Source organism: Megalobrama amblycephala, linkage group LG7 (genome assembly GCF_018812025.1).
Source record: "Megalobrama amblycephala isolate DHTTF-2021 linkage group LG7, ASM1881202v1, whole genome shotgun sequence".
Lineage (NCBI taxonomy): Eukaryota > Metazoa > Chordata > Actinopteri > Cypriniformes > Xenocyprididae > Megalobrama > Megalobrama amblycephala.
In genome coordinates, this window is record NC_063050.1 from 40,918,058 (window position 1) to 41,206,415 (window position 288,358).

Here is a 288,358-nt window from a genome sequence, read left to right on the forward strand (position 1 = left end):
TCATGATATTTTAAGAAAACAAGGTCATTTTCATTTATTTTGATATTATGCAGTAAGCATAAGGAAAAAAATAGGTTTGGAGAACTTTCCACTATATGGTTTTTAAGGATTGGTACCAGTAATTGTTACATTAAAGAGCTATTTGATCTTACCCTTAAATTTAGTTATGTTGGTGCAACCTAATAGATTTAGGTTGATTCAGTAATGTTAAATAACATTTCTTATTTTAATAAAATCATATAATTTAGATGCACTTTTTATGTTACCTTTATCAGTGTAGAATAGGAAGAAGATTTTATAATGAAAATTTAATAAATAAATGGCTACAATAACATAGGTCAAATATTTAGTCAATATTTAGTATTCTAAAAAAAAAAAAATCAACTAAGTACAATGGCTAACTGGACATTATTTGCATAGACATTAAAACAATGTTGAGTATGTCTAATGTAATTAAATATCTTTCAAAAAGCATTAAAAATAGATTTGTATATCATGAAAAAATAAATATAACCTTTATAATATTTATTCTCTCATTATTCAAATTTTTAAAATAGTTTAATGCACAAAAATATTGCAATCAAATCAAAGAGCTACTTCTGAATTCTTAACTTCAGCTGGGACATGAACACATACTTATGAAGACACCGTGGCTAAATTTGTCTTTCTAACTAGACTGTATTGTCTCTAGACTCTAGTGTCTCTAAGATTAACACTTAGCGTAATGGTCTGCTGGTCTGAGACCCCTTGATTGACAATAAGCCTCTCTTTAAGGGAATCCATTTGGACACAAATCCACCCCAAAACCCCCCCATCCTATCCCAGTGTCTCTTCCACCTATATTTAAATAGGATGCAAATCAAATCAAACAAATCAAACTGGTAAATACTAAGTATTGAGGGAGTCTGATGGATGTAAGATCTTTTAACACAGAGGCAATGTTCATAGGCTACAGTCGCAGCAACTCTTTGCTTACTCATAAAATGTGGTCTAATCTTAATTTACGTCACTATAACCTTATAGTGGATTCATGAACACCCGGGTCTTTAGCTATGCTTTCCAAGACTTTCCCAGCTATGTGCATCTCTGTAATGCTTTCTTATGGTCCTGTGAAAGCTTTTGGGACCAAGGCATGGTTCACACTAACCAAACTTTCTTGAGGAGACCAATTTGTCAATAACAGGCTTTGTATGCCTTTATTTAAAAGCAGGGCACCGGTGTGACCCACACGTTCAATCTCATCTCCTTAATTGACTCCAATTAGCTTTTGGCAAAGTCATAAGACTCGTAACACTCTTACTTTCTCCATCCAGCACTGTGAATGACTCAATGACTTTTTGAAAAGTACAAATGTGTGTGTGTTATTGGTTAAGACAGCTTGCGTTTCTCTATAATTGTGAGTTAGATGAAGGTCAGACCACATTTTATGAGTAAGAAATGCATAAATCCAGAAGCGCTGACAAACTTATTATTGTGATGTCAACTTCTCCCTCTTTATCTTTCTCTTGCAAACACAATCAACTTCTCACTTTTTCCCCACAAAAACAAATCTCTAGGTAATGCTCAGAAAATAGTGCAGTTTGTGTATTGTGTGCCCCCATGATTCATTATTGATACAAATAACATGTTATTAAACATAGTAACATTATTCAAGAGCTTTAACTCTGTTTCAGCATTTTGCACAAACCTATTCATTACATATCACCTTAATGGGTTATGTAGACTACCCATTTATTTGACAAAAAATACAGTAATATTGTGAAATATTTGTACAGTTTGAAATAACTTTCTATTTTAACATATTTTAAAATGTAATTTCTGATGGTGAAGCTGAATTTTCAGCAGCAACATGATCTTTCAAAAATAATTCTAAAATGCTGATTTAGTGAAACATGTTTATTATTAACAAATGTTCAAAAAACGTACACTGTAAAAAAATGAATGTGATTTTAACAGTAAAATACTGTAAAAACGCTATGGAAAAAAATAGTTAACAGTAAGTTCCCGTATTATATACAGCGGAAAACTGTAAAAGCTCTTACCAGACATTTTATGTAATTTTCACTGTAAAATGCTGTAAATTTTTAGAAGTAAAAAAGACAAAATCAATGTATAATTTACAGTCAAAAATTGTAAACTGATATTCCCACAATTCCCTGTGTGACACTCCACATTTGAAAGTATTTTGTTTAAATAATCATGTTTCTTAATAGTTTTTGTTATCAGTTATGCACATTAGGGTTTTATGTTACATCTTCTGTTGTTTAATGAATGTTTATTTCATTATGTAAGTGTTGTGGGTTACCATGATGGTGTTTTGCATTTGCGTGAATGACTCTGTGCACTTTCTTTATATTATTTATATTATTCAGCTCGTGGAAAAGCTATTTGTGATAAACTCTGATTCTTCATGTGGCTTTCCCTTTTACCACCTGCATTATTATGGTGGTTGTCAGTATATGTTAAGGTAAGGTACAAAACAGATTTTAGTAGTAGTGTGCATTGTTGAATTAATTGGTTTACATTCAAATTTTCTTGTTTGTAAATTACAGTTTTATACTGTAAAATGTACAGTTTGTTCTGTAAATGTGTTTACAGTTTTTCTGTATTTTTTACAAAACTATTCTGGCAACCACAGCTGCCAAAATTACAAACCCGATTCCAAAAAAGTTGGGACACTGTACAAATTGTGAATAAAAAAGGAATGCAATAATTTACAAATCTCATAAACCTATATTTTATTCACAATAGAATGTAGATAACATATCAAATGCATTTTGAAAATGTCATGCCAAATATTGGCTCATTTTGGATTTCATGAGAGCTACACTGTAAAAAAAATCCCAGTAAAATTTACGGTAAAAAACCGGCAGCTGTGGTTGCCAGAACTTTACCGTAAAAAATACAGTAGCAACGTAAAAAAAAAATCAGTTAAATTTACGGTAAAATAACGTATTTCATTAACTGATATAATGTTAATTTACCGACCTAATGAAGTACTAATATCTGTTTTGTACCTTAATAAAACACTGACAGTCACCAAACACAGTGGTGATAAGATTCAAATAATGAATCAAAGCTCATCACAAGCAGCTTTTCCACAAGCTGAGGAGGACAATACTAATATATAGAAGGTGCACACAGTGTCATTCACACACACACTAAACATCCATCATGGTAACATGCATGAAATTTTAAAAATGCAATAAACATTAATTTGACAACATTAGATGTAACATAAAACCCTAATGTACATAACTGATTAGAAAAAAAATGAGAAAAACTAAGAAGAAACAGCGTTATTTCAATGAAAATATATCAAATGTGAAGTGTCACGCAGGGCATTGTGGGAATGTCAATTTACGGTTTTTCACTGTAAATTTTACAATGAATTGTTATTTTTCACTTCCAAAAACTGTGAATTTAACGGTATTTTACAGTAAAATTACATTAAATGTAACGTTAGATCTATTACAGTTATTCACCGTATATAGTACGGAAACTTTCTGTAAACCAATTGACAGTTTTTCACCGTAGCATTTTTACAGTCTTTTACTGTTAAAATCACGGTCATTTTTTACAGTGTACACATTCCAAAAAAGTTGGAACAGGTAGCAATAAGAGGCCGGAAAAGTTAAATGTACATATAAGGAACAGCTGGAGGACCAATTTGCAACTTATTAGGTCAATTGGCAACATGATTGGGTATAAAAAGAGCCTCTCAGAGTGGCAGTGTCTCTCAGAAGTCAAGATGGGCAGAGGATCACCAATTCCCCCAATGCTGCGGCGAAAAATAGTGCAGCAATATCAGAAAGGAGTTTCTCAGAGAAAAATTGCAAAGAGTTTGAAGTTATCATCATCTACAGTGCATAATATCATTCAAAGATTCAGAGAATCTGGAACAATCTCTGTGTGTAAGGGTCAAGGCCGGAAAACCATACTGGATGCCCGTGATCTTTGGGCCCTTAGATGGCACTGCATCACATACAGGAATGCTACTGTAATGGAAATCACAACATGGGCTCAGGAATACTTCCAGAAAACATTGTCGGTGAACACAATCAACCGTGCCATTCGTTGCCGGCTAAAACTCTATAGGTCAAAAAAGAAGCCATATCTAAACATGATCCAGAAGCGCAGGCGTTTTCTCTGGACCAAGGCTCATTTAAAATGGACTGTGGCAAAGTGGAAAACTGTTCTGTGGTCAGACGACTCAAAATTTGAAGTTCTTTTTGGAAAACTGGGACGCCATGTCATCCGGACTAAAGAGAACAAGGACAACCCAAGTTGTTATCAGCGCTCAGTTCAGAAGCCTGCATCTGATGGTATGGGGTTGCATGAGTGCATGTGGCATGGGCAGCTTACACATCTGGAAAGGCACCATCAATGCTGAAAGGTATATCCAAGTTCTAGAACAACATATGCTCCCATCCAGACGTCGTCTCTTTCAGGGAAGACCTTGCATTTTCCAACATGACAATGCCAGACCACATACTGCATCAATTACAACATCATGGCTGCGTAGAAGAAGGATCCGGGTACTGAAATGGCCAGCCTGCAGTCCAGATCTTTCACCCATAGAAAACATTTGGCGCATCATAAAGAGGAAGATGCGACAAAGAGGACCTAAGACAGTTGAGCAACTAGAAGCCTGTATTGGACAAGAATGGGACAACATTCCTATTCCTAAACTTGAGCAACTTGTCTCCTCAGTCCCCAGATGTTTCCAGACTGTTATAAAAAGAGGAGGGGATGCCACACAGTGGTAAACATGGCCTTGTCCCAACTTTTTTGAGATGTGTTGATGCCATGAAATTTAAAATCAACTCATTTTTCCCTTAAAATGATAAATTTTCTCAGTTTAAACTTTTGATATGTCATCTATGTTGTATTCTGAATAAAATATTGAAATTTGAAAACTTCCACATCATTGCATTCTGTTTTTATTCACAATTTGTACAGTGTCCCAACTTTTTTTGAATCGGATTTGTATTTTGTAAAAACTACAGATTTTTTTTTCTTTTTGTAGAAAGTTCAAAAGAACATTTATTTGAAATATAAATCTTTTGTAACATTATAAATGTGTCTTTTGGTCAATTTAATGCTTCATTGCTGAATAAAAGTATGAATTTCTTCAAAGAAAACAAACAAACATTTGAATGGTATAGTGCATGTAGTGTTTTTCTAAAATCCTTTCTGCATTTTTGAGACTCGACAGATATTTGTCCCTGCATGTTCACTTTTTTTCTGACATCATATTTAAGGGAATGACATAATTTTTTTCACTTATTTTAGCCTCTTCTACCTCTGCTGCGGGAAAAGATCATAGTGAAGCATTGTGAATGCACAAGAATATTGACTGTAAATAACGCAGTGGGGAGCAGCTATATGTGCTAAGGCCGTATTATGCAGTGCTGTTATATATGTGATATGTGAATCAGTACCGGACAATATGTGTCATTTCCATACTTGACTTAAGCAAATCAGACAGACAGTTTTTCACTGTGGTCAGGATTAGCTTAGGGTAGAGATGGCCACCATGGTGGAAAATAAAAGAACTCTACCCTCATTGCATATAATTTTACCAGGTTCCAGTCAACCATGACGATGATTGTTTCTGAGATGTTGGCACTTGTGTCCCTCCCTCTTTAACTGTAGAGGGTTTACTCTCTTTGGCCTCTACAATGGCATAGAATAAGTTAACCACACCCATCTCCACCCCCGCCTCATATGCTTTTGACACCCCAAATACTACCAGAAACCAATATCACTCAGATATCCTCAATAGGGATACCTAAAGGGACATACTGTCCTAGAGAATCATGATGGGTACAAGACAGGTGTGATTTTCTCCAGATAAGTGACTTAAGCCTGTAACCCCTCCTTCTTATATCCTGAATTCATCCCATCACATTTAAGTCCTTCTTTAAGTAAGTTGTATGGCACCAGCTTCCAAGAAAGCACCAAGGAAAGAGAAAGGAAGAGAGAGGGAGAGGGATTCTGGAGAAGGCGGGAGAGGTTGTGGTACTTTGGCGGGGGTTGCTCCATTGTGATGGGGCTGAAAGGAAGACAATCTTGGGTTCCTTGGGCTTCATCCTTGAGTGGACCTGAAGAAAAATAATCAGCCCCATGAAATCAAAGCTCCTAAACAGAGAGCCAGAATTCAGGCATGAGACTGGGATGCAGGACACAACCACAGACTCAAATACATAATCATCATTACTTCAGTCTTCAGAGTCACATGATCCTTTAGAAATCATTAGAATATGCTGATTTAATGCTCAAGAAACATTTTTTTATATTATCAATGATGATACAGTTGTGCTGCTTAATATTTTGTGGAAACTGTGCATTTTTATAGTAATATTTGAAGTGCAAATGAACATTTATTTGAAATAAACATTTAAATGGTTGAATAGGTATATTACAAAGGGATCATGGATGCATCAGAACTCACCAATACTCCTGATATCTAAAGTGAAAACTAAGCTCTGTCTTTGTGTATTTACAATACAAACACCTACATTAGCACTTTTGGGGAGAAAAGCGCAGTTGTCTGTCATACAAATGTCAGGTCGAGTAATTGATGGATGAACAGACAGAGAGATGGATGGATGAACGGATGATTGGATGAATAACACAAAGCTGTTTGCCAAACGGTGTTCAAAACGTTGGTGCGGAAAAGAGGAGAGAAGAGGGAGAGAAGACAAAGAAGGCATGCAGATGGGAAAAACGATAATGCCATGAAAGACGAAAGCGATGAAAGAGCACTGAGTGACCAACAAGCCAATATTGGTTTAAATCCGCAGAAGGAACACTGTGTTAAGCGGAGGGAGAAAAGCTGGTAAAATTAGAGTCCTTTAGCTTCATCACAGAGTATGAATCAAAACAAATGAAGCAGAGCTAAAATGGCTCAGGGTTTTATTCTATTGTCATGTAAAATATCTTAAAATGCCAACGAAAGCAGCCAAGAAATCTAAAGTTTTATTTAAACACAAGCAAATTTGTTAAGAAAACTATGGGTCTTGTCTAAACTAAACATCTGACGCTGCAGGGTAGCACATGAAACAAATCTTGTTGGTGTGGTGTTTCATATTCCTATATTTACTCAGTATGATTGGAACTTTCATCAATTATATAGTGGAGGACATCAGCCTGAAGGCCAACTCAGACCTATAGCAGTCATAATTTGACAGAAAACATGCTTGACAAGATTTTAAAATGAAACTATCCATCTCAAACGATCTCCCTTTAGCAATCTGAAATATTGTACTGTTGTGAGCTATCACTGTTTATTCAGAAATAAAGCCATTTTTAATGTTCATAGACAGGAAATACTTGCTTTCATTCATGTAAAAAAAAAAAAAAAAAAAAAAATTAAGAGAATAACAACCTGGGGTTCGGAGGCCTGAGGTGATGCTAGGGGATCAATGCATGAGGGTGGAGCTGGAGACTTGGAAGACCAAGGCAGATCCAAATATCTGGGTGAAGCCACTGGAGGAGCTGAGGGGATGAAGGGAGCCAGCGGAGACAGGGCCAAGGAACTGGAAGAGGGAGAGGGAGGCTGGGCGGGAACATCTGTGACAAAGGAGACTTGGAGATGATGATGGAGGCGATGAAGGAGATTTGGAGCTGGGTGGAACCAGTGGCGACGAAGACGACTTTGGGCTGGATGTGACCAGTGGTGGAGACAGGGCTTGAAAGTGGGTGGGGATAAGAGAGTCCAGGAGTTAAATGGTTAGTTCATCTAAAAATGAAATTCTGTCATTAATTACTCATTGTCATGTTGTTCCAAAGTTGTAAGACTTTTGTTCATCTTCAGAACACAAATGAAAATCTTTTTGATGAAATCTGAGAGTTTTCTGTCCCTCCATAGACTGCCTTTGCAACTGAAACTTTGACGCTTCAAAAAGTGAATAAAGAGATTGAATTGAGTGGTTTAGTCCAAAATTTCTGAAGATACACAATCGCTTTATATAACGAACAGATTGAATTTAGGCTTTTATTCACATATAAACATTTATCAATTCACACATCAGTTGTGGTAAACAGAAGCTCAAGCATGTTTGCTGACGTGCGAGAACCAATGAGGTTCATTCTCGTGTGTTACGCAGCATGTTTGAGCTTCCATAAGAGGTTTGTTCTCGCACATCAAGCAGTTTAGGTTGAACTTCCGTTTATGTTCACTGATCAATGTTTAAACGTGAATAAAAGCCTTAATCAAATCTGTTCATCATATAAAGCGATCAAGTCTCTTCAGAAAATTTGGACTAAACCACTCAATTCATAGTTTTACAATCTCTTTATGAACTTTTTGAAGAGTCAAAGTTTCAGTTGCGAAGGCAGTCCATGGAGGTACAGAAAGCTCTGAGATTTCATCAAAAAGATCTTCATTTGTGTTCTGAAGATGAACGAAAGTCTTATGGGTTTTGGAACAACATGAGGGCGAGTAATTAATGACAGAATTTTAATTTTTGGGTGAACTGACCCTTTAACACGGGGACAAATATATTTCAGGGCTAGTGGAATGGATCGAACTCTGCTCCACAATGTCCACATCCACCAACATTCCCTCAGGGATGAATGTCAATACCGGCTCACACCCCTGGTCAGACTCGGCAGGCTCGGGCTCCAGGTCTGCGGTGGGCTCTTGTTTGTTGTCCATACACATAGAGTGTGCAGGTTCTGGCTCCTGGACGGGCATTGGCTCAGGCTCAAGCTCCTGGCCGGCTCACACACCTGATCAGGCTCTGGGTCTACTGTGGGGTCTGGTTTTGGGTCTTTAGCAGGCTTAGGTACTGGCTCTAGGTTCGTGGTGGGCATGTGGAGATGTTGGCTGGGTTCTAGTTCTGGGTCAGCGGGGTTCATAGGCGAGGACATCGACAATGGGTAGACATATTCCGGGGAACAGAGAATCCGTGGTTTGGTGTTTTGTCACGAGATGCTGTGTATTGGTATCAAAGATCCAAAAAATGATGCATGACAGAATGAATGATATAAAGAGACTTTAATAAACATGGAGAATATTCACAATACACATGAAACAATCACGTTAATGACACCGAACCATGAACTGAGAACTAAGGGCTTAAATATACACAGAACAAGCCACAGGTGCAAAACTCTATCACAAACTATATGGTAATAAACAAAGAACGAGAACTAAGGGTGCGTTCACACTTGTAGTTCGGTTCGTTTGGTTCATTTGGTCCGGAACAAAGAAGAAAAAAAAAACATTTAGTCCTGGTCCGATTAGCGTTCAGATTGGCAATTTTATCACCGAACCAAAAGATACCGAACCTTAAGGCATAGGGATACATTCACAACGTGATTGGTCTGAATTTATGACGTATTGCCTATTTTGAGACGGAACTTACCGAACATCCAAAACAATGCTGTGTGCTGAGATAAATGCGCTCGTTGTGTGTGTGTAGCGGTGCGTAGCCTGCATGTGATGGTATTTTGGCCAGCTGGAAACTCGTGAAGAGCTTATAAAATGTGCAAAGTAGTCAAAACAGCGGCGGGAATCCATCTGTCATACACACAAATGATCTGCTGCGTGGAGACGCGCGTCTGATGCCTGTCATGGGCATTTTCGCATCTATGATGAGAAAAACTGACATGCGTGAGGATTCTGTCTGTTTTAGGGTCTCGTCTTCCTGTTTTTGGTTCGGTTACATGTCTTTGGTCCGTGTTGCGTTCATATATCATTCGAACTGCACCAGAGTTCGTTTGGAAGTGGACAGAGACCCATCTTTTCAGCGGTCTCGGTCCGCTTGTTTGGTGCGCACCAGGGTTCGGATGGCAGCGTTCACATATGTTCAAATGAACCGCACTAACCGAGCAATCGCACCAGGGTTCGTTTTAATTGAACCAAACATGACAAGTGTGAACGCACCCTTAGGCAAACAGAAACAAGGAAAATGAAACTAACTGTGACCGTGTCATTTTCCTTTTAGTTTTTCCTTATTTTTAAATCACCTTTTTGGATTTAGTAGTTCATTTTAAACAGCCTTACACTACTGTTTGAAAGTTTGGGGACGTTTTTTTTTTTCTTGAAACAAGTCTCTTATGCTCACCAAGGCTGCAATTATTTAATCAAAAATACAGTAAAAACAGAAATATTGTGAAATATTATTACAATTTAAAATTCCTCCTGTTTTCTATTTTAATATATTTTAAAATGTAACTTATTCATGTGACGACAAAGCTGAATTTTCAGCATCATTACTCCAGTCTTCAATGTCACATGATCCTTCAGAAATCATTATAATATGCTGATTTGCTGCTCAAGAAATGTTTTTTATTACAGTGTTGAAAACAGTGCTGTTTTTTCAAGATTCTTTATTTGAAATAAAAATCTTTTATAACATTATAATTATAATAATGTCTTTACAGTCACTTTTAATGCTAATTTAATGCTTCCTAGCTGAATAAAATTATTTCTTAAAAAAAAAAACTTTCGAATAGTAGTGTAAACTGTGACAAATTAATTTGTATAGTACAAATAATATGAAAAAACAATCCTAAAAAATAGCAAAATGATGTTTAAAATAAGTTTTAGATAGAGTATAGCATGTCACAATGGAGAAATGCAATAGTATGTCAACTTAAAAGCATTTAAAATATAAGAATGAATGCAAATTCAGTTTAGAGTTATTACAATGTAATAACTCAATTCAATTTGAGTTAATCAATTTACATTAAAATCAGATGACTATACTTTGAAATACAATTCATGCAATCTAACTAAATCTAATATAAAGAAAAACAATAATGTTTGCATCATGATTGTATCTTCGATTGTGCCCAACTGCATGTAGCCAATAGGGTTAAATATAATTAGTTATAAACATTAACTTGCATCTCTCTATTTGAAGAAGTGATGACAGCTCCAACTTACAAATTTACTAAGCCAATGTAGCCATCATTTGTTTTAAACCTCTGACCTATTGACTCCTTTGGCTGAGCTGGTGTTTGATTTGCTGGTTGTGACTGGATGTCCTGTGTTTGTCCATTAGGAGTGGGCGGTAATCCAGGCGACCAGAGGAGTGGGTGTGAAGAGTAGAGAACACACTTTTCAGCTCTTCCTGGCTCTGACACACTCCACACAGCTGTAACACTGCGCCCAGCTCAGCTGCAGACAGAAGCCCAGTGCTGGAGCCATCCAGCCGGGCACAGGCCTTTTTAAGAGCCCTGGCCTTACGTTGGAGCTGCAACACCAAAACATGAGGAAATCTGAATATTCATATATGCATTCACACATTATCGCCTATAACAAAATGCATCACCTTTTTCCTGATCCTGCGACTTAATGTTTCCGGAGTAGCAGTTTCTTTAGTTTCTCTGGGAGTCTGCAGAGCAGCTGCCATATGGGACCCATGCTTCCTTATTTGAACCTGGGATAGAAAGGGCCTAAGGAATTCTGTGTAGGATACACTGACAGAAAAAGAAAACAAATTTGTGACAAATTCATGAGGACATGAATGCTCAGTTATCTATCATCTTATAGGATGAATGTCAATTCTCTAAATGCATTCTACATGTTTAGGTTTGATAGGCTTGATTCAAATTTGGAAAAAGTCATCCATCACAAAGACATGATACTTGTGTTTCCAGTCATACATAGCTATGATTTATTATTACCAATACAAGTATGAGGGGTGGTATTATGTCACATCATCAATAACTTAAAAACAAAAAAAACACTTCATATTCATTTTCTTTCACAATTGTTTATGCCAGTTTTCTTGCAATTGATAAAACGTTGGTCACATGGCATTATCTGCCATTTTATACACATTGTATGAGTAAAATAAGGTCTGTGGTAATCATAACTTGATACTTGAACGTTTTGTTCTACAATGTAAATTACACACTGCCATATTGAAAGTGCAAATTCTGAAGTTGTTTTTTTAACCTATGTCTCTACTAAGTAACTAGATAAGGTAGTTTAGGGTGTGAGTGTGTGCACCTTATTATGTACATATATACAATATATGAAGGTGCAAAAAGGGCTTGAACCCCTGTTTATTAAGCATCAAACAAACAAACAAACAAACAAACAAATTTTTTTTTCAAATAAAAAAATCAAATTTCCAAAACCGTTTAGATTTCTTATGTTGTATAATTATTTGTATTTATTTCTTTGTTTACATTTTTATTTATCATCTCTATTACTTTATTTGGTAATTCTTTACTTGAAGACTTTTATGTATAATTCAGTATATAGATATTCTGTACATTGCAATTATTTTCATAAATAATTGTAACTAAAGTTAAAATGCATTATAACATTTGAAGATTCCTTGTTACATCTGAAATTGGTTGTTTGTCATGTATTTTAATGTTTTCTAATGGTGTAACAATGAATAGATAAGTATTATAATGTATTATAAATACTTTAATAATGCATTATATGTAAATGCTTCAAGTAAAGTGTTACCGTTTAAGTAATCACATAACATTTATGAATGTCTTGATTTATTTATCTATTTATTGCAAGGTTGAGCCTCCATAATGTTTGTTTGTGTGCAAGTGTATCTACCTGCCATCATTGTTGATGTCAAACTTCCTGGCCAGTAAATCACACTCATACTGGCTGAGATGAACACAGAGATTCATAAGAATCTCTTTAAATTCATCACTGCTAACAAAACCTGTTCCAGAAAAATCCATTTCGGAGAACTCAGTCCAGAGCTCAGAAACAGACAACTCCACCTGTTGAGAGCGATAGAGAAAAATGTTCAAAAAGTGTCTAAATAATATAATCATATATCTCAGTTCTATTCAGGCAATGAGTTCTACACCAGAGTTTTTTTTGACAGCACGCCCCCACCTTGGCCCGTAAGGCATCCACTAGTATATCTGAGACGCAGTTGAGTCTGTTAGAGAGGCGCATGAAGTCATTGTCTCCACGTTTGGGGGGATTGTGCTTGGCATTGGGGTAACAGCAGGATTTGGGCGATGGGCCAAAATGCCGTATAAACTGTTGAAAGTCCACGGTTCCATCCTGCTGGGTGAGCAAAGAGGACCACAACCTCCGGACTTCTCCACGAGTTACCTCAGGATGGAACGCTAACCTGAGCAGGGTGAGAGGAAGAATAGCAAACAAGGAGAGAGGAATAAATGATGGGAAGAGAGAAAGGGAGAGATGAGTAGGTTTTATGAATACTCTGAATGTAAAGAATACACCTCAGTTTCTCAGAAGAATACAAACAAACACTGTACCCTTTAAACCCCCCACACCCTAAAGACCCCCTCACCCCCTTTATTTGAACTGCATTTAAGCTAAAACTTGGCAACCAACAGCACAGAAGCAACAGTTTCTCTCACACAGATAAACAAACACAGCGTCACGCCTAAAGAAAGGACAGTACTGTGAGAAGACACACTATGAGGGGATCTGACAGCAAACAAACACGTCTGTATCATACAACCCTGATTTTGCTCTGTTGTGTTAAACATGGATATTTAAAGAAAAAAGGGTTTTTTAGGTACATAATTTGTATTTACAATAAATCAAATTATGCATTATGTTAAATAGTGCGTCTTCAAAGGTTATATATTTATTTACCTATATACAAAGTTTATTCCTGTGATGGTAAAGCTGAATTTTCAGCATCATTCCTCAAGTCTTCAGTGTCACATGATCCTTCAGAAATCATTATAATATGCTGATTTGGTGCTCATAGTCTAATATGCTCATTTGGTTTAAATAGCATTTCTTTAATACTATAACTATTTGATAAAAATAAGTATTCTCTAAAGTGTGTTATCTCGTTTGTCTGATGTCATTATTAAAGCATGCCTTTCACAATCTGATGTGTCTATAGTTTTTAAGGATATTTTACGTGATAACTTATTGATAACTTATATAATATATATACTTAATATAAAGCTTTTTCATTCACTGACATATACTGAAAAAACATATACAGTTACAATTATATTGTGTTATGAAATTTGTTTGAATTATCAAAGTTGTAGGCTAAACATTTTCAGAGTAAAGGCTTTTTTTTTTCAGAAATTCATTTCAATCTAGGGGATCAGAAATTGTGTGCTAGGGCAAAAGATTTGCCATTGTAGATTTTGCAACTGGTTCAAGCATGTCACATGAATTTGCAGGCACTGAACAACTGAAAGTTGTTTGGTTTGAAAATGACTTCTGTGTGAGCTGTGCTTCACTATTGGACACTATTGACAATGGAACTTTTTTTTTTAGAAATTTAGAAACGTCTCTATTGTGACCACACCTTAAATGAGCAAAACCCAAAAAAGCTGCATTATTGCATTATTGAAGTCTGACTTAAAGGTGGTAGAACTTTGGTGGATATTCTAAAAGCACTTTGACATTTGAAAAATAAACAAAATAATTCTTAAGTTATTGTTTCATATACTTTGAATCTAGAGGATACATTTTTTTCTGGTGCTTCATGGTTTCTTCAGTTCAGTTTGGGCCTTGTTGAATTGAGTATGTGTGCATACAGTTCATGCGAACATACACATATGCGTTTGTCTCTGCCTCGTAGGAATCAATCAAAGAAGCAACAGTTTCTCACCAGACACACACGCACACATAACACAGTGTTCACTGTGGGAGCCAGAGAAGTTGGCACTGATATGTCAGCCAAACCCTCTGTGAACTCGGCTGCTGTAAAGCCTGTTAGTGTCACTAATCTCTGAGCTGGCGAGGAGAGTTCAGTTCACCTTGGACTGGTTGGCACCGTCTCTCTCTGTGTCTGTGCACCAGTGCCACGCCACAGATTATGCAAATCCACTCGCGATGCCCCCCATTCAGACCACGACTCCTTTTAGGCCTGCCGCCATATTCCAGCCAAAAAATGAATAGAGAGATAAAAGAGGGTGATGTAGAAAAAGAATGAAAAAAGGGTGGGAGAGAAATCACAAAGGGGTCAAAGGAAGAGCTGGAAAAACAGCACAGGGAGGGGAGGGAGGAGAGTAAATAAACAGATAAATAATTTATAGAAATGGAGGAGGTTCTCACATGGGGTGAACAGTTCAGAAAAGTTCAGGACACTTAACAACAACGCATTTAGTTCACAGACTGAAAGAAAAAAAGAGAAATATCTAAAAGAGGCAAAAGGATGGAAACGACAAATTGTTAAAGGAAAGAGACAAGGGTTACTTGTCTTGATAACTTGACAGTTCATGGTTAAAACATTTATGATATTGGGGAAAAACTCTTGGTAATACTTTATTTTGATTGTCCCCAAACAGACATCCTACTGACTATAAGTAACTTTGCAAGTACATGTCAACTTACAGTCTAATACTCTAATGAGAGTTAGTTGACAGATGCAAATTAACAGAGTTAGTTGACATCTAGTTGCAAAGTCACTTGAAGTTAATAGAAGAATATCTAAAGTGGACTAAATATCTAAATAAAGTGTAAGCAAGCTTTTAACCTTTGCTGTTAGCATATTGATAAGATGTTCTGGGTGGTTGCAAAGTTGTTGTTGGGGTGTTACTTACTGGAGAAAGAGTCTATGAAATCTAAAAAGCCATACTGCTATGATATTTTGATCTCTAGATATGACTGAGTCCCTTTTCCAATACAAGTATGGGTTTTGTTGGTTTTATTGACCACCAAAAATTGTATCATTCATGCAGCAAAAATTGTGCAGGACAAGTTACAAGTTTAATACGTAGACCTAGTCCTAGTCCTAGACCAAAACAAAACAAAACAAAACAAAACAAAACAAAACAAAACAAAACAAAAAAACACAAAAAACACAAAAAACACAAAAAACACAAAAAACACAAAAAAGCAATAATAGAGTGGTGCAGGGATAACGTAAAAACCCGAAGACTAGTTCGCCAGCGGTTGCTTCAAAATTTTTCGATGGGGTTTTTCAATTTATGAGTAAAATACAGCCTGTGGTAAACACAACTTGACGATACTTGAAAGTTTACAGCGTAAACTGCACACACTCACACCCTAAACTACCTTATCTAGTTACTTAGTAGAGACATAGGTTAAAAAAACAACTTCAGAATTTGCACTTTCAATATGGCTGTGTGTAATTTACATTGTAGAACAAAACGTTCAAGTATCATCAAGTTATGATTACCACAGACCTTATTTTACTCATAAATTAAAAATCCCCATTATAAAACCCCACAGCAAAATCTCAAGGGATTCAGTGGGGAATTAGTCTTCTGGGTGTTGACGTAATCCATGCACTACTCTAGAACAGTGATGGTTGCGAGCACCACTAATTAGAGGAACAACAGAGATGCAAAGTATAGCAACGTAGCTGAAAGTGAAGCAGGCATGGGAACAGCTAAACAAGCGTGCAGAAGGCCATAGAAAAACCAACAGCCTCAGATCTTCACAGTGCCAACAGCTCTCTCAGGCTCCGTACACCAAATACATTGTTATTCATGGGAAAAAAAGAGCAGGTTGTTAACTTGCACAATTAAGGCATCATTTGCCAAGAGAAAAGGCCCGCTTTCTGTTGGCATTGTCTTAGAAGACAAAAGAGTGCAAGAGCTCTGTAAGAACCAGAGCTGGGAGACTCGGGTGGACTGCATAGGTCTTGTGAGACACACAAGGGATGCTTGTGTCACGACCGCTGACTCTGGGAGAAACCCAGGACTGAACACCGTAGAGAAAGACTCAGTGATTCTGCATGGTGCTAAAGACAATGAGGAGGAATGCATTCCACATTCCAGCATATACTTCAATAGTCTGTGTGTGTGTGTGTGTGTGTGTGTGGAGACAATATAAATGTCCCCCCAGATAATCTTCTGACTATCAAAATGAGATGCTAATAAAGACATTATGTCTGAAAACAGATCAATTATTCATTTGATATTCATGCATTCATTCGCTCTTACTTATATGAGCTGTTGCTATTAAACTATTATACTCAAGTGTTAAATACTGACAAGTTTTTAGTGTAACCAGTCACATTACAATAAATCTTTGGAATATGAAAGAAAACAAATGTAAGGGAATAAATTTTCTTTTGTATGGTATGTCACCTTTTAAGTAACTGGTACATGTCCTCCTGAGTGAGACGTTTGGTGTTTTTCTCATCCAGCTCTTCAAACTCTCGCAGAACATCCCTGTAACGATTTGCCACCACACTCTTCACCAGACTAAACAGCTGAAACACAATACATGTTCATTAATATTACTGAGCGGGAAGAGTTTTTTTTATTTTCTTGAGAACTCTCATTTTGTAGTAGAGCAAAAAGCCATTCAAGTCTATACGTGTTGCAATAAGAAGTAAATAGTCACTGAATTTAAAAATAAAAACAATAATTTTAATACTTATACAGTAATAATTACATTAAGGATTACAATGAGTTTTAAGGTTTAATATGATTTTTTTTTACTATGTTTACAGACATAAGACTGGACAGAATTATGCTTCACAGTTGTTTTTACCGGTATTATAAAGATCTGAGTGATATTTCAGATATTTTCTAATATTTCTGATATTTCTATTTATTTCTAGGAGAATCTACACTACTATTTAAAAGTTGAAAAAAGGGTAACACTTTAGTTTATTAACTAGTTTCTTATTAGCATGCATATTACCAAGATATTGACTGTTTATTAGTACTTATATATGCCTTATTCTGTATGAACTTATTCTAAATTCCTAACCAATACCTAAACTTAACAACTATCTTACTAACTATTAATAAGCAGTAATTAAGAGTTTATTGAGGCAAAAGTTGTAATTAATAGTTAGTTAATAGTGAGAACTGGACCCTAATCTAAAGATGAATAAATTACTAATTTTATTCAGAAAAAAAAAATCTATTTCAAATAAATGCTGTTCTTTTGAACTTTCTATTTCATCAAAGAATCTGAATAGAATGTATCACAGTTTTAAAATATTAAGCAGCACATCTGTTTTCATCATTGAAAATAATACGAAATGTTTCTTGGGCATTGAATCAGCATATTAGATTGATTGACACTGAAGATTGGAGTAATGATGCTTTGCTTCAGCTTAAATTCGGCTTTCCCATAAATTACATTGTAAAATGGATTAAAATAGAAAACAGTTATTTTACAGTGCAATAATACCTCAGAATATTACTTTTTTTTGTATAAATGCAGCCTTAGGGGCCGTTCACACAGAACGCGTTTTTCTATTCCAATGCGCTACTTTTCCATTGTTTTTCTATGTAAATACGCGCTTGACGGACGTGCATGACCGTTACGCTCGCGTCTTTTGCAGCGCCTCTCACATGAGCGCCGTGTTTTTAAGATGCCGTGTCAAGTTAAAAGAATTTCAACTTTTACATGCAGCGCCGCTTATCAATGTCAGTTCCAAAACAGTCGACCAATCAGAAGAACTTGGAGGCGGGGCAAGCGTTGCGAGTTGGCATGACAACTGTTTTATATAATGGCAACATGGCGGAGGAGGCGCTCATTATTATCTTATTTTCTTTTTTTCCATGTCAAAACTTGTATCTGTAAGTTTGCCTATTTCTATTATTTCCGCTATTGTCGATATTGCATCACGTCTGAAAGGCGCGTCTCGAGACTCTCGTGTTCTATGCTGTGCTTTTTTTAAAACCACTCCTGAGCGTTTTTAGACGCAAAGACGCGTTCTGTGTGAACGGCCCCTTAGTGTGCATAAGGAACCTCTCTCAAAAACATTAATAAATCTTATCGAATGCAAAAATTTGAAGTAGTAGTGGTTGTGTTGTAGTAGGTAGTGTACGTTGAAAAGCAGCATTGTACGTCTTGGAATTTACAGTTGATATGTTATGAAGTCACATGAGGTCATACCTCAAGGTCACTCCGATCCTCTTCTGAACACTTCTCCTCGCCTGAATCATGGTTTAAGGCAGGCTGGGCGTCTGCCTGGAAGAGGCTAGGAACTCCTTTCCTGAGGGAGCAAGAAAAAGGGTAAGTCTTTGAGGCCATGGCTTTGGTTTTTAGATTATTTGTGATTACCTCATACTATGAGAAACCCTGAGAAACCCTGAGAAACCCTTAGAATGAGCGATCCGCTTTGTGCCATTCTCGCTTCAGTGGCAAACAGGGAGAGCTACAAAACCTGACACTGAAATGGCCTTGCTGCGCTGACCGCTTTGAAAGCAACTGGAGTGGTCAAACCATGCAGACACCTGACAGTCTTGAAGTGTTAGCTAAACTATGAAGAAGCACATGAGAAAAGTCGGACGTACAAAGCCCAGCCTAAGCTAATGTGTTCCCTGTGCGCTTGGATGAGTTCATGGGGGCCGGGCTCGGCTGAACGGATAGCCGTGGCTCTTTTGTTCTCCAGAGAGGACAACCACTCCCCATGCTTTAGGGCAGCGGTCTGGGCCATCTTAGGGCCACAGTCCGAACGAGGTGGGCGGACTGCTGGCTTGAGAGGTCACGAGCTAGAGCAGAGTTAGAAGCACTATGTAAAGGAAGAAATAGAAAGGAGGGACAGAGAGAGATGGTGAGATTTAAAAGACAGAGGTGCTTCAAATAATGTTGATAGCAGTTCAAAGAGGCAAACGGCAGTGACACTGACTACAAGAGGCATTATGTTTGTGTTTGTGCATTGTGTCGATGACAACGTGAGCATGCCTTCAGGATTTTCTCAAGACAAGCTGCTCTTTTCAACAGTTAAGCTGACCTGAATGAGCCAGGAATAGCAATAAGTCATGACTGTATGGTAAAATAAGTGTTTACTAAAAGCTCTGTGAGAAAAAGTTCCTGAAAATGCTACTAAACAAAGGGTGAGTCTCAATTTGCCAAACTGCTTGTCACACAGCAGAACAAATATAGAACTAAATATTAGTGGAACTGTTGGATGCTGAGGGAAGAGACCTTGTGACCCAGTCACGGACATCTCAGCAGGACTCCCATGTCCAACAGCCCTGCCACAAAACCAACACAGTAGGACGTGACATCTGTGTTAAATCAAATAAACGCACCTTAGCTTATCAAAAACAGACACTCAAACTAAAACTGCAATAAGTCAAATATCCACTGAGTCGGGTCACAAGGTTTGCAAAACAATTTAAGCCTTTCAAGGTAATTAACTTGTGTGTCTCTTTTATGCCCATAAGGGGGCACATGACTCTTAAGTTGACTTGCTAGGAAAGCTGAAAAAAGAAATTCAAAAACTTTTAGTGAATTGACATCTTTTCTGATTGATTGATTTAAGAACTTATTTCTTTTCTTTTCTGATTTATTTATTATTAAGGAATTAGGCTTAAGTTATTTATTTAAGAATTGGTTTATTTTAGAAAAATATTAAAGGGTTAGTTCACCCAAAAATTATAATTATTATTATGTCATTAATTATTCACCCTCAAGTCATTCCAAACCTGTAAGATTTTCGTTCATCTTTGGAACACAAATGAAGATCTTTTTGATATAATCTGAGAGTTTTCTGTCCCTCCATAGACTGCCTTCGCAACTGAAACTTTGACACTTCAAAAAGTTTATAAAGAGATCGTAAAACTAATCCATATGAATTGAGTGGTTTAGTCCAGTTTTTTTGAAGAGACACAACCACTTTATATGATGAACAGATTTAATTTAGGCTTTTATTCACATATAAACATTCATCAACTCAAGCATGTTGAGAACCAATGAGGTTCATTCTCATGTATTACACAGCACGTTTGAGCTTTCGCAAGAGTTTGGTTTGTTTTTGCGTGTCCATCAGTTTCGGTTGAGCTTCTGTTTATGTTCGCTGATCAATGTATATATGTGTATATCATATAAAGTGATTGTGTCTCTTCGGAAAATTTAGACAAAACTGCTCAATTCATATGAATTAGTTTCACAATCTCTTTATGAACTTTTTGAAGCTTCAAAGTTATAATGCGTCAAAATGTGATCAAATATTAACATTTTTAAAAGTCAGTTTCTATATAAATTAGGAGTAGTAATGGACTGAAAAAATGGCTAAATTGTCATGGCTAATGTTTTAGAATATGATTATTAAATTGTATGATTGTTAAAAGCAGTGTCAGGATTGCATAACCTGATATTCCTGAGTTCAACATGTTCCTGGGTCAACATTTTTGTTGATCCTGGAACAACATTCAAATCAACCAATCAGATTTGAGGGTTTACAGAAAGATAAAGAAACATAAAGTTTACAGATTATGTCAAGTTTAGGCTTAAAATCATGAATTGGTGCTTCCACATCAGTGTTATTCATCTATCATTTCCCTCAGATTTTTGGGATAACTTATGGGTAGGGTTAGTTTTAGGGGTAGGAATAGGGTTAAGACTAAATTTTCAGACTAGAATGTTGTTCTAGGATCAACAAAATATGTTGACCCAGGAACACATCTAACTCAGCAATATCGGGACGTGAGTCACGATTCCCCTGTTTAGTGTTCTAGGACTTTTTGATATTCTTTTGTCTTGATGTGTTTGGATCTCATTTCCTGTGGTTTAGTTCCTGCAAAGCCCAATAATAGAGGGTATGCACGTGATATCACCATCGACCGTACCGACTGCGGTCACGCCCGCTAAGTGGCAAAAGACTGAGCGGCAGCATTGGTTTTGAGCGTGAATGCCATGAAAAACACACAAAACACATCCAAAACGGGAAAGAGCTTTTTGATTGACTGTACAAATGGCTTTGACACAAAACTTGAGGTATATATTTAAAGACTGCTGAAAGCTACAGAAAAGAGAAGCAAATGGAACACTGCAATTCACAGAAACAGCTGGACTCCAGCAGAGAAACATGGATTTTCAGTTATCATTTTGTGTCAGATTGTTGGATTTTGAGGTAAAATCATACTGTATATATTGTATTGTTATATATTATGTTGACAAATCATCAATTAAATATTTTCCATCTAATATATTCTGCATAATTGTGTGTTTTTAAATAAACACTGACAAAAACTATACTATAAAACTAAATGTTTTAGGGATGGACAATACGACGATATATATATAACATTGATATAAGTGATTACGCGCATTTAAACCTACCTATATTGTAGTTATATAAAATATTCACAGGCAGATTTGCTTTATGTTTTTCCCCGGCGTCGAAATCAGGCACATATAAATGTCAGGAAACACGACTCCTGGCTGCATGTCAATATCCATAGATTAAGTTTATTTGACAAGTTGTAAGAAACACTTTTGAGTCCAACCTTTAGTGTAATCGTTTGATTTAGCCTTTGTTTCCATAGCTGCAGTATATGTTTCCATGACAACTCATTACCTACACCTGTTCCTTGTTAGCCTCTTGTTTGCATGTATATATACCCCTGTGTTTCAGTCCTTGTTTCTCGGTTGTTTCATTTGCACACCTATGTAAAGCTGTTGCGTTTCTTGTTCTGCCGTTGGAGTATGATCTTTGTCTTCCTGTTTGGATTTATGTTTCTTATGTTGGATTATCTTGATTTGAATGCTTGTGGAATAAATACTGCTTGCAAATAGATCCTTGCCTCTCCTCTTCCCTGCTAACCATGACATAACGACGACCAGAAAAAAATATAGATCTAGCAGCAGTAAACCTCCTTCTCTGCACTCAGGATGGTCGTTCCCTCTAGGACCATACCAGTGAGTTTTTGGTCCTTGCTTATCAGACCCACTACCCTGACAGTGCTTTGATTTCCTTTTATTATGCTTGACTCAATGAACAGTTAAAAAACAAGATTCCTTTTTATGGTCCTTGAAGGAGTTTTGTGGATCCTGTTGGGCTCGTGCTTTCGAAGAGTGGTTCCAGTTTAATGAAAAGTTTTCAGGTAGAATTAGTGTATTCTACCAATAAATAAATAAATAAATAAACACACACACACACACACACACACACACACACACACACACACACACACACACACACACACACACACACACACACACAAACACACACACACACACAGGTGCTGGTCATATAATTAGAATATCATCAAAAAGTTGATTTATTTCACTAATTCCATTCAAAAAGTGAAACTTGTATATTATATTCATTCATTACACACAGACTGATATATTTCAAATGTTTATTTCTTTTAATTTTGATGATTATAACTGACAACTAAGGAAAATCCCAAATTCAGTATCTCAGAAAATTAGAATATTACTTAAGACCAATACAAAGAAAGGATTTTTAGAAATCTTGGCCAACTGAAAAGTATGAACATGAAAAGTATGAGCATGTACAGCACTCAATACTTAGTTGGGGCTCCTTTTGCCTGAATTACTGCAGCAATGCGGCGTGGCATGGAGTCGATCAGTCTGTGGCACTGCTCAGGTGTTATGAGAGCCCAGGTTGCTCTGATAGTGGCCTTCATCTCTTCTGCATTGTTGGGTCTGGCATATCGCATCTTCCTCTTCACAATACCCCATAGATTTTCTATGGGGTTAAGGTCAGGCGAGTTTGCTGGCCAATTAAGAACAGGGATACCATTGTCCTTAAACCAGGTACTGGTAGCTTTGGCACTGTGTGCAGGTGCCAAGTCCTGTTGGAAAATGAAATCTGCATCTCCATAAAGTTGGTCAGCAGCAGGAAGCATGAAGTGCTCTAAAACTTCCTGGTATATGGCTGTGTTGACCTTGGACCTCAGAAAACACAGTGGACCAACACCAGCAGATGACATGGCACCCCAAACGATCACTGACTGTGGAAACTTTACACTTGGCCTCAAGCAACGCGGATTGTGTGCCTCTCCTCTCTTCCTCCAGACTCTGGGACCCTGATTTTCAAAGGAAATGCAAAATTTACTTTCATCAGAGAACTAAATTTTGTACCACTCAGCAGCAGTCCAGTCCTTTTTGTCTTTAGACGCTTCTGACGCTGTCTGTTGTTCAAGAGTGGCTTGACACAAGGAATGCGACAGCTGAAACCCATGTCTTGCATACGTCTGTGTGTAGTGGTTCTTGAAGCACTTGACTCCAGCTGCAGTCCAGTCTTTGTGAATCTCCTCCACATTTTTGAATGGGTTTTGTTTCACAATCCTCTCCAGGGTGTGGTTATCCCTATTGCTTGTACACTTTTTTCTACCACATCTTTTCCTTCCCTTCGCCTCTCTATTAATGTGCTTGGACACAGAGCTCTGTGAACAACCAGCCTCTTTTGCAATGACCTTTTGTGTCTTGCCCTCCTTGTGCAAGGTGTCAATGGTCGTCTTTTGGACAACTGTCAAGTCAGCAGTCTTCCCCATGATTGTGTAGCCTACAGAACTAGACTGAGAGACCATTTAAATGCCTTTGCAGGTGTTTTGAGTTAATTAGCTGATTAGAGGGTGGCACCATGTGTCTACAATATTGAACCTTTTCACAATATTCTAATTTTCTGAGATACTGAATTTGGGATTTTCCTTAGTTGTCAGTTATAATCATCAAAATTAAAAGGAATAAACATTTGAAATATATCAGTCTGTGTGTAATGAATGAATATAATATAAAGTTTCACTTTTTGAATGGAATTAGTGAAATAAATCAACTTTTTGATGATATTCTAATTATATGACCGACACCTGTATGTATGTATGTGTGTATATGTATATATATATATACAGTACAGTCCAAAAGTTTGGAACCACTAAGATTTTTAATGTTTTTAAAAGAAGTTTCGTCTGCTCACCAAGGCTACATTTATTGAATTAAAAATACAGTAAAAACAGTAATATTGTGAAATATTATTACAATTTAAAATAACTGTTTTCTATTTGAATATATTTCACAAAGTAATTTATTCCTGTGATGGCAAAGCTGAATTTTCAGCATCATTACTCCAGTCTTCAGTGTCACATGATCCTTCAGAAATCATTCTAATATGCTGATTTGCTGCTCAATAAACATTTATGATTATTTTCAATGTTGAAAACAGTTGTGTACTTTTTTTTTCAGGATTCCTTGATGAATAGAAAGTTCAAAAGAACAGCATTTATCTGAAATACAAAGCTTCTGTAGCATTATACACTACCGTTCAAAAGTTTGGGGTCAGTAAGAATTTTTATTTGTATTTTTTTTAAAAGAAATTAAAGAAATGAATACTTTTATTCAGCAAGGATGCATTAAATCAATCAAAAGTGGCAGTAAAGACATTTATAATGTTACAAAAGATTAGATTTCAGATAAACACTGTTCTTTTGAACTTTCTATTCATCAAATAATCCTGAAAAAAAATATTGTACACAAATATTTTGTACAATTGTACACATTAAATGTTTCTTGAGCAGCAGATCAGCATATTAGAATGATTTCTGAAGGATCATGTGACACTGAAGACTGGAGTAACGATGCTGAAAATTCAGCTTTGCCATCACAGGAATAAATTACTTTGTGAAATATATTCAAATAGAAAACAGTTATTTTAAATTGTAATAATATTTCACAATATTACTGTTTTTACTGTATTTTTAATTCAATAAATGTAGCCTTGGTGATCAGACGAAACTTCTTTTAAAAACATTAAAAATCTTAGTGGTTCCAAACTTTTGGACTGTACTGTATATATATATATATATATATATATATATATATATATATATATATATATATATATATATATATACACACCGATCAGGTGATCATTATGACCACCTACCTAATATTGTGTTGGTCCCCCTTTTGCTGCCAAAACAGCCCTGACCCATCAAGGCATGGACTCCAATAGACCCCTGAAGGTGTGCTGTAGTATTTGGCACCAAGACGTTAGCAGCAGATCGTTTTAGTCCTGTAAGTTGCGAGGTGGGGCCTCCATGGATCAGACTTGTTTGTTCAGCACATTTCACAGATGCTCAATTGGATTGAGATCTGGGGAATTTGGAGGCCAAGTTAACACCTCAAACTCCTCAAACCATTTCTGAACCATTTTTGCTTTGAGGCCAGGCTCATTATCCTGCTGAAAGAGACTACAGCCACCAGGAAATACCTTTTCCATAAAAGGATGTACATGGTCTGAAACAATGCTTAGATAGGTGGTATGTGTCAAAGTAACATTCACACGGTTTGCCAGCAGAACATTTCACAAAGCATCACACTGCCTCCACCGGCTTGCCTTCTTCCTATAGTGCATCCAGGTGCACTGTGTTCCCCAGGTAAGCAAAGCACACACACCCGGCCATCCACGTGATGTAAAAGAAAACGTGATTCATCAGACCAGGCCACCTTCTTCCATTGCTCTGTGCTCCGTGGTTCTGATGCTCACGTGCCCACTGTTGGCACTTTCAGAGGTGTACAGGGCTCAGCATGGGCATCCTGACTGGTCTGCAGCTACGCAGCCCCATACGCAACAAACTCCAATGCACTGTGTATTCTGACACCTTTCTATCTGAACCAGCATTTACTTCTTGAGCAATTTGAGCTACATTAGCTCATCTGTTGGATCGGACTCCACGGGCCAGCCTTCCCTCCCCACGTGCATCAATGAACCTTGGCCGCCCATGACCCTGTCGCCGGTTCACCACTGTTCCTTCCTTGGACCACTTTTGATAGATACTGACCACTACAGACCGGGAACACCCCACAAGAGCCGCAGTTTTGGAGATGCTCTGACCCAGTCGTCTATCACATGCGTCAGTGTGATAGGGTGTGTTAAGTATATTCTGTGAGATATTTCTGAGTTTTGGTTATTAAAGATCCTGTTTCCTGTTCATCCTCATCCTCATAATGAGCTTCATCCAGCATGTTACATGACAGAATACGGGCCCTCCAAGTGAGTAACAACGATGGAAATTGCAGCCATCAGTGTGGTAGCACAAAGCTACATGTGTGGAGTTATTTTCATTTTTCAGAAGGGACGTAGTTTGGAGGAATTTTTCAAGGAGTTTTTGGAAGCCAACCAGCAAGCAAGCTCTTTGTGATGACTTCACCCTTATGGAGGGCTTTTGGTATGGGCTGGACGATGAGACCCAACTGCGGACGCCAAGAGGGGACTCCTACTGGACCTTAGCTCAGTATGTTAACATTGCTCTGTGGTTGGATGGGTCCTCATTCACCACGGGAGAAGCAGAAGAGGATGCCATTCCCATCGTCCAGCCTTCCCTCCCAAGCCTGAAAAGAGGACAAATGGATACATCGCCTAGGCGCCAGAGCCCCGTGAAGTGTCTGACCAGGTGTGTGAGCCGTTAGTAGACTTTTTTGGAGAGGTTATGCCCCTTGTTTCTCCTGTGTTCCCTGATTCTCCTGAGCGCTCTGTATCTCCAGCGACTACTGATTCACCACCACCCCGTTTCTCCAGTGTCCCCTGATTCTCCTGAACACTCTGTATCTCCAGCGACTACTGATTCTCCAGCACCCCCTGTTTCTCCAGTGTCCCCCGATTCTCCTGTGCGCTCTGTATCTCCTGTGTCCCCTGAATTCCCTGAATGCCTGCCCAGCCTCCCGCCTCCTCATTCATCCAGTTCCTCAGCCCCACCATTGCTGCTGACCTTCAGCCACTCTGCATCTCCCACATGCCATTTGGATATGCAGAGTGTCTTCAGGCCACCAGATCTGTCTCGCAGAGAGTATCCCCTGTGTCCGCCTCCAGCCTCTGTGCCCCCTGCTCCACCTCAGCCTGTCGACATTTCGGCTCCACCGGAATCTGGACTGGCCTGCCACGATTGAGCATCCCAAGCCTGAAAAGAGGACAAATTGATACATCGCCTGGGAGCCAGAGCCCCGTGAAGTGTCTGACCAGGTGAGTGAGCCGACAACATTGTGTGTCACTGAGGGAGTGCTTGTGGAGCTCGAGGGCTGGAAGGAAAGCCCAGCCCACAACACCACCGCTGTGGTTGAGATGACTGTAGTCCCTGGCAGTTATACTGAGGACCTGAAAAATATTTTTGAGGATTTAGTAGACTTTTTTGGAGAGGTTATGCCCCTTGTTTCTCCTGTGTTCCCTGATTCTTCTGAGCGCTCTGTACCTCCAGCGACTACTTATTCTCCACCACCCCCTGTTTCTCCAATGTCCCCTGATTCTCCTGAACACTCTGTATCTCCAGTGACTACTGATTCTCCAGCACCCCCTGTTTCTCCAGTGTCCCCCGATTCTCCTGTGCGCTCTGTATCTCCTGTGTCCCCTGAATTCCCTGAATGCCTGCCCAGCCTCCCACCACCTCATTCATCCAGTTCCTCAGCCCCACCATTGCTGCTGACCGTCAGCCACTCTGCATCTCCCACATGCCATTTGGATATGCAGAGTGTATTCAGGCCACCAGATCCGTCTCGCAGAGAGTATCCCCTGTCTCCGCCTCCAGCCTCTGTGCCCCCTGCTCCACCTCGGCCTGTCGACACTTCAGCTCCACCCTGGCTCCTCCCTCCCTCGGCTCCACCGGTATCACCAGCCATATGGCTTCTCCGGGCTCCCTCGTCTCCTTCCAGCTCCACCTTGGTCAGCCATCGACCTGCCTACACCTACGGCTCCGCCTCCATCCACTGTCCCACCAGCTCAGCCTCTGCCCTCAGGACTTCCGACTCCAGCTTGGATGCTCTTCGCCATGGCTCCACCTCGGTCTCCAGTGCCATCGGTCACGCTTGGGCTCATCAGCTTATCATCTCCAACAGTGTCTTCCTCTTCGACAGCTGAATATCCATCAGTCATCCTCAGTGTACCTCCCATCAAGTCGGCACCATGGCTTATCCCACATTCGACTCCGCCTTGGGGCCTCATCCGGGCCTTCTCCTGCTCCTGGCTCCTTCCACCATTCACTCCCCCTTGGACTGTTTTTGTTTTTGCCCTGGACTCTTTGTTTTTCCTTTGTTTTACAGCCGCCTCCAGAGCCATCGCCCCTCCGCAGTTGGAATATTTACGGCGCGAGGACGCTCCTTGGTGGGAGGGGGCAAACTGTTACATGTATGGTCTGTCTCCTATGTTTCATTGTGTTTTTGGTTCAGTCCTGTGACCTAGTTTTTCCTGAGTTGTCAAAATTAGTAATTTCATTCACCTGTTGTTCTTTAATTATCTCATTAGCTCCTTTTGTTTGATGTGACTATTTAAGTTCTGAATTTTCTGTCATTTGTTGTCTGTTTTCGTCAATGTGATAGTGTGTGTTAAGTATATTCTGTGAGATATTTCTGAGTTTCGGTTATTAAAGAGCCTGTTTCCTGTTCATCCTAATCTTCATGGTCTTCATTCAGCATGTTACGTGACATATATGATATATAATATTAATATTATATTTGATTTTAATTAATTATTTTTTAATTAATAATTATTTTTTGTCTTTTTGACATGTTAAATATTATTTAGATTAATATACACGTAATTTAGATTGCCACCCAAGTTCAGATCTGATTCAGAGTCATTGGCAGACCCCCTCTCTGCCTAAGATGACTGATCTTCAGAAAGGATAGACAGCATGTTGTTTTAACAGACGAGGGGTCGGTTGAACTCCTTGTGGACCCACTGTTCTCCACAAGCGTAGATAGAGGGATTTGAAATTAAAAGAAGAGGGAACTTGAAGGAGGAAGGAGTCCCATCACTCGCAGAGACGAGACGCCCACAGAGATAACTGGTGAATGAATGGGCTGCTTATTTCGCTTTCATTTCATCTCGTCTGAGGATGGATGGACTGAGTGAGAGAGTGAAAGAGAGGAATAAGTAGATGCACATTTATCCCGTTTGGACTGTATTGTTCTGTTTAATCTGGGCCACCATCTGAGAGCAGGAGACGTGTGTGTGGAGAGAGGAATGTGTGAAAGAGACTACATGAGCCACATGAATGAGCTGCAGGGGACTGAAAATGTGTGTGTGTTTGCACAATTATTGTTATAAAGATTGTTATAAAGATTGTTATGAGATTTTTTTTTTTTTATGTTTTTGAAAGAAGTCTCTTATGCTCACAGACGCTGCATTTATTTAAATAAGAATGGTAAAAAGGGAATAATGTAAAATATAATTACAATTGGTTTCTATTTTAATATATTTTAAAATGCAATTTATTTCTGTGATGGCAAAGTTTACATTTAAGCAGCCATTGCTCCAGTGTCATATGATCCTTCAGAAATCATTGTGATTTGGTGCTCAAGAAACATTTTGTCTTATTAACAATGTTGAAAACAGTTAGTTGGAATATAAATCTTTAGTAACATTTCAAATGTCTTTTTAACTGTCACCTTTCTGTCACGACGGGTGGATGGATGGATGTGCTTTTTAGGTTGGTTTGCGGATGATGGTCAGTTTATCTGTCTGTCGATATCGACTTCTATAAATTTATATGTATGTTTTTAACATATGTATGTATTTTTTGCCTTTGTGTATAGCCACAATATGTGTGTGTGTGTGTATGTGTGTTTGTGTCCAGTTTCCCCTACAGCTGCAGCTTCAGCGGATTACCCATCATCCACACGGCAACATTACACAAGTCGTTCTTTGAACAAAAGTCATGGCTGCTATTAATGAGATGGTAATCCCGGGCACCGCTACCTCCCAGATCTGCTTCCACTGACAGGGGAAGAATGTCCAAACGGTCTGCTCACAACACCCAGCACAACACTGAGGCCATTGTCACCAGCGCTGGTCTGAGCCCTGGACCCAGCTCAAGGAGTTATCCCCTTCCATCCCAATCCTGTCCCCACACCCCCGTCTCAACCCCTTCACACCCCATGAATAAAAATTAAAGCCCTAAATGGGTGGAGGAAGGAAAGGAAAGAGAGAGAGGGACCGAAGAGAGAGAAAGAGGAAAAACAAAATGTTTTGCTGGAGATTAGTGTGGGATATCTGGGATTTTGACGTCTGTGGTTCCCACACGAAGATCTGACATCTACACATCCTATGACTCCTTGGTTTCGTGGTCTCACCATAGGGACCACACAAACTGTGAGGGGCCCAACAACCCTTAGGCCACTTTAAAACCATAGAGAGAGGCAGACAAATCAAACTAAATCGAAGCTGATGAAACTATCTTAACGCTACAACTATTACCAGATGTTTACAGTAAAAAACTAAAAAACAAAAACACCAACTAATATACATTAATTTTTCATTCTGGAGCCATCAGAAAGTAAATAACTTATGATAGATCAGATCTTCATACTTTTTGAGAAGTATAAATTATATTATTATATAATAATACTAAAGCACAGCCTTTAAATGTACACAGGGAATAGAGTAACGTGAAATTCATCTTCATGGATATGACTATACCTATATTATATTATATTATGTTATGTTATACATTTTTTAAAGAAATCTTTTATGCTAACCAAGGCTATTTACTTGATGAAAAATACAGTAAAACAGTAATATTTATTAGCAATTATTGCAATTTAAAAACATATTTTTCTATTTTAATATTTTTCTATTATAATAAAATATAATTTAATCCTGTGATGGCAAAGCTGAATTTTTAGCTGTCATTACTCCAGTCTTCAGTGTCACATGATCCATTAGAAAACATTCTAATATGCTGATTTGATGCTCAAGAAACATTTCTAATTATGTTCATATTATTAAAAGCCTCTTTTCCACCATTGGGCCAAACAGTTCTTATATGCTAAGGAAAGGTTCCAGTCATGTCTTTCCACACCCGTAAGACCCACGTTTCCTTTTCAGAACACAAATTAAGATATTTTTGATGAAATCCGAGAGGTATCTGACTCGTTCAGCGCTTCCAGGTTCTACGTCAGAACACAGACTCATTATTGGCTGACTTCATATAATAAAGTTGTTATTTTTGTTTTGTTTTTGCGCACAAAAAGTATTCTCGTCGCTTCATAACATTAAGGTTGAACCACTGCAGTCACGTCGACTGTTTTTAACAATGTCTTTAGTACCTTTCTGGACCTTAAATGTGGTGGTTAAATTGCTGTCTATGGACGAGTCAGATACCTCTCGGATTTCATCAAAAATATCTTAATTTGTGTTCCAAAGATGAAAGAAGGTCTTACGGGTGTGGAACGACATGACGGTGAGTAATTAATGACATCATTTTCATTTTTGGGTGAACTAACCCTTTAAGAGTGTATTTCCATTTCTTTTGTTATAGCAACATTAATGAATTTGTTTCTGATCCAAGCTTTAGCAAAGACGCAACTAAAAATATTCTTTAAATTCTGCTCATTTTAAACATCGCTTCATCACTTAGCCTCTGCTCTTCCCAACATCTGATAGAAGCTTTAACTTGAGCTGTCTGACTTTGTGTAGCAAAATCTGATAGTAACAAATAAACTGGTACATTTATTTTGTATTGTTGCTATTAAATGTCCAATATAAGGTTCAATAATGTGATTAAACTCAGAAGAAAGCTAGAGCGGGATGTGAGCGATGTTAATCTGCTGAGGTCTGAATGTTGACAGCTAAAGCTCTGTTTGACTAACATGTCAAAGTTTCACCCAAACAGAGGAAATGCCACACAGGAACTACTGACACTGGGATCAGGCCGCTTTAGCATGAATGATTTAGCATTTCTCATGGGACAGAGGCAGAGCGAAAAGGAAAGAGCGAGAGTTTGTAGCTGTCATTGGCGAGGCATGGTCGGCCTTTCTCACTGTTCTCTGCGAGTATAGAAGTTCTAAAGTTTTCTTTCTCTCTATTCAGGAGGTCCCTTGGTGCATGGGCTTTTTCCCCACTGTTAGTATTACAAAATCCCCATTCAGTATAACCCTTGTCACCTGTCAACTAAGCCAGGCTGGTTTTCTAGGTCTTTATCCCCTACACACACTGAGAGAGAAAATAAAATGAGCAGCTAAGCTTATACCCTGCCCCCATTTAATGCGTGCACACACCCTAGACCCACACACACACACACACACACACACACACACACACACACTAAAACCACATGTCTCAGAGCTGCTACTCTAGCAGATTAAAATTCATTACCCTTTTCTATTTAAGAAACGTTTACATTGCGTTGGTTATTGTTGGTCATTCATTAGGTGGTTAGGGGAGTTCACATGGGTCCCCCAGGGTGGTCAAAACCTAATGCTCATAACCAACCATTTTAAAGCATCTTCACACAAACACAAAATGTGAGGGCTCATTGCAAGAAATCTCCGACAATGCATGTGTTGCATTTATTTCATCATTGGTTTACTACTGTATTTTCAGCAGCATAAAAGTTTGGGTAACACTTCATTATGATAGTCCACCCTAGACATTCTACTAAACTTTGCAACTACAATACATGTCAACTACCAGTCATTAGAGTATTGGTTGACTGTCTGCTTAATATCTGCTAGCACTTTTTTTTAATGGTCTCCCAATAGATATCCTGTATTGTCTATAAGTAAATTTGTAAGTACACGTCAACTTATTCTACTAACCTTAAAATAACAATCTAATACTCTAGTGAGAGTTAGTTGACATGTAGTTGCAAATTTACTTAGTTAGTTAGTGGAATGTCTAATGTAGACTATCAACATAGAGTATAACCAATATTTGAGTTCAAAGTATTTTGAGTTTGAATCAAAGTTTAGATCTTTGTTTGGTATGATAACATACAAAATACTTTATGCCATGACAACTTTCAAGCATATAAGTTAAAATTAAAATGAACTGCATATCTAACTGACTTCTAAATTTGCTAAATTCTAGGATGATTGTAATTGCAAATTAGCTTCAATCATATCAGAGCCATTGTTATGCATACACTTGCACATTATATGAAGTTGTTTTATAGAACTGAACATTATATATTTTTAGGCTAACGTAGGCTATTTCTTTCTGGCATCCAACTGGTCAAGCACAATGACAAAAATACAAAAGCAAAGGAAAGAGCCACCCTGAAGCATGATGTCACAAGAGACCTAATCTCTTCCCTCTTTCTGAATACAAATCATGCAAACTGTTGTAGCCATAAACACACACACACACACACACACACACACACACACACACACACACACACACACACACACACACACACACACACACACACACACACATAACTATTACACATACAATATCAAATGCTTTTTATTTAAATGATGGCTTCTATTGTCTTTTGATCAGATTTTTAAATATTCTAATTTTTAAACTTAGGAAAGGTTGTTACTTGTTGCTGAGATTGAAGCCAACAATAGGCTTGCGGCATGACATGTAATTTCACTGTAATCAAAGAATATCATCATATTTTTTTCTTAGATTTTCAGCATTTACTACAATCAATTAAAATAATAGTTTTTACCTATTTAAAATTAAATGTAGAAATTTATGAGAACAATTAGAACCTTCTAGTTGGAGACTGTTTTCACAAATGGTCATACATTTAAATATTATAAACAAACAAACATCAATTTTCTATGCAACTGAAAAATCCATATTTTGTCACCATTTTTTGGGCCCTATAATACACCCGGCGCAATGCGACGCAAGGCGCAGCGCAAGTGTGTTTGCTAGTTTGCGTCCGGCGCCGTTCGCGTTTTCCCGTTCAGCGCCACGTCCTTAAATTAGTAAATGCATTTGCGCCAGTTAGTGCGCCCATGGGCGTGCTGGTCTAAAAAAGAGGTGTGTTCAGGCGCATTGCCGGCGCATTGCTATTTTAAGGAGCTGAAAATAGACTGCGCCATAGACCAACTCAAACCTGGTCTAAAGTCTAAAGTCAATGGTGCAATATTTTTTTGTTAGAGCGCGTTGGTAGAAACTGCGCCTCTGGGCGCGTCCACAGTGCGCGTTGACTTTGCTTATTACACACAGGGATGCGCATCACACAAACATGCCAAATATTAAAAACCAAAGGATTACAGTGTAAAAGAATATTATTGTGTAGGCTACATAAATATAAAAATGTAATGATGAATAGTCATTGCGTGTATTAGAATTAGACTACCTATTTTCAATTCAGCCTATTACTACTTATAATGATGAACGAAATTGGCTAATTAATTGAACAATCGTGCCAATACACACACATATATATTAACTGACTCATCGTGTGTACGCCATGTAAATAGCAATACGCCATGGCGCGAGCGCATCTTTCTCTTAAAGGGAATGGGAGATGACACTCTGATTGGTTTATTGAATGTTACGCCCATTACTCATTAAGAGAATAGGGACAACCCATTTTAAAAATGCGCCCCCGCGCACGGACCGTTTTTCCGTCGTTAAAATAGCAAAAGTGGATTTGGACACGCCCTGAGTGCACCTGCGCCGTGCGCTTTACACTTTGCGTTTAGATCGTTAAAATAGGGCCCTTTAAGTTAATTACTTTTTACTTTCTTTGGGCTCTGTGGAATGAAATCTTAAAGATCCTTGAAACTACAGGCCTGTTCACACCAAGACTCATAACTATAATGATAAAGATATAGTTCTAAAAATCATTCCAAATATAAAATAATAGAGTCCATGCCACAACCATAACCAAAACAGCACAGAGGAACGATATAGTTGCAATCTCTTTCAGAGCGATTTTTTTTCCAGCTGATGAACGATAAAAACAATGACAGCCAATCACAATCAAGCCTTTAAAGTGGCAGACGACAAAACTGCAGCGCGCTTGTAATAAACAGAATGATATCTTCCGCTGGTGCGGTTGCTAATATTGTTAACGTTATAGTTATCTTTATAGTTATCGTTCTTGGTGTGAACAGGCCTTAATGCTAATCGAGATCCCAAAGCGATATAGACATCTTTTTAAGCTTGAAAGCTTACTAATTCCCTCTTATTACATTTGTAAGACTTATGCAGAACTACCTCTGTGTTCTTTTATTCAGTCCTGCAATATGATGCCAACATTAATTACAAAATAAAACAAATCCAAAACTAGTGTGCCGTTAACATTGATATAGCAAATGTTAAGATGACTGGTCAAAAGGCTCTGTACCTGGTGTCAAAGGCTGCCATGAAGATTGGGTACTGCACATTTCCGTGGTGGTCAAGAGGGAGCCTGTCCAACAGCTGCTCAAACTGAGGGTCGGAAATCTCCAGGCCAAACCTGTGGAGAAGGTCAGGGGAAGGTCAGCACGAGATCACTGATGTCACCACAGGCAGAGAGTCCACTCATGTGGGCCGGCCAGTCCAGCAGGCCTTAAGCATACGCCACTCATTGACCTTCTCGCACACTGCAGAGTCAAGAGGTCGTAAGGTCAACTGCCCTCTTCACCCGGGCATCGCACAGAGCTGGACACACACTGGCCAGTCAATCAAAGGATTAGACTTTACATACACGTATGCACACCCTCAAATATTCACTCACACAAACTACAACCTTCACTCGCTCCAGAAAACACAGATAAAGACAAATGAACTTATCAAAGATTATGAATAAAAATGTGAGATTGTCCTTCAGATCTGACAGACATGGTCCACACCAACTACAATACTACATACTCGAATAAAGAGGATTATGGTGAGGTAAATGTGTTTTAAGGGACAGAGAGAAAAGACAGAGGAGTTTCAAACTTCAGTAATGTGAGTAAATTAGGTTCTCACTCAGTTTAGACTCTAATAAGGCAGGGGCTTTTTTGAGAGGCACCAGTCTAGGTAATGGCTTACTTAGTCCCGTGGCAAGATTAACATATGATCGAAAAAATACTTTCTAACACATGTCAGTCAAGTACAGTGGTTTTCAACTAGGGGGTCTCAGCAAACTTCCAGGGGCCACAAGATGGCTTAAAATAAAGACAAACTTTAAAAATTGTAAGCTGACACTGTATTTCTTATTTTAATTTAACTGTCATTTTTATTTTTGGACAAGTTAAACCATGTTATATGATAGAACTTTAATGTAATTTCTAGGATGAAAAGTCATGAAAATTCAAATAAAAAAATTTAGGATGAGTACACATTTTTACATTTTTCTATTTATGTCATACTCTAAAATATTTTACTGGGTAGACATTGCTGAGAAATTGCAATTTGTAAGTACAAAAAAAAAAAAAATAATAAAATATAAAGATTATAATAAATAATAAAATGCTAAAGAACATTGTTACTGAAACTTATGGAATTATGGAATTTATTTTTTTAATTTAAAATTATTTCATTTAATTATTTTTATATATTGTCAGACCTATTTTCTGTCAATAAAAAAGTTCAAAAATTAGCAGCTTTGTCATTACAACAGAAGTACCAGAAATATATCGGGAGGCCTTGGAGTCAAAAATAGTAGAAAACCACTGGTCTAGTGGTATAGTTTTTACCAAGCAAGGGGACCTGAGTTCCAATCCTATGATAAATGCCCTTTGTGCCATTTTGATGTGTTTTCTGTCACCAAATGAGAGGGCTGATGATAACAACAGGAGTTTTAAAGCAAATATGCTGAAAGTGACACTCGATCAGACCATGTGAATGTGTGATTTCAAACATTTTCTGCCTACAATAATCATGCAGCTTAATTATCAGTTAGTTTTGTTTTGGAAGCTGCATTCAAACTCCACAAATCTAAGGTGTTCCATGACAGACATTAAAGAGAAAATGATTTTATGAAAGATATGAAAGATAAAGCACTTACCTGCTCTCAATAGCAGCTCTAAACTCTTCTTTACTAACAATCCCTCTGTTAAGCTTGTCAATATTCCTATACAAATACATACACAAAGAGAAAGACACACATATATTTGTAAATTAAATTGCATTCTCTTCTCAATAAGTATAATGGAGCATTTGCTAAGGCATAAGCTGTAGGTAAGTAAGAGAAAGGGCTTTTCAAACTCAAGAGAGATGCTTCAAGTTAGAGGATTTGGAGTTCATTTGAGCAGAAGGGTTTCTGTGATGAGGTTCTTAGTAACAACGCAATGGTATAATTAAAGAGACCAAAAAAAACCTGCCAACCTTTGACCCAAAAGGTAGTAAAACATCTTCCGTGTTAAAAGAGAGAGAGAAAAGATACCTGTTCTCAATTTAGATGGTGTTAATGGGGTCTTGTTCACAAGGAGAAAAGAGGAGAAAGAGTAGAAGGAAGAAAGAGAGAGGAATGGGATTGTACTCACTGAAAGGTCTGGAGGAGGGAGAGGTATTCTGACTGAAACAGGCGAGTTAATTTGGCCTCTATGGCACTTAAAGTGGAAGCACAACTGAGGTTCTCATCAGAATGAAACCTACATAAATAAGAAAAAAAGAAAAAGGTTCAAACATCCACTATAACCCTGGAAGCATTTGATTAAAATAATAATAATAATAATAATAAAAAATATATAAGTTAGTTCAGAGAAAATGTATATCATCTTTTGTTTACAGACTGCATTAAATCTAATATTTTGTTATCTATAGCAATGAAATTCATTGATTGCAAAATGTGGCTTAAGTGTCTAAATGCTTTTTGGGGCCACTGTATATTGTCACCATGGTGAAAGGTTTTATACATTGTAACTGTTTGCCTGGCCTATTTTATTCATCTGCCAATCCTTTAAGCTGTGGACCACCCTAATCAAACCAAACACAGCCAGTCTAGGCCTAGGCCTGTTCAGCTGCTGTTTACTCATCCCTGTGTGCTGGGTGACCCAGGGCAGGGAAGAACTATGGGCCGTAAGCTTGTTAGAAATGGAAAGAGTTTGACTACAAGGCTTAAAGATCACTTTCTCTGGATGCTTCTGTGTAATTTGAGCTCTGTGTAAGCAGAGAAAAGAGTTTCTGTTTCCACACTGCTCTGTTACTGATGACAGAATTATCTACACTTATCAGAATCAATATTGTATGTTGTTATATTCCCACCATATACACCACCATTCAAAAGTCTCAGTAAGATTTTAAATTCTATTAAAGTTATTTGATCAAAAAATATAGTAAAAACAGTAATATTGTAAAATACTGGTACAATTTGTTTTTAATCCATTTTAATATATTAGAAAATGTAATTTGTTCATGACTCCAAAGAGGAGTTTTCAGCATCATTACTCCAGTCTTCAGTGTCACATGATCCTTTAGAAATCATTGTAATGTGCTGATTTGGTGCTCAAGTAACATTTATTATTATTATTATTATTATCATCAATGTTGAAAACAGTTGAGCTGCTTAAAGTGTTAGTTCACCCAAAAATGAAAATTCTGTCATTTATTACTTACCCTCATGCCGTTCCACACCCATAAGACCTTCGTTAATCTTCAGAACAAAAATTAAGATATTTTAGTTGAAATCCGATAGCTCCGTGAGGCCTCCATAGGGAGCAATGGACACTTACTCTCTCAAGATCCATAAAGGTACTAAAAACATATTTAAATCGGTTCATGTGAGTACAGTGGTTCAATATTAATATTATAAAGCGATGAGAATATTTTTGGAGCTCCAAAAAAACAAAATAACGACTTATTTAGTGATGGCCGATTTCAAAACACTGCTTCAGGAAGATTCGGAGCACAATGAATCAGTGTGTTGAATCATGATTCAGATCGCGTGTCAAACTGCCAACAGCTGAAATCACGTGACTCTGGCGCTCCGAACAGCAGATTTGATACACTGATTCATTATGCTCCGATGCTTCCTGAAGCAGTGTTTTGAAATCGTCCATCACTAAATAAGTCGTTTTTTGTTTTTTTTTGGCGCTCCAAAAATATTCTCATCGCTTTATAATATTAATATTGAACCACTGTACTCACATGAACCGATTTAAATATGTTTTTAGTACAGTAATGGATCTTGAGAGAGGAAGTGTCCATTCCTCCCTATGGAGGCCTCACGGAGCCATCGGATCTCAACTAAAATATCTTAATTTTTGTTCTGAAGATTAACGAAGGTCTTACGGGTGTGGAACGGCATGAGGGTAAGTAAAAAATGACAGAATTTTCATTTTTGGGTGAACTAACCCTTTAATATTTATCTGCGTAATATTTATGCGGTAACCGTGATACATTTTTTTTCAGAATTCTTTGATAAATATAAAGTTCAAAAGAACTGCATTTATTTGAAATAGAAATATTTTTAACACTGTAAAATATAAATTTGATTAATTTAATGCATCCTTCTTAAATAAAAAATATTAATTACTTTAAAATAATAATAATAATAATAATAATCTTACTGACCCCAAACTTTTGAATGGTAGTGTACAAAGATTTTGTGACTTTGTTTACACACAAAATTCTAATAAGTATTCGGATATTAGATGGATTTAAACAGATTTTGGTTAATATTCAGTTGCATGTGTCATGTAGTGAAGTGATTGTCATATAGAGTATGATGGTCACAGACAGTTGGAGGATATCAAACATGATTGATATTTTAAGCTGATTTTAGAACACATATTGTTTTCATTTGTCACACGTCTCCTAGCAACAAGGCATGTGTTTCTGTATGAGTTTGTTCTGTTCGTCTTAAGCCGTGCACACACTTAACGATTGTAAGGCCGATTATGAATGTAAATTGATACTTATGACTGATCGCGTCCGGTCAGAGCCAGTTGCGTTCAGTCTGCGATTACAGTCGGTGTTCAAATTCCATGTGTAAGTATTTAAATCTCCTTCAGTCACAGGAAACAATCGCTGTATGTTGAGCTCAGTCTTAGAATGTTTTAGCTGGTCGTTAAATGTGTACCCGGCTTTAATGACTGTGAAAGTCTTGTAGTGAAAGTCTGGTAGTGTATGATCCTCAGTCGTTTATTGTATGATGCCCTGTTTTTCTTCTGTAACTATTTACAAAGTCAGCAAGTGTATGATGCAAACTAAGCCAGGATTAGGTCTTAGTTCGGTTAGGGCATTTAAGTAGCTTTTATAAATGTGCCCTTGAAAAAAAAAAACGTTACTGGTGTGGATCTTGACACAAAAAAATTGCACTGGTAAAACAGCTTAAATACTGTGAAACTGGGGGTTAGTGTTTTAAAATCTGTTGAGATTCTAAAAGTCGTGTAGTATATTCCAACTTTAAGGTAACTGGCATACAGTATTAATCCACTTGAATATGGAATATTTATTTATATCTATGCATCTATGTGATTTAATCACTGTGTGAATGCAGCTTAAAGCCGGGGACACACTTAACGATTGTAAGGCTGATTATGACATGCCGAGTCAGAGACAGTTGCATTCAGTCGGTGTTTAAATTCTGTGTGTAAGTATTTAAATTGGCTTCAGTCGAAGGAAACAGTCTTTGTGTGCCGAGCTCAGTCTTAGAATGTTTTAGCTAGTCGTTAAATGTGTCCCTGGCTTAAGACATGCACATAAATGCTTGAAAATATTGGAGATGGAGGGTAACTCAATATACCCTAAACATTAAAAAATAATAATTCTCATTCGTGTACTTAAAGGTGCCCTCGAATGAAAAATTGAATTTATCTTGGCATTGTTAAATAACAAGAGTTCAGTACATGGAAATGACATACAGTGAGTCTCAAACTCCATTGTTTCCTCCTTTTTATATAAATCTCATTTGTTTATTAAAAGACCTCTGAAGAACAGGCGAATCTCAACATAACACCGACTGTTACGTAACAGTCGGGGTGTACGCCCCCAATATTTGCATATGCCAGCCCACGTTTCCAACATTATAAAAGGCATTAGACAAGGGCAGCCAGTATTAACGTCTGGATGTGCACAACTAGATCATCAGACTAGGTAAGCAAGCAAGAACAATAGCGAAAAATGGCAGATGGAGCGATAATAACTGACATGATCCATGATAACATGATATTTTTAGTGATATTTGTAAATTGTCTTTCTAAATGTTTCGTTAGCATGTTGCTAATGTACTGTTAAATGTGGTTAAAGTTACCATCGGTTATTACTGTATTCACGGAGACAAGAGAGCCGTCGCTATTTTCATTTTTAAACACTTGCAGTCTGTATAATGCATAAACACAACTTTATTCTTTATAAATCTCTCCAACAGTGTAGCATTACCCATTAGCCACGGAGCACTATCAAACTCATTCAAAATCAGAAGTAAACAATATAACAGTATACAATACTCACATAATCCGACGCATGCATGCCGCATGCATGACGAACACTTTGTAAAGATCCATTTTGAGGGTTATATTAGCTGTGTAAACTTTGTTAAGGCACTGTTCAAGGCAAGCGCAAGCTCTGTGGGCGTGGACCACGGGATTTAAAGGGGCCGCAGCAACTTCACATACACATTCAGGGGACACCTTAGACTTATATTACATCTTTTAAAAACATAATCTAGGGCACCTTTAAGAATAAAACTCAAGGGTGTTGTAATTGAACCTGGAGAGATCAAAGCTCCATATGAATAAATATTAATCTGTTATGACAACTCTTGCAGTGTTTGGCATGGTAATGGGTATGACAATGTTGATATCTTTGGTCTTGGTGGAATAGATCTGCTACGCTGCTGAAGGTTATTGCTGCTGCTTCTGAGCAAGTACGGGACTTGCTACTGCCAATACTTACACGACACTGCTGTGAGCAAGTAAGACATGCTGCTGCTGTACAATAAAGTGTAAATTAATTACCCATAGCAGATCTATACAGGTGGAGCTGGGGAAGGTGGAGGGTTTCTGAAAGCACACTGCACTGCTAAGGCAAATGCTGCTCATGTATTTCTAGATTGAGCGCGCAAGCTCATTGCCTACTGATACAGCAGGAACCAATCAGCTGTGTCCTATAGATAATGATGTGATTACGAGCAGGTTGAGTTAAAGGACCTATTACCCTGCGCCATCTAGAGTTTCATGTCAGAACTTTGTATTTAGGATGTTGCTATGTTGTAAATCTGACCGGTGTTTTGGGTTGGAGATGATCTTGTGAGTTATGCCATCTGAACTTCTGTCCTGAAAGGTGCGCAGGAAGTTCAAGTACTGCACGCAGCCCTTTTTAAGCTTCAGACCACACCGAGATAGAAACAGACCCAGGTGCTCTCTCTTCAGATGCAGGCCGAACTTCCCTAACACCTGCAGAAAGTCTGCACCCCTCACCTGCAAACAATAAATCAAAGTGTGATATCAATATGGTAAACATATTGGTACCATCCTGTTTTTGAAGTCCAGTGCTGTTTATTACCTTCCCGAAGCTCTCGGGATCAAGTTGATCAAACTCTGTTTTCATCTTCTGAACTCCTTCCCTGAATCTATCCTTCAGCCATGTTTCTATGGCGATAGATGTGTGACGCTCCTCTTCTGCCTTAGAGAGTGTCCTAGCAGGAGCTGCAGTGAAGAGGGAGGCATGACAGAAAATTATGTATTAGATGAACATGAACACTGTTTGATGACGGGTCAGGATTAATTTACTAATCTTCTGATTAGTTCAAATTAGACCAAGCAAAGTCTAAATCATTTTTAGTACCATAAAGAAACAGGACCACAGCACCCTCTATAGGTTGACTGTTACTCAAATGCACATCAATATAAAGCAAAATGAAACTGCTATAATTTTTTCCAAAGTCTGTCCTTCTGCTTCTGCAGACAGCCAATACTATTGATCTATAACAATTTCAATGAACAACTTTAGTATAATAATAATTCAACTTCTGTTTACTTTCACTATTGACTGTGATTGGACTACTCTTTCGATAAATTTGATTAATGATCATTTTGTAACTGACAGATGAGAATACTTTATAAAGCAGAAAAAATTAGCTCATAAAACAAATTCTATATTATTAGCTAACAGGTAACTTTACCTTTTGTCTCCTCAGCTTTAGCATTAATGGAAGGCTGATAGTTTTTCTCATTGTTTGGTTCAATCCTTCTGCTCAATCCCAATTTCTTCAGAAAAACAGTCCGTTTAACTGCTCCAAGTCCATCCACATCTAGCCTGTTTAAAAAAAAAACATTATTTATTGAATTTTTTAATAGAAAATTCTATTCTAAAAAAAAAATCTCTGCATGTGATTTGATGGTATGTTTCATATATAATGCATGCACAAGATAATAAATTCAAACCTTTTCCATAATTTTTCAAAATCAGGATCTTTCAAGTGAAGTTTGAGCTTATTGAGAATATTTCTGAACTCTGGGGCAGAAATCCAGCTTTCAGTAAAATTGTCTGACTTGCACAAAACCTCTACACAATCCAGAAACCTGCAGTGGAGAAATGGGTTCACAATCAGGGCAAACAGCAACTCGGAAGCTTATGTTTTCATGTGTATGCACTATTGTTTGAAAGTTTTGGGATCAGTAAGATTTATTAATGTTTTTGAAGGAAAACTTTTATGCTCACCATGTCTGCATTTATTTGACCAAAATACAGTAAAATCAGTAATACTGTTATTATATTACCATATATTAATATTGTGAAATATTTTGATATATTTTTAGAAGTAATTTATTTCTGTGCAAAGCTACATTTTCAGAAATCATTATAATATGATAAAAAATATATAATATATATAAAAAAGACCTAAATTTTTTTTAATGGTATATGCTGTGACAGCATTATCTTTAAATGTTCAAAATATTGACATACTGAAAATCATTTATTTATTTATTTACTTATTTATTTTTTCACTATATTGAAGACATTAAACATTTAAATAGACAAGCAACTAAAATAAAATAAAAAAATAAATTTCACAAGTTAAAAGCATAGTTTTGATAGTAGTAGCACATAGTTTATTATACTTTTTCCCCCTAAAACAATTTTGTAAGTTACCAAAATAAATAGTTATAGATCATAAACATGCTTAACATGCTTAACAATTTTTATTTGAGTGTGAGTGTGAGTGTGTGTGTGTGTGTGTGTGTGTGTGTGTGTGTGTGTGTGTGTGTGTGTGTGTGTGTGTGCACTGTCAATCATACATGTGAGGAGGAAGAAAGCAAGAGCTTAAATGCTTCTCTATTACGTCCCTTCATCTCTTTTACTTATCTTTTCTTTCTATTTTCAACCTTTTTGGACCCATAAATCTGCCTTTTGCGCATTTTTTATCTGTGCCACATTTCTCTTCTTTTCCTGTTGCTCTTTCATCTTTATCCCTCTCTTGCTGTCTTTTTATTCAGTCTTTTTTCTTTCCCTCATCCTATCTTTACCATCTCTCACTTGGACACTCATAATCAATGTGTCTGTAAGAAAGAGAGGGAAAATGTATGAGATTAGTCACAGAGATTTCTTTTTTTTTTTTTTTTTGCTCACGGCTGGAGTGTGTCTTGGTCTGACCAGCAATCAGTACGACACACACACACACACCAACCAAACTTTCGCACTCTTGCACACTCCCTCTACAACCTCATTGTACTTCCATTGCTGCTTTAAACAGTTAGATACAATAGTAGCAGTAGTACAGACAGGGAGAAACAGAGGGGGTGGCAGAGCAGTAAGCTGCTTTCCTGATCATCCTTTTGCTTTCTGTTCACCCTGAGCACAAGACGTGCTCTGAGCTGCTCTCTCACTCCCTGCTGGTGAACTTTTGAGCGTGAGCAATTCACATTATCTGTTTCTGAATCATCATGTCTTTCTAAAGTATGTTTGTGTGATGACTTCTGTTTTGTTTTGTTTACAGTTTAGATTCAATAATCATCATACAGTGACCCCAAAATGTATTTGTAGACTTACGCTTAGACTTTAGCTACACTTAAAATATCTGAATGTCTGAATGATACAAAATATTGAACCAAATGGCATCTATGAATGATGCTAGATCAATGGTTCTCAACCAGGGGGCCAGGAATGACTACTCAGTTAACAGGGAACATTCTCAGAACGTTTGGATAACATTCTGTCAAAGTTCTCTTAAAGTTATGAACAAACATTCTTCCAGTAACGTTAATAGAATGTTCATATAAAATGATCTGGTCTTTAATAATGTTCTCAAAATTTTATCACAAAAAACATTATACATCATTGCGAAATGATAAAATGTAAGAAAACCTCCAGAGGGGGACCCAAGTCTTAAAACTATTTAAAGCTAGTCATATTAATATAATCTTAATTAAAATGCTACAAAACAGACATTTCTAAGAATAATATACTTCTTTTGAGCCACAGGTGGCCTAGCAGAGTAACCACATGTAGTTCATAACTGGGCGTGTTTGACAACAATAAAGTAGCCTTTATATATAATGCAATATTGCATTCTTGCTGTTGTTCTGAATACCAGCAGAAGTAATCACAGCACACAAAGCATCTGGACCAACAGCACAAATCAAACAAGAAAGTGTATGCTTCTATACAACCGTTCAATAAACATGAAGTTAACTTACACTTTAGACACAATATTTTAAACGCATTCTTGCGTTTTTCTCCACCAACGAAAATAGTTCCAATCAAAGCAAAACTAGAATTGTGTGTCAAGCAACTGCTAGTAGTCTAAGCAGTATGTTTTTTTTCCTGAATGTATCTCTTAAACGAATCAGTTGAGTGAATGATTCAAAGGGCCTATTTTAATGATCTAAAGTGCATGGTCTGAAGCGCATGGCGCAAGTGCACTTAAGGCATTTCCGAATCTACTTTTGAAAGTTTAACTACGAGAAAAATGGTTGGCGCGCCCGGCGCATGGTCTAAAAGGGTTGTCCTTATTCTCTTAATGAGTAATAAGTGTGTTTTGGCCGTAACATTCAATCAACCAATCAGAGTCTCATCTCTCATTCCCTTTAAAAGCCAGTTGTGCTTGCGCCATGGCGAATTCGCTATTTACATGGCGGAATTTGCAAGCGGAAAAACGAAAAACTGAATGCTTCTCTAGTGGGGAAATGGATCTGCTCACGAGGTTGCGCACGAGCAGACCATCTACGGGAAAAGCTGAATTCCACCAAAGCATTTTTATCTTTATGCACACAATAATAATCTTTTACATAGTAATCCTATTATTTTTAATATTTGCCATGTTTGTGTGCTGCTGCGTGTCCCTGTGTGTGTAATAAGCAGAGTGTAAGCACATTGTGCACCCGCCTATAGGCACACATTACTTTAAATAACAAAAAAAAATATCGACCAGGTTTCATTTGGTCAATGGCACAGTCTATTTCAGTTACCTCAAAATTGCAATGTCCCAAGCCGCCAAGAATGCACATGAACCCACCTCGTTTTCAGACCAGCATGCCCATGGACACACAAATGGGCTAAAATGCATTTGCTATTTAAACAAAGTGGCGCAACTGCTTTGATAACTGCTTCGGGCTGACACTAGCAAAAAACACTTTGTATCTGGCGCTGCATTGCTGCCACTCACTTGCTGCCACATACTGGCGTAACAATATAACCTGCAGAAAGAGCCATTGGAAAGCACTGACAAGTGGAGTGAAACAAACAGAGTTAAATCAACTCTGCTCAGAGTACATATGGTCCCTCTCTAAATAAAAGTAACACTGAAGCAGAGTTAAAGTTAATGAGATAATTAAGCGATTAATTAAGTGATGATTGAGCGTTAGTGATGAACACCTGCTGTTAACAAGCAGAATCAATGAAGAAAAGAGAAACATAAGAACTACAACTGACTTTAGCCACAGTTGTAGTCACATTAACTTTAACTCTGCTTCAGCATTGCCTTAACATTATTTAGAGATGGACCATATGTACTCCGAGCAGAGCTGATTTAACTCTGGTGATTTTGCTGTGCAGCCCTCTAGGAGCGCCGCTTAGCAAATCAAACATAAGGATGAAAACCTTTTTTTAAAACATTAGCCCATAGCCTATATAGCCTATATATATAAAAAATTTTTTTTTTTTTTGCTTGAAACGTTTTCTTTAATTATTAATTTCTGTTTATTGATGTTGATTTTTATTTTGATATAGAATTTTGATATTTTAATTTCCACTTTCGACGAGATAACAACAAAGAATACATTCAATATGACATTCTACTCAAGTTAACGACCAAAAATACTTTAGAGTGTCAGGACTGCAGAGATCTCACCTGTTGCGTGCAGGTCCTCTCAGCAAGGCGAGTGTCTGAGGAATTGTAAGAGGACCTGCAGGGTTACTTTTATTGGTGCTTGGGTCTTTCAGGGCACCGTAAAACTCCTCAAAACTGATAAGCACTTGGTCAGAGAGGTGCAGACTACACAGAAAAAGCAAGGCAGGATTTTTTTTTTTTTCAATATATGTATCTCGAAACACTACTAATTAGACAATGAACAACATAACTTTTATTTTGAGAGTTGTTAGAGCATTGTCATTACTTACCGGAATAGAAGGTCTTTCAGCTGTTTAGCTGTGACAGGCTGCCTCAGGAACTTTGTGAGGATTTCAAGTAAAACAGATCTTGGAAAAGAACAAACCATAAGAAAATGGAAACGTTTTCTATACTGTACATCTGTGTGTGTCTGTGTTTTCACCTGTTGACCAGAGGTTTGCCATCAGGGTGGTTGTTCTTGAACATGATTTTGAGTGTCAGAGCTCCAGTAGTTTGAATACGCTCTTTTAGCTTATCTTCCAGCTTTAAAAGAAAGAAATTCGGTATATTAATTACACTGATGCAAAAACCAAAATAAACACATTTTTGATGCAAGATGTTATTTTCATATGTTTAAAGCAAAATTCACAAAGAAAAAAAAAATGTGTGTGTTTTACTTACTCTTTGCTGCTAATATGTTGCAGCTTGATTTTTACTTTTCTTTTCTGGACATTATTATACACACATTAAATGACACAAATAAAAGAAATGCATTCAAACAAATGATTTCTTTGTGAACTGTTTTTTTTTTTTTTTTTTTTTTTAGTGAATCAAAAACAAAGCACAACCAGGGTTGACAGATTTCCAAACAAATGATTCTTATGAGAATCAAAAACACATAGTGTGACCAATATAGTCAGATTCCTGAATAAAATACTCATATGAGTCAATCAATTCCTGAACAAATATTTCATTTGTAGGCTGTGTAGATAATCCAATGAAGGTGTGTGACTAGAATGAAAGATAATAATAGACATTTTAATCAACACAAGGAGTGATAGTATAACACAAGCCAAACATAATGTTAACACAAGATGAAGAACAGAGGAGAACTGAAGGCTTAAATACACAGAGGAAGGTAATTAACGTAACAGGAAACAGGTGACACTAATTAGCGACTATGGCAACTAATGAATGACTAGAACTACAACAAAACAATGACATTGAAAACTCAGGGTATGTTTATACAACAATGATGTACTAAAAACGGAAAGTTATAGGTCTATATTTATTTATTTTATTTTTTTTATAAATAATTTGACAAATCATGAATTGAAAAACACTGGTCTGTTTGTTTTTTTATTCACTACAAAGAACCAGCTTGTTAGAATAATTCTGTCATGATCATGTTCTGTTTTGTCTTGTCTAGCAATGTTGCCAAGTATGCAGTTTTCCCACAGAATTGAGCTACTTTAACAACACGTTGCCGCGGGTTGTTTTTCATGTCTGCAGGTTGAAGCAACCCCAAATAACATGATATTTAGCCCCTGGGATGCACTGAAACATGTATCCCAGCTACTCTGCAGCGTTTTCAAAAGTCTCCATTATCTATGGTTGAAAATGCCGGAGTAGTGTAAACGACAGACGTAACCATAGCAAAAGTTATGCACTTTAAAATGAAAATGCACTAGTGGAAACGGGATCTTAGGGGCTGTTTACATGACACTGCATTTTGGCTGTTAATTTACATGACAACGGCGTTTTGGGGGCCTGAAAATCACAGTGAATGTTTTTGAAAACAAAACCATTATCTTCTCTGTGTAAACTACAAAAATGTGAATTTGTGAAAACTGTGACATCATGCGAACGTGTATTATTAAGTGTACATTCAATAGGTGCGTAGTGTTTCTTTACCAAGTGACATCGCCAACTACTGGTCTGGCATGCATAATACAGCATTTTTAGTCACTTTCGCAGATCTGTGTGAACTGGGATCGTTTTGATAATGTTGTCATCTGTACGCGAAAAACGTAAAGGTGAAACACTTTAGTACTCTTTTCTGCAGTATATATGTTGCAGATATGTTGATTTTTTTTTTTATTTCCTCCCTGGGGATTACTCATATTTCTGCAAAAACATAGACTGATCATTCTAGACTCTGTGTAATATCTGAGATATCATATTTCCATGTAATATTAATGTAGGCCTACATGTAGGATATCACGCAGATTCATTTGAAAACTGCACTAACTGAAAGATTTTAAAGTACGCCTTCTGAATGTATTAAATATGATGAGTGACAGCATTTCAAGCTTCTTTTGTGAGCGGGATGGGATGGAGGGGTTGAGTGTTCATCCATACACCCACTCTGACTCTTGTGACGGGTGTGTGTGTGTGTGTACCCCCACTGTGTGACTAAGGCAGCTCTCGTGACCAGGCGGAGTATAGGGGGCCTGTGTGCTGGGTTCAGTCGGTCAGACAGACAGGACCCCAGGGATAAGACTGGCAGGGTTAATCACACACAACACCCCCTCCAGAAGACAGACACCTGCAGATTTGCAGGACTTTCTCTCTCACATGCCCATTTGCACATATACCCCCCGCCTTCTCCTCTTTATCACTCTTTGCTAATGTCTCTCCTGGGTAAACTCGGTTATACTTTGGTGTTAACCACTGAGCTGCAGCTGAGATTTTATCAGTTCTTGTGTTTTATTCTACATGAGCAGTAGCTTTCTTTCTCAATGGGATAATGTCAGGCTTTGATGTCAAAAGGAGGAACACAGGCCAGCAACACTCTCATTGAGAGGAAAGCACATGGGGATACTTGAGAATATGCCTGTATTAATGCATATTAAACTCTGTAGAATCACATTGTGCATGGAGACCTATGCAAACTTGTGCACAGTGGCTCCAAACCATATGTTAATTAAAATGCTTTTTTTTTAATTGCATTAAATAAAATATTAAACCAGGCTGCAACTCCAACCATTTTTTCTCAGCTCTAACTTCACTTGTCTTAGCCTTTTTTTTTGGCCATCATTTTTTACAAACTGGTCCACAGATGGAGTGGATGTATGAAGTCAGATGAACCTAAGTTCACACAGGTGTCCTAATATAGTAAGCACAGGTGGACTACATCACATTAATTATATATATTTTCAAAACTTTGGAATGATTTATATTTTGTATGTTTTTGTCCTCACCAATTATTTGATCAAACATACAGTAAAAACAATAATATTGCTAAATATACAGTTTAGAAGAACTGTTTTAATATATTTTAATTTACTCCTGTGATAGCAAAGCTGTATTTTCAGCAGTCATTACTCCAGTCTTTAGTATCACATCATACATTTTAATATACTGATTTGGTGTTAAATTATTATCAATTATTAGTGCTTAAAAATTAATAATGGCCCTTATTATCATCATCATCATCAATGAAAACAGTTTTTGCTGCTTAATATTTTTTTGTGGAAAAAGTGATACATTTTTTCAGCATTCTTTGATGAATAGACAAATTACTTCAAATTAATAATATTTCACAATATTACAGCTTGGTGAGCATAAGATACTTTAAAAAACATTTTAAAAAATCTTAAGTACTCCAAACTTTTGACCTTTAGTGTTTGTCTTTATTTACAGTAAACAGTATTAATAAGTATTAATAATATTTTATAATATAAAAGCTAACCATTTATTTAAATTAAATTATAGGCTACTTTGATATTTTATTATCAAACCTAATGATATTCATGTATTAAGTGTTCAAATACTGGTTCATAAATACTACTTTTGGGGCTACTGTATAAGACGCTGCATCTTTTAATCCAATAATCATAAACATATGATTACACAGTATGTCCCACTTTATATCCGATGTCTTTAACTACTATGTACTTACATTTAAATGAATCATTTGATACAATGCACTTATTGTGTACATGTTTTTACATTTACAATTCCTTCATATAATTACATATGTAAATAATTTCTGTAATTACATCTATAATTACACGTTTGACCTTCCCCTTACACCTGCACCCTTAAACCAGCCCATATCACAAAACCTGTCTTAACCTTACCTGTATACTACCTATAGCAGCAAAAGTGTTTTGCAATACAACATGAATACAATACATTGTACTTATTTTTTGATGCAAGTACATAGTAGTAGACACCTATATATATATTACACCTAATATAAATTGTGAAAAATAAGAAAATGTGTGTAATACCTGATCTGTCATCCATGGACCAGTGCTGGAGAATGTCAAATGAGAAACCCTACTAATGGATCGATTCTCTGATGCCTCCCTGTGACCTATACCAAACACACAAACCAGACAAGCATGCATACAAATTACTGTTTAATACATCCATTAGGCTCTTTACTTGAATGGGGGACCAAGGTAAATATCAAAAACTTTCCAAACTTTTTTGTCATGAAAATATCACAACAGAATTGTGTAAATTAAAAATATTTTTATATAAAATACATTTAAAAAAATATTTTATAGACCAGTACATGTTCCTGCGGGATACTGTTGCTCTAAATGCTGAAGTCTTTGAAACTAAACAAGGAGATACTCAAGTTCCACTGACCACTAGACAATTCATTCCTCTGATGAGACAGCGCCCTCCTGTGGTTGAAAACGTGACAGACTGAATATTTATGAAATTTACGAATTATGGTGGTTAAGCAGCAAGAACTGGTTTGCCTTTATTAATATATATATATGTATTATATATATATATATATATATATATATATATATCTGATCTTGGTATATATATATATTATATATACCAAGATCAGATTTTAATAACTGAAAGTTCAGTTAAATGTTTCTCGAAATGTTTTATTTGGTTGTATAGGCACTGTTGTGTTGAAAGATATATAGATGTTTTACAGTCAGCAATTTATTTGTCCTCTAATGCTGTTTCAGGAGCTGAAATGTTGATTTATCAAACAGCAGACAGACCTCCATAAATTCACACATTACCATTCCATTATCAGCAGCTGTAGGTGGTACAGCCCCTTTATACTAACAAACTGGAAAAATGTCAGACTAGTGACTCACGGAAGGCAAGTAGTTTGGCTTTATCCTGGTTGTGGATGACCTCGTCTCCCTCGGGGATTTGTTCTGGAATGTCTAATCCTCCCCTTTTTCCTTTCTCCATCAGAGAACTTCTATCACTTCTGCTGCTCTCACTGCGAAAAGCAGAATCCAGGCTCTCCGTCCCTGGAGACTGAGGTCTGGTTCCTCTTTGAGGCATCCAGCATCTCTGTTCTCTGCCGCAGTCTGTGGAAAAACCCCGGAGAGAGATGAGATCTGGATCTCCAAGTCTTGATGAAGGGTGTTGAATGGCCGGGAGCCGCACAGAAGCCACCGTGGACATCCTGACTGAAATGTTTAAGTCAACTCTCCTGGGAAGCCCTCTTCCAAAGTGCGTTACGCACTAAGAAAAGAGATTAAATTCGATCAATTACTCATCGAACTCAGCTCTAAAATAGCTTGAATGTCTAAAGTTCCGTGTAGTACAATGTTGAAAAACTTTTATGAGAGGAGATACTGTCTGCGTACTGTTTTATTACAGAAGAGAAGCCAAGTTGCTCTTAGCAACAGAAAGCGCTCGCGCCTAGGGTTGCAGGTTACAAGAACAAATCTTAAATGCGCGTGATGTTCATACAGGAGATCAGGAGAAATGCATTTAAATAAAGACATACTATCTTTCTTTCTTTCTTTCTTTCTTACTTAATGTAAATGTAATGAATCCTAACCCAATCCGTAAAAGAAAACGTTTAGCATTTTTAATTAAAGAATGGATTTATGTTTTCAAGTAAACCCACCACATACTTAGTAGTAATTTAACAAAATAAATAACAGAAACAAACACTTGGCGATCTCTGTTTGGCATGTTTATTAATTCTGGGCTTAATATTGCAGTTTCAAAGGAGAGAGAGTGAATAAAAATAAAAGAAAGTGAATAAAATAATTTTGTTCCTGTGACTGAGGACATTTGAGCTGATGTGTCATTAATTACAGTTCTGGCAACCAATCAAATTCTCATTGTGTTGCAAAGAAGAGTCTCCCACATTGTTTAAGTAACATTCAAAACCATTCAAGAAGAATACGGCTGTAGGCCAGGCAACAGACCTAACTAACAGACTGAGGGAGAGAAAAAAAAAATGGGGTAGTGGTTTCAAATATCTAAAACTGCAATCAGAAAGAATGCGCTGTAACCACACAGAGCCTACCATCCAAACTTTGAAGTTGTAGCCTATATTTGTTGGTTATAGGCAGCAATTTTATATTTCAGCATTGTTCCTAAACGACAAGTATAATAATAATAATAATGAAAAAACTAAGCTTATTTTTCACTATGCAATAAATCAGTTTAGCATTAAACAGCTGCAGAAAACGTCCTATGCATTTTGGGACAGTCTGTCACGTGACACAGATGCGAGTGCAGGTCACTGGGAACTTCAAAGTGAAACTTATCGTAGACTATGTATAGGGTGAGATCAGCTAAATAAGATATAGCTAGTTCTTCAAGTAGCCTTGTTTCTTGATAAATTTTTAGGAGGCAAAAAATGCAACATTCCCTAATTGTTGCCAGTAAATTTGAGTGAAATGCAATGCCTAACGTTGTTCAGAAGCCTAAGATTATCATATTGAAATGAATTAGCATTTACAACGGTTGTGGCATCACACTCTTTGGGGGGAGTTTAAGCTTGTATTTGTGTTCCATCACAAATCTACCAAGAACTGTAATTTTGCAGTTTTCACCTTAATGTTACAGTGTATCTTGCATTTTAGGGCTACTGAAAATGCAAGGAAAAAAAAAAATGCTGCCTTAAATTCCTAAATAATCAGCTTGGATGTTTAAGTTAGTTCAACTCAAATTACATTAAACTGACTTAAAAAATGAGTTGAATCTTGTATAACTTATAAAAAAATGTTGAAAATTGCTTAACTTATTTTAATGAGTTCAAGCAATTTTAAAATCATGTCATAATTTATTGATCATATAATTTTTTACTGTGTAGAAACAATCCAGAGAATTAATTAAAAATTAATTAAAATATCACAATGAAAATTCAAATGATACCTTTAACACCAAACTTAAAGTAAACATTAATATAGACAACATTAACTGAATACATGGAACAAAATACATTAAAATATTGCAGATGTTGACTGGATTTACATTGACCTATGACATTTACAAATATTGATCAACTTTATCCTGGAAGTATAAATTGAATTTAGAATAGGCCTACATAATTTAGTAAACAAAATAGCTTTTACGATTTACTTTAATTTATTTCATATGCAGTAATATTCTTGTAAAACAATGCAAGGTTGTCAAAGTTCATGTGGTAAAATGGTTTCTCAATAATATATTATAAATTATAGAAAACCCTTTTTCAGCGGTAAAAAGAAAATATAAATCCGACAGTTATTTTGGTAATAGATGGTCTATGTAGGCTATGTGAGAACTTAAATCTGTCCTTTAAACGTCCCCAATTCCATGACCCAGGACATTAATGAACTTGCGCAAGACTCATGGCCTCTGACCCGGGATATTTATTCAGCTCTGAGTTTCTGTTTGGTCCCTCGTGGATCCATCATCTGCTCCTCTCGCGATAATGAGTCTGGATATATTGAGAGCAAACACGAGCACTCGTCCATTTGAAGGGGCGTCGCAGGGGTTCTTATAGGGTCCTTTGGTGGTGAGATTGTCTTCCAGGAGATAGGACATCATGTCTGACGCAGTAGTTAGCTTCTTGAAGGATTTCTTGGCCGGTGGTGTGGCCGCTGCCATCTCCAAGACAGCTGTGGCCCCCATTGAAAGAGTCAAACTGTTACTACAGGTACGTCTTAAAATCAGAATAAATAATCTCCGGATTTTAGCGAATATCCTCGTAAATAGCTTGAAAAAAGTTGCATGCAAGTCACAACTGCATACATTTAAATGAGGGTGCACTGAACTTGCATGGAAAGTTAGTTTAGCTCAAAAATGTTTAGGTAAAATTTGAATCAATTAATTAAACATAATAGACTAAACAGGAGAGTTTTGCGGATAATACAAAGGCCTATACAAATGATGGCGCTGTCCATGGTGCTGCTTTATAAAGCGTTACTGAGAACTGACAAAAAAAAAGTGTAATTTCAGCAAAGAGTAAGTTTAATTAATGTTTAATGTTGTTTGCTCATTTAAGTAGTGCTTTTCTCAAAAAAACAAAACAAAAAAAAAGTTAAAAAATAATAATAAATACATTTAAATATTTGACCTTGAAGACTTCCGTCACTCTTTCCGTCAGTGTTCATAAAGGCCAATCATGTGTGTTAAGATCGTGTCTACGAAGAGCAGCGATATTTGGTGTAAGTTTAAAGTTAAAAATAGTCTGGAAGCTGCAACCCAATACTTAAACCCCGCGCGCAAGTGGGGTGTGTGACGCCAAGTGCGGCTCGTGCACGTGTACAGACTGAACCCTAAGTGTAAAAATCACACTGTGAAGTTTTGTGGCTCACTTACACAGGATGATCATGCAACACTAACACGGAAATAAATTAAATCACAGCTCAAAAATCTATATCCCATAATTCACATGTGACCACAGTGATATCAAGTGTGCCTTCTTCCACTTACCAACTGAAACTGTGCTGCTTCACAGGTCCAGCATGCCAGCAAACAGATCACAGTCGAGACACAGTACAAAGGCATTGTCGACTGTGTAGTGAGAATTCCCAAAGAGCAGGGATTCCTGTCCTTCTGGAGAGGCAATCTCGCCAACGTCATCAGATACTTCCCCACACAAGCCCTCAACTTTGCCTTTAAGGACAAGTACAAGAAGATCTTCCTTGGAGGAGTGGACCAGAAGACCCAGTTCTGGCGTTGGTTCGCTGGTAATCTGGCCTCTGGCGGTGCCGCCGGTGCCACCTCTTTGTGCTTTGTCTACCCTCTTGATTTCGCCAGAACAAGGCTTGCTGCTGATATCGGCAAAGGCACAGCAGAGAGAGAGTTCACTGGTCTTGGGAACTGCATTGCCAAGATCTTCAAGTCTGATGGTTTAAAGGGTCTCTATCTTGGCTTCAATGTGTCTGTCCAGGGCATTATTATCTACAGAGCTGCTTACTTCGGTGTCTATGATACAGCTAAAGGTAAGCGACTATTGGGGAACATCTGACATGGATAAAATAAATCGCTTGTTAAATACAACTCCGTGACATTGCCGAACTCTATCACTTAGGTATGCTGCCAGACCCCAAGAACACGCACATTGTCATCAGCTGGATGATTGCCCAGACTGTCACAGCTGCCGCAGGTATCATTTCATATCCCTTCGACACCGTCAGACGTCGTATGATGATGCAGTCAGGACGCAAAGGAGGTAAGCCAAAGGATCGTGCAATTCTGGCACAAACTAATGTTTTATGTTCGATTCTAAAAACAGCTCGATGATCACTCTAACGCATATTTTTCTTTCTAAAAGCTGACATTATGTACAAGGGCACAATCGACTGTTGGAAAAAGATCACTAAGGATGAGGGTCCCAGAGCTTTCTTCAAGGGTGCCTGGTCCAATGTGCTCAGAGGCATGGGCGGCGCATTTGTGCTGGTTCTGTATGACGAGATCAAGAAGTACACATAAACATTCTCCATCCATCATGTCGATTCCATCAAAGGAACCCCTGAGCACTGTGTATGTCTTAATTGTGTAGAGTGTTAACAACCAGGGCGAAGTAGGGGAAGTGTACTTAGTCAAGCTGGCCCAGGGGTGGATTGTGATCATGTGATCGTAGGTGGCCACTGCACCCTCCACTCCTACACTTGTAAATATATTTAACTCTGCCTACTGCCCCTCAGTTTTAGATGACTTTCAGTCTGAGCAGATTTAAAGTTTTTTTTTTTTTTTTCTCATTTATTTATTTGAATCAATCCGTCATAACTCAGAGTCTACTTGTTCTACAGTGGCTCTTCTCTTCTGTAGCTAGCTGAACACTCCCAGACTGAAGCAAGTGGCTGTACACTGGAAAGCTGACTGTTCTTGTGGTTTATTACCACCTTATGTGTTCTTTTAATAAGAATAAAGCTGAAAATACTTGTTTGTTTCTGTTCTGGTTTCTTTCTTTGATATTATAACATTTCTCCCTGACAGATTTGATCACAATTTAAAAAAAAAAAAAAAAAAAAAAGTTGAAAGTTTTGTTACAGCTCAGTAATGGTAATGGACTCATATTGGCGTCATAGTTCAAATGCTTTCACAAACATTTAAATGAACAGAATTAATGAAGAAATCTGTTGAAATTTCATTATTCTCATATTATATCAAATACAGAATATATAGTGTTTGGGGTCAGTAAGACGTTTTTAAGACTTTTTTTTTTTTTTTTTTTTTTAATAAATCAGTTCTTTTATTCAGCAAGGATGCATTAAATTGGTCAAAAGTGACAGTAAATACATTTAAAATGTTACAAGATTGCATTCTATTTATGAAAGAATCCTGAAAAAAATTGTATCAGTTTCCACAAGCAGCAATGTTTCTTGAGGACCAAATCAGCATATTAAAATGATTTCTGAAGGATCATGTGACACTGAAGACTGCTGAAAATGTAGCTTTGCTATCACAGAAATAATTTACATTTTAAAATATATTAAAACAGAAAATATAAGCAGCCTTGGTGAGCATAAAAGACTTCTTTCAAAAACATTTTAAAAATCTGACCAACCCAAAACCTTTCTTTTCAACAGCATATATAAATATACAATTTCATAATATAATATTATAATACAAACAACTATAAAATTATATTACATATTATAAGGATAATATAAGATTATCACCTTAGAAAGTAAATAAAAGCATTACTTGATGTTGAATGCACATTAACTAACAATCTGTAAAGAAATATATAATGTAATATTTGTTTTATAATGCTAGTCTAATAGTAATAGCCCAGTAAAGGCTAGTAACAGTAACTAGTTACAGTAATGCGAGTCAAACGACATAAGTGTCTTCTGCAACAATGACTACTTTGCCAGTCTCTGTGATTGCATAATAGCCTTGTTAGTCAGCTATGTGTCAACAAGTGTCAGTCAGCCTTTTCAAAAACAATTTAAGAGTGACAGGTGAATAACTGGCATTGTTACACTGATTGTAACTGATGGAACACTGTCTGAGCATGTGTGGCACCTCATATCAACATGCCAGGTATTTAAGTGTCATACAGCCGGGTCAATAAACAAACCACTTTTGCTTTCCAAATAATGTAACAACACTGGATATCACCATAACTGATAAAGCATTTATTTCACATAAAATTTAGTTTCCAACAAACCTGTCATGTAATTAATTATTCTGATCACAGAAACAGTGACTTTAAAATTATACAAAGCTTAAACATATATAAGTTCTTTTTGTTGTATGTCAAATATAGGCACTGGTTTACTTTTGAATGTCTCAGAAAATGGAATGTCACACTTTATGGTCCCCAAACAGTTTTGATTGAATTTATTTAGTCTACAACAATATCTAAAATGTATATAAGCCACACATTTTCAAGTAATTAACGTCAAACATTTAGCTGTGTAGATTATCTGACAAATTTCATTTTTATATCATTCCATATCTAGACAAATTAATGTGAGCTCAAGCAGTTTGTCCAGAAAGTTTCACATTGTGACCTGAAGTCATATTTTGTACTTACATTCAGAGCAGAATATATAAGTGAAAGGGTCGGGAGCAGAGAAAGAGAAGGAAAATTTTGGGGATCAGGACCATGCAGGCCGCGGTTTTACTCTGCTGAGTTTAGCAGTTTCCGGTCTAGCTTTGTGAGGACTACTGCCAGATCTAGAAGTCCTCCCTGTGTTCATGGAAAGACAGGAGTTGCATTATTGGTAGGTTCATTTGACATTAACAATATTCAATATTTTTAACAGCATTAAATGTATGCATGCAGTAAATGCATTTAGCTAATCAACATTACAACAGTTGTCTGTGTTCAAATTCAGTGGCTAAACTCTTGTTTATTAGTACAGTGCTCAGTGTAAATGAGTACACCCCCATTGAAAAGTAACATTTTAAACAATATCTCAATGAACAAAAACAATTTCCAAAATGTTGACAAGACTTTAGTTTAATATAACTTCTAATAACTTATAAGTTTAATATAACTTCTGTTTAACTTATAACATGAAAGTAAGGTTAATAATATAACTTGGATTACACATTTTTCAGTTTTACTCAAATTAGGGTGATGCAAAAATGAGTACACCCCACAACAAAAACTACTACATCTAGTACTTTGTATGGCCTCCATGATTTTTAATGACAGCACCAAGTCTTCTAGGCATGGAATGAACAAGTTGGCGCCATTTTGCAACATCTATCTTTTTCCATTCTTCAAGAATGACCTCTTTTAGAGACTGGATGCTGGATGGAGAGTGATGCTCAACTTGTCTCTTCAGAATTCCCCATAGGTGTTCGATTGGGTTCAGATCAGGAAACAATGAATCACTTTCACCCTGTTCTTCTTGAGAAATCCAAGTGGCCTTAGATGTGTTTTTAGGATCATTGTCATGTTGGAAAAGTGCATGTGATGGTGGAGTGATGGTAGCATCTTCTCTAGAGCAGTGCATCTGTGAATTCATGATGCCATCAATGAAATGCAGCTCCCCGACACCAGCAGCACTCATCCAGTCCCACATAAGGACACTGCCACCACCATGTTTCACTTTAGGCACCATGCATTTGTCTTTGTATTCCTCACCTTTGCAACATAACACAGTTTTGAAGCCATCAGTTCCAAAAACTTTTATCTTGGTCTCATCACTCCAGAGTATAGAGTCCCAGTAGTCTTCATCTTTGTCAGCATGGGCCCTGCCAAACTCATGGCGGGCTTTTTTGTGCCTTTGCTTTAGGAAAGACTTCTTTTGTGGACGGCACCCATGCATGCCATTCCTCTGCAGTGTACACCATATTGTGTCACGGGAAATAGTCACCCCAGTTTGGCTTTCTACTTCTTTAGATAACTGCAGTGAACGTGCATGCCGATTTTCTTCAACCCTTCTCATCAGAAGACGCTCCTGTCGAGGTGTTAACTTCCGTGGACGACCTGCACGTCTCTGTGAGATGGTTGCAGTTCCATCTTCTTTTTTAAATTTTTGTACCACTTTTGCTACAGTATTCTGACTGATAAGTAAAGCTTTGCTGATCTTCTTGTAGCCTTCACCTTTCTGGAGTAAAGAAATTATTTTCTTTCTCAGGTCTTGTGACATTTCTCTTCCATGTGGTGCCATTGGTGACAGCATGAAATAGGAAGGGGTTTTAACACCCTGTTATAGTCAACTGTCTGCTGGACACCTGTGTAATGAATAATTAGACTCACCTGTGGTTGAATTCTTGTTAAATTAGACATTTGTAGTTTAAAATTTAGCTTCACTTCAGAGACTTTCATTGGGGTGTATTTATTTTTGCATCACCCTAATTTGAGTAAAACTGAAAATTTAGTTCTCCAAGTTATATTATTAACCTTACTTTCATGTTATAAGCTAAATAGATGTTATATAAAACTTAGTCTTGTCAACATTTTGGAAATTGTTTTTGTGTTCATTGAGATATTGTTTAAAACGTTACTTTTCAAAGGGGGTGTACTCATTTACACTGAGCACTGTAAATAATGGAGAAAGACCTACCTAACATTTAAAGGTAGGGTAGGGAATTTTTTTTTCATAATCACTTTTCATAATCACATCCTGATAGCAATCAATAATAGAAGTCTAAATATTAAAAATGTGCATATATCTTTTGTGGAAAATGTTAGTCCAATCACTGCATTCGGCCCCCTGCTCGCACAGACATCACATGTCATCAGCACATTCCATAAGTCTATGCAGAGTTGTAGAGACAGTCACTGAGCTCCACAAACAAACAACAGCCACCTTCCACCTTCCATGTGTTTTGAAGGAGGCGTGGCATTGGAGACATTCTGAAGGGAGGGTGGGATCTAATGCTTTCAAAGCTAGCTTGCTATTGCTAGCCTCTCTGAAATTGCCTACCCTACTTTTAATTAAAAAAAAAAAAATCAGATGGAACTTCAATTAAAAGTAGTCATTTGAAATGGCAGATTTTAATTATCACTGAAATAAACAAGTACAAAACATCTCATACAAGGGAACCACTTTAAAACAATTTTAAAAACAATTAAAAATGTTTTTTTTTCTTCAGAGGAGTTGGATGCTAACCGAATGCATAATTTTTTTTTTTTTTTTTTTTTAAAAGAACTATATATTATATAATCTATAGCCCAACTCATTAGTTTATTATTTCTGGAATCTGCAACACACAGCTAAATATGGGCTGATGTAATAGTGATGACATGCAGACAACTGAACAGGTCTTCATTCAAAGTGCCTCATGCAAACTATGGCTTAAATTTGTGTGGTGTGTGTGCATGTACCAGATGTCTTGTTGGATTTGAGTTTGACTGGCGGAAGAGCTGTAACGCGTGTTCCCAGGTATCGGCTCTGGCGCTGATAATCAGCTAGCTGCTCATCTCGGGTCATGCCAGGAGTGGGCTTCACAGATTCTAGACGCTTCAGAAATGCCTGAAAGCACAAATATTTACAAATACAATAAATTATCATCAGTCCAAAAGAATCACCCCTCCGCAATAGTAAATATTTTGCAGGCAACAAATTAGTTGTTTTATTCAAATTATTTGTGACTGAACTGGTTAAAAATACCTTCTATTAAACCCTGTGTTATGCAGTCTTCACAGCCAGGTCAAAAATGTATGAGATAAATATCATTACTAATGAATACTGCCATACCGTAAAAAGGTTTATAATTTAGTAATATATACATACATATTATATATTTATATTCATTACAGTAATTAAAGTTTGGGAGGAAAAATGTGCTTGATTGTCACTAAAATACCACAATAGTCCTTTAAAAAAGACTTTATTTTAGCAAAACATTTTTTTTTTCTTTGTATTTAGGAAAAAAAAAATGACACGTGACAGATTTTGTGATTCACCATAAAGCTAAAAGCTTTCAGACATCTATGAACTCACATTAACTGGCCTCAAACAAGATGAACAAGAGAGTAGACTACAACTATGAACTCTGAAAAGCCACAGTGAACCATTGAGAATAAAAATAACCTGTGCACGAGGATCAGAATGTCACAGGCTGTCATGCCTCCGTATGTCGGTACAAACACCCCTTTGGAAACCACTCAGTAAGCAAAACCCATGAAAAGAGCAGGGACTGGAAATAGAGTAAAGGTGAAGATAGAGGACAGCTCGCTCAGTGCTCTTAAAGAAAGAGAGTGACTGTCTTGTACTCTTGTAATTGTGTTCCAGCATTAGTTGCTAGGCAGTAAAACGCTAACAAGACCTGGAGGAACATGCAGTCTGAGACACAGCTCATAGTCCCTGCTTCCACTGATTAAGGAGAATTTTATTTTCAGTTTCCTTCAATAAAAACTGACAGGAGAGAAAAACCAAAAGAGAGAGAGACTATGCATGTATAACAGAAAACAAGCAAGGTTAAGAGAGTACCAAACACAAACATTATTTCGCTTCCAAAAGCACAGAGTCAGACAGATCCTCATCATTGACTCGCTCTCAAACGAATGAAATTTGTGAGCTACAGCGGATGGAAAGATTATCAGTAAACAATACAAAGCTAAAAAACAATATCTGAAGAAAATCATATAGGTTTTGAAAAGTAGGTAAATGGCGGCAAAAATGTTATTTTCGGGTGAATTGCAGTATCCCTTTAAATTATATTTTATTCCAATGAAAAAAAGGTGTTGCATAATACTCTCTCTCTCTCTCTCTCTCTCTCTCTCTCTCTCACTCACTGAAGCTTAGATGAGGAAAGTACGGGGGTGAATTCAGTATAATGTCAAGACCAGCATGTGCACAAAACTGCTTCCACCTGTCTCTTCTCGTCTGAGTCAGGTGGTAACTGTCTCTCTGCTTTCACTGGCTGTGGCTGACAGCGCCCCCCACCCCCACGCACACCTCACAGAATACTAAAATAAACACTCTCACAGAACATCATTACATTAATTAATAAAATCTCCAAAAGAACATTTGGTGATACATACTGAGGCGTCTGAGTAGAAGAGCACTGTAAATGACAGAATAGAAAAATACATTGTTCAGAAAGCCTGGGGTTAGTAAGATTTCTTATGTTTTTGAAAGAAGTCTCTTATGCTCGCCAAGGATGCTTTCATTTGATCAAAAGTACAGCAAAAAGAGTAATATTGTGAAATATTATTACAATTCCAAATAACTATTTTATATTTTAAAATTTAATTTATTCCTGTGATGGCAAAGCTGAATTTTCAGCATTATTACTCAAATCTTGAGTGTCACATAATCCCTAAGAAATCATTCTAATATACTGATTTTGAGCTCAAGAAACATTAATTATTATCATCAATGTTGAAAACTGTTGTGCTTATTTATGTTTTTGTGGAAACTATGATATAGCATTCGTTGATGAATACAAAGTTCAAAAGAACAGCATTTATTTGAAATAGACTTTATTGTAAAATGCAATCTTTACTGTCACTTCTGATCAATTAAATGCATCCTTGCTGAATAAAAAAATGTTTTCTTTAAAAAAAAAAAAAAAAAAAAAAAAAAAACTTACTGACCCTAAACTATTCAACGGTAGTGTACATCATGAGTACACTTAAACACACAATCTCTACCTTGACTGAGGCCAACAAATAATTAAAGCTTCTCTCTAATAAAAGGAGCTGCTCTCAGTGTGATTAAAATTCAAATCTAATCTAATGTTGAAGGGGAGTTCCCTGCATATAACTAAAAAGATAGGGAATAACTCCCTCTAGTGGAGGGAGAGATAAGATTTTCTAGTTAAAGGGTTAGTTCACCCAAAAATGAAAATTCTGTCATTAATTACTCACCCTCATGTCGCTCCACACCTGTAAGACCTTCGTTCAACTTCAGAACAAAAATAAAGATATTTTTGATGACTCCTCATATGCAGTGTTCTGACGTAGAACCGTGAAGAACTGAATTTAAAATGTTATTTTTGTTTTGTTTTTGCGCATAAAAAGTATTCTCGTCACTTCATAACATTAAGGTTGAACCACTGCAGTCACGTTGACTATTTTAACAATGTCTTTAGTACATTTCTGGATCTTGAAAGTGTTGATTATATTGCTGTCTATGGACATATGGTCATATACCACTCAGATTTTATCAAAAATATCTTAATTTGTGTTCCGAAGATGAACGAAGTTCTTACGGGTGTAGGGTGAATAATTAATGACAGAATTTTCATTTTTGGGTGAACTAACCCTTTAAGAATCTGAACTGACCAGGTTTTCCTTCTGGATTCGCTCTTGCTCTCGTTGTCTGTTGAGGGCGCTGTGATAAAGGCGTATAGTTGGTGTACTGCTCCTGCGACTGCTGGTTTTGGAGCAGGCGGAGCTGCCGGTATGCGAACGTGCCGTGGAATGGGATAGTTGACGTAGTAGCCGCTGATTCTCCAGGTCGATCTCCCGTACCTCTTCATTTGAGAAGGAATAGTTCTTACGGCTGCTGCCAACACTGCCAGGGCTGGAGACCACAAGTACTCTGTCTAACTGCTTCTCTACTTTTAAAAACACTGCAAGGGAGAGAGACAGAGATTCTTAAGAAACAGCCACAACAATAACAACAACAATAAACCATCTCAATTAATTGCACAAACCTGATCCATTCTCTCCTTCAGAACTTATACTGCTCTGACCGTCCGAAACATCATTCACAACCGTCTCATCCGCAACACTGGGCTGTTGCTGTTGAACATCTGCTGCCAAGGGTTCAGAGGGCAGAACCACATCAATGGACTGGTAAGGACTAACATTTGGTGTCGAGAGAGGTGTAACATCAGTGACTGTGTCTTCAGATTCTGCCACTTCTTTTTGTCGCTCTTTCTGGTTAGCCGAACCTACCCGCTGATGTTTCTGCGAGCGAATTGAGCCTTTCTCTTCACTACTGTTGGAGGACTCGGGATCAAATGATGACGAGCGGCTGCGGCTCAGCTTGTGGAATTTACCAGCAGATTTTTTTGGTGTTCCATGGGACAATCTCTTATGTTTTGTTGATCTCACATCGTCCTCACTTTCATCGTTACTACGATGGTATCCATCATCATCACTGTTAACATTACCATTGGTTTTCCTGGGTTTAAAAGCAGCATGCTTCTCATCCAGCTCTCTTTCCTCATCAGATGAGTACGAATGCACACTAGATCCTTCATCTGATTGGCTGTTGCTCATAGTCTCTGAGCTTGTGGCACTTGGGAGTGTTGAGGAGCCTTTGAAAAGTACATCACTACTTTGTCGCTCTCTTTCATTTTCTGTCTCTTCACTCCGTCCATGTCTGCCCTGCTGGTTTGAACCATCCTCCAGTCTGGCTTTAACTCTAGTGTTCCTCCCACATTGAACTTCACTCCCTATCTGATCCATTGAAACATGTGTCTCTTTTCCTGTTCTCTCATCATGTCGTTCTGAGGCCTTCTGTTTATTGAGCCGCCCATCCTCAGAACCATCAAGTCTATTAGCTTCACTGTCACTGTCAAAGAACGAGTGGTCAACTTCTCCCTCTAGCTCTTTGGGGCTGTACATGTTTGTATTGTGTCTTCCAAATGTGCCCTCATTCAATGGAACCTGAAAGAAAAAGGAAAAAGAAGCTGTGGTTCAAAAACTTTTACTATGAGCAACTGTTATAAGACTCAACATGTGGAAAAATGAATTGTCTGAACTATTTCGATTGAGCAGTGGTTCTCAAACCAGGGGGACAGGGCCCACTACGGGGCCTGAGCAAACTAACAAGAGGGCCATAAGGTAACTTAAAATTATTTAAAATAAGAAAGAACAATCATTAATCATTCCAGTTTTTCTTATTTTAATGCACCCCTCAACAGCTACGGTTGCAGAAAGGTAGAAGGCCTTCTACTTCGTAGAAAAAATTTATATAAATTCGATAGAATTATTTCATACATTTTTCTAGTTATAAAAATATAGTTACAAGATTGTAAAACATTTTATTGGGTAGAAATTTAGTAAAAATAATAATAATAATAATAAACCTTACCCTTAATCCTTGTCGAAGAAATCATGAACAACAGGAAAAGTCACAGGGCCTTCAAATAGTGGACAATTTGGAGTCAAAAATGTGGAGAACCACTGTTCACCGTTTATTTTTTTAATGACAGCTAAAATATTGATTAATGCAAAACCGACTGTTTTTAGCTATTGTTTTGTGTCGGTTTGTTGAAATATTTGTTGCTGTCTAATGATTTAAGTAAATCCTTAAACAACAATTAACACAATCATTTTAAATGCTTACACTAACATTGTTAGTTTCATTCAAACCATCCTTGTTCACATTACTTAGTTCATGTAACTACATGAACTTAATTTAACTAAGTTCTATCTACACTCAAAAGAGTAAATTGTTGGATTTAAAAACACAGTGTCAAGTGGGTTTCACGCAACTACATTGAGTAATTTGTACAAATAACAATGTAGTTGTATGAATTCAGTAAACTGAAAATGAGTATTGTCAGCTTTACTTGAATTTATTTTGTTCATACAACTAAACTGTTATTTGTACAAATTATTCAACATAGTTGCGTGGAACTCACTTGACACTGCTTTTTTAAGTAAATCTTTTGAGTGTATATAAAAATAATAATAAAAAAGGACAAATTCAATGATTAGAAAAGTGAAATGTTTCCGAAAAGAATTATGGAAAGATTTTAGCATTTCTCAGTACACTCATTACACCAATATTGATGGGACTAATAACCGAGTAGACATGTGTCAATATAAAATCGATCATCGGTGTATCTCTAGTGTTTTCTGGCATTAAAAACACGAATACGCTTGAGACCCTGCTAAGCCGTTCAGGTATCAGGAAAAAGCTCAATTAACACTCTTAAAGCAGAGGTGCTCATAATTCACACACAAGGGACATGTTTCTATGACAAGAGCTTTAACGATGCTTTAGCAACAATGGCTTAGCAATGCTGCCACAGAAAATGACGTTCAGCAGACTGGCGTACTCTACGTTTAATGTGCATATTTTATTTTATTTTATTAGAAACAAGACAAAACTTGTGTACATATGCATGATTCGAGCACGCCAACGCAAACTCATACAGCTAATGCAGCTAGCAGTGCCTACCTTTTGACATTCACACCAAAAACATGCGGGACCGCGACACTGTCAGGCAAAGTCTCCAAAACACAGAGCTGACGCACTTCATTTTGTTTCGCTTTAAATCTCCAAATGTTGTTCATAAAGATAAACGTTGAAGATAAGAGTTAAAAGAGACACTTTCTGCTGTTCAGCTTGCTGCACAGAAGAGTGTGTGGGCTCGATAGTTACAGTAACTAAGTGACGTCATTTCCTCAAATAGTTTAGCGCCTCGTCAGAAGAGAGAGGGCGAGCGATGCTGTCTGCTTTATGTATTTTAGCTTTAGTTCTTTTTGGGTCCTTCTCTATCCAACACTTGCTGATATATTGCAATGCAAGCAATTCATTTAATGTGTTTTTAACGTCTTCCCGTTTTTGCACTGCTGTTTTGTTATAATTATCAGAGAAAATTAAAGCTGCAGTCTGTAAGTTTTGCCTCTTTGTCGCCATCTCTGTTCGAAACCTGCAATTGCAGTTATTTGCGCAATTATTATCTTGACGTGGGTTGTGCATCGGCACGGCTCCTCAGCGCGGATGAATCTATTGGTTTGAGGAGAATGTGTGGCTGTCAGTCACCGCACCGGTGGATACTGTACAGGTGCTTCAGAATCACAGATTGTAGTCTTGGAAGTATGACCAAAATAAGAATTTTCACCAGAAAAAGTCATCTGAACAAGTAAGTAACAAATTTGCTTCTTTTCTTCTTGACCAACTGAGAAAAAAAGCATTACAATAAATCGAGCTAGTAATGGTGGTTAAATCTAACGATCTCTTAGCTCATATCACATTAAACCGTGGTGCAAATGATTATGTTTGTTATACTTTGTTCTCAAATTGTTAATGTTAACAACATCAGCATTGCGTGTATTAGCGTTACCTGTAGATTTCAATCTAATCTCTAATTGTCCATTTGTCACACCATAGAATCCGCCATCAAAATGATAAGTTTAATTATTTCAGCTGCTGTTAGAAAAGGCTATGATCCGCCACCTGCAGCATCCTCGCCTGCCATATAGCCTACTAGCTGGGCATCATTCTTTATGTAAACAGACGTGACGTGACGTGATGCAAAGACGAACGGCGGCATGCTCAAATTTCCCGCAGAAACCTACCAGTACCACAAATTAGCTTTAACAAATGAACAAAACATTATTACAAGCTTACCGTTGTGAATCGGACTAATGCCTGGCTCACACTACAGGAGTTTTAAAATCCTATCCGATTGTAAAATCTGGTTGCAGCACACACTTCAGGAGAATCTTTGCAGATTTTCTTCCCTCAAATCTTAAACATGCTCACACTACAAGATTTGAAATTCGCGGAGCATCACACACTACAAAATGTTATTAAGATTATCTGCCAGAGGAAGTGCGTCACGTGATCTACGCAGCAGATTGAAAGCGGATGTAAACAAAATGGATACTGAAACTGTATTATTGCTGTAGCAATAATAATCGTTTGTTGTGAGAAAACACAAAAGCGGAAGAATAAACGAGTGTGGATGAAAAAATGGTTGAGGAGACGGGCTCAACGTGGATTGTCAGTTCTTCAGCGAGAAATGGAGGTAAAATTGACCTTTTATTAAGACTGCAGCTTTAGGGGCCGTTCACATATTGCGTCTTTTGCGCGCTCAAATTCGTTATTTCAAATGTAGCCACGCTAATAATGGAAGCGACACAGTCACGACACGCATGCTAATGCAGCTAGCATGTTTTCCAGGCGCATCGAGATGAAAAATTCTCAACTTTTCAGAATGCCGCAAGCGCACCACAGGTCATGTGACAAGAACCAACCGATCAGCTCATCTCCATAAATATATCTAGTAGTAAAAGCTAATGTAAGGGCTAGAAATCAATTAATCCTTTGCTGAAACTTACTCATCCTCGTGGAGAGCACACTTCATGGTTGCAATGACAAACGCCACAGGAGCGCAAGCGCTTTGGAAAGAAGGAGAAAGCGGCACGGCCGCACTTTCCACGAGTTTTGAGACGCAATATGTGAACGGCCCCTTAAACTGTGATACTGTACAAATATATGGCTCAGTTGCCATGAGTGATGCGTTTTTAATCTTTCATATACCACATAGTTTTTTTTTAAAGACCCAGTTTTTATGTGAAAAAATAATATTTTAAATATTATAATAATAAATTAATAAATAAATTATTTTTCCACTCATAGATTTGTTTTGCTATAGTCTATTTATTATTAAATCTATTTATTAATTAAAATACATTTACTTAAAACTTATTTAAAATATTTTTTTCTTCACTGTTTTTCCTCTACATTTTTCCACAGACACCTTAGCACTCACTTGTGGCCCCCTGGCCCCCCAGTTTGAAAACCCTGCTCCTGAACAATAAATGAATGAATGAACAACATTAAAAAATTAAACACAGAAAAGAAAATTAAGGGCAACAATTAAATGCAAGTCAAATTATGTACTTTCATTAAAGTCATTAACTCATTTTCACTGTCTAATATTGTTTTGGACTAGCTAAATATTGTTTTGGGCTAAATCCTAAATCTGCATGCATTCATTTATTTGGTGAGGTCAGTGACAAATCAACCACATTAACCATCAAAGCTGCATTACCTGTTTCATAATATTAATTAAGCTGTTAAACAAGCATTGCCTTTGTCTGTGATATTATAGTACGTGACCACTGTGCATGTTTAATGATGCTGTTGCCAGCACAGTCTTAAAGTAGGGCATTCTGCTAAATTGTGGGTGTGTAGCACATAACATTGCCTCAAAGCCCCTTTCATGTTTGCTTGGCACAAGTGGCATGACAGATGATCCATCATCCTCACACTATGCAAGGCCAGACTGCAAGTCCGCAATCCCTAGATGCCACCCTTTGCCATTACAATAAATGTTGTGAAATATTTACACGTGTACATGACCAAGTGAAGGACAATACCGAACAGTGCCACATCGCAGCAGCAGTTTACAGGCTGCAAGGGTTTACATGTTCAGTTTTGTTCAGCCTCATTTGTGATGTAGGCATGTATTGTATTTCTGCAGCAAAGAAAAGACTGTTTATATAAATTGGGAAAGCAGTAGATGCCAAATAACAATTAACTCGAAAGCATGAACAAGAAGAAAAAACATAATTTCTGAGAACATCCTAACAAAATCATTTGTGTAATTTTGTCTCTTGACCAAATCCCACTTCAACTTAGTTTTATTATTATTTTTTTTTCTTAAATAAGACAAATACATTTCCAGAACAACATAATGTAAACAGAGGCATTATTAAATCTACTTGTTAAAGCAGAGTGTCTCCGAGTATGTGTGAACTGATGAACAAAGTGCCTACGTGTGGAACTGCACACAGCTTGTTCGCGAGCTGTAGGCGGATTGATGCATAGTCACGTGCCATTGACTACCCATTCTTGATTCTGATTGGTCAGCATCAAAGAACCATGTGGTCTAAATAGCGTTTATACTTCTGCTTTTTACTGTATATGCATGTGTGCTTGTTTGATTGCGGAACACTGATAACCAGCAGCGGAATAGCTGTGTTACGCCCAGAGAAACTTTTAGACGGCATTATTCTTTGTTGAATTATCCCCACATCAGCTATGTTTTTGCTTGAGACAGAGTCGGTAAGTCAATTTAATTCAAATACTATTATGAGTATAAAAAGAAAGCGCTATGTTTAACCAAGTCGCTAAAAACTGCTGTTTTAGAGATGTAAGAGATCATAACGAAAGTTGTTCTATATGTCAGAAAACATTAAATAAGGCGCTTTAAAACTCCTAGAAAATAATAGTCCAATTGGTTCAAATGTGGTTTCTGTTCCATTGAATATCCATTCAGCTGGACTGCACGAGTAATCTTTTTGAAAGCGGATATGCTGTGAATGGAGAGTTGAGTGGTCCCGGACACGGACAGTCTCCTGCGCATCTTGCGGCATGCGGAGGTCAGGCTTTCTGCTTGCTTTGGCTGCTGCAAACAGGTGCTGATGCAAACCAGCAGGTAGGCTACGCTGTTTCTAAAACTTCAATAAATAAAAAAACATTAAAAATCTAGCGGGTGTTGCTTGGGTTTCTGTTTTAAATAATACCATTGTCTGTGTTTTTTAAGGACGCAAGTGGAGAGACGCCTATTCATAAAGCAGCCAGAGCGGGCAGTTTGGAGTGCATCAGTGTGCTGATGGCAAGTTATGCACATTTCGAGTAAGTGTGTGTGCATGGGAGGTTGAATATTTCCTCCTTCCTGCGTTTGTTTGACAGAGAGAAACTTCTATATCCACAGTATTTGCATATTTACAAATTAATATTATAGTGCGGTTATGCGATACAATAATGTCCCTATGTTGGTTGGAAATCAGAATATCATGATTAGCATTGGTTACATGAACTTCAGATAATTTAATCTTTTGTTTTCTTTTTTTGAGAGAATGTTGTAATTGTTTACGGTCTTATTCATTCTGTGACGTTTTATGGTTTGTCTCACTTTTAAATAGATTAAATATTAGATAAAATGGCAGAACACAGAGCATTTTAAAACTGTAAAATACATCAAAATTTACAAAAACATTGCAATTAAGAGACATTGATGTTGTGGCCTATTTAGAAAATATTTCTTTCATATAGCCTGCAATACCATTCTTAAGTTTGGGTCCTTAAGATTTTTTTAATGATTCTGAAAGTCTTTTAATCTTACCAAGCATTTTATTTTATTTAAAAAATTCGTAATATTGTGAAATATTACAATTTAAAAGTTTTATGTTAATATATTTTAAAATTTCTATGATGGCAAAGCTGAATTAGCTACTCTAGGAGTCTATCAGTGTTCAAAACAGTTTTTGTGTAAACATTTAGATATTTTCAGATTCTTTGATGAATAGAAAGTTCAAAAGGACAGCATTTGAAATAGATTTTTTTAAATGGTGTAAAAGTCTTTACTCTCACTTTTGATTAATTCAATGCATCCTTGCTGAATAAAAATACTAATTTAAAAAAAAAAAAAAAAAAATCTTGTAGACTTATAAGCTAACTCTCAATCCCTTACTGAAAAATTACTAACTTTTTTTTGTTTCTTCTTGTTACCATTGTTTAAAAAAAATCAACCCACATGCCCAGTTAAAGGGATAGTTGACCCAAAAATGAAAATTGTCACCCTCATGTTGCTCCAACCCTGTATGAGTTTCTTTCTTCTGTAGAACTAAAAAGATTTGAATGTTGGTAACCAGACAGTTGATGTAGCCATTGACTTCCTTAAAAGGAAAAAAAAAAGTACTACGGAAGTCACTTGATACCGTCAACTGTGTGGTTATCAGCATTCTTCAATGTATCTTCTTTTGTGTTCAGCAAAAGAAAGAAACTCATACATGTTTGTAACAACATAAGGGTGAGTAAATGATGACAGAATTTTCATTTCTGAGTGAACTTTCCCTTTAATAGAGTTTATGTGCTTGAGATTGTCCTAGTGCATATCTGAAAGTCTGGTACACCATATAATACAGGCATATTGATTTTAAAAAATTTCAAAAGAGCTCAAGCATTATTTACCTGTAATTATAAATATTAATACGTCTTCAATTATTTTTTCCCTTCCGCTCAGCATTTGCAACAATGCTGGACAGACAGCTGAAGATATTGCATGGTCTTGTGGGTTTGAGGAATGTGGGAGGTTTTTAAACATGCATCGGAGAACACGGGACTTAAAGAACGCTTCATCATCCCCTCTCGCTGAGCGGCATGTGCAGAGCAGCACTCTCGCAGGACAGAAGAGAGGCCGCGCAACCTCCAGTGCTCAAGACGGGAAGAAAGCACGGGACTGGTGATCAATGCTCTCATAAAGAGAGAGAATTTCAAGTAACATATAGGCTGTTTAACCAGTGAAGTGAATGGTAAACAGTTAATGCTTCAGTATGAGTCTGAATTACCTGTGGACATTTGGTATTGAGCCTACTGTAGCCTCAACAGTGAAGAGAAATTGACCCTGTTCTGGGATCAGTGATTTGGGGTCTTGAGTTGAAGTGGAATCACTGACACTGTAAATCTGCTGAGTGGAGTGTGCTTCACACACATATACCTGCCAACACAGAGCAGATGGCAATCAAGGCAAAAGCAGAGAATTTCCTGGTGGAGGTGGAGATCGCAACTTCTGGGTTTCTCACTGGAAAACGTGCAACACTTAACTTTGATCACATACGTCTTCGTTGAATCAATTAATGCTCGATTCAAAGCGTTGAATCAATTAATGCTCTCAGGACTTTATGACAGTCAGTTGGGGACCATGGAAATGAGTGGATATAAATTAGCAAAACAGAAGACAGCTGACTTGCTGCCAAGCTTGGCTAATCAAGACATTCTTTATAAGGCTAGATTAGTCATTTTTGGTTTACATAAACAACTAAGGTAAAACATGACTTAAATGCTGTGGCAAATATTAAGAGAATACAGTATGTGACATGTTTTGACAAAAGCATTTTTTTTTTTAGCTGTTTTAGGAATGATCTTAAAGAGATTTTAGCTGCTGTTCCTTTTATTGAATTGCAGGAAGCCTTATCTTGTGAAGATGGTTCAAAGATATCTTGTGAATTTGATGTATGATGAACTCGTAAACTTGGGTAGTCTCAAGGATATTATGTCATTTCATGTTTTTTGTTGTTGTTTTTTTACAGTCGCTAGGACATTTCTCAACTCTTCACACAGTGAGCACAACAGCAGTCTATGTGGGCTAAACTGGATCATTTTCTTTTGCTTCGGCACACAAAAAAACTCTATACCTAGAGGACAATTTGCACGTTTAAATACTTTTTTCAGATCTTATAATCAAAACATAATGCTAAACTGTATAAAACATCAATTTGCTAAATTTTTCTACAGTAATACCATATTGAAATACATTGAATATTGAATTACAAGTGCAAAAAAAGAGAAACATTACAAAACAATTAGATGTAGCTGAAAATCTACAGAGGTGTTAGTCTGTACACTGCAGTGAATTCTAAACAGTAGAGAGATGCAATTCTTGTTCTGTAAAGAAATGTTATAAAAGAAAACCATAATGCTATATAGTGTACTTTTAAACCATAATGTTTTATGAGTGACAAAGTGTGTTTGTTGGGTGACAACCTTTGCTATTGCTGATTTGAGACATATATGAAGTGTTTTGGTAGTTTTAGTGTGTTTTTTTTATATGTGAAATTAACTGCTGTGCCAAACTGGAAGTTGGTTAAGAGAACTGTGTTAAGAGTTTTGAAAAAGAGACCTACTGTAAGTACTGAGAAATGTAACCTAGTGGTTGTAAAAAAAATAAAATAACTAAAAATACTGTAATATCATCCATTTACAGCTTGACTGAAAATCCAAGACATCATGCCGAAATCATTGTAACCTTTAGCGTGACTGAAAACGGATGTTTAAAACAGTTGTCAGGAGGACAATGGGTAATAAATGATAAATCACTTTTTTTTCCTTTTTTTTTTTTACTGTGGAATATAGTTTTGTACTCATTAAAAAGTGAAACAATGAGACTTCCTGTGATTTCATGGACTCGCAGGAGTAGTACGAGTGAATAAGTGTCTTGCATGTGACTCAGATGGCCTTGGGTCTCTGGGGAAGGCAGAGGTTGTAATATGCATTTTGATCCCAGAACTCTGGTCCCTTCCATCCACACCAGCCCTGAAGAAAACACACACATTAACAAATGACCTAAAAAAACAACAACACTGAGCTATCGATTCACAAATGATAACTCATAATACACTAACTAATATAAATAGGATATTAGGGAAGCTCTAGGTGCAGCAAAATCTGTCAGTTCATATTTGATATACATTACTTGACCTTCAGACAACATTTTAACAGTTGCTAATACCTGAACAAGTAAGTGATGTTTTACACCATGTTACATTTTTAAACCCATGCGTGTCTGGGTATAATGGAGGAACGACTCATAAAAGGTGATTATTATTATTGTTTTTACAGAAGTTTGTTATCATTAAGATAGAATATAAAGTTTAACTTTGTATTATTAAAATAAAAAGTAGTAGTGATGGTGTCAAATGTACCTTGTCAGTGATGGTTTGCAGGTCCTCTCCACCAGTATAGTGAGGGTCCAGGATAAGAAAGCGTATTTGTCCAGTGTTCTCGCTCCACGCTACACCTAGAATAGTGTGTGCAAGTACTCCCCCACCTGGTGAGAAAGAATTACCAAGCCTTTACTTCTAAAAATAGCAAAACAACAAATTACATTAAATTTTTTTTTTTTTTTTTTTTCTGATTTTTGAAAGAAGTATCTCTAGCTTAAAAATACAGTAAAAACAGTATTTTTGTTTTTACAATTGAAAATAACTTTTCTATTTTAATATATTTTAAAATGCAATTTATTCCTGTGATAGAAAAGCTGAATTTTTAGCATCATTACTTTTATACATCTTTAGTGTCACGTGATCTTTCAGAAATCATTCTAATATGCAGTTTTGGTGCTCAAGAAAGAGTTCTTATTATTATCAATGTTAACAACACATGCTATATCAGAAGTTGATTATGATATATTGTTATTATTATATACATTATATATTATCATAATCAATGATAATGAATGCTCCCATTCAATCCCAAGTTGAAGGAAGGCGCTAAAGATAAATGTTAACGCACCAATCATGATAGGAGTTCCTTCAGTCTGGAAGTGGTTGGCCAGCTCTCTGCCCTTGGTTGCCAGCTCAGATCCCTGACTTTAACAGAAAGGCAAACATTTTTACAATTCAATCCATTCAGAAACTTTTATTGTCAATCTATTTCAGCATAATCTAGCATCTGCTTTAGTTAGGTTTAAGGCTGGAATACACCACAAAACTTTTGCCTAGATATTTGCCCTGATTTACAGTCTAGAGAAGTTGACGCTAGTTATCGGACATCAGAGCCAGACTTTGGCCAGTCGGAGTTAGGGTTTTCACAGAAAATCGCATAGTATACAATGGTCGCCGACTCCAATTTTTTAACATCATACTATGATTCCATCCAGTTGGAGGATATCTAATGTGTTTAATATTATCAACTGATTTTAGAACTCACATTGTTGTCTTTTTCATGCATCTCCTAACATGTTTCTGCGAGTTTGTCGTGTTTGAAAATGCCTTGAAAAATCTTGTAGCATGTGATCCTCAGCAGTTCAGTTTATGATACCCAGTTTTTGTCTATTACCATTTTCTAAGACTAATATATTTAGTGTTTTAAAATTTGATCAGATTTTAAAAGTTGTGTAAAGTATTCCAGCTTTTAACCAAAATGCATAGCTCAATTGTGTGAGGTGGTATACAGGAGAAAAATGTAATCTAGTTTTTCAGTCTTGCCATTAAAAAGAAAAAAGAAAAAGCATAATCACCCTAAATAATAAACATACAAAACCTCAGTCTACCTGACAAACAAGATCTTTGAGGTGACCCCCAGCAGCTGGTTAAGGACAGCCTGAACTTCAATGGAGCCGATCCACTGACGTGAACCAACAAAACGTGGCTCTTTATCCCCAACATCCACAAGAGCCTGACAAACCAACAAATGTATAGATTATAAGAAGGGCTGTACCTCTTAAATCCATATAACAAGACAGCATAACTTTAACTCCATCCCATACAGCAAGGGTTCTCAACTCTGGCCCTTGATGTTCCCTTTCCTGCAGAGTTTTGCTCCAACCCAAATCAAACACACCTGAATAAGTTAATCAAGGTCTTCAGGATTACTAGAAAGTTATAGGCATGTGAGTTTTTTTTAATCGAGGTTGGAGCTAAACTGCAGGAAATTGGATCTTGAGGGCCAGAGATGAGAACCACTGCCATACAGTGACAGTTGTGCTTACCTGCTGGATCTGCGTGTGTGTGGGAACAGCTGTCTCCACATATCCTTGCTGCTGGAACCAGGAGCAGATAGTCTGAAGAGAACGATATGCACATCCCCAGCCATCATCATCCACACGATCCTGCATGTAGTGATGATAACTGTACACACCCTGCACCAGATACAGCTAGAGAGATAGACAAGAGAAAGTTAATGGATAAACGTTCTACTATTGGTATCAAGAGATTTGGCACTTTAAAATATTAATGGGGTTAATGGGGTAGTTCACCCACAAATTAAAATATTCCAATTATTTACTCACCCCCAAGTCACTACTTACAAGAGTAGTACGTCCAAATTCAAAGTACTCATGAAAGACTAGGCAAAAAGTACCCGGATGACCTACTAATTCCGGCAAGATTTTGAAGTGCGCATACACTGGACACTTTACTATCCCATGAGGCCATGGGAGAGGATTTGTGAATGTCAGTGAAGTAACACAACTGACACTGGTAGGTCAAGTGACTGACAACATGGTGAGCAAAGTACATCCGGAGTATATTCATACTACACACATTCATTTTACATAGAACATACTTTTTTTTAGTGGTCGCAAAGCAATTACTTATTCAAAATAAGTACCAACTTATAAGCGATTTCAGATGCAGCCATTTTCTTTGGTGTTTATCAAATCACATCAATCTGACATGTCTAAAGTTACCATTTTATAAGCTAACAAATCAAAAGTGCCTTTTTAAAATAAGTGCAGAAGGAAGAATCAGTGACGCTCACACAAAACTCTCATATGACTTCAGAAGGTTTGGAATAAAAAGTTTATTTTTTTAATGCATGATGCATACTGGTGTATTTTTGTCATATTTTGAGCTTGAACTGACTCTGTATGGAAAAGAGCAGCATGAAAGTCTTCAAATTATCATTTTGTGTTTCACAGGCAAAAAAAAAAAAAAAAAAAGACAACAGAATGACATGAGGTAAGAAAATTGGGTGAACTATTCCTTTAAAGCACAGTCTCACCTTAGCATCCTCAATGTTGGGTGGGTTCAGGTGTACGTGGGGATTGCGGAGGTAACCGTCTTTATAGGCTGCATCGGGGAAATGAAAGGCATTGGCGCGTCTCAGGTATGGCCTGTCACTTGGCAACTCAAACTTCCTATGCAGATCCTACATACAAAGGAAACTGACATGATTTAGAAAATACCCATGTGCATCACTAATAAATAGTAATGCACAGGATTGACATAGACATTCAGTCTTCAGTGTCACATGATCCTTCAGAAATCATTCTAATATTTTGATTTGGTGCTCAAGAAACATTTCTTATTATCATCAATGATGAAAAGGAGTTGTGTAGCTTTTTTATTTTTGTGGAAACTGTGATACAAGTTTTACAGGATTCTTTGCTGAATAGAAAGTTCAAAAGAACAGAATTTATCTGCAATAGAAATCTTTTGTAACAATATAAAAGTCTTTATTATCATCTATTTTGATCAATTTAAAGGATTAGTTCACTTTTAAATAAAATTTTCCTGATAATTTACTCACCCCCATGTCATCCAAGATGTTCATGTCTTTCTTTCGTCAGTCGAAAAGAAATTAAGGTTTTTGATGAAAACATTCCAGGATTATTCTCCTTATAGTGGACTTCAATGGCCTCCAGATGGATGAAGGTCAAGTTTCAGTGCAGCTTCAAAGGGCTTTAAACGATACCAGACGAGGAATAAGGGTCTTATCTAGTGAAACAATCGGTCATTTTCTACAAAAATACAACTGTTTATGCTTTATAAACATAAAATATCGCCTTTGCACGTACTTTCGCTTTCGTCTGGTATCGTTTAAAGCCCTTTGAAGCTGCACTGAAACTGTAATTTTGACCTTCAACCATCTGGAGGCCATTGAAGTCCACTATAAGGAGAATAATCCTGAAATGTTTTCATCAAAAACCTTAATTTCTTTTCGACTGACGAAAGAAAGACATGAACTTCTTGGATAACATGGGGGTGAATAAATTATCAGGAAAAGTTTATTTAAAAGTGGACTAATCCTTTAATGCATCCTTGCTGAATAATGTATTAATTTAGTAGTGAATCTGTGCATGTCTTGCCTCTCTGATAGCCTGTAACTGGCTGTCTGGCACTCCTGCTGGGTAGATCACAGTGGTGAGTCCAGCTGGTTCAGGCAGTCGAAAGTGAAATGGCTGTGGCACAAGAAAAGAGGAGCCCTTCCTGTACCGCAGCACCACCTCTTCCATGTCTGCTAACTGCTTCCTTAAGGTCTCCACCAGCTCTGTACAAACACTGAACAATTGCACACACAAACAATCGTTCTGCTGCATTTCACATCCAGATATTAGCATTAAAATCATTGTAATTAACAACAAAAACAAACAAAAAAAAAGCACTCACGATGTCAGGCTCTCGTCAGTGGTCACAGACACAACACAGTCTAAATGCAATGGCATCTTCACAAAGTGCTGTTGTGTGCTCATTTGGATAAGACTCGGAGCTTCATTCCCAGCAGGGTCTGTGACCTCAAACAACAGCTTCATATTCACTACAGTCTAGAAAAAAGAGAATTTCTGTTAAAATTACCACCCTTCAAATAGTGTAGGAAAAAGAGCACAATGTAAATATGCAAATAAACTAAGAAAACCAAATCATTATGTTATATATATATATATATATATATATATATATATATATACACACACACACACACACACACACACACATTTATTTATTTGTTTGTTTGTTTTTTAGTTAAGAAATGGGTTCCTCATAAAGGGAACATCATATTTAGGGATCCATGGCATCAAAAAGTTTGAAAACCCCTGATCTAGAGAAATTCTCTCACAGGTCCAGATCTTTTCTTATCTTTCTTTTTTATGCTCTTCTTGCTCCCACCATCATCTGATCTGTGAAAAGCAACAAGAAAGTATCTTAGTTTGAGAAAAACAAGTAAGTGTGTGCAGTTACCAATATAGATCACTTACTCTATATACTGCAGAATGTCTCCACATACTGATGCTTCTGTCAAGCTTTCCATGCTTGACCGGAAACCAGTGTTGGGCCATATTAATATTGGACTGTTACAGACAGTGAAAACAATACTTTTGGATGAAACCTTGGATCGAAGACCCTGAAAACTTTTTGATATGATGCTTTGACTTTGTGAACCTGAAAAACATAGACGTTTTTTTCATATCCAGCATATTTTTTTTTAGATGTAATTCATGAAGGCATCTAAAGTTGAAAGTTTTATCCAATACAAATCCAGCACATTCTTTTATAATTTGAGACTTACCATTTGGATTGTCAAGCTGGCATGAAAACTCCAAGATTCCCTTCACTCGAAAAATAATGGCGCACTCCTCTGAATAAACCTGACGAAATCAAAATACACACCATTAACTACTAAATATAGAAATAACTGAGTTCATAGGTCTTGCTGTTCATTACAGTATGCACTTCTCTGAGAAGCATATGTTGACAAAAGGCTAGTTCATATTACATTAACATAGTGTGCAAATAACGTTTCACGGAATACTTTTCAACTACAGTTTGTTTTTGTTTTTTAAAAAAAGAAGCTTATTACCATTTTAATTCCCTCGATCAAGGATCAAATTCAGCTGCTGTCACCAGGAGGCTGACATGTTTGATGACGTATCATAACATGTCCACATCTTCCTCGTATACTTGATGTCGTATCACAGGGAAAAAAAAGTCTCTTACTGCCCCCTGCTGACCCGAAACTGACTACTCAATGTGTAAACAATATTACTTTGCCGTTTTAGAAGTGCTTGTAATTGTGAATAGCAAGTAAAGATGTGTATGGAGTCAAATTAATGCCCTAAAGTTTTGCACAAAAATAAAGTTTTGCAAAACAAAAAAAAGAATTGAGCAATAAAAAAATGTTTTGCAAACAAAAATAAAGAATTGCAAAGGAAAAATAAAGTATTGAGCAGAAAAAAATAAGTTTTGCAAGCAAAAATAATAAATTGCAAAATAAAATAACGTAGTGCAAAAATAAAAATATAATCAATTACAAAAATCAATGACAGCTGTAATCCTATTTTATCTTTGCCACATATTTTTCATGCTCAAACCTACTAAATCATTTGCAACGCTCATTTTATTCTGCGTTTCAGTCAAGCGTGCGCTCACGATACCGGCTTTCGTTTGCGCTGCACTGTTCTGTGCGGTTCTCTTTATGGCACTGGTTTGACGTGGGGGTGGAGTCAAGAAACGGGGGCACGCCCCCGCGAAACACGTCATCGGCAGGAGACGCAGATCGCAACAGAACAGATCAAGCATAGAGACAGAGCGCATTTATTATAATCTGAAAACCATGCCCACCGGGGGAAAAACAATCCAACCGTCTCCATTGACTTTGTATTGCATGAGGCTGCCTCCTTGTCTTTTCTGACTCATTACAAAAAAACAGAACAATGCCTAAAAGCTGCTGTGTGACAAGGTGTACAGCTAACAAGCTAAAAAACCCAGAAATAAGTTTTTATAAGCTGTCGACCCCAAAAAACGAATGTTTAAGGACACAAAAGTGGATACAGGCAGTGAGACAGAGCACAACAGGTCATATTACTATAAGAAATGCATTGGAGGGGGTCGTAATTGGCGACAACATATGCTAAACAAACCAACAAAAACAAACCATTCATTATTTTTAACCATGTCAAAGAATTATTTCACCTGTCGCTGATTACGTTCCCCTCCAATGCATTTCGCGGGGGCGTGCCCCCCGTTTCTTGACTCCACCCCCACGTCAAACCAGTGCCATAAAGAGAACCGCACAGAACAGTGCAGCGCAAAAGAAAACCGGTATCGTGAGCGCACGCTTGACTGAAACGCAGAATAAAATGAGCGTTGCAAATGATTTAGTAGGTTTGAGCATGAAAAATATGTGGCAAAGATAAAATAGGATTACAGCTGTCATTGATTTTTGTAATTGATTACATTTTTATTTTTGCACTACTTTATTTTATTTTGCAATTTATTATTTTTGTTTGCAAAACTTATTTTTTTCTGCTCAATACTTTTATTTTTCCTTTGCAATTCTTTATTTTTGTTTGCAAAACATTTTTTTATTGCTCAATTCTTTTTTGTGTTTTGCAAAACTTTATTTTTGTGCAAAACTTTAAGGCATTAATTTGACTCCATAGATGTGTTCTTTCTAGACTTCCAGAACAAGTAATATTGCTTGAGATTTTATTTTATTTATTTTTAGCCTGTAACAGTAACAGTAAAGACAGACAGAATTTGTGGGGGAGAGGGAGGGAAAATGGCAAAACATAAACAAACAGCATATTGACAGAATATTGTTAATTAACTTTTTACCAGTAGAGATTCATTTTAGAATGAATAATAATAATAATAATACAATTTAAAATAAGAATGTAATACAATTTTAAATATCAAAAAATATGGAAATATAACTATAAACACTTGTATTTCCTCATTCTCCTTGGTTCTGTCTTCAAAATGCACCTTTATCTGTCATATTGTGTCTCCTCCTATCAGTAAGAAAACAGTAAAAAATAATCTTAACTTGTAAATAATGATCATCATGAAAAATGTAAATGATGTTACAGTTTTTATTGTCTTTTTTTAACTAGTCTTACTTACAGGATCCTAAACTGGTATGGTGGACTGTAAAGCATTGCTCTCATGGGGTTTCCCTGAAAACCCTGTGAGACCGGCAGCTTTGTTGTTTCCTTTCAGCTGCAGTGAGATGCTGTTAGTAAGACTGATATATTCCTTATGGAGCCTCTTTACTTCCTGTCGCAGTAGATTTCTCTCAGTCTGTACAGTGAGCAGACAACACTCGAGCTCATCCAGCTCCTGCTGAACTCTCTCGGCTCTACTTTCAGTATCTTTTATGACCTGACAGTTGTGGTCCAGTCTCTCTCTTAGAGTTTGGTTTTCCTGTTGTAGCCGAGTTACAATCTTCCTCTCTTTGATACTTTCTGAATCCTCTTTCAATCTTTGAGATTCGACTGGTTCTGTTAAGTTCTCTAGCCCCTCTTTGAGCACAACAACTGTTTCTCTTAGTTGCTGCTTCTCCTGACAGTGGTGTTCACAGCATTTGGGGACTCTCAGATCTGTGGACTGAGGTCTGTTCTGCTTTAAGACCTCTGTAATTCTTTGCCTCATTTGCTGGTTTTTAATGAGAAGGTGTTTGTTCTTCGAGTCCAGGTCTTTGTTTATGTTTTTAAACTCTTTAAACCTCTTCACAAATCTCTGCAGCTCTGTTGTGCATTCCTTGGAATACGTCTCCGTCTTTTTAAGCTTCTTCTTAACCTCTAGGTTTTCCTTCTCTAATTGCGTGCACTTTTGTAAATAAATCTCAAAAGGACATTGACGAGTTGGCTTAGCTGTAAGACTGTAGTCATGGCAGCTTGCTTCGTGTTTCCTGGCTTTATTTTCTTTCTTGTTCAGTATTAAGTTGTCCTCCTCATGAGGCACCATTGTATTGCTCAGTTTCCGCAGAGTGTCTTTAAGATCAGTGGTTGCTTTAGACCTGCTGTCCATAACATTGGAATGGTCTCTTCCTCCACCTTCATTTGCTTGCATGTCAGGGTCAGAATTTAACCCACATGGTAAACTACCATCTGAAAATCTGCACTTCTCCATGATGTCCGTCACACTAAGAGTTCTGCTGTGTCTCCTTTATCTGGTCTACGTAAAGCTTTTCACTTTCTCCTTCAACCTGTTCACTGATGTCACTTATGCAACATTAAGCGACTTCTTTTCTTTTGTGTGATTCCTGAAAAGGATAATCTAATTATCTCAAATGAAGGCTATTTATAGTAGGCTACCAACCTAGTTTAGTGGCATCAACACAACACAACAAAGCTGTTGAACTCTAAAGAATGGCACCCCACAAGTGCACAGTAACGTTAAATACACTTTCATGCTAATTTCAAAAGAAGCAAATATGGTTCTTTTTAGCTTCATTAAAACGAGTTCAAATGTAATATATTTTAATTATAATAGGCATATTACATTTAAATATCCTAATATAATTTTGAATTTACTTTAAAATTAACAAAGCAAGATAATGATTTATTTATAACAGGCCGTATTTTGTAGCCTATCATTTAGCATATACATTATAGCCAACCGTTACCATTACCATTTTAGGACATTCTCTAGGCCTAAGTCTGTTTGTATTTGAAAAACTAGGCTACATACCGCGAAGGGGAGGAGACTTACTGATAATTTGATTATAGCCTACTTCTCCTTGCTTCGACTCACATTTACAGTAGCTACTAGTTTGATGAATGTTTCTGGTAACCAAGGCGATGCTTGTCTCGTGCTGTTCACGTCTCTACAATACGTCGCCTCGTGAGCTACGATAACATAACCGCGTCATTGATAACTATATAAGGGTAATATTATTGACGACGATCGATCGGAACATTTAAATGTAAATTGTAACATGGATGGACAAACCTATCTATCTGACAAAATAACAGTTATAAGCAACTTTAATGTTCCAATTTTTTCTTCATTAAAACAAATTTTTATGTTTAAATGTCAGTTTTGTAAAGGTTTTAAAATTACATTTATTTTTGCTACTTTTAAAATTACTTTTATGTAGCCTATAGATTTTGTCTACCTTGTGCCAGACTCAGACTTTGAGTAACTGATTTCTATCAGTTATTTTATTTCCAGCAAACTGAACAATTTTGTCACTAATAAAGGTGAATCAAAAGTCCCCAGCAGTGTCAGTGAGAGCATGCTTGAGATGAAGAGAGATTAAAGATGCAGTAGCTATGTCAGAATTTTGTCCGCTAGAGGTCGCTAGAAGCCTATTCAAAACAAAGGCGTAGCTTGAAGACGCCAAGTTTGAGAGGGAATCTTGGGACATGTGGTCTCCACCTCAACGGATGGTGCAAAAGAATAGGGATAGGACTCGGGAAGAAATCATGTTCATGGATGTGATTTTTAACGGTATTGTAGTATGAATCAGAGGAGGACCGAGTGTTGTGGAAGCTGAACGAGGCCACTGGAGCGATTGCGCAACACACGCCTCACGAGCAGCGGAATTTTGTATTATGCCACAGTCGCCGATGCCGCTTCTGCTTTTCCGGTCTGAGGTAACGCAGCTCTATTTATCATATTAGATACTTTTGAGAGTGTTGAAAATGATGTTATAACGTTACTCTGTGCGTTCGCTCGGCGGCTGCTGTGAGACACTTGTTTGAGACACACGTGCAGTAAACTAGATTGATTTTACAATATCATCCTAAATGTTGGATGGCTTGTGTTGATAAATGGCATGCAATTAATTTTAAAACATATTGTATGATGGAGAAAATTCTGAATTACTGTTACTAAAAATAAAGCTGCATCTGATTATGCTGTTAGCTACCTGACAAAATAGTGTTTTTCTCTGAGGCATGGCAAAGCATGGTACTCGAAAAAAATCAAGAAATTAAGACTAAACGTGTTGAGCTATATAACAATTAAATTTCTGTCTATAAATATATCAAAACAGATGTTCCCTTAAAACATGTAATATATTAAAGCGTCTTTGATGTTTCCATGGTTTTTACAAAATAAAACCGGAAACCGAGGGTAACGCGGGTATGACGCAATTGACATGCGACTCCTCACACGTCCCGTATCCTTGGTTAAAATCGCAATTTTCTCATGATTTACAAATAGTTGGAAACATTTGGGATATTGTAAGTACTGAAGTTAACAAAATATATAACACTGGCCTAGTGGTTTTTGGATATTTTACTGCAAAAATCTTATATATTGCACATTTAAATGTGACGCATGCAGAAAACACAACAATAAGGTAAATTTCATTTGTTCCTCCAGGTTACAGTAAGAATGACATTAGAACAAAAGGATTCAGAATCGAAATTAAGAAATGCTTTCTTGTAACTCTACATTTTGAAATTCTTCCTGTGACCTGCAAGCAAATTAAACATGATGGCAATGATGTAGACATGAAACCACTTGAGTCTTGCTGGACATTATGTTTCATGTGCTAGGAAAGCTCTCCCCTGTCCTGTTTAAACACAGATAAGAGAATTATGATTCTCAAAAAAACAAAACCTTTATTTATACAAACGGCAGGCAATGGCAACACACCTGTTTCTATAAAGTAAGTGCAAAATACTGCATCCCAGCACACATGACACGACAATGTACTATCCATAAACCTGTATCCTTTGGAATCTGGTTGACATAATTGTGCATAATTTGTGGCAAAACTTTTGTGTCTGTAGTTAAAACACGATGTTCATGCACTGAGTAGTTGACTTGTAGGTAGTGCCCTCATGTAATCAGAGGTCTGGACTCTCAGGAGGTTTGGCCCGGGCATGAGCATGGGTTTCACAGTACAGCTCATCATCTATGAAGTAGTATCCTTTCTGCTTTAGGTTTTCCTCACATTCTGTGCACACAAAACAGTCAGGGTGACGAAACTTATCCTGAACCTTCACAACCGTCCCACTGAGAAAACCAATCAGAGAGAGAGAGAGAGAGATACAAAAGGAGACAAGGATGTTAATCTGGATTCATGAAAAAAAAAAAAAGTATTTTATAAGTGTGCCTGACCATTCAAGTGTGGGATCGGTAAGATGTTTTCATTTGCGAAAGAAGTCTGATCAAAAATACAGTAAAAACTGTAATACTGTGAAATATTATTACAATTTAAAATATCTGGTTTCTATTTTAATATACATTAGACTGAAAATAATTAATAAATAATTATACTTTATTCCTGTGATATGTATATTTTTAATATGTATTTCATTCATTTAGGTGTGCAGCCTTGGAAAGTGGAAATAATTATGGATACAGGTACCATCACAGTTATTGGGCCAATATTAGAGATTTTTGATTGGAGATCATTATTGGATATTTATAAATTATTAAGCAAATCTCAAAATTAAAATCCATTTTCATTCTGTGCATTATAATGTTGTGATGCTTCACTTGTAGCCTAACATTTTTTTATTTTTTTATTCAGCCAATCAGTGTAGAATTTTAATAATGTCTCAATTATCATTATCAGCACAGCATGAATTTCTAAGAAACACATGTGGCTCGTATTATCAAGAATGTTGCTCAGTGTAAATAAATGTTTTGACAATGCAATGGCTCAGTGACCTGACTTACACTATGCCGTTACCACACTTATCACACATTGGTAACTTGTGCAAGTTCCCCGCAGGAGATGGCTTGGTCATGGGGGCACGAACTTTCCTTGTCACTAATGGACGTGTACCTGTCAAAGATCAAAAAGATCTCAATCCCAGTACCATGTTTGCTGAATAAATCCAATCCGACTGCAGATTTTGACAGTATTGTTTATATGTACCCTAAACGTTGCAATCGGATACTATTCATTTACATGTGTATTACATCTATTCAGAAGAACATGTAACTAAACACAAACGTAACTGGCATATTTGCATTCAAGATCTAAAATATGTCAGAAATCTTTTTTAGCAAGGTTTACATGGCTAATATTGTTATATTAAAAGAATATATTAACTTTTTCTTTTGTGTGTCTTTAAACATTACTGTTGATACTGTATATTTCTGAGGTTTTGTGTGTGCTCATGTGTGTCATACCCTCACTGTTGATAAAGCTTTGTAAGGCTTTAAAGGATCCAGACTGTCGTGGTTCGTGGGGTTCGTCCTCATCTTGATTTCTCTGCAGCATCCGATAGACATCTGAATCCTCTATATTGCTAAGCTTCCTGGGACTACAAAACACATTTCACTGTACTCCCCTCCATAAAATCAAACTACCCAGCTAACAAAAATATATTCTAAAAACATTTTGCTGACGTTCCCATTATGTTATGAAAATGTTATTTCTGAATGTTCCCTGAACATTCAAATGGCCAGTTTTTTTTTTTTTTTTTTTTTTTTTTTTTTTGTTAAGGGAACATTCCATTTTATAATTTTGCTAACATTATACAAATGTTACTTTTGAATGTTATCTGAACATTGTAAAACAATTAGTAACATTTAAAAAATGTTAGGACATCCATTTGTTCAGTTCTGAGAACGTTCCCTGTCAGCTGGGTGGATGTTATATTTCAAATAATGATAGGAACCTTAACAATGTTTCCTGGTGAGCTCAGCTCTACTAACATTCTTACAAAAATACCCATGTTCTGATCATAGGGCTGCCCCCTAATAGTCGACAAACCGTTAGACGAGTAGACGAGAAGAGGCTTAGTCGATCAAAACTGTATTAGTCGCAGGGGAAAAAATCCACAGGAAGTGGCAAAGTCACGCAGTCTGTGACGGACAAATTATCAACAGCTGGCCTATGTGGTAATTACAGTACATCGGGCAGGACATCCAAACACTCGCCTATCATTCATCAACCTCAAATATGGCTTATCATCTGAAACATGTAAGTAGCAGCAACTTTACATGGCCGCTCGCCTTATCATTTAATGTACTAGAAGGATTTAGATTAAAGGATTAGTCCACTTTCAAATAAAATTTTCCTGATAATTTACTCACCCCCATGTCATCCAAGATGTTCATGTCTTTCTTTCTTTGGTCGAAAAGAAATGAAGGTTTTTGATGAAAACATTCCAGGATTATTCTCCTTATAGTGGACTTCAATCGTCTCCAAACTGTCAAAATTACCGTTTCAGTGCAGCTTCAAAGGGCTTTAAACAATACCAGACGAGGAATAAGGGTCTTATCTAGAGAAACAATCGGTCATTTTCTACAAAAATACAAATGTGCTTTATAAACACAAATGATTGACTTGCACGTGCTTCCACTTTCCGTATTCTTAAAAAAGTTTACGCTATATGTCCTACCCTTCCCTATTCTGCTTACGGAAAAAACTGAACTGGCGCTGCGTTCGTTCTGTAAGTAGAATAGGGAAGGAGTAGAACATACAGCATAAGCTTTTTGAAGAATACGGAAAACGGAAGTACATGCAAGGCAATCATTTGTGTATATAAAGCATATACAGTTATATTTTTGTAGAAAATGACTGATCGTTTCGCTAGATAAGACCCTTATTTCTCGTCTGGTATCGTTTAAAGCCCTTTGAAGCTGCCCTGAAACTGTAATTTTGACCTTCAACCGTTTGGAGGCCATTGAAGTCCACTATAAGGGGAATAATCCTGGAATGTTTTCATCAAAAACCTTCATTTCTTTTTGACTGAAGAAAGAAAGACATGAACATCTTGGATGACATGGGGGTGAGTAAATTATCAGGACAATTTTATTTGAAAGTGGACTAATCCTTTAAGTAGTTTAGGTTCAGGTATGAAGGACTGTAGCATTCACCTTTCTGGTTTGTTATGGATGAGTCCCTTGAGTTGTCCTTGCAAGGCATCCTGGATATTGCCTGAAGAGTAAAGGCCAATAGGGGAGTTGTAGGTTGGACTCACCACCTGACGCGTTTCATCGATGTTGGCTGCAGCCACAAAGGGTGAAGCCCTTCGATTATGGCCTGTTCCTATTGGTCTGTACTCCTGTCAGCCAAAATTATAAGCATCAAAGAGAGACAGTATCAAAGTATAATACAATGGTGCAGTTAGACATCACATGTTAAAGGGATAGTTCACCCAAAAATGAAAATTTGATGTTTATCTGCTTACCCCCAGCGCATCCAAGATGTAGGTGACTTTGTTTCTTCAGTAGAACACATGATTTTTAACTGCAGTGATGTCTCGCACTCATTGAAGTATAAGCTGCTGTTGTCAGACCTCACTAAGCGAGTGCTGAATGCAGTTGGACATAATGGTGTATTAGTGGTAAAAAATGATATAAATACTGTTCTGTTTATCGCACAAACCGATCGTTTCATGTCTTAGGACATCAATGTGTCGTCACAAGCTGCAGGGTTTAATTTGGATTTGTCTATGCAAGTTTTTTTTACTCTTAATGATAGAGTTCCCATTCACTCCCATAATTTGACTGACAGACGGCAACGGTTGCAGTTAAAAATCATCATTTGTGTTCTACTGAAGAAACAAAGTCACCTACATCTTTGATGCGCTGGGGGTAAGCAGATAAACATCAAATTTTCATTTTTGGGTGAACTATCCCTTTAACTATGAAGACACATACTTGTCTCTCTGCCTCTAGGTTCATTTTAAATGGATTGGTTATGTTGTCTTCAGTGATATTTGGTGACCACAGCTTAGTCTCTGGTCTGCAAAACAATAATGTGATAACATTTTTAATTATTTCTAGTTTTTCTTTTTTGCTCTGAATACATTTTAATCATGATATTAATATGTGGGTGCAATGTGCAGCAGTTGGTTAAGTTGTACTCAGGCACATTCATATGGACCTATGGGTGACCTCTGACCTCTCAACAGTAAGTGTGAGCTGAAAGGTGGCATCCTTGATTAGATTCTGAGCATCAGAGTGCATCATGTTTAATGCAGAAACTCCATCTATCGCTAAGATGATGTCTCCAGGAGAGAGGTTGACTCTGGAAGCTTTACTTCCTGGTGATATCTGAAAACACAGAAAAAAATGTCCACCTTGAGGTTGTAGTAGTACTTATTTGTATAAAGTAAACAAGAATAACTTTTATATTTGTTAGTAATATTTCAGTATGAACACTTAATGGACCGAAGCCACTTAAAGGTGCCCTCGAATGAAAAATTGAATTTATCTTGGCATTGTTAAATAACAAGAGTTCAGTACATGGAAATGACATACAGTGAGTCTCAAACTCGATTGTTTCCTCCTTTTTATATAAATCTAATTTGTTTAAAAGACCTCTGAAGAACAGGCGAATCTCAACATAACACCGACTGTTACGTAACAGTCGGGGTGTACGCCCCCAATATTTGCATATGCCAGCCCACGTTTCCAACATTATAAAAGGCATTAGACAAGGGAAGCCAGTATTAACGTCTGAATGTGCACAACCAAATCATCAGACTAGGTAAGCAAGCAAGAACAATAGCGAAAAATGGCAGATGGAGCAATAATAACTGACATGATCCATGATAACATGATATTTTTAGTGATATTTGTGAACTGTCTTTCTAAATGTTTCGTTAGCATGTTGCTAATGTACTGTTAAATGTGATTAAAGTTACCATCGGTTATTACTGTATTCACGGAGACAAGAGAGCCGTCGCTATTTTCATTATTAAACACTTGCAGTCTGTATAATGCATAAACACAACTTCATTCTTTATAAATCTCTCCAACAGAGTAGCATTAGCTGTTAGCCACGGAGCACTATCAAACTCATTCAAAATCAGAAGTAAACAATATAACAGTATACAATACTCACATAATCCGACGCATGCATGCCGCATGCATGACGAACACTTTGTAAAGATCCATTTGAGGGTTATATTAGCTGTGTAAACTTTGTTAAGGCACTGTTCAAGGCAAGCGCGAGCTCTGTGGGCGTGGACCACGGGATTTAAAGGGGCCGCAGCATAAAATCGGCGCGTTTATAATGATGCCCTAAAATAGGCAGTTAAAAAAATTAATAAAAAAAAATCTATGGGGTATTTTGATCTGAAACTTCACAGACACATTCAGGGGACACCTTAGACTTATATTACATCTTTTAAAAACATAATCTAGGGCACCTTTAAGTTGACTTGATCATCCATAATAATATTTTTAATAATCATTTTAAAATATGATAAATCAGACTTTTAAATCAGGTTTATAAAACATTTATATTCTTTAAATCTTCATTGTATTGTATTGCATTCCATATTTTGCCCCACAATAAAAAACTACAGAGGTTTGATAATAAAACTAAGCATTTAAATATAATCTTACTAAGACATATAGTTGATTTGCATATTTTGTTTTTTACCTTCTTGAGTATGAGCATCATATTTTCTTATATCATACTATATGAGCCATAAAAGCCTGATTTATCAAATGATACTCAACAAAAAAATACATACAGAATGTATAAAATATTTTGTCAATTGTTCAGTAAACTTTTTCTGACTTTATTTCATATATTAGGCTTTACAGTGTTAATATTTGGGAACCATTATTTTAATATTCAGGCTATAAAATCTAATGTGATGTGACTCGCCCAAAAAGTAATATGAATTAATAATCCATGATATTAAAAAAATACCTTACATTTTTAAGGCTTTATATTAATAATTTCAAATATAATACAAAATCTGTTTTGATTTTTTAAAAAGATTTTTCCTTTTCTTTATCATGAAAATTCTTATTTGTCATTGGCCCTCATACAGAGTTGGAACAACATAAAGGTGATTAAATGATGACATTTTTGGTTGAACTATCCATTTACTATCTCAAGATTGTGTGTGTAAGTGTGTATGTGTGTATTTAGGTCCTTGTCATCATTGGTATGTTCACCCGTGTAAACTACTCTACAGTAAACATGCTGGAGGACATAACTGTCTCCAGAGCAGTTCTGCAGTCCTGCTGAAGCTCTAGAGATGAATTATATGAAACTACACATGCATTGCATTATTTGACTTGCATTACATGAACAGAATGGCATGTATAATGGTATAAGAACCAAATGTAAAGGTGCATCCATCATATCAGTCATACATTTTCAGTGGAACTGCACTGGTTTGGCTTTGGATCAGGTCCTGACTGCTAAATGAGCTCTTTATCAGCACGCAGAAAGAAGGATCAAGAACTCAGTGTGTTTCTTATAGTCTCTTATCCATTCATCCCAGGTGTACTTTCAATAATGCAGACCAGCTATCCTAAAAAAAAAAAAGCAGTCTTCCGCCAGACCGCCTTCCGTATCCAAATTGCGGAAAAAATGGAAATGGCGTCGTGTCAGTTACGTTTTTTCCATAAGTTGAATAGGGAAGGTGTAGGACGTAGCGTAAGCTTTTTGAACTGCTAGAGTTTTACACTTTCTTCGTAAGTACAATACGGAAGACGTTCTGGTGGAAACTAGATATTTTACTTCATAGCTTGTTAAATATGGATATTTTTTTCCACAAACACATTGCTTTGCTTCAGAAGGCCTTTATTAACCCCCTGGAGCCATGTGGAGTATGTTTATGATGGATTGATGTGGATGGAGACACTTTCTTCAGCTCATACTCGTTGATCCAACTCACTGCCATTATAAAACTCGGATGTGTCAGGATATTTATTAATATTTCTCAGATTGTGTTCATCAGAAAGAACGTCAAATACACCCAGGATGGCTTGAGGGTGAGTAAAGCTTGGGGTAATTTTCATTTGAAAGTGAACTAATCAATTGTACTTTTGGTATACTAAACTCTGCTAAATTGGAACAACTAATTTTGTACTAAATGCACTTTAATTATGCGGAAGTAGTGCTGAGGTCCAACTAAAGATATACTTAAGTATATTTGATTGTGTACAGGGAACTATTGCAAGTGTACTTTAGGTACACTTTAAAATATCTTGCATTTAACGACTGATATTATTCAAAGTTCATTCAATCCTTATCAATATTGACATTAAAACACATTTTAGGCTTAATATTTAGAAATGGCATTGTGCACAAGTAGTACTATTTTTTTTATATTAGTAAGTCTCAAGTGATATGTCAGTAAATATGTTAATATTTTTTAACTATACTTCGTATGAAATAAATGTATTTTAAATATATATTACTTTTTTACTAGGGATCCCTCTCGTGCCTCAGGTCCACACAGTCTGAAAGCCAACAAATCCCACTCTTACTTTCTGAGCACAGTCCAACAACCTGCTGCTGGTAAAACAGGCCTGGTTTCCAAACATACTTAATAAAGTCCAGGTTACAATCCTAGCTGTAAGTAAAAAACAATTCCCAAAGCCTAGAGACAGAGGACAGGAGGGCGTTTGACCAAAAATGGCTGCGCGATGTTAAGATTAGGTAACGGTGTCATGCTGAACCCACAGAGTGAGCAGAGAATGTTCCAAGTGTGAAATCTCATTAAAGCAAAGTAGAAATCCAAAACTAGATCTGCACAGGGAACAAAAGCATAAAACCTCTGTGCAAACAGATCAGCACAATAACTTCATTGTGTATTTCAATACTGGATCTTTGATCATGTAATAGGTCGTAACCTTTTAAACACAGCAAAAGTTATTGAAACAATTAATTTTTTTGAAACAATACCTCAGGATGAAGAATAAGTTGATCATTGTGTGAAGATTCAGTTTGTATCGCTTCATGTGAATTTTAAGCAGCTGTTTTGAAAGACTTGAGTTCACCCAAATATGAATCTTGTAATTAATATCACTCAAGCTGTTCCAAACCTGTTTGAATTTCTTTCTTCGATGGAATACAAAAACTCCAGTCCCATTTGCATAAGAGCAGCCATGATATTCCTCAAAAAGTCACCTTTTGGGTTTCAGAGAATACTTAATTTTTGGGCGAACTATCTCTTTAAAGGGAAGTTTTGTCATCACTTACTCACCCTCAGGTTGTTCCAAACCTGTTTGAGTTTCTTTGTTCAGTTGAACACACACAAAAAATATATATTTTAAAGAATATTGGTAACCAGACAGTTGATGGTAGCCATTGACTTCCATAGTAGGGGTGAAAAAATACTATGGAAGTCAATTGCTACCGTCAACTGTGTGTTTTTTTTTTTTTTTTTTTTTTTTTTTTTCAAAGTATCTTCTTTTGTGTTAAACAGACGAAATAAACTCACACAGGTTTGGAACAATATGAGGGTGAGTAAATGATGACAAAATGTTCATCTTTGGTTGAACTATCCCTTTAAGGGCTGAAAAGACTGTTTGAATAAAAATGTTCTCCTATCTCTCTTTCTTTTTCTTTTGGGCCCTCTCTGACATTTGTTTAGATGTAGAATACACAAATCCACTGCCACAACAGGTGTGAGGATTCAAATGTTAGTTCCAGCATGAATGATTCATCAACAATTTTAGCTACACACAACATAAATAGAGCATGAGGACAGCCATTGTTCTTCCCCATAAAATATTCTCTTTATAAGGCATCTTATACTACAATCCTCAAGTCATGCCAGATTTTGTTTTATACAACATTGGTATCAAATTCTCATATGTCTTCTCTTTTACGCACACTTTTTGTGTTATTCTACTATTCCTTCACTATTCCCCATTCTTCATTGCCATGCATTTTGAAGGGTCCTTTTCTAATTGAGCTATATTAGAAAAAATATATATTTTAGACATTTTCTAATTTTATATAGAGCATATGAACACATACTTCCTAAAACAGATCAGTGATTCAGCAGTCAAGTCTGTCATCTGATTAAGTGTATTTCTTATGTCTATATGGGTGATGTAAGATGCTATTTCTATAAATGAGACAGCTGCACTTTTGAACTTGTGAAAGTTCTTTACAACACACAATGCACTTTTGTTTTTCACTGAATTACAACTGAATTAAATCCTAAACAGATAACACACACACTCACTTTGGCGACGGTGAGGGGTTGGCTGAAGTCCCGTCCTCCAATAAGTCGAAAGCCCCACGGTGCGGGTCCATCCAGCACAACAGTGAACGCCATATCCACAGCAGGTGTGTGTGTGTGTGTCTCGCGTCTGATGGTGTGTTCAGCTCTAAATCCTTTTGAGAAGAGGGAAGACCACTCCTCCAGAGTGAGTGCTATCTCTCTCTCTTTCTATCTTTCTCTCTCATTTTCTTTTTTCTTTTTAATAATGCTCTTCGCTCTCTATCTGTCTATTCATCACTGTTTCCATCTTATCTCCCTCTGCTCCCTTCCACTAAGTTCTCTTTTTACTCACTACATTTCTGTGCCACTATCTCTAAATTCATTTACATCAAATCGGCCTTATCACAGCTAATCTTGACCACTTCAATTCTATATCAGAAGGTAGGCCAAGCCATGTTTACACATTCATTTTCAGAACTAAGATATTTTTTCCCAGTGGGATAGTTCACCCAATTTTTTTTTTTTTTTTTTTTTAAATCATCATTTACATGCCTTCAAGTTGTTCCAAACCTGAATGAACTGCTGAACACAAAAGAAGATATTTTGAAGAATAGGGGAGACTATGGAATTCAATGGAGTCCCATCAACTGTTTGGTTACCAACATTCTTCAAAATAGCTTCTTTTGTGTTCAGCAGAAGAAAGAAATTCATATGCATTTGGAACAACTTGAGGGTTGGTAAATAAAGAACTATCTCTTTAAGGAAAGAGTGTGCATTGATTTTTAGATTTCAGGCCTTCCATAGCCTGGATACATGTTATATAATTCATTTATATTGTAAGAAAGAAAATTATATATATTTTAGACAACATGAGATTCGAACATTCTTCAAAGATCTTTTGTTGATTTCATACAAATGGTTTCCTCAATCTAAGTGACTTGGTATCTTTTTTTAGATATGCAATCTAAATGGTCATAAAGTGGTAATAATAAAAAAAAAAGGATCGCCAAGTGTTCTGGGATCAATATCTTTTGTTGATCCTTAAAGGTGCTAAAGAGGATGTTTTGTTTTATACATTTTTGCAATATTACTTGAAACTGTCTTTACTAACTGATAAAAGACTATTTATTAGGTGCACTGAAAGGAATAATATTAATATACATCATCTGTGCACGAGGTAGGGCCTTAAAAACATCAGCCAATCGTTTACGCGATCATTGCGTAAACGATTGGCCCTCTGGCTTGTCAATCACTGCCGTGACGTTCCTTGTGAGAGACGTGCGCGGCTGCGCGCTCCAGTAACTTTCCACACTCCACAGGCGCCGCATGCAATGTTTTTGTCAGGAGACAGGAGTAACAACTGCAGATTATGAGTTACCTGCGATGAGTCCGACATAATGAATCCACTAACACGACACAGTGAATGCCGGTGGTAAACACTCGTATTCCAATACTCGTGCACGAGTTTTGGGAGGCGTTCCCTTGAAATGAACTGTGAAGGAGGGGGGTTGTTCTTACGCATGCGCTCATTTCAAAAACTCAGTAACAGTCTTTGGTTTTTCAGTCGATGAAAAGATCCTCTTTAGCACCTTTAAAGGGTTAGTTCACCCCAAAATGAAAATTCTGTCATTAATTACTCATGTCGTTCCACACCCGTAAGACCTTCGTTAATCTTTGGAATACAAATTAAGATATTTTTGATCAAATCTGTTGGCTCACTGAGGGCATTTCATTCATTGCCAGCAAGATAATTAACACTTTCAGATGCCCAGAAAGCTACTAAAAACATATTTAAAACAGTTCATGTGACTACAGTGGTTCAACCTTAATGTTATGAAGCGACGAGAATACTTTTTATGCGCCAAAAACCAAAATAACGACTTTATTCAACAATATCTAGTGATGGGTGATTTCAAAACACTGCTTCATGAAGCTTCGAAGCTTTACAAATCTTTTGTTTCGAAACAGTGGTTCAGAGCATGTATCAAACTGCCAAAGTCACGCCCCCCAGTGGTGAACCATTGAAATTTCGAAACACTTATGATGTAACGAAGCCTCATTTACTAAAATCATGTAACTTTGACAGTTTGGAGACTGTCAACCACCTTTTTACGACCAATATTTACGTTTTTCTATATTTACGTTTTAATGTCATGCGCCCTCTAGCTGGCGTAAAAATAATGACAGTGTCGTGTTACGTCGGTCATCATGAAATGACGTATGACTGTCGTTACCAATCAAAATGCGTGTTCATTTAAATGCAATGTGTGGACTTTTTACACCATTTGTCCTATTTCCATTTAGCAAAACTCATTTTTTTTTATTAACAACTACACCCACCCCACCCATAAACCTAACCTTAGTGATTTATAGTGCATATGCACTTTATGAGCACATGTGTTCCCTGGGATTGAACCCACGATCGCATGATCACATGTAATATATTGCAATGCTCTGCCAACTGAGCTACACGAAACCGAAACATGAGGCAGATAAAAGGGAACAATGCATTAAAATTAAAGTGTCCTGTTGTCGATGGGGGCGCAACTTTAGTAAAAGCTCCTATGGGTCGTATTTCAGGGAAGTGACAAACGACCTATATAGGAGCATTGGTTGGAGAACATGTTATTTGAACATGTTCTATACTTGATGAAATCAAGTACACCCATAAAAAAGTCATACCTTGGTCATTTAAGATTAAAAAATGACCGCAAACAGCCAAGGTGTGACCATTTTTGTCCTGCCTAGGAGGGTTAAGCATTAGTTCAAGGTTCACTTTTCTGATAATATAAGAATCTTCTTCCATATTTCTGGTAAGGGAGACTGATCTTAGATTAGAGTTACATCCACCAGAGATAGAGGAGGACTCTCTGGTCCTCATGGCTGGCCGGGTGCTTGTATATGGGCCTAGAGACAGGGCTCACTGCTTCTGCCCTTATTTGGTGAGTGAACGGAGTGGAGGCTTGTGAAGTCTCACAGGCACATTCTTTTATTACCAATCTGGATTTCACTGTATCTCACATTTAGTTAAGAAGAGCCCTGTTCAGTTTGTCTCATTTTTACATCTTCTCCTCTCATGTGGCCTAATTTTATACTTCGACTTTGTTGATATAGCAATAATAAACTCAAGGCAGTGGACATGGATCCAAATGTAAACTCTTCTCTGTTTCTTTCCATTGCTTTTTTTCCCTGACACAAACAGTTGGGCTTCCTCCCTCTCTCGTCTTATCTGACTGATTCATTCCTCCATCTTTTGGTTCAGTCAACATTAAATATATAAAAATAAATGACAGAACTCTGTTATATTACAAGTTTATACCTCTGTTACAACAGAGTAACAATATAACCCCAAAGACATTGCCAGAAATTAGACTTCAACAGGCCTGATTAATTTATTCTATAAAAGGTTTTTGGGGATATGGCCAAACAAAATAAAAGTCAATGAAAATAAATCAGATGTTCAAATCTCTCTGGCTATAACTACACTAAAGCCTTGGCTTGTGTGTTCACAGTTGTTAGTGTATTTAGGGGGAATTCTTTAATACTATAACAAAAAAGTGCCTTGGTAATATGTATATATATATATTTTTTGGACACAATATTATGGTAATTAATTTTTTTGGAAATTCACCATAGTACCACAGGCTTTGTACTGTGGTTTATAGTATTCTTGAAGTACCAGGTAAATTATACATTATACATCAGGCAAAGTTATTTGGACACTTACAAATGTATTAAAGGGTTAGTTCACCCAAAAATGAAAATTCTGTAATTAATTACTCACCCTCATGCAAGACCCATAAGACTTTGGTTTATCTTCGGAACACAACTGAACCTGATTGATGCACAAGAACAAACTTTGTGGAAGCAAACACATGAGAATGAGCCTCATTGGTTCTCACACAATGTAAACCAAACATGCTTGAGCTTCTGTTTACCACAACTGATGTGTGGGTTGATGAAAGTTTATATGTAAATAAAAACCTAAATTCAACCTGTTCATCATATAAAGTGATCATGTCTCTTCAGAAAATTTGGAATAAACTGCTCAATACATATGGATTAGTTTTACGATTTCTTTATGAACTTTTTGAAGCGTCAAATTTCGTAACAGTCTATGGAGGGACAGAAAGCTCTGAGATTTCATCAAAAAGATCTTCATTTGTGTTCCGAAAATGAACGGAAGTCTTACGGGTTTGGAATGACTTGAGAGTGAGTAATTAATGACAGAATTTAATGATAATTAACTCTTTAATGTCATTACATTAGAAATATACACAACTATTCAAATGTTTGGCCTTTTATTATTCAGCAAGTATGCTTTAAATTGACCAAAAGGGACAGTAAAGACATTTATAATGTTACAACCAATTTATATTTCATATAAATGCTATTCTTTTAAACTTTCGATTCAATAAAGAACCTTGAAAAAATGCATCACAAACAACAGTAAGCCGCACAACTGTTTTTAACATTAAAAAGAAATGTTACTTGAGCACCAAATCAGTATTAGAATGATTTCTGAAGGATCATGTGACACTAAAGACTGGAGCAATGAAGCTAAAAATACGGCATTTTAAAATATATTAAAATAGAAAAACATTATTTTGTAATAGTTGACAATATTGATGTTTTTACTGTATTCTGATCAAATAAATGAAACTTTGGTGAGAAGGGACTTCTTTAAAAAAAATATCTTACCGTACCCAAACTTTTGAATGTACACACATAAACGTAAATAAACAAAACATAAATATTGTTTTATAATATATCATCATATATAAGCTTCTATTAGTGAAATGCTTTTCTTGACAAGTTTGCCTGTGTTGACTTTACAATAAATAACAATTGCTTTATTTCATTATCGTTTTTGCACTTTTTAGTTGTGCAAAGAAAAACCTAAAAAGGTTGCAAAATACTTGAAATGAATATAAAAATCACAATCCCAGTGTTCAAATATCAGAACTGGAGGCAATGGATAAACATAGAAGCTCAAATAACTGAGCAGAAATTTATTGGATACAGAACAAAAAAAGCAGAGACAGAGGAGAGAGATAGAGAAAGAAAGAAAGAAAGAAAGAAAGAAAGGGAGAGAGAAAGCTTTATTTGAATGTGAGCAGGTTAAAGATCCCCTCGAGCTCACCAGTTCATCAAGCACACACACATCAAATAACACTATATGTTATATAGTGTTAACACTAACACTATATGCCTATAAAGAAAAAGGCAAAAAATATCCTCCAAAAAATCCACTGACTTTAGTAGAGGAGAGTAGTTTGTGGCTGTAGCAAAGGCAAACAGTGACTGCAGTTTGACTACAGTGTGCATCAGTATCCATCCTGTGCTGAAGAAAGTCCTTTATTAGTCCCAAAAATGTTCTTTGCTTATTTCTTTTTTGCATACATTTTCTTTATTTTTATTTTTTTGCACCAAAGAAGTTGGGTGTGTAGAATAAATTTGGCACATGGGATGAAGTAAAAAGGACTAAAAAACAGATGAAAGAAACCAAAAGTGAGAAAGGAAGGGCTTTATAATGGAAGTGAAACTCATGTACAGTACAATACAAAATGACATATAAAGTATCAGCAAACACAGCTGTGAGGCTGGAAAATGCAAACAGTGTGATTAAAATATAGTTAAAGCTAAAGTGTGTAATTTCTGCACCAACAAGTGTAATTGCAAATGTTTTCAAACAGGTTTCCAAAACCCTTTCCATCTGCCACTGGACAGCCAAACAGAAAACCCCACCCCAAACTCAAACTATTGGTTGTGCTCAAATCAACAAAGAGCCACAGTGTTCACACTTTCCTTATAGTAGTCCCAGCATATTACGTTATGCGAGGAAACAATACTTCATTATTAACATTCTTACACACTTCAACTTCAAAGAAAACAAAAATAATTGAACTAATAAATGTTTAAGGTGCTTTAAGATTGCTCTGCTGTCTGTGAAATTCATAGACACACTTTTCCATATACTGAATATACGTACTTGTAAAAGCCGATGCAACACAAGCTATGTTTTCAGATGAGAACTCAAGTGATACACTTAGTGCAGAAAATACTGATATACAAATCCTTCAAAACTGAAACGTGAACTTTTAAACGTCAGACAAGCATACAAACTACAACATTCATCAAAGACCAACAACTCTCTCTATTGCATTATTTGATGCAGTCTCTATATGAGTGAATCTCATGAGAAATGTGGCAGATAAATTACATTACTGAAGTTTTATACTAGAGATCAAACTTTCAAAAAAGTAAAAATTGGAAAATTGAGAAATTACCTTTTAGATAAATTAGTTAATTTAGGTTAACAAATAAAAAAAAAATTAAACATTATAACAGGCTCACACTGTTATTGTAAAATTGTTGCCATTCATTACTAAAACGAGCAATGATTTAACCTTGATTTACATGTTTTTTTTTTGTTTTTACTGTATCAAAGTCAAGTGGTTCACTGACACCTGGTTTACAATTCTAAAACTCAGTCCATTCATAAAATTCTCAAGTAAACATTAGAAAACAAGTTCATTAATCAAATATTTGTTACCAAATTCCATAAAAGCATCTTTCCTTTCCAGAATGTCAATGCGCTTTCTTTTTAAAGACAATTTATACAAATACCCACAATGCACTGATAATTATACAAACATTATCCTATATGAATGATTGCCACTTATACAATAGCAAAATTGCTCCATGACAGTTATTTTGTAATTTTGTATGGCAAAAAGTATTGTTACCTATACAATTAATGGTTAAAACACATCTGTTTCTATCACTTCATTATTTTGGCCACACAAGGGGAATGAGCAATTTCATAATTGTCCATGATACCACATGTACTGTAGCTCCTTTTAATGAAACTATACATCCTCATCTATAACCAGTGGTCTCTATATTGCTATTAACCGTGCACTGTTTATTACACTACACACAGACATACACACGCACTCAGTTCAACACTGATGCCTGAGGTTTTTCCTCAGTACCGTTTATACTGTTCTACTGACCTCACTTATTACCTTGCTACCTGAATCCTCACCGTACTAACTCTGAGCTACCGCATCCTGGAAAATAACAAAATGTCAAAATAACAGGAAAAACATGTGCATGAATGTGCTGTTGTCAGAATAGCAGATGAAGGTACAGTGAGGAGACTGTGTGATGGCACAAAAAAGTGCTCAAAGTGAAATTAACTTCAGTGGTTTGTCTGTGCAGAAATGGCAGAGCTAAAAATGTTGTGTTTGTGAACACACTCACACATAAAGACACGCACACTTTCTCAAAGGTGAGGTGCCTCATTGGCCCTACACAGTAGGCACTGGAGTGGCCGTATTTGTGCCATTGTTTCCTCTTTGTTAAAGCGGTTTAACATAGTTTCCTGGGAACGTTCCAAATAACCTGGTTCTACGAGACGTACCTGAAAACAAAGACACAAACAGATTATCAGCAATACAATACAATAACTTTCATGAACAGTTTTAACCAACATGATTACACTGTGCATCTTTTATAGTACTATGCATAATATAGTCAAAAAATGTCATTAAACATATGTTTTCAACCATATTTTATGTTTTCATATACGGCAACACTTTAGTTTATTGTACAATTCTCACTATTAACTAGTTGCTTATTAGCATTTCTTCTACAGGGCTGTTGAATGCTCAAATCTGATTGGTTGACGAACGTTCTAAGGTGTGCAATTATTTTCAGGGAAACGCACAGTAGTAAAGTAGTTCTAGGCGGGTCTCGACCGCATTGCAGTTCCATTTCACTTCGCCAAATGTTTTCAGTTATTTCAATAGGTCCTACAGCCTACAACCGCAAAAGAAACAAAACCAACAACGACACCGACCAAGCAAATAAATATATAGTAAACAACAGGATGAAAACGACAAATTATTGTCATGGTTTTTGCCACAAAATATTTTTTAATGTGTCCTGAAAGCGCACTCTCTCCCGCTCTCTTTCTCTTTCACACATGTCACGTACTGTATAGTACGGACACACACTTGCACTGAAACATTTTGTCAGCGCTGCTCTGAAGAATTAATCAGTAAGCTAGTTTAGCAACTTATAAGATATATGGCATATTTTACCAGCGAGGTAATAACTCTGCAGTTTTTGAGCAAGACAAAATCATAGTTTTGCTATTAGTAGAGACACTGCTGCTGTGAGAGACGCACAGACTCAGGTAGGCTAATTCATAATTCTCTCTCTCTCTCTCTCTCTCTCTCTCTCTCTCAACTGTGTTAATAACAGTATCAACTGTATTAGTCTGCTATCAAGGCTCTAGCCTCCGTTACTAGTTCCGAAATGACGTTTTGGAATTGGCAACGGAAGCTTGGGATGAGATGCATAAGAAATAAGTCCCACACACAACAGTGTTTTAAAGGTGCCGTAGAACATCTTTTTAAAAGATGTAATATAAGTCTAAGGTGTCCCCTGAATGTGTCTGTGAAGTTTCAGCTCAAAATACCCCATAGATTTTTATTCATTTTTTTAACTGCCTATTTTGGGGCATCATTAACTATGTGCCGATTCATGCTGCTGCCCCTTTAATTCCTCACGCTCCCCTCCCCCGGAGCTCGCGCTTGCCTTAAACAGCATAAACACAGTTCACACAGCTAATATAACCCTCAAAATGGATCTTTACAAAGTGTTCATTTATTTGGATGTTTACATTTTAATTCTGAATGAGTTTGAGGCTATGCTCTGTGGCTAACGGCTAATGCTACACTGTTGGAGAGATTTATAAAGAATGAAGTTGTGTTTATGAATTATACAGACTGCAAGTGTTTAAAAAAATGAAAATAACGACAGTCTTAATAACGACAGACCGTGAATACAGTAAGAAACGATGGTAACTTTAACCACATTTAACAGTACATTAGCAACATGCTAACGAAACATTTAGAAAGACAATTTACAAATATCACTAAAAATATCATGTTATCATGGATCATATCAGTTATTATTGCTCCATCTGCCATTTTTCGCTATTGTCCTTGCTTGCTTACCTAGTCTGATGATTCAGCTGTGCTGCTCCAGATGTTAATACTGGCTTGAATGCCTTGAACAGAAGCTGGTATATATTGGTGGCGTGCATATTAATGATCCCGACTGTTACGTAACAGTCGGTGTTATGTTGATATTCGCCTGTTCTTCGGAGGTCTTTTAAACAAATGAGATTTATATAAGAAGGAGGAAACAACAGTGTTTGAGACTCACTGTATGTCATTTCCATGTACTGAACTCTTGTTATTCAACTATGCCAAGATAAATTCAATTTTTGATTCTAGGGCACCTTTAAGGACAATAACCTGACAAATGTCTTGAAATACACCATCTGAACAGTGTCTTGAGGTGTGGTAATTGTAGTTTAAGCAGAATAATTGACTCCGGGCCGTTGAATTCTTAGTAAATAATGCACACCTGAGGTGTAACATGACCATATTCGACATGCCTTAATCCTACCTAATACCCAAACTTAAAAACTACCTTACTAACTATTAATAAGCAGTAATTAGGAGTTTATTGAGGCAAAAGTGGTAGTTAATAGTTAATAGTGAGAATTGGACCTTAATCTAAAGTGTGACCGTATATACTGTATATATATATATATTATAATAATTTACTCTGGAATTCTTGATTCTGATCCGTCAATCACATTATTTGGTCAAATATTTTTGTATAATGATGGCTAGACTGTATAAATCACTACTGGCCAAAGTAACTGATTTCATACATACCTAGCGGTGTAGTAAATATAAAGTAACTTCAACTCAAATCATTCATTCATTCATCTAACAGTAGATCTGAAATAAGTGGGATAATGTACTTCCAGCCACTCATTAGCACATAAAACCCTTTAGTATATAAACTACTGATCAAAAGTTTGGGGTCAATAAGACGTATATGTGCAAGGTTGTATTTAATTGATCAAAAATACAGTAAAAACAGTAATATTGTGAAATATTATTACAATTTAAAATAACTCTATTTAAAATGTATTTATTCCTGTGGTGTAAAATCTGAAAACAGTTGTGTTGCTTAATATTTTTGTAAAAACCATGATACATTTTTTTCTGGATTCTTTTATTAATAGAAATAGAAAGTTAAAAAGAGCAGTATTCAATCAAGTGGTGTTAATGAAAATGATATACCATTTGCAGAGGTTCTGTAGTAGCTTTATAAAAGACATACCCACAAACCAGCCATCGTCACATTTCTCTATGACATCAACAACGTCCCCCTCCTTAAGCTCCAGCTCATCCTCATTACGAGGCACATAGTTGTAGACAGCTTGGAAGCTTGAGCAACATTAAAATAATGTTTTTAAAATGTGCTGTTTATGGTTGGACAGTGAATAGACAAAATAACACAGATAGTGTCAAAAACTGTAAAATGTACTTACGGGTCACCACCTGCATGCTGGGAATCCTGCATCATTTTCTGAGAGACAGAGAAAGAGAGTGGAAAGTGTCACTATAGTGTACATGTAACACTTTAACGCGTCAGAATATCATGCCAAATCCAGGCACATGGTGTCATTCTATGAGTCTTCATCGTCATCACAGAGCTTAGAGAAAACCTGTTGTTACAATGCACACATAGAGGAAATCCACCCATGATGACTATAAAAGAGATTAGAAAGGACTTCATTTCCCAGTCTGCACTGCTGCTAGTGTCACAGCACACTCCATCCTACCCTTCGTGCTTTACTGGGTGATAAACAGGGAGATAAACAGCGCCGCCTGGTGGAAATGGGGCTACGTGGTGGCTTGCCCTCAACCACCACTTCCTGCCTATAAACTGTCTGCAAGAATCAAATGCAAGGCAACCAATCAGAGATCAGCATTCTCATACAAAATCCATTGCTGGTATTGCGATTAAGACCATGAATGAGGTTATAACTAATGCTGTGTTAATTCCATTTCAGTTTTAGTAGTAATTCCAAAGTCTTGAATTATTAGGTATTCGAGTACAGTCCAACTTTGGGCAAGTAAGAAACACAAACATACATGCAAAAACACAACTGTCTCACTTGCACTACTGACCTTAGACACAGTATTTAAAATAACGGAATGAGGAATAGTTTCATTTAGTTTGTCGATCATTCAACCAACAAAATTATTGAAAACAAATTTCCAGTCAACAAAAAACAGAGAAAGCATGTGTTGAAGGGATAAAAAAAAAAAAAAGATATCATTATCTACAGCCCCTCATGTCAATACAAATCCATATGTTATTTTCTGATGTACAACATTTTATTCTAATTTTTCAAGACGTTTTATGCAGAATGCAGAAATTACAGTAAAAACAGTAACCACTGGCTGTTAAGCCAAAAATAAGGATAAGGAATGCATGTGATATGCATGTGATATCACATGCATTCCTTATCCTTATTTTTGGCTTAACAGCGGAAAGTATTCAGACCCCCTTAAATTTTTCACTCTTTGTTATATTGCAGCCATTTGCTAAAATCATTTAAGTTCATTTTTTTCCCTCAATGTACACACAGCACCCCATATTGACAGAAAAACACACAATTGTTGACATTTTTGCAGATTTATTAAAAGAGAAAAACTGAAATATCACATGGTCCTAAGTATTCAGACCCTTTGCTGTGACACTCATATATTTAACTCAGGTGCTGTCCATTTCTTCTGATCATCCTTGAGATGGTTCTACACCTTAATTTGATTCCAGCTGTGTTTGATTATACTGATTGGACTTGATTAGGAAAGCCACACACCTGTCTATATAAGACCTTACAGCTCACAGTGCATGTCAGAGCAAATGAGAATCATGAGGTCAAAGGAACTGCCTGAAGAGCTCAGAGACAGAATTGTGTTTTTTGTGGTTACAAAAAAAACATTCTGCTGCACTTAAGGTTCCTAAGAGCACAGTGGCCTCCATAATCCTTAAATGGAAGACATTTGGGACGACCAGAACCCTTCCTAGAGCTGAGCTATCGGGGGAGAAGAGCCTTGGTGAGAGAGGTAAAGAAGAACCCAAAGATAACTGTGGCTGAGCTCCAGAGATGCAGTCGGGAGATGGGAGAAAGTTGTAGAAAGTCAACCATCACTGCAGCCCTCCACCAGTCGGGGTTTTATGGCAGAGTGGCCCGAGGGAAGCCTCTCAGTGCAAGACACATGAAAGCCTGCATGGAGTTTGCTAAAAAACACCTGAAGGACTCCAAGATGGTGAGAAATAAGATTCTCTGGTCTGATGAGACCAAGATAGAACTTTTTGGCCTTAATTCTAAGTGGTATGTGTGGAGAAAACCAGGCACTGCTCATCACCTGTCCAATACAGTCCCAACAGTGAAGCATGGTGGTGGCAGCATCATGCTGTGGGGGTGTTTTTCAGCTGCAGGGACAGGACGACTGGTTGCAATTGAGGGAAAGATGAATGCGGCCAAGTACAGGGATATCCTGGACGAAAACCTTCTCCAGAGTGCTCAGGGCCTCAGACTGGGCCGAAGGTTTACCTTCCAACAAGACAATGACCCTAAGCACACAGCTAAAATAACGAAGGAGTGGCTTCACAACAACTCCGTGACTGTTCTTGAATGGCCCAGCCAGAGCCCTGACTTAAACCCAATTGAGCATCTCTGGAGAGACCTAAAAATGGCTGTCCACCAACGTTTACCATCCAACCTGACAGAACTGGAGAGGATCTGCAAGGAGGAATGGCAGAGGATCCCCAAATTCAGGTGTGAAAAACTCATGGCTGTATTAGATCAAAAGGGTGCTTCTACTAAATACTGAGCAAAGGGTCTGAATACTTAGGACCATGTGATATTTCAGTTTTTCTTTTTTAATAACTCTGCACAAATGTCAACAATTTGTGTATATATATATATTGCATACCTACAGAAAACACCATAAAGGCACAAAAGTAGTCCGTATGTTTTTGCTTGGTCTTGGTAACAATTAACTGTGTGGCAAGAGCAGCTTGTGATATTTTTTTCACAGGTTTGGTACAATATGAGAGTGTATATATAATGACAAAATTTGAACTAGTCCTCCTTTAAGACTTTACTTCTAACCCTTAAAGTACTCTGTAATCAAAAATGACAATTCATTCTTATTTTTTTATATGGAATATTGCTGTATTTACTATAAAAGACATATCAGTGCAGTGCACATCTATATTTATTTATTTGTTGATTTATTTTAATTCCTGTGCCCTCGTAATCTTTAATCAAAATAACTTCCCATCCCTCTCACAACAACATCTTTTAATGTTTGCTTAATGTCAAAAAATTCTACGTCGCACATCAATACACACGTGCATGCACCACACGTCACCCCTGAAGCCATTGTTTTGAACATTCTTTTTACCTTAATCTTAGGAGACCGAGGCTGTGAACGTGGGGAGAGAGGAGAAATAGAGGTAGAGGATGGGGGGATGGATGGTGAGGGCTGAGTGGAGACTGCAGGTACAGAGGAGGGAGGAGGAGAGGAAAGGAGTGTAGGAGATCTGGGAGGAGAAGGTGGAATTTCAGAAGATGGGATGCGGTCTGAAGAAGATGGAGGAGGAGAGGGAGAGGAGGGTGGGGAGGCTGGAATAGTTGGCAGAAGAGGCTGGCAGGAAGAATAAAGAGGCGGATGGAAAGAAGGAATAGGAGACGAAGGAGGAGATGGCGGGATTGGTGAGATATGAGGAGAGGATGGAGGAGAAGGAGAGTGGGAGGAGGGGATATTTGAGATAACAGGAGTGGAAGTAGGAGAAGATAGCTGAGGAACAACAGAAGAAAGAAGGGGTTGTGGAAATGAGGCAGGAGGAGAAGGAGATGAAATGTATTGATAATTAGAAGGCAAAGAAGAGGCGGAAGAAGGAGAAATATTGAGAGTCGATGAAGGAGGAGGAGGAAGAGGGATTGGGGAGTTTGGAGGAGACAGAGGAGGTGAAGGAGTGGAGAGAGATAATGGAGGGAGAGGAGAGTCTGAAGGGGAAGAAACAACTGAGGTTTGGGGGATAGAGGAGGAATAGGGCACCAAAGGAAGAGGTGAAGCAAGAGAACATGGAGAAGGTTTGGAAGAAGACGGCATAGAACAGTGAACAGCAGAGGCAGATGATTCAGTGTGTGGAGGAGAAAAGCTAGTGGAAGACAGAGTAAGGGAGGAATCAGGGGTGAGTGAGGAGGAGAAGGGGAGAGATGGATTGATGGAGGAGGAGTCAGCCTGGCAAAGAGAAGGACAAAGGTGAAACTGTGTTCTACTACTGAGGTGAACTACTTTTTACAACTTTGAGCCTGACTGTCAAAATTTCACACACAACTAGTGTGACAAAGACGATTTAAAGGGGCCATATCATGGTAAAAATGACTTTCCTTGATCTTTTGAAATAGAACTGATGTAGACTATATATATTTCTGGTCAGAACCATATAACTATCAATGTTTACATATCTACACATATTCAGTATCCATCTGGCTAGTATGCTTCCCATAATTTCTACGCATTAGGACAGTATGCGGAGAATATGTGGTCTTTTGTGGCTGTTCGAACACATTCAACCACATGAGCGTTTCCACTGCGAAAGCAATCCGGTCGAATGTGTTTTTCGACTACCTCTGGAAGTGGTTAAAAGTGGACAAGCTCAAAATGGTTTACACCCCGTTTACACCTGTATTTAGCTTTGTCCACTTGTGATCTGATCGACCAAATGCATCTTAATGCCAGGTGGAAACAGGGCCAATAACTATAATCGTTCTAATGGAGAATAGGGAAGTCCATGCCACAACTGTAACGATAATGGCACAGAGGAATGATAACATTGGAATCACTTTCAGAATGTCTTTTTTTCAACTGATAAACAATAAAAATATTGACATCCAAACAGAATCCACTTCACTTTAAAGTGCTTGAGCGACAGACAACAATAACTACAGCTTACGCTTATAATATAACAGAATGTTATCATCAGCTGGTGTGTGGATGCTGCTATTGTTAAATTTATAGTTATCTTTATAGTTATGGTTGTTGGTGTGAACAGTAGCAAAACCAGTCTGTTTAAGAAACACTGAAAAACACTATACTGTACATTTGTGGATTTCAGAGGGAAAAAAAATGCATTTTAAAAAAATGTTGGATATGGCCCCTTTAATTTAGTCAAAGAGCATGCAAATAATATGGTTTTTTTTTTCAGAAAAGAAAAAAAAAAATGCTTTAAACTTAAGGGTTAAGAGTTTTTTACTCTCTGCACACCAGACTATCATGCTTCTCTCACACTGCATGTTGCACCTCTTTTCTTGAAACAGCCTCCAAGGCTGATCTGTTGATCACTTCATCATCCTCTTCCTTTATGTACAACTCCGGAAGCTCCTCCCATTTTATTGTAGATACTGGACTGTAAAGCTCTGTTTTCTCATTCAAAATGACTGACAGCAGCTCCTCAGCCTTTTTCTCGTAGATATCATGATGCTTATCCAGTTTATTTTCTGATTTGTGGCATGAACTGATGGACAGTGACCTATCAGGTAATACATCTTGAATAGCTATGTTTTTTGATCGACTGGCCAGTCTGCATTCAAGTTCATTTTGGAGTTGTTTTTTCAGAAACATCGACATAAGCTCACCATATGGATCAGGTTCACTTATTATCCTAGATGGGTTATAGTTTTGTTTCAAGCTTTGCTGCTTTACATACATATCTACTAAGAGCTTTTTACCATCATGCTCCTTTTGTTTCATACTTAATAGCTGTTGATTTTGGTCTGTGATCCATTTCATGGGTAAAGATTCTTTTAAATCTATTTCTGTCAGTTTATCTCTGTAGAGAAGTTCATGGGAAACATTTGAGGACACTGAAGTGACTGGTCCATGGCTGAAAAAAGGGGAGGAAAGGTTTTGTGGTGGGGTAACCCTTTGCACAAGTGGAGCAGGGGATTGGATGTCTATGTAGTGTAGGTTTCTGGGTAAGGGAGGAGGGGTGGGTGGCACTGGACTGCCACAGAAAGATGGGTAAGTGGTGGACACACCCAATGTGAGGGACAGCCATTCGCTAGTGACCGTTTGAAGGTGTGTCCTAGTGGCAGAATCAAGCCATTGGAAATGGGAGTCTGAATCGTGCTTGAGCAAGGAAGAAAAAAAGCAGAAAGAACTTATTGGCTTAAATAAGGTCTGTAGGACAGACTTTGTGGGTGTGATGGTCCAAAACTGGTCCAAGACTTACCTTCTGTGCCCTATATGTGTGCGTGTCTCCTTGGTGACTGGGGCTCTTGGAAGGAGAGCCTTTGATCACATCGACATAGGACACAGGGAAAATGCCCTGCTTGTTTGAGCCAGGAATCTTTCCTTCATACCAATTCTGATCCACCTTCCTTAGGAGGATCACTCGCTCCCCCTACAACAGCAAAAACAATGCACTGTAAACCCTAACGCTCAAAATACTTCATTGGTTTTAGTGGGACAAACTTAAATTGAACAATTAATTCGGTTAAATTAACTGTTATGAGTATTTAGAACTTTCTTTTTCTTTCAAGTTCACAACACTGACATATTTAAACTGAACTGTTTCATTGTTTTGAGTTGTATGAACTCATTTCTTTTAATTTAGACTAACTTAAAGGCCCGCTGAAGTGTCTTGGAATGTGCAGCATTATTCAATATGTTGACGTCATTTCAACTGAAACAGGAAAACAGCGCGATATATCGAACAGCCCCACCCCTTTTTTAAAATAGCCAATAAAATACACTATTTAGGCTAGGGTCAGTTAGTAAGTACATGTTTTAGACTAGAGTTTGAGAGATGGTAGGGTGTGTTATAGGTGTTTACACTTGCCTTTCTAAGAGAAAGCTCTACGTTAGTGTCCGCATTGAAGTTGTATCGTGCTATGGCCTCTCCCATCTCTCGAACCTGAGCTGGAGGAGGAGGCCTGACAGGCTGTCTCCGCTCCGGAGATGCCACCTTCTGAATGGGAGAATAAAAGATAGAAAGCAAGAGAGAATATGATTACGTGTGTGTCAGGGTTTAGTTTAACTCAATAGGTTACACAGACACTGACCTCAACGTAAGAGATGGGGAAAATCCCAATCCGTCCTCTATGTTCCCCCTCATACCAGTTACTGTCTATCTGTCTGATGATGTTGATTGGATCACCTTTCTTAAAGGAAAGTTCCCTGTAAATGCACACACATGTGCAGGCAAAACATGCATTACGTACACAGTAAAGGGAATATACTTATACCTATTTATTTATACATAGGTATAATATTCAAAAATATTTAATTAATTGTAATGATCCATGATATAATAACACACACACACACACACACACATATACATATATATATATATATATATATATATATATATATATATATATAAACATATAAACTGTGTTATTTGCAAGCTGTGTTGTACTTTTTTTTTTTGTTACACAATGAATTTTGGTGATATGCTAATTTTCAGGCTGAAATTCATGGGAAATTCTCTAATGGTTTTATTAGCATGGATTTTCATGCAAGCTGACACTTTCGTGCAATGACTGACAGCTCAGAGCTCAATTGCGATGCAGAGACCAATTTGACATTAGCAAGTTAGTATGCAGAAGCCAAAGAGCAAAAATACAACATAACAAAATGCAAAACAAAAGAAAGAAAACGTTTTGGGTGGCAGGACAAGAATAAAATTAAATGCACTTTGAAAAACAAAAAGCTGCCACAGCCCATGTTGCAGATTCGAATTCAGAGAGATGCTGTGATGTTATTATCATGCGCCAGGCGGAGTCTCTCAGAGTTTTACATATATACTCACTTGGCAGACTGAGCTTTAAAATCATAAATAGCCCTGGCAGACTGTTTCTGATGGAGGAGAGAAGACAATATAAGATAGGTCATCTGCTTAGAGGAGACCTATGAGGCAAGCAAAAAGACCATCAACCAACATATGCACGTCTAAGCCATATGTTTTGAGACAACCAAAATAAAGGTTACAAGATCATGGGATTTATTGCATAGTACAATACGGATTCAGGATTTAAAATACTATTCCTATCACTATATATGTACTCTTTAATAATTGATGTTTTCCCTGCAGGTTTCAAATCATGGTTCTATGAAATGAAAACTTGTTCATGTAAAAATAGATACGAGGGATATCAGCATTTCTACCTCTCTTTCTGGAGTAGGTCTTCTGCTTTGTGGTGTGAGACGTCCTGTATCAGAGCCCTGATCTGTGGAAACACAGAGAAAATGTCAACAGAAAGAAAACACACTTGTGTAGAGTCCATGGTGGCACCACATGCAATCTATTGGTGTCAAAAGGAAAATGAGACTATTTAAAAATGTATAAATATTTATTTCACATTTGGGGACAAACAAAAAGTAAGGAATGACCTGGAACAGCACAATATGATTTAAAATGGCATGCGCTTGACATAAAAAGGACCTAAATATCATCACAGCTTTGTATTTAACCAAAACCTAACATAGAAAACGTATAAAAAAAGGAAACAAATAAGTGATTTAACAACAGTATTTCATACATCAGCAAATGAAAAAACAAAACAATGACAGGAAAGGGCACAAAACCAAAACATAAAATTAAGCTCAGTAAACACATCATGCATTTAGCTTACTAGACAGGCATTAATTGCAACATGAACTGCTAACACTTTTTTCCCACTTACCCATGTATTCATAATTTGAGTTTTTGTGTTAGCATTAAAGCTAACTATTAGCAAATGTACTCTAAAAAGTACAAAATATTGAAAACAGATTTTGTCTAATCAAATATGTTTTAAAATGAGAATGTCCCTTCTCCTAAAACCACTGACAACCGGTTTACCTAATGCATTCAAGTTGGACGGCGCAATGCTAAAGAAGCATACTAATTATGTAGAAAAGAAGTGAAAGCGTTTGCATGTTTTTGAGTTGGTAATATCTAAGGTAAAGACATGAGGATTCTGCAATAATGATACGGAAGGATAAAAACAACTTTAGAGAACTAGCTGCACCTGAGTAGCAGTGCACATTAGCATTAACATTATGCTGGTTGTTGTTGGAGGCGTCTGCATGGTGTTGCTGCTGGTAGGAGGCACATTGGTGGGCTCCATGGTAAGGCTGGTGGACGTGCGGCAAGGAGGGGGAGCCGGACCCTCTTTGAGCCCGCAAGGAGGAGCTACGCTTGGGCACGTCTGGTAGCAACTCCTCCAATAACCGCCGTAATATGCTATCATCTGGCATCCTTGCTGGTCCTTGCCCCTTTTCCGCCCTTATGTGGTCATAAATGTCCTGCAAAGCAGCATCTAAAGCCTCATAAATTGCGGTTTTGGATTTCGGCCGTCCACTTCTGCAATGTCGTCGTTGGGTCGGCGGGGAGCCTCGTTTCCGGCGGAAAGGCACAGGGCTGACCAGGAAGGCCAGTTTGGAAAGGCCTGACTCACTTGGTGACTGTTGGGCTAGTGGAGATGTAACAGCAGGGTGGGATTCCTGCCGAGCCCTTTCCTGTTGTCGTTCGTGTTTTAGCATGGTGGTGAAACGTGTATAGGACGCCGGACAGCGGCCCTTACAGGAGCTGATGAGGTGGCGGTGTTGGTAACCTTGACTCTGACCCACACTCTGGTGCAGGTGATGGTGGCGGTGGTGATGGTGTCCATGGTGATGGTGTCCATGATGGTGATGTTGCCCAGAACCGTAGAAGCTCTCCGATGAGGTGAGCGAGCAATGATCCAGGTCGCTCTCGCTACACAATGAAGACCCTTCTATGTGGATGTCGCTCAATTCTGAGGCACAGGCGTCCTGTTCACTGTCCGAGTAGTCTTGATGCTGCCTCTGGTTCTTCGCATGAATTGGCACCAGACTATTGCTGTCTGGTCCCGGTCTTGGCTGTCCCTCAGGGGGACTTCGAGCCCTTTCTGGAGGATCTTCCTCCTCCAAAAGTGATTCAACAGAAAAGCGTCGTTTGGGACAGCTGCTGGCCCTTGAGGACCCTGGTGTGGTGGTGCCCGAAGGGGCATTTTCGTCACCAAGGTCTGGCATGGACTTTGATTTCTGGATGAGCTGTTCATATTCCGATATACGGTTTGGGACCATGTGTTGTGGCACCTCATGACCGAAAGGTGCCCAACCGTGGAGGTTGTGCCTCTGTTGTTGCTGTAGCCGTTCCAACTCGAGGATTCGTGCACGTACAGAACGAATCACCTCTGAGGGCAACAGTTGCTCACGGTCTATGTGGTGCATCTTCTTGTAGAGCTGAAGGAAACCTGGAGCATCATGTGCCATCTTACGCCGGTGATGTCGGCGCCCCCTGGGAGATGAGGTAAGACTTTTTACTTGAGGCTTCTGTGGAGCGTCTTCATCGAGCAATGAACCTGCACTTTCAGAGCGAGTGGTAGTCACAGAAGTGGATGCTCTCCCGTCATTACTAGCAGCATGTCCATCCGACAACAAGTCATCACAGCTGCGTGATTTGAGCCGTGGTGATGAAGGGGTCAAGGCCGATTCATCGTCAACGCTACTCCAAGTCTCTGTAGTTTCATGTCGGCCTGTCTGCCAACCATTCTTGAAGCAGATGGAGCGCTTGGAGCCACGCCAGGTTGGCGTGGAGATAGTGAGGGAGTCTGAGGAGAGATGAGAGGAAGGACGCTCCATACCTGGAGAGCTCATACAGGAAGAGAGTGACTCACTAGCGTCTCCAGCTGTGAATTAAAATAACATCCAATGCAGCATGACAAAGAGGAGACAGGAAAGATGGTTAGTGAGCTCAGCAGACAGAGAATGACAAAGCGAGAGAAAACGGGTATCAGTGAGAAAGTGTCAGTATAGTTAAATGAGAAAGAGGACAATGTGCAATCTCACAGAATTATGATCTACAAAAATTCAAACATTTCACAGACTAGGTCTAACCACAAATGTGACCATGATTGAACAAGAGAAATGAGTATTTTCAGTTTCTGACATGAATCAAACAAAACATATAAATAGGAATTTGTTTATAAATTATTTAACCAGGAAATTGTAATAGAACAAATCCATCAAATTTGATCAGTCTAACACCTTCTGTTCGCATGTGTAGTTGTCTGAGTGTTGTCTGAAATTACCTTTGGCTCTGGATGGTGAGGAGGGGGAGGAACGTATGGTGGGTTTCTTCAATGTCTGTGCTTTCTGGGAATCCAGAGGTCGGGAAGATACTTGACTGGCATTCTGGTCACTTTCTGTGTTGGCTTGAGTGACAGATGGTTCTGACTTTCGCCTTTTCCTATAGTCACTTGCAGAACTAAAATTCCCAGATCAAAAAACATTATTATTGACTATTGACTATATTATTGATTTTATAACACTAAACTTGTTACATATTATATATGTACATAAGATAACAGAGAAATCATTTATTCTTATGCCTAAAAATTCATAATTAAAGGGATAGTTCACCCAAAAATGAAAATAAACCCATGATTTACTCACCCTCAAGCCATCCTAGGTGTATATGACTATCTTCTTTCAGACGAACACAATCCGAGATATATTTAAAAATATCCTTAGTCCTCCAAGGTTTATAATGGTTGTGAATGGTAGGCCAAATTCTGAAGACAGAAAAGGCATCCATCCATAAAAAAAAGAATCCATATGACTCCCGAGGGTTAATAAAGGCCTTTTTTTAAAAACATTATAAATTCAAATAACGAGCTTCCGACGGACGACCATACACATACTGCGCATGTCAATTTGGGCGGAAGAGCAGGCTTTGACCTGACGCGATGACGCGATGACGCAATGACGCACGCGGAGGTGCAGAGGAGAGAGCAAAACAAAACACTGGTCACGAGTTTCAAGTTTCAAATGAGAAATTTTAAAGAGAAATGTTGGAGGTTTTCGATATAAGAGTAGAGGAGCTTGAGTTTGTTGCCCAGCCGTATTTGTTTGAACCGTAAGAGATGTCTAAGCTTATGATATTCCTACATACTGCGTCATACATTGCGTCAGAGGATTATTCATTTGGCGCAAGTCGACTTGCGCATTCTGCGTGCGGTATTTTGCCGGAAGCTTGTTATTCGAATTTATAAAGCTTTAATATATGGATATTTGTCTTACAAAAACACATCCCTTCACTTCAAAAGGCCTTTATTAACCCTCGGGAGTCATATGGATTCTTTTTTTTTTTTTTTTTTTATGGATGGATGCATTTTTTCTGTCTTCAGAATTTGGCCTACCATTCACAACCATTATAATCCTTGGAGGACTAAGGATATTTTTAAATATATCTCGAATTGTGTTCGTCTGAAAGAAGATAGTAATTTTGGCTTGAGGGTGAGTAAATCATGGAATAATTTTCATTTTTGGGTGAACTATGTTATCCCTTTAAAGGAATAGCTGTGTAACTAGCTGTGTAACTATTTTAACGATTCTGTAAAAACAGTGCATAGACCAAATAAAAAAAACTGTTTATAAGTTTATGCTATTTTGAAAAATGGAAACATCACCCAGAATTGGTCAGCAAGTGGACAACATACTCTAGTGCATATATTGACAATGACACTGATTACAGGGTCTACCCATTAAACAGTTCTAAATAACAGTTCTCATATCATGTACTCTATAGATGCCATATGTACAACAGCATGTCACTGAGCTAGATATGATCTGAGAGCAGTAGGAGGTATGAAAAACCCTTAATATTCAAATACACACACCAGTATGGAATGTAAAATTCATCTGTACACACTAAGTGACTCAAATAAAGAGTGACAGAGCTTTTAAAACATAAACAAATTAAATTACACAGAGGATGCTCAGTTTCTGTGCTCCAAAGGATATCCAATAAGCATCTCTCTCCAAAATGAAAGAACCTGAGTGAGAAAATAAGATATAAGAATGAAAGGGGAGCTTACCTTGAAGGCCCATCAGGCCGTTCAGAAGGCGAGAGATAGAGGGATGACTGAAAGAGAGCAGACAATAAAAGGGAAGAGTGAGATCCATGGGAACAAAGAAGTGTAACGCACCCGTCCTGTGCCTCGCTCACAACCTTCCCCCCGCATGCGCAAAGAATGCGATGACTGACAAGGGTTCCACATCTCTCTATCCCACCTTGAAGAACTGTGAAAATGAACTGTGACCTCCTGTAAGAATAAAAAAGGGGCTAGGGCCCCACAGTAACCAGAGCCCAACAAAAGCCAGCAAACAAAACAGTACAGATCCAGAGAGGCTGCACGTGGCACCAGGTCACAAGAAGCCCGGTCTATTATGTTGTCCAAGATTGCCACGCCTCCTTTCCTTTGACACAGCCTGGGGTGAATTACAACAAATCTGAGTACAATACAGCAGTCTCTGGTGTTCACTCTGGCTTATCCATGCGACTTGGTTCAGAGAAAAGAAAGGAAAGCAATTAACAACACAGCGTTTTTAACACACCAATGAGATGATCCAGATAGGAAAATAAATAAAAGCCAGATAGGAAAATAAATAAAAAGTCAAACCACAGGCACAGGAAATGTGCATTTCAATATTACTTGTGAGCATGTGACTCTTTTCAAAACAACATATTTACAAAAGAAAAAAGAAAAAAAATTACAACAAAAATTATCTCATGCATATGAACACATTCATTCATCAGAGGAAATCTTAAGAAAATCCCCCAAAATTCCAAAGAAATTATGGGGATAGTCCACCCAAAAATGAAAATTCTGTCATCATTTACTTACCCTCATGTTGGTCCAAACCTGTATGATTTACTTTCTTCTGTGGAAAATAAATTAAGATACTTTGAGAAATGGTTTTGTTCATACAATGGCAGTCAATTGTCACCAAAAACTGTTTGGTTACCAACATTTTTCTAAATATCTTCTTTTGTTTTCTGCAGAAGATAGCAAGTCCTACATTTTTGAAACGGCATGAGTGCGAGTAAATGATGACAGAAACTTTGGGTGAACTATCCCTTTAAGACTAAAAACTTAAAACTGGGGAGTGAGGAAGTAAACTTGACAGCAAGTAAATAAATAATACAAAAGGACATTCTAATAAAAAAAGATATGAAAAAGCATTTTAAATCACAAAATGCATATGTGAGATTTTTTCATACTTTTCAGTAGTGTTTTCATCTGATACTCCAGGAAATCCTCGATTAAAGTGACCTTTATTACATGAACATTTTATTTGATATTTGTTTTATTTGAATAGTTTACTTAAGAATTTACATATGTGGGTCAAATTGATTTTCATTTGCCATCTGGAAAATAAATGATGGGGTAGGAGCAAAAGTGAAAGAAAAAGAGAAAAATAAAGATATAGATAATAGATGACAAAGTGAAAAGCAGACCAGCAAATTGTAGGATGAGCAAAGAAACAGCAAAGGAAGGATGGATGGATGGATGGATGGACAGGAAGGTAGATTTACCTGTGCCACAGCATGTGTGGAGTAGTCAGGATTATAATCCAACCTCTTTTTAGGAGGCTGGATGCCCCGCCACCCGAACGAACGAACAGCACAGAGGTGAAGAAGTGAAGAGGTGAAGATGAGGTGGAGAAGCAGGTGCATCATGGGAAAAAGACACATGTGGAGAGAGTGACAACGTTAGGACATGGAGAAACAGAGATCACACAAAACACACAGTGTACAAACAAACAAAGGGTGAATACTAGTGAACCTTAGTATGTCGAAAGTACTCGACTACAGTGCCCACGCATGCTTCACCTACCTTACACACACTGACGATTGTGTGTACATATAATACACGCAACGATGAAACTGCAAAAGGCTTCACGCATTTTTTGCTTGTTTACACATGGTGGCAGCAAACTCAACCAGTAAACAAGTCAGGAAGTGTGTTCTAGAAGCTGGAGGAACTGTGCATAAAATCTCATTTATGTACATAGAGTAGCCTCCAAATTATATGGCCACACATTAAAAATGTTTATGAATTTCATTGCATTCAATACATTAGATAAAATAAAATAATGATAATTTCTAATGACATTATTTTTGTAATGGCATTTGCAACTATTGGATGTACACTACCATTATACTTTAAAAAAATTAACTCTTTTTGTTCAGCAAATATGCATTAAATTGATCAAAATTGACAGTAAAGATGTTCATACTATTACAAAATATCTACATTTCTATTTCAAATAAATGCAGTTTTTTATCTTTCTATTAATTGAAAAAATGCATACTGTTTTCCACAAAAAAAAATTAAGCAGCAGCTGTTTTCAACTGCAATAATAAGAACAAATGTTACTTGAGAACCAAATCAGCATATTAGAATGATTTCTGAAGGATCATGTGACACTGCAGACTGGAGTAATGGATACTGAAAACTGAGCTTTGCCATCACAAGAATAAATTACATTTTTACATAAATTAAAATAGAAAAGAGTTATTTTAAACAGTAATAATATTTCACAAAATTACTATTTTTACTGTATTTGTCAGATTAGTGTTCATTAATTTGTGTGACATTTTCAATTAACTATTCTTTAACATTTGGTCACCTATAATTGTGAATATTTAGTAACATCTTAGTTGCATAATTCATGCTCAAGTAAATTTGAAAACAGCAGGTTTTGAGTGTCTGAATTCTTTTTTATAATTATGTACAGTTTTATAATTGTTTTAGCATTTAGAACTTCTTGATGTGATATTGTTCAAATCCCTTTCAGGACCACTGTATTATCCAACATCTGTTCATCTTTCTTATTAAAAGAGTTAGACATGTCAGAGTGTTTTCTGCACAGGTTCTGCAGCTATAAGAGCTGTAAGCTGTACTGTATAAGAGCAGGTGTGTGAAAAAGCAAACAGAGCCAAAGCAAAACACAGTGTTTCACACTAAAAGTTAAAAGTGATTAAAAACTAATAAAAACACTGTACCCCATAAATATAGCACAAGTACAGACAATGTTGCTCTTTCGGTGAGTGTTTTGAGAACAGAGCGTGATTATTTACTTGTCTTGGGATATTAGCCTTGTGGTTTAACATCAGACATGTGTCTGATGTCTGACCTGCTGTCTCTAGCATTGTTATTGTGCTAATTGTTATCGTGGTGATGTTAAATGACATTTTACTGTTTTCAGTGTGCAAACACAGATTCCTTTGTCAAATAAGAGTTTTTAAAGCCAATGTGCAAAAGTCAGAACTTGAACTACAACACACACACACACAGACGCTTGTCATTACACAACAGCATTTGTGCCGGACAAGGAGATTATAGCCTACAGCATGCCAACCTGCCGCACCCTCATTTAACTTACCGGCCGTCCAAACTCCAACTCGGAAAAGAATTTAAACCAAGGCTCGTTCTCTAAATCTATGTCATCTGGGTTTAAATCAAACGTCTGGAGCAAGAAGCAACATAGAATAGAGGTAAACAGAGAGGAAAAACAATGAGAGGAAAAGAGAGAAGCAGTCAGGGTTAGGACCAAAATATGCTGCAAGGCATGATGGGTAAAGAACCCAAGAGGATGATGTTGTGGGTCATCACATTTTCTCTCACACACACAAAATATGTAACTTCAAATCATAACGTTAATTAGGACTTGTATAGTCCACCCAAAAAAGAAAATTTTGTCTACATTTACTCTCTCATATCGTTCCAAACCTGCATGAATTTATTTCTTCTGTGCAACTCAAAAGAAGATAACCAAACAGTTTTGGTTCCCATTGACTTCCATTGTACAGACAAAGATATAATGGAAGTTACTGGGAACTGAAACAGTTTCGTTGTCAACATTCCAGAAAAGAAAGTCAGTCATTTGGAGCTACATGACATGAGGATGAGTAAATGATTTCATTTTTTTTTTTTTGGGTGGACTATCCCTTTAATAGGAGTTGTGCCTCTCAGTACAGTCCAGAAGGGGGAGACATCATGCTTCTTCCTCTCTTCTTTCTCTCTAAAGTCTCTTTCTCTCATCCTAGAGCTATGACTGCACATGCTGAGAAATCTGCCCACTCATTTTGCCACCTGGGACATCTCCCACTGCCACATCCACTGCATTTGTGCTGAGGGCAGTGCTGTGATTCAGTCTCCTGACATTTCTGACCCATTGTTCCCTGTGAAACGAGCTGCTGGCTATAACTGCGTCGCTTTGTCTGACACCCTTCCAGCTTTTTACATCTGCATTGCAAAACAAAAGTTCAGCTGCTCTCAAAGGAGAAATAAAACACGGAGGAAAATCCTCAACTGAGCCGTTTTGTTTGTGCCACTTTTTTAGACAAATACAGTAGAATGTGACATTATTAGGGGGAGAATGGGATTAGGACATACTGTATTGCTGGAAAAATGCAAACCTACATCGTTCGCATGAATACCATGAGTTTATGTTTCAGGTTAACCACAACACTATAGCTCCGATTGATTGCTTTTAGTGCAAACCTTTACCAATATTTTACCTACCACATGAACTAATACACAAAGAACACACACAAAAAAGCTTGCTATAGCACTGCATTGCTCATGATAAGCAAACTCATGGCTGATGGTCCATTATTTGGTCAAATGATCCATGAAACTGAGGAGAAAACCCAGCCTTAACACATGTCCAATCAGCAGGCTGGAAAACTGCAGTTTGACATTGTACTGAACAGTTAGGCCTGTGAGTGACACCTTTATAAAGGTAAATTCAAACACAAACAATGAAACAAACAACAAAATTGAATATGTTTTCATAAATTCAGGGTTAGTAAGAGTTTTTCTATGTCTTTGAAAGAAGTCTCTTATGATCATCAAGGCTGCATTTATTTGATCAAAAATATAGTATATTACAATTTAAAATAACTGCTATTTATTTTAATATAAAATGGAATTTTAATAGGAATAGGAGATTCAATTTGTACGGAAGAGGATTAGGGCCAAGCAATAATAAAAAAATAAAACCATCTCGAGATTAAAGTTGGTAAATTTCGAGAAAAAACGTGTTAAATTTCGAGAAAAAAGTCAAAATAAAATGTTGAGAATAAACTCATTAAATTACGAGAAAAAACTTGTTAAATTTCAAGAAAAAAGTCGAGATAAAATGTTGAGAATAAACTCATTAAATTACGAGAAAAAAACGTGTTAAATTTCGAGAAAAAAGTCGAGATAAAATGTTGAGAATAAAGTCATTAAATTACGAGAACAAATTCGTTAAATTATGAGAAAAATGTCGTTAAATTTCGAGAAAAAAGTCGAGATAAAATGTTGAGAATAAACTCATTAAATTATGACTTTATTCTCAACATTTTATCTCGACTTTTTTCTCGAAATTTAACGAGTTTTTTCTCATAATTTAATGAATTTGTTCTCATAATCTAACGACTTTTTTCTCGTAATTGAATGACTTTATTCTCAACATTTTATCTTGACTTTTTTCTCGAAATTTAATGAGTTTTTTTCTCGTAATTTAACGCGTTTATTCTCAACATTTTATCTCGACTTTTTTCTCGAAATTTAATACGTTTTTTTTCTCGTAATTTAACAAATTTATTCTCAACATTTTATCTCGACTTTTTTCTCGAAATTTAACAACTTTAATCTTGAGATTTAATTTTTTATTATTGCTTGGCCCTAATCCTAAAAAAAAAATGTTTTAAATTAAAAAATGATCTTTAGTAGAATTATAAATGTCTTTACTGCCACTTTTGATCAGTTTAATGCATCCTTGCTGAAGTACTGATTTCTTGAAAAAAAAAAAAAAAAAAATTATTGACCCCAAACTTTTGAAAGGTAGTATACATATGAGTGACAGAAAGGGAGAGAGGTGCACCAAAAATATACAGAAAAATATACAGAAATTAAAAGAACAGTTTAAATGAAAACTTTAAATTGTCACATATGATCAGTTCACTCACTTATGCTTCAATCTAAATATTTCTTTCATACATAAAACATGTTGTAGAAAAATGTTTAGGATGTTCTTTTCCATAAAATGAAAGTGAATCATTGTACACACTTGACAATAAAAAGCACCACAAAAGTTTCATTAAAGTTGTGATACGTGTTGCACTATATAAGATTAATGATGTCTGCACTATATTTCAGTTTGTCTGAGGTCATGACAACTTTGATTGAGGAACAGACTAAAATTTGTGACAAATATGAGAACTTGTGACATCTACATAGAACCTGGTGGAAAGCATCTTTAAAGGTGCTAAAGAGGATCTTTTTGTCGACTGAGAAACCAAAGACTGTTAGTGAGTTTTTGAAATGAGCGCATGCGTAAGAACAACCCCCCTCCTTCACAGCTCATTTCGAGGGAATGCCTCCCAAAACTCGTGCACGAGTATTGGAACACGAGTGTTTACCACCGGCATTCGCTGTGTCGTGTTAGTGGATTCATTATATCGGACTCACCGCAGGTAACTCGTAATCTGCAGTTGTTACTCCTGTCTCCTGACAAAAGCATTGCATGCGGCACCTGTGGAGTGTGGAAAGTTACTGGAGCGCGCAGCCGCACTCGTCTCTCACAAGGAACGTCATGGCAGTGATTGACAAGCCAGAGGGCTGATTGGCTGATGTTTTTAAGGCCCTACCTCTGCACAGATGATGTATATTAATATTATTCCTTTCAATGCACCTAATAAATAGTCTTTTATCAGTTAGTAAAGACTGTTTCAAGTAATATTGCAAAAATGTATAAACAAAACATCCTCTTTAGCACCTTTAAATGTCATTTGAATGTGTGTGTTTCTGTTCCACAGAAAAAATAAAGCCAGATCTGGAACGACGTGAGAGTGAGTACAGTAAATAACGACAGAATCTTCATTTTTTTGTGTGGACTACTTCTTTAAAACGTACTACAGTTTCTGGGACACAAATTTGGCTTTACGCAGAGCTAAAAAAGATTTTCAAAAGGCAAGTCTCTGCTGACAGAGCAATTTAATCCAGGACAAGGCCTAATCCATGTAGGAGACTGACCCTGTATATTTGATTTTGTGATTAAATAGATTGGAACAGCAATGAATTATTCTAAAATGAAGGAGAACGCAAGAACAGAATTTCCTTTAGACCTTAGCAACTTGGAGTTCATGTTATGTGAGGATTTTTATGCCAGTTTAAATTAAATTAATGAACAACAATCACTTAATACAATGATTTAATTAAATATGATTACTCACAGGTCTTTCTTGCTCGAGGATGGAGGATTTTCCAGGCTCATACTCAAAGATGCTCCGTGGTTCTGCCCGGTATTTACGTGTGTCCACTTTACGATCTGGAGGACCCCACTCATTTCTGCAGATAAGAATGAGAATAAGAACCAATCAGAGTTGTCGGCCGCCTTTGAAATGGAGCCCATAGCATGAGGTTAGGTGTCTTACGGGTCGTGTGAGAACTCTTTCTCTCTGTCCATGTCCCGTGAGCGGAGCTGAAGGAGAGACGGCATTGGAGGGGGTGGCGGGGGCACAGGTGACTGTGAGAGTTCCCGATGGGCGGCACCGTCTGGCGAGTCTGAGGTATTTCTAGAGAGAGGCCGGTACGTGTGTGTTCGAGGGGGTGGATGGGCATGGACAGGAGGGTAGTTGTCTAAGAAAGAGGCACGAATATCACAGTAATATGACAGATCAAAACATATGTAGAGTGGCTACATTACAGGAAAACATAAAATATATTAATATACAGTACTATTCAAAAGTTTGGAGGCAGATGTTTTAATGTTTTTAAAATAAGTCTCTTATGCTTACCCAAGCTACATGATCAAAATATAGTAATAAAACAGTACAATGCTGGGTTAAAAGTTGTGTTGAAAATGGACAAACCCAGCAGTTGGGTTAAATGTTTGCCCAACCTGCTGGGTAGTTTTATTTAACACAACTATTGTTTAATGACTGTATTGCTTGCTTAAAATGAACCCAAAGTTTGTTGGAAATGAACATTTATTAATATGTTTAATAAATGAACATTTATTAATACGTTAAATGAATAATATTTAAACAATAATCATTTATTAAATTGCTTATTAATAAATGTTCACCTTTTGATTATTATTGTTGCCTCTAGTAATTATGTGTCTGATTTGTAATTTTCAACCTATTTTGGTTTCATTTTAAGCCAGCCATATAATAATTTTTAAACAATAGTTGGGTTAAATAAAACTGCCCAGCACGTTGGGCAAACATTTAACCCAACCGCTGGGTTAAAAGAACCCAGTTGTTGAGTTTGTCCATTTTTACCCCAACTTGGTTTGTTTTTAACCCAGCATTTTTTTATGTATGAATACAATATGAATACAATTCAAATGACCTGTTTTCTATTTGAATATATTTTAAAATATAATTTATTCTTGTCATGTAAAGCTGAATTTTCAGCAGCCATTACTCCAGTCTTTAGTGTCACATGATCCATCAGAAATCATTTTAATATTATAATTTGGTGCTCAAGAAACATTACTTATTATCAATGTTGAAAAAAGTTGTGCCACTTAATATTTTGTGGAAATTGCAATAATTTTTTTCAGGATTCTTTGATGAAGTTCAGTTCAAAAGAACTGCATTTATTTAAAAAATAAATATTTTGTGACATTAAATGTTTTTACTGACAATTTTGATCAATTTAATGCATTATTGGCTGAATAAAAGTAATAATTTCTTTCAAAAAAGGGATTTATTTTAAAGAACTATCAGCAAATATCACAAAATAACATTTTAATTTATATATATATATATATATATATATATATATATATATATATATATATATATATATATAAAAAAAAAACATGATTGTAACTCCATTTTTTAATGTGGTATGTAGATATGTAGAAATGTATATGCATATAGAAATATTATAGCATCTAAATAGTTATATTGTACAATTTAACGCCAAAAAACCCTAAAAACTAAAAAACACTTCTTATACACAACGCAGAAACACAGACAGATGATTAAAAGATGACTTTTATAACACCGTTACACAGTGTTAGATTTTAAGCAAGCAGATGGAAGATGGAAGTTTACATCAGCTCTTCAGATTTCACAAAACTTACCGTTGTTTATAACAGCATATGTTGCATTATATGTGTCTGCATAGTCATCATCTGTTAAAAACGGCATTAAACAGAAATAAAATCAAAAAAGTCTAAAAATGTGTTTGTCAATTTAAATGAATACTTCAGGATATGTTCTGTTATCCTCCCACTCACTCCATCATACACACCTGCTTTATGAACCATGTGGATCTGTTTGAACATGGTCTTGTACCAGTCCTTGGGTCTGTCCACAGTCTAAACAGAAGCACAAACACACACACACACACACACACACACACACACACACACACACACACACACACACACACACACACAGAAACAAGCAGCCTTGTCAGTTTGTTGGTTAGACGGACAAAAGCTAACAGCATTTGTCATTACCTGACAACCAACAAAATCACCAGAGCACAGAGAGAGAAACAGACAGGGAGTATCATAGTAACCTGCCAGCAAAGAGCCAGGAATGTTCTCTTCTGCTCACAAACACTCACATTCACAGACAGTCTAAACTGCTGAGAGCTCAAAAGCATTCCTCTAACCACAATAAGAGGATCAAATGTCAAAACAACTCAAACACAAATCAAGAAAAATGCCCTCAAAACAGATCATTAACAGCTAATCTGTTGTTTTAAAATGATCAGTGACAATCAACAGATGTCATACTGTTTAAAGTCACCATTAAAACAAAATGGACAATTCTTATTTTTTTTAATGGAATATTGCAGTATTTATTATAAATGAATTATCCATGCATTTCTTTTGAATTTTATCTTTTATCAAAATAACCTCTCTCTTGCAGCAACATGTCTTCTCTGATGATGTGCCTACTGGCATGGTGGGGACAACCTGTCACTCATATAAGATTGTAGGAACAGCAAACTACAATGATCCAATGATCCAATCAATTCCTGATGGACAAAATCAGGTCCCACCCAACATTTTTCAGTCGGATATAGTATGTCACAATAGGGAAGAAAAGACTATCGCAAATTCCGTTTCATTCAACTTTCAAAAAGAGGATGAGTGTTTGGATTTGTTCCATTACACCGGATCCTAACCAGATGAGGCATGATACAGTCAGGTTACAAAAAGGAGAGTTGAGGCAGAATCTACTTGCAGCAGTCGTGTTTATTAACAATATTATCAAAACAAAAAAGACGCAGGAGCGCAAGCGAAACAGGAGAACAGCAACCAACATAACATAAACAAGAACGGACAATTTATACAAAAATTTATAAGCTATGTTTAAGCTATTTATACTACTAAGGCTATGTTCACACTGTCAGTTCAAATCTGATTATTTGTGTATCTAATTGGAATCAGATCTTAACTACTGACTGTCCACACTATGTATCGCAACTGTTCAGATCTGATTTGTGTGTCCCATGGCGCTGTTTCTTTTTCCAAAATATCTGCATTGGTTTCTATGGCAATGACAATGCGTTTGCAATGTGGAGGGTTTTGCAATACAGATGTTGTCTTATACACAGCATGATAATGTGTAGCCGCCGCACTAGACTACTGCGTCTTCTGGGGCAGCGGCAGAAATGTAGGAGGCTGGTTAATGTGTGGCTTTATTCCGTGCTGTCATCTCCGCCAGTCTAAAAACATGTCTCCATTGTATTGCAATTTTCTACTTGACCGGCTCAACAACACAACCTTGTTTGTGTAGTGACTTTCAGCATGTTTCCTATAACAACATCTGACATGTTTACATTTTAAGTGGCTGTTGAAAAAAACAGCATATGCTGATTAGGTATGTTTTGAAGCATGGCAGCTGGTTTGAGCTGGTTTATGCTGGTCCTTAGTTGGTCATAAACTGGTTTAAGCTGGTCGTTAGTTGGTCCTTAGCTGGTCATGAGCTGGTTTAAGCTGGTCAAGTGCTGGTCCTAAGCTGGTCCTAAGCAACTAGCTCCAGCTCAGGACCACTGCAGAAACAGAAAGTGTTGCAGAAAATGAGATTATAACGGAGACATATTTTGAAACCGCCCACATGGAAAGAACCTATATGTGGATATATGCGCATATATGAAACCTATATGCAGTGTATATGTACATATATGCTGCATATATGCGCATATATACTGCATATATGCTATATATATGCTGTATATATGCGTATATATACTGCATATATGTGTATATATGCCACATATAGGCAAAATTGAGGTGCATATATGTGCATATACAGGAAATATAGGTCTCCTGTATTGCTTCTTCATATCCATATATATGCCCTATACATACAAGATATGTCTTCTATATAGCTAATGGCAGGATCTGGTCATTTTGTAGCTCATATCTCATTTTTGACTGTCATACATGATGCCTAGCTCATATTTTCTATTATCAAGGCAAAAACTAAGAATTAACGAAAAAAATTATGCAAGAACTTATGTATGTGCGAATGTAGCAGTTATGTATTTAGACAATTATTTTGTGATTCCACTTGCCATGACCATATTTGGGGTTTCCTGCCGCCATGCTGACTTGGGGTGTTGACGCACTTTGCTGCTTCCCAGTCTGCATGAGACATCACAGCGGTAGGTCGCACAAAGTTTTTGCGGTGATTCAATTAAGGCCATGTTTCATGTAACAGCTGAATTCACATGATATATTTGTATGATTGTAATCCAAAACCCCTCTGTGATGTACATTCAGATGTTTCGTTGATTATTTTTCTTTACTTAAGTTACTTTTAATATCTCTCTTTCTCAGCGTTGTGCGTTGCTGCCGCATGCTGTTTGTATGCTGCACAAGTCCTCATATATTGCCATTTGTGTTATACAGAATAAAGTGAGGACCTGATGGCAAGATTTTTCGCAGTCTGTCTTTGATTACGACACAACGCAGAAAACACACCGCTACACGAACACGTGAAATTGGTCCCACATGGAAAAAACCTATATAAACATATATGTTTCAATATAGGTTTGATATAGATTTTTAATATATGTGACATATATAAAATTGGCCGTTTTCCTATATTATGTGTACATATATGTGTACATATGTGTACATATATGTGTACATATGTGTACATATATGTGTGCATATATGTGTACATATATGTGGGCATATATGTGTACATATATGTGTGCATATATGTACATATATGTACATATAATATAGGAAAACGGCCAATTTTATATATGTCACATATATGTAAAACCTATATCAAACCTATATTGAAACATATATGTTTATATAGGTTTTTTCCATGTGGGCGGCAGAGACAGCAATTAATAAAACCGCACATACCAGCCTCCTATGTTTCTGCTGCTGCCTCATAAAACGCAGTAGTCCAGCGTGGAGGCTACACATGTCATGTTATAAATAAGACAACATCTGTATTACAAACCCCTCCATGTTGCAGTTGTTTTTGCCATATGCCATCCAATGCAACGTTATTGCCATAGAAAGAAATGCAGATATTCCAGAAAACGAAAGCGTGGCATGGACATAAAAATCGGATCCGAACAGTTGTGATACACAATGTGGACGTCAATAATTTTAGATCAGATTTTAATCAGATACACAAATAATCAGATTTGGACTGAAAGTGTGAACATATCCTAAGAAGTACAAACTAAACAGAAATCTCACGTGCCATTAATAATCTTTATTTTAATTACTGCTTTTTTTTTTTTTTTAAATTGTAATTTTTGTCAGTTCCCTTAAAAATGCCTGGATATCACTCACCGTACGGATGGCGATGGGAATGCCTGACTCATCCACTGGTCCAATACCTTCGTAATGGGGAGCTTTTATGACAGACACCTTCTTCTCTTCCTCCGAGAAACGAGCGATGGGCACAGAGCTACTGACCACTGTCTGACCAGAGACAACAGTCTCTCTCTTGACCGTCTCTGAACCCTCTGAGAGAAAGAGAGAGGGAGGGGCGGGGGAGGTTGGAAACAGATTAGAAAAAACTTCTGTGCAATTTTTTTTCTGTCATTGACAATTGTTTCTTCAAATTGTATATGACCCCGATGAGATCCTGGGTAACAGCAAATGCAGACAGTGCAACAACCTAGTGTCAACTTTTTTAACGGAACGTCTCTCCCTCTCTGTCACTCTCTCTCACACATATAATTGATTGCTGTGCTGCTATTGGCTCTTCATTAGACTGCTTCCATAGATACAGTCACAGTGAAGGACTCAAAATTTGTTACTGTCAGGATTTTGTCTGAAGCTAAGATTTATCATAAAGGCAATTAATTGGTTGTCCATGCGCATGTCACACTAAGCAATCAAAGACTGCCTTCAGCAAAAGAAATCTATGATGTTCCCAAAAAATGTCAAAATCATGGCAAATATCACACCGTGTCCGGCCAAAAAAATAAATATATATACAGTACAGTGACAGAAATTGGGAATAGAAACTAATAGTATGTCTGAGCTTGACGGTTACAGCCAAATCTAATCTAATCTAATTGAGCAGGAACACTGACATGGCACAAGCTCTCACTCTGACTAAGCACCCTGAACTATGAAACTCATATGACACAGCATAAATGAGACAGCTACATTTATTCCTTCACATCTATGCAGGTTTGCGGTAGCAAAAAGACAATGACATGAGGAAATACTACAGCAAACTATTTGTCAGCATCTTTCTTTAAACTACTACAACAATTGTATGAATTTGCCATCCTAAGCAAATCCCCACCAAAGAGTCAGAGCTTTGCCTCTCCTCAGTTTCCCTTTGTTCGGGTATTGATTGCTCCTGTCTAGCCTAATGGATGCAAATGCATCATATCCTGAGGACCGGATTGCACCTCTAACTGCCAATACGGCATCCACTAACAAGAACTGTGCGTTACAAAACCATTATTTCAGAGTGCCAAAACTAGGAGTCAATCAATAGAAGGACAAAAAGACAATTGAGGAAAGCCTAGGTTCATAAAAGATTTACTGCGTCTGAATATGTCCGACATAGTATTCGAAAAACAGTATACCCAAAAAGTAGTATGTCAGAATTTATACAGTAGTATTTGAAAAATAGTTGGTAAAAGTACACAGATGATCTACTACTTCTGCCGAGATTCTGGAGTACACATTAATGGTTACTTTACTATCATATGAAGCCACGGGAGAGGAGTTGTGAATAGAGTGCAACAGTTGGATTCTGAAATAAAAAACATTTATTTTCTCCATATGGAAAATTCCACCAATCATAGAGTCATAGCGAGCAAATCGCAAAGGGGGTGGCTGGGAACACCCTTTCTCATGAAGCACCACAAATGATGTCTCTGCGCAAGCCATGCTCCAATCTGTCCCTTAGACCCAATCCCCTCCGACCTACTACAGGAGATCTCTCCAATATTGCTACCTGCTCTCACTCACATCCTCAACACGTCCCTATCTACTGGAAAATTTCCCACCACATTCAAGCAGGCTCGGGTAACTTCACTCATTAAAAAGCCAACACTTAACCTCTCTCTTCTGCCTTTTCTGTCTAAAACCCTTGAAAGAGTGGTGTTCGGTCAGCTCTCAGCTTTTTCTTTCACAGAACAACCTACTTGAGGACAACCAGTCTGACTTCAAAAGTGGACACGTCTTTTAAGAAGCAGCTGTAGACATACTCTTCTCGTCTAAGTGGACGGTTCTTGCCTAAATAAGCAATGTTGTGCCGACAGTCAAAACTTTGCCCAGCGATACTAGCTGGAGGTCTGGGTGGGGCTTTCCACTTACCTGAACTACGACCCTGCTGGATCTTTACCAGGCCTGGACTGAGGGTTGGGGGTGGAGGGGGGTACACAGGTGGAGAGAAGGGCCTCTGAGACTGAGAGCTTCCATTCACTGCCATCTGACCCTGGGCAACATACGAGATGAAACTGTGGGTAATGTAATTTATAGAGTCACTTTAAGTCAAATAAGTATGAGTGGGTGAAAGCTATGGGACAAAAAGAAGTTAGAAGAATGAGAAATGCAAGACATGAGAGTACACATCAAAAGACAATAAAAAAAAACAGATACTGTACAACAAATGCATCTGAGAGATGTCATTAATGAGGTTGGTGCTTCTGTAGTAACATGAAAGAAATTATGGACGACAAATGCAGAGGTAACTGAAAAACTGTTAGACCACATAACAACAAACACACATTAAAAGGACCTATAGTAGAAAATGAGTGCAGGACAATCTATGTTATAAAGGAATATGGTTCCATTATAAACTCATATTCCAATGATGTTCGAGTCTTCAGTCAACGGTGACAATATAAAGATGAGAATGATGTTAATCTCAAACAAACATCATGAAAGGTCACATGGAGAATCTGAGGTCATCATAGGAACCTTAAAGTCAACATGAAATTAAAATGTACCTTATTTCTATTTTAAGTCAACACAAAATTTAAATGTCTCCTTTCTTCAAACATATTCCTGTAAAATTCATCAGTGCACATTACTCCAAAGAAAAAAGTTTGTAATCTTTTAAAAACAGCAACATTGCATATAAGAATCTTCTTTCGAAACCACCAAAACCCCCAATTTTCTTCCTCAACTACAAACTCACATTTATGACAGGCTCCACTCTGCCAAGGATTCTCACTTTTCAATTCCAGATGGATAAAATCAAAGTCTCATCATTCTACAGTTTTTACATTTTAAAGCATGTCATATTACGCATGCATGTTGAAAAACTGCGTACATAGAACAAAAGTGAAAACCAAAGCAGCCACCTGCTGTAAGCTGACACAAAGCTTATGACTCAAAGTTAGACATTCAATAGCGCTGAAAGACTAGTGAGGACATACAAACACGAGTAGATTCAAACAAACGTGACAGCAGACTGAGGTGAGGTGCGCCAGTCGAGCGTGATAGTTACGTTAGTGCCTGTGGCAGCTGACGGGGCGGTAGGAAGCTCGTCAGGGGCATTGGAGGCGTGGCTGAGTGTGGGGGATGGGGTGGGCGTGGCCGTGGCGGAGGAGTCCATGCCGCAGATCTGCAGCTCCTCCAGCCCGGCTGTGGATGATGAATAATGACTCAGCGCAGACACGGTTACCGGTGACGCAGCAGGTGAGGCCATTATTAGCCCCGAATGTTCCAAAGGGGCGTAGGGTGTTGGCGAGAGGACTTTGGGCAATAGCCCCGACAGGAAGTCGGGGGAATCCTGACTCGCCCGGCTATATGGTGATCGACGAGCTGATGGGTCTGGGGAGGAGGGTCCAGAAGAGAGCGTTCCAGTGCCCCCTCTTACAGGGGAAAACTCACGCTGATGGAGGTGGGTGGGAATAAAAGGGAAGGAAGACAAGAAATTAAAGTGAACACAAAACAAAGCCAGTGAGCAAGAAGTGATTGAAGCAAATGAACCATGTTGAGTGAAGAAGAACTGGGAAGAAAAATCTGTGGGAAGAAATAAAAGGTTGGCTGGAAAAATAAAACGAAATGAGTAATTAGCAGTAAACACACACGCTCTTTCATCATGCTGTCTGTGTTTGATCACTCTATCCCATCAGATGAGGGTCAATGGGTGCTGTTTACACAGTTAGTTTGAGAATAAGAGATACACTACTGGTCAAAAGATTGCAATAATTAAGATTTTTTAATGTTTCTTTTAAATTGTAATAATGTTTTACAATATTGCAGCTTTGGTGAGCGTAAGAGACTTCTTTCAAAAACATTAAAAAAATCTAAATTATTACAAACTTTTGACTGGTACAGTAAGTGTACATTTTCACTGTAAATGAATGACAGTAATACCACCAAATTGCCGGCTGGTCTTGGTGGTACGACAGGGGCTCGCGTGGGGTCAGCGGGGTCCAATGCATTTGTCCTGGATTCAGTCTCAAGCCATGATTGGGTCACTGCTTGGGGTTCTGGACTGCGGGGAGCTAACTGGATGGAGAGAGAGGCTACATGTGTTTCAGAAGTGGCAGTGGGGTCTTGAGGTGGGGGAGCGGACATTCCTTTCAGCTTAGTTTTAGACTTAGGGTCAGTTTTAATCATATTCATCTTGTTAGGTGTTGCATTTAGATGGTCAGTTGTGAATTTCGAAGAAGACAATTTGCTCCCAAGAACCCGAGTGATAAAACTGTTAGCATTAGCCTGTTGGGGCGAGGGGGGCTCCTCAAGGGGGGCTTCAGAGGTGCTCGTGGAGGTTCGGGTGGTCTTAGAGTATGAGTATGAGGAGGTGGCGCTAGACTGGATAGTGTAAGAGCCTGTGGAAATGGCATCATCATTCTGTGGGGGAGAGAGGAAGGTGTCTGACAGTATTGCGAGGGAACTGTAAGATGGGGGGTTAGGGGTCATGTGATAGCTCTCTCTCCGAGGGGGCGGCAAGGGGACCTGACAGAAAAAAGGCCAATTCAAATATATAAAATCAGAGTAGATTTTCTCAGAGAAATTTCAGTTTGACTTCTTAAAGTGTCAAGAAAACACACTTGATATGAATCCTTGTCTAAACACCTATAAAAAGAAGTTGTCATGTTGGAAAACATGACCAATATTAAACTAAACAGTTGTGAAGCACAATAAAAAAAATATATATATACATATATACATACAGCGGTATGATCAAGAAATATATATACATAATATGTACCGGTGTAGGAGATTTCTTATCCTGTAGGTTCGGTCTAACGCTGCGGAAGCCTTTAGCAGTCAAGGACGAGCTGCTGGCATCTCCATTCCTCAACCCCTCAGACACACTGCGTGAACGACAGGCATCTACACACAAATATATATATATATATTAATCGCACACTTATCAAGAAATTAAGCATGCACTATTTATCTTGTTTAACATGTTCATTTTGCCATCATTTGCTATATCCAGCAAAGTAAACCATCAGATGAAGGGTGCTTGTGCCATTGTTCAGTGTTGCTCAGTGTGATAAACTCCCAACTTTTAAGGTCATCATTCTGTATAATTTATAATCTTGTTTCCTCATGGGGACCTAAAAAATGTCCCCACAAGGTCAAAATGTACTGGTATTATTATACTTGTGGTCCCCATAACATAGGGAATACCAGCACACACACACACACACACACACACACACACACACACACACACACACACACACACACACACACACACACACACACACACACACACACACACACATGCCTGAAAACAGAAACACATACGCATCAACAAACACTTGCCTGAATCTGACGACTGAGAATCACTACCTGTGAGAAAAAAAAAGATGTATTAATATAAACATAAAATTATTACAACTACGTAAGCTAACAATTTGGATGTGGATTTTGCACTAAAAATGAAGTTACTACTTGTAACACTAATGACCACAGAAAACCAAGACAAATACGTGACAAAAGATACAAAGCATGCAGAAGAATCATACCCATTCAAATTAAGGGGAAACATGGCCCAGTTAAAAAAATCTTGTTACTCATATATTTTTAACTTTTTTCTTTCTTTTTTTTATGTCCTATCTTGTTTATTGCAAAATGTGAGCCAGTCCTTGGTGCCCCCTCAAAAAATAGGTCCATGATGCCTGAAATCATCTAAATTGAGGATGGGCACAATATGGGAATGAAAATAGAGATCCAAAATTACAGAGGACAGAATATTAAAGAGCAGAAGCTGTCACTAAACACAGAGAGAGCTAAAAAGACCACACAACGTTTGAAACATACTCCTCTAATTCATTATGATGATTAAAAAACCACAACACAACATACTCTTGAAGAATGGAAGAACAAAAAAACATCTATTGCAAAATATACATGAACACACGCTGTGAGGATGACAGAGGTTTCAGCATTGTATGGGCTGTTACAAGTGAAGCTGAAGGGTACGGTCCATTTTGCAATTCAAAGTGACATCTGTTTTATTTTATCAAACCAGTATGTGCCTTAAACAATTCAACATTCAACACTGCAGTGGCTAGCAGCTTTTCAAAATTTAAAGATGTGTTGTCATATCCATGACAGGTCTAGACAGCATGTCACTTTTTCAGCAAACTCACTCAAGCAGCAGAAAATAACAATGAAATTGCTGGATCCTTGTAACTATCAGCACAGAAAAATGGCAGCAAGACTTTTATTTTTTACATGATAACAGCGTAGTGTAACAGAGAGTGTGTTTTTAAAAGGGTAAATGATTTTATTAAACCTGAACAGTGTCTACAGTATTTACCCTATAGTATTTAATACAGACTGAGTATTATTTTTAAATTAAGAAGGCGGTTACGTTCAATTGGAAAACCGTTACAGGACACCCTACGTTCAGAGAAAATGTGTCCAATATTATCTCTTTTTCTTTTTTTCCTTTTTTTCCCTTTTTTTTAATTTCACTGGTATATCATAATTGTGTCAAAAGCTCTTATTTAATGTAGGGCTGTCAATCGACTAGAAAGTTCTGTCAAATTAACTTTAATCATGAATTGTTCTGATGGTAAGAAAATTCCATATTACAGACATTTACATATGGATTAAGGCACACAATTAATTGCATTAACCTTTTTATTGTGTTATAATCACCCTTAATTAACATGTTAAATTGACAGGCTTAATTTAAAGATGTTAACTGTCTCGTACAGGCCAGTGTTTTCTGTTCTTGTAACTCTGCTATGAATATACTTGAGGAATATTCAAAGTCAGAGTAAGTAAAACATTTTGGGGGGTGAACTATTCCTTTAAAAAACAAAACAAATTATATATATATATATATATATATATATATATATATATATATATATATATATATACACACACACACACAATATATTAAAGCCAAAATCTATTGCCTCTGTTATCTTCTCCTGAGAGCCACAGAGTGAAACAGACAGACAAACTTAGAAAGACAAATATGGAACAGAACAGATGTTGCAAACACATGCAAAACAAGTACGCATGCAGATGCACACATAAACAGAACACTGGGAAGAAAACCCATCTAAATAACTTAGAAAGATGAAACGATATGCAGAAAGACATTCTAAAAACTCTATTTCAAAGATCTTGTCTGTTAGACAGCCCTGCTCCGTTACTGATACCTGCAGCAGCGTACAGGTTGGGTGAGCTCTGGACCCTCTTCACAGGCCAGAGAGTGAGCGACAGGGATGCTCTTTTATGAGCACGTCCTCCGCTATCTGGAGTATGTTTGTTTGCACACGCACACGCAGAAGCATACATGCAAAACAAACAGAAAGCAAAGCACATGCATTGTAAATGCAGCATTATATTGCACCAAAAGATAATAGATAAAAAAGAAAAGATTTTTTAAAAAGTAAATAAAATGAAATGATGTACAATATTGTTCAAAATTTTGGGGTCATTTTGATACTTTTTTTTTTTTAAGAAATAATAATAAGAAATATTTCTTAAGCACCAAATCAGCACATTAGAATGATTTGGACATTCTAACAGTTATTTTTAAATTGTAATAATATTTCATAAAATTACCTTTTTACAGTATTTTTTATCTAATACATGAAATTGATGAGCATAAGAGACTTTTAACCAGCCCCAATTTTTAGAATGGTCATGTATTATACCAAATTTAGATGTGTTAAACTTGAAGTGGTGCTCTGCAGACGAATGGTGTATGACTCATGAGATGTGCTCTCTAATGCTTTCGCAGTACTTTGATGTCATTCACCAATTGACCCTTTGCAAAGACCCGCCCCCCTTAGTTACTGTTGCTTTGTCCGACAAGCTGTGGCACTGTCACACCACACGCAGTGAAAAATACATTGCGGAGCAAAGAGGACACTGACAACATGTCGACAGACAAGACAAAGCAGGTTACTTATGATCTTAAAAAAAAGTCCCAGCTTTCAAACTGTGTAGTTTTTTAAGAAATTCAAACAATAAAAACCGTTTTGTGTCTCTTTAATGTGTTCTGACAGATTGCTGTAGCGCCTCATCTCAAGAGGCTCGTAATCCGATCATCTCTTCCTACTAGTTCATGTAGCATCAAATAAACATGAATGAACATGAGAAGGAATGTTGTTTCAAATGCGGAAAGACGTCAATATACACAATTTTTCAAGTTTAACTCCACCGAGGTTAATCTTCTACTACTGACTGCTTTGTCGGACAAAATGGCGGATTCGGCGTTCCAATTGGTTAGATCGCTTGTCAATCAAACTCCCTGCGAAGGGTCAATTGGTGTGCGCAGCACTGCTTCAAGTCGGACACACCTAATGACACTGTTTCCTAGCAAGGCGTGAGATGTGAACACATTTGGAGCCAGATTTACTAACAGCTTGCACCAGCGCAAAACCTCTTTTGATAGTAAAAGTGCACATTTACACGCAGTGCAAAATTAGCGCTGAAAAGGCATGGGCTAAGTTGTTTTTGCAGCTGACCTTATTGCATATGCATTTGCATTTTTCGAGTTTCACATTCAGACGCAAAATTTATGGGAGGAGAGTATTTAAATCAGTTTCAGTTTTAATTTATTTATCCCCTTAGGGAAAGTAAGGTTGCAGCGAGCTCACACAGACATAATAAGAGTCACAATTGGCATACAAAATATCAATACATAATTCAATAAACTCATTTAATAAATAAGATTTGATAAGATACTGAAAAAAAAAAAGAATCATGGAACGCAATTTAATAATGTTTGCGCTAGTCAATTTACTGGTATTTGCGACATTATTTAATGCCCAAAAAAGCATGTCTTAACCAATTTTTCGACATGGCTGCAATTGTTGCTGCTAGGAGGAGACACCGCAGAGAACAGAGAGCACGTGGTAGAAGGGATAAAATATTTCCACTTGTATTAATTTCTTTGGAATGCCAGAGGAATATGTTATCCGTATTTTACATGTAGCAAGTTGCGCCTGTGTCGCACCTGATGAGCATCAGCTCTGCTTACTTGTGACCCAACACTAATTTGTGCTGCTCTTGGTAGATTGCATTGGTCATTATGTAAATTATTTGAGTCTGTGTTCTTTATTTTGCACGTCAACAGTAGATCACGTGCAAAACTCCCACTCACACTCCCATTGGTGCATTTGTGGAATTGCTAGTAAATTGTTAGTAAATGCAGTAATAAAACTGGTCTGAAATCCAGCTCCGCATTTTCCAAACTGAGCAGTATACAACACAGCTTACTGTGTGATATATTATAACATATCCCACAATGCAATGTACTTGGTTTGACCTTTTATTTAAAATATGAAGCAGAAGAACGTACTGCACCTCTTTCTGATCTCTTGACAAAATATCTTATTAGACTACCAAATGTTATGACATTTTTACACAAAATCTGATTACAAATGGACAATAATGATGCACTAATCGCAAAGATTATTATGCAGGTATTTTAATAATGGACTTACAGTACCTGTATTCATGATGATGATCTCCACTGATCTGTGTTCTGAAAAAGGACACTTTCACCTGTAAAACACATCAAACCATTTTTAATGTCAAAATCAATTCTTCTAGATCTAAAGAGATGCTAAAAGTAAACTTTATTTTGAAAAATGAATTAGCATGCTAATTTATTAGCATGATCGCTCTATGTTGTTTAATGGCCATTACCGCGTGCTAAAGTGCCTAAAACTGTTTGGTGACCATGTGTTTTTACCTAGCTGTTCTACGACTAGCACAGGTTATATTTATTCTGTGTGACAGAAATAGAAGTTATTCTGTTTTAAACATGTTTGATGTGTATCAAATGGAGACACAGACCTTAATATGGATCCATGACAGACAACAGCTAGAAACGGTGGCGTCGGTGTGTGCCCACATGTAGTAATACTCTGACTGACACCAGACAGTCTGGACACCAGGAATGCTCTTGCTGTGCCTGCTATGTGTTAATTTTACAGTGTGCTACACACATATTTCACTCTCTCTCATCACTATCAGTATTTGCAAATATGAGGTGTGGAATGTGTGTGATGGGATAATCATAGCAATTGTATCTGTCTCATATGAATACTAAATAATGTTGCTCAACAGACATGTTAGCCCAGATAACAAAAGTTCACACAGAACACATTTTTGAGGTTAAAAAGCAGGTCAGTGGAATGGGGGGAAAATGCAGGGACAAGAGATTAATTATTTTAAAGTTGAACTTTTATCATGAGTGCCACATTTTTAGAATGCTGTGTCGTACAAAACACAAAAGACACGAGGCGCAATGGTCAAAACGTCCATATAGCATGCATTTACATAGAAAAACAATGAAAAAGTAGCACAGTGGAATGGAAAAGCATATTCTGTGTGAACGGCCCCTAAGAATATTTTGCTAATGTTTCCAACAAAGTTATGTTTGAATGTTCTCTGAATGTTTAAAGGTCCCGTTTTTCGTGGTTTTTTGAAGCTTTGATTGTGTTTATAGTGTGCAATATAACATGTGTTCATGTTTTGCGTGTACAAAAACACAGGATTTTTTTTACATAATTTACTTATCTGTATACCGCTGTTTCCACTGTCATAAAAACGGGCTGATGACTTCCTTGTTCTATGAAGTCCCTCCTTCAGAAATACGTAACGAGTTCTGATTGTGCCAACCTTGCCCGGAAAGGTCACACCTCTTACCATAACGTGGAGATGCACGCGCTCAGTGTTATTGTAAACATGTCTTTAATTTTACCCTATCAATTTGAGCCGGAATCAGACCCGGTGATTGGACTGCGGGATGAAAATAACAGCGTTTCGACGACATGGCGACAAACACACTCTACAAACGCAACTCTTGTGTATTCCTGTGGGCGGAGGTTAGTCAAAAAACTGTTTTAGTGACGTCATTAAAGATGGAAGTAGAGGGATGTAGTCCAAACTGGCCATTCGATGTAGGCGACTTCTGTTAAATAAAATATCTCGCTTGGCATTGAACTTTGAGCTTTAAAATTTTACAGATTTTATTTATACTCTAACAACAACATTACACACTAACTAAAGTTTGAAACATGGGATCATGAAGAACGGGACCTTTAAAGCGCATATTTTGTAAAAAAAAACAAAAAAAAAACAAACAAAAAAAACATTTCTTGGTTATGCGAACATTAAGGAAACATACAAAAGTAACAAGTATAACAAGTATAATTTTCCCTTTTTTTCAGGGAAAAAAAAGGTTACAAATAATGTTTTTGTGCTTTTTGAGAACATTATTAAATACTAAATAACTTTGAAAGAACATTACTATGGAAGAACATTTGTTCATACCTTTAAAAGAACCTTGCCAGAATGTTATCCAAAATTCTGAGAATGTTCCCGTTAGCGGGAACATGATAACGCAGACAGTAGCAGATAGAAATTATGTTGGGAAATTAATGTCACTCCACTTAAGAATAGCAGTCGAGGATTTCCAAACACACTCCTTACAATAACTGATAATGTGTCTCTCGTTCAATGAGGCTAACGGGGAGCAGACATAATGGAAAAGAGAGATAGAGAGAGCATAAGAGAGAGAGCATTTAAACATAAAAATAATATGCAGTTGTCAGATATCCCTTTGCCACTGACAGATTTATAACTTACCAAGAAAGATGTGTTACACTCAGGGAGTGAAAACGCTGTCAACACTATTTGTGTCTCAGTAACTGAAGCTATGGCATTCACTTAGTGGCTATATGTCCATTTTAATCATCCCCTATACCTTGAAACTAACGCAGAAAGTAAAAGAACAGAAGGATTTTCATAACATGCTGCATGAACCAGCTAATGGCGTGAAGTTTCTTCCCCGAATTGTAGGGCCTAAAATAAAGACACTAAAAGCACTTATAATAGTCTGTAGTGCTTCTTTAAAAAGAATGAGTCTCTGGGTTATCATGAAAAGGAAGCAAAACACAGACTATTTAAAGATCATCTACACTATCCAGACCAGTTTACTATTTTATTACCAAGTGTTCTTCCCAAATCACTCTCATGGAAATGCATAATTTTTTTACATTTTGGTGAATTAGTAATGAATTCAAATGAATTTGTAAAATTACATTTGTACGTTTTGGTACAATCTGCTTACACCCCACTGAAGGTTTGGTTTTTGGGGTGGATTTTCAGGGTTATTTTTTTCTAAAAATTTTATGTTTTCATATGACTTAAATTGTACAAATTCACAACCAATTCACCAAAATGTAAAATAGTTTTCTCATGAGATCGGGTTTCATAGTTCAGAAAACTCATGTTTTAGTGAAATGGACTCTGAATCAACGGCATATAAACTGACAAACATATTGCACTCTGACTAATAACATAAATTTTTCTTATTTTTCAACTCCTTCCCAGCATCCACCTGATTTCATTTTGGTGTATTTATAATTCCAACCTTTACACAATCTAATTCCCGATGGTTAAAATCAAGTCCTGTCCATCCAGCCTCGAAATGTTTTATTCTGATCCACAGCTGCAGCTTAGAGCACCTGATTAGTTACTGGCAATATTAGTGCAAAGCCCTCTGGGTGTACTTGAGTGTGACAAACATTCAATGCCATCTGCAGCTTGTGTTAAAGGGCAATTAAGCTGGCATTTCCGTTATGTAATAGACAAGCTGCCAGGGCTGTGCACTTGCCCATGAATACTGTAATTCTCTATTGTTTGACAAAGCTCAGATGGAAGATATTTCAGATTTGTGGAGCAAATAGCCAGAATCAGCTCAGTAAAGATTTTGTCAGTAGCTTTGAGTGTTTGTTTGAAGTTTTCTTGAGATTTTCTTAGACTCTAATAAAGTTAGCCTTTGCCATTTCCCAGCATATACATGCAGGCTTTGACATTTGGTTATTGGTAACACACACATTTATGGCTTCTTAAATTCTCTTTTCCACACACTCAGACTGCCTTTGGAATGTCGGCACTATAGATCAGCATACAGTGACAGGACAGTACATGGATAGTGTTTCAATGGGCAGACTGGAGGCGTCACAACAGCTGTATACACACACAAGCATATGATGAAATATACGTTACTGTTCAACAGTTTGGGGTCAGTAAGATTTTTCAATGTCTTTGAAAGAAGTCACATGGGACCTTGATCCTTTAGAAAAAATTCTAATATGCTGATTTGGTGCTCAATTACCATCATTTATTATTGGTACACAATTATTAATAATGGTTCTTATTATTAACAATGTTGAAAAGAGTTAATAATTGTAATATTTTCATGGAAACTGTGATACATTTTTATAGGATTCTTTGATGAATTGAAAGTTCAAAACAACAGCATTTATTTTATTATAAATGTCTTTACTTTTAGTTTTGAAAAATTTTATACATTCTTGCTGAATAAAAGTATTATTAAGTATTAAGTAAGTATTATTTATTTCAATAAATAAATAAAATCCTACAGACTCCAAACTTTTGTCCGGTAATGTAGGGTGACCATATGTGCCATTTTCCCAGGACGCGTCCTGTTCAGGATTTCTAAATTGCCTAAAATGGCTTGAGCCCTTGCCTCTTTAATCGTGAAAGTGGTCATATTGATGTGTCCCCGGAACGCGATTTCTAAACGGAGGTCTGTGCAAGCCACTGTTCTTATTGACAGTCTTCGTGCAATGCATTAAAATGTTGTCGTATTTGCAATGCTTTGACCGTTCTCTGTAGATCCAGCCATCTCGCAAGCCACGATTGGTCGATTATGTATAATGCACGCTATTGGTCAAATAATTGTTTAGTCATTACCTTCTGCAAATATGAAAACAAAACCAAAACTACATTTTATGCAACTTAGATATCCTGGACAGGACGTGTCCTGGGAAAATGGCACATATGGTCACCCTAGGTAATGTATATTTTTTCCAAGTCTAATTCTGAAGAGTTAGATAAAGCAGTGTTGTCTCTTGTATGATCCAATTCTTTAGGGAAAAGTAAAGTATAGAAAGCAATATGACAAGTTAGAAAATGCAATCTTAAACCGTGAAATCCATTATAAATGTCTGGCATGCTTCTCAAAAACGTGCTCGTAACTGCAGTAAACTGATCTGACAGCTGATTCAGAGGGGTTCCGAAAACCATGAGAACATCAATATGCACCACATGATGGAAAATATTTCACATTTGACAGCACTACAGATTTATTTGCTATTTATACATTTACATAGATCAGTCTTTCCATTAAAGGGATAGTTTGTTCAAAAATGAAAATAATTAACTTGTGGCTTTCTGTATAAAAATGTCTGTTCTTTTTTCTTTTTTTGCATTAATTTTTTGGGTGAATTATTCCTTTAAGCCTCATGCATTTACAACGATTCATCATTATTTAAGAATATTTGGCAGCATTTGTAAGTATGTATAAGCACCTATTAGTGCCCTGTAATTCTTAATAGAAACAGCTTTAGGACTGTTATGTACTTAATCAAACATGGCCTGTATTGATGATATTTTCTTGAGAGGCACAATAAAGAATGGCCCCTAATAAGCAGTGACATTTAATCATCTTTAAATGACAGAACTGGTGGCAGAGAGCATGTCTGCGTAATAAGGTCATTTTTTATCCCATATATATATATATAACAGCCGTTGAGTTAAATGTAGAACAGTGATATATTACTAATCTGCTATGTCTACGAGTGAATGTGTGTGTGTGTCTTGTAAGCATAAATAAAATCACTCTGAATAGGCCACCATCGACCGCCAAAGAATTTGATTTGGAATATTTTTAAACCACCATGACAGATTTAAAGGGGCCAGAGAATTTAAGTCAGCTAAATAAATCAACTCTGCATAACTTGATGATAGAATCTACAAAACAGGGGAGGACAGCACTCAAACTTGAGCTGGAACAACAAAATGAATGTTGATGTTCAGCCAGATTAGTTATTCTATCTAAAACTAGTGGGAGTGAGAGAAGGAAGCTATAAGAGATTGTTTTGCTGTTGTGCGTGTGTGTTTGTGCCATTAGAGAGATGTGGAGGCTGTGTGGGTTTCTAAAGTTATACAAAAGTTGTCATTAGTGAACTATTGGATGCCCAAATGAATGTGCGTTTCTAAAACTTCTTTGTAGATCCTTTACGCTCCGTCCCTGCCCAAACCACAGACTCTCTGCCTCCCTCTGTCAGAGATACTGATTCATTAGTGGCTTCAGCTGTAACGCCACAAACCACATTCCACTTCCTATTAGTGCAGTGAAGCGTCTGGCACAGTACACAACATGTAAACTACGCTAATGTTTTGAACTAAACCAGATTTTTCAACTGAGTTTATGCTCAAGCAGTGTTTTTTTATGAACACAATGCTAAATGCTAATAACATAATGCTAAATGCTAAAGGAAGGAACTTAAAAAGGAACTTTTTATTTTTTTTCTGCTAAAGGAAATTTCTATTCATCAAAAATATTCATGAAAAAAGGTTTCCACAAAAATATTAAGAAGCAGAACTGTTTTCAACATCGATAATAATATATTTTTTAAGTGCACCAAATCATCATACATAAACCAAATAATATCCTCCAAAGAATTATGGGAGAAGCTACCAAACAGGTGATCAAACAATGAATACAACTGACACTGTTTATTGTTTAATGAAGGTTTAGAGGCAGGAAATGAACAATGTGCCCATAATATTGTTGTGTACAGGGAATACTGCCCTATTGCCTACTTTACCAGATATATTTCATAGTGATTGAAATCGAGCCATCATCAAACAAACAATATGTTAGAGCAAATTGACAAAATGATTCTAGAAAGTACTCCTGTTGGCAGTACTCCAGTACTGCAGAGTGATTTATTATTTATTTTCTTTTTTAAAGCGCAATGTGGTTTACGGTAGAATGCAGTAGATTATATTTATTGTATCATGTGGTTAACTATTTGACACAGGGCAGTATGGTTACATGAGGAACTCAGAAAGCAATAACGCTGTGAAATAACACAGAGCTCCATCAGTCAAGTTTAATTCAGTTTGGTGCAGCCTCATATTATTTTAACCGTTATGATTAGAACATGATCCAGATTCCTGCTACTGTGACAGACATAGAAAAGTCTACACTGGTGAAAGCCACAACCACAAAGAGATTTTGGATGCAGAAAAAAACCTTCATAAAACATATCACAGTCAGTCCATGTGTTATACTCATTTTAAAGTAAGAAACATGCAAAAAAAATAATTAAAAATAACTAAATTCAATGAATTCGGTCCGTGTACTTTTGCGTCCATTCGTTTTCCCTTTTTTAAACCAGAAATGAAATATGGAAAATGCGGTTTCTTTGTTTTTTAATTTAACATTAATGAATAGAATTAGCAGATACAAGCCAATTTTCTTTATGCAAGATTAATATTTTATTAAAAATAACATAAATGATATTCAAGTAATTTAATATGTAAAAATGCTAAATTTAATTTCCAGTCAGTGTTTCTCGTCATACACACAGACGCTAAAGCGCCCTCTAGTGCCTTTTCCTCTGGCGTCAATAGAATGACTCGCTTCAAGAGCCTGCCTAAATGACATTGATTAATTTTCATTCATTAAATTACTATTATTATTATTTTTACATTTATATTTTAACCTAAACATTAAATTTCTAAACCTTATAGCCTCTTGTTTAGCGCTCTAACATGATCGAGTTCCCGCTTGTGGTCTCAAAGTTTTATGTGAATAAAGGCCAAAACGACATCTAAATTACTGACTTTTTCATCTGGCTCTGTTAGGTTTTTTATATTGTTTTATATTGAGAAATTGTTTGGAATCAGAAGTCACTTTATGCCGTTAAAATTGAAAATATACCAACATGATGACAAAATTATACCCCAATATGTGATTTTCATGAAGACAAAATTCCCATGCCCTTTGCCTCAGTGGAGGTTTGACATGAAATATTTCTCAATTCTCATTGAAAGCAATGCGTACAGCCACGTCGCTGGACATTAACGCTTTACATGGCTCAATCCTACTAAAACCAGGGAGAAACTACATTTTCTCGCACATTTTCTTGTCATCAGCAGCATCCGCTATAACGGCAACGTAAACAAAATGGAAGGACAATATAATGTTAAGCGTCTATAATGGTTTTCTATAAGTGGAAAACGCTGAACGTTGAAAGCACGTTGCCTTGTTTAATATTCGACTGCTTGTCTGCATATTTTATTGGTCATTTAATATCGGTGTCTTAATGCATTAGCGTTTTCTTCATAACTGTGTTTTATTTTCTAGGAAAATGCTTAACGTGTTATTAATTGTGTTCATAGTGGGCTGCTTATAAGGTGTAGTGAATTTGCTCCTCCAATATCACCTACATTAAGCAACATTAAAGATTTTTCACGTTAAGCACGCTTCGCTGGACGCGTTTGCCGCCAGTATAGCATCTCTTGGACATGTGGCAGTATCGCACCCCTCGTGAGTGAGAATGGGGTGGAAATCAAGTCAAGACAAGTATTATCATGTTTCAGAGACATGGCTCTCGAAAGTGTGGGGGAAACAACAATTTTACAAAAGAAAACTTGTAAATTGACATTTCTTCGACTTTAATCTGTCCTTTTTTTAATTCTGATTTATAAAGATGCAAAACGTAATAAACAAAAATCTGAAAATAAGTCAATTTTTATTTTGTGCACATGAAATTTGTGTATTCGGTTTTAATTTTAATTTTCGTATTCACCATAGCATTAAAAAGTACAACAACCGTTCGTTTTTTGTTTTTCTTGACGTGGTTAAAAAACGTAAAAGGAATGGACTCAAAAGTGCACGGACCGGAATTCAATAATGTCTTTTTTAAAGAATTTTAACTGGAAAACAAGAATACAGATGAAGTAAAGACTTTTTGCAGTGCACTTACATGTAAAGGGAAGACCTTGAAAAAAATATGTGATGGAGATAAGGTGACTCTTTCTTCAAGGGAAAAGGTCATGACATGTCAGGGCCACTGTGGCGGGCACACTCGCAGACTGTCACCACTTGAGAGTATGTGTGTGTGCATGTGTATAAGTGTGTGTGTGAGTGCGTACGCTCCTATTTAAAGCTGTACAAGAAAAGAGCAGTAGATAAACTGCTTTAACTACCAGACTCACCTATCTGTACAGTTTTCATTCTTTGATAAGTTTGGAACAGGCAGTTATGTCTGGATGTGAGTTGCATTAAGTCAATTTTGCCGGTCACCAACCAAACACATACCACTTAAATACAAATTCAGTTAAATTCTGAGGGCAGTATCCTTCCATCAGAAGTCCATATATATCTGAACGCAGACATAGCATGTCTTGATTCCCATCCAAACACAAGATCTATCCAAATAAGGAAGAATTCAGTTTGTTTTGTCTCGGAGCTAGCTTCTGAAACAGTGCCAAGATATTTGCTTGGTACATATTTTTTGGGATATTTGTCAAAGCCTCATATCTTAAAAACGTTGTGTCAGGAGTTGCAAAAAGGAGTTTGAGGAGACTCTGGGTGGTTAAATACCAGCTGCTGTTGCTGGGTCCAGATTGCTCTCTTGGTTTCCCAACTGACCACAGATATTCTAGTTAACTGCAACCAGGCACTTCTGTTTCCCTGGAGCTTTACCCTTATGATCTCCAAAACAAAACAAGACCATAAAGGCTAATGAAACACTGCTGGTCCAAAAGAGTGTTTTCAGATAAATTAAATCCAAAATAATGATCTGCTACAGCCTTTGTCCCTGCTGCTGTGTTAAACTAAATATGGGAACAGAATAACCATTTAAAGTTGTGATTTACATTCTTTTCACAACTGTAAAGTTACTTTTAGGTGCAGTGCAAATCCGAATTTCTAAAAGTCAATATGAAATCAAAATTGACCCTATTGACTTTCTTACTGCACATCCCTGGTCTTATTGTGAGCAATTTGCAAATTGTCATCAGTGCACAATGTTCCAAATGGACAAAAACGGTGTGTCTTTGTAATAAAAATATAACAATTTACACCTGAATTTTCCTCTCCAATTCCATTCTAGAATGTACAGCCCACTTTTCAAAATTCAACCAATTCCTAATGGATACAATCAAGTTACGTCCTACATTTTTTGATATGGAATATCTTGTTTCACTCCTAAATGTGTTAGATTACAAAAGCAAAATGGGTCTAAAGGCCACTTCATGTTAAAGATAGTCAAATTAACATGTCTTTGATTGGCTCAGATGTTATTCATCCAATCTGATTTTAGATCTGAAATCTGTTACAGAATAGAATAGAATAGAATAGAATAGAATAGAATAGAATAGAATAGAATAGAATAGAATAGAATAGAATAGATCTGCTCAGTGTTTCATTGTATTTTCTACTTTCTTGCATGCACACTCAACACATGGCAGGGACTCTTGAAGTCACTGTACTGGGTGATATGATTATGTAATTCAGCATCTCCTCAGAGCATGTAAGGCCTGATGACATATTCATCATGATAACCTGTTACTCTTCACAGAGATGACAAAATATTCATGCCTAGGGTAAAAAAGGGATGATTTGAGGAAAAGGGAAATTAGGGAGCTTGGGGACAACAAAAGCATGTCAGACAGAGAAACAGGATACAAAATAAATAAGTACTAGCCCTGAGCTTTGGAAAATCTTTGAAAAATTTGCAAAATTGTATTATGCAGTAGAGGAAAAGGAATTAATATATTTTAGCAGAATATGAAGAGGATGAAAACAGGGAGAGAGAGAAGGGTGATTAACCAAAAGAAACCACAAGGACAGAGAAATTAGAAATTCAGTGAGAGCCTGTGGCATGCAGTATTATGTAAGATGAATGAGTTCCTTCGGTGTACGATATTAACAAAATTACTCACACACATACACACCACAGCGTAAACTTCATTAGGGCTCAGTGCTAATTGCACTAATTGCTGTGGTTTGTGTGCACCATGAAAGACAATAAGCGTTTGGCTCATGAAAGGAACATGAACAATATCTCTTGTATTCATACACGCACAGGATGGGTTTTGTGGTATGATTTATAAGTTGTTTTCTCATGGGGACAGAAATTTTGTCCTGACAGCATTAAAAATGTCAGGTTTACTATCCTTATGGGGAAAGGTTATACTATCCTTATTCCCCACAATGTAGGGAATACCTGGACCACAGACACACACACACATAAGCACCAAACAGAATACTCCACAGACTAAAGTCTAAATGCTCTTTTGCTCATTCAAAGACAATTATGTGCAAATCACATCTTTAATATGCTCACAAGTCACATAAATTTACATTTCTAATTCATTTAATTATATTCATGTGTCCAGCTCTGTTTATTATAATATGGCTTTAAATAATAGTGAATCGTAAGAGTCATATGGACAACGTGATGCTTTGGTTATCTCTTTAAGTGCAATTTCTATGAATCCAAAAGGTCAAATTTATGAAATACATAATGATTGCATTGAGATCAGTTCATAACAAATAGCATTTACTCTGAAAAACATGCAATACAGTGTTCCTGCTTTGGCAAAACACAAAGGTGTGAAATATTTTGTTGTCTTCTCAGCTATGTACTATGTACACAAACACTCCTTACTTGAAACTTACTTCAGATGTGAAAGTCCTAACAGTCACTGGACGGTACAGGCCATCACATGCTTAACTTCGATCATAGTAAAATGGGAAGACAGAGGAAGCCTGAACAAAATCACCTGCAATCCATCCATCATACTTCAGTCTGTGAATAACGTCACCCAGCCACTCCAGTCCAAATTCCACTGATACGATGAGTCTAAATATAAAGCCCTGCACCTCTGTCCTGTCTGAAAAGCATGCTCAATCATCTACAAAAATACATTTCTACAAGTGTTTGGAGGGCATACTTTTGATTCAACTGATAATACTTAACTACCGTTCAAAAGTTTGGGATCGGTAAGATTTTTTATTTTTGTTTTAAAATCGTTCTTATGCTCACCAAGGCTGCATTTATTTGATCCATAATACAGTAAATTTTATGAAATATTAAAACAATTTAAAATAAGTGTTATCTATTTTAATATATTTTACAATGTAGTTTATTCCCATGATGGCAAAGCTGAATATTCAGCAGCCATTACTCCAATCTTCAGTGTCACATGATCCTTCAGAAATCATTTTAATTCTAAAAAAATACTATTTTTTCAGGATGCTTTGATCAATCAAAAGTTCAAAAGAACAGCATTTATTTGTAATAGAGTTGAGTTACATATAGTTATATATATATATATATATATATATATATATATATATATATATATATATATACACACTATATTGCCAAAAGTATTAGGACACCCCTCCAAATCATTGAATTCAGGTGTTCCAATCACTTCCATGGCAACAGGTGTATAAAATCAAGGCATGCAGACTGCTTCTACAAACATTTGTGAAAGAATGGGTCGCTCTCAGGAGCTCAGTGAATTCAAGCCTGGTACCGTGATAGGTTGCCACCTGTGCAATAAGTGAAATTCGTGAAATTTCCTTACTACTAAATATTCCACGGTCAACTGTTAGTGGTATCATAACAAAGTGGAAGCAATTGGGAACAACAGCAACTCAGCCACAAAGTGGTAGGACATGTAAAATCACAGAGCGGGGTCAGTGCATGCTGAGGTTCACAGTGCACAGAAGTCGCAAACTTTCTGCAGAGTCAATAGCTATAGACCTCAAAATTTTGTGTGGCCTTAAGATTAGCTCAAAAACAGTGCGTAAAGAGCTTCACGGAATGAGTTTCCATGGCTGAGCAGCTGCATCCATGTAAAGCACTGTTCTCTGGAGTGACAAATCACGCTTCCCTTTCTGGCAATCCGATGGACGAGTCTGGGTTCGGCGGTTGCCAGGAGAGCGGTACTTGCCTGACTGCATTTTGCCCAGTGTAATGTTTGGTAGAGGGGGGATTATGGTGTGGGGTTGTTTTTCAGGGGTCGGGCTTGGCCCCTTAGTTCCAGTGAAAGGAACTCTTAATGCTTCAGCATATCAAGACATTTTGGACAATTCCATACTCCCAACTTTGTGGGAACAGTTTGGGGATGGCCCCTTCCTGTTCCAACTTGACTGCACACCCGTGCACAAAGAAGAATGGTCAAAAATCCCATAAACACATTCCTAAACCTTGTGGAAAGCCTTCCCAGAAGAGTTGAGGCTGTTATAGCTGCAAAGTGTGGGCCAACTCCATATTAAACCCTACGGATTAAGAATGGGATGTCATTAAAGTTCATGTGCACGTAAAGGCAGACGTCTAAAAACATATTTAAAATAGTTCATGTGAGTTAAGTGGTTCTACCTTAATTTTATAAAGCGACGAAAATACTTTTTTGTGTTCCAAAAAACAAAATAACGACTTTTCAGAATTATAGTGATGGGCCGATTTCAAAACACTGCTTCGGAGGTTTACGAATCAAACCAGTGATTCGGAATTGATTTTGAAATCGGCCTTTATGGATCTTGTGAGAGGAAGTACCATTGCTGTGAAAGCATGCCTCACTGAGTCATCGGATTTAATCAAAATATCTTAATTTGTGTTCCGAAGATGAACAAAGGTCTTACGGGTGTAGAACGACATGAGGGTGAGTAATAAATGACATTATTTTCATTTTTGTGTGAACTAACCCTTTAAAAACATACTAAACAATGCTTTATTAAAAACGTAAAAATGCTTTCTGTGATAGGTAGGTTTAGGGCTAGGGGTAGTGTAGGGGGATAGAATATACAGTTTGTACAGTATAAAAACCATTATGCCTATGGAATTTCCTCACTTTGATAGGAAAACAAACCTGTGTGTGTGTGTAGGTGTGTGTGTGTGTCCTGCATGCCCTGTTTGGCCAGGTTTCTAAGTATTCCCAGACCACTGAAACTCAAACTCACTGTGTTCCCTTTTGAGGCCTTTGTTGTGGTGAGAGCCACAGAGCTTAAACAAATCACACACAAACAGAGGAATGAGGAAGAGAGGGAAAATACACATAAAGAGCCGGTACACACAACCTTCCCATTTGTTGTATCTCTACTACACAAACACAGAGAAAGTCAAAAAATATGTTGGTGTAGGTTATCAAGGTTTTTTTTTTTTTTTTTTCAGAAAAATCAGACATGGATCAAACAGGATGCTGTATTCGATATTGGGTGCAGGTGTGCACATGTGTTTGTGTGTGTATAATGCTATCAGAGATCTCACTTTCTATGTACTTTAGGGGTGATGAGGTCAAGGTGACATTCCAGAACATACAGTTACATACTCCACATACAGAAATAAGACTATAGACAGAGACAGCTCTCATCTGATAGCATTTTGTGCTCCCAATGGACTTTCGAGAAAGTTCGTAAAACAATCTCAGTTTTACATTGTTTTGTTCAACTGAATGTGACAATGTTAAAATGGACTGATTTATGCAGCAATTAGTTCTCCTCGCTTTTCATGAACGAAGGCCAAAATTAAATAAAAATAATAATAATAATAATATTACTTTATGGGAACAAATGGTAAATATCTAAACAATTAACAGTGCATGCAAACAAGTATAGTTTATATCATAAAATGAAAGAATTTTCACATATGGGCCGATTTATTTTTAAAAAAGTCTTTTGGTTTTGTTTGACGTCTCTGGTCTAAAATGCAGGCTGACTTTTTGTGTTCTATTTCTAGGAATGTGTTGGGCTGGAACCACAACCTTGTTTTGACGCTGGCTTTATTCTGTAATCGAAAGAAAGAAAGAAAGAAAGAAAGAAAGAAAGAAAGAAAGAAAGAAAGAAAGAAAGAAAGAAAGAAAGAAAGAAAGAAAGAAAGAAAGAAAGAAAGAAAGAAAGAAAGAAAGAAAGAAAGAAAAAGAAAGAAAGAAAGAAAAAAGACTTTAGATGTGACTTTAAAATGGCAATTTTAGTCATTGTGGTGTTAAAAAGCTTGTCAAACTCATTAGCTATGTTTCCAAACAAAAATTCTAAAAACGTGCATAAATTGAGGCTGATATTTTTTTATCCAATAGGACGTCATGCACATAAACTACAATGGAAACACGTTTACCAAATAAATCACTCGATGTGCAACAAAAAACTCAGCAGAGAATGTGATTGGATAACTGGACTAACCAGCAAACCAATGTTATTGCACAGTATCTAAAATGTTGATTTGGTCATTCTGAAATGCCTGAGCCAAAGTCTGTCATCAAAATAGTTGGGTATAATTATCTCCCATAACATCAGGCATCTGCCTCCAATGCAAGATAACATGACAGTGTTTATTGTGTATCTGCCCGCTCTGAGGTGCAAATCATTCATGATGTAAGAAAAAAGAGCTGGCTTCTCCGATTGCAGCAACTTCCATTTCTATTACAGACATTTTCCACCAGTTTCCCAGAAAGTGATAATTTTGTTCTCTTTAACCCATGGGATAGAAACACTGCTTTATTCGCAAATGATTTATGCAATGTTCCAATTTTGTGCATAAGTTAAATTTGCAACTTTGGAAACATAGCTTTTGAAAACTGTATGTGAATATAAGTGTATTAGAAGCTCCCTGAAACAATTCTGACAACTGTGTTCAGTTGCTGTATGAGCATAGACTTCCTCTTACATATAGTAGCACAGACTGGATTGCTGCATATACTCCCTGGGAGACTTAATGCAGCTTTTGCAGCATTATGACTTGCACTGTGCTGACCTACTCACTAGTCACATCTCTGAACATTTTCCATTAAAAGGTGTACTTGCTCTTTAATTCTGACTTCAATGACTCAGTGAAAGTGTAAAGATCATTATTTTTTTCAATATCCAAGCCACTCAAAATCTATTGAGTTCCTCCTACATAGGCAGCTACCTTCTAACAGCATCCAAGTGTCAAGTAAACTCATAGTGTTCAAGTTAGAATGCTCTACACAGGCAGCAACTCAAACAGTGCTCCGCATAGACAACGTGACAATAATGTTCAATAGAATATATTGCTAAGCTAACAACACAATACTAGTAGACCTATCCAATATTTACCAATACAGAAGTACGCCATTTGCTGAGACATCCGATTCATTAGCCGCTATAAGTAAGTGCAGTAAATGGTAAAACAATTTGGATTAAGATTATGATAATAAATTACAATAATATAACAAATACCAGATTGAAACATAATATACACAACACAAATATAAGTTTTATATAATCAGCATTACTGGATTATCTAAGAATCTACCCCCATGCCTTTGTAGGTGCTTCATAGGTTTAAGAACAGAGAACATCTCTTTCCTTGATTCTGACATAATATTAATGGATCTAATCCAAAAATCAGTTTTTTGTCATAATAGAGATGTAGTCAGATACACGAAGAGACAATACCATTCCACTCAAGTAAAGATGCACGATCAGCACAACAATAAGAGAAAGTAAGACATGAGGGGAATAGAAAGAGACAGAGACACGGAGAACAAGCATGATCCTACCGTCATATAAATTCCACTCTCGCACTTATTCAAAAGTCAGGGAAATGTCAGCATGGCACTTTTCTGCTTGTCTTGAACCACTTTGATTCTTTATTTTAATTAGGTTTTTTTTTTTTTTTTTTTTTTTTTTCTGTATTCAGCCTTGTCAAGTCTTACCATCCAGAGCAGAGCACCACTCTGGGGAGACAGGAGAGTTAGACAGCAAAAGATAGGTGTGGTGAGAGAGAAAAAGGGAGAGATCAGATAGGTCTATTTTGGTAGTTGGACATGCTTCTGTGGTGGATAGAAAGTTCCCCTCTGGGGTCTGCATGGCTACACCTGTCATGTCTGAATCAGTGAGCCAACCTCTTCACATCCGCTGTAAGCGGCTCAATGACCTCAGGGAAATTTAACAAGCCATAAAGCACCTTAAAGTGTCAAGCGATTTTGCTTCACATTTAAATTATGGTCCCAAAGAGAGACTCTAATGTACAACAGGGCAGTTTTAGAAATGTGCATGACTTATCTACTGACCTAGCATTTAAGAGACATACATCACCACAGCAAAATGTTGTCTGCTAATGAAGAATTCAGGCTAATATGTGTGAATTTGTGTTGTTAAAAAAAATAAAATAAAATAAAAAATAAAGAAAAGTCTAACTTTTAATAAAAACTAGCAGCTGTTACCAAAAATTCCCTGTAAAAAAATATGGTAACAATATTTTTGGCATTACAGATATTTTGGTGATGTCACATTCTGCCTGTGTTTTAGCTGGACTTTAAGTTGGTGTTCTGTTCAGCTTAATGTCTTTGTTCATCTGTTGGCATAATGTTTTTGCCTTTATGTGGTACACCTGTGTCTTGATAATTATCTTGTTCAGGCCCTATAGTTCCCTGTGTATATATAGCCCTGTGTTTGTTTCAGTTATGAGAGGAGACAGATTTCCTCTCATGACTGGCTTTACTGTTTCTCATGTTTTGTTTCATGAATTCTTGTAGATGTGTAATTTTGAGTTCATTTTGATTAAAGAACTACATGCAATTAGATCCTTCCTTTATTTTTTCTGACAGATGACTGTATTTTATATCACTTTATCAATTTATTAAATATATGCTTAATATACCAACTAAATGTACTTGTCACGGGTGGCTGTTGCAAGGAAGCGCACGACGAATGAGAATACCAGGAAATAGTCTTTAACCCAACAATGAAAGCAAAACACAGGAAACAACCTCGTAATACTGACGAGACGGGACAAAGAACGGAACAAAACGGAGTACTTATACCAGAACTAAAGGAGGGAACTAATGAGTTAATTAACAAACAACAGGTGAACTGAATGAAACAGACAAAGTCCAACTGAGGTGGAAGGGCGGGGGCTCTGGAGTGGGATGTGGAACATGAGAGAAAAACAGTCCAGGGCAAACAAAACAGTCCATGGGGGGTAGAGGGAGGAGCCAGGAGCAGAAGGGGCCAGATAATGACCCAGGCCACAGCCAGTGCGATGTTCCAGAACAGAGTTGCAGTAAGGAGGAGTCATTGTGGAGACTTGGGCGAAGGAACAAAGGGTATGATCTCCTGTGACAAAGCTGGCCAAGGTAGAGACCCAGACGGAGCTGAAGAGACAGAGACCCAGGGTGACACTGCAGGTCCAGAGGTCCAAGGCGGAGCTGAAGGCTTATGGCACTGAGGCGGAGGCGGGGATCCGGAAGACTGCAGTGGAGCCAGTACGACCAAGGACAGCAGTGGAGCCATAGGGAAGGCGGAGCCCGGTGAAGCCGAAGGGGTGGAGGGCAGAGGTGCAACAGCAGCCCAGAATCCAGTGGTGGAACCAGGGTGACGTCTGACCTAGGCAGAAATGGGTGGACAAGGAAGCCTGTTGGAGCTGAAGGATGACGGGCCACGGTGGAACTGAGGGAGCATTGGGCCAAGGCATAGCCGATGAGTCGAAGGACCGAGTTGGAGTCTGGGTTTTTGTGGCTGGAGGCAGAGACAGTCGGGGACTTGGCTGGCTCTGGTAGACGTGGCGGGATAAGGAGGCTGGGAGGGATCACAAGGAGCACAGGCGACATGAGGATGGGCGTAACTAGTGGAGAAATAGAAGACTCAGGCCTTGGCAGAACCAGCAGGGGTACTGGAGAGTTCATACTGGGTGGGACCAGCGGGGTTAGGAGAAACTGGGAAATATCCTCCTCAAAGTCCATCAAAAAACTACCAGAGGCCAAGCATAAGTTCTTTACAGTGGCATAAGTTCTACTAGTGTGGGCGGGGTTTCCATCCATGCCTTTGAATTCCACCAGAACTCCCTCGGGAATGGGAGTTGTTGCCGACTCACACACCTGATCAGACGCGCCATTGGGCTCTGGCTACGGGGCAGTGTACAGTTCAGTTGTCTCGCTGGCACATTATCTGCAGCAGGCTCAGACTCCATGTCTATGGTGGAATCTGGCTGTAGCTCCGTCTGGGCTCTGGGTCAGATGGAGTGAGGCTGGTGGGCTCCGCGAGGCAAATGATTAACGGCGAATCGTTGTTCACCAGCACCTACTCCACAAACACAGCGAAATCCTCCTTAGGACTGTCCACTGGAAGGTGTGCCTTAGACTGCTTGCTCAGGCTTGTGTAAAAAAACAAAACAAAAAAACAAACAGAGCAAGTTTGGCATGTTTGGCATGCTAGATCTAAAAAGCCCTGGGTGTGTTCTTCCAGTGGATGGTCTCCCTGCTACAGGCAGAAAAGCTGTACTGCAGGGAGGTCTATGGTGTTGAAAAAATAAAAATTTAAAAAGAGGAGAAGGAAAATGGTAAAAAAAAATAAACTGTAAAGTCCTGTCTTCAGTCACTTGTGGCTCTTGCAAGGAAGTGCATGATGAAGGAGAATACCAGGAAATAGTCTTTAATCCAACAATGAAAGCAAAATACAGGAAACAAACACTTAACTCCCTTGGGTCGGCGGTCATGATACCACCTCGGTTTTTTTCTGACCAGTGTGAAAGAGACTCAAAATACTCTGTCAATGTTGCACATAAAATTAAGAGTTATACACCATTTTAATCTGTGGAATATCTTCTTTTATTTGTATACACTCAGAGTAAAAACAAAATGTTGTGCTTTTTGTAAAATAAAGAAAACTAACATGATGCGTGATCTGTTGTCTCTGATAGTTCTCAGAAAATTAAGTGTAACTTAGTGAATATTAATCACAAAAAAATTAGACTTATGTCTAAAGAAACATTGAAATATCAGGTTTTAAATCGTGTAAGTCAAATCGAAAACAAAAATTCTGTGTTTATGTAATCTGTATGAAAAGAGACACAAGTCAGACACCCGTGATTCAGCTCATTATCCGCTAATGCGGCCACGCCCACAGAGCCAGCTCTATTCAGACGCAAATTCTGAGGCAATACATGTATACATTGTCTCAATCGTGTATTTATTGTCTTGAAAAGTGTTTATCTGTATGTTAAAGCCATGGTTAGTGATCTCTGGAAGCCTTTGTTATTTCCTGGAATGTCCTGTTCTTCTTTAGATTAATTTGTGGACTAAATGTGCACAGAGTGCCCTCCGGCTGCAAGTATGAATTGAACACAGTATCCAGCGCTTATAGTGATGACAATAAATATTGAATAAATATTACTCCTCTGTATAGAAAATTGACATAAACATATGAGAATCCATCAATATTTCTCCAAATGTGCATGCTTTTAAGCTAAAAGGCTATATGAAATGCCATAGAGGTAACATAATTGTTCAGACACTTTGCATCACAGAAATGCATTATATTTTAAAGTATATAATAGAATACCATTATTTTAAATTGTACTAATATTTCACAGTATTGCTGTTTTTTTTGTATGTTTGATTTACACCATGATGAGCTTGAGACATGATCACAGAGGGTTTTATCACAGCCTTCCTGACTGAAAGGCCTCATTATTATGCAAGTCATTACAGATCATTATGTGATTCTTTTGTCATCATTATTCATGATGATTCACACCTCCACGCATACTGTGTTTCTTAACAAAAAGTGTCTTACAAAAACTAAATCAATATATTGTTATATATGAACGAACAGGATAATTTTTACATAATTTTGAAGCAAAAACTCTAGTCTACAACCTCCAATACCCAGAAGTCTTGTGAACACAGATTTATTTTTAATTTTTTTTGGCTTTATTTCAGTGACTTTTTTTGTTTTTTCAATATCCACGCATAAACGTTATTCCTTCAAAAACACAAACATGTACATATATGTTCCTCACATATTATTGTAGCCTAGTTTGTGCTGAATACAGTGTAATGACACTTTTTCCATTAATATGTTTATGAACAATTGAAAAAAGCACAAATGTCAGGCTATGTCAAAACTTCTCCAGGGCCCCGAACATCCTCAGAACCCAGAGGGTTAATAGTGATAAGACAGGACAAAGAACAGAACAAAACAGGGAGTACTTATACCAGAACTAAACAAGGGAACTAATGAGTTAATTAATGAACAACAGGTAAACTAAATGAAACAGACCAGAAACTAGGGCTGCATCTGAAAACATAACAATTGCTGCCTTCGGAGGACGCATTCCAAAGTAGGAAGGCATCAAGGCACATCCGAATCCAATGTTAGCTTTACATTCTGTCTCTTGAGATACCTTCATCTTATCAATTTTTAAAGGCAGCATAGATGTATTCTCGCTGCCTTTGATATCCCACAATCCTATGTGTTCCATTCAGTGACAGCAGAAAAAGAAAGATGGTGCTCTGAAAGTGGACCACTAGGAGGCAGTGTCCGCGGTCATGTTGAGTATCAAAACAAAAGCCGAAGAAGAAGCAGCTCGTCATTACGTTATTACGTATCTCGTACGTTGTCAGAGAAGCTTACAAACAGAAATGGCAGAGAAGCGGCAAATAGGTAATGACTTTTGTTGCAGTTTGACTGTATGGGCCTTATTTTAACGATCTAAACGCAAAGTGTAAAGCACACGGCGCAGGTGCACTCAGGGCGTGTCCAGATCCACTTTTGCTATTTTAACGACGGAAAAACGGTCCGTGCGCCGGGGCGCATTTTTGAAATGGGTTGTCCCTATTCTCTTAATGAGTAATGGGCGTAATGTTCAATAAACCAATCAGAGTGTCATCTCCCATTCCCTTTAAGAGCGAGATGCGCTCGCGCCATGGCGGATTGCTATTTACATGGCGTACATGCGATGAGTCAGTTAATATATATGTGTGTGTATTGGCACGATTGTTCAATTAATTAGCCGATTTCGTTCATCATTATAAGTAGTAATAGGCTGAATTGAAAATAGGTAGCCTAATTCTAATACACGCAATGACTATTCATCATTAAATTTTTATATTTATGTAGCCTACACAATAATATTCTTTTACACTGTAATCCTTTTGTTTTTAATATTTGGCATGTTTGTGTGATGCGCATCCCTGTGTAATAAGCAAAGTCAACGCGCACTGTGGACGTGCCCAGAGGCGCAGTTTCTACCAACGCGCTCTAACAACAAAATATTGCCCCATTGACTTTAGACTTTAGACCAGGTTTGAGTTGGTCTATGGCGCAGTCTATTTTCAGCTCCTTAAAATAGCAATGCGCGGGCAATGCGCCTGAACACACCTCTTTTTTTAGACCAGCACGCCCATGGGCGCACTAACTGGCGCAAATGCATTTACTAATTTAAGGACGTGGCGCTGAACGGGAAAACGCGAACGGCGCCGGACGCAAATTAGCAAACACACTTGCGCTGCGCCTTGCGTCGCATTGCGCCGGGTGTATTATAGGGCCCTATGTGTCCTCTGAAACAGATACAGATACAAATTTCATTCATAGTGAAGTTGAAAGTGCTCGTTCTTCTCCGAGTGCTCCGCGCCAGTTTTTTGACCCGAGGGATGGGTTCTAGCAGACCAATCAGAGTGCGGTCCGCGTAGAATTGACGCGTTGTTACATTTTTGAAGAGGTGCACGTCAGGCTACATCTTATGCTACGCGTGCTACACACAGCCTACGCCGTAGCTACGGCGTACACTTGACGCAGAAGTATAAATCAGCCTTTACACTGCCTCAGAAGTCTGTCCGAAATGAGGTACCTTCGTGTGCAAACTCTGCCTGCAAAGTCATTGTCTATAGGGTAGCGAGGCAACAAGTCAGCTAAGTTTTCGAATGCAGCCTAGGTCAAGACAGGAACAAACGCAATGGAAAAAAGCATACTCCTGACAGTACTAATAACCACCATAATGATGACTCAAAATTCTTAATATGTCATCTTTCCATAAACTGTGGTCAGTACTATAGATGGTGCATAGTGTCATACACACAACAAAACACTAAAATTATGCAATAAACATCAACTAAACAATGGTAATAAATTTGTAATGAATTATGATATTAATATATTGAGTTCTAGAATCTTAAGTTCAACAACTATATTGTAGTGCTCTTAGGTCTGATGTTGTGGTACCAAACTGTCATTTAAGGTTATGTAACATATCTCATAGGATTCTATAATTAGACGTAATAATTATGCATGTGAAGTGAACTTAAATCCACTCCAAAACTCATTTGCTTAATCATTTTAAACAATGTTGGAGAATGATTTCAGTTCTGTTGCCTAATTTGCTGTTTTGCCCTGGTCAATGCACAACTGATTTAATAAAATATTTAATACATTTCAAAAACTTTTTTTAGCAAAAAATAATGTCCATTATTTATATGATCAGTCAATGTGAGGTGTAGAGAATCAGACATCTGTAAGTAGGTCGGTGTGTGAGTTTAGTCTGAAGTGATGCATGACATGACCTTTGATACAACGGCCTGCTGGCTGGTCAGCTGGATGAAAAAGGACGCGATCACAGGTCCTGTACATGCCAAGGATGACTATGATATCGCAACAAGCTGCAAATTGATACTATGCACAACAATGATGTAATGGTGAGAACATGTTCCAGTAGCCTGATAAAACTACAGTCATGAACAATACAAATGAGAGCTGTTCTAGAGAAGAGATTACACAGATAAAAGACAACAAAGTATGGCTAAGAGGAAAGCTGATCCTAAGCCACTGATTTATGTTATTTAATTTACATCATCAGTTCACTGGAGAACACAATACTCTGACACAGCATTCTTAAAACTCCCCCCCCCCCCCCCAAAAAAAAAAATACTGCCAAATCATAAGCTTTATGCAGCAAAAATGCTGAAAACAAGATGGTGTAAAAGACCACTGCAAAACCATTACTGAACTTGTGTTTTATGGCCAGCAAAAAAAGTTCTTAAAATGTAAATATCAGGCTAAATGTGTATGGTGTATGTGTAAATTAAAAATTATATTTAAAAATTATTTAACTGAACGTATCCCTGTTTTCACAAGGGAATCACACATAAGTGCTTCCATTACATCATTAAACTATTACAAATGCTAACAGTCAAACATTTACACATACACTATTAAATGTCTACAATTAAACAAACTTAAGTTCAAACACAGTGGAGGGAATAGATAGACATTACCTCTGTTGAACCATCTCAACACTCAATCTATTATCACAGTGAATACGAGCTAAACATTCCTGACACGGAAAGTGAGAGGTTATAAAAAGCGTTGCTGTTGAGTAAACACATGTATAATCATATATCTGTGGGTCGATACAGCAGTCACTGCTACTGTATTGCCACATGCCCTATATATGGCAGCACTATATGGAGATGATAAATGGAATGTACAACTAAACATCTAACCAAAAATCAGAATGCTCTGGACCACATTTACCAAAATCATTGTAAGTGTAGTAGAAACCATAAAATCATCTTAGCCTTATGGCCTGTTTCCCAAAAGCATCATAAGTACAGTAAGTAGCACTTAAAATCACCATATCTACAAGTTCTCTTCAGTAATGTGACAGAAAACTGACAGAAACCTGCATGTGACTGCAAAATTACACCTAAAATGAATGTATTTGAGGTTATGATGCTTAGAGTTTATGCAACGCACAATGCCAGGATAGGTCTGTTTATATTTAGTTTAAATCTGAACATGTATATTTTAGTTTTAGCTCTTAAATGAAAGTTATCTGCCAGGTATATAAATATGGCTCATATAAAATGCATTCATAACCTTGCATAAGAAAGCTCTTAAGAGTCAAGATCAATTATTATCAGCATGCAAGGCCCAGGTTTGTCTGAAAGCAGTGATCCGAGCATTTCCCTTGTCTCCACTAAATATGTTTCTCAGTCCTACAGATACTGTGGGCCTATAGAGTAATCTGCAATTTATCTGGCACTATTCTAGGGATCTCTACCCAGTAACATTAGACAAATGTACACAGGCACCTTGGCTTCAGGCATGTAGATCTCATCACACAAACACTCAGCGTTGAGTTGCTTTCTTTAGCACTTCACACCTTTTTGACATGGACACTGCATGTGTCTGTCTGTCTGTCTGTCTGTCTGTCTTATTGAAGTTCTGGTCTACACAGTCCTGCAAATTATATTCTCATTGAACATGCCAATTTAGGGCAGTTTTATATACAGCACTGAGTTCATAAACTTTGAGAATAAGCCATAAAACCTGCATTAAATATGAATGATGAGGAATTAAATTTAAGTAACTTCAGAGAGAAGTTCATTTGCCTCAGGAGTTTCCCTCCCAAGCTGCTTTTGACAGTGATTGAAAGCTTCCAGTTTCATGTGTTCTAGATACTTCAGAAAGGCAGCCACTAGATTAGGGTTGCAAAAAGCATCTTTATATAAAAGTTATTCAAGTTAATGTATTGAAAATCTTTACAGTTGATTGATTGCATAATTCTGGAACTGCTGAGCACACACACATCTCTGTGTGTGAGGTCAATGGTGTGATCTGGCATGACCTTTCCCTGCTAGTTAATCTCCCACAATGAATGTGTAATACAGATGAAGAGAGAGGGAAGGAAATCCAAATAGCCTCTTTAACATCATTACATCATCCTATACAATATCGCACAGATCTAGTTCACAAGAGATTAAAGCATCTCTATTCTCTCTGTCCTGACACATTAACATCCTGTCCCTAGGCCATAGTCGGCTCATCAGATTTGACTACAGAAACATCACCATTTAAACAAGAAATTTAATCTGACTTCTGCAGTGAGTTCATCAGTACATACACCATTTGAAGATACTACTATTAAAGGAAACAGGTTTGTAGAAATAAAACATTAAAGGGTTAGTTCACCCAAAAATGAAAATTCTGTCATTACTTACGCACCCTCTTGTCGTTCCACACACGTAAGACCTTCGTTCATCTTCAGAACACAAATTAAGATATTTTTGATAAAAATCCGTGTGGCTCAGTGAGGCCCTCTATTGCCAGCAAGATCATTTCCTTTCTCAAAGCCCAGAAAGGTACTAAAAACATATTTAAAACAGTTCATGTGACTACAGTGGTTCAACATTAATATTATAAAGTGATGAGAATACTTTTTGAAAAAAATAACGACTTTATTCAACAATATCTAGTGATCGGCCGATTTAAAAACACTGCTTCATGAAGCTTCGAAGCTTTATGAATCTTTTGTTTCAAATCAGTGGTTAAGAGCGCCAAAATCTCATGATCGTCATAAGTGTTTTGAAACTTCAATAGTTCACGTGACTTTGGCATTTTGATACGCACTCCGAACCACTGATTCAAAAGAAAAGATTCGTAAAGCTTCAAAGCTTCATGAATCACTATATTGTTGAATAAAGTCGCTATTTTGTTTTGTTTTTTGGTGCACAAAAAGTATTCTCGTTGCTTTATAATATTAAGGTTAAACCACTGTACTCACATGAACTGTTTTAAATATGTTTTTTGTACCTTTCTGGGCATTGAAAAAGGAAATGATCTTGCTGGCAACGCAGGCCTCATTGTGCCATCGGATTTTAACAAAAATATCTTAATTTGTGTTCCAAAGATGAACGAAGGTCTTACAGGTGTGGAACGACAGTAAGTCGTGAGTAATAAGTGAGTAATAAATGACAGAATTTTCATTTTTGGGTGAACTAACCCTTTAAATATTTTTTTAAAAAGTAAATACTTAAATTAAAATATAATTAAAAGTACAAAAATACATATTTAGATCGTCATTACCTCCACCGCTTACTGGACCTCACTAATGATCTAGTAATGACAAGCCTCTTAATTGTTATGTTAATCAATTAAGCCAAAGGATCTTGGCGCAGGATTTTGGGACACAAGTGCTCTTTGTTGTTGTGGAAGGTCATGCTAGATTGAGTTACAGGTAATCAGTTTCACTCTCTGCACAAACTCAATTCACAAGCCAAAGCATCGGAATTAGGACAAAACCGACACAATTATATACTTCTGACTACACTTGTCGGGTCAACTATTACAACACATCACAGAGCGAAACATCTTAAAAGGAAGCTGGAATACAGCACCATCCAAATGTGCAGCACTGCTACTGTAACCAGTGCCATATACTGCAAACTGAGAAGCAGCAGAGAATAAAAAATAGGTGATGAGAAAGTGTTACAACGTCTGATAGCTGTACAGTTTGTTTTGAGGTCATCAACCAGGTCATAAACAGTTTAGCTTAGCTTTACATATAGTCTTTCCATTAAAGGGTCCATGCTGTGCCTCTATAATGCATGCATGCTCTATAATGTTCTGAAATCTCCATTTGGAATGATGAGCTTCTGGAATGTGCAGCTTAATTATGTATCTGAAATGCTCTGCCTCCATCACTAATATCTGCCTTTGAAAACTGACTCTAAAATGTTGTGCCTCTGAAATCTGCCTTTGGAATGCCGTTCCTTTAGAAATCTGCAGCTTGTATCGGGAATTCTGTACCTCTGAATTCTACATCTAAAATAGCTACCATCTCGAATATACTGCTGTTTTTACTTTGTCGTTTGTCTCTAAAATGTTGTTTCTGTACTTTGTCTTCTAAATATGCATCTAAAATGTTGTTTCTTAAATCTCTCTCTAAAATGTCCCTCTGTAATCTCAAACTCTGCTCATTCCATCTGCGCTACTTCTGTGTGTGGCCGTGAAACAAGCGTTTCTTACCCTGAGTAATAAACACGCATATGGAGTCATCCACCGCAGTTACACACTAACGCGCCGCATGTAAGTCCATCAAAGTCAGAGACGAGAGAGAGAGAGGAGGTCTGAATCCAGACTGAAAGCGCACACCTGCTCCGCTCGGTTCTTGTCCGCTGTGCCGACTCGAGATAAAACGCGTGAACGCGCATGGACTATGCCACTGCGCGGCACCACCCTTTCCTCTTGGGTCAGTGGCTCTCGTGCGGAGCGGGAGAGCTATTGGAATAGCATTGCGGTAAAACTGTCTCTTTACACATGACGAAACACCTCTCGGTGTCGGCTCCGGGAAGAGGAGGAGGAGGAGTAGATGGGTATGCAAGATCACATTCGTTTTGCATACTCTAAACGACGCGACGCTTGCGCGCGAGAGCGCTTATGAGCACGTCACGAACGCGAGGGGCTAGTCCTTAATAGAGACTTTATCCAGACATAATCCAATCGTCGCTTGTTTCTCAGGGAAGAGGAGTATTTTATAGCACAGCCTATAGAGTCTGCGCGCTCATGTGTGAGATGGAGAGCAGCGCCGCGCATTGGTCCTTCGCAGGTTCTCAGTAGTCATGGCAACCAGAACACTTCAATCAGCGTGCGGGCTCAGGGGAGCACAAACTGTGATGTGAGATGCTGAGGTCACCTCTGCCACTCAAGGGCAAAAGCACCGCATTGAATGTTGTATCATTCTCTTAAATTGGATGAAAAGTAAGTGCAGAGTAGAACTGAGAGGCATCTCAGAATATTATTGCTGCCGTTTGACCTGCCACCAATGTAGGCCTACTAGTCATCTATAGGAATGTGGAGTTATTAACAAAGGATTCCAATAAACCATATTCCACGGGGTGAAATGCAGGTTCTGACATGATTTCTGGCAGTGTGTGACACCACATTTAAACAGTATGTTATATATAAAATACAATAATTTTCAAATTAATCTTTTATTCTTGTTTGATGCAACGTTGACATTGACAACAATGTGTTGGCAAACTGGTATTGATTGGTAAATTGGGACAGTATTTAAGTAATTTTAATAGAGGGGGAATAAATTCTATTTGTATTTCACCATCAAATAAATATTATTTCTAACCCTATTCAGCCTAGAGGATTAAGACTATATGTTATGTATGCATGCCCAAGGCTTGTTCTAGTAGTAATAGTAGTAGTAATGTTTATTACTAGTTATTATTATTATTAAGAAATACAGTAAAGGGGAGAAGGCCAGGACAGCAGCCAGGAAAAATAAATGAAATCTAATTTTGCAAATCTAATAAGATTATTATGCATTTTACTGATTACATATACAATCAAATATTGCTGTATTTAAAATAACTAGTTGTCCCACTTTATAAATGTGTCCCAATTTGCCACATGTCTAATAAACTGGACATTACAAATATTATGTGGATATGCACAAATGATGCCATCCCATAAGTAGTGAAAATTTTTATGAAAGTGCCATTGTTACCATTAGGTAAAGCCAGTTCATTTAGACTGGAGGATACCACATGTAACACATTTTTTACAGTGCAAGTAGTGCACATATTAAACAAAACTCTACCAAGGCTCCTTCTGCATTATACACACACACACACACACACACACACACACACACACACACACACACACACACACACACACACACACAGTAATATATTATTCAGTGGCAGCATGGTGGGTTTCCCTACAGTTTGACCCACATATTAAAACACCAAGTCATACAGCAGCCCTCGCAAATACAAACCTACCAACCCAAACAAACCTCTAAAATGCATAACCAGACAAATAAATTCACAAAGCATTCACTATAACACTAGTAGTCAATTTACCCTCAGAACCCCTGTGGGTTATAAGGCCTGAAAGCAATGGGAATACATCATTCAGAGCAGCTGTTAAGAGGAATTTTAATAGTTTATCTTATCATGTATACAGGATTTAGAACAGAATGGTTTCATCGTTGCCAGTATATAATTATAATGTCACAGCCACAGAGAGGAGTCTGAAAGCTAATATTACACAATGCATCACATTGTATTTTTTCTCATTATCTGGTCAGATTTGATCATTACCTATTTGACATGCAAAATAGTACACTTAACTTGTTCTTACATATGCTAATGCATAAGAAATAACATGTTTATTGTTTTCGATTTTATTAAAATGTTATCTTATTGGAAAATATATTTGCATAAATAACACTAAACAAATAACCAAACTAGTGTAACGGTAGTGTTTTCTCTGGTTGATATACAGTGGATATAATATAATATAATATAATATAATATAACAATAGTATAATAGAATAGAATAGAATAGAATAGAATAGAATAGAATAGAATAGAATAGAATAGAATAATAGAGACTTTGGCGAATTTAGGGTTTTATGGCAGAATGCCATGCTGTCATGAAATTTTAAAATGTTTTTCCACAAAAGAGATTTAACCACGGTCTGGTGAGATTCTGAAAGACAGTACATGCAGGACAGCTTTGTCAGGTTTTCATGTTATTGTAATATATTAACTTCACATGCATTTTATGGCATATAGCATGGGACTTGGCAGTTTTTACAATTTCTAAACTTTTATAGAATATTTTAAATATGAAAACATTGAATCCTTTTAATAATTGCAGTAAGAAGCAATAACAACAGAGTGCATTTACGGTGAGATTTCAGCTCTGTCACAAATGCCCCACTGTACTGTTATGCTGCTGTGGAGACTCAGTCTCAAATACCTCACATCAGTAACACCTCTGGCTACTGCAGATCAAAGATGTCCAAATATAATCTCTTCACTCACAGCTGACCTTTGCAATAGAATTTGACTCTACATTTGTGTATGCAATAGTGACCATGAGCATGTTTAGTCTCAGCAAATAGCCAGGTCTCTTGGTTATCTGAGCTGAAAAAAAAAAAAAATATATAAAATTTTATTTTTTATTATTTATATTATATTATATAAACACACACACACACACACACACACACACACACACACACACACACAGAACAACTTTTTAACTTATCTACCTCTAGGTGCATTTCAGAGTTATACCATTAACGGTTTCTGAGAGTGTATATGATTTAATCATGCTTAAACAGGGTCCCATTAATTAATGTTTGTAATGCTGGCAGGAACAAAAGAAATGGCAGGCATAGAGCGGATTTATGCACAGGGTTTAATATTGCAAACAAACAAAACAAACAAAGAACTAAGAGCTAAGGAACACAAAGAGCTAGGCAACATAAGGAACAAAAGAACGCAGACAATCTACATGAAACAGCAAACAAACACTGACTGACAAGGAACAAGCAAAACACAAGGACTATAAATACACAAGAGTAACAAGCTAACAAGACACACCTGAGAAAAATCAAGACTAATCAGAGGAAACTACAAACTACAAACATGGCACTAAAAACAGGAAATACAAAAAAAAGTCCTGACATGTGGGGAACATATAACACCCCACACCCACCCCTTAAGAGTAGCTTTCAGATGCTCTCTGGCAAACAAAACCAGAGAGCCAGGGATGGAGGGCCAGGCCCTTGGAGTGGAAGAGGTCCTGGAGACTGGCAGAGCAGGGAGCCAGGGCAGAGCGGAAGGATCAAGGAGCCAGGGTGGAGCAGGCAGAGTGGGGAGCCAGGGTGCAGGAGCAGACCATCACAGCAGAACTTACGGAGCAGGAGACCACCAAGGTGGAGCAGGCGAAGCTGAAGACCACCACGGCCAAGCAGGTGACCAGGGTCGAGCCAGCGGAAGGGGAAACCACCATGGAGGTGCACAAGGAGCTGAAGAGCACCAAGGCAGAGCAGAAGGCCATCAAGGTGGAGCAGGCAGAGCTGGAGACCACCACGGCGGACCAGGAGACCACCACGACAACAGGTGGATCTGAAAGCCATCAAGGCGGAACTGAAACAGAAATTTTATTGACAGTCTCACTGGTCGTAACAGCGAGCTCAGGAAGTTCAAAGATGGCCTCCTTGGCCATAACGGGACAGGCAGAGAGTTCAGAGACGGCCTCCTTGGCCATAACAGGGCAGGCAAAAAGTTCAGAGATGGCCTTGTTGGCCCTGACAGGGCAGACAGAGAGTTCAGGGTAGGAACACCACCATCTTGGGAAGAGCTGTAGCGGCTGGTGGGAGGAGCTGTAGCACTGCCACTGCCTTGGGAGGAGCAGGGGAAGTGTGTGTAGACTAAACACAAGATGGCGGTTGCCATCACAAGAGGTGCAGCCGACAGTGGATAGACCTTTAAGACCACCAGATTCAGGACCACTGGATTAGAAGCACTGGGATCACCAGACTTGGAAGTGCTGAAACCACAGGACTTGGAAGCGCTGACATCACTGGACTTAGAAGCACGGAGACCACTAGAATTGGAACCTCCAGCAACATTTTCACAACCACACATGCTGACTTCATCGGAGGGTCCGCCACCTTAGATACCAGTCCCAAACACCTCAAGAGAGCCTTTGTTGATTCTGGTAAGGCGGCCATGACAGCTGAGGACTCTGGCGTGACAGCCATGATATGAGGAGACTCTGTTGTGTTGGGTAGTGGGAGTAGGCTTGTGCTCTATGTCCATGGCACGTGAGTGTCCAAGTCCTCCTCCACCTCTTACAGAGCCATGTACTGCACCAGGTCCAGCTGGAGTTTCCCCTGGTATCAGTCAGCATTATTATCACCTCATCCCAAGAAACAAGATGGCAATACCTGAGAAACTCAACAACAACAACAACTCCAGAATTTTGATAAATGGAGCACAATTGCTCCTCCGAGTGGCTGCTTACTGCTGCTATATCCATTTCATGGGTTGGTCATTCTGTTACGCGGTGACAGGTAAGAGGAGAGTTGAGACTAGATCCAAGTAGGGGTACAGATACCAAAATCCAAACAAGAATCATACATCAAACCAAGGCTGATGAAAATCCATGCAAAAACACCAATCCAAACCAGGCAGAAGAAGACAAACGCAACAGTTTTACTAGAGGGATGTGAAAACAATGACCTACAAACAAAGACTGAAACACAGTTGTATATATACAAAAGATAACAAGGGGCTGACAAGGGACAGGCGAGGGCAATTAATCACTATGCATGGGAACAAACAAGGGAGTTAGGGAAACAAGCCAAATACAGGAACTCATGCTGCGTTCATGCCATGTCGAAATTACCATAGTCTCGAGATGTCAACACATAATGTTCTGTTCAGAGCATTTCACATCCTCAGAATGGGAATTATGCATTTCTATCTCAAAACTATCAATGCCTAAATTAATTTGCAGTGGTCAGGTGGCACAGCAGTCATGTGGTACAAGTAGGAGCTCTCAGAAAATTCCCTTCTTACAAGCTTTAATTATGAGCTCTATGAGAAAGTGAATGCTTTTTACAAATTGAAATCTCGTAATTATGGTAATTACAACATGGCGTGAACACAACATAAACACAGGTAGTGAAACACTGGAACAATGCGGACAGAAAATACGTATCAAAATAAAAGCCCTTAAACACAAAACAGGGGAAACAACAGAGAATTTGTTGCAAAGTTAGTTAATGCAATGCATTAAATAACATTAACAATGAGCAATACATTTGGTACAGTATTTATTAATCTTTGTTAATGTTAATTGATGATACAACTGTTCATTGATAGTTCATGCTAGCTCAGGTCCATTAAATAATATTAACAGATACAACTTTTGACTTTAATAATGTATTAATAAATGTTGAAATTAACATTAACTAATATTAATAAAGGCTTTATAAGTATTTTTCACTGATAGTTTGTGTTAAATAATGTAGTTAACCTTATTGTAAAGCGTTTCCACAGGTAGTAAACTTGTTTAAGAGTCTGGGTTGGTAAAGCAAATGTTTTAGTTTTCAATTCCTGATAAGTTGCTCGTATTTCTTTCTATTTTTCATTGTTTGAAAGTTGCTTTGGATAAAAGTGTTCATCTATATGAACACATGTAAATATAATGTACATATATTGAAAGAACCTCATAACCATTTAGCTATTGAACAATGCACTTTATCGTACAAAAAAATAAAAAAATACAGCATACAGTACATTTCTAAATTCCTAGTCCTAGCTAGTTAATGCTAGTCTACAGTAGCTCTTTGACTGACATAGACATGCTGTTCACCAGCCTGGTCTTTCTTGTAAAACTAAATGATCATGAATGTTTTGCTGGTTAAGATAGTTCAAGGGTTTGGAAAAGGACACTAGCTTCCAAAATCAACATGCTGGTGACTTTTTAAAACAAGAATTTTAATTTGTATTGATTTATCTGCTGAATGACAAGTTTAAATAAGCAAAATTTTATCTAAACATTTGTGCCTCCTTATTGGTAGCTAGGTTAGCTATTTTACCTCATTTAGATTGTATACGGTATACACTCTGAAAACAACCTAGTTTACACGGTGAAAACACATGCATGAGTACACACATACACAGAGCATGGCACATGTCACAGCCCACCACTTACAGCACGACGTCATGCACTAGTCTCTAATTATCTCGCATGTGAGCACCAAAAATACCACAGAATGTGGCTTGCATGCTTTCTATTCACACACACACACAGTCACACTTTGTTGTGTCTCCATATGTGATGAAATACACAGGAAAAAAATAACACCCTTATCTCCTGCTACTGTTCACTTTGCATTCCCTGCACTTGATAGTGTGGTTTTATCTCTGTCTGCTTAGCTTTAGCCACATAGCATTCCAGACAGAAACATTCCAGCATGAGGTCATTTTCCAGTAATGGATTCAAGAGCACTTGGGCTCACCTTTGATCTTGAGATGGTGGAATCTTTACCGAATGTGCACTTTTGTATGTTGTTCTGGCCAATATGACAGCCATTTTGGACTTATACTGACACCAAGCGGTTTCACCCAAAAGCAAAGGTTTTCAGCTAACAATGCCATTGTAGAAATGCAATTATTAAATTGTTTATTTATTTATTTTTGTGAGCAAAATTGTCCAATAACAGGGGGTTTATAGAAATAAAATATAGCATTCAGCTAGTCATGTGATCTCAAAATGGTGCCCCCATGCAGTGACCTGCTCCATATAAAATATAAAAGCTTTTATAAGACTGATTTGATTGGAGTCTCATGTAAATAAACATATGCAAATTTGTACACATAAAACTGCAGCTTATTCACTAAACTATCTGTAATTCAAAGATGGTGGCTGTGGTTGAGAATTACAGATATTGGCACCATTCATAAAAAAATCCCATATCGGTCGAGCACTTCCTCTGTCCTCAGCTGATTAATTTGGTGTCTTCTGTCTTATTTTCTGCATTTCTTTATGTCCTCCCCTTTGTCCATCACATTGAACTTTATTGACTCTGCATTCAAGCAGAATTAAACTGAGCAGTATTGATCTTACTCTAGCTATACAGGAGTGGATTATCGCTCTTTCCCTCTCCCCGCTTCTTTGTTCTCTCAGAAAAAAAATGAAGGTTAAATACAAAACTGCACCATTCAAATTTGTGGGCATGTTTGCACTGCTACATATGAAAGTATCTGGTATCTGTGACATAGAAGTTGCAATTATGAGAAACAAAGAAACAATGTTGTAACAGTGAGATAAAAAGCAATAAGATATAAAATTAAATTGTGTGATAAAGTCAGTTACGAGAAACCTATTCTCAATTAGGAGATATAAAGTTGCAATTGTGAATATAAAGGTCACAGTTACCTTTTAATTCTTTCATTTTTATTCTTTTATACATAATAGGCTACCCTCTCAAACACACTCATGCCACTGTACAGACCTCAGAAAGCATTCAGTCTGAATATAAAATAAATTCAGTGCCTGATACTGAGAAAGTGATCCAGAGAGAGAAAGAGAGAGACACTCTTATGACAGGATGCAATGAGAGCGACAACACCGAAGGAAAGAAGAGAGGAGAGAGCAGAAGTGAGAAGAGTGGAACAGAGGTAAGATTCTGTCATGTTTAACATCTCTATCACTTTCACAGTTGAGAGATGAGTGTTTGGGGGAAGGGGAATGATTCCCACTTTCACACATGAATGCACTCTTGCACAAACACGTTTACCTAGCTATCTATATAAGGGCATACTAGACTTCTATTGTTTTAAAGCCACAATATATAAGATTTTTGGATTAAAATATCCAAAAACCACAAGAACAGTGTTATATATTTTGTTGACTTTTGAGTTGTACTTATATTATCCCAGATGTTTCCAAGAATGTTTAAATCCAGAGAAATAAGCAATTTTAACCAGAACCTGGACCGTGTCCGTGCGTCACCTATCAGTGACGTACCTGCGTTTTCCTCGATTTCTGGTTTTATTTTGTAGAAACCATGAAAACACCAAAGACGCTTTAATGTACTACATGTTTTATTAGATAAGGGAACAACTGTTTGGTTACATTTATAGACAGAAAACTAATTATTGTTATATAGCTCAACATGTTTAGTCTAATTGTTTGAATCTAGTTTCCTTGATTTTCCGCAACTGCATGTTTTCATCATGCCTCAGAGAAAAACACTATTTCGTCAAGTGACTAACATAGCATAATCAGACGCAGCTTTATTTTTAATAACAGTAATACAGTATTTTCCCCATCATACAATACATTTTAAAATGAATTGCATGCCATTTATCAATACAAGCCATCCAGCATTTATTAATATGATATCGAGCTTACTGCACTGTGCAACAAGTGTCTCAAAGCAGCCGCTGAGCGAATGCTAACGTTATAACATAATTTTTTAACACACTCAAATGTATCTAATATGATAAAATAGCGCTGCGTTACCCCACATATGCTTGACTGGAAGAAACGAAAGCGGCAACTGTGGCATAATAAAAGTTCGGCTGCTCTTGAGGCATGTGTTGTGCTCGTCTCTCATTAGCAATCGCTCCAGCGGCCTCGATTAGCTCCAACATCACTTGCCACTGTTCTGCTTCATACTACAGTAACGTTAATAATCTCATCCATGAACATGATTTCTGCCCGAGTCCGATCCCGATTCTTTTCCACCAGCTGTGAGGTAAAGACAACAACTCCCAAGGTTCTGCGCTCAATCTTGGCGTCATCAAGCTACGCCTTTTTTTTAAATAGGTGACCTCTAGTGGCAGAAATGTAGTGTGCCTTTAATATAAAGTAATTTAGAATTCTCATAGGCTAACTCAAACCTAGATCATCATTCAGAGCTGAGTTGAGAATTACATTTCTGAATTTGAATTAAGGTTTTAAACAGGACAAACTTGCCTGAATGTTCCCAATATGTTGTAACTAAGCATGTATTAAGATGTTCAAATGTTTGATGCAAGCTTCTTTTTCTTTCTTTTTCTTTTCTTTATACAGTGGGCACGGAAAGTATTCAGACCTCCTTAAATTTTTCACTCTTTGTTATATTGCAGCCATTTGCTAAAATCATTTAAGTTCTTTTTCTTTTTTTTTTCATTAATGTACACACAGCACCCCATATTGACAGAAAAACACAGAATTGTTGACATTTTTGCAGATTTATAAAAAAAAAAAACTGAAATATCACATGGTCCTAAGTATTCAGACCCTTTGCTGTGAAACTCATATATTTAACTCAGGTGCTGTCCATTTCTTCTGATCATCCTTGAGATGGTTCTACACCTTCATTTGAGTCCAGCTGTGTTTGATTATACTGATTGGACTTGATTAGGAAAGCCACACACCTGTCTATATAAGACCTTACAGCTCACAGTGCATGTCAGAGCAAATGAGAATCATGAGGTCAAAGGAACTGCCTGAAGAGCTCAGAGTCAGAATTGTGGCAAGGCACAGATCTGGCCAAGGTTACAAAAAAATTTCTGCTGCACTTAAGGTTCCTAAGAGCACAGTGGCCTCCATAATCCTTAAATGGAAGACGTTTGGGACGACCAGAACCCTTCCTAGAGCTGGTCGTCCGGCCAAACTGAGCTATCGGGGGAGAAGAGCCTTGGTGAGAGAGGTAAAGAAGAACCCAAAGATCACTGTGGCTGAGCTTCAGAGATGCAGTCGGGAGATGGGAGAAAGTTGTAGAAAGTCAACCATCACTGCAGCCCTCCACCAGTCGGGGCTTTATGGCAGAGTGGCCCGACGGAAGCCTCTCCTCAGTGCAAGACACATGAAAGCCCGCATGGAGATTGTCAAGATGGTGAGAAATAAGATTCTCTGGTCTGATGAGACCAAGATAGAACTTTTTGGCCTTAATTCTAAGCGTTATGTGTGGAGAAAACCAGGCACTGCTCATCACCTGTCCATACAGTCCCAACAGTGAAGCATGGTGGTGGCAGCATCATGCTGTGGTGGTGTTTTCAGCTGCAGGGACAGGACAACTAGTTGCAATCGAGGGAAAGATGAATGCGGCCAAGTACAGGGATATCCTGGACGAAAACCTTCTCCAGAGTGCTCAGGACCTCGGACTGGGCTGAAGGTTTACCTTCCAACAAGAAAATGACCCTAAGCACACAACTAAAATAACGAAGGAGTGGCTTCACAACAACTCCGTGACTGTTCTTGAATGGCCCAGCCAGAGCCCTGATTTAAACCCAATTGAGCATCTCTGGAGAGACCTAAAAATGGCTGTCCACCAATGTTTACCATCTAACCTGACAGAACTGGAGAGGATCTGCAAGGAGGAATGGCAGAGGATCCCCAAATCCAGGTGTGAAAAACTTGTTGCATCTTTCACAAAAAGACTCATGGCTGTATTAGATCAAAAGGGTGCTTCTACTAAATACTGAGCAAAAGGTCTGAATACTTAGGACCATGTGATATTTCAGTTTTTCTTTTTTAATAAATCTGCAAAAATGTCAACAATTCTGTGTTTTTTCTGTCAATATGGGGTTCTGTGTGTACATTAATGAGGGGAAAAAATGAACTTAAATGATTTTAGCAAATGGCTGCAATATAACAAAGAGTGAAAAAATTTAAGGGGGTCTGAATACTTTCCGTACCCACTGTATAGACATTTTTGTTTGTCCATTTTTTGGTAATTCAAAGCATATATTCACATATCTCATATCTGTGATGAATGTAAAAATAAATTTCTGGAATAAATTGTCTGCCGTGCCAGGGTGTGGTTCACACACACTTACCATACTTCACTCACAAGGCATCAAAGCCACCTCTGCAGAATAATAGAGCATAATAATAGAGCCAGCTCTCAGCGGCACTTAGCAATCAGCTTCTCTCCCACACTTATGATGGCTAGCACCTACACACTCAGACAGAGTGAGACACGCACACACTCAGTCTGGTCATATGCACACTGTTTAGAGCTGCAGGTCATTTCGGTGAACTGTACTTAGATTAATTCACTATAGAAAGAAGCATTTTTCCCGTTCTTACCGTTCTCTCATTAGCAGTACAGATGCTATGGATTGGCACTGGCACACTGGCATAAGGAGATGAAGCTGCCAATTGGATTTCTCTGCCTCAATATGTAAATACACCCACACACATACACGCAAACAAAACACTACATCATTTCTGTTGTAGTAAAGCATTGTATGAGTGTCAAATTTGCATGTCTGTTTGAACATCTTATCTCTCTTGTATCACAGATGGAGACAAAAGGCTTACTGTGATTTTGCCAAGTAGGATGTGTTCCCACATCAACATCCTTTGCAGTCCTGGAATAACATTCCTGTCAACCAGATTTTAAATTTAGGTTAGGACTAGCTTTTTTTATTATTATTAATCTACTTATCTAGGTATAGAGTTGATACAACAAATGCTTTCGAGGATAAAACCTCAAATCATTGGATTTGCCAAATTAATGGAATCAAATCTTTATAAAGATATTCAGTTTTGTTTGAGATACTTTTTAGCAAGATAATTATGGAGCTAGAAATATGACAATATGATCTGAATTTGAATTGTGTACATTTGAATTATAGACAAGTGTCATTTAACAGAACTGAATATTAAGTGCCATTTTATATAGTTTTGAATTTGAATTTTTTTAAACTTGAAACGAACAAAATTGATTTTTTTTAAAGCATAATTTTCTACAAATGTATTTTCAAACAGCGTATTTTTTGTTCTGAATTCTTAGACTGCAAACATTCACAATTTTGTTAAATATCAAATGTCCAGGATTCAAATTTAAAATAAACTCAAATTCAAAACTATAAAATGGCACTTAATATTCAATTCTGTTAAATGACACTTGTTTATAATTGAAATTTACACAATTCAAATTCAGATCATACTGTCATATTTCTAGCTCCATAGATAATTAGATATGAACTGTTAATTAGATATTCCTAAGATATATTTTGGTTTGTTTTCTGAGTTATGCCTGTGAATTAGTCTGAAAAAAAAGAAAAAAAAAAGAAAGAAAGAAAGAAAAAAAGATAATCTTGACAAAGTTTAAAATAAGAAAGTAAGTCAGTCACAGTAATGAGAGAAAAAAGTTGCAACTGCGAGACATAATTGATACAGTGCGTCACATTGATACAGTATGTCACATGAGATATAAAATTGCAGTTGTGAGATAAAGTCACAATTATGAGAAACAGATATAGCAAGCGGAAACATGACTATTTTACGAGGTGGCGATTTCATATAAATTTGTATGATGTGAATCGTACAAAACCATACAATTATTAGAAAAAAAGGTAAGCATGAACATATGAAAGGCGTAAGCAGATCATATGAAAGCGTACATAGCAACCAAAATGTAAAATAGTTAAAAAATTGCCTTGAGATTGTGTTGGATATAGTTACAGTGGAAGATTTAACGTTGCATTCTCAGATTGCAGATTGCAAGCTATTTATAGTCAATTGTGTGAGATATACAGTAAAGTCACAATTACGAGAAATAAAGTTGTAATTACGAGAAATAAAGTTGCAATTACAAGAAATAAAGTTCCACTTAGCTTATTTTTTTTTTTTTTACTGTGAAATTAGCTTCCATGCAGGGCTGATACTACATTACTTGAAATATTTATTCTCATGTCATTCTATTATTGAGGAATAAATTATTTCCATTAATGGCCTGTAACAGCATGTCAACCAGATGGTCTCTTTCTGTCTAAGTTCATGGTTCTTAGCCAGAATAAGCTGTGGACCAGACTTTATGTCTTTTGGTAAAAGTTTGGGTTATGTAAGATGACATTTAAAGGGATAGTTCACTCAAAAATGAAAATTTTGTCATGACTTACTCACCCACATGCTGCTCCAAACATGTATGAATTTCTTCCTTCTGTTGAACCCAAAAGAAGATATTTTGAAGAATGTTGGTAACCAGACAGTTGACGGTAGCCATTGACTTTTTTTAATGGAAGTCAATGGCATCAACTCTCTGGTTACCAACATTCTTCAAAATATCTTATATCCCTTTAATACGGAACAACATGTTTATTTAACAGGAATGTTGATCCAGGAACACATCCTGCATGGCAAAATCATGGTCACCAAGAGGGAGATACAGTACAAGGTCAAAGACATTACTTATGTGCGCTGACTTTTTCACTAGATAGGCTCAATCAATTCTAGCAACCCACTGGAATAACAAAAGAGGTATTACAATACAAAATGTATTAACAAATGTAAAAATGTAAAATCTCCCATTATCCATTTAAATCTTCTTTCAGCATGATAAATTAAAGATTTTCTTCACATAACACTGATGAACAGGATTAGGGGTCTTCTGAGCTAAATGGAATCTGATTTCTTTTCTTTTCCTTCTTTGGTAGCAACTCTATATATCATCTGTCACATGACTAAAAGAATGATCCTATCATATTCACACTATTGTCATCATAGCCAAAAAGGGATTGAGGACGGATATGTTTTTCATAGACCCAGAAGTCAGGCAGGACAAAAATGCAATGAATGGATCGAAGAATGCATTCCCACACATTCCACAGTGAACAAAGTGGAATTTCCTGGGAGGGTAAACTAGACTACTTCCTTTACCTAATCAGAATAAAAGAGCATGTTTCATAGCATCTGTTGTGCCTGACCTTCTCAAAATGAGAGAGGAGGAAATAATACTTAAAAGAAAAAGTAAAAAAAAACAACAACAACAACAACATTTTGACATGCTTATTCTCTGTACTTGTAAATCAGACTGTGTAAGAAAGGATACACCTATTGTCTGAACATGTTAACCCTCATGTTCTGTTTGGAATTTGAGAAACTTCAAGGCTTACTTCTTAGTTAATAATAATAATAATAATAAAAATCCTAAATTTGGCATACTGAGTAAAAAATCATGGCTTTTCATAATTTTGAGAACTGATTAAACAATGTAAACTTGTATAATCTATTAAAAGTTTAAATATTAATAATTTAGAATTATTAATATAGAATTTTGTGGGAACAGATTAAACATGTAAATTTGTTATAATTTATTAAAAATCAAAATAATAATTTAGAATTATTAAATACAACAACATTAATAATGATAATAATAATAATAATACCCATTGTTAATTTTATGAGAACTGTTTCTTAAGGAAGTAAAATGAAGTAAACTTGTTATAATCTATTAAAATTAAAATAATAATTTATAATTATTAAATATAACATTAATAATATTATTATTATTGTTAATAATAATAACATTTGTCAATAATTTTATGAGAACCTATTAAACATTTAAACTTGTTATAATCAATTACAAATTAAAATAATTATAATAATTTATAATTATTAAATACAACATTACATATTATAATTATTGTTAATAATAATTTTGTCTAATTTTATAAGAACTAATTAAACATTTAAACTTGTTATAATTAATTAAAAATTATAATAATAATAATAATAATTATTATTATTATTAGTTAATTTGAAAAAATCATGATGGCTCTGGACCCTAAACACAATAGGTAAAGTAAATATTAACATAAAAGGAGATGTAAAATGAGATGCAAGGATGATCCAGGGCCTTTCTGTAGATTAGAGCATGTCATGAAAAGCCTTTAATGAAATCCGACTGGTGTTTCCCTAGTTTAATGTTACTCTTGCTGTTTTGTGTTGTATTAGAGGCTGTGTTCCTGCTCTGCTCTGTTCTATGCTGAGCTATGCTGCTGATCTGGGTGTAGTATTGATGCTCTGCTGCCCCAGTGGGCACATTATGTGTGTGTGTGTGTGTGAGTGTGTATGTTTGTGTGGCTGAGTCAGCGATTGGTTTGCACTGCAGCTCCTGATGTGAAAAAAGCGCCATGAGCTATTGTTTTCACACACATACACACACGTCATCACAAAGCACTGGCTCCACCAATTATCCACATATAAAGCTATAAGATTTTTATGGCCCATACTGTAATGTCTTCCTGACCTTTCACTGAAAAGACATTTTATCAGGTGATTGATGCTGTGCTGAGATGTTTTCAGTTATTAGATATTGACAGTAGATCTGCCTTGTCTACCAATTTCAGTACCATTGCTTAACCAATAAGACTTGAAATTGCCCACCACTAATAACCCACAGCAATTTTTTTTCAGCATGACATTCACATAACACTCTATACACACCCACAAACACATACAGTGACCTCTAAGCACTCTTTGTCAGCAAATGAGAATGTAGAATTGCTACCGCAGTGTAATATTCTAGGAAAAGTGTAAACACACACACTTCTAGATAGATAGATAGATAGATAGGTCTGCTCTACATGCCCACAGTAATATGCATACACAGAAACTCACAGAGATCTTACCTTGTCTAGAGTTTCAATACGATCCAAATCCAAAAAGCGTTTATATTGTATGAGAGTGTGTGTGAAGCTCAGATTGAGGGTTTACTTTAAACACGCTGTTATGCATTCACTAGCTCTCTCTCTCTCTCTCTCTGTCTTTCTGAAACATACTCTGATTCAGCAGCAACCACTGTGGTTATTCCATCTACATGAGTGGACTTTTGACACATGCACTCAGACCAGAAATGTCCTACTGTATCCAAGTATGTGTTTCTTCATAAGTAGATTCCAGCCTGTGAATGTGACAGTAATCTTTCCCACAACAGCTCTCTCTGTCTCCCTCTCCATTGCTGACTCCAATGCACGGCTGATTTCTGCAAGGTTTGCTCTCGCTCTCTCAGTTTCCTTTCTCTCTCAACTAATTGTCCATCAATTTTCTCTAAACCTCCCTTTTCTTCCTCTCTCCCTGTAGGAATATTTGTTTTACCTGTATCCTTCCACCAGTAAAAGGCCACAGTGCAGATCTCTGTACTCTGTGATAAATGCCAACAGATCAAATCTGAGTGACATACAACTGATGATAGCATAAAGCTCAAATTCATCTTTTTTGATTTTCTGCTAGTTTTATTTATTTTTATTTTTTTTCTAGGCTGTGTGAAACAATAGAGATGGAGGGATGCTGCCAGGGGGGTTTACATTGGTACTTTACAATGCCTTGAAATTACATACCGGTCAAAAGTTTGGAGTAATTTTTTTGTATTGATATTTCTGTATTTCTGCACTGTAAAACTCAATAAGTTCAGAATACACAAAACATCTGAGGAAACGTATTACCTCAAAACATTTAAGTAAATTACCTCTTTTTTAAGTTAGTAGAACTTAAATTTTTTTGACAAGTGAGGCGGGGCCGAGAGCCGTGGAAGCGGAGCAAGGCCAATGTGGTGCACGTGTCTCTCATTAACAATCACGTCACCAGCATCCCTTCGCTCCCACAGTTCTCAGCTTCGCCCCACTCATCATAATGTTAATTACTGTACATACAGTTAATTTACATAAACATCATATTCAGATCTTAGTTAAATGTTAGATAGCAAATAACACATGCTATTATAACTATCAAAGAGACTGTCATTATATATTTGTATATAATCAAACATAGACTTAAAAGTTCTGCAGGCCATCCTCAGCCTAACCACTGGCTCTGCTCTTAACCACAGTGGTAACCCTACAAAACTGACATAACAGAACCCCCTGTATATCCTAACATAACACAACATTATACACTGACTTATGTCTCCCTATGTTAATTTTGTACAAAAACACAAAAAATCATCTCAACTCAATCATATTAAGTTCAGCTTACTACAATTAAAGTTTGAGTTAATGCAACTTTTTTTCTATTAAAGGATTAGTTTACTTTCAAATTAAAATTGCCTCAAGCTTTAATCACCCTCAAGCCATCCTAGGTGTATATGACTTTCTTCTTTTTGATAAACACAGTCTGAGAAATATTAATAAATATCCTGATGCATCCGAACTTTATAATGGCAGTGAGTGAGGATCAACGAGTATGAGCTGAAGAAAGTGTCCACATCCATCATAAACGTACTCCACACGGCTCCGGGAGGTTAATAAAGGCCTTCTGAAGTGAAGCGATGCATTTGTGTAAAAAATATATATCCATATTTAACAAGTTATGAAGTACAATATATAGCTTCAGCCAGAATGCCTTCCGTATTCATATTACAAAAAAACAAAACAAAAAAAAACAGAACTGGCGTCGCGTCAGTTACGTTTTTTCCGTAAGCTGAATAGGGAAGGCGTAGGACGTAGTGTTTTGAACTGCGAAAGTTTTACACTTTCTTCGTAAGTAGAATACGGAAGGCAGTCTGGTGAAAGCGTCAGAATATTTATTAATATTTCTCCAATTGTGTTCCTCATAAAGAAGAAAGTCATATACACCTGGGATGGCTTGAGGGTGAGTAAAGCTTGGGGTAATTTTAATTTAAAAGTGACTTTAAGTACAATAAACTTTCGTTATTATTTGAGTATAACAAACTCATTACATTTAATTAATTTTACTGTTCAGTTTTACAGTGTGATCAAATAAATGCAGCCAGCTCACCAAGGCTACATTTATTTGGTCAAACATACAGTAAAAATTATATTGTGAAATAATATTGTCACATTCTGAGTTTGTTTTTGATCTGTTTTCATGCTTATTTCCTTCAGTTTCATAGTCAGTTTTCTAGTTTGTTAATTGTTTCAGTTCTCCTTGTGTGCCTGTCTATTTGTCTCCTTGGTTACAGTTTAATTAGTGTCTCCAGTTTAGGTGTTTCTAGTTAATTAGTCTCGTTTAGTCCTCTGTTCTCCTTGTATATAAGCCCTCAGTTTCTGTCTAGTCCTTGTTTAGATTTATTTATGTTACATGGTGTTGTAAGTTACTTTCCTGGTGATTTTCCTTGTTCATAGTACTCCATTAAATGTTCTTGAAGATCTCTCATTCATCGTGCGTATGAATACTACAACCCAACCATGACAATTATTAAATTTTTGGTGCTCAATTATCAAAAATGGTTCTTATTATTAAATCATATAATTAAAAACTTAACCCCCCAAACTTTTAAACAGTGGTGTATCACGGTTTCCATAAAATATTAAGCAGCACAACTGTACAACATTGATAATAAGTAATGTTTCTTAAGAAACTAAATCACCATATCACAAATATATTCATTTTAAAATATATTCAAATAGAAAATTGTTAATTGAAATTGTGATAATAATTAATAAATTAAATGAAATTAAAATAAATAAATAAATAAATAAAATGCATAAATACAATAACAAGCATAATTGCTTTTGAAAGATGCCTTTTAAAAAATCGTAATTATTTTAAACTTTTGACCAGTAGTGTATAAATGTAGCATGTAGTTCAATTTTGACTTTTCTTCCCAGATAGAGACTAGTATAGAGTATACATTGAGTTGGCCTATACAATATGCAGACTTATTATAAAGACTGTGTGTATGCATACTAAATCTGCATAGAATAGAATACAGTTTGAGTGCCCAGATGTACTATATAATGAATATATAATGTATCAATATATTATACACATTATGAATGTATAATATATTGATGTAGAATATACAGAGTAAGCAGCAAACAGAGTATGTAGACTGCAGGTATACAGAACTGGCATCACTTCGAGGTCAATCAAAGGTCATATCTTTCTGTTCTGATCTCTGAAAGAATGCTTGGGAATAACAAACTGAAAGAAGTTGCTGAGAGGAGAGATAAAAGAAGCAGACAAAAGAGTCTAGAGAGATGAAGAGAAAGAAAGCGTATTATGTTATCAATTCAATTATGCATGAGTTGAACAGGTATAGAGGCAGGTTTTTATTTAGATCATACGGGGAAAAGACTTTTGTAATTACAAAATATATACTCAAAATTGTATAAATGTAAAATTAAATTTCAATGGATATGTTATAATTAATACTAAAATAAAATATATTTCAAAAGGATCCAAAAGCCTGAGATCAGAAGTGAAAGGTTTTTATTTATTTAAAGGTCCCGTTTGTCGTGGTTTTTTTGAAGCTTTGATTGTATTTATAGTGTGCAATATAACATGTGTTCATGTTTCGCGTGTAAAAAAACACAGTATTTTTCACATAATTTACTTATCTGTATACCGCTGTTTCCACTGTCATAAAAACGGGCTGATGACTTCCTTGTTCTATGAAGTCCCTCCTTCAGAAATACGTAACGAGTTCTGATTGTGCCAGCGGTTCCTGTGTTGTGATTCGACAGCAGCTTAGCGCTCCTTGCCCGGAAAGGTCACGCCTCTTACCATAACGTGGAGATGTTATTGTAAACATGTCTTTAATTTTACCCTATCAATTTGAGCCGGAATCAGACCCGGTGATTGGACTGCGGGATGAAAATAACAGCATTTCGACGACATGGCAACAAACGCAACTCTTGTGTATTCCTGTGGGCGGAGGTTAGTCAAAAAACTGTTTTAGTGACGTCATTAAAGAAGGAAGTAGAGGGATGTAGTCCAAACTGGCCGTTCGATGTAGGCGACTTCTGTTAAATAAAATATCTCGCTTGGCATTGAACTTTGAGCTTTAAAATTTTACAGATTTTATTTATACTCTAACAACAACATTACACACTAACTAAACTTTGAAACATGGGATCACGAAGAACGGGACCTTTAAAGCTGCAGTCCGTAACTTTTTGGTTAAAAATGATCCAAAATCAATTTTTGAGCAAGTATAACCAGCCAGTGTTCAAAACTATCTCATTGCCTTAGCCCTATTCTCGACGGTAAGCTTGTAATAATGTTTCATAATTCGGGTAGTACTGGTGGGTTTCCGCGGGAAATTTGAGCATGCAGTCGTTCGTTTTTGCGTCATTACGTCACGTCTGTTTACATAACGAACGAGTCCCAGCTAGTAGGTTATATCGTGAGGATGGCGGATCATTAGCAATTTGAGAACAAAGTATAACAATTATAATAATTTGCACGGTTTGACGTGATCCGATTTGAAGTGTTGGATGGCGACAAAGAGGAAAAACCTACGGACTGCAGCTTTAAAGGTGCCCTAGGATTGACAACAGACCCGGAAGAGAAGACAATGCTGAATAAAGTCTTAGTTTTTGTTATTTTTGGACCAAAATGTATTTTCAATGCTTCAACAAATTCTAACTAACCCACTGATGTCACATGGACTACTTTGATGATGTTTTTATTACCTTTCTGGACATGGACAGTATACCGTACATACATTTTCAACGGAGGGACAAAAAGCTCTCGGACTAAATCTAAAATATCTTAAACTGTTTTCCGAAGATGAACGGTGATCTTACGGGTTTGGAACGACATGAGGGTGAGTCATTAATGACATAATTTTCTTTTTTGGGTGAACTAACCCTTTAATGATGCCCCAAAATAGGAAGTTAAAAAATTAATTGAAAAATCTATGAGGTATTTTGAGCTGAAACTCCACAGACACATTCAGGGGACACCTTAGACTTATATTACATCTTGTAAAAACTGGTTCTAGGGCACCTTTAATATATTTCTCTGTTTTTCATTGCAAATTGTATTATCAGCAGAGCATTATCCATTTTTTTAAGAATGCCTCAGTATTTTCAGATTCATGGACTTTGAACTCTATGCAAAGTCTATGCAAAACCTGATGGATCATGTTTTGAGAATGATCAAAAAGGTTTTGATTGATGCAATAAAATCTGTATATACGAAAAGGGCTTTGTCATATACATCTTGTAATGCAAAGTCCACATCTTCATTCCTGCAGTTGATGCTCTTATATGTGGAAACAAAATGATATAAGCTCTGATCTGCACAGAAACTTTTTTTTTTCCATTTATATGCAAATTTATACACTCCATAAATTATGCAAAATTTCGAATGGTTGAGACATTACCTACCACTGATTCTTTCAGAATCATAGAGCTACTTTAGAGTCTGTGTGGGTGCCTGGACTGATGGATTGCCTGCAGTAACTATCTGTGAGAATAGCTGCATGTTACTATTAACAGTGTCAGCGAAACATGCACAGGTTGACCAGCATCACACACACAGAATATTGATCATTTGTGTGGAGTGAATAATTGCTGACCATGAAAGGACACAAATACATTGTACCTGTCCAGCACTGTTCAGTCACTATAGCATGGAGAGATATATGTGACCCTGAACCACAAAACCAGTCATAAGTCGCACTGGTATATATATTTGTAACAATAGCCAACAATATATTCTATAGGTCAAAATTATCGATTTTTCTTTTATGCCAAAAATCATTAGGATATTAAGTAAAGATCATGTTCCATGAAGATATTTTGTAAATTTCCTACCATAAATATATAAAAAATGTATTTTTGTGAGTGGATATGCACTGCTAAGGACTTCATTTGGACAACTTTAAAGGCGATTTTCTCAATATTTAGATTTTTTTGCACCCTCAGATTCCAGTTGTATCTCGGCCAAATATTGTCCTAACAAACCATACATCAATGGAAAGCTTATTTATTCAGCTTTCAGATGATGTATAAATCTCAGTTTCAAAAAATTGACCCTTGACTGGTTTTGTGGTCCAGGGTCACATATGGAGTGAAAAAGAGAAAGCAAGGACTATATTGATGTGGCTGAAATTAAATAGGTAGCATAAAACTTATTTACCAATACATATTTGGTGCTCATGACATCTGTTTTATCACTTTAACAGGTCTTCTGTCTTAAGGCCAAACGCTATTCACACGCATACTGATGCAGAGTGGTAACCTGCTGTTTGTCAATGAGTCATCAGATTCCAGGTGCTGTTCCACTTCCTGCTGCAGTTGCTAGGTAACAACACACATCTGAATCCAAAATCTTAGTAACTGCATGCACACGTAGGCTATTCCTCCAGACACCTGCTGAACTCTGACACCAAGGTGTTCTTTGCAGTATTATGAAACGAAAGACCAGTTCTAATAATTTACATTTTAATCAAAATTATTATAGAGATTGTGAACACATATAGCCTACCTCAGAATTCAGCCAGAGCAGTAGTAAGACATTTGTTTAACTAGCCTATACATTCAAATAGTTATAAATACCAGATTCATATTTATTTTGATATTAATATTCAAATATACATAATGCTGATTTATTAAACGTTATTACGAAGTATTTTCTTGAATCTTGACCAACGTGATCTCATTTTGAAATCTCTGGCGCCCCCAGCCGGACATTTGTAATGAATGACTGCTGAAGCGATGTTGCATTTAAAATAATATATGAATGATTTTAAACAATCAGTTTTATTTTTTTATTAATAAATATTCTAATTAAACTAAAAAATAGTTATTGCAATTAATTATTTATCAAGTTTTCTTGTTCTTCTTCGTCGAATGTTCTGAGGGGGGAAGGGGAAATCCCTCTCAGTTTACTCACTTCCTATTTTTCTTTTGGGAGGCCAATAAAACATATTGAAGGGGAAAACTATATTAGAAAAAGCAGAAGTGATATGAAATTAATCGCACGTTCTTATGACAACATTTTTGGTATATCTTTATCTTAGTCGCTGACAGATGAAATAGAAGATTAGAATGCAATTGTCATTAAGGGTTTTGTAACATGATCAAATCTGCATTCAAATCATAAGGGGAACATGTAATATCTGCCATATATTTTATATGACCTTTCTGGCGAATGTGAGTGACGAAATTTGATATCTAGGCCATGACACGTCTGCGTGGAGGATCCGCCTCTCTATTTGTTTCACTTCGTAAGAAAGAGGAATTGTTCCCTGCTGAAGGTTATTTTCCCCCATGCAAAGACTATATTGCTATACAAGCAGACTGACTTGAGTTACTTCACTTTGTAACCACTTAACCATGCAGATATTTGAGCTGAACGCGAGAAATTAGATCGTCACAATTCAAGTAAGTCCATGATAAATGAACACATGCTAAATTCAGCAGCAGTACTTTGTCTCAAATGAATACGTTCATGTGCAGCATCATGTTACATTTTTTGGAAAGAGTCTAAACAATTATTTTGTTATAACTTTTCTGAGATGTAGAATATTTCTTTAATGGTAAGAGTGGAGGGCTAGTTGTAAGTTTTTGCTTTGAATACGTTTTGTGAAATATAAATACTTTAAATACACAGTAGGCTATTTCATAAGTATAATGCATGTATTTAAACAGCATTGCAGTATATTAAATTTAATGACTTGTATCAGCAAATAGCTATAAAGCAACAAATAACTAATGAAACAGCAAAAATGGAAAAGGCACCATAAAATATTATTAATAATATTAACTATATAACTAATATTAATTGTAGCTGATTGTATTGTATTGTATTGTATTGTATTGTATTGTATAAAATTACCAATGTGACAACCTGACCCAACCAGACATAAGAAAGAAGTACACTTATCTTGAGGTTTTAACTTTAGGTTGAAATCTTGTGACAACTTCCCCATGTGACAACTAGCCCTGGTTCTTTTTAGATATTTTCTACAGTACCAAGCTGTATTGTCTATAGGTAAAATTATACTTGGTGAATGAAATATTGTTGTCAACAGTATTGTTATGTTTATTACAGTTTGACTTTGAAAAAAGCTTGGAAGAAAGGAAAATACATGGAACTGATGAAACTCATACTGTTGCCCCTGTTCTACACTTGCTTCCATGCCCACTGTGCAGACTCTGCATATCCACACAAGTCAACATGTACGATTGAAAATGCCAAAGCAGACTGTAGTCATATGAATCTGGATGTAGTTCCAACGAACTTACCCAGAAATATCACCACATTGGATGTGTCTCACAATAGACTAAAAAATCTGTCTTCCTTGCATTTGTACTCAAATCTGGTGAATGTAGATGCCAGCTACAACTCTTTAACTGCCATAGAAAAGGATCTCTGTCTTTCTCTTCCACACCTGCAAATTCTTAATCTGCAACACAATGAAGTGTATTTGATGAGCGAGAAAGTCCTGAAAAACTGTTTTCATTTGAAGCGACTTGACCTGTCTGTCAATAGGCTGAAGCTACAAGGGGAGCCTTTCTCTGTTCTAAAGGTATGTTTATGAAGACACATTTTCCCACGCAGGGAAAAAAATATGAAATGCGATCAAAAGTTTGATGTGTCTTTTTATGGACTTGTTTTTTTGATTGAATTATTTATGAGCTATGTTTAAAGCATAATTCATACAGGTTCAGCAAGAAAACTGTTATCTACCACTAATATTTGCATAGAGGGATGGGTTACATTATGAGTGTTTGAAAATATATAGTCAGTACTGTCACCTCTGAATGATAATAATGTATAACTGAAAATATTATCTGCATCTCAATGGTTTGTCCACAATTAAGACACTCTACCCCTTCCTCTCTTGCCTGTTTTTTGTTTATTGGTATAAGAAAGCACCAGTATTAAAATCCTGACTAAAACAGATAAACCAATTACTGATTTCTTGCTATGGCCTCTAACCAGAAATAATATTTTCCAGTCTGTTATGGTCTTATAGATAATACATTTCATTAACATTTCCTCCCTATGTAGAATTTGACATGGTTGGATGTATCTCGAAACAAACTGAAATCTGCTAAACTGGGCACACAACCTCAGCTGCCAAATCTGGTGACCCTTATTCTTTCTGGAAATGAAATTTCTGTACTGCAAAAGAATGACTTCTCATTCCTCAGTAATTCCTCTGCATTTCGGGTTCTGATACTCTCATCTCTGTCTCTTAAGAAGGTAAGAGGAACAGAATCTGACAGGTTACTTTCACTGACTGCACATCAGAATCTATGTATAAAAACCCTTTCAGAATTTCAGACTCTATATACATGTTTGCCACAGTGTGTTTACTCACATTTACCCTTATCTTTCTTGGAAAGCTGTTGGGACGATATTTCTATCTTTGGCGACAGTTGGACTTTGCTGTGATGTTTTCATGGTGAAATAATATTGAATAACTAATTTTGAGACAGAGTATTGGCATGACCTAAAAATCTCATGTTAACTTATGAAGTGTATATTACCAAATGCTTGTGTAACATGAGACTTTTAAAAAACAAATTAAATTTGAACTAAAAGGCTAAACTAAACATTTTTAAATGTTCAATTTTAGCTGAACTTGAAACAATTATTTGTCTTTTTAAAAGTCATGTAAATGCGCTAGTCCAGTTTAAATTGTCTGATTTTTACAAAGTTGAACTAAGGTCGTGTGTCCACCAAAGCGTTTTTTTTTCCAAGGCTAGCATATTTTTCCAATTGTTTTCAATGGGAGCACTCAAGCACACACAGCTAGGCGTTTTCAGCTGGCTAAAAACGCTTTGGTGGACACACGGCCTAATAGACCTAGATAATGTGATTGTAGCTTGGCTTTGTAAAACATGTATACACACTAATGAGACTAAAGTTGCTCCGAAAGATTACATGCATGCATGGTTAATCCTACAAATATTAGATTATGCACTGTCACAAATACTTTGACAAGCAGGTGAGACAGTTGCTGCACTATGCAAAAACCCGCTGTAGCTTGGATTATAACTGCATGTAAACAAACTCAGTGTCATGCTAAAAAAGTGTAGTTTCTTGAACCTGGTTTAGCTCTACCATTCTCACTTCAACAAACTTTGTCTTCTTTTTCAATTGTTTTGTTAACTCAGATCGAGAATGGCTGTTTCCGGGCTATTGCTAGACTATCTGACTTGGTTCTGGATTGGAGCAAGCTCAGCACTCAGTTTACCACTGATCTTTGTGAAGAACTTGCTAGCACAGCCGTGCGAAACCTTTCCCTTAAGAACACTCTCCAGGTGACACTCTCAAACATGACTTTTAAAGGTCTAGACAAGACTAACATCACAGTGCTTGACCTCAGCTACAACACAATGTCCAAGATTGTTGATGGTGCCTTTCAGTGGTTTCCCCGACTGGAATTTTTATCCCTGGAGCATAACTCCCTTAGACACCTAACTAAGGACACCTTCAGTGGACTGGGAAACCTGAGGCAGCTTAACCTGCAGAAAGCACTGATTAAGAGCCATACATCATCATTACCAATTATTGAAGACTTCTCATTTCACCATTTAGTCCAACTGGAGCATCTTTGTATGGCAGATACTGCATTCCGAGAGATAACGGAGCACATCTTCTCTGGACTTCTGCACCTGAAGACACTGGATTTAAGCTGGAGCAGCACAGGGTTGAAGACAGTCACAAACAAAACCTTTGCTTCTCTGCAAGAATCCCCACTCCTTGAGACTCTTAATCTTTCAGCTATGGGTATAAACAAGTTGGGGCCTGGTGCCTTCTCAAGTTTGGGCAACCTCACTACACTCCTACTTGGCCGAAACTTCATTAATCAGCAGTTGAAAGGGGATGAGTTTGAGGGCCTAACTAGCATTAAAGAGATTGACATGTCTATAAACCAGCAAAGTATTTCCCTTACAAATACGTCATTCATCCACGTCCCTACGTTGAGGACTCTAAAGCTAGGTCGTGCCCTAAAAGGGACCCTAGATATTGAACCATCTCCATTCAGGCCACTAGTCAACCTCACAGTTCTAGATCTCAGTAATAACAATATTGCAAACATAAATGCTGGCATGCTGAGAGGGCTGTATCATCTGAAAGTGCTGAAAATGCAGCACAACAACTTGGCAAGGTTGTGGAAGACAGCCAACCCTGGTGGTCCAGTGTTTTTCCTCAAGGATGCCACAAAACTGTCTGTTCTGGATCTGGATTACAATGGCCTAGATGAGATTCCACTTGATGCTTTGCGTGGCTTCTCTGAGTTACATGAGCTAAGTCTCCGTGGTAATCTCTTGAATCAGCTGCATGCCTCTGTTTTTGATGACCTACAGTCTTTAAAGTATTTGCATCTTCAGAAGAACCTTATAACATCCGTCCAACGTGCCACATTTGGTGTGCCATTGTCCAACCTGACAGAACTTGACATGGACCGCAACCCCTTTGACTGCACCTGCGAGAGCATCCTGTGGTTCTCCGAGTGGCTTAACTCCACCAATACAAGTGTTCCTGGATTTCCTAAAAGTTACATCTGCAATACCCCGAATGCCTACTTTAACCGCTCCGTCATGTACTTTGACCCATTGTCCTGCAAGGATATGACACCTTTTAAGGCACTGTACATTTTGACTAGCACAGCTGTTTTAATGTTGTTATTTACAGCTTTCCTGGTGCACTTCCAGGGATGGAGAATCCAGTTCTTCTGGAACATAATAGTAAACCGTATGCTGGGGTCGCTGAAGGATGAAAGTGTTACTGAAGGTAGATATGTGTATGATGCTTATATCATTCACACTGCTAAGGACAGACCATGGGTGGAACGAAGCTTGCTCCCCCTAGAGGATGAAAAATGTAATTTTTTCCTTGAAGACAGAGATGCAATACCTGGCTTTTCTCAACTTAACACCATTATTGAAAACATGGGACAATCCAGGAAGATAATTTTTGTTATCACAGAAATGCTTTTAAAGGATCCATGGTGTAGGCAGTAAGTAAAATTACTCTATCTCTTCTATCTCTAAATTATTAAAAAAGGCATACCTACAATAATATTTAGTCACCATTAGTTAAATGCAAACCACTGACCAGTTTCAGTTCTTTAGGGTAAAGATTTGGATCCTGAAAGAAACACCTCACATATTCGCCAAACACAAGCTTCCTTTTTAGCAAGTTACTGAAATGCACAGATATTTTAGCCAATTAAACAGTTCAGAAGTATTTACACTTTCTCCTTCTTTCTCTGCAGATTCAAAGCACATCATGCACTTCACCAGGTAATGGAGAACAATCGTGACTCCCTGATTCTGATTTTTTTGCAAGATGTAACTGATTACAATTTGAACCGCTCTCTGTATCTTCGCCGTGGCATGTTGAAACCTCGCTGTGTTCTCTACTGGCCTTTACACAAGGAACGTATCCCAGCTTTTCATGAGAAACTCCGCTCAGCATTAGCCTCTACCAACAAAGTTAATTAGAAATGATTTTTCCTATAAGGTTTATTTTGTGCCAGGTCCTCAATATTTGTACTACAGTCCTTACTTGGATTCTCTGTTCCATCACTTTAACATTTCTTAACACATTTACAGTTTAAAAGAATTTTCAGTTCAGATAAGGTTGAGCACTGGTTCCTTTCAAATCCTGCAGACCATGCCACCTACCAGAAGTTGCATCCAATGGCTTTGCAAGGAAGCTACCAAATGTGACCTGACAAATTGTTAAATGGATACAATTTACTGTGCTCACATGAGAAGTTTCACTTCCTTTTTTTGTCGTCTTTAGTAACCACAATACCATAATCCATTTACAACTTGGGCAGATGCTATAAAGCCTAATCTGTCTAAGGTGGCATTTCCTTATGCCTAAAGAGATCCTTTTAAACAAGCTAACATTTGTAACCATAACGATGCAATTTAATCTGGCCACTGCCATCAGAGCCACAAATAAAGGTAAAATATGACCTATGTATTTAGCAATTTCAAGGATCAAGGAACTAAAAATTTATCAGTTTTTATCATTAACTTAATTTTTCCTCATGAGTTTATTAATAGTTTTAAGTCCAACAAAATACACCAGAGGGGGATACGTTTTTGTAAGTTGAATAGTTTTGGCATGTTGGCAGGTACTAATTATTTTATTGTTTCAGACTGAGAAGGGGTAATTAGAAAAAAAAAACTGATAAATGTTGCACGTTGTTTGTATTGTATTGTATTGTATAAGTGATAATGCTAAACACTGTAAATGTCAATGTTGTGGCTAAAAAGCTTGTATGAGTATTTTAGAATACCAACTTTTTTTTTTTTTTTTTTTTTGTACAATGCAGCCACCTAGTGGTCATTTCATTTGTTTACTTGGTAGATTTTTATTTTTGTCTGTTTCTCTAGGCACATGCTTTGAAATTCAAAAATGCTACTTAACATTTAATTCATATATATATATATATATATATATATATATATATATATATATATATATATATATATATATATATATATATATGTGTGTGTATACAGATGTTTTTTTTTTCCATGAAAGATTAAAAAAAAAAAAATTGTGGTCAAATGCTTGTGCAGAATAAACAACAAACAAATACGTTTTGTGTATTTGAAAACCTAAGCACGTCCTATGTCTTAAGGGGGTGTAGCCTACCACATTTTCAAGTCATTTAACAGGCGAGGAGCTCTGAAAACCCATTACACTACACATTTAACAAAACATCAAAATGAATGTGGAAGTTGGTGGACTGTTGAACGGATTGTTAATTTTTGTCTCACTTTTATTGGTACTGATTTTCACAACCTATCAGTTGCTTAAAGATTATTTGCATAAATGGAGAGAACTAAAACCTGTACCCGGGATTAGTCCAACTTACCCATTCCTAGGCAACGCGCTCAACTTTAAGTCTAACAGAAGAGGTAAGTGCAAACGATACGATTATTACCGTTACAGGATATAATATAAATAAAGTAGGCCTATAATATAATAATTTAGTAGTAATAGTAATAATAATTTAGCTAGTTTAGTTCATTCTAACATTATTTAAAATGGTACATTTAAAAATAAATAGTTTACCATTTATGATAAACATGTACGAATGGTTAAAACAAATAAACCAACAAACCATGTCATGATGGTTCCATGTCATGGAATGCGCTTGTCTGTCCCTGGCGACCCAACAGGACTTTCACGAGGACAATGCCTCCCTCTTGCGCAGAGCTGAATAACTGCAACTATGATGGCCGTATCCTGGCAACCTAGAACTTTCTTTTGTCATGTTTTAATGACGGAGGAAAATTATATGATAGCATTACATAGCTACCCAAACTTCACGTTATGCTTAACATGCACGTAGATAGATAAACTATATCAATATTTGAATACAGTATTCACACATTAGATATTAAATCCAGACACCCTCTCAGAGTTACTAACAGCCACAACTTTATCAAGTTTTAAAATTTCACAATCGTCTCAACACGAAAAAGAAGTGAAAATGATTAATTGTAAAACTGCTGCCATATACAGTGAAGTAGGCTATGTTCTCAGTGTTTTTGCATCTGCTGCTCTCTTTTCTAATATGCTTTTGAAATAGAGCAAAGGCCTATAGGTATTGTATTTAGGGTATAGGTATTTAGGCCTATCTTTTTTACCATGCAAGAAAGCATGTGCGCAGTTTTGTGATTACCTAATCATTATTGTGGCTGTTCATTTCTCTTTAATTAATTTTTAAAAAGGTATACTTATAAATCTAGAAATATAAATGAGATCTCATTTGGCAAGAACCCAAATATGTTTCCATATTTGTATGGAAGTAAAATAATGCCATATGTTTTTGAAACAAAAAGCATATTTAATTGCACTACTTATATATTTTATTTCGCGTCCACAAATGACATGGTTCAAACATTTTACATCTGGGAACTACAGGGAAAGCAGTAGAGTACCGAGCATAATCTCCATCTGCTGTTAGTCGACCTCACCAACAGGTGGTGCAAGCGTGTGTTGACAAAGAGCAGAGCAACAGTTTAAACGGATTTACATTAACGGAGCAAGCAGTAAGTGCATGTGTGATGATTATCAGGACAGTATATATGCAGAAAAGCTGATAAAGAGACAAATGTTGTTTACATTTAATTCAATGTCTTTACTGTTAATTTCCCTGTGTAGCCTACATCTAAGCAGCTTTCTCTACAGATTATGCTTGGTACTCTACTGCTTTTCCTGCAGTTCCCGGATGTGAAATGTTGAAAATTGAACCACTGAATTTGTTGATGCAAAATAAAATGGACCGAAAATTGCCTGCTGAATATTATAGGTTGTATTTTTAAACAAAATTAATATTTTGGAAGTGAAATCTGTATGGTGAATATGGATTATTGCATTTTTAACAATGAAAATGTGTGAAATGTTTTGAATTGAAATATTTACAGCTTTAAACATACAACCATGCTGAATTTCAGCCCATAAAAATGCAAGCCCTAAAAATACAATACAAGGCGCCTGCGCAATCTGATAAAATTTAATAAAATAAAGATATAGAGTGTCACAAAAACGAGCATCACAATTTTTTTTTCTTTTTTTAATCTGTTAATTATTTCAATGAAATATATGTCGTGTAGTTATTCCTTTTATGTTTATTCAGTTTTTCTCGGTTCACAGAGGCGCTGAAGATGATGTATGACAATGTATGAATCCTCATGTTCTTTTGTTTATGCTGCTATTTGCACATGTAAAGCTAAACCCCTGAAAAACATTATTGTATGGTATTTTAAAGGGTCCACAAACACTCATCTATTCTTATTTAATTTAATTTAATTTTAATTTGACATTCTAACGGCTTTGACATTATGACCGACTAATGACCTTTGGCTGTTTGTCAGGAAAATAATCAAAATGATCAAAATGCTCTCATTACAATTCTCCACCAGATTTACAATGATGCACGCAAGTTGGCTGAACATCTGATGCATATACTTAACTGCAAACACTTCAGGATTTTTGAAGACGTCATCTGGTTGGTTGAATTCTACAGGATGTCCGGGAGATGTGTGTGTCGCGTTCTTTAACGGTCTGCCTGGAACAAATGCCGTGATGGAAAAGTGCAAGGAAAAAAAGTTGTATTTACAATTGTGGCAACGAGCACTTTCCAGTATCAACTAAACTATAATCTACAAATCAGCAACAATGCAGAAAAAAGCACACAGCAGTGAAGGGGTGAAAATCTAAAATAGCTTGAGAATGTCTAAATATATTTCCAAATCTAAAAACGACTATAAAATTTACGAGCCTCTTTATATAGAACTGTATAAGAGTTTAGTGGTTACACCATGGCATTACAGATGTTTTTCTTTTTTTACTCCCACACTAATCTGCCTTCAAAAATTGGATTTTAAAGGCTTGTCTCTATTTTAACTTGAAATACAGCTTTAATTGGAAAAAAAAAAAAAAAAAAAAAAAAAAAAAAAATGTAGGGGATTTTTGCAGTTAAAGGACCAGATATGATAAATTAACACCAGGAGTCAAAGTAAAAAAAAAAAAATGAAGAAAATTTTACTGAAGAATAGTTTGCAGTTTCATCAGCAGAAGTCAGCTTAAACACTCATAATGAGTTAGTAGGCCATTTTGCTTACACATTCAAAACAGCAGCAATTAAACTCTAACAGAGTTCACTAACTACGTCATTACTTAAGGTTGAATGATTGTTGATTGGTTAAGAAATAGATAAACTAGATAAAATGTCCACACATGAAGCATATCTCCATCAATTATTCGGATGATACCAGGACTCTGGTAGGCACGGAGTGACCTAGGTCCCAGATATGTGTTTCTGGGTGCCAGTTGTTCATCTTTCACCAATATTGGTCTGCAACAATAATACCAGCACACATACACAGATGCATAGCTTCTTCAAGGTTGAAGTTGGCCGAACAGGATACTTCCCCATAACAGACTGATAACATGTTCTCACTCACAGTAAGAGGTACAGACACTGAAGTGATTGAAGATTGAAAAGTAAAATAAATGCTTTAACATATGCTAAAGAGGTCATTCAAATCATTTAATATTTAGAAGGATGAATATTGATTAATAACTTGATTATAAATCATTAAAAGGTATATATTGAAGCAGCAGCAGCATATTCACCCTATTCACTTTCAATGGGAAAACAATTATCATAATTATTGCATAAATATTACTTAGTAACATAAACTTATATCAAAATACAAAATAAAAAAGAAAAATATTATTGAACAAAAATATATTACATGGATTTTTTCTGGGGGAAAAAAATAAGTTACATTTCAGGTGTTCGGTGTTCGCTTTTGACCGTGAACAACACAAGTGTGACTCCCAAGTGAACATCACCAGAGGGTTAAAACGAACTCTGGTGGGACTGCTCTGTAAGTGCGGTTCAATTTAATGTATGACCACTGCCATCCGAACAATGGTGCGCACCAAACAAGCGGACCAAGACTCCTGAAAAGATGGGTCTCGGCCTGCTTACAAACAAAAACTCTGGTGCGGTTTGACTGAAATATGAACACAACACAAACCAAAAACTTCTAAACAAACAAAAAATAGGACATGATGTCACACAGATGCAAACCTAAAAAGGACAGAATGCTCAAGCATACTGGTTTTTCTCATGATAGGAGCTACGTTGCCCTTGCCCATTAGTTTGTTACAGATACCCTCTGTACGAATCGGTTGTTCATCATGGCTGCTTCTGGCAGATCTCTACAAATTATTATAAGACTTGTCTATTGTCATTCATTCCAAACATGCTTCTACAGTATGTGTCAGTTGTACTTTCTACTTTCTATTGTAGTCCTTCCAATAATTCCCATTGGGAATTTCTTAATTTCAGAGGACATTTTGATTTTGAACTGTTATGCACTGCTTTAGCAATTTCAGTGGGTTGTAACAGCACTTGCAGAATTATTGTCAGGATGATCCAAAGTCCAGCAGATTCACTATAAACTGGAGAGCTGATAGTGACAGAGACACAGGCGACTCATTGTGCATCTCGCTCTCAAGATGGTCGTGTTTGTCGGTGTGTATACTTTTGGGTTTGTGGCCGCGACAGTATGCGTTGTTCTCTTGACATATATCACCTACCAGCTGCTGAAAAACTACTTTCACAACTGGAAAGAGATGAAGCCCATCCCGAGCATTGGAAACACATATCCATTTATTGGGAATGCGCTGCAGTTTAAATCGAACGCGGGAGGTAAGAGGAGATTTATATCGGTCCATTTTCCTTTAGCCCCTGCATCTTTAGGTCGTTTACTTTAATCTGCTTTAACCTGGCCAATAAAAATACAAACATAATTTATACATTACATTTCAAAATAAATTAAGAGCAACCAAATGAGTAATTGATAAGACGTCAAGTAATGAAGCTGTACTGTCCACTGTAATATGCTAAAATGTTTTAATTATTGTATTGTATTTAATGATACTAGAGTACTATAGAGTACTACTACAATACTAAAGTATTATTACTATTGTATTTTAAAAATAATCTCAATTCGATTTCAATTCAGACAGATCACTGTAGCAAATTAATCAGCCACATTTGCCAGTTTCAAAAATATTCCTGATGTGTGTGTGTGTGTGGTGGTGGTGGTGGGGAGGGGGGGGGATAAAAGAAGTGATAACCAGTCAAAACATCTAATATTTACAGTTTCCCTCACCATATTTTAAAAGTAAGCCTGACAACATTCCTATATGACAACTGCCCCCAGTCTCTATACATTTTAAGATAAAAAGTTCATGTCCATGATATTGTCAACAATGTCAGTTGCACTTGACTTAAAGTAACCCTTCAAATGCATTCAAACTCAGTTTTGAGTAAAAAAGTTGAAACTGTCTTTCAGATTTCTTTTGTCAGTTGGTTGGCTACACAAAGGAATTCCAGAATTCTCCTCTGCTTAAAGTATGGATTGGACCTGTCCCATTTCTCATCTTATTCCATGCTGAGACTGTTGAGGTATTGTCCACTTGCATGTAGACAGAAAGACACACACACACACACACACACACACACACACACACACACACACACACACACTGATGATCAGAGTCTCTGGCCTAGAATCAGTATATTTCATAATATGTGCGAATTTTTGAAGATGAAGTTAACCTTGGTGAGTGAACTTATCTGACGGCACAACAAAGTTGATAAGTATGCATTAAAGGTCCCATTCTTCGTGATCCCATGTTTCCAACTTTAGTTAGTGTGTAATGTTGTTGTTAGAGTATAAATAAAATCTGTAAAATTTTAAAGCTCAAAGTTCAATGCCAAGCGAGATATTTTATTTAACAGAAATAGCCTACAATGAACGGCCTGTTTGGACTACATCCCTCTACTTCCTTCTTTAATGACGTCACTAAAACTGTGTTTTGACTAACCTCCGCCCACAGGAATACACAAAAAAGGGGGCGTGGTCTTGTTGCGCTCCCACGGAGAAGAGCAAGAGTTGCGTTTGTAAAGTGTGTTTGTCGCCATGTCGTCGAAACGCTGTTATTTTCATCCCGCAGTCCAATCACCTTTGTTTGGCCTTCCCAGGGACGCTGTACTTAGAAATCAGTGGTTACAATTTATGTTTAACTCGGTTCCCGAAAATTATAATCCACGTTAAACTATGTGCAGCACATTTTACTGAGGACAGCTTCCTCAATCTCAGTCAGTTTAATGCCGGATTCGCACAAAGATTATTTTTGAAAGATGGAGCAGTTCCCTCTTTGTCTGGAGAAGGCGTTGTTTGTGGACCACAACCGGTAAGTGCATTTTATTATTTACGTTGGTGCGTTTAACAGTTTCTGTAACTTATCACACAAAGGGCAACGCTGTTTAGCTTTGTTAACTAGATGGCAATTGAAACTTATCCGACCAAAACTTTTAAAAAGTGTAGTAATTCAACCGGACACCATCGATTGTTGGTGTTTGTTATGATCAGTTTAAATTATTTGTTGATTATATCTGTTGTTTACTGTTTAACCACATGCTGGTTTAGCTGCAGCCACGCGAATCATTGTTCTATGTTTAGGCCTATGTAACGTTACCTACTGTAAATAAACCGCTTACCATTGTGACACATCCTGTAAAAGACGTGTTTGCACAGGTTCTACTCGATCCTCTTCATCTATGTTCTCCGGGTCTGATTCCGGCTCAAATTGATAGGGTTAAATTAAAGACGTGTTTACAATAACACTGAGCGCGTGCATCTCCCCGTTATGGTAAGAGGCGTGACCTTTCCGGGCAAGGAGCGCTAAGCTGCTGTCAAATCACAACACAGGAACCGCTGGCACAATCAGAACTCGTTACGTATGTCTGAAGGAGGGACTTCATAGAACAAGGAAGTCATCAGCCCGTTTTTATGACAGTGGAAACAGCGGTATACAGATAAGTAAATTATGTGAAAAATACTGTGTTTTTTTACACGCGAAACATGAACACATGTTATATTGCACACTATAAACACAATCAAAGCTTCAAAAACCACGAAGAACGGGACCTTTAAATATCAGGAAAAGATAATTTATGTATGTTATCTATCTATGTACAAAGAAAGACATATGGTGTTAAAGTTCAGAAGAGAATATTCAGAGAATTTCCAGTAAAATATTAAGGTCCTACATGGTAAAGTGTAAATAGATTCACTGTGTACCAAAGACACACATATCAGCAACAGGATAAGAAAAATGTTTAAACAGATTATAGATTAGTTTTGGGTTCTGGATCAGAGGAACCATTATTTCAGTTAATTTCAGCAGCCATTAGTGCAAAGTAGATTCAAAATGCAAGGAACAAAATACAGTAAAAATCTAGTTTAAAATAATCTCAGGATACTTTGTTTGCTGTTAAAATAGTCTCACACTTGTGAAACTAGTCTAATGACAGTCTTTCGGGAACTTAATGCAAAATTCAAAATGTTGCTTAATTTTATATTGCTAACAAAATGCTTACATTGCAGACAACTCATGAATACTCAATATATCTTCTAACCCTGTGGTAACACTAATGCAAGTTTAATTACAAAGTTTCACAAGTCCTCACTTGTTTTATATGTTGTTTTTGGAAAAATGTTCCACTTATACAGACAGTGCTGAACAACCCCATTCACATGGACAAGGCCTACGCATACAAATTTCTGCACCCATGGCTGGGAACAGGATTGCTCACCAGGTAAACTAACTTAATCTTAATTAAAATGTAGACATCTTATTATTGTCCCTTTGCAAATAATTATCAAATTATCCATAAAGAAGATTAGTGAATATTCATAATGAAATATATATACATTAATTTCAAATAAAGTATACTGTATCTGTCTAAAATCCCCTTTTATTTTTCCTTCTCTTAGTACTGGGGATAAGTGGAGGCGCAGACGTAAGATGCTGACTCCAACATTTCATTTCTCTATACTAACTGAGTTCCTTGAGGTGATGAATGAGCAGGCGGAGGTGCTCATAGAGAAACTAGAGAAGCAAGCTGGAAAAGGACCTTTCAACTGCTTTAACCACATCACTCTCTGCGCCCTTGACATCATCTGTGGTTTGTGTGATTTTCTGAGTGCAGTTTAACCTCTGGCAATGTACACTTTAACCTTAACCTGTTAACTGTCACCCCTCTTTTTAAACATAGATCTGAAAGAACACTAGCAGATCACTGCAGAAGTGAAAGCACTTCAAGTTTACTGTAAAACAAATGTACAAACTAAATGGTTTTTTTATACAAAATATATATTTTACAAAATAATTTGGACTCACTAGAAAATCAAAGCCATGTCTAACCAAGTTATGACCCGAACTGATAGTTGATAGCACAAAAATTGAGCCTGCTAAAAGGTTTTAAATTACAGTTTGCATGGTAATGCAATGCCCAACTTCAAAACTGTTTTCATAGGATGAATTTCAAGTAAGGCTTCAAATGATACCTTAATTATGATGATCACTCAAATAGGTGATAGGCAATAAAGTCAATAAAAAAGGGCCCCAAGTTTCATGCTACCAGGACACTGACAGTTAACAGGCGATAGGTACTGACAGTCTGATATGTATGCTTCAGGGTTGATCATTTACAAATACATTTTGGACTGATGTTAGACACAACTAATTGACACATTTTTTGTGTGTTTATGGTGGTTTTAGCTTTTAGTGTTGATGACAATGTGAAATAATTGTTCGAGGATGTGGGGCAAGGGACAAATTTCAAAACAGATCTTGTTGCGTTTCAGAGACTGCCATGGGAAAGAAGATCTATGCACAGAGCAACTTTGACTCTGAGTATGTGCGCAGTGTGTACAAGTAAGTGTGTTTATTTTTTATTATTATTATTATTTTTTTAAAATTTATTATTAGTGTTAAAAGATTAGTTCACTTTCAAAAAACATTTTCCTGATAATTTATTTACCCCCATGTCATCCAAGATGTTCATGTCTTTCTTTCTTCAGTCGAAAAGAAATTAAGGTTTTTGATGAAAACTTTTCAGGATTATTCCCCTTATAGTGGACTTCAATGGTCTCCAAACGGTTGACAGTTTCAGTGCAGCTTCAAAGGGCTTTAAACGATACCAGACGAGGAATAAGGGTCTTATCTAGGGAAACGATTGGTCATTTTTGAAACAAAATACAACTCTATGTGCTTTATAAACACAAACGATCGCCTTGCACGTGCTTCCGCTTTCCGTATACTTCAAAAAGCTTACGCTGTATGTCCTACGCCTTCCCTATTCTACTTACGGAAAAAAAAAACAGAACTGGTTCCGTGTTCGTTGTAAGTTGTAAGTAAATCATCAGGAAAATTTTATTTGAAAGTGGACATATAAGTCAGGGACATATAAGGTGGATACTAGAGAGATATAGGACCGTCCATCTGAGTACAAATCAATACTGGTTTGTAACTGTGCAAATGACTATGTGTATTTATCTGGGTTGACGAGGTCGCTTTTATTCCTCGTCATGTTTGTTTGAATAGAGTAAAGGCCATGCAACAGATTACCGTGTTTTTATCAAATAGTCTGCAGTCAGTGCTCTAAAAGTTTCAAAACACTTCAAACACTCTAAAGCCGCGGTCACTAGACTTTGAATGTGCAAAATATCTTCAGATTAGGGATGTATATACTGATATGAAGTATCAATATATCGATACTGACGTTATCGAAAGTAACGATACTCAGATAAAAATATCGATACTAAGGTGTGTTTTTTTTGTTATTTTGTTTATTTAACAATAAATTGAATGCATACAATATGCATTGAATTGGACAAATAACCTATGTCAGTGAATAATTATGTAGTAGAACTATTTCCTGCTCATCTGAACATACGCAAATGTTGCAAGTCAGAACCAATCAATCACAGAAAGTGTTCACTCACTGCCGACACTACATTCAAACAGGGCTGCGTTTAGTATTGTAAGAAACCATTGATGCTTTTGGGAAACGCAGCCCAGAACAATGCTTAACATAAGAGAAAAACATATGTTATTTCACAATAAACAAAATGAAATAGTAGCCTACATAGTTTGTGCAATTACATTTTTTTAAACTTAACATTAAGGGCCCTATAATACACCCGGCGCAATGCGACGCAAGGCGCAGCGCAAGTGTGTTTGCTAGTTTGCGTCTGGCGCCGTTCGCGTTTTCCCGTTCAGCGCCACGTCCTTAAATTAGTAAATGCATTTGCGCCAGTTAGTGCGCCCATGGGCGTGTTGGTCTAAAAAAGAGGTGTGTTCAGGCGCATTGCTATTTTAAGGAGCTGAAAATAGACTGCGCTATAGACCAACTCAAACCTGGTTTAAAGTCTAAAGTCAATGACGCAATATTTTTTTGTTAGAGCGCGTTGGTAGAAACTGCACCTCTGGGCGCGTCCACAGTGCGCGTTGACTTTGCTTATTACACACAGGGATACGCATCACACAAACATGCCAAATATTAAAAACAAAAGGATTACAGTGTAAAAGAATATTATTGTGTACATAAATATAAAAATGTAATGATGAATAGTCATTGCGTGTATTAGAATTAGGCTACCTATTTTCAATTCAGCCTATTACTACTTATAATGATGAACGAAATTGGCTAATTAATTGAACAATCGTGCCAATACACACACATATATATTAACTGACTCATCGCGTGTACGCCATGTAAATAGCAATCCGCCATGGCGCGAGCGCATCTCGCTCTTAAAGGGAATGGGAGATGACTCTCTGATTGGTTTATTGAACGTTACGCCCATTACTCATTAAGAGAATAGGGACAACCCATTTCAAAAATGCGCCCCGGCGCACTGACGGTTTTTCCGTCGTTAAAATAGCAAAAGTGGATTTGGACACGCCCTGAGTGCACCTGCTCCGTGCGCTTTACACTTTGCGTTTAGATCGTTAAAATAGGGCCCTAAAAGTTCATATTGATGTCATCATCATCATCATCATCATCATCAGTCAGCTGCAAATATTTGTGGTTTGCAGGCATCAACAATCTTTTTCCAATCCATTCTGTTTCTTGCTGCTGTTCTCATTTCGTCAACTGATGGTGGTATCTCACTGTTCATCAATTTGCCTATGTACTGCGGGTAGAGAAGTTTTGGTTTACCATGCTTTCTTCGCCGTGTCTTTCGATTGGTTGGTAGAGAACATACTTGTTGATCAGCTCTCCGCAGTTGCATCTAGAGGTCTAGCGGGTCAGTACCGATCGTTTGGTATATCACTGCGTTTGAGACTTTGTCCATGCGCTTGATGTTGAGCATTACTCTGTAGCAGTTGGTGGCAAAACTGTTGAGGCTTTGTTTGAGCTTCTCTGTTATAATCCAGCTTTCGCAACCGTACAGAAGTATTGATAGGCAGCTGCTTGGAAAATGTTTGTTTTGAGACGGATGGGAAGGTTCTTTGAGCAAAATATGTCCTTAATTTTCCAGAAGGCTGCCCATGCTAGGGCCTTTCTTGTGCTGATGTCGGTTTCCCTCGACTTGACCTTTGATCCCAGGTACTTGAAGTTGTTGACCCACTCAATCATTTGGAGGTCATCGTAAAACGTATCTTTCTCTGAGTCGCATTTGTCCTCGGTTGGTGCATAGGCTATTACTATTGTTGTTGCTGGATTGCTGTTGATGTTGTTTTTGCCTTCGAATGACCGTTGCATTATCGAGAGCATTTGCATGCCTTGTCATAGGCTGAGATCTCTGGTGAGATTTCAAGCAGTGACCAAACGAAAATGAGTTTATGTTGCCCGGAATGGGTGCTTCTTTTGTTTATTTCAGAATCATTGAGGGTTTTTACTTAAATTCGGGTGATTAGCCCTGGATTTGAAACCTGGTGCAAGGTAGGGACTGGCTGTACTGGTTGCACCAACGGTAGCAGATTTGGTTCTGCGAAAAATCCGGCCAGACATTAAATTGATATTCTATTCTGTAACTAATGTTGATACACTATCAGAATACAAAGGTTGCATTTTAAGGGTGCAACAGCCTGTCACTGGCAGTCCCTAAAGATAATGAACCATTACTACAGTGACCATATGGTTACCACTACAAGTAAAAATTTTAAACACGTATAAACAAAAATATAATTTAATAAATTGCAATTAAGGTATACTGAATGTAAAAATACGTTTCAAATATAATGTTAAGTGGGTATCATTAACTATTTTACTCAATTCAATTCAATTTTAATTCAACAATTTAAGAAATTTTAAAATCTATAAATTCAGATTAGAGATATCTTAACGGTATCAATATCAGCGATATTGGCCTTGAAAGTATCGGTATCATATCGAAAACAAAAAAAGTGGTATTGCCCATCCCTACTTCGGATGGTGTAACGGTTGTGATGTGATGTCATGGTCTACAGGGTCTTTTTTATAAACATGAATTCAACATATAACTTAAAGTAATACCTTCAAAATGTAAAAAATATAGAACATACTCGACTTTACTGCAAAAATATAATTCTTTTAATTCAGCCAAGAGGTCATGCCGTGACGAATTGATTTTCTACTGGTTGCACGTCTTCACATGATGCGAATTCGCAGGTCAGAGTTCACAAATCTTGGACTTTGGAACGCAGCGAAATGCGAATTTTTTTCACACGAGCTTGCGTTTCCGGTCTGACGCATTCATATGCATTTGAATGGAAGTCAATGGAATGAAAAGTGCAGTGTGACCGCCCTTTAACTTAAATTATTAAATAATTTTACATATAATGAATATAAAATTATTTTTTTTCCATTTTTTGAATCCAAGTTCTTTAATCCAAGGTAGCCTGCTTGTGGCAAGGTTAGTTGATAAGGGAAGAAGGAGGTGGGAATGCGAACATTTTACACACTTTAATAATAAAATAAACAAACACAAAATAAAAGTAAAGCAGCAGCCCCTCACAGATGGTTGCTGCACAACCATAAACAAAACACAACGTAAAGTCCAGGCCTGATCCTTCTCTTCCTTCACTGTCACCGCTCCTCCTTTTATCCTTCCGAGCTCCTCTGTGAATAATTTGAGGCCGATGCGGAGCACTTATCAACACCCGTGCCACCGCTCTCCACTCTCACGGCTCTTAGCCCTGTCCTGCCCACCACAGTGCTATTCTAATCAGTCCATGGACCCTTGATATGCATGATAGTGTTTCCACGACCTTCTAAAAGAGGTAAAATATATTGAGAGATTTATTATTGGTGTGGCCATCACCCCCTTAGCCGTTATATTAGTAACACCCTTGCAGTAGTGTTAATTTGTTTTTTGTAATTTATTGCCAAGGTACAAGACAAATTTTACCACTATACATGTATATTAATTAAAAAATAAAATGAAACTTTACTAGATTTGCTATGTTGAGAATTGTGGAAACACGTCATCACAGTCTGGGAAAAGGGTTCAGTGCTTGCAAGTCTCTTTTTTATTCTCATTGTTTCAGAATGAGTGACATAATCACCAGGCGTCAGAGGATGCCCTGGTACTGGCCTGACTTTGTGTATAACTATTTTGGTGAAGGCAGAGAACACAACCGTAGTCTGAAGATCCTCCACTCCTTCACAGAGAGCGTGAGTATCAATGTGATATCTGTCCACATTAATTCTGGTCAAGGCTGCATTCTGATTGCCTGTGTTTTTTTGTTTTTTCCCTGTCACACAGGTGATTTATGAGAGGGCGGAGTACATCCACTACATTGAGTCCGACAGTGAATCAGATCAGGGGATGAAAAAAAGACGGGCTTTCTTGGACATGCTGTTGAAAACAACAGATGAGGATGGGAAAAAGTTAACTCACAAAGATATCCAGGAGGAAGTGGACACCTTTATGTTTGAGGCAGGAACTGTTACAATATATTCATGTTAGAGTGCTGTTATATACTGATGGCATGATTCCAATTAGCATTTTTGCAACATTTTGCAGGGTCATGACACTACAGCGGCTGCCATGAACTGGGCCATACACTTGTTAGGTTCCCATCCTGAAGTCCAAAGAAAGGCACAACAAGAACTATTTGAGGTTTTTGGTGTGTTAAGCCCAATTGTGCTTCGTATTATGCAGTTAAACTCCTAGAATAGTTGAAACTTTGTTGTGAGCCTGAAACAGCTTGGAACCCATTTTAACAATTTTGCTATGTGTGTGTGTGTCAGGAGAGTCTGAGAGGCCTGTTAACACAGAGGATCTGAAGAAACTGCGTTATCTGGAGTGTGTGATAAAGGAGTCTCTGCGTCTCTTCCCCTCTGTTCCATTTTTTGCCCGAACCATCTGCGAGGATACACAGATCAGTGAGTTTCTTCTATTAGTCTTCTCACATATTCATTAATTCTTTAAGTCATGCATGCATTGAGTATTTCATTAATTTACACTGTTTAGTATCTTTTTTGTGTGTCCATTTTGCCCAGTCTATCCATCGGTTAATAAAATAAATTCAGCATGAAAGTTTTTTTTTTTTTCCGTTGAAACTGAGGTCTTTTCATCCCTATTGTGATGTATACCAGAGTGAAACGGCTTCTCAAACAAGACAAAATATAGTACAAGACTTAATTTTGTCCATCTGGAATTGACTGGATGGTTGAGGTTAGCTATTGCTGTGATCTCATGTGAGTGACAGGTTGTCCCACGCTCGCACCAGTAAACTTGTCAGAAAAGATATGACATTGCAAGAGGGAGGGGAAGTTATTTTGACTGAGGATTATGAGGGCATAATCTTTTGCTTTCCACTGAAGAAAATAACAGCATACATGTTTGAAGCAACATTAATATCATTATAATTATATTCATAATTATATAAATTATATTCTAAATTATATAATTATAATCTCTTGGTGAGCTTTTTCGGTAACACCGCCGTTACTTTTTTCAGTAACGAGTAATCAAACAAATTACTTTTTCTCCCGATACAACGCCGTTACCGTTACTGGCAAAAAAAAATGCCGCGTTACTATAATTGAGCTCAGTTATGCAGTTTTCATCTCTCTCTCAGCCATATAGGACCTGCAAAGATTTTTCTCTGGTGTGTGCTGCAGTTAGTAATAGCCTACACAAATATAGGCTAATTTTAAACTGATAATAATGAACGATGCTCTGTGTGTGTCTGTGAGCATGCGAGCTGAGCGTGAGCTCAAAGCAGAATACCCTTTGTGACATGCAGAATACCTATATGTGAAATAAGTTTTTCTAGTCGACTAGTAGTTATTAATTTAAGCCGTTAGTTGACTAATCAGATTTATATTAATTTAATTTCTTAAATACTGGAGCGAATAAACCATAATAATGAGCGTTTATGTAATATAGGCTATATAGCACTCAAGCGCACGCATAACGCTTGCCATAAAGAACCGGCAAAAGTAATAATTATGAATGTGACCAAATCAGCAAGGAGATTTAAATTGTTTATTAATAAAGTAATGTTGTCTTAATCAGTGTCGGCTGCGAAGATGTTGACATTGCTGACTCTCATCATCTCCGCATATACTGGACGCGCCTAGAGAGAGAATGTTGGCTACATAATCAGAGTAGCCTATTTCTTTTCGTTTTTAGATATTTCAAGCTTTCTATAGATATTTTTCTCTTGTCTGCGAGGCAAGCAGCCTATAGTTTCGGTTCTCTAGCCTGTAAGACGCGTGCCAGTGATCGCGCCCGCGCCTGCCATGATTATATTGTCTGCTATTTTTGCTTCTTATTTATTAAATCCAGGCAATTGGTTAATGAAACATTGATTAAAATTAAGATACAATTTTTACAAAACGAAATTCACTTTAAAGAAAGGCTTTCTACCAAACAAAACTTAATGAAGTGTTTAAAATCATGTCTGACCCACTCCATGACTCCCGATATATTGCACATCTTATGATGCATCTTACTCATGCTGTTCACTTTTCATAATCAAGTAAATTAATTTAAAACATAACATAGGACTATTTAAACATAAATATGAAACTACATTTTCTTTAATGGCTACAAACACGTAGGCTATTGTACAGTACAGAGAAATTTCATAAGAAAGAGTGGATCATGAGTCACGAGTCGGTTCAAGAATAATTTACTTATAGACTTATATTTAATAATGGGGGCATTCAAGTTATTTGACTTTTTTTTTTTTTTTAAATAACGCAATAGTTACTTTCCCTGGTAATTAGTTACTTTTATAATGATGTAACTCAGTTACTAACTCCGTTACTAGTTGTGAGAAGTAACTAGTAACTATAACTAATTACTTTTTTAAAGTAACGTGCCCAACACTGCATAAGACTGACATGACACCTTCATAATCTTGACATGACACGTGTCATGGATATGAAGGAGGTTTTATGCATGTTTATGACAACTGTCATTAAATGTCATTCGCTCAATTATGTCATTTTTAATGCAAAGATGACATTGTTTGAGATGTCTTTGTTACGACAACTTGACATAAACCAACACATCATAACCTGTCAGTGTCTTTGTCATGACAACTTGACATTAGCAAAACATCATAACCTGTCATAAACATGACATAGCAGATTAATTATCAAACTTAAAAAAACTACTTAGCTTTATGGGTTAACATTACATTACATTATTTTGGTAACATTTCAGTATAGGGAACACATATATAAACGATTAACTATGACTTTTCCCTCAATAAACTCCTAATTTACTGCTTATTGTAGTTAATTGTTAGGTTTAGGTATTGGGTAGGATTAAGAATGTAGAATAAGATCATGCAGAATAAGGCATTAATATGTGCTTTATAAGTACTAATAAATAGCCAATATTTTAGCCATATGAATGCTAATAGTAATAAGCAACTAGTTAAAAGTCCCTAAAATAAAGTGTTACCATTATTTTATAACAGTGTCATCTTTTTTACGAAATTTGAAATTGTCTATTATCTGACCTTCTGTTGGAGGAAACTTAAAGCTAAATGATGTCAAGTTGTCATGACAAAGACACTGACAGGTTATGATGTATTGGTTTATGTCAAGTTGTCATAACCCGGACATCTCAAACAATGTCATCTTTGCATTAAAAATGACATAACTGAGCGAATGACACTTAATGACAGTTGTCATAAACATTCATAAAACCTCCTTCATATTCATGACATGTGTCATGTCATGATTATGAAGATGTCATGTCAGTCTTATGCACACCCCTTCAAGTAAAGTGTTACCGCTTTTTCTTTAAGAAGCTGTAAGGATGGACATCTGACATGATATTTGTGTGCGTGTATGTGTATCTTCTGTAGATGGCTATAAAGTCCCTAAAGGAGCAAATGCCATCGTCATAACTTATGCCCTTCACCGTGACCCACGCTACTTCCCTGACCCTGAAGAGTTCCGTCCTGATCGCTTTCTGCCAGAGAATTGCGTCGGTCGACATCCTTATGCCTTCCTTCCTTTCTCTGCCGGTCTTCGCAACTGCATTGGTGAGACCTACACACAATCATCATAGTACTTTTTAGTGATGTGTTATTCTAGCTTTATATATATATAAAACATAAACCGATTTATCTTTGTGTGTATTCAGGTCAGCGGTTTGCTATAATGGAGGAGAAGGTTATCCTGGCTTTTATTCTGCGCTACTTTAACATAGTGGCATGTCAGAAGAGGGAGGAACTCCGACCACTGGGCGAACTGGTACTGCGACCAGAGCAAGGCATCTGGATCACATTGGAGCGCAGAAAACGCTAACACACACATAGCTAACCCAGTGTTATGAGAATTCGTATGAAATGGCAAAATTCTACACCATATGATTCAAACCTAAATGTAACCATAAAGCCCAACACCTAAACCTACCCATTATTGTTCTAAATAATTCTGGAATAAGATTTTGCCATCTTGTGCGAATTATTATCAGAAGAGTATTAACACACACAATAACACTGACATACATGCACTGGTTTTCAGCAGTGAAACTGTTCTGTAACTGAAAGTTCTACAAAATGATTAAGGACTTTTAAAAAGAAACTAATATGATGAAATTAATAAAATTCTAAAATAAGATTATATACTTAATCCATGCTTAAATTAACGTGGGATTAAATGTTGGCAAATAATTTTTAATGTCTTCTCTGTCTACTTGTAATTTTGCACAAATTAATAACTAAAGATGTAGTAATATTTTGAGAAACAAGATACTAATTATTATAAATACTATTAAATACTATTAAAGCATCTTTATTGTCTCATTTTCATTTTCTGCTTTGAGGTCCTATGTAAAATTTGGTTGGTTTAGTATTTTGCACTTTAGCTGTGAGGGTCATCAACACACAAATACTTAGTCAAACACGCACCATATGGCACATACACCATAAGAATGAAGAATGTTTGATTTCACATGTACATGAATGCTCATACCTCATTCTATAGGTCAACAAAGTCAGCATGAAAAAGTCTGCAATTATGGGACAACTTCAGAATAAATGATGCAGACAATAATGACCTGTGTTGAAAAAGATCAATGGTTTGATCAGAGTCATTAAGGAGAGACAAGAGTCTGGGAATTAATGTCACTCTGCGATGTTTTCAGTTAATGAACAATTATCCAGTGTTCAAAAATGAGTTGCTATCCAAAAAGACATGCAAAGCACTGAATGGTGGTGTATGAAATCATTTAATACATCTACATATCAAAACATGAGTGAATTAACAATTAAATATGCACTCACATGAGTTTTATCCAAAACAGAAATTTAATTTAAATAAAGACTATTTATTAGGTGCACTGAAAGGAATAATATTAATATACATCATCTGTGCACGAGGTAGGGCCTTTAAAACATTAAGCAAGGGCAATCGTTTACGCGATCATCGCGTAAACGATTGGCCCTCTGGCTTGTCAATCACTGCCGTGACATTCCTTGTGAGAGACGTGTGCGGATTGGCCCTCTGACTTGTCAATCACTGCCATGACGTTCCTTGTGAGAGACGAGCGCGGCCGCGCGCTTGTCGCAGAGCTGCCCTCTGTTCCCTATGTTGCCCTTGCTTAACCCCTTTGTATAAAGACATGAACACGTATTTGGGTTTGAAAACTCTTTATTAACCTTGATGTGACAGCGAGGTGGAGAGATGGATCATGCATATACACCTACATACACCTGCAACTAGACTGTTGTGTTCAGACTGGCCACCTGAGCACTAAACCAGTGGACATTTAAACTTTTTTCATAAACTGTGGATTACCTGGGTTGGCATTCATGGGGGGCGGCCATCTTGAATTGAGTAAAAGACCTGAAAAAACTTTCATCATGCTTTTTATACTTTGCCATGTTGCATCATGGGAATGGGAGATACCAAGTGTGTGTGGGGGGGGGGGGGGTGAAGGGGTGAACATTGTTTTATGAGGTTATTGCCCTTGACTTCCTCTAATTTTTGCTGAAATGAAGCTGATAATGGGTTTTATTGTGCTATTTATATTTGTGTATTGAAGGAAATGAGGTTATGTGATCTTTAGTACTTTCCATGTAAAATTATAGTTGAGAAATGGTTGTACCCATGTGTATAAATTCTCACACAATGAAGTGGTCCAGGAGTCTAGGATTGATGTTCAGTGAGGGCAGTAGCTACTGTGGAGTACTTTGATTGTAGTAGTGTTATACCTGACTAAATGTTTTTTATTATTATTATTATTATTATTATTATTTGTTTTTGATTTACATTGAAGAATTTTTTTTTTTTTTCCCCTCTTTGGGAAATTTGTTTTTGTTTGTTTTTGCATCTGTGAGCACTCTGCACTTTACTGGCTTGGGAATGTCCCCAAATAAAAAGGGAAAAACTGGCATTTACCGTCCTCCAGTCATTCATTGAAGAACGTTTGATGGTATCCTAAGTTGATACATTGACAGCGCTCCAGTAACTTTCTACACTCCACAGGCGCCGCATGTGATGTTTTTGTCAGGAGACAGGAGTAACAACTGCCAATCCACTAACACGACACAGCGAATGCCGGTGGTAAACACTCGTGTTCCAATACTCGTGCACGAGTTTTAGGAGGTGTTCCCTCGAAAGGAGGGGGGGTTGTTCTTATGCATGCGCTCATTTCAAAAACTCAGTAACAGTCTTTGGTTTCTCAGTCGACGAAAAGATCCTCTTTATCACCTTTAACTACAGCATCTGGCTGCAAAGGGCATCTTTCTAGATTTGATGGCATTAAAAAAAACTGTTCAGATGAAATATTTTTACGTCCTTAACTAGTTCTGAAATCTTGTTCTCTTACACACATTCAAATATACCCCATGTCGATGAAACGTGGGAACCAATGAATTTTGAGCGCAATTTATTTTACCCCACCTTCTCCTTATATGGCATCGAGGGCGCTCACTGTATATGCTGCGCAAAGTGATTAGTTTAGATAATTTCACTGAATCGGATCTTTGAATCTCGTTCATCAAAACATCATTAGTTCTTTTGTGACATAACTAGCCTATATGTTGTTATTTGTAGTTCTCTTTCAAACATTCGCTTGGTATCTCACAATGGGAATGTCTACGATTTTTATTTTTAATTGGCAAGCTGGATCATATCAATTAATTATAATAATCAAATGTTTTGCATCAAACAATCCTCATATTATCTCTTCACTGGGCACGAGGGCTGTCATAAACGTGGACTGCGATGCACAGCACGTGCATTCTGTGCTATTTTTGGCAAAAGTTAATTGTTACAGAACCCAAGTCAAACCCTAATGACTTTCTTCTCTCTTCAGATATCATCCAATCTAGTCTCTCTCTGTCCTCATTCTTCTCCTCTCTCTGTTCTTTTTCTTCTCATCTGTGTACTTTCTCTTTTTACCCAACCAACAGGCTCCCACAAGACCACTGAGCAGTGAGCACACGTTTTTGGAGCCATTCAACACCCTGACCACCAACTTCCTTTAATGCCCTTATCTTCTGACAAGACATATCTTCTGACAAGAAGATATGAAAAAAAGAAAAAAAAGGAACTATGTGTTTTGGTAGGCTATCATTAGTACAAATAGTAGCCGTGAGCCGTAGTGGTCAGCTCAAGCTGTATTTGTTAAAAAGCCCAGGGCTCCATTTCTTCTTCCTTTCTTTCTTATTATTCATCTCCTGATTTTTCGCTTTCTGTTTGTGCTCAGATGTGTTTGTCTGGTAGTTGTGAGCAGATACAACACAGTGTCCCTCTTGGCTGCAGTTAATTAATTTAATAAAAATAAAAATCTCATGTGGAGGAATATAGATTTAAATAGTAACTTTTAGCCATGCCTGGGGCAACAAAAACGTACAGTTATTATAGCACCCATAATGTGATTGACAGTTGTTATGCTCAGATTGCAAATGAAAAACTGTTCCAATCTAAATTAATTGTGATTTTTGACATGACAGCTAAGGAGTATTAATGTTGTTAATAACGATATTAGTGAGAGTTGCAATATAAAAGGGATGCAGTGAGGTCTTCTGAGCACAGAGGGGTGGTGTTGTTCTTCTTTAAGTGTATTTGCTCATGAACAGAGACAAAATCGCCACAATTAAAGGCACCAGACACATGAATGCGCATGCAAAGCATATGCACTAGACCCTCTGGCAAACTCCAAATTTTGACACAGCAAGAACTCACATTTTTATCAAGATGCAATATCTCTGGTACAAATATTGTAAACAGACTATCTTTGTCTACACTCTAACAATAATACAGTGGCTTTGTAAATATCACAGTAATAAATAGCTACCTTAGTATAATCTCTGAATATCACTTAAGTGATTGTTTGAGTTGGACATACCATCTGCCTAAAATCTAGTTAATTTTGAATAAAATTTATTATTAATCTATTATTTAAGTTTTTCTCACACATTTACAATATATACATTTTTTTTAGGGTTTTTTTTTGTTTTGTTTTGTAGGTTCAAGATATCAAAATCTTTATCTTTATTCCCTGGAACCTCCTCTGGCATACATACAAACATACAGACAGACAGACAGTAAGTTTGGATTCGTTGTCGGATTAGCCTAAATGATCAGACCATTGATTAGAATGTCAGCATGAAAATGATTCGAAAATTCAATAAAGAAGGTATAAAATAACTTACATGATTAGACAGACAGACAGACAGATGATGGATGGATGGATGGATGGATGGATGGATGGAATGAACATGTGCAGTAGACAGTGTGTCCAGGTACATGTTTGTGTGTGTGCAGTTCATTGTGTTAAGCACACGTGTATTAGCTGGCTAGCTAAGGGCTTCAGATACTGGCGTGACGGTCTTCCTTTTGAAGTGTACGCTGTGGTAATCTTACACCTAAATTGGCAGAAATGTGGGTCATGCCACCAATTTTATCCTAGTTAACTCACTCATAGCTTTTCATATTTCCTTACTAACCCCCCAAGGCAGAGAATTTTCAAAACAATTCTGTTAAATTAATTTAAATTTAATCAAAGTATTTCTAAGTAGCCCAGAGAAAATTAAATGTAACAGGTCAAATGCTGACATGCACTGAGAGGGACACTCAATAACAATTCGACAGAGCGAGATTCTCAGTTTTTCATCTCTCCCTCTCATATACACAAAACTCACTTCTACTGTTCTACATAGATATTTATATGGCACTGTCCAACAATATAGTACACTCTGGACAGTATGGCATACTCATGATTTCGTTGTATTAAGAAATTCTTTTTAGATATCAAGTTTATTAGATATCTTAGATCAGGCCCTGCGTTCCATTCGGAAGGGCTCATCCCTACGCCCTAATCCCTTCAAAGGGTTTACCCTCCGGAGTGAGAGCTTCAAAGGGATGAAGGGTGTAGGGGTCAAAAAGACTATTTCTTTGGAACGCACTTCAGCGTCATCTTAACGAGACAATCAAGGAGGCACCTTTGTCTTTTTCCCCCTGGTTTACTCTTTGTATTAATGCGCACTCATTTACTGTAGTAACATTATAAGCTGCTGCCGGTCTTTTACTTGAAATAAAATGTATATTGTGTCTATGTATTTGAAACATTTGAATGGACTGATAAACGTAGCTGTAAAGTATTTTCACTCCGAATTGCCCTTCGGAGGGCGATATATCCCATTTGGAACGCACCGTCGGATTCCCAAACACATTCCTGGAGCCTCCCCAGCATTGCACATTTTGCATGTCTCCTTTGTCTGATACACCCATTTCAGGTCTTGGAGTCTCGACTAATGAGCTGATGATCTGAATCAATTATTTATATATTAAATAAATATATAAATAAAATAAAAATACAGACAGAAACAAAGAGTAAAAAGAGACATCTGTTTGAAAGAAAGTCAAGTCTAAGATCTGTTTTACAGCACATGCAAACCTGTGCATTATTTATTTTGGTGTCCATCTTAACCTTTAAATGCATGACTGTTTCGCCAATCATTATTACATATTCGGGTCTTTATCGACCCGGATCAATATCTAACACGGAAGGATCTCTACCTGTCATGATAATATAAAACTCCTCTGATATTAGAGTAACAATTACAGAAGAATAAAATAAAGAATATTTTGTTACCTTTTGGAGCTTGAAAGGGCTCCGTTTGAGCAGATGTTTATTGCCATCATCACTGTCCTCATCAGAGCTCATTTCCCAGTAAATTCAGCAAATAATGGGCTAGTTTTATGTTTGAGGTCACGAATATGAGCCCAAATCTCAAACGTATTCTCAAAACTGTATAATTTTCAACATCTTATCAATATTACATATACATCAATATTTTGATCGCTAACAGCTTCACCAGATCCATCCAGTAACAGTTACAGTCATATTTGATTGTGTTCAGTATTTGCTCTGCAGTAAATCGCTTAGCCATTTCATGTTTTTCTTATTATTTCGTTTTCTGTCTGAATGAGTAGTCACTTCAGCATTGTGTATCAGACATTGCCACCTTGTGGAATAAAGGTGAATTGCACTTATTCCGTCATCTAAGATTCAATTATTGTTGTGCAGAAAAAGTATACATACACTCATACATACCTCAGGTCGTTTGCGACCCTATACATTTTTTACAAAAAATGAATACAAAAATAGGCATTCTTTTATAATTTTATGATTTTTTTCTTGTTATATTCTTTATAATGAATTGATTGAGGAATACCAAGAAGGTTGATGTCTAACTTTAAAAAATGAACGAGGAGGAGGGTAGTGAATGGCGTCCCGGGTCACTAAAGACCCGAGCATTTAAGGGTTAAGTTATGTTCAACCTTCACACTGGCCATATACTGTAGCAATCAGCTTTGTGCAAAATATACTTTTATGAAGCAAGACAAAATAATGAAGAATTACTAACTGTTTATTTAAAAAACAAAACAAAAAAGCCTGTTGGGCTTGATGCAAATTATACACACAGTAATGTATAATTCCCCAAATCGACCAAAACATGTCAAGTCTGTTTTAATAAAATTAGTAATTTAAAGCCTAGGCATGAGGTTATCCCATTCAAGCACTGAGAAGCCCCAGGCATTACCCAGAAATTGCAGCAGAAACACTGTCAGAAACACTAGCCTTTTGCATTTGTACTTTTGCTTCATACTTGCTTACTGCTTGAGCATGTAAGAAGCTTGAACTTGAAGCTTGAACTTTCTCATCTCTGTTGTGTGTCAGTATATATAGAGTATTTATGAATATCTGAGTGTTTACTTGTCAATGCAGTAGTAATTTTTGACCTGTTTCAGAATCCTTATTTGGGCTATTTACTTTGTGAAGTATTTACTTTTTCTAAAGTTTGGTGACAACTTTTGCTCCAAAATGTTAAATTCACTACTACTGTATGTCTACATCAGACATCGAATATCTATGTGTATCCAAGCAAACAACTTTTCCCACAGGGTTCCATTAGATTTTCGAGCTCATTTACAATTAACAGACCAAGCTACATCATTACACATACAATGGCTGAAGAAATCGATGAAGTGCAAAGGTTTTCAGTTTAAACCCTATCATGCTAATTACCCTAGTTAAGCAAGTTTGTTTATTTGGGGCAAACAATCCAAGTTCTACTATAAGAAAAGTACTTTTTACAGCAACCAGTTAATAGGAAACAAATCTAGGCTACAGTATGTAAGTCATGACAACATGTTTAGTACAGTGAGTGCATCTATTTGTTTTATATCGATTTGACATTGTTTTGATCTCAAATGTAGAAAATGAAGAAAGCTTAGCCAGTCATACCACTTTAGATATCAACCGACAGCCTCTGCTAACTAGTTTTGTAAGGTAATTCTGTTATGATTTTGAACTCACATTGGGACATTTAGCAAACAGCACCACCAAAACAAACATTTTGGTCCTGCATTTTAGCAAATGAGTCAAATCTACTAAATTAGTTAAAAATCATTCTACAGTCTGTGAGACGTCAGATTATGCATGCAAACACATTGGACCTTAGTAGATGCCTTATTTAACTTGTCTGTGAATAAAAAAGAAGCACAGAACATTCAATTGGTTGTACTGTTGTGTAACTTGATGTTACTGTCCTCAGATCTAGGGGATACCTGAGACGGCGGCAAATGATATACAGGCAGTGTGCACTGTGGATCGGTGCATAAACTGTAAAAACAAGAGAAGACAAAAGTTATGTCTTTCCACGGCGGCAGTCAGTTTATTACTGCAATAGTTTCTTTCTTTTAATTCATTTAACTTCTGAAAAAGATTCAATGTTTCAAAACTTTAACACTCAAAGTGCATTTGATGGAATACAATGAAACAAACAAATCCATTAATACACTAGATAAACATATTCAAAATACACCTTTGTACAATTATGTATATTTGTATGTTAACACATAAGTTTATATGCAGGTATGCATTATATGCATTTAGAATCTTACATAGATTTATAATAATAATCATATACTTTACAATAATGAAAATACTTTAGATGTCATTATATATTAGTTTGATAGAATTAGTCTTATTCTTTTTAACTCATGCACATGCAGACACTGAAACAATACATGTGCTGAACACTCAAAATGGCGATACAAACGAGAATACAACATGCACTAAGAAATGTAATTCTAAAACGTTTCTAAAACGATAATATATCTGACATGAACTCAATATCTTAGTCTAATAAACATTTTTCTAATGTCAATCAACATAAACCAGGCATGAAACATGAATAAACTTGCTCTTTAGCCGTTTTTATAATTCTTTGTGAATTAAAACACTTTTTTAGATTAAATACACTTCATAACTCGCTTAAACTCTTTGCATCACCCCTGTCGATTCACACAAGTACAATGAAATTAATCTTTTTTTAATAAAATATACTCGATACCTGTAAAAACATGAGAAGACAAAAGTTATGTCTTTCCACGGCGGCAGTCAGTTTATTACTGAGCGCGCCGAACAGGGGGAAGTAAATCTCTCGCATTATTCATGTGTGCGTAATGCGCCATCTAGAGGTATGGCGGTGTAGTGCCACAAAGATGTTTAACCTTAACTCAAATGTTATCATTTTGTGGAAAGAAAAGAAAAAAAAAAAAAGAAAACATGAGGAAATGTATACACATATTAATGGGGGGGATCAATTTTCAAAATTACATTTTATCATTCCATTACATTGACATCTGACGAAACACTGAAACTATGCCTTTCTAAAAAAATTCCACTACACAAAAAACCAAAAAACATGGGTTGTGAAAATGGGTCTTAAGTCAGAACAATCTATTGAATTAACCTTGTTTTCATTTGAGTCAAATTAAATATGCTGAATGCTTAAGGTCCAATTGTTATGATGACAAAATTTTGGAAATTTGGAAACATTTTGGAAACATAATTAAAAGTCCTGGAACATTTTTGAAATGGTATCTTATTCTTAGTCCTCTGTGAATTTTGCTATGACACAGAAACTTTTCCTGTCTGGAACGAACACACAAGATAATTAGCTGGTATATAATTAGCAGTTCGAAAATGAAATGTTCCGGTGAGTCAGTCTAAAATGTTAATGCCCTATTGCTTTTGAATATGAACTAAACCCTGCCCTTAACAAAAACAAACATGAGGTAAAAATGCTTTTTCTGAGGCATATATGCCAGTTTAGCTTGCTTCAATGAGTCCTCATACTATTGCATATACTATCATACTATGCACTAAACATTTTTGAGGTCATAACAGTGGTGTGCACAGAACCGCATGAAAATACAAGTTTATTATTTGATAATCAATAATATAGCCCTCATAATCATTTGTATAAAAAGGAATAAAAATTGTTTCCTTTTTACTATCTGTATAGTATTCCTTTGCAATGAATTGTATGCATAAAAGTACATTTTTGGAGTTTTGCAAAAATGTAGGTAGAAGAAAGTTTTTCCATTGAGCCTAGATTGAATTATATGCTTTTAAAATTTAAGCAAAAGCACCATAAACATTCCATTAAACTGCTTCTTTTTTGAAGCTTTAAATGCATAGAAAAGATCCAACTTTACCTCTTTTTTTCATGATGGAGAATCTTCATTTTACAGTCAACTTTTCTTACATGTGTTGCTCCAGGGCACTATGGTGATTGCATGTGTGTGATAGCGTGTGTGTGACTGTCTTAATTTTTGCTGTACTACTTCAGACCTCATGCGCCTTACAGAGTAGAGAGCTTTCCAATTGATTATGCATGGGGAATGGTGAAAGTGTGTTCATACTCCCTCCCGTGCATTTCTAAAAATTTGCTAACACCACCTTAAATGGATTTTCACAGTTTAAAAATCTCAGCCAAATGAAATAATGTAACAAGACAGAGAAAGAGAGAAAATCCAAACTCTACTACAAAATACACTCTCTCAGTTTGTTCAAGGTTGCTCCTATTTTCATGGTTTTAAAAGTCAGTTCAAAAGGCAGCAGTACAAAGTTGGTGCAAGAATAATGGGTTAGTATGGAACGAAGTACATGATTGGAGTGCTAGCCTCAGCATACTGCAGCCCAGTGAGTTTTTGAGAGTTCTTGCACACAGTCCAGAGCTGTACACTTTGTTAGGTCTCAGCACAGATGCTGATGTGCTACAAAAATCAATAAAATTTACTCATTATCACACAGAGGAGTTGTTTATTATTTAACAGTGATACAATTGTCTCAGTAATCCGCTTCAAACTAACTTTCAGATTCAATGACAAAGATTCAATGCTATGAACTTGAAACTATGGCAAAAAGTTTGTGACCTGTTCCTCCTCAGAAGTGTTCATTTTAGCAAGCTGACAAACCTTGCTTCCTTGAAGATTGATTGCACCTGTCTCCCAAAACATTGCATAGCAGTCAGTTTGGAGTAGAACTGTGATTTTTAATATTATTATTACACTGTAAAAATGATATGATCAATAAGTCATGACAACATATGTTTTTTACATTACTTTAACTCATTAAAATAATTGAAGCAATTTTCAGTTTTTTTTTAAATAGGTTATACACATTTCAACTCGTTTTTTTTAAAAGTCTGTTTAATGTAATTTAAGTTAAAATTATTTATACAGGGGAAACATGCAATCAATATAAGTTGATTGTATTTAAAAAATATTGTAAAAATGTATTTTTTTTTTTACAGTGTATTAATATTAAACATTTATTTTATTATGTTTTAGCAGTCCTTGTTGTATATGTTTTCTTTGTATAGTTCCATTATTTGCTCTGCATGTTGCATCTTAAAGGATTAGTCCACTTTTAAATAAACTTTTCCTGATAATTTACTCACCCCCATGTCATCCAAGATGTCCATGTCTTTCTTTCTTCAGTCGAAAAGAAATTAAAGTTTTTGATGAAAACATTCCAGGATTTTTCTCCTTATAGTAGACTTCAATGGGCACCAAACAGTTGAAGGTCATAATTAGTTTCACTGCAGCTTCAAATTGTTCAACACGATCCCAGATGAGAAATAAGGGTCTTATCTATAGTCAAACCATCGCTCATTTTCTGAAAAAAATTGAAAATAAGTTTTAACCTTAAATGCTCATCTTGATCTAGCTCTCTTCTTCTTCTCCTCTATTAGAATTCCAGCAGTGTAGACGCTGCTAAGCATAATACTGCCCTCCACAGGCCAAAGTTTGAACAAATTTTTATATGCAATATGCTAGTTCAATAGTATGTAACAATTAGTTCAAACTTTGACCTGTGGAGGGCAGTATTACGCTTAGCAGCGTCTACACTGCTGGAATTCTAATAGAGGAGAAGAAGAAGAAGAGAGCTAATTCAAGATGAGCATTTAAGGTTAAAACTTATATAATTTTATATAATTTTTTTCAGAAAATGAGCAATGGTTTCACTAAATAAGACCCTTATTTCTCATCTGGGATCGTGTAGAACAATTCGAAGCTGCAGTGAAACTAATTATGACCTTCAACTGTTTGGTGCCCATTGAAGTCCACTATAAGGAGAAATATCCTGGAATGTTTTCATCAAAAACTTTAATTTCTTTTCGACTGAAGAAAGAAAGACATGGACATCTTGGATGACATGGGGGTGAGTAAATTATCAGGAAAAGTTTATTTAAAAGTGGACTAATCCTTTAACTTGAATTTGATAAATATGTATATAACAAGCTGCTGACAAATTGTTGTGTAATGAATTGCTCTACTTAGTGTATTTTTCTGTGAAAGCAAAAAAGCTAGTTTTTAAGGAATGATATTATATAAGCATAAGCATCTGCTTTTCTATCTAATTTTTGAGTGGTAAAGCCATTTGTCTTTTATCAATGATTTTGTCACATTTTCAGATAATTTTCTTCAAACTTAAAATGCTGTCACTTTAAATCTGTAGTGCTTTTTTCCCTGTGGAACACAAAACCCTGTGGTTCACATTTGCTCAGCACTGCTGCTTGAACTGAGGTGGCTACAGTGATCTGTCATGTCACATTAAAGAGTGTTACAATTTTTTGTTTGAATTTTGTGATAAAATGTTTTTTTGTTTCTGATCAAAAGTAATTATTGGATGGCATGTGCACTTCAAATTATGTTTCAACTGAAAACGGCTTAGAGTAAAAGATTGATCGTGGGATTTAAAATGAAGATTGGTTAAAAATGATACTGTCAACCCAGCTCTAAATCCATTCTGACCTTTTACCCCATATTAACAACCCCTATGTATTGATGAAAAACACACTTTGGGTATACAGCTTTGCATAAGTCAAAGCAAACAGATCTGTGACTTTGAAAGACAGGAAGTGTATGTGTAAATATTTATAACAACATAGCTAATTTAAGAACCCAATTTAGAGTATATGCCAAGTCTGTCTGCAAAGCAGCTGATCATATTGAAGTTTTTATGAGAGCAGCAGCGACGAGCAAAGCCCAACATCACACAGCTATGTCCACAGTGAGCTAGAGCAGAGAGAATGAGGCAGAGGAGAGGAAAATTAGAGAGAAAGAAATGAAGAAGAGAGAATGATATGAGAATAGCCTACTATGTCCTGCCGTATGTCATAGGTAGTCATTATTCTTTAGCTGCTATTGTTATAGATGTATTGACGCCTACTGAGAGTTGTTGTTATTGTACTGTATTGTTTTCATGCTTTACTTATGAGTCCACATATAGAAACAAGTTTATTGAAGTCCTACAGATAAACATTGTGGGATTACAAATTTGTTCTATGTTATATTTAGGTTCCAATGTAATAGTATATGAACTGAAAACTTTATGTATATTGTGGCAAGGCAGGCAGACCAGGTGTCTGAGACACTAACCTTTTGTCTCATGCATTTCCTGACCATGTGGCATGACCAGCTCAAGATACAGCTGTGCTTTTGTCTCTATGATAATGTAAAGGTATAGGTGATACTGCCAGACTGATTGGATTAGCACCTATGCATTTGAATGACACATTTATGCTGATTAGATCATGGCTGGGAAATGTAGGCAATGATCTGATTCCTGTACTGCATTTGCATCCTTTGTTTAGATTGTCCACACCCCTACTCTATGTATCCCTCCCCCTTGAATGTATATGAACTACCAAGTCACTGCCTTAGTTAGATTTTGGATGACCACAGCGACGCACAGCGTGTTTCTCAATAAAGAGTAACTTCTGCTTCAAGAGATCCCAAAGTCTCCTGGTCTATGCTTCTGAGATTTCCAACAGTTTTGGTGCCGTGACCCGGATAGAGCTTCTCATCTCAATCCAGATTGAAACTTCAAGCACAACAAAGATCTGATCCAAAAGAAGATCCAGGCTGAATTTTCCTGTACACCCAAGGGTTGGTGAGTGATACTCTATCCAAAAGAATCATTAAGACCAGTACAAAGTTGTTATCCTCTGCGCCGTCAGAGAGGAGTTAACAGACAGCTGTAGGGTTTGGTTAACTAAGTTATCCTCTAAAAATGTTCTTTTAGAGATGAAGTTTATCCTCTGTTTAGGCAGGGAAGTTTAGCATCACATGCTAATAATTAGGTATCCTCTGTTCAGGCAGGGAAGAATTAGTGTAAAGTGCTAATAATTTGTGTTGTCCTCTGTTTTATCAGGGAAGGTGGTGTGTTAACAGAATAGCCACCCTCTACTTTGCTAGAGAAGAAGGTTCATCCTCTGTTAACTCAGGGAAGGTTATAACTGTTACAGTGTCTTAGCAAGTTGGTTCTACTCTGCTCACCAGAGAAGGTTGAATACATTACGATGTGTATTAACTAGATTAACCTCTGCTCTGTCAGGTAAGTGTTGAAGTGTATTGTTGTGCCAGAAAGACATTACACAATGTTGAGAAAGAATGCTAGAAAAATTCCAACAACTGAGAAAGGTGGACTAGCTACCCCTTTATGGACAGATAGTGAGTTCAAATCATTGTTAGGAAAGCACATGGACTCAATAGTGACTGAGTCAGTCAGATTGGATTTGACAAAGAAATTTGGGATTCATCCAGAAAAAGTTTGGTCCATTGAAGAATGCAAAAAGGTACTTGGTGCTTGTATTCGGAAGAAAAATATGAAGGGCATTGTCTGCTGCCACAGAGAATTTACTCTATCCATTGCACAAGAACAAATCCAACGTATTGCTAAGTTAGAAGAGCAGAACAAACAGTTGCACACTCGAATGTCTCGTCTTACTCAGAAGTTGGGCCTTAACAAGGCATCAACCAAATGTGACTCAAAAGACCAACAGTCAGATGAAAGCTATCCTGAGATACAGTCTTTCTGTAGACTAGAGGGCAATAGCAATACTGGATTCATGGATAAAGATGTAAATGCAGTTGAAGTGTGTGGAGCGAGACAAAAGGCTCAGAGTAGGGCAAAAGGGGTTGACACAGTTCCATCTGTAACCCCCATACTGCAGTTACAAGCGGTCAGTACCACTATAGGTCCTGAAGACATAGAAAGAATTGCTGAGAATTTGCCATCAGTGCATAGAAACTTTTCTGAGTTTAGAACAGAGTTGTCCAGAAAAATGAAGCTCTATGATATGTCCCTAGCTGACGTCACCCAGCTAATGTCACAAATCCTGAAAGAGTCAGAATTCAATGATTTTGAAAGTGCTGTAAATAATTCTGAGTTTCAGCATTCCAGCAAAGGTGAATTGAGAGAAGGAGTTCTGAGAGTGTTACAGAACCTTGTTGGACCAAAGGTAGACTGGTCAAAGATCACTAGTTGTGTACAGACGAAGGATGAAACTGTAAGTGAGTACACTGAAAGATTTTGTCAGTTAGCTGCAGCATACAGTGGAATAGCTGACACTCCAGAGAAGGTGTTAGAGGATAATGGACCACTGGTCCGCATGTGGTTTGATGGGCTTTCATCAGAATACAGAAATGCATTGCCTTTCTTAGACCTCACATGGTCCAATGGAACCCTGCAAAACAGCTTGGATAGGTTAGCTATTTGGGAAAGAGACTCAGATGTCAAGACAAGAGTAAAGATTGCAGCAGCATCCTTTAAGGTCAACACAGAGAATCGACAGAAATGTAAACGTCCTAAGAGAGAAGGCAGTTGTCATTACTGTGGTAAACCTGGACATTGGATGAAAGAGTGTAGGAAAAACAAAAAGACATTAAAAGAAATGAACAGCTTTACTCAGCTCCTACTCAGTCTACTTGCTACACTGAAACTGCCCCTCCCCTCTTCTCCAAACTCTTGGAGCAACAGCTTGCTGACATGCTAACCATTTGGGCTGTGAGTGCTTAATTTCCCCAGTAATCTACTAGAAAGCTGAAAGACTCATTATGAACAAATGAAAGTTGACTGTCACTTCCACTATTTGGGGGACACTGGTTAAGTACACTCACAGCCTTAAATGTTATGCTACAGCACACTCCATTCACTTATCCATCCTCAATGGGTTATGATGTCTACTATGACTGATGTTTCAATGGAAGATGGAGATGTAGCACCTTAAATTTGGAAATTAACTACAGGGAGAGAATAGGACACACAGACCAGTGAGGAGCCCAGGGAAGAACCGAAGTGCAAAAGGCCTCGGGGGTTAACCCTGTGGTGAAGACTTCCTCATAGGTTTCCCCCTCTCTCAGTTTATCCCCACCTTACTGGTCTATAGGTGTCAAATTGATTAAGACTAGGTTAAGAAAAAGAAGAACAAAACCACTATACGATCACTAGAAGGTTATGATGATCAGAGTTAGACAGAAAAACTATACGATCATCAGAGGTCTAACGTACTAAAGTTTCTGCATGAATACTGCTGGTCTGCTGTCTCTTTGTTTTCTTGTGTGCAGGTATGTGTATATGCCATGACGTCTCATAAGCAGCACCTGGTGTAAAGCATCACCTCAGATATCCATGAACAACCTTCATGATGACGGAGTCATCAGAGCAACTCGGAGTTGCACAACGACAAAGAATCTTCTTGGGACAAACATGGAAATGGACTCTACAGGGAACAGACTCCACAGTTATTCAGGCGCCATGGACTTTTAGGACTTCCACGCTTATGCTACATGGTTTTCTGTGTCATCATGTAGTTTATACAACATGTTACCACCCTGCGTTGTATATGTGTGTCAACAGTATACTCAAGTTAAAGAACAACACTTATGTAAATGTTGGACACGACACAGAATAAGATGTATGTGCCTGTAACTGTTACAAGTTGCATGACTGGAAGATGGAACTTATGTTAACAAACATATGTTATAGAAGGGATTTAAGTGTCTAAATTTGTATTTTGTGAGAGTTATTAGAACTCTCAAAGGGGGAACTGTGGGATTACAAATTTGTTCTATGTTATATTTAGGTTCCAATGTAATAGTATATGAACTGAAAACTTTATGTATATTGTGGCAAGGCAGGCAGACCAGGTGTCTGAGACACTAACCTTTTGTCTCATGCATTTCCTGACCATGTGGCATGACCAGCTCAAGATACAGCTGTGCTTTTGTCTCTATGATAATGTAAAGGTATAGGTGATACTGCCAGACTGATTGGATTAGCACCTATGCATTTGAATGACACATTTATGCTGATTAGATCATGGCTGGGAAATGTAGGCAATGATCTGATTCCTGTACTGCATTTGCATCCTTTGTTTAGATTGTCCACACCCCTACTCTATGTATCCCTCCCCCTTGAATGTATATGAACTACCAAGTCACTGCCTTAGTTAGATTTTGGATGACCACAGCGACGCACAGCGTGTTTCTCAATAAAGAGTAACTTCTGCTTCAAGAGATCCCAAAGTCTCCTGGTCTATGCTTCTGAGATTTCCAACAACATGTTTACCCATCTCATCTAGATCTGTGTTTAAGCATGCAAATACTCAGAGATCTTAATTATACAGGGTGTTTGCAAAGTTTCTGCTGTTTATAGTGCTTATCAAGGTCTCTCACATGCAGCCTAATTAATAACACACATAATTAAATTAAATATCAACAATTAGTGATCACATTATTATTTTTGAACCTGGGAATGAATTCCTCTCTTGAGGGATTCAATGAAGTTAGGGTTATGGGTGGGTGAAAGCAGGGCGATCCCACAATCTGCAATATTATCGTTCTGTGCCTGTAATGAAGATGTGCTCCTGAAGTTGCGATGATTGACACAGTCGATTTGTGTATGAGGTATGAGGGTTTTTTTTGTTTGTTTTACCAAAGTAATATTAGCAACCAAAGACTTGTCACATCCTACAATTTTAACTAAAGTACCATTGACAAGGTGTGCTGTGTTTTATTTATGGTAAATAAATAAATCACAGAGCTTGCTTTGTGCTTTTTTGGCCTTTACTAATAAAATGGGCCACTTTAAGGGATTAAAAAAAAGTGGCCAGTTGTGGGTCAGGATATTTTGGTCTTATTTCCAAAATACAGCATTTAAACTTTAAGGATTATTTTGGCCTTGTTTTTTTTTTTTTTTTTTTTCCTAGCAATATCAGGCAAAACTGTTTCTTTAGACCCTATCTGGGTGAGCGCAACTGTGGAAAGACTGACTTGTGTCAAAATGTTTAAAGATAAGTACCTCTTTCCCTGTGATCTTCTTCCACCACTAATACAGAAGAGAGACAGACCCTGATGTGCATTTAAATACATCAAGATGTTCAGATCGGTTCCGTACCCATATTGTAACAATACACCAATGTTACATGTCTCTTTGAACCCAGGAGTTGGAGTTTATTTCAGTAAGAAGCTGAGGAAACATGTGAGTAACATAAGGCGAGTATTCAGGTAAGTTCTTAATCAGTCTTTAGCGGTTAGGTACATTAACAGCAGATGATCAAAAGATTGTTAGAGACATCCACAGGTTAGCAGTCACGGGAAAACAGGATCTGTGACAGTCTTTACATTAATCTTCTTAAATGCAGGGAAAGTTAAACTGGACTTCAGAAGGTAAACATCTAAGAAAAGAAGAGCAGGACAGTATATCCTAGACTTGGGTAAACTCAGAGTTCATTTAACATAAGTGGTCCATAAATCCAAAGAACACGAACATTCAGAGAATTATTTTTCAACAGAATCACTTGACGTGAACCTGGAAGTAAGAAGTAAGGGCTGGTCTGTGTATTTCAGAAACTGCTGATCTACTGGGATTTTCACGCACAACCATCTCTTGGGTTTATAGAGAATGGTCCGAAAAAGATGAAATATTCATCATTTAAATGCTGAGTATAGAGGGTATGCATCGACGTCATTTTCCCGCCGAAAACGCGCTCCCTCAGCTGAACTGAGTGGCAAAAGAAACTGCTGCGTGACTGGATTTAATAGGGGAAACTGCGAAAACGCGAGTAAAACTAACGAATTACACTAAAGGTTGGAATTAAATGTGTTTCTTACAACTTGTCAAATAAACCTAATCCGTGGATATTGACATGTGCCTGATTTCGACGGCGGGGAAATAGGCCTACATTGTCACGGTTCACTAATCCGCTGTCTCATACTGTTGTCTGTGTGTAGGTTTTGGGATGTGTCACTTGATTGTTCTGTGTCGCACTCCATATCAGTCAACGCTCTCAATGGACAGTCTCTTCCCAGTGTTTCCCATACTACGGACTTCATCACCCTCGTCACATCTGGTAATCACACTGACAAGTCCCAATTTCTGCTCATGGACTCACCTCATGCACCTGTTGTTCTTGGACATCCCTGGCTCACTAAACACAATCCCCGCATCGACTGGCAACAAGGAACCATCACTGAGTGGAGCACCCAGTGTCACAAGTCTTGTCTTTTGTCTGCTTGTCCCACGGTGTCTGTTTCTGTTTTGCAGGAGGAGGCGGAGGATTTGTCTAACGTGCCCATGGAGTACATCGATCTGAAGGAAGTGTTCAGTAAGTCCCGGGCTGCTTCTCTTCCTCCTCATCGTCCCTATGACTGTGCGATAGATTTAGTTCCCGGTAAGTCTCCGCCTAAAGGCAAACTTTACTCTCTGTCTGTTCCCGAGAGGGAGGCCATGGAGAAATATATTTCTGATTCTCTAGCGGCTAAGTTCATCCGCCCTTCCTCATCTCCAGCGGGGGCGGGGTTCTTTTTTGTGGGGAAGAAGGACGGATCTTTGCGACCTTGTATTGATTACCGAGGGCTGAACAACATCACGGTAAAGAATACCTACCCTTTGCCGTTGATGTCTTCAGCCTTCGAGAGGTTGCAAGGAACGTCCGTTTTCACTAAATTGGACTTAAGGAACGCTTATCATTTGGTCCGCATCAGGAAGGGGGATGAGTGGAAGACCGCTTTTAACACCCCCAGAGGGCACTTTGAATACTTGGTCATGCCCTTCGGGCTGTCCAACTCGCCTGCGGTCTTCCAGGCACTCGTCAATGACGTGTTGAGAGACATGGTTGACCAGTTCATATATGTCTACCTGGACGACATATTGATTTTTTCGTCGTCTCTCCAGGAGCACGTTCAACACGTCAGACGAGTGCTTCAGCGGCTGCTAGAGAATGGGCTTTTTGTCAAGGCGGAGAAATGCGAATTTCATGCACAGTCTGTTTCTTTTCTAGGGTACATCGTCTCGTCTGAGGGAATTCGCATGGATCCTGACAAGGTTAAGGCTGTGGTGGATTGGCCAAACCCAGATTCCCGTAAGGCCCTACAGCGGTTTCTGTGTTTCGCTAATTTTTACCGGCGTTTTATTCGCAATTTCAGCCAACTAGCCGCGCCTCTGACCGCCTTGACCTCCCCCAGAACGACCTTCAGGTGGTCAGATGCAGCCCACGCTGCATTTGCCAAACTGAAGAGCCGCTTCGTTTCGGCTCCTATTTTGATTCTTCGCGTCAGTTCGTGGTGGAGGTCGATGCGTCAGAGGTGGGGGTAGGTGCAGTTCTTTCCCAGCGATCTCCCTCAGACGACAAGATGCATCCATGCGCGTATTTTTCGCATCGTTTATCTCCCGCCGAACGCAATTACGACATTGGTAACAGAGAGTTGTTGGCAGTCAAATTAGCGTTGGAAGAATGGCGTCACTGGTTAGAGGGATCGGGGGTTCCCTTTATTGTTTGGACTGATCACAAGAATTTAGAGTATATACGATCGGCTAAAAGGCTCAACTCTAGGCAGGCTCGGTGGGCACTTTTTTTCGGACGTTTTGACTTTACTCTATCGTACCGCCCGGGCTCCAAAAACATCAAGCCCGATTCTCTTTCTCGTATTTTTGACCCTTCCGAACGCCCGTCCACTCCCGAGTGTATTCTTCCCGAGACGTTAGTGGTCTCCACTCTTACATGGGAGGTCGAATCGAAGGTCCTAGCGGCCTTAGAAGGGGTAACGCCTCCGCCCGTATGCCCACCGAACCGTTTGTTTGTGCCGGAGGGGCTAAGGTCCTGCGTTATCAAGTGGGGTCATTGTTCCAACGTGGCTTGCCATCCAGGGGTTAATCGAACTAGATTTTTGGTCAAGCAACGATTCTGGTGGCCAGCTATGGCTCGTGATATTCGCAGTTTTGTTTTGGCTTGTTCAGTTTGTGCCACTGGTAAGACTTCCAACCGACCTCCAGATGGGTTACTCCAACCTCTGTCTGTCCCTTCGAGACCCTGGTCCCATATCGCACTAGATTTTGTTACCGCCCTCCCACCCTCCCAAGGGTATACGGTTGTTTTGACCGTGGTGGACCGATTCTCGAAGGCGACCCATTTTATACCCTTAGCCAAATTACCCTCTGCTAAGGAGACAGCGGTTGCGGTCATTGATCACATCTTCCGGTTACATGGCCTCCCGGTGGATGTGGTTTCTGACAGGGGTCCCCAATTTGTGTCCAAATTCTGGCAGGAGTTTTGTAAGTTACTGGGGGCGACGGCTAGTCTTTCCTCTGGGTTCCATCCCCAGACCAATGGTCAGACTGAGAGGGCCAACCAAGATTTAGAGCGAATGTTGCGATGTTTGGCGTCCAAGAATCCTTCCTCCTGGAGTCAACAACTCTCTATGATTGAGTACGCTCACAATTCTTTGCCAGTGTCTTCTACGGGCCTTTCTCCATTTGAATGTAGTCTAGGTTACCAGCCACCTGTGTTTCCCAGTCTGGAGTCCGAGGTCGCGGTCCCCTCCGCTCACGCCTTCGTCCAGAGGTGCCGCCACACTTGGAACAGAGCCCGCGAGACTCTGCTGCAAGTGAGGGCGCGTACCAAGGCTAAGACCGACCGCCACCGGTCGAAGCCTCCCGTATACGTCGTGGGTCAAAAAGTGTGGCTTTCTACTAAGAACATTCCGCTCCGCTCCGTTGCCAATAAGCTTGCTCCCAAATTCATTGGCCCGTTTACTGTCACTAAAATTATTAGTCCAGTGGCAGTCCGCCTCAAATTGCCTCCGGCGTACAGGAGGATTCATCCCGCCTTTCATGTGTCCAAAATTAAACCTGTTTACCGTTCTCATCTTAATCCGCCTACTCCGGTTCCTCCTCCGCCGCGACTCGTAGACGGGGAACCAACCTATTCGGTTAATCGTATTCTGGACTCTAGGCGGAGGGGACGCGGATTCCAGTACTTGGTGGACTGGGAAGGTTACGGTCCGGAGGAGAGAAGTTGGGTTCCTGCTAGGGACATTCTGGATCACTCCCTTATTGATGATTACAATCAACAGGTAAGGAGTTCTGGGAACGCCGTGAGGCGTTCCTAGGAGGGAGGGTACTGTCACGGTTCACTAATCCGCTGTCTCATACTGTTGTCTGTGTGTAGGTTTTGGGATGTGTCACTTGATTGTTCTGTGTGGGCGTCGCCGCTGATTGCTGATCAGCGGCAGCTGTGGATCATTACACCTGCCTATATAACGCCTTGTCTTTCGTCTCATGTTTGTCAGATCGTTTGTTGAAGTCCTGGTGTTGTCCCGTTGTTTCTCGTGTTTCTTGTTCCTGGACTGGATTCTCGTCGCTGTTTCCTGTTACCTGTCTGTCTCGTTGGATTACTCGTTCTGGATTTCATTCACGGATACTCACACGGACACACGGACTCACCATTCAGGACCATCATTCATCACGGACACTTCATCGCCCATCGAAGTCCCTGTGTTACCCCTCTCCTGCTGTCTGTGTTGCTGCTGTGTGTTTTGTGGTCTACTTACCTGGCGTGAAGCTCTATTAAAGAGATATTAACTTGCAATTGTATCCAGTCTTCTTTTCCGTGACATACATAAGGCAAATCTGCCTGTGAATATTTTATATAACTACAATATCGGTAGGTTTAAATCCGCGTAATCACTTACATATCAATGTTTTATCGTCATATTGTCCAGCCCTAAAACATATATAGTGTTATAGTATAGTTTTTGTCATTGTTGTTTATTTAAAAACACCAAATTATGCAGAATATAAGATCGAAAATATTTAATTGATGAGTTGTCAACATAATATATAACAATACAATATATACGGTATGATTTTACCTCAAAATCCAACAATTTGACACAAAATGATAACTGCAAATACGTTTCTCTGCCTGGAGTCCAGCTGTTTCTGTTAATTGCAGTAATCCATTTGCTTTTTTTCTGTTGCTTTCTGCATTTCTTTTTAAATATATACCTCAGGTTTTGTGTCAAAGCTATTTGTATACAGTCAATCACAAAGCTCTTTCCCGTTTTGGATGTGTTTTGTGTGTTTTTCGCGACATTCACGCTGAAAACCAATGCTGCCACTCAGTCTTTTGCCTCTCAGTGGACGTGACCGCAGTCGTAACGGTCGACGGTGACGTCACGTACATACCCCCTATTGTTGCTGACCATGTCCATCCCTTTATGACCACAGTGTACCCATGTCTAATAGCTACTTCCAGCAGGATAACGCGCCATGTCACAAAGCTTAATTCATCTCAAACGTTTTTTTTTTTTTTCTTTCATCACAACAATGAGTCAAATGGCCTCCACAGTCACCAGATCTCAATCCAATTGGGATGTGGCGGAATGACACATCTACAGCAACTGCGTGATGCTATCATGTCAATATAGACTAAAATCTTAGAGGAAAGTTTTTAGCACCTTGTTGAATCTATTAAGAATTCTACTGACTCTGAAAAACACCAGAAGAAAGATGCCATGGGTCCCTGATCACCTGCGTGAAAATGCCATAGTCCTGCTGCAGGGATTCATGAAGACTGCAAATGTGCCAGAGCAATAAATTGCAATGTCTGTAATGTAAGACACCTAGGACAGTGCTACAGGGAGACAGGAAGGATAGCTGACCGTGTTAGAGAACTTGCAAGTCCCTTGGATGATGAGTGGAATAACTTCTCACTGCAAGAACTGGCAAGTCTTGTGCAGTCCATGAGGATGAGATGCACTTTAATACTTAAAGCAGAAGGTGGATACACCAGATACTGGCTGCTACTTATGAAATTGGACACCCCACCCCCACAATTTTTTTCAGAGTCATTCCATTTGTGTTGGTCAAATATCTTTGAAATTTGTTCAATTCATGTCTCAGTCATTGAATCTTTTTATGTCCATACAAATATTTGCACCTTCTTTTTTCCCAGCAAATGGATGTTTCTATTTTTTACTGAGTATATTAGGTTTTTTTCTGCATCTCTGACAATTAAGTTGTAGGTAAAATGTGACCCAAAAAAGAAAAGAAAAATTATGCTACCCCACACAATGGGTTAAGAAAATCAGGCTGTGAGTAAGTGATAGCACCTGTTCTGAATCCTTAGCTTTACTGTGCATCTGCCACAGCTTTGCTTTATCTGTAGAGTGATCCTCAGCTAATGGAGCTCACCTTGTAGTGTCAGTGCTCCTCAATTCTTTCTTACACCGGTAGACAAAGATATCTCAGGTGAAAGGAGATCCATCTGCTTCACTGCTGTGTGCAGGCCTGGATTGGCTAATCGGAAGCACCGGGAGAATTCCCGGTGGGCTGGTCTGTTTATTTGGCCGTGAGGGCCGGTGTTGTCATGGCACTGGGTTGAAATATGGATGCTATAGAAATTGTTGACGTGACCAAATGTACTAAGCTGAGTAGTCTAACTTTTTCCTTAAAACCAGTCAGTGACGGATTTAGGCCTGGACGACATGGGCCCAGGGTGGCATGGGGCACCTGCGCAAGAAAAAAAAAAAAAAACAAGGAAGAGGGGAAACATGCAAAAGATAAAGGCATGTATATGTTATAGCTGTTATGCAGCTATTACTCATATCGTAATAATAGTAGGCAAATAATAAAATATAGGCCTATCACTTATGTTATGTTACTTGCTATGCTATTACACATTGGACAACAATATTCATTTTTCTGTCCAACTAGCTTACATAACCAGACAGTAAAATGTGATTTTATAACATAAAATAACTTTTTTTTTTAAAACAAACATAATACTTTAATATTTTACTGTAAAGTTGTGCAATTTGGGGGGATTTATGGTATTTTGTGTTATTTATTTGCCTCAATTTGTAATAATTTAAGTATATACATTTATATAAAATAGCAAAATTGTATGTTAAAACCACTTTAATAAAGATCTACATTTCTCAGTTTCATTCATAGTGATAGACATGAGAAATGTGCCTGGGTTTAGTGAACGATTGCTGCCATCTAAAGGAAAGAGAACACTTAATTAAATTAAAATTAAAATAAGATGATTTTTTAACTTTAGCCACTAGATGGCTAGAGAATTAATCAATGGTTCACATTATAAAATCATTATTATAACAATAAAAATGACTCTATCAAACTTTAGCATTTTTTGTACTACCATTTGTACTATCATGGGTATTTAAAGATATTTTTGAAAAATACAATTAATCGCAAAGCTGTAGAGAACAGTCCACTATTGCAGACTTATATACTGAGGTTTTAATTACATTATTTTAATATAGTCAGTTGTGAATTAAAGTGGGCCGGTCTAAGGCATGAAACTCCAGGGCTGAAAATGAGTCCCGATCCAGCCCTGGCTGTGTGTGTACATGTCTTTGAGATTTGTATTCAAAGGTGATTCCTGCCCCCAACCTCCATTTTGATAGCTACATCTCTCATATGCATATCATCCAAATCATCTTTTGAACAATGGGATTGGGAATTAACAAGAACAATTGGATGGGACTTGTGTCCTATGAGAATGGAGAAAAATTTAATCAGTTTCTTCTCTCTTATGTTACAGTTGCCTTCTGGTGGGGTTACATTGAAAGGCATCGCTAGGTTCACTTATTATGGAGAACATTAAAATCAGGGTTTTTTTTTGTGGGTGTTGCTTGGTTCGTTATGTTGCTTGTATGATATCATGATTACATGTTTACTCTAAGTAATGAAGTGGATACAGGGAAGTGATCCCTTTTATAATGTAAATGATTAAATGTAATGCATTCTCATTAGATAAGCTAGTTCTACTGTCAAACTGCTCTTGTACAACACATGATTTTACTGTTTATTTAGCTTTTGCACGTTTGTATCTGTAAATGCATATGTGTGTATTTGTACAAATACACATACTGTCTCTACTTTTAAAAAGATTAAATGTGACAGTAAGAAAATGGAACACATTCCACTTGAAGAGAAAACATTTCATTTAATCTGTGGAATGTTTATTAAAACAAGCGTTTTGTCTGGAAAATGTCTGGAAGATACACTTTTAGCATTTTGCTTATTAAAGATAAACAACTGGAAATTAAAACTTCTCAGTCCCACCAGTGATGGGAATCCGTGATAATAGAGAGGTACAACTTTTAGTCTAGAGGTCGATAAGTCTCGGCCGCATTTACATTTCATAGCTCAAATGACCCAATTATGATTTTTGTTTTTTTTTGTCCCATGTGGCATATCGGGTATGATCCACAAATGTGTAAGCAAGTAAAACGTACATAGATTCCAATATTCTCAGAGAGACGGTTTCAGGCCTCCTTCATATGTAGAAATAAATCTGATATGAGCTGGATGTGTGCATTTGTGTCTGCCATGTTAGTTGCCAGATCAGATATTCCCCAGTCAATGCAAGTTGTACGTCACTGAAACAGCGACAGCGAAGAATGACATCAGCTCAGGTGGACACCAACCACGACCATATTACTCTTTTCAATGGTGCAGTGGAGGACGAAGTCTCAACCCATTTGGGTCATGCTGAAGTTTTATGTATTTTGAGCCTTTGGGGTGAAGAGACATTGGCCTTTAAAGATGGTGCGGAAAGAGTGATCATTTTGTCTGTGTCCGTTGCAAATCACGGCATTATTACTTCCTTTTCAGCCTAAGCTTTTCTGGGTCAGTAGTCAGTGCATCTACCTTGGGTTGTTTTGCCAAGTGTATAGTGTAAATACAGATATTGGATATGGGTCACTTTTAAAAGATAAGTTGGTTGTCAAAAAAAAAAAAAAAAAAAAATAATTGGATATTCATCAAATCGGAATTGGGCATCAAGACCTGCAGTGTAAATGCGGCCTTATGCCCACCAAGGCTGCATTTATTTGATCAAAAATATAGTAAATCTGAAATATTATTACAATTTAAAATAGCTGTTTTCTGTATTTTAATATATTTTAAAATGTTATTTTTCCTGTGATGGCAAAGCTGAATTTTCAGCAGCCATTACTCCATTCTTCAGTGTCACATGCTGCTTTTTTTTGTTTTGTTTTGTTTCTTTTTTTTTTTTTGTGGACACCATGATTTTCCATGATTCTTTGAATAGAACATTTAAAAGAGCGGCATTTAGCATTCCTCAAACTGTATTCCATGAGTCATTTGTTCCTGTCACTCAGTGTCAGCTGACCTCTGACTGGGTAAAGGCCTGGGGCCACATGGTGACAGAGATGATGGTGGATTAACCCTGATGGTATACAGCATATTGTGATTGGCTGCCCTTCAAAATCTCCAACATAGTTGCTTCTCCTTTTTTGTTGCTCAGAAATGGATGTCGCAGCCATAGCTTTGTATACAGCCGTGTCTTAGCCATACAACGCAAGTCAAACAACCTGAGTTCGAGTCCTGCCTTTCCTTTCCTTTCCTGATCCTGCTACCGTCTCTCCTCTCTAAACACTTTCTGTAGTTGCTTCGACTGTTCATTCAATAGTAAATCCAAAAAGACCAGAAATATACCTTTACAAAACAAAATTGTTGTGATGAAAGTACAAATGTTGGCATTCCTACTGCACTCCTATTGGAAGGTTCCACTTTGCTTAGGTGTGTGGAATACTGACAAAAAATGATGTCAATATTTTCTGGAATTTTGTAGATAATGATAATCAGACAATATTTTGCTGACTGTGTTTTTGTGCTGGTACCTTGACTGGTTTAGGCAAGCCGTGTGTGAACAGCTGACTTCCAATTCTTATTCTTATTCTTCATATTTTGTGCAGAGGTTAGTTGACAGCAGTGACAGAAATTAATTTTTTCATTAAGGGGTGATATTTTCCCCCTTAAATTTATATCTAGGGGCATTTTTTACCTTCATAAGAGCATTATATTCAATAAATTGAGTTAGAATAATAAGACACATCGTTTTTTGGAAACTTTTTTGTTGGATTTTGTTGCATATCTTGAATTTTGGGTTTATTCTAACTTTCTAACTGCATTCTACTAGACTACATCATGCAGTGAAAGCATGCACTCTCAATGAGTCTGTGTTACATCATGGCACAACACACACTATAGGAGCAAAACGGTTAAATCTATAGGTGTATTTGTCCTCATGTTTGTGGTCTCTCACATTTTGAAAATCTTATACGATTTTAAAAATCTTTTAGTGTGTACCCATGCATTAGATTTATAAAGCGCATAATGGTTTCCAAATTCAAATTCAAAATTCAGGTAGAACTGTGTGCTGTGTTTATACTGTAGAACAGAAGAGGAAAGCCTCTTCAAGAAACATTAACCACAGTCCTTTCTGTATTCATAAATTAAATGCAGCTATTCTAACAACCCTTTAGAAATTCCCAAGGGAATATATCTTAAAAAAGCTAATTCTCTTCAGGGTTGTAGGACTACAAACTGAACAGCTCTATTGAAAATGAATGATTTCAGGTTGCCTTATCATTGTAAATTGCTGTCAGTGTGAATGGCTTTTTACTTTTACATTATGTGTCCACTGACATGCTCATGGCCATGATAACACAAACACCCTGGAGGCAAGGACATTGAAGAATCTCTCAATTAGTCTTTGAGCAATAATATCACGGTTTTTATCTCCTTAGAGCATCGCTTTTCAGACGTTTTAATGCCAGGGACTAGGGTCAGGCCATGGGTTTGTGGGGCCCTTGGTGAGATCATGAAAATGGGCCCCATTGGAGTAAAAAACAAACCATGTTTTTATTTATTTATAATATTTTTTTTTATTTTTTTTTACTGAATAAACTATGCATGCCTTTAAAAAAAGAAAAGAAAAAAAAAAAGTCTGTCAATGAGGGTATATAGAGGGTGATTTTGAATGCAGCTTCTGTGTCCATCAGATGTGTTTGCAACATCAAAGTATATCGATATAAACTATGTTGTCCTATCCTAGGGGGATAGGACAACTTCGGAGGATGCATTCCAAGGTAGGAAGGCATCAAGGCATGTCCGAGTCCAATGTTAGCTTCACTTCCTGTCTCTGAGATACCTTCATCTGATTAGTTTCTGAAGGCAGCATAGATGTATCCTTCGCTGCCTTTGATACACTGTAAAAAATGGCCGTGATTTTAACAGTAAAAGACTGTAAAAATGCTGCGGTGAAAAACTGTTGATTGGTTTACAGAAAGTTTCCGTACTATATACGGTGAATAACTGTAATAGATCTAATGGTACATTTAATGTAATTTTACGGTAAAATACCGTTAAATTCACAGTTTTTGGAAGTGAAAAATAACAATTCATTGTAAAATTTACAGTGAAAAACCGTATATTGACATTCCCACAATTCCCTGCGTGATACTTCACATTTGATATATTTTTGTTGAAATAACTCTGTTTCTTCTTAGTTTTTCTCATTTTTTTTCTAATCAGTTATGTACATTAGGGTTTTATGTTACATCTAATGTTGTTAAATTAATGTTTATTGCATTTTTAAAATTTCATGCATGTTACCATAATGGTGTTTAGTGTGTGTGTGAATGACACTGTGTGCACCTTCTATATGTTAGTGTTGTGCTTTTCAGCTTGTGGAAAAGCTGCTTGTGATGAACTTTGATTCATCATGTGACTTTCATCACCACTGTGTTTGGTGACTGTCAGTGTATTATAAAGGTACAAAACAGATATTAGTACTTCATTAGGTTAGTAAATTAGCATTATATCAGTTAATGAAATACGTTATTTTACCGTAAATTTAACAGATTTAAAATGTAAAATTCACATGTAACTCCGTAAGTATGTTTACGGTTTGATGTCATTTTTACAGTATTGTTCTGGTAACCACAGCTGCCGGTATTTTTCCGTAGAAACAACGGGATTTTTTTTACAGTGTATGTCACAATCCTGTGCTTTCCATTCTGTGACAGTTGAGCTAAAAAATAAAGATAGTGTCTGAAAGTTGCGGTTGGTTGTCAGTTTGTGTGGAAATGTATGTTTTTGACCAACGTTTTCCACTTCTAATATCATTTCTAGCAATAAATGTCTATTGTAGTAATTAAATATTTGCTGAGTTATCACCAAAGCTCACTCCATTTTGCTGTAGACTATTAAACCATTATGCTGCTTCAGAAGCCTGTCTGAAATCAGTTTTGTGAGGTACCTTTGCACGCAAACGCTGCCTAAAGTCATCTCCTGATAAGGCAACAAGTCTTTTTTTTTCTGACGCAGCCTTGGAGTTTGAAATTATGTCCCGCACACAGAGAAATTCCGCATGTACAAGCAACACTATTCATTCGGTACACGTACATACTGAACCGAAAGACCTATACTGAAAAGTTTTGGTACAAATACTTGTAATCTAACTCTAACCCTAACCGATACACAAATATGAGGTCATAAAAAAAAATGTATAATAATAATAATCATATAAGACAAATGTTGTTTCAAATTTTAGATGCATATCTAAGTATCTACTGACGCTGTCATAATTGTGAAAAATTTTGTAAAAACTGTAAAAATCAATTTAGATGAAAAGTGCGACAGAATGATATGCAAAAGTGAAAAGAACAGTAAATAGAAATTAAACAATGTATAAATAAAATTATTAAAATAGAGCCTATACATGGAAACATTGACAATATGTACAGTATATAAAAAAAAAAAAAAATTGTGTACAATATGTTTTTTTTTTTCAGAATTCTTTGATGAATAGAAAGTTCAAAAGAACAGCATATATTTTAAATATAATCTTTTGTAACATTATAAATGTCTTTACTGTCACTTTTGATCGATTGAATGCATCCTTGCTGAATAAAAGTATTAATTTCTTTAAAAAAAAATGTACTTACTGACCCCAAACTTTTGAACGGTAGTGTATAATGTTACAAAAGCTTTGTATTTCAGATAAATGTTGTTCTTTTGAACTTTCTATTCATCAAGAAATCCTGAAAAAAAAAAAAAAAGCACATAACTGTTTTGATAATAATCATAAATGTTTCTTGAGCAGCAAATCAGCATATTAGAATGATTTCTGAAGGATCATGTGACACTGAAGACTGGAGTTATGATGCTGAAAATTCAGCTTTGCATCACAGGAATAAATTACTTTATAAAATATATTCAAACAGAAAACAGGTATTTTAAATTGTAATACTATTTCACAATATTACTGTTTTTACTGTATTTTTAATTAAATAAATGCAGCCTTGGTGAGCAGACGAAACTTCTTTTAAAACATTAAAAATCGCACCGATTCCAAACTTTTGACTGGTAGTGTATATAAAAGTAAATAGTAACTGCATGCACTTGTACAGAGAAGATCTTTGCAAAAAGGTTAGTGTGGTTGGATTAGATGTCTTCATCTAATCATGCAAATGTGCTTTAAATATTAAAGATTAAGTGCCAGATTTACTAAACAGGGCAAGTGAGTGTAATTCCAAAAAAAGCACAAATATGAGTGGAAAGTTCTGTGCATGATATACCGACGACATGCAAATTAAAGAACATAGACACAGCCAGATCACTTCCATAATGACCAACACAATCTACCAAGAGCAGTGGATATTAGCTAATTGTGTAAGACATGCTTTTTTTGGGGTGGTAAATAATAGCTCAAATACAAGTAAATTGACTAGCACAAACCTCTTTGCATGATTCATTTAAATACTCTCTTCCCATAAATTTTGCATCTGAAAGGGAAACTCCTACGTTTGTATATCCATTAAGGTCAGTTGCAAAAATTGCTTTTGGATGTTTTATTTATTTATTTATTTGTGCTCTTGCTATGCATCCTTATTTCTTGTATGAATTAAATCTATTATAACTGAACGTATATTGATATGACAAGGCAAAGGGAAGTATAAATCTCTCAGTGGGGTTGATATTTCTCTTCAGCTAGAGCTGAAATGAGGAGAGAACAGAAGCCCTTACGGTCTGCAGGGAGGCAAGAGTAATAACCCACCAGTTACAAAAAACTTTATCTACTACAAAAGTTGGTCTTTCAATGTCCTCCAAGAAAAAGTAAGATGGTTTCCCAGAAAGAAAAAAAAAAGATGGTTTGGACTAAATTACACTGCAAGTTGTCTTTTCATAATATGTATATCAAGAATGAGTAAGAAGATGCCTCCTCCTGTGATAGAGCACCAAGTTATTTTCAAAACAGAACTAACATCATCATTTTGGTCAATTTTAGTCACATTTTGTATCTCATATCTAGCTAAGATTCATCTTTCATTGTGGTGCCCTTTATACAATTGATAATAGACAGACAGCAACAGCGCCTTCTAAAAACAGCTTATGTGAAAAGGATCTGATTCCTTGCAATTTAAAACAGTGAAGTATGACTAGTACACTTTTAATAACCCTCCAATGATGTGTTACGCTATTATAATGGCAATAATTAATATAATAGAGATAATAATAATAAGGAAATAGCTCTCAATTAGACCCCATTTTACAAGATTATCATGTATCATAGCACAAAACGACATTAGACCACTATTATAATAGTGCACATATTCCCTTTTCTCTGCTTAAAGACTAATGATTGTCGATAATGTTTGAATTATTATTATGTCCACTCATTTAGCTTTGTTGCACATAATTTAAATGCACATGGGTAATTGAAGGGCAGCATTATAGGTCTGTATATGTGCTATCTAGTGATCATAACTTAGATCATTTTGTAATGAAACTCAAGGGTACTTTCAGATAAAAACCTTATTTGTTATGCTAGCACACTTACAGTTCAGTTTCAGCAACTTCTTCTGTACAATGTCATGTCTTACTTTTGTGCATGTATTTCTTTTGAGTTTCTTTCTTTTTTTTTTTTTGCTCACATTAGCAATTTTATCCTGATGTGTGTGCAAGTGTGCTTGTCTCACCTTAGCCAGCTACTGGTTTTAATGAGGCCTTGAGTAAGCAGAAAGAGACTATTGTGCCCAGTCACTTGGTAATTATTTATAGCTAAAGATCAATAACAATGGTCTTTGTTGTTGTATATCTGCTGCATTTCTTGGCATGGCTCTGTGCAAGGGTGGAAAATCGTTGGGCACTTTTCATGAAAGGAACTTTACTGGTACAAAAAGCTGTCTCCTTAACCTAAGAGAGAGAGAGAAACAAAGTTTTAAAGACTTAAATGGCCTTTTGTAAGTAAGAGTTTAGCAAAACTGATTAATATGTTAAAGTGGTTTTCTATGAGATTTATTTCTCACACACCATTGCAGCAGAGTTTCATTGCACGGTTTTGTCCTTTGTGTGTTCTGAATGTGAGCAGTCATCTCGTCTTGCAAGGATCTCTAGAGAAATCTCATCATGGTTGCGATGACAGACGTTAAATATATGTGCTCCTGCATTCTCAGCTCGTAGCTAATAACATTTAATTAGGGATTTCCATAACCAGCGTGAGCTCCATCTACACATCACCTCAACAGTTTCGGCGTACTGAGGACGTGAGGACAAACTCAGATACAGCATTTTCCATGTTGTGAGGAAAGATGGGAAGAGAATATTAAAACTTGTTTTTATATCTGGTTTAATGCACCATGACATTCATGTGCAAAATGTGTAATGGGTCAATGACAAAGGTAATTTTAAAAATCTTTTCAAAATGGATGTAATACATATTTTTGAGTCTGGACTCAATGTTTCAATTGTTTTTTTTGTTTTTTTTTTTTTTTTTTTTACTTACAAAAATATCAGGTGGTACAGCCAAACATTTGTAAATATACTCTTTATTTTATTTATAAGTGAAATCTTATCAAAATAACACTATTTTGTGGTTGTGTATTTTATTCATATTAATTTATAATTTTTGCATTCTAGTACTTAGATATAATATCTTAGCATCTGATTTATACTATAAATAATTATACAAGTATACAAATAAATGCATTCAATACAATAATTTTTTCATAATTTTTTTTTTTTTTTCATTTTAATTACATATAAAAATAAAATACAAAATGCAAGTGTTTTAGTCAACAGTCTATTGGATTAAAAGTAGTAAATTGATCTAAATCAGAATACATCACATGACATCACATTCAGATCTGGACTAGACTACAGTGCACTAGATAAAAGTCCCTTTAAAACAAGTCATTTCACTATGCGGCCATCTTTGAATTGCCTCTCGGGCATCCTGGGCATCCATGCAGCTCCTATCTCTTTGAATGGGGAAACATCAAATTCTCCAAAGCTGTTTGCCAAGCTTTTAATTAAATTTCATATTTGAAATCACCAATGAATTCTGACAATAACTGTCTCATAATTTTTTTTTCCAAACGCTCGAATCATGACAAAAAACTGTATTTTTTAGGCTGGATCAAGCTAATGCGCATGCGCAGACCTAAATGCTCGCCTCCTGTGCCTCATTTCGGAGGCGCGCGTCTGACTGTTTCTATCCATGGGTTTCAAAGACGTATGCCCGCCGCCATATTTGTGACCGGTCAGAGCTGTGCGCTCTGTTTAAGTCTATGGTGACAGCAGCTACAACTACCAGAGGAAGGCCAACAAAACGCTCTCGGAAGGTTCACAACTAATTTACAATATGTCTGGGATATGTGGTGCTGTTAGCCATTTCAACAGTCGTCAGAACTACAAATTTATTCGATCCCAAAGGAGTTAGATCGGCGGAATTATTGGCTTCATTCAGAAAGGACCACACCACTGGCAGCCAAACAGCAATGCACAACATTAATAACTGCTGGGACTGTCATTTACATAAGATTATAATTGTATACAATATTGTATTAAAATATTGTGAATTCTAGTTGCTGTGTTTCGGCGTGTTATTACAGGATGAACAAATTAACGACACGAGCTGACTACATTACTTAGTTCAAGTACATGCGTGCATGATTTTGTGCAAATACAAGTTGTAATATTATTTTTATTTTGTATTAATATCTGGATTATTTTATATAGGATGTGTTCCGTTGAGTTAATTAACTTTGTTTACGGGTTTTTATTCTCTTCAGCTTCAGCGTGCGCAGCTCAAACAGCAATGATTAAGTCATTAAAATGTTTACAGTAATATTAAAACTTTCATATTTTTTTAAAAAAAATATGCATTATTTTTAATAACTAGCTCTTATATTGTTCTCGTATTATATTCAGCAACACGTGGTTTGATTAATAAGGATCACGAACAATAACAGATTTTTTTCTCAAATCATCTCATTTTGATAGTATTATTTGAGCTGCACGCGCTGAATGAACATCCGTAAAATGAAGCGCTTTAAGTTAATTAACTCAACGGAACACATCCTATATAGGGCAATTCATATATATTTATACAAGATAGACATAAAATTACAACTTATATTTGCACAAAATCATGCACGCATGTATATGAACTAAGTAATGTAGTCAGCTCGCGTCGTGAATTTGTTCATCCTGTAATAACACGCCGAAACACAGCAACTAGAATTCACAATATTTTAATACAATATTGTATACAATTATAATGTTATGTAAATGACAGTCCCAGCAGTTATTAATGTTGTGCATTGCTGTTTGGCTGCCAGTGGTGTGGTCCTTTCTGAATGAAGCCAATAATTCCGCCGATCTAACTCCTTTGGGATCAAATAAATTTGCAGTTCTGACGACTGTTGAAACGGCTAACAGCACCACATATCCCAGACATATTGTAAATTTGTTGTGAACCTTCTGAGAGCTTTTCGTTGTCCTTCCTCTGGTAGTTGTAGTTGCTGTCACCATAGACTTAAACAGAGCGCGCAGCTCTGACCGGTCACAAATATGGCGGCGATAGAATACAGTGACGTCACATGAAACCCATGGATAGAAACCAGTGCTTCTAACGGCCGCTGCAGTGACGCGATGACTTTACCAGTCGGCGATTGGCTCTTATTTTGAAGGCGGGACTTATTCCGCCATATTGCGCGTTACACTTTCTCCCATTCAAAACAATAGACCAATTTGGTGTTTGCAAACAGCGATGACGTTTTTTTATGGGCGGAGCCTACCTGGTTGCAGAAAATGACAGTTGAGCAGCAGTAGTCTATGGAAGCCACGAAATAAAAGAATAAAAAAAGTTAATTTCGAGTTTATGTCTCACAATTCTGACTTTTATTTCTCGCAAACCTGAGTTTATATCTCACATTTCTTACAAAGAAAAACAGAATTGTGAGATATAGCCTACTCGTTATCCTGTCTTTTCTGAATTGCAATTTATCCCGCAATTCTGACTTTTTTCCCCTCAGAATTGTGAAATAAACTCACAATTGCGAGTTATAATAGCCGAACTGGGAGTCATAAACATGCAAATGCAAGAAAAAAAGTCCGAATTGTGAAATAAAAATTTTATAGACTAGCCTATGTTTAAAAGTTATCTATGTAAAATGTTATAGGTTTAAATATTATTTTATGCCGTGTAACTGCTATGTATGTATGTCCTCTGAACTGCATATGTGAATATTATGTAGACTTACTGTTTACATCAAATTCCTGCTTTAATAGTAGACTAATCCTTGCAGGTGTCATCAGTCCAGTCTGTGAAACGTCTCCGTTTAGCTTCAAAGGACGTTTTCAACGATGGTTTTCTTTAAAAATGAAGACTATATTTTTTGCATTCCGATTCCAACATCCAGAGGCACAACGAAACGTTTTTCTCTTATTCTGTGGATTTTGCACATTTTCCTCCAATTGCTACCGCTATTTTTCTGCAACCACTATGCGCGCGCAGCTGCAAATGACGTAATTGTGATGTCTGCTCCAAAGAGGTCTATACTAGTGACATGTCTTGTGTTATTCTATAGTCTTTGACTAGATTGATTAGATACACTGTAATTGAATAACACTGTGATTGAATAACAAGTCATATTTGATATTGATGAAATAAAGAATCATCAACTTAAGTCAGTTGAGAATTTTGAATTAAAATCTCAAAATGCATTCATCAAAACGTTTAAAACATTAAATGTATAGCAACTGGAATGGAACATAATACAATGACTGCTAAACAAGTTTAATTGCCTCTCTTTTCTTTTTGCAAGATATGCTTCTCTTGTGGGAATTCTTAGCATGGTTAGATAACCGCGCTGAACTGTGCAGGTAAAATGCGTGTAGTGACGTCGCCACTCAGGATTCATCATTTGTCTGTTGCCTTGCTGCCAGTTTCTCTGTACCTGGCCAAGCATGCTATATTTGAGTGAAGTTAACGCAAGTTAAAAATAAAATTAAAATAAGTATCTGATTATCCTCCATAATGAGGTTAGGCCTACTATTTACATCTCATATCATCTTTAAACTCTTGTGTAACCAAGGCAACAACCAACACATTTGTATTACATTCCAAAGAGCTCTGTTATCAGCCCCGCAGTGGAAAATGAAACCATACCCTAATTTAACTCAAAGGTCATTTAGAAAGCTAGTCCCGTCCGAATATGATTAATGCTGTAGAAGCATTGTTCTTTTTAGTTTATGTTAACGAATGTAGTTAATTGTTGTAAATTGTTTAATATTTAAATATTTATCTTTTATGTTCCAGAGTCCTGGAAGAACCAGGTGCTAGTCAACTATCTGTAAATGTCTGTGTTGTTCAAAGGCATAACTTAACTTTGGAAATAAGCAGGACCTTCACCTCTGCTAATGTCTGAATGCGCACAGGCACTCTAAGAATGCACTCTAACCTTCTGACATTGGGTGGTACTGTACGTGTACTGTACAGATAATATTTGAGGACTTAATGCTGTATGTAGTAATGATACCCCACAGGAAGCCCTGAGGCTGATCCTCTAACCCCTCAGGCCCGAACACACGGACACAGAGCATCTGCCATTCACACTCCTTTTCCCATCTCTTCACTACAGGCTGCTATTAAACTGCTAACTGCCCTGGGGTGCTGACAAATTCACCTCTGACTTTGACATGCAGAACTGGGTGTATGGAATGTAAGTCACCCCAAGAAGCTTTGATTAAGGAAAAATAGAATTGCATGCCTTTTTCTGTCAAGTTTTAGCATATTCATGCTTGCTGTGTAGGGTACTACTTTACATGTACATTTACATTACAAAATTCACATGTTGAGAGATATGTATATGGAAGCTTGTCTCCGCCACTAAATAAAAATATTAAAGGTAATTGCAACTTTTTATCTCACAATTCTGACTTCTTTTCTCAAAATTGCAAGATATAAACACAATTGCAAGTTATAATGTCAGAATTGCGAGTTATAAACTCACAATTGCGAGACAGAATTGTGTTATAATGTCAGAATTGCAAGTTATAAACTCAAAATTTCACATTATAAACTCACAATTGTGAGAAATAAAGTCAGAATTGCAAGATATAAACTCTAGATATAAAACTTTTTTCTCGCAATTCTGACTTTTTCTTGCAATTGAGAGTTAATATCTTGCAAATCTGGCTTCTTTCAATTGCGAGTTGTAAGTACAATTCTGAGAAGTCCTTTTTCCTCTTAAAGATTTTAAAACATGCAATTGCAATTTTATATCACACAATTTTGACTTTATAGCATGCAATTGTGACATTATATCATGCAATTCTGACTTTATAACTCACATTTTTGAGTTTATATCACACAATTCAGAGAAAAAAAGTCAGAATTGTAAAAAAACAAGCTTCCATAGATATAGGATTAATTTCTATTGGGCATTTCATTTAGAGCTCTAACTTGGACAAAAGGAATGCTTGTCTTTCTATAAAGGGTATAGCAGACTTTGAGAAAAGTGCTCTGGATAAGCTCAGGCACTTAAATGATATTTATTATAAGGATCCTTATTATAAGGTATATATATTCAACTTACTATTATTATTATTATTATTATTTTCACAATAACAAGAAAATGAACTGTACAATACAGTTCAGAATGGAAATAAAGAGTTCAAGTTAAAATAACTAATACCACAAAACATCACAGAATTCATCAAATTGATTGCTGATACTTGTTAAAGTTTGTGCTTTTTTTTTTTCTTTTTTTTTTAGGGCCCAAGCCACTGCAGGGCCCTTTTGTTTTTCTAAGGAGAATTATTTTTTTTTTCAACCATCCGGGGCTTTTGGGGGGCCTTAACATGCTCAAAAACTCTTGAAAATTGGCACACACATTGGAATCTGCCATTAGGTCGCCGCAATGGATGGGACCCAGGCGTGGCAGGGGCTCGACAGCGTCCCCTTGAATGGTGTCCGAAAACTTGGTCCGTATATCAAACACGCTTGCATGTATTAGTATGAAACTCTGCACACATATAGACCTCATCGGGCCTAACAACTTTCATGCTCTAAGTTATACGCCAGCTCAACAGGAAGTCAGCTGTTATGGGTTGTTTGAAAAATGCATGCTCTGGAATTTGATATACTCCTCCTAGGTGCCATAGCAACAGATCAAACTTCAATATTTGTTTTGGATGGGTTTAAGACATTTAGCATGCTTCAAATTGCATGAAACTCGACTCATATGTCAGGATTGTCATCCAGTAGACATGGGCAAAGCCTCAGAAATGGGCAGGAAGGAGGGCCTCTATAGCGCCACCTTTCTAATTTACTATCATTAGCTCTGACCAACAGGAAATCCAATATTTTGGTTTAAATGTGGATTTTTTCACCCTCTCTCTCCCTCTCTCTGTGGTTCCCCTCCTCTCTACCCCCACTCCCTCAGTCTGACTCTTTCTGTGTGTGTGTGTGTGTGTGTGTGTGTGTGTGTGTGTGTGTGTGCGCGTGTTTTTGTGACATATCAGGAATATGACATATGACATCATATTTTGTGACATATCCCCATTTTTCAAATGGCTTATAAATAATACAGAATGTGTTTTTGTGAGAAAGTAAAAATGTGCACAGTTTCCTGTGATGGGTAGGGGTAGTGTAGGGCCATAGAAAATACGGTTTGTACAGTATAAAAACCATTACGCCTATGGAATGTCCCCACAATTCACAAAAACAAACCTGTGTGTGTGTGTGTTTACCCAATCTTTTAATGAATTTTAATGAAATATTGAACTGCAAATGATAACTTTACACTTATCTGAAATTGAACCATGACATTTTGTCACTATTTGGACAGGACTACTTTTCAAATGTAATTTACAGTTACAATTATTACTACCAACACCTGTGATTTCATGTTCTGATTCATACAAGACTTAAATCTTTGTTTTGTTTTGTTTATACAGAGGAGAGTGTGTGTTTTCTAGACATGGGTGGGGTGGAGGGCCTCTATAGCGCCACCTTTTGACAAAAGTTGGGGGGTTAGTTTTAACTACAGTCACCAAACTTGGTACACATATTGTTCTCATTAAGCCAATTTTCTAATTTACAGTCATTAGGTCCGACCAACAGATATTTTGGTTTGAATGTGGATTTTTTGAATAAACAAGGTCTGAAAATGTAACTACTCCTCTTAGGGGATTCATTCATTCGCCACCAAATTTTCTGAACGTGATGACAAGATACTGAAGATACTAAATTGCAAACGATTATAGGATATCTTGATTGGTGTTACCATGGCCAGGGTTTAATACAACATCAGCAATCACAGACATTCGCATTAGACTGGATTAGATTTCTCAGAGCACTGTGGAGTTTGAGCAAATAACTTTTTTATAGAGGTTGTCTGAGAAAAACACAGACATGGCAGATTGGCAGATTAGGATGCTATTCTGCAATTATTTGGGACTGACCTATGACATTCTATGACATGAAATTCATCTAAATTTAAATGATCTCATGGATGTGGTGGTTTGTAATCATATGGGCACCAGCTGCTGCAGTAAATCTGGTATATTCAAATAACTTTGACATAGTCCTTTTATGTTTACCTGTTTTTAAATGCCTATTGCCTGCCGTGCACAGTTGCCCTGAAGCCACCGGTGTATATATATACAAAATTTATGTGAATCATGTTATTAAAGGTGCATTTAATAGTTTATCAAGCTTTAGCATTGCTGTTCTTTGTGCACTTTAAGTACCATTACTACAATGGTGTTACACGCTGCACTGCCACCTATTGATCTGCATGAGTTTTATGTAAATTACAATGATACTAGTGGGTTTTAGAGAGCAGTCTATCCAACAAAAAAGAAGCAACTTGGGCATCACTGCTAAGGATTTTCTACGCCATCAAATCTTTCCACCTTGTGTATGCCGAATTGACCTTGCTTTTGTTAGTTATTTCTTGGCATATTACAAAAGACTAACAGGATGGAATTTGAAACTGAAAACACAGGGAAACTTGAGTACCAATTAAAACAATACTTTTGGTGGGTTAATATTAAATTGGTTAATAAGTATTACATTTATGACATATTGTTGGCAATCAAGAAAAAAATGCCACACCTCAAATGGCAGACTTTAAGCGCACATGAGATCTGCATTTTTTTTTTTCATGCATGATTTTGAGTACATTGTTATTTAGATTGTAATTAAGGAAAAAAAGAGATTATTACAAATATTTTGTTTTCAGTTTCAATCTCTCCCACAGTCTCTGAGTGAGAATGTCTCGGTTAAATATGTGTGGCGAGGGGGGCGTGGTTCAGCGAGGTCTGCAAAGGGAGAGAGAGGCAGGAGACAAGTGTTGTGTAAGTAGGTCAAGTGAAAATGACAAACACCTGTGTCTCGTTTCAGTAATTGGTGTGGAGAGACTGGATAAAGGCCGCCAGAAAAAAAGAGAACTGCAGAGAGAGACTGAAGTTATATGCTGAGTGATATTCTGAGTAATATGCTGAGTTGTTGGAAGCACAGTGAGCGTGACCTCTTGTTTGTATATAAGAAAAGTGTGAATAAAGAACGCCAGTCACACTGACCCTGTCTTCTTCCTTCCACACTTTGAACCATATCAAACTGGTGCTGAAATCCGGGAAGGAAGAAAAGCCTTGCAGTCCCCGCCAGGTTCGTCGTTTGCGGAGGTCATCCAGTCACTCACGGGTCTTGACCAGGAACATTATCAGGCACTGCTGGGCATGAGGGATGACCAGCAACGGCATTTTCAAGCCCAGCAGGAAGACTACGAGCTGTTCCAGAGCTGGATCAACCGGGAGGTTTGAGCTACGGGAACTCCATCTGCTGCAGCCCACTCATGTGGCTCTCAACAAGATGGGTCCTCACGACGAACCAGAGGCATTCATAGACCTGTTTGAGGGGTACGCGGAGGCATGCGGGTGGCCCCAAGCAGAGTGGCTGGTGCGGCTCATCCCCCTGCTGTCCGGAGAGGCACAGGTGGCCGCACAACAACTGCAAGTCTAGAACCTCCTGGTCTACCAAGACCTGAAATGCGGCATCCTACAGTGGGTCGGCCCGAGTCCAGAACAACACCGCCAGTGCTTCAGGTTGCTGGACCTCTGAGAAAGTGGCCGACCTTTCATGATGGCGCAACAAATCTGTGATGCCTGCTGCAGATGGCTGATGGCCGAAGGAAGCGATGTCGAGGAAACAGTTTGTGGTGCGGCTGCCAAAGAAGACTGCACAGTGGGTCCAGTGCCACCGCCTGACGTTGCTGAAACAGGCCATCCAACAGGCAGTGGCGCGCCCTGGGGTCGGTGAATCCCTGCCATCTGTCTGTCTCTCTCTCTCTCTCTCTCTCACTTGCTCCCTTCCCCTCTGTGTTTTCTCCATTTCTTTCTTCCTCCAAACCTATCCCACTTCCCAGGTCCTGAGAGAATCTCTCTCCACAAGCCCCACCCCGGTGGAGGGGTGGTTCAGTGACGGAACCAACAGCTGGCCCAAGGGTGCCGCCCAAAGGGGGCGGGGTCAGCCAGCATCAGCCCCTCTGCAGCTCCTGTTCCTCCTCTCTCTCCATGGCAATTCCTTTACCCGCTTCCTGCTACACTTATTGACATTTTAATCAGGCAATTTGTCCAGTCGAGAAACTGAGGATCACATGAGAGTTAGCCAGCCTGAATTCCAGGCATGACTCATAGACCAAAAATGCGTGCAGGTTGCCTACCCTCGTGATGGAAGCCAGTGCAGTCAGAAGCACTGTCTTTATTGACAGGATTTTCAACTCAGCTGACTGCAGTGGTTCAAAGGGGGTTCTCTGCAATGTTATAAGCACCAGAGATAAATCCCAAGAAGGAACAGGGTGAGAGTGAGGAAGATTCAGCCTTCTCATACCCCTCAGGAACCTGATGATCAAGTCCGACAGATTTACAATCTACGGCATTGTGATGTGCAGCAATCGTGGCAACATACACTTTCAGGGTGGAAGGATACACCCTTCGCTCCAGCCCATCCTGCAGGTAGGAGAGCACAGCTCTGATCGCGCATCTTCGGGTGTCTTCCCAGTAAGGAGGTTGATGTACGCAATGATTGCAGTGTTGTCCGTATGGACCAGTATGTGCTTGCCTCGTAGCAACAATTAGAGTCGGCACAGCACAAGATGTACTGTAAACAACTCGAAGCAATCGATGTGCCAATGCAGTTGGGGTCCCGTCCAAACACCCGAAACTGCATACCTGTTATAAGTGGCACCCCAGCCAGTAGAGGTGGCATCCATGAAGACAACAGCATGCCTAAACACTTGTTCTAGGGGAAGTCCTTCCCATAGAAATACAGGGTCCGACCATGGGCTGAAGGTTTGCCGTATGCCCCAGGAGCCTCTGAAATAATTTCAGTGGGGCTGCTGTCCTGCTCTTGAGTGAATTCAATCAGTTCAACACTGAGCGAACACATTCCTCTGTGAGGCGTGCTCTCTGATTGACCGAATCCAGCTCCATACTGAGAAAACAGATCCTCGGCACAGGGAAGAGTTTGCTCTTTTCCCGGATGAACCAAAGCCCCAACTGGCTAAGATGTCTGAGCACAATGTTCCTGTGTTCACACAATTGCATTCGTTACTGAGCAAGTATGAGCCATGTTCTCTCAGGGTAACAAGGGCTACCTCCGCGACCTTCGTAAAGACACGAGGTGACAAGGACAGCCCGAAGGGGAGGACTTTGTACAGATATGCCCGCCCTTCGAATGCAAAGCGCTGAGAACCAGCACGGGCCACCCTGAGAAACCAATCATCCAGCCTTGAGGGCTCGGGACATGGTGGAGTCCCCACTCGAGCCGACTCTCTTGGGGCCAGGGAAAGCATAGGCGTCAGCTCTGGGTCAGGCTCGGGCAACACTACTCCGACACAGGATTATTAATACTAAGAGTATTACAGCCTCACCCCGAGGGCGACTCTATAGTCTTCCAACACTATCACTGTCTTTGCTGTGGTCTTTTGAGCATAAAATCTTTAGTACTTTATTCCTTATTCCTAAATTCTATTCCTCAGCTGCGCAGCATATACCTGACATGACTTCCAAGTTGCTCTTGAAATGGAGTTTTATTTATGGCCACAAGGTCACTGGTCACAACAAACGAGTGAGTCTCAATGAATAGAAAAATACATGCACATTTAAGTCTTACAGCTGAGTAAAAATCAGTGTCTTCTTCACTGTGATTTGTTTTGGTGATTGGTTTGTAATGATCTAATTTAATCATATGACTCTTACCCGCGGTTTCACAAACAAGGCTTAAGCTAGTCCTAGACTGCATTTTCTGTACATTTCATGTCACAAGGGGTACATCTATGGCCCCTCTTTACAGGAGAGAACGCAGCTCTTATTGGAGAATTTTTTTGTATCCTATCAGATTTTTTTTTTTTGTCTTCTATCTGATGATCATATTATCCAGCAAGATTTGAGAAATTTGGAAGCAAGGAAATCTGATCTTTTGTACAAAGAAGTTCACATTATCTTTGTCGTAAATTTGCTTATTTGATTAGTGACAGTAGTAGTACAGATTATTTCTTATATCTTTTCTTTGTTCTGAAGTTGTTAAAATCCTGAAATTTTTGCTGTTTATTTCCAGTTCATTGATGTTGGTATGGTGTGAATTCATAATAAATGTTAATATATAAGTTAAAAGCTAAATAAAAACAAAATCTTCACATGCAGTAAAGTATTTAGTGTCTTTCTCTATGGAGTACTAAACAACACCTTGAATGTACTCCAATCCTCTCACGCACAATGACATGCAGAAATGCAATGCTCAAGGGGGCATTCTTGCAAATATCAAAGAGCAAAAAGAAAGAAAGAAAAAAAAAACAGTGAACTATGAACTAGGTGTAAAAAATACTTGAAAATAAGCCACTGGCACTGACAATACATTAAAGGTCCTATGACATGCTACTTTTTGGATGCTTTTATATAGGCCTAAGTGGTCCCTAGTACTGTATCTGAAGTCACTTTCCTGAAATTCAGCCTTGGTGCAGAATTTCAGCCACTACAAGCCAGTCCCACAATGAGCTTTCCTCAGGATGTGCCGTTTCTGGGTCTGTAGCTTTAAATGCTAATGTGGAGGAGAGAGGCTGGGCAAGGTGGAGGGTGGGTGTGGCCTTAACCAGCTTGCGGCTACGGTACCATGCGCTAATGTTGACAGTGGATGTATCGCAATGGCTTGTAGACACGTAGTCGTTCAAGCTTTTCAGTTTAACCTAGAATCTGATCCAGACAGAGAAGCACTGGATGAAGAAGTTGCAACTCAGCGGCTACAGCAGGACGTCTCCGAATGGTTAGTTTAAAACATTGTGTCGGGATACGGTACTTTAGTTGGTTTATGTATGCTGCTACAGTTATTATCATGTAGCTAATGCTAGCCTACTTTGTTGGCTCTTCATGTTGCTCTGATTTGCTATCATATATATATATTATAATTATCAGCTATAGACACTAACCAGCGCCACTAAATTAGTCCTCTGCCATTATTACAAATACCTTTTTGGATAGGTGCCGTTGTGGAAAATGTGCTACCATGCCAACATCATTTATTTGTTTACATATTTTATATTTCATAAATCTTAAAAGTTTTTACAATCTTATTACAATTACATCAAGCATCAAATGTGGATATCGCGTGCGCCATAACACCAACAGCAGAACGGTTATCCAAACAACAAAGAAATGCATAACACTCGCCTTACAGTGTGTATTCACACAAATACTTGATGCTGTCTACCTTTACATTAGCGACAGTAACTGGGCTGTATTGGCCCACGTTGAGGAAACAGTCGTCGGTGAAATGTGTGGTGCAGACATACAAAACTATGGGAAGTTGTATCGGCGCATTACCAGAGAAAATAAAATTAACCCACTGTTTTGTCATAGGTTCGGATGAAGGAACTAAAAAAATATTAAGGTGTTCATTTGTACATCCAAACACTGAGCAACTGCCATGGTTCACTCGTTTACAAGGCATGATGTCTCGAATCTCACTGTAGTAGCTCATTTTCTCATGGGCGGGCAAAGCAGAGAAAGGGGAGGTAACCTTTCCCCTTATGACAACATATAGGTAAGATTCCAGATTGGGCCGTCTGAGCTTTCATTTTCTCAATTTACCCAGGGCTCGGTTTACACCCATCGCCTTTTCTAGCCACTGCGGGACCATATGCAGGCTAGGGGAACTCATATTTACGTTAAAAAAACCTCATAAAGTGAAATTTTCATGCCATGGGACGTTTAAAGTCCTTAATAAACAGTGCTGATGAAAGCAGTTTTACAGAAGTTAGGTATTGTAAATTAGGGTGAAAGCAGACTTTTACCATAAACAGTCAAGGCCAAGATCTGTGGATATTTCAGGACAAACCAATAGAACAACCATCATTATTTCAATGTTCATCTTCTCTTATCTGTAGTTTTATCAATAAAACTTTGATTTAAATTTAATACTGAGTTCAGTTGATCAGACATCACATGCACCACAAAGCACAATTCATGAACCCAATATATGAACCCTATGGTGGACCACAGAGTTTAGATAATAAAAGTGGATAAAGAGTAAAGCTTTAATAATGAGTGAGCTGTGCAGTTCTAAATGCATAGAACAGTGAAATCATAAACTCAACAGCACAACAGACAGCATATACAATTTTCTAGTGGTCTTGAGTCCAGTGGTCACCATCTTATGTGTTTGGGCTGCACACACATGTCTACAGCTCCTCCCGAGGTGACGTCATCCATCTCTGACCTCTCTGCCTGCCCTGTCTTAGCCAAGGAGGCCATCCCTGAATTCTCTGTCTGCTTTGACACGGCCAAGGAGGCCATCCCTGAATGCTCAGTCTGCCCTGTCACGGCCAAGAAGGCCATCTATGAACTTTCTGTCTGTCCTGTCATGGCCAAGGAGGCAGAATGTGAACTCTCTGTCTATCCCTGACAACAGAGGTCGCCCCTGAACTTTCTGTCTGCCCTGACACGACCACGGAGGTCGTCCCTGAACTATATGCAAATTCTGTACCGCTAAGAAGGCATTCCCTGAATCCTCTGTGCTTCCTGTTATGGCCACGGAGGCAGTTCTGTCTAATCTGCCGTGGTGGTCTTCAGCTTTGCCTGCTCAACTGTGGTGGTTTCCAGCTCTGCCTGCTCCACCTTGGTAGTCTTTGTCCTTGGTAGGTCTCCAGTTCTACCTGCTCCGCTGTGCTGGTCTTCTGCTCCACCGGGGTGGTCTCCAGTTCCACCTGCTCTGCCATGGTGGTCTTCTGCTTCACCTGCTCAGCAGTGGAGGTCTCCAGTTCTACCTGCTCCACTGTGCTGGTCTTCTCCTCCACCGGGGTGGTCTCCAGTTCCACCTGCTCTGCCATGTTGGTCTTCTGCTCCACCTGCTCAGCAGTGGAGGTCTCCAGTTCTACCTGCTCCGCTGTGGTGGTCTTCTGCTCCACCGTGGTTTCTCTGATCCTCCTCAGTCTCCAATTCCACCATACTGGTCTGGCTGTCCATCCCTCCCCCTGATCTGTCTCCACTCTACCTCCCTCCTGGAGTTAGGTGTGTGTTTGTTTGAGGAGCCTCTGGAATTAAGGGGGGAGGGGGGGTCTCTGTTATGATTCCAGCCTGTTTTCCCCTGTCTAGGGTTAAAGGGCTCTTATGTTGAAGTGTTTTTCTGTTCCCATTGTTTCTCTATTCTATTCCTGTGTTCAGTTCCTGTTTACGTTGTTGTATTTCCTATCTTGTCTATTGCCACAGAAACCCTTATTAGTTTCCATGACTACACATCACCTTCACCTGTCCTTTGCCAGCCCCTCGTTATCTTGTGTATTTAAACCCCTGTGTTTTCCCATGTTCTTTGTCAGGTCTTGACTTATATGGCTGTATATGACTGAGTTTTGTTTCTTGTAGATTTGCTTTGCTCTGTTCTGTTCCCTGTGGATTTACACTTTGTTTCCTGTGGATTTTTTCTGTTTTGGTTTTTGTGCTCAGCTGTGTGCATTTTTGTCATTTTATTAATAAACCCCTTTAACTGCATTTGGATCCAGCTCTCGCCTGTTTTCTGCATTACAGAAACGTATTCTTTCTTCATGACTATACTGTATAACATCCCCCTGTAGTCAATTATTCTATCCCTTAAAACATCTTTAAACTTTTTTTCCTGTGAAAAATTTTTCTTCATGCCTTAAAATAGCTCGAATGTGACTCTACACCACTGCCTCATTTAATATACGCAGATCAATCAATATGCAAATTAGCCCTGCCTCCACTCGCTCAAGCCAGCTAAGAGATCCAGAGATCTGATGTTGCTATAGTAACAGGGGTCTACTGTTGCTGTAGTGACGAACAGTTTGTTGTTTGTGTTGTGGATATTGAAAACTGTATTATGCAATATACGAAGCAAAACAAACTCTTAACAAGCAGAATAATACAGCATCACGATGCACATAGTCTCACTTTTAGCTATGTTTTATAGTATTATAGTATTTCGAAGGACAAAAACTTTAACTATTGGCTTTACTTCATAAAGTCAGCTGTCACTTTATTTTGGCACGAGGCCCTGTGCGCTTGCACACTTTTTGCTAATGTTACACAAACCATGATCCCGTTCACCATGTCAGAGTCAGACAATTGCTTTCTTACAATCAGTATCCTTACAAATGCTTCGAACATCTCAGAACATCAGTAGAGAAAGGCACTTAGTTTAAATTAAAATTAAAAACATGATTTTCACCTAAAAAATATATATAAATATATAATAATATAATGTAAAATATATAATATCTTAACATCTGTATAACATCTTAAAGTAAAATACACATCTACAACTTTACTTTTGTGTCCAATGTGTAAAGTCATATTGGTCTGCCTCCATTCAACACTTCTTTGGCCTGAAATGACCTTCGCTGAATGTAATATACAACATTAAAAGCCAGAGAACATATCATAAGCTATTTACCATTTCCAAACATAATGTACTGACTGATAAATTATGTCATGACAGAGCTAAAGTGTTAGAACAAGAAGTAGACATTAGACTAGAGAAAACAGATGCAGTGTCTTTCTCTTTGAGTGTGTGCTGTGTTTGCTTGACAAGAGCTAGAGGAGGAATGTTGGGACAGGAGAGAGAGTGTTAAATTATTCCCATCACAGTTCTAACAGCCTGCATGCTGAGCAGAATTGAATTAGGCATTTAACTTTTTACAGATGAATAAGAGGGCTGAGACACATCACTCTGACTCAAAGCAAGAAATCTGAAACTGGCTAATGCCTTTGTAAAGTGCATGTATGTTTTATGGAACATGTTGTTTTTTTCCCACTGTATTGTGATTTATTGTACTTGTATATTGAATAAGAATTGTTTAAATGAAAGAATATTTTAATATTCTAAAAATAATGTCAGTTTACTATCATAATAACATATTACATTATAATAAAATTTATTTTATTTCATTCCTTATTCTTCATTTAAATTAAATTTTCTTATTTTTATGTCCTTAAATGATTTTAAATTTGACCTTTATATGTGTAAAATAATGTAATAAAACAATGCAATGAGAATAATGTAATATAAGAATATGATTTCTAGAATGCATAATATGCTAGAGAAAGTTTTAAGGAATATTATCAGCTGTAATATGCAATAAATGTAATAAATGAAAAATACAGTACATACTATTCTGTATTAACTGGCAGATGCTACTGTGATCGGGCTATGGTTTTTAAGCACAATAATAGAGGTCCACCATGTGCAAATTCCAGATGTGATGTAATTATGTCAATATTTAACTTGGTGTGCACATCATGCATTATGTCACTGGTGGGAGCATATAATTTGAACTTACCCTGTTAAGATTGTTACTCAAAAACAAATTTATTTTATTTGTTACACTAAATAATTACAGTATGTGTTACATCATGGATAACAACAACACCATGAGACAAATGTCATAGTAAAAACTGAGTTAATATCGAAAGATCCTAAAATATTCAAATAGAATACATCTCTTCAAATTTTAAAGTTAACTGCAACACTTTCTAACATGTATTAAAGCTTGTGAACCATTCTTTCTCTTTCTTTTTTAAATATATTGAGATTTTAGGGATAAGTTAGGGTAGGGTGACCATATGTGCCATTTTCCCAGGACGCGTCCTGTCCAGGATTTCTAAATTGCCTAAAATGGCTTGAGCCCTTGCCTCTTTAATCGTGAAAGTGGTCATATTGATATGCCCCCGGAACGCAATTTAGGAACGTGATTTCTAAACGGAGGTCTGTGCAAGCCACTGTTCTTATTGACAGTTTTCATGCAATGCATTAAAATGTTGTTGTATGTGCGGTCAGTGCTTTGACCGTTCTCTGTAGATCCAGCCTTCTCACAAGCCACGATTGGTCGATTATGTATAATGCACGCTATTGGTAAAATAATTTTTTAGTCATTACCCTCTGCAAATATGAAAACAAAACCAAAACTACATTTTATGCAACTTAGAAATCCTGGAGAGGATGCGTCCTGGGAAAATGGCACATATGGTCACCCTAAGTTAGGGGTAGTGTTAGGTTTAGTAGTACAGGGATAGGGTTAGAAACTATGTTTTTGGACAGGATTGTTTTTCCAGGATCAATAAAAAAAGTTGATCCAGGAACATGTCTTACTTGGTAAAATTACAGCGACTCATGGCGAAGCATGCAGCCAAGTGCCATTTAAATTGAAAATTGCATCATTTTTATTTTAATTAAATGGGTTTCATAAATTTTAGTTAAAGAACTGGGATTATCAGGAAACCTCTAAACATTCTCTCCAAAATAAAGAAAGAAAAACATGTCTTGCTGTGCATCACAGAGCAACAATAAATCTGACGTTTCTCCAAATGACCTTCACATTTGGTCCACATCCAGACCATGACAAAGCGAATGCTTATTAGCTGACATTTACCTGGAAAACTCGCCTGATGATAGCACTGCAGGAAAATGCAATCGCACATGCAGAAAAAGTTTGGCATGTAGCTTCACACAGACAAACTGCCAGATAAGATCCCTTTGAAATCTGCTTCTGTTCAAAGCTCAGGCACACAGGCTGCTCACAAACACACGCACACACACACTCTGACTGAAGTGATTCCTACACTCACCCACTTATTGCCAAAATGGAGAACTGCTCCAAATCCACATCCCTTGGTGAAAGAGGATGCAATCCAAAACTGACTGCTAATAAATGAATTGCTTTTCATATTATGCCCATTTTGTTTCAGTGCATTGATGAGCAACCTCTGATCTCTTGCATTCTAGAATATGAATGTTATGTTATATATGAGCAATATCACATAATTAGCCGTGCAATACGGCAATAAAGACAAAGCTATTGGGACCATTTAAGAAATACCATGTCTGTAATTATATACATGCACACGCATTTTTTTCCCAGCACTGTAATGTGATGACCACAAACAATATTTGTTCATCCTTCTGATATTGTACCCATTTATAAAACCGAATGTTTTAAAATGTAGGAAATCCAACATTTGATAGAAAACACTTATTTAAAAATAATAATAATAATAATAAAAAACATTAATTACCACTATAACCAGCAGGTGACGGCAAAGTAGCATTTATTTGCCCATATATTAGCCATTTCCTGTAATAGTTTTTCACTTAGTTTCGCTTTTGAATAAATATTAAACATTATTAAATAACTAGGTTTAAAAATACATTTTGTCAATGTGAAGTATGAAGTACTCACAAAATCTCATGAAAAACAATAACTTTTCTTGTTAATGAATTACACAGAAAGTGTCAAAGCGAGAACCATGCTTTCCCTTTGTATTCATAGCAGCTGTCAGTCAGTGCAACACAAGCTCAATGATTTTGGCACACTTAAACTCACATTTTATTCAATGAATCTAACTAAAGTACATCTTACGTTTGTCGTCTTACGTTTGAAAAACTAAATTAATGCTATGCTTGACTATTTAAATGACTATATACTGATTATAAACTAAGTATTACACTATTGATGCTCAACACACCAGCAAGTGACATTTCACCCAAAGTTTTCCAGCTGGCTTATATTATATTATTGCAGAAGTTCTAAAGAACACTCAGATAGTCAATTTCAAGTTACATTTTAAAGAAAATGTGTGTAATTTGTGCATTACTAGCATCATCATAGTACCTTGTGAGGCAAGTCAGTTCACTTAACATCTTGATCTTGCTTTAGTAACAATCAGCTATTTCCAGTTCTTGAAAGTACAGCTGTCTGCCTGAATGTTACATAAATGTTATTTTTAAAGAACACATTTCAAGAATAACGATGGAATCAATAATTGTGCTTATTTAGCTCACACCACTTTTTTTTTTTAATATATATAATATACAGTGGGTACGGAAAGTATTCAGACCCCCTTAAATTTTTCACTCTTTGTTATATTGCAGCCATTTGCTAAAATCATTTAAGTTCATTTTTTTCCTCATTAATGTACACACACCACCCCATATTGACAGAAAAACACAGAATTGTTGACATTTTTGCAGATTTATTAAAAAAGAAAAATTGAAATATCACATGGTCCTAAGTATTCAGACCCTTTGCTGTGACACTCATATATTTAACTCAGGTGCTGTCCATTTCTTCTGATCATCCTTGAGATGGTTCTACACCTTCATTTGAGTCCAGCTGTGTTTGATTATACTGATTCGGACTTGATTAGGAAAGCCACACACCTGTCTATATAAGACCTTAAAGCTCACAGTGCATGTCAGAGCAAATGAGAATCATGAGGTCAAAGGAACTGCCTGAAGAGCTCAGAGACAGAATTGTGGCAAGGCACAGATCTGGCCAAGGTTACAAAAAATTTCTGCTGCACTTAAGGTTCCTAAGAGCACAGTGGCCTCCATAATCCTTAAATGGAAGATGTTTGGGACGACCAGAACCCTTCCTAGAGCTGGCCGTCTGACCAAACTGAGCTATCAGGGGAGAAGAGCCTTGGTGAGAGAGGTAAAGAAGAACCCAAAGATCACTGTGGCTGAGCTCCATAGATGCAGTCGGGAGATGGGAGAAAGTTGTAGAAAGTCAACCATCACTGCAGCCCTCCACCAGTCGGGGCTTTATGGCAGAGTGGCCCGACGGAAGCCTCTCCTCAGTGCAAGACACATGAAAGCCCGCATGGAGTTTGCCAAGATGGTGAGAAATAAGATTCTCTGGTCTGATGAGACCAAGATAGAATTTTTTGGCCTTAATTCTAAGCGGTATGTGTGGAGAAAACCAGGCACTGCTCATCACTTGTCCAATACAGTCTCAACAGTGAAGCATGCACTCTAAAAACTCCTAGGTTATTAACCCATTTTCTGGGTTATTTGTCTTGGGTTAAAATTATGGGTTATTTTTTCAGAGAGTAACCATTTTCTGGGTTATAGGGCTAATATTTTGACCCAATTCCTGGGTTGTTTAGGTTTCTGGGTTATTTTTCAAAGAGTAGCCCATGTTCTGGGTTAACGCCCCTTCCCCCGCCCCTCGCTGTTGTTCTGGAATTTTCTCACAACAGTCGTTTGAAACAACCGTCACTTGAACTTGAACGTGCTGATCAGTTTTGGCCTGGGCTTCTTCGTCGCGTATTCAAGGTAAGCAAGTATTTTCAATGTAACGTAAACGTTTCTGTGTCCATGTCCCCGTTGCTAGTTTAGCACCATTTGTTGAAAAAATTACCATGGCTTACCGTGGTAATTCTGTGGTTAGCATGTAGCCGCCTGCGGATATCGCAACAACATCTAACTAGTTTAAAGTCTGTGTAAAGTCAAAATAAATGTGTTTTGAGTTTGTCAGACTAAAGAAGAAAGTGTTATTAACCACCCAGCCAAATTTGAATGATTAAAAGTAATGATAAGTTCATGAAATTAGGTGTCAAAATGGTTGAAATGCTTTTTACACATCGTTGAGAAATACATGTAACGTTATGACCTATTTAATGTGTTTAGAAGAAAATGACTGAATTCACTTTACACGGTCTTTAAATTCTATTTTTCATAAACTGTGCTGTACTTATCTCATTGTTATAATACTGGTAATAATACGATAAGTTTTTAATATATTTAATATAAATCTATGTACATGGCGCTCTGCTCTGTTATGCATAATAATGAGCCAGATATTCACCTTTGCATTAATGTCATTATTACACTTGTTAATGAAAGAAAAAATGGACAGTATAGACTGTCATTCACACAAAAATGGGTAATACTGCAAAAGAACCACATTAGTTAACTAGCAAATTGGGCCACGTTTAAAAAAAAAAAATAAATAAAAAAAAAATAACAGCATTCCCTTAAAAGTGATTATTTGTTAGCTTGATAATCAGAGAGTGTCTGGTGAGTGGTTCACAATTGTCTCGACTTATTAACAATACTCATGTTGTCTTGTTTTCTGTCTTTCAGGTGAAGACATAGATGATGAGGCATTTCTTCTCTTAGTTGAGGACACTAAGAAAAATCTTGTCCCTCAAGTTCAATCCAGTTATTGAATGTTGTCAAATGTTTCAGAGAGAATGAGTTGTTTATTTTTCTGTTTTTTCTAATGTCTAATGTTATTACAGTGTGACCTAAAATAAATAGGTCCAAGTGTGTGTTTTTTTTTATATAGAGTTTAATTTAATTTAATACAATAAAAATGTAAAAGTGCTTGAAGTATGTAAGTGCCTGAAGTTTTTTTTTTCTTTTCTGAAATAAGGCATACTGGCAGAGTAACCCAAGTTAGGTTATTTTTGACATTTAACCTTTGGTTAAAAAGGGACCTACTAATTTCTGGGTTATTTCAACCCAGATTTTGGGGTTGTTCTTTTGACCCAGAAGTTGGGTTATATTAACTACAATGTTGGGTTATTTTTAACCCAACATTTGGGTCAGGTATTTAACCCAGAAGTTGGGTCAAAAAGAATAACCCATTTTTCTGGGATGAAATAACCCAGAAATTAGTTGGTCCCTTTTTAACCCAGGATTTGGGTCAAAAATAACCCATAATGGGTTATTTTTGACCCAGGAGTTTTTAGTGTGTGGTGGTGGCAGCATCATGCTGTGGGGGTGTTTTTCAGCTGCAGGCACAGGACGACTGGTTGCAATCGAGGGAAAGATGAATGTTGCCAAGTACAGGGATATCCTGGACGAAAACTTCCTCCAGAGTGCTCAGGACCTCAGACTGGGCTGAAGGTTTACCTTCCAACAAGACAATGACCCTAAGCACACAGCTAAAATAACGAAGGAGTGGCTTCACAACAACTCCATGACTGTTCTTGAATGGCCCAGCCAGAGCCCTGACTTAAACCCAAATGAGCATCTCTGGAGAGACCCCATCCAACCTGACCCCATCCAACCTGACAGAACTGGAGAGGATCTGCAAGGAGGAATGGCAGAGGATCCCCAAATCCAGGTGTGAAAAACTTGTTGCATCTTTCCCAAAAAGACTCATGGCTGTATTAGATCAAAAGAGTGCTTCTACTAAATACTGAGCAAAGGGTCTGAATACTTAGGACCATGTGATATTTCAGTTTTTCTTTTTGAATAAATTTGCAAAAATGTCAACCATTATGTGTTTTTCTGTCAATATGGGGTGCTGTGTGTACATTAAATGATTTTAGCAAATGGCTGCAATATAACAAAGAGTGAAAAATTTAAGGGGGTCTGAATACTTTCCGTACCCACTGTGTATATATATATATATATATATATATATATATATATATATATATATATATATATATATATATATATATATATATATACAAGTGCCCCCTCCCATATCGCCATCAATTTATTGTAGTCATGGACACTGAGTTTCATTTTTGAAAATGGTTTAATATGCATTTATAGCAGAACAAAATAGAGAACAAAATAGAAGCAATAGGTTACTTACTAGTTTATAGTCATTAGAATGATTAAAAATCGGCAAAATGGCTAAGTGTCCCAGTACACTGGATAATTATTTCTCCAAGAAAACACAAAAAACAGCTGATGGACAGGTAACTGAGCAGACAAGTGTCATTCATTCAGAGGATGAGATTGAGAATTCCCAGTGTGAGCCGTCAGCTCCGCAGCAATTTGAAGAGGTTAGTCAGGCCTCCTCAGACAGTGTGCAACTTGAACGAGATCCAGTTTACGGACCCAAAACATCTGCAAGCTTTACTGACATTGGGCCATATCAACCAGTAATTGCATTTCCAGTAACTGATGGTAGAAAGTTCAGAAAAGAATGGTATGGGATTTATGAATGGCTTGAATATAGTCCCACCATTGATCGTGCTTTTTGTTTCACATGTCGCGCCTTTGCTGGCAATGAGTCTAAGATGGACACATTTCAAGTGACTGGATTTTCCAACTGGAAAAAGGCCACTGAAAAATTCTGTGAACATCAGAAAAGCAGTGTGCACATTTCTGCTGGGTTAAAAATAAAGAGTCATCAACAGACACTTAAAATAGGAAACATATCCACACAAATCAGCAGTGAACACGCAAAGAGAGTGGATGAGAACAGAGAATATCTGAAAAAAATATGCGAGACTTTGCTCTTCTGTTGTCACTCCAGTATTGCTCTATGTGGTCACGACGAAACGGATGAATCAGAAAATCGGGGAAATTTCTTACAGTTGATGGATTTAAGGACAACTGATAACCAACTAATTAACCAGCTGTACAAAAAGAGAGAGAGATTTTTTAATTATGTTAATAGCCAGCACCAGAATGAGTTGATCAATATAATGGCAGGTCAGGTTAAAACTGACATCATACAACGAGTGCATGAAGCCGGGATTTTGTGCCCTTATTGCAGACGAAACACAAGACATGTAGTAGTAGGCATGAGCAAGTTGCAGTGTTTTTAAGATATGTCGACAGAGACCTTCTCTCAAGGCCATACTTGATAATTTTGAGACAATCGTTGACACACAGGCAGGTAGTCTGCTGACATCAGTGACCAATTTTCACTTTTTGTTTCCTTGCATTTTGATGCGACGAGTTCTCATACAGTGCAATGTACTGTATAAAAGCACTACAGTCATCCACCTTACATTATGCCGGTGTAAAAAGCCTAGCATCTTCCACAGTCTCTGCTCTTTTAGCAATGAGAACTGATCACTACTTTCAGCAGCTTTGGAAGTTCACAGTCAAGTTGTGTGACAAGAACAACTACCGCGGCCCGCAACGTCCACAGAGGAGAACAACCAAAGCAACGGTGCCTGGACCGAATTCAGCCTCAGCTCAGGACAGTTACAAAGAACTGCATTTTGGCGTACTGAACAACACTATTAACAAGATCCCTGAGCAATTTCAGGAAAATGGCATTAACACTTTGACTGCACTCAACCACATCCTCATCTCTAATACGGACACCGAAGATGACCTGACATTTATTTGTTGTCACTATGGATTTCCAGAAGAGGAGACGAATGCAGAACTGTCACTTTTCAACGACATGTCAACTGGAGAAGCAAGTTTTGAACAATGATTGTCACTGTTTAGAGAGTCAAAGCTAGTCCACAGTCTAGTAAATGTTGGCAACCTCTTTAAGTTATTCTTGACGGTTTGACGATTTGATTTCGCTCGGCAACTCAGTCTGGAAACCCGTGCATTCATTTCTGCTGCGCTGTTACACTTTTGCGGGAACCAATCACAGACTGGCTTATCCACCTTGCTCGCTATTGGCGGGTATAACACGATGACGATAGAGAAGCGACGGCAAGCAGCTTTCAAACTCTATCTGATCTACCCGTCTCTTGCATGACCGTCACTCCAAAATAACAATGCACAATCACAGTGACGCCGACTGTGTTAAGCATTTACCTTATCTGAGAGAAATGTAGCAGAGCGTTGATCCGAGAGTCTTTTCATAGGAAGATTACAAACAGCGATAAATGACACAGAATGATTCTCTGCTGTTATTTTGGTGGTTTGCTTCACGATGTGAGTACAGGACTCTTTTACTTCAATGCCCCTTGATGGTAGACAATATTTTATTATTTGCTCTATACGTTTCGTCTCCCTGCTTCTTGAATCTCACGCCGCCTGAGCTGACTGGAATTATTTTTGGTTGTTATGACAATGACGTAGTTTAGGGCGGCTATATTCCGCGTTCATTTACTAGGGAGCTGATTGAGACACACGGTAAACCTGTCTGGAGTTTTCATATTGCTCTGCAAAGTACGTCACCCAGATCGTTGATCTGATTGGTTGAAGGACTATCCAGTTGCGTGACTAATGCTCGTTGATCACGCCTCTTGTGCAGTAGGAAATACATAGCAAACTCCCCAGACCAATGTTCAATTTTAAATTGAGCTTGGTCTGGTGCTAGCCAGACTACATACATACAGGTGCTGGTCATATAATTAGAATATCATCAAAAAGTTGATTTATTTCACAAATTCCATTCAAAATGTGAAACTTGTATATTATATTAATTCATTACACACAGACTCATATATTTCAACTAAGGAAAATCCCAAATTCAGTATTTAGTAGAAAATTAGAATATTACTTAAGACCAATACAAAGAAAGGATTTTTAGAAATCTTGGCCAACTGAAAAGTATGAACATGAAAAGTATGAGCATGTACAGCACTCAATACTTAGTTGGGGCTCCTTTTGCCTGAATTACTGCAGCAATGTGGCGTGGCATGGAGTCGATCAGTCTGTGGCACTGCTCAGGTGTTATGAGAGCCCAGGTTGCTCTGATAGTGGCCTTCAGCTCTTCTGCATTGTTGGGTCTGGCATATCGCATCTTCCTCTTCACAATACCCCATAGATTTTCTATGGGGTTAAGGTCAGGTGAGTTTGCTGGCCAATTAAGAAAAGGGATACCATGGTCCTTAAACCAGGTACTGGTAGCTTTAGGCACTGTGTGCAGGTGCCAAGTCCTGTTGGAAAATGAAATCTGCATCTCCATAAAGTTGGTCAGCAGCAGGAAGCATGAAGTGCTCTAAAACTTCCTGGTATACGGCTGCGTTGACCTTGGACCTCAGAAAATACAGTGGACCAACACCAGCAGATGACATGGCACTCCAAACCATCACTGACTGTGGAAACTTTACACTGGACCTCAAGCAACATGGATTGTGTGCCTCTCCTCTCTTCCTCCAGACTCTGGGACCCTGATTTCCAAAGGAAATGCAAAATTTACTTTCATCAGAGAACATAACTTTGGACCACTCAGCAGCAGACCAGTCCTTTTTGTCTTAGACGCTTCTGATGCTGTCTGTTGTTCAAGAGTGGCTTGACACAAGGAATGCGACAGCTGAAACCCATGTCTTGCATACGTCTGTGCGTAGTGATTCTTGAAGCACTGACTCCAGCTGCAGTCCACTCTCTGTGAATCTCCCCCACATTTTTGAATGGGTTTTGTTTCACAATCCTCTCCAGGGTGCGGTTATCCCTATTGCTTGTACACTTTTTTTCTACCACATCTTTTCCTTCCCTTCGCCTCTCTATTAATATGCTTGGACACAGAGTTCTGTGAACAGCCAGCCTCTTTTGCAATGACCTTTTGTGTCTTGCCCTCCTTGTGCAAGGTGTCAATGGTCGTCTTTTGGACAACTGTCAAGTCAGCAGTCTTCCCCATGATTGTGTAGCCTACAGAACTGAGAGTGACCATTTTGTAACGAGGCAGTACTCAGGCAGAGATCCATTTGCGAGCTTTATTAAAAGGGAGCGTGGTCGTACAGGCAGGGTCAAACAGGAACAAATAGGAACAGCAAGGGACTGGCAGAATCCTAGTCAGGATACAGGCAATGGTCAGGACAGGCAGATATCATTCACAGGTCAGGATACAATAAACAGTCCAAAGGCAGGCGGCGGAAAATCGTACACGGGTAATAGACAGGATTGGTAACAGACAGGCAGACAGGATATAAATGCTCGGAATTGTAACACAGGTTAACAAGACTTTGCAATGAGGTGGCGTGTGAGTGAGTCTTAAATAGTCCAGATAATAAGCTACAGCTGTATGTGGCAAATGATGATTGGTGTGGAGTGTGCATGTGACTGGCAGGGAGGATTATAGGAAGTGTAGTCCAGGAACTGACAGGAATCATGACACATTTAAAGGCCTTTGCAGGTGTTTTGAGTTAATTAGCTGATTAGAGTGTGGCACCAGGTGTCTTCAATATTGAACCTTTTCACAATATTCTAATTTTCTGAGATACTGAATTTGGGATTTTCCTTAGTTGTCAGTTATAATCATCAAAATTAAAAGAAATAAACATTTGAAATATATCAGTCTGTGTGTAATGAATGAATATAATATAAAAGTTTCACTTTTTGAATGGAATTAGTGAAATAAATCAACTTTTTGATGATATTCTAATATTACCAGCACCTGTGTGTATGTATATATATATATATATATATATATATATATATATATAAAAAATAAAGTAAAAAAGTGATGCATTTCCCAGTATACTGTCTGTCTAGCGAGACGCTCTGTCCACTGAAAGAGAAAAGGTCCGTTGTGGAGGTTAAAAACACAGCAGAACAAAAAGGACAAACAGCTATGCTGATGTTAGCTTGCTTTGCTAACCGTAAGAAGAACAAACTTAGGCAGTGGAAAGTAGCTGGTGGGGAGGGTTTAATATACGGTGTTCAAAGAAAATCAGCAATAAGGATCTTGCAATTTGAAAAGGTGAAATGTACATAACACAGAGATATGGAGAGATAGACAGACACACACACACACACACACACACACACACACACACACACACACACACACACACACACACACACACACAACTTCTCTGCCCAAGCATACATTATTGATAGCTGCACATTTCTGGGGGGAAGTGATGCATAAACTCTCATAGGACAGAAAATGCCAATGGTCAGCAGCATCTGTTTGCATCAAATGTATGACTTATTGACTGACTGTCCTTGAAATACACAAATGCATACTCCCTTTCAGGGGTCATGATATTATAATGGGTAACACTTTACAATAACAGTACGTGAATAACCATGAACTAATACCTAAATTAATAGTTACTTCAACATGAACTCATGATTAGTTAAGATATGAACTAATCATGAACTAATGAAGAGTGATCCTTAACTACGACAAGAGTCATAAGGATTCATGCATGAAAAGAGCAGCCTTAACTACGCGTTAATACATGTTTGATAATTAATGCATTAATTAACATTTAGGGGTAAACTAAATGAATCAGCCTCCATAAGAGTAAACAAGAAGTACTTTGAATTTTAATTAAACGTGATTTAATACTGTCATAATTTACACTGTAATATCATAATCTGTCATCTGCAGCTTTGTGACAAATAATTGCAATGGCACATGATTATTTAGCCATTAATTACATAGATCTGTCTAATCAAATGTGGAAAATAGACTAACTACCACTAATAAATTTAATTTGATCTAAACTGTTTTCTGATTTTTATAGTTCATTTATATTTAGTCATAGCTAAATAGTCATAGTTTATTCCCGGAACTAAAGTATGTAGGGTTTGTTTCTGGCGGGACACTCATTAGTGGCGCACGCTAGGTGTTCTCTTGGCGCGTTTGTTGTGTTGCTGGCATTTTAAACTAATAAATGTTGACTGCTTTGGTAAGCCGAATTAATAATTAAAGACATATTTACATGTATGTTTTATTGGGATTTTCAGGAGGTTATGTGCAGTTATTAACTGTATTTGTATTTTTGTCGTTTAAATGTATATGCTTTGATTAGCATTAGCTTGTGGACGCGCGCGATTTTACATGTAAATGTGCCTTATGTGTGTCTTTACAGGTATGTTTATGGCTTGCTTTCAAGTCCATATATGTTTAATTATATAAATAAAAATAAAATACAAATACTTTTTATTTGAGTTTTTTTGTACCGGGGTGTAAAGGAATAAGGATGGCGCTCTATAGTGTTTATTCATATATTAGTTAATGATGTGTGATATGTGCATCATGTCATGACTTTACTTGAGGGGGCACAATCATAATTAACTCATTATTAACTAAGCATATACTAACATCAACTAATGGTTTGTTAATGTATACTTATGTCATGACTTTACTTGAGGGGGCACAATCATAATTAATTCACTGTTAACTACTTACCAAATTCAGCTCATGATTATCATTAACTTACTATCAAATACACATGTACTAACACAACTATATAAGTATTCAGCCCAGTTAAGTGATGTTGTGTGACTTTTCAAAAAGTCAGAGAATGGAGGTACAGTATATGATCACAGCCTGCTTCTGGATGGAGAGTGAACTTCTGAATCTGATCCCAGCAAACGCTCCCTGACCTTAGTTCATGTTTCCTGTTTGGTTATTTTTTTGGGAACCGATTCCTCAGGAACTGATGTAAGTCACAGTAGTTTAGTTTGATAGGAAAGAATATCACAAAACAGATTAAGACCTTTTAAGATAAATAGTGTATTTAGTATTTTATATGTTTGATAGGGAGGATAAGTGAAAATAATGGCAAACTAATCATGTGCCTTTCTGTAATGTTTATAATGAAGCTGCTGATGTCAGTAGTTTAAATTCTGACAATAATAAATTGTTTACATTTATTTCAAAGTCCAAATATGTATTATTCCTTCTTATAGAGACTGTTTGATTTAGTTTACCCTAAATGTTAATTAATGCATTAATTATCAAACATGTATTAACGCATAGTTAAGGCTTCTGTTTTCATGCATGAATCCCTATGACTCCTGTCGTAGATAAGGATCACGCTTCATTAGTTCATATCTTAACTAATCTTGAGTTCATGTTGAAGTAACTATTAACTCAGGTATTAGTTCATGGTTATTCATGTACTGTTATTGTAAAGTGTTACCTTATAATGATATTAGATGGGCTTTGAGGAATCCAGTGCAAAGTAAGCATGCATTCACAACCATGCATGCAGTCACAACCATGCACATCCATCCATCTAAAAAATAGTTTGACGTGCAAAGTTCTTAAAAATGCACTCTATTCTCTTTTATACCATTATCAAGAAATAAATATTCTGGTATTCACAAACATCATTAACAATGCACCGATTTACACTAGGCGCCGCCCCCTTAAATCGCGTGCTCCCTGCCACATGAGCTGTCGACTATATTACAGAGCATTTACAAAGTTCACACAGCTAATATAACCCTCAAATGGATCTTTACAAGATGTTCGTCATGCATGCTGTATGCATGCTTCGAATTATGTGAGTAAAGTATTTATTTGGATGTTAACGTTTTATTCTGAGTGAATTTGAGGCTGTCCTCCGTGGCTAACGGCTAATGCTACACTGTTGGAGAGATTTATAAAGAATGAAGTTGTGTTTATGCATTATACAGACTGCAAGTGTTTAAAAAATGAAAATAGCGACGGCTCTTGTCTCCGTGAATACAGTAAGAAACGATGGTAACTTTATCCTCATTTAACAGTACATTAGCAACATGCTAATGAAACATTTAGAAAGACAATTTACAAATATCAGTAAAAATATCATGCTATCATGGATTATGTCAGTTATTATTGCTCCATCTGCCATTTTTCGCTGTTGTTCTTGCTTACCTAGTCTGATGATTCGGCTGTGTGCAGCTCCAGACGTTAACTGGCTGCCCTTGTGTAATCCCTTTCATAATGTTGGGAACATGGGCTGGCATTATGCAAATATTGGGGCGTACACCCCGACTGTTACGTAACAGTCGGTGTTATGTTGAGATTCGCCTGTTCTTCGGAGGTCGTTTAAACAAATGAGATTTATATAAGAAGGAGGAAACAATGGGGTTTGAGACTCACTGTATGTCTTTTCCATGTACTGAACTCTTGTTATTTAACTATGCCAAGGTAAATTCAATTTTTGAATCTAGGGCACCTTTAATAAGCAGTGAAGCAAATTTAAGATTATGTCAATTTTTTAGATTATGCCAATATAATTATTTTACAGACTTTTTTTTCTTCTTTATAGGAGTACAGTTGTATTGCACAGAGATTTTTTACTTTATGCAAAAAAACGAAAACAAAAAAACAAACAAACAAACAAACAAAAAACCCTGGTTTGAACTGCATTTTTAATGTTTTATATATTTATTTATTTTATAATAATGTAATGGATTCTGACTAAACAAATAAGCATCATGTGTGTAAGTCTGTCACTTTCTTCTGAATGCTTGTTCGTTGTCTCCTACTTGCACACATACCCTTGCATGCATGGTATCAAAGTATGTTAGCAGAAAACCTTGAGTGACGTGTTGGTGCACTAGTGTGTCTTACTTGGATTCAGCTGCTTTCCTATCACAAAGCCCCAGTAAAGGTCAGAAATGCTGAAAGAGATTCCTCTACAACACATACATATACCTCAAGGTGTACATAAGAAAATAATGTCAGCTGGCTTTTCTGCTCCTACATACAGTACAATGACACCCTAGATTCCTCTCTAGAAATACTAACAGACTTGTGTGCTCAACTTTTGAAAAGTGATAGTATGTCTCTGTCAAGAGAGAGATGGAGATAAAAAAAGAGAGACAGCAAAGTAAAAGCTGTATAAAGCTGAATATCTCTATCGATGTCCTTTCCATCTCCCCCATGCTCAGAAAGGACCCTGATTTACAAAGGAAACGCAAAATTTTCTACCACATCTTTTCCTTCCCCTCGCCTCTCTATTAATGTGCTTGGACACAGAGCTCTGTGAACAGCCAGCCTCTTTTGCAATGACCTTTTGTGTCTTGCCCTCCTTGTGCAAGGTGTCAATGGTCGTCTTTTGGACAACTGTCAAGTCAGCAGTCTTCCCCATGATTGTGTAGCCTACAGAACTAGACTGAGAGATCATTTAAAGGCCTTTGCAGGTGTTTTGAGTTAATTAGCTGATTAGAGTGTGGCACCAGGTGTCTTCAATATTGAACCTTTTCACAATATTCTAATTTTCTGAGATACTGAATTTGGGATTTTCCTTAGTTGTCAGTTACAATCATCAAAATTAAAAGAAATAAACATTTGAAATATATCAGTCTGTGTGTAATGAATGAATATAATATAAAAGTTTCACTTTTTGAATGGAATTAGTGAAATAAATCAACTTTTTGATGATATTCTAATTATATGACCAGCACCTGTATTTATGAATTCTATTTATATGCTACGTCACAATGTCCATACGTTTGGTCAATCAGATTGACATGTGCAAACACATGCTTCAGACACCGTCTCACATGGGAACATTCTCATAGTGTTAATGCTATGATGGAGCATATTGTTCCCTTCTTGGGGAACCGGGTTTCATAAGTAACCTGAGATGTTTCATAAGTAACCCCCCCCCCCCCCCCCCCCCTAAAAAAACAAACAAACAAACAAACAAACAAAAACTTTTGGATCCTACTCAATATCATTGAGTCAAGGAAAAAGTCAATAAAGAGAAGTCAGGGCAGAAAAGAAGAGAAAGAGAAAACAGGAAGAAATGCAGAGAGGTGGAAATAAAAAAATGCAGACATAAATAAAACTAAATTATTAATTGAACTTTTGGCATGCATGTTGAAAGCCTTAGAGGATGATCATATTCTTTTTCCTTTATATGTGGCTGAGTAAAATGGAAATGCTCTCATTAGAGTCCGAGAGAGTAAGTTAAGACCTTGTTTCCGCAGTCCTTCTCATAATTAGGAAGCAGATCCATAATTAATCTGGCCATTAATAACTGTGCTAGGTTTGATTGACAGCCAAGGGGCTGTGACTTAGGGTTAGGAAGGTCCATTAATTGTCTTTGCAAAATCAGACTTCAAACGGTGTATGGCTCACTTCCTTTTTAATGAGGTCTTAAAACATGGTGTCATACTTGGAAAGTCACTGTTACACACACACAATTATTCAACGAGACCCTGCAGGTCGTACCCATAATGCAGTGCGTAAGTCCTGACGTTTTAGCCCCTGGTTGTCAGCCCAACTGAAACACAGGTTCTAATTACGGAACAATGAAATGCCCTATTTTGTCTTTCTCTCTCCTTTCCTCTTTTTCAGTGTGTGCAACACCTTTCAGTCATCACTCTGACCCTCACCTCATGCTGACCCTAGGCCCTCCTGCAAATTCAGCTTTTTTTATTTGTCCCAAAGACTACATTACTTGTCCCACTTACACAACCTGGCCAATTTTCCTAGTAACTTTAGTTTAATCAAACTTAACCTTAAATTCATCTTCTACATCTTATTATTTAAGAAAGCTATTTGCTGAGGACATGGGGCCTGATAGATGAACACACTCAACAAGAAATATATCTGAAACTTTTTCCATGAATAATTTGGAAAACTTAGATTGGCTTTAAATTGCGTAACGCTTGGTTTCGGAGTTTGAATACTGTCATTGTCGACTTTGTCAGAGAGAGTTTCTCTACCCTCCTCAATTATGTTCCTCAGCTCAAACGAAGCCTGGATTCTCTTGAACCATCTATCATAACAAGTTTCTCATCTATAACAGTGACATCCATCAAACACTGAGGAATATGCAAGCTCCAATAAACCTCACTTAATTTTGTTTCACTCTCTTCATAGCCTCAAGTGTGTATGGAATTACTTTGTTAAATTACTGAGCAAGTTATTTTGACTGGGCAGTTCACAAGGAAAATATTAAAATATGTGCAGAGTGTGCAATCTATGAGCAGTTCTTATTAAAAGTGAAATTTAAAACCCTGTTCCTGGTACCTGTCAGTGCCACCTGTCCTTTTTTAAGGAATGGCTTTTTCTTTTTAGCTGTGATACAACACACTCAAAAATACAGATTTCCTTGGTTTTCTTTGAACGTTCTTTGGACTATTCTCAGATCATGCTGGGATAAATTAGATCAGTTTTGTCACAAACTTGTGGAGTCTATGATTTTATTTTTGATTAGGGCTGCCTGGGTGGAAGAGTTTGAGAGAATTGGGCAGTGATATTTTGGATGCACACACAGACGAGGCAATGGCGAGGAGCAAGCGGAGCAGAACAAGCCTTCTATGGAAGGTGAGCGCCAGCATGAATCTCAGCTTCCATAGCTGCTCCGCTTGCTCTGCATCAGTGGACAAACACCATAAGGCACCGGGACACATGCTGGCATTATTGTACACCTGTATGACTACAGGTGTGTTTGGATGCTCCACCCCTGTAAGGGTGAAAAGACACTGGAAGCCATCAGAGGCAGATGGTGTGTTTGGATGCTCCACTCTAGTAGGGGTGGAAAGACACTAGGAAACTGGGGGTTGCTGCTAGTGTAAATCACAAACGGCTCTCTGACTCTTCCATTCAGATAGATGTGCTTCGTTACTAAACTCATTTGGATTATTTTGTTGTATTTCATTTAATTACCTTATTACTATTATGTGTGATTTTATTTTTGTTTAGGGCTGTCTGAATGGAGGAGTTTGAGAGAATTGGGGAGTGATATTTTGGATGCGGACTCAGAGTGTAGGACACCAGGACCGAGGACGCAGGTTGGTGTTATTAAACCTTTGCAAAGATCTGCCCCCCTTAGTTACTGTTGCTTTGTCTGACAAGCCATGGCTCTGTCATGCCACACAGAGTGAAAAATACATCGCGGAGCAAAGAGGACACTGACAAAACTTCGACAGACAAGACAGATCAGGTTACTTATGATATTAAACAAAGTCCCATCTTTCAAACTGTGTAATTTTTTAAGAAATTCAAACAATAAAAAACGTTTTGTGGCTCTTTAATGTGTCATGACAGATTGCTGTAGTGCCTCAGTTCAAGCGGCTCATGAACCGATCATCTCTTCCTAACTTGTTAATTTATAGCATCAAATAAACATGAATGAACATGAGAAGGAATGTTGTTTCAAACGCAGAAAGACGTCAGTGTACACCATTTTTCAATTTCAAGTCCACCAAGGATAATCTTCTAAATCCTGACTGCTTTGTTGGACATAATGGCGGATTGGGTATTATGATTGGTTAAACTGCTTGTCAATCAAACTCCAGATGAATGGTCAATTGTACACCTGTATGACTACAGGTGTGTTTGGATGCTCCACTCAAAAAGCATGAAGGTCCACCCCTAAACCAATCCCTCAGTGGGGCATAAGCAGATTGTATAAAAATGTATGAATAACATAATTCATACAAATTCTCCACCTCCAAAGAATATGTGTTCCTCAATTAACATCAAATAATATTTTTAAATGTGTTAAAATGGCTGATAATAAAGAACAAAGCTATTGAAATGCATGGCATTGCTGGATATTAATGAATGTTTAACTAATGAAAATGTGTTACCATTAGTGCTGTTGTGATCGGATAACACGTGAAAGTATTAGTACGAGGTGTAAACGAGATCTGAGGATATTCTACATGTATCAGTTCTACTTAACTCTGACTCTTTTCATTAAAGAGCTGAAGTTTTATGTGCAAGTATTTGGCCAAAGTTTTATTGCCTCTGCAAGTCTTGAGTATCTACACTTTTCCCATTTTTCAGTCTTTCCTCTCATTAAAGTGTCTCTGGATTCCTCTCCATTACTATTTTACAGAATGCTTATGCGGCACAGTGCTTGGTCTCAGTTTCTTTCATGTTGTCTCAAAATAGAGTTCTATTCATTGCACATACTCACAGATATCTCTCAAACATTTGCATTTCAAACTGAATAATTTTACATGTTTGCACAGCACATTTTGTTGGCCGTTTTGTTGTTCTGGCACATTTTAAGTGCGCCGGCTGTGATAAGAGTTCACAGACGTGTTGAGTTAATTACGGTGAGAGAGTTGTGGCTTTGTTCTTGCGATGTAAAGATTAAGTGCAATGTAGTGTGTGCTCTTTGCATTGTATGTTTTGTTGTTGTTGTGTGTATGTACGTCGTATATATATCGTACACACAAACATTAGATTGTTATTAGGGCAAATGATGAAAATAGGATCAATGGAGTAGAATATCGCAGGCAGGGAAACAGAACTGTCAATGAGTAACGTGCCTATGCGTGCATCAAGAGGGAAATATGTATGCTTTACTGATGTCCTTTCCTGTTTCCTAAGTAATGATGTTTGGAGCTCTTGCCAGACGATGCACATATAAGAAATTATTTGGAACATGTTTCCATGCGCATACGTATATAGCCGAAAAAAGAAAATTAACCACCTCAAATGAGCATATACTGTATGTCCAGTTTTTGGAAATTTTAGTTGCATTTCAAATATACAAATTTGCAAAAAAAAAAAAAAAAAAAAAAACAACCAAACAAACAAACAAACAAACAAAAAACACACATACACACACACACACACACACACACACACACTTCATACACCTCCAGTAGGAACTAATAGTTTCTCCATTAATGTCTGATAAAGTGGTATTTCCAACCCTTTTTTATTTCCATATTATGGCATGATTTGGTGAAATAGGATATTCAATAAGAAAAAGTGCTGTACAGTGCTTGGTGATTTTAGTCAATACGTAACTGCAGTTGGTGAAAGTTATTACTCTGAATATAAATATTTCTTAATATGCACTGATTATTTACAAGACACGTATCTAATACACTCTCATGGTAATTTGTAATGATTTTACATTTTGGTGAACTGGTAGGAATTTGTTTTTACGTGATCTGCTTACGCCCCACTGATGGTTAGGTTTAAGGGTGGGTTTAGGAGTAGACCTTCATGCTTTTTTAAAATTGTTTCTGTACAAAATCGCCACTTCGCCATCCAAAGGTGTTTTGTTTTCTTGTGAGACTGGGTAGCACATATCAGGAATGTGCATTAATAACACATATAGGCTCAGTTTTGATCCCATGTTGACTTTAAGGTCTTCCTGTTTTTTTTTTTTTAATTTCTCCCCATTCATACAGCTGTTTTTCAATTATTTAGCATTTTCCTCAGAAGTTATTTCAGGACAGAACTGTGCATGCAAGTGGTGTGTTTGTGTGTGAGAGGGGGTGTTGTTGGGATAGGAATCAAATCTAGGCCGTGTTTGACAGAACTCAACTCAAGGACAAGCACTGTAACACACATGAAATAAAGAGGGGAATGGAGAGAATAAAAGAAATAAGAAATATGGGTTTGGCATTGTTGTCTGAGATGGAGGATTGGACAGATGAAAACAGGAAGTGTATTGAAAATGTATCTCCCGCCCTTATTTAGCTCTTAAAGAGAGAGGGGAAGAGATGCCAAAAGGAATTTTTTTTTTTTTTTGCTCAGATGACTTGACAGAGTTAACCCTTTTGTTTCATTCAAGTTTCAAATTTGTTAACTGTACATTTTATTAGTTCATACATTCTCTGCAAATCATACCAATGACCTTGGTGTTTCAGGTTTATACTCTAGTGTTTGAGCTACAGGAATACCACAGTTGTTGACTGATGAGTATATCTGTGGCCGTTGATCTAGGCCTGCAAACTGCACTATGGCTGAACAGTGTGCACAATGTTTAATTAGTGATTTTAGTCATTTAGGTATGTGAGTGTGTCCATGTGTGTTTCGTTTCATTTCATTTTCGTTTTTTTTTTTTTTTTTTCAGAGTACAATAGATTTTCATGAAAGCATGACTGGAAATTACTGTGTAATTACTGTGGAAACCAGACGGTGAGGTTGGGCGCTGGGTGCTGGCACACTATTGTGAAAATAACACTGATTGTGACACTTTCTGCAGTGGGCCGCTACTACAAGCTGCCACACTATCGCAGAGGATGCTAAACACGGTTCACTAAGACCAACTCACACCTTCTATTCCCAGCGTTTATTATGTGTGTGTTAGTTCGATCACAGTTAGATGTTTGTTGCATTTTAAATTTTTAGATGTCTGCCCTACATATCTCTTTTTAGAGTCATAGAAAAACAACTGTACAGGTATGTTACAGTCAATACATTTATGTATGTTTCTCTGTGTGTGTCTGTACAATATGTGTTATGTATTTCTATAAGAACTTCCTGGTCCTACCCTTGAGAAAAAGAAGTGCACTTGAATGTGCACTTGTAGTGTACTTCAAATTTTAAAAGTAGATTTTAAATCAATATTAATGAAATAAAAAGTCACTTAAAAGAGAACACTTTTATGGCTATGTTTATTAACACACTTAAGTACACCTTACACTTAAGTGCTTTACAGAAGGACACTTATTTTGATGTGTTGACTAACATACTAAAGCACATGTAAATTACTTGATTAAAATTTTAACTGTAGTGCATTATTCAACATTACATTTAAAGTTAATATATTTTAAATGTTCTAAATTGAAACTTCATTACAAATGTGTAATTACTAGGGGTGTGACGAGACCAGTATCTCACGAGACGAGACGAGACTCGAGATTGAGTTCACGAGACGAGACAAGATGGCGAAATACATGACTAGAAAAAATATTCTGCAGGTGTATTTGAAATGTTTTAACTAATCATTTTGTAATGAATGTCATTTCAGTTCTACTTTCTGAGACTGAATTATCATATGCAGTAAAAGACAACAATACTCAAGTAATGTAAAAGGTTTTGCCACTAACTCAACTGACTGGCTTCTCTTCAGATCTTACTGTACATGAATTATGAGCTTCTACAGCTTTTGACCTCCTAACTGAACTCCTCTCCACAATCTGATCACAGAAATAAAAACAGTATAAATAAAAATGGTAACACTTTACAATAAGGTCTCATTTATTAACATTAATGTATTAACCAACATCAACTAACAACAAGCAATATATTTGCTACAGTATTTATTAATCTTTGTTAGTTGATAAAAATAGTCATTCATTGTTAGTTCATGATAGTTCACAGTGCATTAACTAATGTTAACAAATGAAACCTTATTGTTTGTACTAGTAAATAATAAGAAGAGAAAACTGTTATTCATTTTTATGGTAACACTTTACAATAAGTGCAACCATAATCGCACTCTCTCAATATTCAAAGATCAAATAAGACCAAATTTTTCTTTGATACAGAGCTGAGAGATGGTTACAACTACACTGCCCAGCCTAAAATAGCTTTCATACTGAGAGATATCTGTATTCATCAGTGAGCCGCTTTCAAAATGCGGGGTATTGAAATCACGTTTGAATGCGCGCGCGCGTTTACTTTCACTTTTAAACGGTCGCGCGTACTCTGTAAATATGGAGCGGCGGCGACCGTTATCCAACTGAATTAAATGGTTTTTTTTATTTAAATACAAAGCAAAACGACAGTGGAGGCATAATGTAAACGTAGCGGTGGCATATTCTTTCCTAACCATCCTAACACTCTGTCATGGCAACATCACGAGACTACTTTTCGCCTCGACGAGAAATCTCGTCACAGTTTAGTCTCGCGAGATCTCGTGCCACGAGATCTCGTCACACCCCTAGTAATTACAAATATATTTAAATGGTTTCAGAAGAAATTACATTATTATTATTATTATGTTTACAATATATGTTTGTGGTAAGTGCAACGGTCAAATATCTAGTGCATGTTAATATAGAAAAACAATGGAAAAGCAGCACAGTGGAATACAAACAACAACAACAAAAAACATATGTGAATGGCCCCTAAAAGTTTAATGAAATTTCTGTACTATTCATTCAAGTATGAGCACTTTACTGAGGTCTTAAACTTATATTCTCACCTATGCACTTGTCACAGACACGCCAGGCTCTACCATCACCCAACCACAGCGCACGGCATCACCCGAGTTCTAATCACGCACACCTGCATCCCATCAGCACAGTCATCAGCAGCAGCACAAAAGGCACACACACTCACACAGTCACTGTCCGGTCTCGTTGGCATATGGTCTTACCTTAATGCTCACCTCAAGGACTCCTTCCAAGATACTTACCTGTCTCCAGCGTGTTCCTCGTCTCGTGTGAGTTCCTCTGTGTCTTCTCAGCTCCAGTCCATCACCAGCCTGCGATATCTGCAAGAGAAAAGACAAGTATTACTCCAATATCCATATCTGCCACCTGTCATATCTGCCTTCACTTACCTGCAATCTGTACCTGCTCCTGGTTGTTCAATAAACTATTTTACCTGCATTCCAGTGTTTTTGTCCTCTGTATTGTAACAGCACTTTTTGTAAGTCACTTTGACATAAGTGCCGAACAGAATTGATGTCAATAAAAGCTTTTATTGGACTAACAAGGAAGTTTTCAGCTCTGAAACTTACAGGATATTTTTATAGTATGATGACCTCTTATATGTCAAAAACTCAAAGAAAAAAAAATAATTTCTCAGTTCATCACCCCTTTAAAATAATAACCAATCACAGTGAAGAATCATCAATTTCCAATCAAGCTGAATGACACCACATCACATAGTCACATCCACAAATATTTATCTTAAATGAAAGCACATACATACATTTAAGATTTGAATCACACAAGTGTACTTTCAATACAATTAAGCACAATTCTTTTTTTTTCCACAAAGGTTAGCCTTAGAATACAGTTGTCTGTCTATAATATTTAGCAAAAGCATCAAACATCTGTGCAGTGTTTTATTTTGAAGCGAATTTGTAGATCCAAAGAGAGGTCTAGACAATACTGCTGGAACCTTTTTTTTTTTTTTTTTTTTTTTTTTTTTACATTTACATTTACATTTATTCATTTGGCAGACGCTTTTATTCAAAGCGACTTACAAGTGAGGAATACAACAAGCGAGTCGTCATGACGAGGCAAA

At 37.3% G+C, this 288,358-nt stretch overlaps 10 protein-coding genes and 1 long non-coding RNA gene across 19 annotated transcripts; 5 read left to right on the plus strand and 6 right to left on the minus strand.

The window, feature by feature from the left end:
* Positions 1-10,485: 10,485 nt before the first annotated feature.
* On the minus strand, positions 10,486-54,460 carry si:ch211-197n1.2 (EF-hand calcium-binding domain-containing protein 6). The gene is made up of 18 exons (XM_048197471.1): positions 52,590-54,460; positions 51,744-51,829; positions 47,948-48,048; positions 47,796-47,873; positions 47,527-47,670; positions 43,622-43,759; positions 43,360-43,493; positions 42,741-42,883; positions 42,459-42,655; positions 37,778-37,885; positions 37,300-37,365; positions 35,671-35,781; positions 18,782-18,881; positions 17,011-17,135; positions 12,839-13,082; positions 12,548-12,720; positions 11,292-11,439; positions 10,486-11,213 (listed from the first exon to the last, which is right to left on the minus strand). The coding sequence occupies exons 1-18, from the start codon at positions 52,906-52,908 to the stop codon at positions 10,950-10,952; spliced, it is 2,679 nt and encodes an 892-aa protein (XP_048053428.1). The 5' UTR covers positions 52,909-54,460; the 3' UTR covers positions 10,486-10,949.
* Positions 54,461-55,183: 723 nt separating this feature from the next.
* slc25a4 (solute carrier family 25 member 4) lies at positions 55,184-57,624 on the plus strand. Its single transcript, XM_048197472.1, has 4 exons — positions 55,184-55,387; positions 56,192-56,678; positions 56,768-56,908; positions 57,011-57,624. Exons 1-4 carry the CDS (start codon positions 55,277-55,279, stop codon positions 57,166-57,168), a joined length of 897 nt encoding a protein of 298 aa, XP_048053429.1. The 5' UTR covers positions 55,184-55,276; the 3' UTR covers positions 57,169-57,624.
* Positions 57,625-58,802: 1,178 nt separating this feature from the next.
* cfap97 (cilia and flagella associated protein 97) lies at positions 58,803-73,785 on the minus strand. 4 transcript variants are annotated; one of them, XM_048197477.1, is made up of 6 exons: positions 67,740-67,977; positions 65,631-66,217; positions 65,257-65,597; positions 64,883-65,172; positions 61,976-62,123; positions 58,803-59,380 (listed from the first exon to the last, which is right to left on the minus strand). In XM_048197477.1, exons 2-6 carry the CDS (start codon positions 66,173-66,175, stop codon positions 59,289-59,291), a joined length of 1,416 nt encoding a protein of 471 aa, XP_048053434.1. In that variant the 5' UTR covers positions 66,176-66,217; positions 67,740-67,977; the 3' UTR covers positions 58,803-59,288. The 4 variants fall into 4 exon arrangements, with proteins under 4 accessions (XP_048053434.1, XP_048053432.1, XP_048053433.1 ...); XM_048197475.1 differs by adding an exon at positions 66,645-66,693 and having other exon boundaries at positions 65,257-66,217; XM_048197476.1 differs by lacking the exon at positions 67,740-67,977 and adding an exon at positions 73,649-73,785 and having other exon boundaries at positions 65,257-66,217.
* On the plus strand, positions 68,420-75,042 carry ankrd37 (ankyrin repeat domain 37). Its single transcript, XM_048197480.1, has 4 exons — positions 68,420-71,360; positions 71,575-71,733; positions 71,842-71,933; positions 73,324-75,042. Exons 1-4 carry the CDS (start codon positions 71,337-71,339, stop codon positions 73,544-73,546), a joined length of 498 nt encoding a protein of 165 aa, XP_048053437.1. The 5' UTR covers positions 68,420-71,336; the 3' UTR covers positions 73,547-75,042.
* On the minus strand, positions 73,664-81,318 carry ufsp2 (ufm1-specific peptidase 2). 2 transcript variants are annotated; one of them, XM_048197479.1, is made up of 13 exons: positions 81,159-81,318; positions 80,868-80,946; positions 80,557-80,740; positions 80,418-80,478; positions 79,970-80,124; positions 79,669-79,861; positions 78,582-78,728; positions 77,569-77,733; positions 77,131-77,255; positions 76,371-76,447; positions 75,782-75,906; positions 75,269-75,392; positions 73,664-73,797 (listed from the first exon to the last, which is right to left on the minus strand). In XM_048197479.1, exons 1-12 carry the CDS (start codon positions 81,159-81,161, stop codon positions 75,306-75,308), a joined length of 1,401 nt encoding a protein of 466 aa, XP_048053436.1. In that variant the 5' UTR covers positions 81,162-81,318; the 3' UTR covers positions 73,664-73,797; positions 75,269-75,305. The 2 variants fall into 2 exon arrangements, with proteins under 2 accessions (XP_048053436.1, XP_048053435.1); XM_048197478.1 differs by lacking the exon at positions 73,664-73,797 and having other exon boundaries at positions 74,233-75,392.
* Positions 81,319-82,761: 1,443 nt separating this feature from the next.
* si:dkey-256e7.8 (227 kDa spindle- and centromere-associated protein) lies at positions 82,762-84,929 on the minus strand. Of its 2 annotated transcripts, none has more exons than XM_048195519.1 (3): positions 84,794-84,929; positions 83,204-84,344; positions 82,762-83,091 (listed from the first exon to the last, which is right to left on the minus strand). In XM_048195519.1, exon 2 carries the CDS (start codon positions 84,209-84,211, stop codon positions 83,210-83,212), a length of 1,002 nt encoding a protein of 333 aa, XP_048051476.1. In that variant the 5' UTR covers positions 84,212-84,344; positions 84,794-84,929; the 3' UTR covers positions 82,762-83,091; positions 83,204-83,209. The 2 variants fall into 2 exon arrangements, with proteins under 2 accessions (XP_048051476.1, XP_048051477.1); XM_048195520.1 differs by having other exon boundaries at positions 84,836-84,858.
* A 1,294-nt stretch (positions 84,930-86,223) lies between these two features.
* On the minus strand, positions 86,224-96,573 carry pdlim3a (PDZ and LIM domain 3a). Of its 2 annotated transcripts, XR_007185884.1 has the most exons (8): positions 95,953-96,573; positions 90,906-91,057; positions 90,662-90,746; positions 89,876-90,063; positions 88,181-88,314; positions 87,722-87,830; positions 86,690-87,052; positions 86,224-86,606 (listed from the first exon to the last, which is right to left on the minus strand). XR_007185884.1 is itself a non-coding variant. In XM_048197481.1 (7 exons), exons 1-7 carry the CDS (start codon positions 96,043-96,045, stop codon positions 86,884-86,886), a joined length of 930 nt encoding a protein of 309 aa, XP_048053438.1. In that variant the 5' UTR covers positions 96,046-96,573; the 3' UTR covers positions 86,224-86,883. The 2 variants fall into 2 exon arrangements, 1 of the variants encoding a protein (XP_048053438.1); XM_048197481.1 differs by having other exon boundaries at positions 86,224-87,052.
* Positions 87,033-87,915, plus strand: LOC125272561. The gene is made up of 3 exons (XR_007185885.1): positions 87,033-87,175; positions 87,365-87,403; positions 87,777-87,915. It is a non-coding gene; the product is annotated as an uncharacterized LOC125272561 (long non-coding RNA).
* Positions 96,574-100,910: 4,337 nt separating the features above from the next.
* sorbs2a (sorbin and SH3 domain containing 2a) lies at positions 100,911-168,989 on the minus strand. 2 transcript variants are annotated; one of them, XM_048197483.1, is made up of 29 exons: positions 168,079-168,989; positions 141,130-141,185; positions 138,827-138,922; positions 136,968-136,994; positions 136,402-136,526; positions 135,561-136,145; positions 134,686-135,072; positions 133,548-133,668; positions 131,553-131,728; positions 128,021-128,087; positions 127,851-127,901; positions 126,187-126,391; positions 125,986-126,100; positions 122,145-122,228; positions 120,292-120,348; positions 118,790-118,836; positions 117,002-117,177; positions 114,917-116,599; positions 114,072-114,133; positions 113,716-113,762; positions 112,964-113,078; positions 112,741-112,869; positions 112,132-112,302; positions 111,201-112,028; positions 109,296-110,138; positions 106,655-106,762; positions 106,361-106,398; positions 106,150-106,256; positions 100,911-103,360 (listed from the first exon to the last, which is right to left on the minus strand). In XM_048197483.1, exons 2-29 carry the CDS (start codon positions 141,137-141,139, stop codon positions 103,299-103,301), a joined length of 6,522 nt encoding a protein of 2,173 aa, XP_048053440.1. In that variant the 5' UTR covers positions 141,140-141,185; positions 168,079-168,989; the 3' UTR covers positions 100,911-103,298. The 2 variants fall into 2 exon arrangements, with proteins under 2 accessions (XP_048053440.1, XP_048053441.1); XM_048197484.1 differs by lacking the exons at positions 106,655-106,762; positions 109,296-110,138; positions 111,201-112,028 and having other exon boundaries at positions 113,716-113,813; positions 168,079-168,981.
* A 21,827-nt stretch (positions 168,990-190,816) lies between these two features.
* Positions 190,817-196,573, plus strand: tlr3 (toll-like receptor 3). The gene is made up of 5 exons (XM_048197485.1): positions 190,817-191,240; positions 191,911-192,388; positions 192,874-193,068; positions 193,986-195,835; positions 196,094-196,573. Exons 2-5 carry the CDS (start codon positions 191,948-191,950, stop codon positions 196,320-196,322), a joined length of 2,715 nt encoding a protein of 904 aa, XP_048053442.1. The 5' UTR covers positions 190,817-191,240; positions 191,911-191,947; the 3' UTR covers positions 196,323-196,573.
* A 927-nt stretch (positions 196,574-197,500) lies between these two features.
* Positions 197,501-215,479, plus strand: LOC125272564 (cytochrome P450 4V2). Of its 2 annotated transcripts, none has more exons than XM_048197487.1 (11): positions 197,501-197,759; positions 202,725-202,837; positions 204,951-205,036; positions 205,215-205,405; positions 206,088-206,157; positions 210,760-210,886; positions 210,978-211,151; positions 211,239-211,341; positions 211,466-211,600; positions 214,549-214,728; positions 214,830-215,479. In XM_048197487.1, the coding sequence occupies exons 1-11, from the start codon at positions 197,567-197,569 to the stop codon at positions 214,991-214,993; spliced, it is 1,536 nt and encodes a 511-aa protein (XP_048053444.1). In that variant the 5' UTR covers positions 197,501-197,566; the 3' UTR covers positions 214,994-215,479. The 2 variants fall into 2 exon arrangements, with proteins under 2 accessions (XP_048053444.1, XP_048053443.1); XM_048197486.1 differs by lacking the exon at positions 197,501-197,759 and adding an exon at positions 201,836-202,075.
* Positions 215,480-288,358: the final 72,879 nt, after the last annotated feature.

Bases quoted from the DNA above. Each gene is read 5' to 3' on its own strand.
- pdlim3a (XM_048197481.1), bottom strand. From the start codon at position 96,045: ATGGCGTTCACTGTTGTGCTGGATGGACCCGCACCGTGGGGCTTTCGA. The intron at 90,747-90,905 runs GTCAGAGGTCAC...ATTGTTTTGCAG, and splicing joins CTCACACTTACTGTTGAGAG to ACCAGAGACTAAGCTGTGGT. The intron at 88,315-89,875 runs GTGAATGCTACA...TGTGTTTTGTAG, and splicing joins ATCCATAACAAACCAGAAAG to TCCCAGGAAGCTTAGCAATA.
- sorbs2a (XM_048197483.1), bottom strand. The intron at 131,729-133,547 runs GTAAGTGGAAAG...TCTTTCTCTCAG, and splicing joins CCAGCAGGGTCGTAGTTCAG to AGGGTTCAGAGACGGTCAAG. The intron at 106,763-109,295 runs GTAAAAAGAATG...TGATTCTTGCAG, and splicing joins CTCGGTCTCCTAAGATTAAG to ACAGTTTATAGGCAGGAAGT.
- si:ch211-197n1.2 (XM_048197471.1), bottom strand. From the start codon at position 52,908: ATGTCCACGGTGGCTTCTGTGCGGCTCCCGGCCATTCAACACCCTTCA. The intron at 47,874-47,947 runs GTGAAAACACAG...TTCTTTTCCAAG, and splicing joins GGCAAACCTCTGGTCAACAG to ATCTGTTTTACTTGAAATCC. The intron at 42,884-43,359 runs GTAAAGTTACCT...TCTTCACTGCAG, and splicing joins TAAAGCTGAGGAGACAAAAG to CTCCTGCTAGGACACTCTCT.
- ufsp2 (XM_048197479.1), bottom strand. The intron at 80,125-80,417 runs GTGAGAGAATTT...TCTTTTTTCTAG, and splicing joins ATAAGAAAAGATCTGGACCT to ACTGTAGTGAATATGAAGCT. The intron at 77,256-77,568 runs GTAAGCACAACT...TTGGTTTGTCAG, and splicing joins CACACACGCAGATCCAGCAG to GCTCTTGTGGATGTTGGGGA.
- si:dkey-256e7.8 (XM_048195519.1), bottom strand. From the start codon at position 84,211: ATGGAGAAGTGCAGATTTTCAGATGGTAGTTTACCATGTGGGTTAAAT.
- cfap97 (XM_048197476.1), bottom strand. From the start codon at position 66,175: ATGTACAGCCCCAAAGAGCTAGAGGGAGAAGTTGACCACTCGTTCTTT. The intron at 65,173-65,256 runs GTTTGTGCAATT...TCTCCCTTGCAG, and splicing joins TGAAGGAGAGAATGGATCAG to TGTTTTTAAAAGTAGAGAAG. The intron at 59,381-61,975 runs GTACATGCACAC...CCATGAACACAG, and splicing joins CAAATCCAACAAGACATCTG to GGAGGACTTCTAGATCTGGC.
- tlr3 (XM_048197485.1), top strand. From the start codon at position 191,948: ATGGAACTGATGAAACTCATACTGTTGCCCCTGTTCTACACTTGCTTC. The intron at 193,069-193,985 runs GTAAGAGGAACA...TTGTTAACTCAG, and splicing joins CATCTCTGTCTCTTAAGAAG to ATCGAGAATGGCTGTTTCCG. The intron at 195,836-196,093 runs GTAAGTAAAATT...CTTTCTCTGCAG, and splicing joins AAGGATCCATGGTGTAGGCA to ATTCAAAGCACATCATGCAC.
- LOC125272564 (XM_048197487.1), top strand. From the start codon at position 197,567: ATGAATGTGGAAGTTGGTGGACTGTTGAACGGATTGTTAATTTTTGTC. The intron at 205,037-205,214 runs GTAAACTAACTT...TCCTTCTCTTAG, and splicing joins GGAACAGGATTGCTCACCAG to TACTGGGGATAAGTGGAGGC. The intron at 206,158-210,759 runs GTAAGTGTGTTT...TCATTGTTTCAG, and splicing joins TATGTGCGCAGTGTGTACAA to AATGAGTGACATAATCACCA.
- slc25a4 (XM_048197472.1), top strand. From the start codon at position 55,277: ATGTCTGACGCAGTAGTTAGCTTCTTGAAGGATTTCTTGGCCGGTGGT. The intron at 55,388-56,191 runs GTACGTCTTAAA...GCTGCTTCACAG, and splicing joins GAGTCAAACTGTTACTACAG to GTCCAGCATGCCAGCAAACA. The intron at 56,679-56,767 runs GTAAGCGACTAT...TCTATCACTTAG, and splicing joins TGTCTATGATACAGCTAAAG to GTATGCTGCCAGACCCCAAG.
- ankrd37 (XM_048197480.1), top strand. From the start codon at position 71,337: ATGTTTTTGCTTGAGACAGAGTCG. The intron at 71,734-71,841 runs GTAGGCTACGCT...GTGTTTTTTAAG, and splicing joins GTGCTGATGCAAACCAGCAG to GACGCAAGTGGAGAGACGCC. The intron at 71,934-73,323 runs GTAAGTGTGTGT...CCTTCCGCTCAG, and splicing joins GCAAGTTATGCACATTTCGA to CATTTGCAACAATGCTGGAC.